This window comes from Bos taurus, chromosome 2 (genome assembly GCF_002263795.3).
Source record: "Bos taurus isolate L1 Dominette 01449 registration number 42190680 breed Hereford chromosome 2, ARS-UCD2.0, whole genome shotgun sequence".
Taxonomy (NCBI): domain Eukaryota; kingdom Metazoa; phylum Chordata; class Mammalia; order Artiodactyla; family Bovidae; genus Bos; species Bos taurus.
In genome coordinates, this window is record NC_037329.1 from 56,039,873 (window position 1) to 56,328,230 (window position 288,358).

At 36.0% G+C, this 288,358-nt stretch overlaps 2 protein-coding genes across 2 annotated transcripts; both read left to right on the top strand.

Moving 5' to 3' along the window:
* The first annotated feature begins 9,649 nt into the window (after positions 1 to 9,649).
* LOC132343031 (low-density lipoprotein receptor-related protein 1B-like) lies at positions 9,650 to 29,138 on the top strand. Its single transcript, XM_059878464.1, has 2 exons — positions 9,650 to 9,885; positions 28,929 to 29,138. The coding sequence occupies exons 1-2, from the start codon at positions 9,681 to 9,683 to the stop codon at positions 29,096 to 29,098; spliced, it is 375 nt and encodes a 124-aa protein (XP_059734447.1). The 5' UTR covers positions 9,650 to 9,680; the 3' UTR covers positions 29,099 to 29,138.
* Positions 29,139 to 30,355: 1,217 nt separating this feature from the next.
* Positions 30,356 to 180,524, top strand: LOC101908548 (low-density lipoprotein receptor-related protein 1B-like). The gene is made up of 14 exons (XM_059877475.1): positions 30,356 to 30,581; positions 50,133 to 50,307; positions 51,266 to 51,360; positions 73,470 to 73,619; positions 112,947 to 113,087; positions 118,821 to 118,946; positions 120,017 to 120,148; positions 160,081 to 160,215; positions 160,794 to 160,923; positions 164,153 to 164,175; positions 177,739 to 177,770; positions 177,906 to 178,057; positions 178,353 to 178,477; positions 179,822 to 180,524. Exons 1-14 carry the CDS (start codon positions 30,356 to 30,358, stop codon positions 180,211 to 180,213), a joined length of 2,034 nt encoding a protein of 677 aa, XP_059733458.1. The 3' UTR covers positions 180,214 to 180,524.
* Positions 180,525 to 288,358: the final 107,834 nt, after the last annotated feature.

The following is a 288,358-nucleotide window of genomic DNA, read 5'->3' on the forward strand; positions in this document are numbered from 1 at the left end:
CAATTTTAGATTATCACCATGAATTTGATATAAAATTGCTTACATAGGTACTTTTAAAAGAGAGAACTTTTCTTTTTTCCTAAATATGGTCATTAGGCCCTTTTGTAATATCTTGTAACTCTATTTTGAAGCAGTAATTTAATGAATTCATTTTTGACCTGCCAAAGAGATGCTGTAATTTTCTCTAATGGTTGCAAACCACAGGACCAGTCTTCGGTCCAAACAGTCACAAGTGTTAACCACCTCACCCTTTATCTGTATTTGTATGTACTTGGAGATAGTTTGAAAGAGAATTAGATTAAACTTGAAGGAATCCAATGGTGAGATGCTGGCTATAGGGACATTTAAAACAAGACGCATTATTCTGGAAGACAAAGTCAAAAGTATATTCCAGATTATTGCCTGAGTTTCCCTTCAGTATTTTGTGAAAGACGAGAAGAGAGACAGTGGATTTGGGGCCAGAAAATAAGGGTCCAGCACTGCTCAGTCACTTATCCTCTGGGGAACCTATTCAAGTGTATTATCTTCCTTTAGATTTCCATATTCTCTTTTGCACATCAGGAACAATAATGTCTCTTAATTAGATTGTTTTTGAGGAGATAGAATGTGAAATATAATGTATAACTCTTCTATATTGGGATATTCTGTTATTACCTTTGACTGTTTATTTTATATCCAAAATTATCATCAAGTCTAAAGGATGATAGAAAGGAAAATTTTTTTGGCTCTGTACTTTTAAGTAATACACAACCTAGGAAGGACCAAGAAGGATGGAGGTCAGAAAGGAGAATCAGTCAGGAGGGATCTGAATGAGATGCAGAAGAGAAAAGGGAACCTGTGTTTAAATCAGCTTCCTGGGCCACACACTGTTCTTTGTGCACTGTTTTATGTGCAACCCAGAAATCAAGAGCTTGGGAATTTTGTTTGTTCTCCTTTTCCTCAATTCAGATATAGACATTAAAGGGGCAAGGTAGCTTGTGTAGAGCAAGGTTGCTGGTTTCAAACTGGCAACTGTCATTGTTCTGTTTGTTTTACCTTCCACAGTGTTTTGCATTTATTTGACTTAGTTGCCAAAATTTAAAATTTTGAAAGATTTGGAATCCAGTTCTAGATTTCTGGCTTCTTTTGAAAACGTAGGGAGATCTGTCAACAACCAACAGAGCAGTAGCAAACCTTTTAGGCTGAAGGTGTGTCCTCCAGTTTATACGGTTTATGCTTTGCCCATTTCACCCATTAACTCCTGTGATAACAGTTAACTAGAAGGAGATCAGGCGTGTTTTATGCGAAATTTCCTTCTCAAACAGACTCTTCCTGAGGGTGCAAGTAGATGGCCCACTTTGACATTTTACTTCCCACAGAGGTCTGCCATCAACAGAGGTTTTTACCCTCAATGTAATAGCTACTGGTGTGGAATTTTTCACAACTTAGACATACCTATTTGGTAACTGCAGCTTATCTGCATGAGAAACTTTCTGTATAAGGGAAAGCAATATTTTGGAGAAAGTGATAATTTTAGCAAGTGTACCATTATATTAGGAGAACTCTGACTGCTTCCCAAAATACAAAGGGCACACACAGAGAAGAAAACAAACACATAAAACAGGTGTATAAAATTTTTGAAAATAGCCTGATCAAACAAAGCAGTAGATCTGGGAATTGAAGCTTCATTTTCTATAGCTTTGAATTGACAATGCTTAGAATAAACTTATTTATCTCAGTTTGTTTGGGGAATAGCTAACCTGACAGAAGAAAAAGAAAACAGAAATGCAAAACAAACACAATCCACAAATACTATTTATATGAAAATATTAAGCACTATTTCAATGATGTAAGGGAATTTCCAGAAGTAAAACAGTTTCTAAGAGTTGAAAATTAGGACAGAAAGCTAGCCTCCAGGGAGGGAAAACCTGATAATGCTTCTGAGAAAAGTTGATGTCTTCCCTTGCTAATTGCTACTACAAACTTGTGAGGCTAATTAAGATAATTACAGTGGTAATAATTTTATTTAACAGGTGAAGAAATAATGCTTGGAAAATTGTTTCTGGTGTGAATGACCAAAGTTCAAATGACGGTACCAATTTACTTAACTCTCTGAATAAATGAAAAGTTTATAGGTTTATCATAATATAATAGAATTTTTATTATTTAAAATTACTTTATAAAAGATTGACATGGATAAAATATGAGGTTCATGTAAACACCTTTAGAGCTTAGTTGTAAATTTAAATTTAAAATGTAGCAATTAATTTTAAAAATGTAATGCAAGTATTAAAATGCTTTCAAATTTATTGTATATTTTGGTAAAAAGTTCATAGACACTTGTAAACATTGGATTTTTCATAAAACAGCTGCTGCTGCTGCTGCTGTGTCGCTTCAGTCGTGTCCAACTCTGTGCGACCCCATAGACGGAGAGCATAGTAAAAGTAACTATTCCCTCTTCCTCAAATTATTCATGAAATATGTAAGGAGACTGAGAATCAAAGTTATAGGATCTCCAAAGACATTTATATTCTTTTGGAAAATTTTAATTTTAAGATAAAGACACTGGATAATTGTTTGAGAAATATAGTATAATTTGTATAATTGTATAGTATAATTGTATAATTACTGTTGCCTTTCCTACTAAATTGTAAGCTTTTTGATGGCAGTTACTTCCAAATCTATGAAATCTTTCTCTGCCCTTTCGTATCAGTGTTCTCAATAAGTACTTGTTAAGTAAAGTAATGCATATGAATAGACCTTCTGTTTACATGAAACTTATAGGAATTCAAGATACACCTTAAAGATACAGCAATGTACCTTTACGGCTAGTGGGCAATAGCTGTAAAGCCCAATAGCTATTACTGGCAATAGCTTTGCCAGTAAAATACAGCTAATGGGCACCACTATTATATTCTTTGACAATGACGAATGAAAGAAAAGGTTTGCAACCAACCACTTTGCTCCCTAAGCCCAGCTAGGAAAAAAAGCAGGTTATATACCATTAGCCACATGTTTACATCACACGAGCTTCCTAAAAGAACCAAGGTCTTTGTGACTTTTTTTTTTTAACAAATGCCAACAAAGACATGTTTTTAATTGACTACTTTGGTTCCTTAACATGGAATCCACAGGCCTTCTTCTGATGTTTTAAGATATATTTGCAAAAAAAAGAAAAAAAGATATATTTGCTACCATGTCACATTTCTGCAGTATTCTAGGTTTTGACCCAGTGTCCCAGGTAACAAGTTATTCCAAGATGCTAAATTAGGGACCTTAGGAAGGAGCCATTTCTCTTTCTATCCATTTTAAAGGAATGCACGTATTGCTAAGGTGACCTGAAGCAGTACATGAATCTCCTGTAAACATCAAGCTTATTGTTAGAGAGTAACAAGCACCAAGGAGTTCAGAATCTTACAGGGCACTCACTTCAGTTCTCGAACTTTCGTTGCCTTTATGCTCCTTCAGATGCACAGTGTCTTCCTGATGAACTGCTGGTATTTAATTTTCATGCGGTATAATAACTGGACTCTGCTGTAACAATTGCAGTTAGTGAAAGCAGACATATCATTATGAAGATTAGTAAGACATCTAAATAAAATTTTAACTTAATCTGGGAGCATTTCTAAATGAAACTAATAAAAACATTGTTGGTTTTAGACGACCTAAAGATTATAGATAAGCAAGCTCTCTTTTTGCCACGGTCCTTTATTTTTACCTTGTGCATCTTGACCTGAAGATGATAATAGCCCTTTTGTACCTGTGATGGTACAAGTTGTTCATGGTCCATTGACCCAATTTAATCCTGATACACGCTAACCTGTGAATCCAGGAACTGTAGATCAGTGGACTGTAGTCTCTTTTATAAAAGCAATCATGGTTGAACATTTTCATACATCTTATAAGGAGGGCTATTCAGTCTTTGTATACTTGAAGAAATAATGTAGTCATTGTAATGCTAATACATTTTAAACATAAAAAGAAAGTAATAAGGGAAAAACGATTTTTTAAAAAACCACGTAGTAAAGTGTACAAAAGAGTGCCTAGAACTTTATAAAACAATGATCCTTAAAATCAAGTTTTAAGATTGATTGTAAACTGACTTATGCAAGGTTAAGAACATTTTTAGAGGTGCTAATTCTAGGATATGTAATTATACAAGGTGTTGAAAATTTCCCACCTAAGTTAATGAAAAATTAGAACTATAGTGACCACTACAGAAGAAATAGCTTAGCCCTGCTATATTCAGTGAAGAAATGAAGGGACCACTTATTTTATAATTCCTAAAAGAGTCGCAGGCCATGCATTTTGGTCCACTGGAAATATACACTTGAAAGTCTTCAGTACCTATTTGTAGTGAACCTACGTATAGAGAATGCAGAATTGCAGGGCTACTTATTTGCACATTGTAATTGATACAACACCATAAGATAGAAAGCTAAAAGAGAGATATCAATTTTCTATTTGTTCAACAAGCAAAAGACAATGCTTCAGAAGCCTTTGGGTCATCAGTCCAGTTGCCTGGAGAATCCCAGGGGCGGCGGAGCCTGATGGGCTGCCATCCATGGGGTCACACAGAGTCAGACACTACTGAAGCGACTTAGCAGCAGCAGCAGCATCAGTCTAGAGTTTGGAGTACAGCGTTGTCCAGATCTGTGCTGTGCTTGGTTACTTAGTCCTGTCCTACTCTTTGTGACCCTCTGGACTGTAGCCCACCAGGCTCCTCTGTCCATGGAATTCTCCAGGCAAGAATACTGGAGTCGGTTGCCATGCCCTCCTCCAGGGGATCTTCCCAACCCAGGGATTGAACCCCAGTCTCCCACATTGTGGTCTATCTACTCTCAAATTCACTATGTTTGTTTTCAGGGATTATTTTTCCTAATCTTCTTCAGATTTGCATATCTCTACTTTACCTTGTTTTTCAAGATATCATAATGAATTTGATTAATGCTGTGCTGATCTTGTTTCTATTTTAAATTGTATTTTCTTAATGATAACTTTAAAGGGTAGCTGACAAATAACAACCTGGTGGCCATGAAAAGATGTGTACATCCAAAATTAAATTTGAAGTGAGACACATAATTCATTTTATATTTACTGTTTTCAAGAAGGATATTCCTCTACTTAACCATATAGCTTACCAGCTTTATAATAATTAATCTTTGTTTTATTTAGTATTTATTTTTAAGGCAACAAATTATATATGAAATAGCTTATAAGTAATACATATGTTGGACTTCCCTGGTGGCTCAGATAATAAAGAATCTGCCTGCAATGCAAAAGACCCAGGTTTATTCCCTGGGTCTGGAAGATCCCTTGGAGAAAATTATGGCAACCTACTCCAGTATTCTTGCCTGGAGAATTCCATGGACAGAGGAGCCTGGTGGGCTACAATCCATGGGGTCCAAAGAATTGGACACAACTGAGTGACTAACACACACACAATATATATATGTTATTGATATTTCCAGATAATTAGTATTTTCTCATGTAAACAATCCTATCTTTAAACAATAGTCTTTTCAGGAAAAAAAATACTCCCCAAAACAAGATTTTATAAATTATCCCTGATACTTATAAAAATTGTTTTCTATTAATTTAATTTTGGATTTGTTACACTTTTGAATACTTATACAGAAATTTTCAAATATACGAAGTAGAAAGAATGGTAAAATAAGTTCCCTAGTATTTATCACCCAGCTTCAACAATGATATTGCCTTCTAATGTAATAATGTTCATCTTTATCCTTCCCTAACAACTTACTTATCAGATATTTGGTGGTTAGACAATTAATAATTTAGGTATTATTTTTGTGGGTATGTTCCCATCCCTAGAGCTGTAGAAAGCTGTCCATTAAACAAGCAAACACAAATTTAATATAAATAATTTTTTGAGAAATTTTGTGTGGGATAAACCTATTCCTGTGACCTACTTCTTTAAGTTTTTTCATAGCTTTAACTCATGCTTACTTTATAAAACTAATCTACCTTCACATACATGATATTGTAACATTTAAACATTAATATTAGTATTAATCCCCAACCTCTCTCTCTTTCTGTGTGTGTGTGTGTTCCCGTTTGTTTAATAGTTTTAAATGACTTTGAAATTTTGCTTTTAAAAAATGTTCTGTGTGTAAATGTATGTGGATGCTTGTGCAAACACAAAAGTCTTCTGTGTGCCAGGCATTTTGTGTGCTAAATTGTTTACATCTATTACCTCATCAAATATTCCTTCAGTGGTACTGTGAAAATTTTTATGTACAGATGAGCAAATGGAGTCTGAGTTAAGTATGCTCTAATTAGTGACATATTCTAACCTTGGTTCCAAGCTTGTCTGACACAAAACATATACATTGTTATTCAACATTGATGCAATTATTTAATAACATTTTTGGAATGTCTGGTGCTTAGGTTGTAAGGGAACCTGCAGTCTCTTCAAGAAGATAGGTTCATTTCCTATCCTGCCCACCATATGCTTTTAACATACATATCAAATAAATTTATTATATGATATTTTGTGTTGTCATCTAATCCTTTCATATTTGTAATTTCTATATCCTATAAGAGACTATGTACCTCTCAGATATTGAAATCATAATGAATACTTAGTTTACATCACTGCACATTTCTTTAAATAGATACAATACATTTTTTAACAGAGAAGAAATCTTGAATTGCATTTTGAAATTTTGTTCCAAAGGATTGTTTCCATTTTCCCAATCCATATACCTAAGGATTATATAGCAAACCTATCAATCAGTTCAGTTGCTTAGTTGTGTCTGACTCTTTGTGATCCCATGGACTGCAGCATGCCAGGCTTCCCTGTCTATCACCACCTCCCGAAGCTTACTCAAACTCATGTCCATCAAGTCAGTGATGCCATCCAACCATCTCATCTTCTGTTGTCCCCTTCTCCTCCCACCTTCAATCTTTCCCAGCATCAGGGTCTTTTCAAACGAGTCAGTTCTTCGCCTTAAGTGGCCAAAGTATTGGAATTTCAACTTCAGCATCAGTCCTTACAATGAATATTCAGGACTGATTTCCTTTAGGATTGACTGGTTGGATCTCCTTGCAGGCCACACTATATACAACTATAATGAAGCCAAGTTTATTTTTGCCAGTAACTTTACCATTTCTGATCAAAAGGTTGTCAGAACTGATGATGGGAAAATATATTGAACTGTCACTGTCTCTCCAGTTCTGTGTGTTCTTTCCTCCCAAATCTCCATGCTACTCATTCGCGTTGTTTCTACTACTAAGGTATAGAGAAGGCACAAAGAAGGCAACTACTATTTTTTGATTACAGCCATTTCCCTACTTCCATACCAAATGCTTTCCCTTTGTTATTTAGTGTCAATGACATTAAAACATTAGATGTTAAAAGCATAAAGTCAGCAGTTGAAGTATCCATTTTCCCAACTTCATCTGCCACTTGCTAGCCATGTAACCGGGTCAAGGAATTCAACTTTTCTAAGCTTGTTTTCTCATCTATAAATATGGATAACTTTAGTCATGGCTTCATGAAGAATTAAATGAGATAATCTGCGTAAAGTTCTGAAAATAAGTATTTAGTGTATAGTAAGCACTCAAAAAGAAATCATTAGCTAGTTGTAATGACTGCAGAATTGTTGTGTAACTGTTATATATATACAACTGAAACATGCATGAGCAGTTTAAGCCACTATCAATTAAACATAAACTCTCCATTACCTAATAGCCTTAGAAATCAAATGCACAACTTAAAACATTTGATGCCTAATGTGTGGAACTGTTCATATACTGTGAATTTGTAGAGTTACAAAGAGTATTTAGAAAAAAAAAGAGAGTATTATAAAAATGCATGTATGTGTAAATCAAAGTATCTGATGTCCTACTGTTTTCCCTCTGCATCCTCTATCATATGATCTGTTCCATTCATGTGAATCTAAATGTCATCTCCATGCAGAATACTTTCAAATTCATGTCTACAGTTCTGATGCCTTCTCTGAATTTCACCCTGACATACCACACAGCTTCCTGGAAATCTCCTTTTTATGTCTTAAATCTCAAGGTGAAAAAATTGAAAACTGTATTTTTGATTGCTCTCCACACCCATCCATACTCAATCCCAGGTCTTAAAATGCATTTCTCTTGCATTTTTTTTTTTTTTTCCATTTCACTTAATGGATCCCTTGTACACCCTCTGCCTGTCCTTACCCTTGAGCTTGCCAAGACAAGGAACACAGCCACCTGTAATTCTGTTCTCTACTTCATTCCCTACATCCAATACTCATTTAGTCCTGGAAGTCAGTTCTACCTCTTGGAATAAGGGCTTCCCTTGTAGGTCAGTTGGTAAAGAATCTGCCTATAGTGCAGGAGACCTAGGTTCAATCCCTGGGTCAGGAAGATCCCCTGGAGAAGGAAATGGCAACTCACTCCAGTATTCTTGCCTGGAGAATCCCATGGACAGAGGAGCCTGGTAAACTACAGTCCATGGGGCCTCAAGAGTTGGACACGACTTAGCAACTAAACTACTACAAACTACTTGAAATAAAATATTCCTTGAACCCATTCACTTCTCTTCACTGATACCACCATATTTGCCTGGTCCTTTAAAATAACTATCTGATGTATCCATTCTCCTGACTCAGCATAATGAAGTTGTATATATGATGCCATATTTCTTTCCTGCTTAAATATGAGATAAGGCAAAACCCAAATGACTGCCATATCTAAAAAGATCCATTATATCACCCTCTTCAATTTCATATATTTCCCCTTTATCCTCACTGCCATATTTCTAATACAGTAGCCTCATTTCTGTTCCTCAGTCACCCACTTTCTTTCCCTCATTAAGACTTTTGTTTCTACCATTTATTCTTCTTGTCATGCTCTGCTCATCTCTCAGATTCAGTCTAAATGTTACCTTCTCAAACTGCTTTTTTCCCCGCTGATTATCTTCTCAAAGTATTTTACTTACCTACTACTCAGTCTCATAACAAAATTATTCTTGAATATATTTCAGAAGCTGTAGTTATATATTCCAGCATTTGTTTAGTCTGTCTCTTGCTCTGGGCTCTGAGCCCCATGAGGCTAGATAATGCATCTGTTTCACGTGTGATTGTTTACCTAGCCAGTGCCTAGCATAGTCATAGAAATTCAATACATTTTTTTTGAACTGAATGACTGAAACAATAATATCATCAATAGCATCATTTCTTTTTCTTCAGAATTCTTTTCTGGACAGATTGGGATGCCAATTTTCCTCGCATTGAATCTGCCTCCATGAGTGGTGCTGGGAGGAAAACCATTTACAAAGACATGAAAACCGGGGCTTGGCCTAATGGACTCACTGTGGACCACTTTGAAAAAAGGATAGTTTGGACAGATGCCAGGTTTAATTTTTTTTTCCCTTTCTTTTCTATAACCTTCATCAGATAATACTTACAAAATTAAAATGTGTATTTCTGTGCATGTATCATGTATAACACACATTGAAATTGATGGTGAATTTGGTTTGCTTTGGTTATGATAGCTTTTTTTTTGAAATCTTACTGCAAATCAGATACAGGATCATAAAAATATGTTTACACAGCTCTTTTGCCATTTAAGTAGTATGAACACATCACTGGACTATTTGAATGTGGTTTTATATACCACTGATGCATCTACTTTTCTGTAGGTCAGATGCCATTTATTCAGCCCTCTATGATGGAACAAGCATGATAGAAATTATCCGAGGTCATGAATACCTTTCTCATCCCTTTGCTGTGTCTCTGTATGGGAGTGATGTTTATTGGACGGATTGGAGGACCAACACACTGTCAAAAGCCAATAAGTGGACAGGGCAGAATGTCAGTGTGATTCAGAAAACCAGTGCACAGCCGTTTGACCTTCAGATCTACCATCCCAGCCGTCAGCCCCAGGGTAAGTGCTTGTTATGAATTAGTGACCAGAATTTATTTTCACTTTAGTCATATAATAATCAAACTGTAAAATAATTTTTGTAAGCTAACACTGATTTAATATTTTCTATATTATATGATGGAAGTAGTACCAGCCTTTATTTTAATTAGCTCAGGATATTTTTTCTTTTCCTTTTTATTTAATTTACATAGAAATAGAGAAATCTTAGAAATTAAGAGGTTTTATGCAGTTGTTGCAATCATATCATTTTCTTAGCCTTCTTTTGTTGAAATTTAGGTACATTACTGTTTTAAGAGGACTTCCCAGGTGGCTCAGTGGTAAAGAATCTGCCTACAAATCAGGAGATAAAGGAGACATGGGTTGAAGCCCTGGTTTGGGAAGATCCTCTGGAGGAGGAAATGGCCATCCTCTCCAGTATTTTTGCTTGGAAAATCCCATGGGCAGAATAACCTGGGGGGCTACAGTCCATGGGGTCACACAAAGTTGGACACTACTGAGCACAAGCATGAATATTACATTATACTCACACTCCTCACATCTTCTGTATCCATTCCTCCATTAATGGACACTTAGGTTATTTCCATCTCTTGGCTATCGTAAATAATGCTGAATGAACACAGCAGTGCATACACACACACGTGTGTGTGTGTGTGTGTGTGTGTGTGTATGTATACCTTTTCAAATTTATCTTTTTCCTTTTCCTCAGATAAACACTCAGAATTGGAATTGCTGATTCATATGGTAGTTCTATTTTTAATTTTTGAAGAACTTCCAAACTACTTTCCTTAGTGACTGTGTCAATTTATGTAATCACCAATAGTGCACAAGGATTCCCTTTTGTCCACATCCTCAGCAACACCAGATATGTGATGATATCTCATTGTGGCTTTGATTTGCATTTCCTTGATGATTAGTGACATTGAAGACATTTTCATATGCCTGTTGGCCATCTGTATCTCTTTCTTTATTTTTTTGTTTACCATCAAAAATATCTTTAATGACTTAGAAGCTAACAAATTGATTATTTCAGAGCCTCTGCCTATTTTTCAGTCAGATTGTCTGTTTGACATTGAGTTCTATGAGTTCTTTATGCATTTTGGATGTTAAGTTTTTATCTGATAAATATGATTTGCAAATATCTTCTCCCGTTTGGTAGTTTGCCTCTTTATTTTATTGATGGTTTCCTTCACTGGGCAAAAGCTGTTTAATTTGGTATAGTCCCATTTTCTGTTTTTGCTGCTTTTGTTTTTGGTGGCAAATCCAAATATTTCTAAGTATAGAAATGACATAAGATTTATGTATTAGCCATGCAGTTATGATACTAAACTGAAGATGATATTGAAGAGGGAAGATATTGGAGATAAAACAGGTGATTTAGATTATAACATCTCCTGGGTCAAAAAAAAGTAAAGCAAGGAAGTATAACGTAGGGAGGATACAAGGTAACGGTTTTATTGTGATAGCAACCATAGGACTGAGGACAAAAATTCGAATATAAAATACTGGAAGATTCAGAACTAGAAATTTATATACATTGTACTATAGCTTCACACTGGTTAGAATAAACACATTGTATCCCTATATGCTCTGAAGATATATTCACCCTACGCCATTATGTGGACTGATAACTGCGGACTTTAACCTAAATTGTCCATTGGTCTGGTCTAATTGGAAATTTATACCGTGTAGTTGATACCTATGGCTATTTACTGAATAACTGCATCAGAGAATATTGTTTCCTTAGTAAAGAGAGAAGTTACATAAATAAACACATTTGCTATATTTTTAATGAGTTAAGAACATCAAAATTGTAGGTTTCCCTTTAGGATAAAATAGATAATTTACATTCAAGAAGCCATCTAGTCCAAATATATTTTTATCAGTAAAACACAGGTTTTAATTGAATAAGTTCTGAATGTATTAAACAAAACACAACAACATCATAAAGGTTTTATGATAGACTTTGCTTGAGCCATATGTTAGTTTATGTTTGGATAATAAAATATGGGCATGCATGATTAAGCATTAGTAAAAATAGTTTCATTATCATGACTTCATAATGATAAGAAAGATATGCATTTATATCATGTTTGATTTAGCGCTTTCCAGATATTGCTCTCAATCTACACCAAAATTTGCAGGAAAAAAAACTTTCCCTGAGAGGTTCTTACTTCAAAGCCACATACCAATTATAAATCTGCACATAATTCATATTTTATCTCCACATTCTTAATTAACACCATAAAGAACTACCTTAGCACTTAGAATATGTATAGTTATTTAATATTTTCCTAATTCTGTTTTAGTTGCCCACCTAGATAATAAAATATTTGAGTAAAGGAGTGTCATTTATTTATTTGCGTTAACTACAGAGTATAGGTAAGCCTTTTATGAGAACAGTATTAATAATGATAACAATAATATCACCTAATACTAATTCTCATTGTAATTCCATGAGGATGGTGGTTGGTAACCCAGTGTTACAGATAAGGATCCTAAAGGAGAGAAATGCTAAGTGATTTGCTCAAGGTCTAATAGCCACACGATAATTGCCTCATTATCTTAGCCCAGGGAGAGTGACCCCAGAGCTCTTGCCTGAACCACTATGCTCTGCAGGCAGAAGACATTGAATTTTTATTGAGATTCTCCTTGGAATTGTTCTATCAAATCTCCAGATGGCAGTAGAGAGTAAAGTTTTACTGACACATTCCCATGCTTCCCTGATAGCTCAGTTGGTAAAGAACCTGCCTGCAGTGCAAGAGACCCTAGTCTGATTCCTGCGTCAGGAAGATTCACTGGAGAAGGGATAGGCTACCCACTCCAGTATTCTTGGGCTTCCTTTGTGGCTCAGCTGGTAAAGAATCATCCTGGAATGCTGGAGATCTGGGTTCAATCCCTGGGTTGGGAAGATCCCCTGGAGAAATGAAAGGTTACCCACTTCAGTACTGTGGCCTGGAGAATTCCATGGACCATATAGTCCATGAGGTCGCAAAGAGTTGGACATGACTGAGTGACTTTCACTTCACATGGGACAAACCAATTTTTAACTTCTTGTAGTTTATAGTCTAGAAAGAAAACAAGCTAAATTAATAACTGGGGTCAATTAAATGATTATTATTGTGGTTGCATTTTTGAAACTAAAATTATAGTAAAAGGTAGAATGGAGTGGCCCTTAAAAAGTCCTTGGGCTTAGTTTAATACAATTTCTTCCTTTGTCACTCACTGACCTTGTTACCTAAGGCAGATTAATTAACTTCTGGGTTCTTATTTCTTCATTTGTGGGCTGGAGCCGCTAGAAGTAAGGGGGGAATGCATGGTATACAACATTGGGTTGGAATCAAACCATAATGGGACTTAAAAGTTCCCCTTACAAAGAAATTTTCAATTTTCATCCTTAAGAATAACTGGATAAGTGTTCAAGTGATGTCAAACCTAAATGTGCATCAAATTTACTGGAGGGATCATTAAATCACAAATTTCTGGCTTTTAGCCAAGATATTCTGATAAATAAGTCTACGGTATGACCTGAGATGTTTCATTTTTAACAAATTCCCATGGAATGCTGATGCTGCCTTAAGAACCACTGCCCTGAAGAAATGAGAAAAACATTGAAACCATTTGGTCAATGGAGGGAAAATAGCAGAAGTACATGTTGAAACTTGGCTTCATCTATACAAGCGGTAAACTACAGAGACACTACTGTAGGTAGGAGACAAGTAGGATGTAGAGCCTAGCTTCTTCAGTAGATCAGGAGATGACTGATACCAGGACAGAGAGAATGGTGGAACTGAGATACGTACGTGTGTGCTAAGGTTGCCTTCAGTCACGTCCATCTCTATACAACCCTATGGGCTGTAGCTCTCCAGGCTCCTCTGTCTGTGGGGTTCTCCAGGCAAGAATATTGGAATGGGTGGAATACCCTTCTCCAGGGAATCTTCTCAACCCAGGGATGGAACCCATATCTCTCACATTTGTGCCTTGGTTCTTTACAGCTAGCAACACCTGGGAAGCCTGGAGTTGCCATATACCTAGAGGTAAAGTCAGTTTAAAGAAAAAAAAAAAGTGATACAGATTTGTAGAGTAGGGGAGTTTGGCAAGAAAAGGAAAATTTGAGATGTCTTTAGTTTTCTAGTTTCTATAATTGGCTTCACCATCAATATATGACACAAAGGCCCCATAACGGAGGAGTCAGCAGAGTTTTTTTTCTATGGAAGGCCATATAGTAAGTGTTTGAGGCCCTGCAGGGTATATGGTCTTTGCTGAACTACTTTGTCCTGCTGAGATAGTGAAACAGCAGTCAAATGAAAAGTGAATGACCATCACTATGTTTCAATAACATTTTATTTATGGACACTGAAATTGAAATTTCATTTAATTTTCATGTGTTATAAAATTTTATTCTTTTTTTTATTTTGGTGTTTTTCCTCCAATTTAAAAAGTAACCCAAAGGGCAGTATTAACCTGTAGGTCAAAACTTACTGGCACCTGAATATATCAAAAAATTAAAGTTTGTTTATGTGGAGAGGTACCTCCAGGACATGGTTGAGTATTCAGGGTTATAAAGGCAAAAAGAATTTGGTCTGGAACTAGAGTTTTAATAGTCATTCAATTATATATTGATGATAAGAAGATACATAAGATTTCCTAAGACTATTATATAAAATTAGAGAAGAACAAGGACAGAACCTTGGAGGAAATGAATATAAATGAGAAAGGCAAAGAAAGATGCTGAGAAAAAGATGGCCAAAACATTTCAGAACCAAAAGAGCACAGTCAAAAAAAGTAAGAGAAGAGTTTCAAGATGGCAGTAGTCAACAGTGTTAACTCTTGCAGAGAAGTCAAGAAAGATCAAGACATAAAGGTATTCATTGATTTGGCAACCTGGAGGAATGTCAGCTATAATTTTATTTAGAGCACTTTCAGTGGAATTGTTTGCATGTGTCCCAGTGATCCTAAATATGTCTGAGGTTAGTATAAATGTCAAAGTCTTTTTACTAAAAAATATAGTTCATTAAATAATAGGACTATAGTGTTAAGGAGGAGAAGGGGACGACAGAGGATGAGATGGCTGGATGGCATCACTGACTCGATGGACATGAGTCTGAGTGAACTCCGGGAGTTGGTGATGGACAGGGAGGCCTGGCGTGCTGTGATTCATGGGGTCACAAAGAGTCGGACACGACTGAGCGACTGATCTGATCTGATCTGGTAGTGTTAAGTAACAAAATGTAAAGGCAAAAAAAAAAAAAAAGACAACCTTCATAGCAATCAGCTTAGGAGACATAGTAATCAAGAGCAAGCTTCTAGAGTCAGACTAGTTCATATTCTAGCTTTGTCATATACTGACAGCATGACCATTATGTTAGTTGTTTCAACTATAAAATGGAATTCTTGCAAAGTTAAATGCATTAGTCTCTTAAAAGCACAGAAGATACCTGTCAAATAGTAAGCACAGTGTAAGTGTTGTTAAGTAAATGATAGAAAGAAAGACAGATGGATGAATGGATAGACAGGTAGATAGACAATTTTCTTAGTCACTTTGTTTTATGGTCCTCTTCCACCTTTTAGATTAAATTGTTTGTAAATACGAAGAAAACGTGAGTTCCTCCAGTATGCATACCTTTTCCCATCCAGTGGGTTTGATGTCCTTCTCTGTGGCCTCTCGCAGACCTAAGTTTTGTTTCTCTAAACTCATTTTTTGAAAATATAGTTCACTATACTTTTAGTTTTAGGGGTATAACATAGTGTTTTGGCATTTGTAGAGTACATTATAAGTTGGTCACCATGATAAGGTTAATAGCCATCTGTCACCATACAAAGATATTAAAATATTTATGATTAGATTCCCTGTTATATTTTGCAAGAATGACATTTATTTTATATCTGGATAATATAATAAAAGTGAAACTATTATTCACTCAATCATGTTTGACTCTTTGCGACCTCATGGACTATAATCCGCCAGGCTCCTCTGTCCATGAAATTCTCCAGGCAAGAATAGTGGAGTGGATTGCCATTCCTTTCTCCAGGAGATCTTCCGAACCCAGGGATTAAACCCAGGTCTCCTGCATTGCAGGCAAATCCTTTACCACCTGCACCACCAGAGAAGGAAAATATATTTTATATATTTTCAGCCATTTATTCTTCACATAAGTTTTCTCCCTCTTTCTCTTTTCTTTTTCTGTGACCCTATAATGGGATAATTTATATGTCTGATGTTATTCTATAGATCCCTAAAACTATTTTCAAATATGTATATATATATATATATATATTTTTTTTTTTCTTTTTGCTGTTTTATTTAAGTGAATTCCATTACCCTATCTTCCAGATCACTGGTATATCCTGCATCCTCTAATTGGCTGTTATTCCCCATAATGTATTTTGCTCTTCAGTTGTTTTCTTCTGTTCTATTTTGCGATTTTTAAATATATTTTCTATCCCTTTGTTGAAGTACTCCCTGAGTTATTCCATTCTTCTCCCAAGTTCAGTGAGCATCTTTATGACTATGACTTTGCACTCTTTATCTGATAAACGGCTTATCTCTGTTTCATTTAGTTCTTTTTCTGATGTTTTTTGTTGATCTTTCATTGGGAAGTTATTCTTTGTCTCCTCATTTTGCCTAACTGCACTGCTTCTCTACTGGGAGTCAGAGCTATTGAGTTTGTGGACAACCCACTCACAAACAGAGTGAGTCTCACTTCTTACAACCCTTTCCCTGTTCTGCAAGTAAGCCCCATTGGTTTTAAAGCCAGACATTCTGGGAAAGTATTCTTGATGGGAAACCCAATTTGGACCTTGGGCCTCTCAGTAGAGACCTAGGCAGTTGTGATAACCCTCACTCTTGTGTATCTCTGCTCTGAGGGTGTAGCTTCTATCTCGACTGAGTCTCTATCTATCCTGCCTGTCTCAAGTCACCTTTTCTTTTTTCTTAATATAAATTTATTTTAATTGGAGGTTAATTACTTTACAATATTGTATTGGTTTTGCCATTCATCAACATGAATCCGCCATGGGTGTACACGTGTTCCCCACCCTGAACCCGCCTCCCACCTCCCTCTCCGTACCATCCTTCTGGGTCATCCCAGTGCACCAGCCCCAAGCATCCAGTATCCTGCATCGAACGTGGACTGGTGATTCATTTTTTTATATGATATTTTACATGTCTCAATGCCATTCTCCCAAATCATCCCACCCTCTCCCTCTCCCACAGAGTACAAAAGACTGTTCTATACATCAGTGTCTCTTGCTGTCTCGCACACAGCGTTATCATTACCATCTTTCTAAATTCCATATATATGCATTAGTATACTGTATTGGTGCTTTCTTTATATATTCAGTTGTAGAAAATTTGTTTTACTTCAAGCTATTCTCAGAGATAGTTGTTTTATATGTAGCTTTTGGTGTATCTGTGGGAGGAAGTGAGCTCAGAATCTTTCTAATCTTACATCTTGATTCAGACACCATAAAGATGTTTTCTTAATCACAACTGAAGTTGTGATTTAACACCCAGTAGTGGAGCTGTATTTTTCAGGGATATAGAAAGATTACAACACTATTGATTTTTTTGTGTGTGTTTGTTTTTCACTTTTGTTTCACATTTCTTTCCTCACTTTCTCTGATTGGAATCTTTTTTTTTTTAAGAGTTATTTATTTATGTATGTATTTTTGGCTGTGCTGGGTCTTTGCTGTTCTGCACTGGCTTTCTCTAGTTGGGATAAACAGAGGCTACACTTTGTTGTGGTGTGCAGACTTCTCATTGTGATGGCTTCTCTTGTTGCAGAGCACGGGCTTTAGGGTCACAGGCTTCAGCAGTTGCAGCACATGGCTCAGTAGCTGTGGCATAAGACTTAGTTGCCCCGTGGCATGTGGGATCTTCCTGGAGCAGCAATCAAACCTGTATCCCCTGCATTGGCAGGTGGACTTTTTAGCCATTGGACCACCAGGGAACCCCGGGAATCTTTTCTTGAAATAGCTTAAGAATATGATTGTCACTTCAAATAGAGAGTTTTGAAAGTATTTTTATTAATTAGATTTTCACCAATTAAAAAATGTTTTTCTTTTCCTAAAGAAGCTTTTCTTCTGAGAAGGCCTCAGTTCAATGGGGACTTAGTATCTGTTGATAATAAAAGTACTATTTTGCAGAGACCACTTTATTTTACTCTCAAACACTGGTGTGGACTCCACCATCCCTTTTAATTTTGTTCTTGAAACACCTATCAACTGGCAAATGTACAAACTGTTTTGTGTAACAAATCAAAATGACAATACCCCTTAGAAAATCAAATCAAATTCCAGAAACAGGATGAATGGAATATTAGGACATTGTCACGGTTATAGCAATTAGATTAAATATATATATATATATTTTTAAAAGTCATATTCTAAAACAGTATCCATTATCTATCCCATAAATTGTTAAATGAACAAATAAGTGAATCTAAGTGATTTAGTTCATTTAGAAAGGTAGTGTATATAATGGCTAGTGGTTGCACTCTGATATCTGAAAATGTATTTCTTTCTTAAAAGTTGTATGATTGCAAGTATTCTTTTTTTTTTCACCATTTTCAAAATTAAGTTTACACTTCTATAAAGTGAGGGTAATTTATTTGTAAGAACAAAAATGGCCAGTAAGAGGAATAAAGGGAATAATGCTTATAGAAACACTTAGCACATTTTATAGCTCATTGTGATGAAAATAAATTATTGCATTTTTTGGAACTTCTATTTTTTCTATCAGTTTTTATCTCACTTACCCTCTATGTTATGACAATACAAGGTGAACTCCAGGCTGTTTCTCAGAGAGTAGTTTTAACACTGAGATGATTTAATTCTTCCAGTTGCTTCAGGAAAATACTTCTATAGAAAATGAAACTTTTCTTGACAACATTTGCAAGAAAATTAGCTTATTCAATTAAAAAAAAAATAGTTTCTAAGAATATTGTGTGTGTGTGTGTGTGTTAGTTGCTCAGTATGTCCAACTCTTTGCAACCCCCTGAACTGTAGCCCACCAGACTTCTCTGTCCATGGGATTTCCTCAGGCAAGAATACCGTATTGTGTAGCGTTCCCTTCTCTAGGGGATTTTCCCAACCCAGGGATCAAACCCGGGTCTCCTGTATTACAGGCAGATTCTTTACCATCTGAGACAACAGGGAAGCCCCTAAGAATATTAGTAATACTATTGCTGCTTTAGGAAACAAAGTATCACTTATAAAACTTGAAGAATGAGGGATTCCACTTGGAGCTATTAGTATATTTAACTACAAGCAACATTTTCAATTAAAAAAAGTTTTAAACAAATGTAATGCTCTTAAAACTATGTTTCAATGTGGTGGAGGTGAATCTCAAATATTTTCAGGTTACTTAAATTGTTCACTTCCACAGTTTATTATATCAAGATCTAATGACCTGTCATATAAAATATTTTCCTCTGTCTCTGCTTGCATATACATATTCCTTCCATTCTTGATATTATTAATTCTGTTAAAAATACTATTTCCTACTGTTTTATGGTATCCCTTTCTTTCACATATTTATATACTATCAACAGAAGGTTTTTTTTTTCTTTTTTAAATGGACATTAAGAGATTTCCTTGGTGATCCAGTGGTTTAGACTCCTTGATTCCAATGCAGGCAGCACAGGTTCAATCCTTGGTCAGGGAACTAAGGTCCTACATACTGCATTTTATGGCCAAAAAAATAAAATTCGAAACAGAATCACATAGCTTAAAAAAAAAAAAAAAAAAAAAACTAAAAAATTTGAAATGGACCTTAGTTTAAAATACTAATATTTCTAAGAATGGAAAGCTGATATGAAACAGTTAAAATGCCTCCAACTTTACTTTTTGATATCAGCAGCTTTGAAGGGATGAGATTTCTGACTGAGGCAAAGTGAAAGGCAGGTGATAGCAAAGCAAAGAGAAATTTTTGAGATTAAGTAAACTTGTTAGGTTTCTGTGAGGTATTAGAACATTGTATAATACTGAGAACCACATAAAAGAGAGAGACAACATTACCAATAAAGAGGACAAATGAGAGTTGAAACATGCCAAGAATATGTTGCTAAGTCATTCCAACTGTTGACATGAAAAATCATAATGGAACTCAATTTCTACTCTTATACCTCCTTCCTGTAACAGGTAGTCTTTTGCTCCAACTACTAGTTATATAGACCTGCACCTAATTTAATTTCTCAGTAAATCTTTCTGTAGCATCTTTAAACCACATTTTGAATTAGTGGGTTTTGTTGGTTCACCTGAAAAACTTAATTTCCATTTTAGCATTTGTTTGGCAAAATGTAACACAGATGTCAAACAACTAAACTGTAAATGAATTTATAGGTAGGTAGTAAGTATGGCTGCGTTATAAATTGCTATTTTAAAATTATGCTATAATATAGTTTCTCTTGGAACAGTGGAAAAGATTAGTATCAAAGAAATCATAAAATTCTTTCTTCCTTGGTACTGGTTGTTTGATGTACTTGCCTCAGAAATACAAATGTAAGTGTTTATGAGCTCTTCCTTCAGATACAGTAAGATGCAAAGTCCAGAGTTCCAGTCCAGGATCAAAACTTCTCAACCTCTGTACCTTTCATATTTGGAGATAGGTAGTTCTTAGTTGGGAGGGGGGGCATTCTTTTGCATTATATGAAGTTTATTAGCATCTTTAGCCTCTACTCACTAAAATGCCAGTTAGTAACCCCAGTTATGTCATTTAAAAATGTCTCTGCTAAAATGCTAAGTCACTTCAGTCATGTCCGACTCTGTGCGACCCCATAGATGGCAGCCCACCAGGCTCCCCTGTCCCTGGGATTCTCCAGGCAAGAACACTGGAGTGGGTTGCCATTTCCTTCTCCAATGCATGAAAGTGAAAAGTGAAAGTGAAGTCGCTCAGTCGTGTCCGACTCTTCGAGACCCCATGGACGGCAGCCTACCAGGCTCCTCCATCCATGGGATTTTCCAGGCAAAAGTACTGGAGTGGGGTGCCATTGCCTTCTCCGAAAAATGTCTCTAGACATTCTCAGTTGTTCCTGAGGGGACAAAATCCTCCCTCACCATCACTACCATTGGTTGAGAACCACTGTTTTAGACAAAATTTTGTGATTATTAAATCATTGTGAAAATAGAAATTTTTCTGGCACAAACGTTTCTTCTTTTAAATTATACAGCAAGTAAAAGTAAATAGCAAGTCAGAAAGACATAGCACCGCTTAGAAAATCTGAAAATTCATTGGTGTTTGAAGATATATCTCACCAATAAATGTAGCATGATATTACATGTTTGAATTCACTCTTTTTACAGAAAACTGCACAAATAAATGGAAATAGTATATGTGGCTTTTAAATCTTTTCTCTTTGAAATACAGCTGTCTATACAAGATATGATTTTTTAGATTTTTTTCTACTTCATAAAAATAAAGTACAGTATAAAATTAATCCATAAAATATGAGTTTTTTTTTTTTTTTGATTCCAGCCCTTGAGGCTCCTTCTTTATTTTTTTTTTTATTTTTTAACTTTACAATATTGTATTGGTTTTGCCATGTATCAAAATGAATCCACCACAGGTATACATGTGTTTCCCATCCTGAACCCTCCACCCTCCTCCCTCCCCATACCATCCCTCTGGGTCGTCCCAGTGCACCAGCCCCTAGCATCCAGTATCGTGCATCGAACCTGGACTGGTGACTCGTTTCATATATGATATTATACATGTTTCAATGCCATTCTCCCAAATCATCCCACCCTCTCCCTCTCCCACAGAGTCCAAAAGGCTGTTCTTTACATCAGTGTCTCTTTTGCTGTCTCATATACAGGGTTATTGTTACCATCTTTCTAAATTCCATATATATGCGTTAGTATACTGTATTGGTGTTTTTCTTTCTGGCTTACTTCACTCTGTATAATAGGCTCCAGTTTCATCCACCTCATTAGAACTGATTCAAATGTATTCTTTTTAATGGCTGAGTAATACTCCATTGTGTATATGTACCACTGCTTTCTTATCCATTCATCTGCTGATGGACATCTAGGTTGCTTCCATGTCCTGGCTATTATAAACAGTGCTGTGATGAACATTGGGGTTCACGTGTCTCTTTCAATTCTGGTTTCCTCAGTGTGTATGCCCAGCAGTGGGATTGCTGGATCATAAGGCAGTTCTATTTCCAGTTTTTTAAGGAATCTCCACACTGTTCTCCATAGTGGCTGTACTAGTTTGCATTCCCACCAACAGTGTAAGAGGGTTCCCTTTTCTCCACACCCTCTCCAGCATTTATTGCTTGTAGACTTTTGGATCGCAGCCATTCTGACTGGCGTGAAATGGTACCTCATAGTGGTTTTGATTTGCATTTCTCTGATAATGAGTGATGTTGAGCATCTTTTCATGTGTTTATTAGCCACCTGTATGTCTTCTTTGGAGAAATGTCTATTTAAACTCAAAATGGATTAAAGATCTAAACATAAGACCAGAAACTATAAAACTCCTAGAGGAGAACACAGGCAAAACACTCTCCAACACACATCACAGCAGGATCCTCTATGACCCACCTCCCAGAATATTGGAAATAAAAGCAAAAATAAATAAATGGAACCTAATTACACTTAAAAGCTTCTGCACAACAAAAGAAACTATAAGCAAGGTGAAAAGACAGCCTTCAGAATGGGAGAAAATAATAGCAAATGAAGCAACTGACAAACAACTAATCTCAAAAATATACAAGCAACTCCTGCAACTCAATTCCAGAAAAATAAAATATGAATTTTGATGAAAGTAATTCCTGCATACCTGGTATTGATAGAAAATTTTAAAATTAAAGCAATAAGAACATCTTGTACTTGCACACATTTTATTATATGTGTGTGTTTTAAATAAGGGATTGCTCTAGTTCTTCAACATCAAATACTAAAATTATAATTTGTAGATATTTGTCAAAGAGAAAGGATTAGGAATTAATTCTTAATAGTAAGATCTTTCTTAAATTCATTTCAAAAAAATAAATTCTTTTCAAATGAAAAATTATAACTAAAATATAGTTATAACAGATATGCATTGTTTTCTTATGTTAATAATTGTACCAACAAATTTCATTAACATGATGAGTATTAATTACTATTAACAATGACTACACAGGACAGAGAAAAATATTTATCTTATCTAACATTAGGTCTTGAGATTCTTCTGCTTTAAGCTTAGTATTATTAGGTAAATAAATATTGTATATATTTTATGTTGCATCCCCATTTACATATATTTTATTTGAACTTAACAAATAAAGTAATTGGGTTTAAAGTGTTTATTTTTTGCTGGTGAAAAATGGACTGCAATTAAACACAGTTTTGCATAAAATATGAGATTATCTTAATGATATTGTTTTCTTCACAGAGCACACATCAGTCTTATATGATTCCATAATTAGCATTTCACTCTCCAGTTAAGTATTGTAGTAATGCATTATTTAATGTTTTCATCTATTGCTCTCCTAAAGCTATTGCTATAGTTCATCTATAGCTGTCTTTTAATTTACACTCAAAATTTTAGATTGTTGCCTTGTTAGAACATAAATATGCATATGTTTATGAGCATGTGTATGAATCCAAAACAGTAATAGATCATGTGGAAATTTTAGGAGAAAAACTATATATGTGTTGATAAGTCATAGTTCCTGCCAGCATAGACTTTGACAAACTAAGACTCAGAATTTGACAAACTAAGGCTCTCAGACTAACTTTAGACTTCTGCAGATTTTGCAAATAAAATTTTATTTGAACATAGCTATACATGTTGATTCACATATTGTTTCATGGCTGCTTTTTGTTGTAGTAGCAAAGTTGAAAAATTACTAGAAAGGGCATAAGGGCTTCAAAGGTGAACATATTTACAATTTGGCCTTTTATAGAGAAAAACAAAAAAATAGTTTCCCTACCCCTGATTTACCTAGAGGGATCAGGGTATAATGATAAAAATATGCAAATACATGTCAAAGACAATTAGAAAATAAGACCGTAAATAATAAATGCCTAATGCCTTTTATATTGATAACTGAAACTAATATTTAGAGTTGGAATAAATCAAAATTAGCTAGTTTCATTAGAAAATATTTTGTGAAGGAAAAATAACTTAAGCTGATTCATTAAATAATAATGTAAGGCTGTTGGTAATGAAATTCTACAGGAAAAAAATACTTTCTGTAGAAGTAGAAAAAGACAAGCTATAGATGTTCAATGAACAATTTGGAGTCCTTTTTACCATGTGCATAATGTGTATGTAGAAGGAAAATGGTAGATGGAACTACAAGGTAGGATGGTATCTTTGAAACAGAGATTAATATACTTTTGACAGTACCATAGAATACTAGTTACATGGTTATAGCAGTTACTTCAAAGTGATAAAATAATTTTATATTGCAAGAGGAGAGGTAAAAATGGAAAGAAAGGGTGCATAATAGGCAAGTCTGATAATACTTGACAATTAAATATGGTAGTGAAAGAGAAGTAAAAAAAAATCTTTGAAATTAAAATTTTGTGAATTTAGAAGACTTATGATATCTTTAATAAAAATAAACAGAGTGGATCAGGATTAAAAAAAAATAATGATGAAAGGTAAAAAAAATAGCAGATAAATAAATCTGGAGGGCTTCCAGGTGGCACAGTGATAAAGAATCCTCCTAACAATGCAAGAGACACAGGAGATGTGGGTTCAGTCCCTGGGTCTAGAAGATCTGGAGGAGGAAATGACACCCCACTCCAGTATTCTTGCCTGGAGAATCCCATGAAAAGAGAAGCCTAGTGGAGTATAGTCCATGGGGTCGCAAAGAGTTGGACATGACTGAGCGACTGAGCAAACCAATCTGGCTAGTGTTAAAAAACCTTGGAGGAAATGGTAGCAAATAAAATTTGAGTCTTTGTGAGGACGACTTATCTAAGGTAGAGAAACTATCCAAGATTTTTAAGCAAAGGAACTATATGAGCAAGTCTGTATTTTAGAAAATTACCATAGGCAAAGAGGAGAGACTGAAAATTAAGAGATTATTTAGGAAGTTAGAGCAGCAATCCAAGCAAGAGATGCAAAGAACCTAAATTGAGCCACTGACCATATATTTGGAGAGAATGGTGTATGGGGTAAGAGTACAGACTCTTAAGTTCTTTAATGTAAGAACTATCTCTTATCTGCTGTTATATCCAGCTTTTTAAAACTAGGCAGAATATGAAGTGATTCATAAATATGTATTCAATGAGTAAATATAAGAGTGGGGTTAGCTATGTCTACCTAGAGAAGGAAATGGCAACCCACTCCAGTACTCTTGCCTGGAAAATTCCATGGATTGAGGAGCCTGGTAGGCTACAGTCCATGGGGTCGCAAAGAGTCAGAAACGACTGAGCGACTTCACTTTCACTTTACATATGTCTAAGGGTCTCTGTTTGGTCAACTTGAGTTTTGATAATAAGAATTATCAATGAACCCAATTTGCACACCTATATTTGGATTTCATCTGTTAATATTCTTTATAGCATCTATTGACTGGTCAGTTTTTCCCATCTCCTGGATACAATACATGGGATAGCTTTGGTTTGGTAGGGGTTTACAATCTTTGTATTAATATTGGATATTGCAATAGTATTTCTTATAAATAGTAACTTTATGTCAAGTATTGTCTGTAAAGAGCCAGAAAATATATTTTAGGGTTTTTTATGCCAAGTGATCCCTGCTGAAACTGTTCAACTCTGCTATTATAGTGAGAAAGTCATGGGATAACATGTAAATTAATGAGCATGGCTATGGTCCAATAAAACTTTATTCATAAAAATAGACAGTGAACCAGATAAGGCTCCAGGATCCATATTTGCCGATCCTTGCTTTATACTAAGATGTGAGTATAAAAACCAAATTCCTTAGTTTGGTAATTAGAGTAAGTATCTATTTAAATGTGTGGTTAGAAATAACATTAAAAAGATTTAACTCTATTATTCCAAAGTGAGAAAAGATAAAAATTGAAAGAAGGCTTTGTGGATTTTTCCTCACCATGAAGCACAAAATATTGTTAATATTACCTTACAGTGTTATCATTAATACAGATATTGGGCTACAAAGTGTATTTTTTTACTTTAGTATATATATAGAAATTTAATATGTTATTGTTGATTTTAGAAAGCTTTTTATCATGATTATAGGATGTTGAGAAAAGTTAATATGATTCCAGGCTAAAAGATAATGATGTTTAAAGTGAAATCCAAGTACTTGTTATTGAGTTGTCATGGATTATGCTTTTAATTTCTTTGAGAGGAATAGCATTTTCTATGTCAATGTTTCTAAACAAATATCTCCTTCTTCCTTTTCCTCCCTCTACTCCTCTTCTTTTTTTTTTTTTTTTCTTTATCCCCTTTCTTCCCCATCCTCGTCTTTTTTTCAAGAATTGAAAACTTTGAGGTGTTTTGTTTTTGTTTTTTTCCTATTTACCAGTGACTGGGTAACCCTACTCTAGATAGCTAACACTTCAACAATGCCTCTTTATTTCTTTTATTTTAATATTGTCTTCATTTTGGTAACATCTTTGCTCCTTAATAATCTTCCCATCTAACCTCTTGCTTTTCTAACCTTTAGTTCCTTAAAGACACTCATTGTAGTGTTGCTACTTCATCAATCAGTCCTCTCTGACCTCATGAACTGTAGGCCACCAGGTTTTTCTGTCCCTGTCCAGACAAGAATACTAGAGTGGGTTGCCATTTGCTTCTCCAGGGGATCTTTCTGTCCCAGAGTTTGAACCCAGGTCTCCTACATTACAGATTCTTTACCATTTGAGCCAATTATAATCAGTTCAGTTCAGTTCAGTTCAGTCAGTTGAGTCTGACTCTGCGACCCCATGAACCGCAGCATGCCAGGCCTTCCTGTTCATCACCAACTACCGGAGTCCACCCAAACCTGTCCATTGAGTCGGTGATGCCATCCAACCATCTCATCCTCTGTCGTCCCCTTCTCCTCCTGCCCTCAATCTTTCCCAGCATCAGGGTCTTTTCAAATGAGTCAGCTCTTCACATCAGGTGGCCAAAGTATTGGAGTTTCAGCTTCAACATCAGTCCCTCCAATGAACACCCAGGACTGATCTCCTTTAGGATGGACTGGTTGGATCTCCTTACAGTCCAAGGGACTCTCAAGAGTCTTCTCCAACACCACAGTTCAAAAGCATCAGTTATAATAGATGATGTTAAAAGGAAAGAAAGCAGAATATGTGGCATTTATACCATGTGCTGGGCTTCCCCAGTGGCTCAGTGGTAAAGAATCTGCCTGTAATACAGGAGCCGCAGGAGACACAAGTTCCATCCCTGGGTCAGAAAGATCCCCTAGAGAAGGGCATGGCAACCCACTCCAGTATTCTACCTGGAGAATCCCACTGACAGAGGAGCCTGGTGGGCTATAGTCCATAGGGTTGCAAAGAGTTGGACATGATTGAAGCAACTTAGTATATACGCATATCATGTGACAGAGTGACTTAACACTCATAAAGAATCTCTCAACTTTAGTTTCCACTATTTTCTAATAATTTTTGTCCTTAATTTATTTGCTTGGGAAAATATTTCTGAGTCTTTCATTTTCTTTTTTGTTTTTATTTTTTAAATCAAATGCATGGACATGGATCGTTTTTGTTATCTTGTGGGGAGAGTCCTGAAGACTGCCGAAGGCTACCTTGAGCATTTATTAAATTCAGTTAATTTCTCAAAACCTCTACAATTCTTATTATAACCTACTGATTTTTATTCTTTGTGGTTTAAAAGTCTATAAGACTGATATTGCTACCCTGAAAAATAGATCCACTTGTTAGGAAAATATTATTAGTTGAAGACTAAAATATTGCTGCTGAGATCAGAAGGTATAGTTATTTTCTGCCCTCAGTTGACCAGCACAGTTCTATAGAATTTGTCGTACTAGATAGGCTTTATAAAAACAATATTTAAGAGAACATTGGATCAATTGAGATTAAAAGCTTAAAAGATATGATGATGTCTGGGGAGTGTGTATGTCCTCAGTTCTGTCTCATCACAACTAAAATTTGAAATGATGGACCAGCATTACAGCTCTTGGATGGATCAGTGTTACAGCTCCTTGTTACAGCTCAGTTTTATTTAGAAAATAAAGGAAAATACACCCTCAAGGTGTGAGGGCATGATGACCCAAAAGACGCTGAGAGAAGAGAGAGAAATCTCCAGTCTTTTGGCTCCTCTTTTTATGTTTTTTCTCCTACCCCTGGGCCTGTCCTATGTAAATTGGGCTAGCCAGGAGTGCCGTCTGTTCTACCTAAGGTCCTCACTCCAGTCCTCGGACCTTCCTTTGTCCTATTTTCCCAGGCTTTTCCCTTCCTTGTCTTTTAGCCACCACCATTCTGGACTCCTTTTTCCTATTCTAACTACCTAACAATGACAAAATAAGAAACACAAAAGAATGAGAGAATGAGATCAAACACAAAATTTAATATTCCATTTTAAATTTGAAGTTTTGTACACGATGGAATATAGTAAGTATGGATATGTAGCAATATTTAGCCATAGAATAACTTAATACAGCAAAGAAAAATAAAGACATCTTTATAATAAAGGAAGATGAAATTTTTATTCATACAGGCCTCTGATTTGAAAAAGAAATGGCCTGAAAAGATACACAGTATATGTAACAGCAGTTTCTCAACCGGAACTCCTGACACCTGCATGATCATCTACTTGAGTTTAATTTATACAAAATTTAATAGTTATTCCTGATTGTTTCTCAGACTAAATACTTAAAAAGAAATCCTTTGCTTCTAAGGCAATAGAATGAATATCATTCATCTTAGAGGAACTTGAGGGAGTTATCTTAGTTGTTATCTTTGATGAGGAAAAATGTTTTTATTAATGTAATAACTGTGTATGATTGTCATTATCATCATATTAATCACTCGAGTAATGTGTGTTATCTAGGGAACTTCACTTTGAATCTTTAAGTAAATAACCCTTGTCACCCTCAGAGGTCTGCTAATATATTCTTCCTTCTTCACTGTTAATATTTCACTGTGTAATTACAGCTCCCAATCCCTGTGCAGCTAATGATGGCAGAGGCCCCTGCTCGCACATGTGTCTGATCAATCATAATAGGAGTGCTGCCTGTGCATGTCCCCACTTGATGAAGCTTTCCTCCAACAAGAAGACCTGCTATGGTAAATTTCTCCCAGATCTTACAGAAACTCCAAAGTGAATCCTCTCAGGTTGTATTAGCATTTGGATTTTCCTCACAGTAGAGCAGGAGAGGTTTTTAATGTCCTTAAAAACCACCATTTGAGGTGGTGCTATTTTCACTCAGTTGATGATTCATCTACTTTGGGAGACACTGACAAATTCTTTAAATATGGGATAGGCTGCACTTTGCTGCTTATTATCTTATTCACTTTTTTTCTTGCTACTTTCTTATTTGGTGTGTTAGCAGAGTTTATCTCTACAGAACAGGGAGATTTGTAAGTGAAAGTGCATTATCAAAAAATGATGATGTAGGTAACCTGCATATCAAAGATGTACGTAACAGCTTTAATCTCCTTCTGCTCTCCTTAAGTTACTTCAGCATCATTTTATAGGGGATTATCAACTTGAAGGGAGAAAATATGAAGTAAAATATACAATTTGGGAAGATTTGTAAAAAAACCCTTAAACAGCATATTTAAACCAAAAATTGATACTAAAATTTGTGAGTGAAAATCAGACTGTGCTTTGTTTTGTTTTATTAGTAATTTTTGTTGATTTGCAAAACAATTACTTTGAAGGGTCAATAAAAGTGTATTCATCAATTTTTAACTCAGGGATTTAGGTACTCTTGGCTTTAACTAATTTTTCACAATAATAACATATCTCAAATATCAACTATAACCCCAAAGGAGAAAAATAAGAGAACAAAATATCTGTGACTCCTCTTTCTATTAAATCTACTAATATTTTACAAACTCGGTGCAAGAAAGGTGCCTAGTTAAGTAGAAATAATAGAATGCCTCACAATGTTAGTTACTACAGATTCACAAAAATTTACAGTATGTTATGCTTTAACATTAGCTTAATTTTGATAGGGAAAACATGAACATGACTTTTAAAAGCAATGTTCAACCTCATTTTATTCAAAGATCATATAGAGAAAAGTGTTCTTAGATTCCTTCAAAAAGCATTTACTACACTGTAATATTGTTATGATTATAAACAAAGACAAATGTGGCTGTGTGAGATTTGTAAAGTTCATGTCTTTTAACAAGTTTGCTTGAAATTCTAAGATCAGATCAATTACTGACAATTTCTTGGCATTACGAAAAATGACTTAAGGATTTTAACTTATTTTTATATTTTTATCAAATCTTGGTCATGTTTTTCATATGCAAAAAACCTATTAAATCATCCACGAATGTTTAGAATTTCTAGGCTGCTTCAAACTTGCCAAGCTTATAAAGAAAAACACATTTCTGTTTCATTTCTAGAAATGAAGAAATTTCTTCTATATGCAAGACGTTCTGAAATCAGAGGAGTGGATATTGATAATCCATATTTTAACTTTATCACGGCCTTTACAGTCCCTGATATTGATGATGTTACTGTGATAGACTTCGATGCTTCTGAAGAACGTCTATACTGGACAGACATTAAGACACAAACCATTAAACGGGCTTTTATTAATGGAACTGGATTAGAAACTGTGATTTCAAGAGGTAAAAGATTTCTACTATACAGCTTTAAAAATGTTTGTTATTTAGTCTGTAATAATTGTGTCTCTTTTGTGTTCTTTTTCTATTATCCAATTCTATGTTGTTAATTAATAGTTGGAATTGATTCAGTGATTTAATAATATGCTGTATTCTAACAATTGTCGAATGCTATAATTACATTGAATATAGTCATCTGATAACTAGAAACTTATCAAGAAGAAACAAATTCAGAATGGATGTTGAAATTAACAGATTTCTAAGTAAACATTTCTAAGTAAAAAGAAGACTCCTTTTGGCTGTTGAGGGTGTAGTTGTATTTGCCAAATGAATATAGGATATTGGTAAAGACTGTTCGCTCTGATTCAGGCTTATTATCAACTTCTTTTTGCATCTATTTTTACAGAACTAGACTAAACAAATAAGAGAAAAAACGTGTTCCTGTCCTCCTCCTGACCCAGCAGGTTGAATCATAAGTTTTCAGTAATGTTGAATTAACAACCTTTAATTAATTTTATTTTAAAAATTAAAAACCTTAAAAAGAGAAAAAAGTAAACTTTCCAAAAGTAGAAAATACAGCTGAAATGAGACATACATATAAATGCAGTGGTTGAACTCTGAATGGTTAGCATGAATTATCCTCATTTTTGTTCTAATTTTGGTATAATGTGATTTCTGGGTCAGTTATTGTTTTATTGAGTGAATCTTAGTTGAGTACCTGCTGTTTGCCATGACTTGCAGAATCAAACAAGACACACTTTTTCTTCAGTCTCATTCTCCTTACAAAGACATTACTTTACCAACAAAGTTCTGTCTAGTTAAACCTATGGTTTTCCCAGTAGTCATGTATGGATGTGAGAGGTAGATTATAAAGAAATTTGAGCACTGAAGAATTGATGGTTTTGAACTGTGGTGTTAGAGAAGACTTTGAGAGTCCCTTGGACTGCAAGGAAATCCAACCAGTCCATCCTAAGGGAAATCAGTTATGAATATTCTTTGGAAGGACTGATGCTGAAACTGAAGCTCCAATACTTTGGCCACCTGATGAGAAGAGCTGACTCATTTGAAAAGACCCTGATGCTGGGAAAGATTGAAGGTGGGAGGAGAAGGGGACGACAGAGGATTAGATGGTTGGATGTCATCAATGACTCAATGGACATGAGTTTGAGTAAACTCTGGGAGTTGGTGATGGAAGGGAGGCCTGGCGTGCTGAAGCCCATGGGGTCACAGAGTCAGACACAACTGAGCGACTGAGAAACTGAACTAACTAATTATCCTCCTTGAAGCGTGATTTGAAGGAAGGTGGAGGAAGGCATTTCCAGGTGGCTCAGTGGTAAAGAGCCACCTAGAAATGCCATTGCAGAAGATTCATGAGATGGGGGTTTAATCCCTAGGTTGGGAGGGTCCCCTAGAGAAGGAAATGACAACCCTGTCCAGTATTTTTGCCTGGAAAATCCCATGGACAGAGGAGCCTGGCAGCTATAATCCATAGGGTTGCAAAGAGTTAGTCACGATTGAGCATACATGCATGAATGGAGAAAGGCATAATCAGTGATTCAAACAGATATATCTAATTCCTTTGCCTTGAAAAATACTGAAAATTTAAAAATCAGACGTTATTTGAGCAATGGTTAACTTCTTAATGAAAACAATAAAAGTACAGGTTTTAAATTTAGCTGTTTTTTAACAGTTTCCATATATACTACTAGAAGACTGGCTTGAGTACCACTAGTAGATCTGAGAGTATTTGAGCACTCAAGTATTCTCATATTTATGCTAGCTTTTTACCCATCTCAAGTTAATACTGTTAATTAAACTTGAATGTATTGGTTATAAGCTTATTCAAATATTTATTTCAAAGGTTCTATACGAGAAGGAAAAAAAGCTAATGCAATTTTTTTTTCAGGACTTTTCTTAGGGGCAAAGGAAAAAAATAATTATTGTTAGACTAGATTTTAAAAGACTATCTGGTTAATGACCATGAAAAGCCTTGAGAGAACTGTTAAAGCATGCAAGGTGCTCCCAAGACTGACTGATAGCTCAGTGGTCTTCTCACAAGAAGTTCATCAAAATCTAATAGAAAATTGTTCACATATTTTATCAGGAATGTTAAGTACTTTCCAAAGGCTCTATGAATTGTAAAAAGTAAAGATGTTTTTACCTCAAAAAAAAAAAAATATGGGGGAACAATTTTCTGTCTCTAAGTATAAAGTGATAGCTAGTAGCAATTTGGTGAGTTATCTTGAGAAAATCACAATTATCTCCATTTAGCAGACTCTACAATTATTAACCACAAATTGAGCAATAATATTTTCTTACTAATAATAGATATACACATTAGGAACAATAATTATTAATTCAATCATTTTGAAAAATATTGGAATGTGTTCTTATATGATAAGAAATTGAAGGAGGTCCAGTATAGACTGAATAGTATGAAGTACAGAAGAGGGAGTTATATATCTAAAAAATAATAATAATAATCAGAACCAAATCATACCAGCCTATGTGGGATAAATTGTTTATTTCTATGTTAATACTGAAAATAATGAGAACTGAGGACATGTTTTAAGGAGAGTATGACCACATGATTAGTTTTACTTGGAAAAATCACTCTAGATATTATTCTTACTAGAGAGTTGAAGAGATCTAGGGTGAAGCTAGATGAGCAGTGAACTCTGGGAAATAAGTTTGCTATAGTGGTTTTAGGAAAAGGCAATGGAAGCCTGGAAAGGGTGGAAACAAAAAAACAGTGGAATGTGGAAAAATTTTTGAGATTACAAAGAGTAAATCCTTGAAATAATTGAATATGAAGATTGAGGAACAGGCATGGTCAAGGACAACTACTTAGTCTCTGGCTACCGGGCAAGTTGAACAGGGTTGCCTTTCCCTTTCTTCATGAATGAAACTTTATTAGAGGTTGATATGTCCTTCCATAAGAAGAGAATCTTTAGATAACCTTTTGGTAGTTCAACTTCTGAACTCATCAAACTATCTCAAATCCTGCCAGTAATTGTACTTTATTTTGTCCTTTTATCTTTTTGATTCCATGCAATTAAATTTTGGCCATTCTCTTATCTCTTATACTGTTGGCCTCTGTTTTCTCACTTCATTATCCTTCATCTACTGGAATTTTTCTTGCGACATTCTTCTTACCTTTCTCAGCCCAAGTCTAACGTCAAACCACCTTCAAAAATCAGGACCCCATCTATCCATTGCCCCAAGCACTCCCCATTTTTCTTCCAGTTAGACCGTTTTCTGATGAAAACACTGAGGCTCTTTGGATCAAGATTTTATGAAGGGGATTAAAAATAGTTTGTCTGCTTTATCATTCTCTATATCCTGAAACACTAAGCTATTCCTTATGTATTACCCATGTTAGCTCTTATTTATAGTCAGTTGTAGCAGATAATAGCAGATAATTTTGTTAACAGATAAACATAATATATGACTATAGACACATTCATTGTATTCATTATTTATTTATAAGTTAATATATATATTTAACAATAACCAAGATGTAATTTTATTCTTAAAAAATAAATGATTAACAATTCTTGGCAAAAGGGTTTCTAGTTACCTGCAACCCTACTTTCTGGTGGCAGTTAATTCTTATACTTGAGTCACTGCTTGGCCTAAATGTTTTCAGTTATTCTTGCTCTCAAGGTTTATTTTTCTGACATGTATATAATAATAGGTGTCATTAATGTGACAAATACCATGACCTCAATTAATCTTTGAGAACCTATTGTTAAGAATTATTTCTATTCTGCAGGTAAGAAAACTGACATTCACAGAAACTAAAGCTTAGTGTCTAAACCAAAGAGAGGAAATGATAAATTCTTACTTAGGATTGTATGTTTAGAGCTCCTATCAGCCTTACTGCTGATAATAGGACTTGGGACTTCATTTCAATACGCTGGGTGTTATCCTTTTAATATAGCCCCAGAAGCTCAGTTGCATATCTTGAGTACTCCTGTACTGCCTCAGTTCAGTTCAGTTCAGTTGATCAGTAGTGTCTGACTCTGCAACCCCATGGTCTGCAGCATGCCAGGCCTCACTGTCCATCACCAAATCCCGGAGCTTACTCAAACTCATGTCCATTGAGTCAGTGATGCCATCCAACCATCTCATCCTCTGTCATCCCCTTCTCCTCTCACCTTCACTTTCCAAGCATCAGGGTCTTCTCAAATGAGTAGGCTCTTCTCATCAGGTGGGTAAAGTATTGGAGTTTAAGCTTTAGCATAAGTTCTTCCAATGAATATTCAGGACTGATTTCCTTGAGGATGGATTGGTTGGATCTCCTTGCAGTCCAAGGGACTCTCAAGAGTCTTCTCCAACAACACAGTTCAAAAGCATCAATTCTTCAGTGCTCAGTTTTCTTTATAGTCCAACTCTCACATCCATACATGACTACTGGAAAAACCATAGCTTTGACTATGTAATGTCTCTGTTTTTAATATCCTGTCCAGATTGGTCATAACTTTTCTTCCAAGGAGTAAGCACCTTTTAATTTCATGGCTGCAGTCACCATCTACAGTGATTTTGGAGCCCCAAAAAATAAAGTCAGGCACTGTTTCCCCATCTATTTGCCGTGAAGTAATGGGACCAGATGCCATGATCTTAGTTTTCTGAGTATTGAGTTTTAAGCCAACTTTTCCACTCTCCACTTTCACTTTCCTCAAGAGGCTTTTTAGTTCTTCACCTTCTCCCATAAGGGTGGCGTCATCTGCACATCTGAGGTTATTGAAATTTCTCCCGGCAATCTTGATTCCAGCTTGTACTTCTTCCAGCTGAGTGTTTCTCATGATGTACTCTGCATATTTTAAATAAGCAAGGTGACGATATACAGCCATAACATACTCCTCTCCTGATTTGGAACCAGTCTGTTGTTCCATGTCCAGTTCTAACGGTTGCTTCCTGATCTGCATACAGATTTCTCAAGAGGCAGATCAGATGGTCTGTTATTCGCATCTCTTCAAGAATTTTCCACAGTTTGTTGTGATCCACGCAGTCAAAGACTTTGGTACTGCCTAGAATTATACCTTATAGAATAATAGGGTGCCCCCAAAAAACTATGAAGTATTGCTTATGATTAACAGAGTAATCAGGGCTGAAGGAGATCAGCCCTGGGATTTCTTTGCAGAGAATAATGCTGAAGCTGAAACTCCAGTACTTTGGCCACCTCATGTAAAGACTTGACTCACTGGAAAAGACTGATGCTGGGAGAGATTGGGGGTAGAAGGAGAAGGGGACAACAGAGGATGAGATGGCTGGATGGCATCACTGACTCAATGGACGTGAGTCTGAGTGAACTCCAGGAGTTGGTGATGGACAGGGAGGCCTGGCGTGCTGTGATTCATGGGGTCACAAAGAGTCGGACACAACTGAGCAACAACTGAACTGAACTGAACAGAGCAACAAAAAAGAAAATTACCTTAAAGTTCCTGATATAAGCCAGGAGTAACATAGTTGAGTTTTCGTACTTGTATCTATGCAGATTTTATTTCATCTATCGTTTATTCCTCAAACAATGCTTGAAAAGTAAGCATTACTTTCTATTTTTAAATATGAAGAAGCATTTTGTTCAGGGTGACTATACTAGGAAATAGTAGAGCTTCGTCTATCCAAGTTTGGATTTAGGCCTTTTGACTCCAAAGCTATCCTCTTTTATTCCCTAAATGTCTTTTTTTTTTTTTTTTAACACATGAAGGACCTCAGAAAGGTAGAGAGAAGAAGTTTTACTGCAGTCAAACGATTTGTGCACAATATCTTTTCCAGTGCTCACTAAATATTCACTCAGTATACTCTGCAGAGTTCATCTAGCCAGTACCTGGAAGAAGGATAGGATTTATTTTACCCTCTCATCAAGGCTTTTATTGATTATTCTAAAACATAAGGAAACACTTAGACAATATGTTGACAATCTTATGAAACTCCAGGTCACCATCGATAGAATCCCATTTTTTTTTTTAAATTGTAAAAGATTCCCATTGTATCTTATTATTCTAGGACAAAGTATACATTCTTCTTCTTTGAAAAATTTAAGACTGAACTTTGAGCAAGCACAAATGCTTGAGCAAAGTATTTTTTTTAGTACTAGTCATCTACTATATGAATAAACTGACTAGTCATATACTACCTGAATAAACTGAACTGTTAGGCTGAGTTTGCTGCTGCTGCTGCTGCTAAGTTGCTTCAGTCGTGTCCGACTCTGTGCAACCCCATAGACAGCAGCCCACCAGGCTCCCCTGTCCCTGGGATTCTCCAGGCAAGAACACTGGAGTGGGTTGCCATCTCCTTCTCTAATGCATGAAAGTGAAAAGTGAAAGTGAAGTCGCTCAGTCTTAGCAACCCCATGGACTGCAGCCTACCAGGCTCCTCCGCTCATGAGATTTTCCAGGCAAGAGTACTGGAGTGAGGTTGAGTTTAGCAGAAGCTAAAATGGATATAAGAAAGATGAATATAAACTGGAAGTTTATTTCCATAAACAACACTTACTAAAGTAGTTGTTCAGTCGCTCAGTCCTGTCCGACTCTTTGCACCCCCATGGACTGCAGCACACCAGGCTTCCTTGTCCATCATCTCTTGGAGCTTGCTCGAACTCATGTCTATTGAGTTGGTGATATCATCCAACCATCTCATCCTCTGTCATCCCCTTTTTTTCCCACCTTCAATATTCCCAGCATCAAGGTCTTTTCTAATGAGTCAGCTGTCCACATCAGGTAGCTAAAGTACTGGAGCTTCAGCTTCAGGATCAATCCTTACAAAGAATATTCAGAGTTAATTTCCTTTAGGATTGACTCATTTGATCTCCTTGCAGTCCAAGGGACTCTCAAGAGTCTTCTCCAACACCCCAGTTCAAAAGCATCAATTCTTCGGCACTCAGCCTTCTTTACAGTCTAATTCTCACATCCATACATGACCACAGGAAAAATCATAGCCTTGACTAGGCGGACCTTTGTTGGCAAAGTAATGTCCCTGCTTTTGAATATGCTATCTAGGTTGGACATAACTTTCCTTCCAAGGAGTCTTTTAATTTCATGGCTGCAGTCACCATCTGCAGTGATTTTGGAGCCCCCAAAAAATAAAGTCTGACACTGTTTCCACTGTTTCCCCATCTATTTCCCATGAAGTGATGGAACCAGATGCCATGGTCTTAGTTTTCTGAATGTTGACCTTTAAGCCAACTTTTTCACTCCCCACTTTCACTTTCATCAAGAGGCTTTTTAGTTCCTCTTCACTTTCTGCCATAAGGGTGGTGTCATCTGCATATCTGAGGTTTTTGATATTTCTCCCGGCAATCTTGATTCCAGCTTGTGCTTCTTCCAGTCCAGCGTTTCTCATGATATACTCTGCATAGAAGTTAAATAGACAGGGTGATAATATACAGCCTTGACATACTCCTTTTCCTATTTGGAACCAGTCTGTTGTTCCATGTCCAGTTCTAACCCTTGCTTCCTGACCTGCATACAAATTTCTCAAGAGGCAGGTCAGGTGGTCTGGTATTCCCATCTCTTTCAGAATTTTCCACAGTTTATTGTGATCCACACAGTCCAAGGCTTTGGCATAGTCAATAAAGCAGAAATAGATGTTTTTCTAGAACTCTCTTGCTTTTTCGATGATCCAGCTGATGTTGGCAATTCAGTCTCTGGTTCCTCTGCCTTTTCTAAAACCAGCTTGAACATCTGGAAGTTCACGGTTCACATATTGCTGAAGCCTGGCTTGGAGAATTTTGAGCATTACTTTACTAGCATGTGAGATGAGTGCAATTGTGCGGTAGTTTGAGCATTCTTTGGCATTGCCTTTCTTTGGGATTGGAATGAAAACTGACCTTTTCCAGTCCTGTGGCCACTGCTGAGTTTTCCAAATTTGCTGGCATATTGAGTGCAGCACTTTCATAACATCATCTTTCAGGATTTGAAATAGCTCCACTGGAATTCCATCACCTCCACTAGCTTTGTTCGTAGTGATGCTTTCTAAGGCCCACCTGACTTCACATTCCATGATGTCTGGGTCTAGCTGAGTGATCACACCATAGTTATTATTTGGGTTGTGAAGATGTTTTTTGTATTGTTCTTCTGTGTACTCTAGTCACCTCTTCTTAATATCTTTTGCTTCTGTTAGTTTCATGCCATTTCTGTCCTTTATTGAGCCCATCTTTGCAGGAAATGTTCCTTGGTATCTCTAATTTTTTTGAAGAGATCTCTAGTCTTCCCCATTCTCTTGCTTTCCTCTATTTCTTTGCACTGATCACTGAGGAAGGCTTTCTTAACTCTCTGCGCTCTTCTTGGAACTCTGCATTCAAATGCATATATCTTTCTTTTCTCCTTTACTTTTCACTTCTCTTCTTTTCACAGCTATTTGTAAGGGCTCTTTAGACAGATGTTCCCCAGCTAAACTTTCTACTTCGATTCAAGGCCTGTTACCAAAATCTAGATCTCACTGTTATTACTGACCTTTTTTTTTTCCTCTGGACTATTTTCCATAATAGCTTTTATTGTCTAAGCATTTTTCTTACTGGGTAAGAAAATAGAGGAAATGAATGAATCCTTAGTACTTACTGACAAAATGGGTGGCAGAAGTGGAAAAAATTTTATATAGAATAACTATGATCATGGCATCTGGTCCCATCACTTCATGGGAAATAGATGAAACAGTGTAAACAGTGTCAGATTTTAGTTTTTTGGGCTCCAAAATCACTGCAGATGGTGATTGTAGCCATGAAATTAAAAGACATTTGCTCCTTGGAAGGAAAGTTATGACCAACCTAGATAGCATATTGAAAAGAAGAGACATTACTTTGCCAACAAAGGTTCATCTAGTCAAGGGTATGTTTTTTCCAGTAGTGATGTATGGATGTGAGAGTTGGACTCTCACAAAGAGAAGAAAGCTGAGCACTGAAGAATTGATGCTTTTGAACTGTGATGTTGGAGAAGACTCTTGAGAATCCCTTGGACTGCAAGGAGATCCAATCAGTCCATCCTAAAGGATACCAGTCATGGGTGTTCATTGGAAGGACTGATGCTGAAGCTGAAACTCCAATATTTTGCCACCTCATGTGAAGAGTTGACACATTGGAAAAGACCCTGATGCTGGGAGGGATTAGGAGCAAGAGGAGAAGGGGATGACAGAGGATGAGATGGCTGGATGGCATCACCAACTTGATGCACATGAGTTTGAGTGAACCCCAGGAGTTGGTAATGGACAGGGAGGCCTGGTGTGTTGCAATTCATGGGGTCCCAAAGATGGGCTCGATAACCGACAGAAATGGTATGCACCTAACAGAATCATTAGATATCAAGAAGAGGTGGCAAGAATACACAGAAGAACTGTACAAAAAAGATCTTCATGACCCAGATAATCACGATGGTGTGATCACTGAGCTAGAGCCAGACATCCTGCAATGTGAAGTCAAGTGGGCCCTAGAAAGCATCACTATGAACAAAGCTAGTGGAGGTGATGGAATTCCAGTGGAGCTATTTCAAATCCTGAAAGATGATGTTATGAAAGTGCTGCACTCAATATGCCAGCAAATTTGGAAAACTCAGCAGTGGCCACAGGACTGGAAAAGGTCAGTTTTCATTCCAATCCCAAAGAAAGGCAATGCCAAAGAATGCTCAAACTACCGCACAATTGCACTCATCTCACATGCTAGTAAAGTAATGCTCAAAATTCTCCAAGCCAGGCTTCAGCAATATGTGAACCGTGAACTTCCAGATGTTCAAGCTGGTTTTAGAAAAGGCAGAGGAACCAGAGACTGAATTGCCAACATCAGCTGGATCATCGAAAAAGCAAGAGAGTTCTAGAAAAACATCTATTTCTGCTTTATTGACTATGCCAAAGCCTTGGACTGTGTGGATCACAATAAACTGTGGAAAATTCTGAAAGAGATGGGAATACCAGACCACCTGACCTGCCTCTTGAGAAATTTGTATGCAGGTCAGGAAGCAAGGGTTAGAACTGGACATGGAACAACAGACTGGTTCCAAATAGGAAAAGGAGTATGTCAAGGCTGTATATTGTCACCCTGCTTATTTAACTTATATGCAGAGTACATCATGAGAAATGCTGGACTGGAAGAAGCACAAGCTGGAATCAAGATTGCCGGGAGAAATATCAAAAACCTCAGATATGCAGATGACACCACCCTTATGGCAGAAAGTAAAGAGGAACTAAAGAGCCTCTTGATGAAAGTGAAAGAGGGTAGTAAAAAAGGTGGCTTAAAGCTCAACATTCAGAAAACTAAGGTCATATAATCCAGTCCTATCACTTCATGGTAAATGGATGGGGAAACAGTGGAAACAGTGTCAGACTCTTTTTGGGGGGCTCCAAAATCACTGCAGATGGTGATTGCAGCCATGAAATTAAAAGGCACTTACTCGTTGGAAGGAAAGTTATAACCAACCTAGACAGCATATTAAAAAGCAGAGACATTACTTTGTCAACAAAGGTCTGTCTAGTCAAGGCTATGGTTTTTCCAGTAATCATGTATGCATGTGAGAATTGGACTATAAAGAAAGCTGAGCACTGAAGAATTGATGTTTTGAACTGTGGTGTTGGAGAAGACTCTTGAGAATCCCTTGGACTGCAAGTAGATCCAACCAGTCCATGCTTAAGGATATCAGTCCTGGCTGTTCATTGGAAGGACTGATGCTGAAGCTGAAACTCCAATATTTTTCCACCTGATGCAAAGAGCTGACTCATTTGAAAAGACCCTGATGCTAGGAAAGATTGAGGGCAGGAGGAGAAGGGGACGACAGAGGATGAGATGGTTGGATGGCATCACCGATTCAATGGACATGAGTTTGGTGATGAACAGGGTGGCCTGGCGTTCTGTGGTTAATGGGGTCGCAAAGAGTCCGATACGACTGAGCAACTGAACTGAACTGAATAGAATTTTAATTTTAAATTTTCATCCATGAAGCCTTTTAGTGGAAGATTGTAGACATCTGTTATTTAAAAAGTACCTATTAGTAAACACAAAGAGCTGAACACACATGTATAAAGAGGAGCAAGTAGTGAATTGTAGATAGATTGTTCTTATAGAAGAGTAAACTAGAAGGTTAATATGATAGCAGAACAGAAGGTCTTACACCGGAGGAGCTTTTTTTGTTTTTCCCCTTTAAATTCAGTGGAAAACTGCTGAAGACTTTTACAGATGGGTATCGGTCAGTCAAACTCTTTTGAAGATGAAGCAGGTATAAACTTGATAACTAGATTGAAAAAGTGAGAAATTATAGACAGGATACACTTAGACAATTATAGAAATGATCCAAATCTGAAATAAAACCTAGGTATAAGAAGATTACAGACAGCAAGAGCGGAAACAGCAGTAATTGAATGTGATGAATGTGAGAGGTAAACTTGACCAAATAATTGGAAAGATATTAGAGACATTGATCCATATGAAAATAAAAAGAGACTTGTTTCAGACTTTTCTCCCTAATCAGCAGTGATTTGTTTCTCTAAGACAGGAATAATGATAAGGTTAGGATATAAAGCATATAAGGATTAGTCAAGAAGTTATGATTCTGCCCCTATGTTCTTAAAAAAAAAAAGATTTAGAAAACATGGATATGTGTTAAAAGTGAGAAAGCCAAGTGAGTAAGCACTCAGTTTTTCAGAGTTGGAGAGCTGTAAAATGTCCGAGGATGAGCATTAAAGATTCCTAAAGTGTTTGTAATGTTCTTAAGATGTATTATGGATTTATTGATGTTTTCTTAGTTTGTGTACCATCATGTGTTATATATATAATAACATATAGATAGATATATATACACACATACATATATACTTTTATGATCAAAGCTTTTCATAAATGCAACAGAATATTTAATATTTACAGAGTTTCTTTGAGAAAGCTTTTCACAAGTATTACCATTTTGCTTTTTTAAGCTTTGCTTGCAAGAACAGAGAAATACTTGCCAAAAAAACCCACTGCAAATGAGTTTTGACTGGCTGAAGCCATATCTGCCCTCAGAGAGTTATGAATCCCCTCCTCTTTGAATGCACACCTCATTCGGGGCAGAAGGCTTGGTGTCCACTCCCAAGATGCTGGTGTCAGTAAGTCTGCTTCATAGAAAGAAAAAAAAAAAAAAAAAAAGATGAGTCTCACAAGCAGAGAATTGACAACCAGTCCATTTTCATTTAGATTTATCTACATGTTAACCAGTTCGCATGCTTACCTCCATCCCTCTTTCATTTAAGGCCTTCTCTCTGAATTATATCTTTCAATGGATCTTAATTTAATGAGAATTTGTTATTGATATAATATCTGAAAATAGTTTTGTTTAGTCTTCTTTTTATAAAGATAATTTTTAATTGCAGTAAAATATACATAATGTAAATTTATCATCTCAAACCTTCTTAATTGTACAGTTTAGTAGTGTTAAGTACATTCACATTGTGTAACCAATCTCCATAACTCTTTCCATCTTACAAAATGAATCTCACCCCATTAAGAAACAACTTCCCATCCCCCTTCTCATTTTCTAGAAACCACTATTCTATTTCTATGTCTCTGAAACTACTATAGGTACCTCATATAAAAGGAATCATCTAGTACTTACCTTCTTGTGAATGGGTCTTTTCTCTTAGCGTGCTATCTGCAAGTCCATCCATATTGTAGCATGTCAGAATTTCCTTTCTTTTTAAGGCTGAATAATGTTCCATTTTATGTATGTATCCCAATTTGTTTATACATTCAACAGTCAATGGATGTTTGGGTTGTTTCACTTTTTGGCTATTGTGAATAATGCTGCTGTGAACATAGGTGTACAAGTAGCTCTTTGAGACCTTTGCATTCTTTTGGTTATATACCCAGAGGTAGAATGGCTGGATCACATGGTAATTCTAATTTTTTGAGGAACTGCCATACTATTTCCAACAAAGACTGCACCATTTTACGTTCCTATCATCAGCTCACAAGGGTTCCAGTTTCTTCATATTCTTGCCAATATTATTTTCTTCTTCTTCTTCTTTTTTGTTGTTGTTGTTCTTGTTTTTTGTTTGTTAGTTAACTTTCCATTATTAGTAGTTGTCATCCTACTTGTGAATGGCTTCCTTGGTGGCTCAGATGGTGAAGAGTCTGCCTGCAATGCAGGATACCTGGGTTTGACCCCTGGGTTAGGAAGATCCCCTAGATAAAGGAATGACAACCCAATCCAGTATTCTTGCCTGGAGAATTCCTGGACAGAGGAGTTTGGTGGACTACAGTCCATGATATCACAGAGGGTTGGACACGACTGAATGGCTTTCACTTTCAATTAATAGGCGTGAGGTGGAATATACTTGTGCATATGATCACATTTCCTAATGATTAGTGATGTTGAATATCTTTTTGTGTTCTTGTTGGTCATTTCTGTATCTGCTTTAGAGACATGGCTATTGAGTCATTTGTGCATTTTTAAATCAATATTTTGTTGTTGAGATGTAGTTTGGAACATAATGTTGTTGAATACAAATTCAAAGTTTAGTGTCATTTTTTCTCAATCCTTTCCAGATATTATTTTACTATCTTTTCACATCTCTTGAGAATCTCTGTGTTTGTCTAATTTGTCATTCCTTTTTTTTTTTTAACAGAATATATGTTTTCTCTCTAAATGCTTTGAAGTTCTTCTTTTTCCTCATGACTGTTTTTATTTAGCCATCTAAACTTTACTGGGCCATCTCTTTCATCAGTGCAGGGAGAAAACATCCTCAACTATTGTCTCTGTTATTTTTTCTAGCCTAGTCTCTATGCCTTCCTTCTGAAACTGATTAGATGTGGTAAGTTATTTGTTCTAACTTCCAACTCATCTAATCTTTTTGTTTCTGTTTTCTTTGTCTAACAGTTAACTGTCTTGCAGTTCATCAGATGTCTTGCAGTTCACAAGTTGTCTTGCAGTCACTAGTGTCTAACCTGCTGGTTAATCCATCTAAATAATTGTTCTTTTTAATATTGTCAAGTTATTTTGCTTCTCATTTATATACATTTCAAGAAGATTTTAAAAAATAAATTATTGCAAAAAAAAAATTATTGTACCTTGCTTATTATTTTTAAGTATTTTTTTTCCTTTAAAATTACCCACTCAATTTTCTTTATGTTACACATAATAATTTAAAACCATGTAGGCTTTGGGAACTTAAACCTACTCTTTATTTTTCTCTTATGTCTTATTCTTTGTGTGTGTTTTAATTTTTCTGATCTATTATGAGAACAAATTCAGTGTAGAAATTGTAAATGCTTGGGTGGAGAAAATTTTTTTCTTCCTTAGAGGATTTGAATTTGCTTCTTTTGGAGAAAAAGGAGTCATTATAAGCAAAGAACCATTCTCCTAGACAAACAATGGATGCATCTCTTGCCCAACCATAGGCCTATGCTTAGATTTTTATCTTTCAAACCCAGAAGAGAGACAGAAAAAATGTTTTATATTTATTTAAAGAATCATACTCCTTTTTAAGCAGGCATATATATATATTGTTTGTTTGTTTGTTTCTTTTTTAACTCACCTGAGGATGTTGACCATTATTATATCTGGGAATTGCACTTGTTTAGCTCTGCTACTTTTTGTTGGTTTAAAGACTGAACACTCTTGCAATGAGCAACTAGTAATCCAGCAATCTCTAGATTTTCATTACAAATTGTTGCCCCTATGGCCTCACCAACCTCTGTATTCCTACTTGGCTTCCTTTATGATTTTATGTAACATACAATTGTGTATTAGCATTTAGATATTTTTCCGTCTGTCTTATGATCTCAACAACACATTTCAAAGTTTTAATTTATCATACATCAGGGAATTTTGTGGTGGTGGAAGAATTTTAGGAATATCTAATCTGTCTTACTTTAAGAAGTGAGAGTCATTAGAAATAGGAAATTGAACTTTCTGAAAAACTTGCTCAGACATCTTGGCTTGACTTGAAAACAGGAGTTGAATCAATTCATTATTTCAGTTTTTTATCAAAAAAACACAAAAATATCATTAAATGTATTGCAGTTGTTATTCTTCCCCTGACCCCTTTATGGTGAACTTACTAGGACATTCCAAAACAATAAGACTTGGGCAGTAATCATGGTCAAAAAAGACATAAGTTTTATTTTAGACATAATGCTGATAATTAGAAGCTCCAAACTAATGGACAGAAGAAGGGTTAGAATAGAAAATGAGAATTAAGATTGCCTGAATATGTTTAGATGTGTACTCCTGAAAATACTCTTGAGGATCTTACATCTGATATTTTTAACTTAGCTCACATATCCTTATAATTATAGTTTGTCCATATTATGAATTCATCAAAAGCTATTTATTTTGAAGGCAATGTTGTGTATGTTTGAGGAGGAGAGCTATAAAAATAAATTAGCAAGAGCCTATCTTCAAGAAGTATATGTGAAAGTAGTAGTATGTTCACATATAATTATCATGTTACATAGAAAAGGATTGACCAGATATAGTCTTATTGAGTTAGATAGATGGAGAAAATCTTTAAGACTGGAACATATAGAATTAATTAGGTTTTTGTGTTTGAAGGGCAATGTTGCCTATCAACTAGACTATTTTGCATGAGATTATAAAAAAATAATAGGTATGAGGTCCAGGTAATTCTATATAGATTGGAAAGATCAAGACAAGTATGGAAATCTCAGAAAATGTCAATATGACTCAAGGGTAAGATAATGGGTCAAAAATGGTGAGAAATAAGGTTGGACAGACAGTTATATTCAGATTATATAGAAAGCCAGGGTAAGGAATTCCAGCATCACTTTGAGTGGTTGGAAGCAATCAAATACCTTGGGACAATTGAAGGTCATGATACAGAGCTCTCTAGTCAGAAAAATAACCTGAAGGCAACTAAATCAACTGCCTGAAAGAGGAAGAAGATTGTATGCTATGCAATATTAAAGCTAGAAATAGATTTGAGAGAGCATGGACCATAGAATTGACAGGGAAAAGACGCTTACTCCTTGGAAGGAAAGTTATGACCAACCTAGATAGCATATTCAAAAGCAGATACATTACTTTACCAACAAAATTTCGTCTAGTCAAGGCTATGGTTTTTCCTGTGGTCATGTACGGATGTGAGAGTTGGACTGTGAAGAAGGCTGAGCACCGAAGAATTGATGCTTTTGAACTGTGGTGTTGGAGAAGACTCTTGAGAGTCCCTTGGACTGCAAGGAGATCCAACCAGTCCATTCTAAAGGAGATCAGCCCTGGGATTTCTTTGGAAGGAACGATGCTAAAGCTGAAACTCCAGTACTTTGGCCACCTCATGCGAAGAGTTGACTGACTCATTGGAAAAGACTCTGTGCTGGGAGGGATTGGGAGCAAGAGGAGAAGGGGACGACAGAGGATGAGATGGCTGGATGGCATCACTGACTCGATGGACGTGAGTCTGAGTGAACTCTGGGAGTTGGTGATGGACAGGGAGGCCTGGGGTGCTGCGATTTATGGAGTCACAAAGAGTCAGACACGACTGAGCGACTGATCTGATCTGATCTGAAATAGGCATTAATAACTTATATTTGAGCTTCTCTGGTGGCTCAGACAGTAAAGAATCTGCCTGCAATGCAGGAGACCTGGATTTGATCTCTGAGTTGGGAAAATACCCGGTGGAGGCCATGGCAACCCACTCCACTATTCTTGTCTGGAGAATCCCATGGACAGAGGAGCCTGGCAGGCTACAGTCCATGGGGTCACAAAGAGTCAGATACAACTAAATGCTAAGCACAACATACAGATTGCATTTGGCTATGCTTTCCGATTTAAGAGTGCAATGCAGTCTTTAGGTTGTATGTTTAGGAGTCATTTAGAAACAAGTGAATAAATTTTGAGCAGCAGAGACAGCAGGAAAAAAATAAGCAAGCAAACTTTGGATAACATGTATTTTAGAGGAAATAAAAACTTTATTTTTGCAGTACCAAGCAATTCAAGATAAAAAGGCAGAAAACATTAAATCCTTGGATTGGCAAAGTATCCCTTAATCCTGAATTAAGCTACATAAACACACATCATCTAATATTCACAAAATCCTATGATTTATCTATAATTAGCCTCATTGTGCTGATAAGAAAAAGAAGCCAAAATTTAAGTGACTTCATTAAAGACAAAGAATAGGCACCCAACCTAGAACAAAAGCCAGAAATTCTCATTATTGTTTCTCAGTAACCAATTAAGTCCAGAGAGTAAAGGAAAGGAAAAAAATATCCTGAGTGAAGTAAAATAAATACTTGACATTGAAGGTCTAGCTTTACAAAGATGTTGTGTTATTATTTTTTCTTATTGTTTCTCAATGAAAGGGAGACTGAATGAGAATAAGTAAAAATACAAATAAATTTCCAGCATTGGTTTGAGAAATGAAGTTTGTATTTAAAATCTGCCAACTTAACAGAAATTAATGATGAAAGGTACCTTGCAGAGTGAGAAGTTGCTGCTTAGAGGAGAAATTAAAACATGGGGAATACTTTTTAGGACACTGTGATTACAAGTTATTTAGAAATAATGAAATGAATATTGAGCAGGAAAGCAGGCTCTGTCAAGACTCAAGTTTGTAAACTTGAGGTTGAGCCTCCTGTGCCAGCAAGGCATGTCACAGCTGACCCAGAACTGCCAGGAATCCCTTTTTTTTTAAACTTTGAACTAGCTGGCAAATTTTACAAATCTGGAGTTTTCACCTTTTGAAAATGACACCTTTTGCTTGATGGCATCTTTTGAAAATTATAAAAAGGGAAGATGTAGCAATTAGATGGGCTTCCCAGGTGGTACGGTGGTAAAGAATCAGCTTGTCAATGCAAGAGACACAGGAGACACAAGTTCACAAGTTCGATCCCTGGGCTAGAAAGATCCTCTGGAAGAGGAAATGGCAACCTTCTCCAGTATTCTTACCTGGTAAATTATTTGGACAGAGGAACCTGGCAGGTTATAGTCCATGGTGTCACAAAGAATCAGCCATGACTGAGCACAGACCAGACAGAAATTAGATGAGCTAAGTAGCAGCCACTCTGCATTTCTAGAAGCATTTTGCATGGAACTGCTGCTCTGGAGCAGTAGCTGCAGCACTTGGTATTAGTTTTAACTTGCAGAATCTTAGGTGCCTTCTCAGATCTACTGAATCAGAATCTTCATTTGCACAGTCTCTAAATGTCTGATAAATTTGAGTATCAGGAGTCTGGAGAACCCTAAGAGGTACAGCATGCTAGCAAATATTAAAACTTTTAAAAATAAAATACTCAGTTATGCATTCAAATGCTACAAATTGAGAATTAAACTGGCCTTGTGTATGACCAACCCAGACAGCGTATTAAAAAGCAGAGACATTACTTTGCCAACAAAGGTCTGTCTAGTCAAAGCTGTGGTTTTCCAGTAGTCACGTATGGATGGGAGAGATGGACTATAAAGAAAGATGAGTGCCGAAGAATTGATGCTTTTGAACTGTGGTGTTGGAGAAGACTCTTGAGAGTCCCTGGGACTGCAGTGAGATCCAACCAGTCCATCCTAAAGGAAATCAGTCCTGAATATTCATTGGAAGGATTGATGTTGAAACTGAAATTCCAATACTTTGGCCACCTGATGTGAAGAACTGACTCACTGGAAAAGACCCTGATGCTGGGAAAGATTGAAGGCAGGAGGAGAAGGGGCCAACAGAATATGAGATGGTTGGAAGGCATCACTGACTCAATGGACATGAGTTTGGTTAAATTCTGGGAGTTGGTGATGGACAGGGAGGCCTGGCATGGTTCAGTCCATGGGGTTGCAAAGAGTCAGACACGACTGACCAACTGAGCTGAACTGAATTGTGTATCTGTTAATATGTTGAAAAGATTTCCTAGTATCCATTATTTTAACACTTTATTTTTCATTTGTTTCTTTAATTAAAATGTGCAATTATATTTAAGCCTACTTTCCATCATTTTTTAAAAAGATGCCCAATTGAATAATCAAGTAATAGCAACCCAAATATTCATATTGGCTGTAATGAATAAAAACATAATTAGATTTCAGTAATTTCTATAGAATCCACATTGGAGGAATTTTAAAAGGGTTTCAGTTTCTTTGCTCATATCTCAGTCAATTTCTGCTAATTATCCATTTTAAAGATGTTCAACTCTCTGATAATTCTTTTCAGAAAGTTGAATTGTTTTATTTAATTTTGGTAACAAATTGGCACTTAACAGATAAAATGGCCCATTTGTTGATGGCCCACAAGTACTTTCTCCTGACTAGAAAGATGTACTACCAACTAGAGAAGCTATTACTCTAATTTGAATTTTGGTCACCTTGGCCCATAGGACTGCTGCCTGCATCTGCTCCTTAGTGTTTACTAGCGAATCATTGACTGTTAGTGCAAATTTAATGCTAATTGTTACTTCAGGTTTTCAAATGGCTCAGCAGTAAGACATTAATGATTATTCATGCCTTAAGAAGGGCTGATAAGGGAATGAGATTACATCTTGTACAATTTTAGCTAACAAATTAAAGTGTAAATTAAATTTTCCCTGAGACAGAAAATAACTGACTTGGAAAGCCAAAACAATGAGACATTTCATTCACTTGTGATTTTCTCTTTCCTGTTGTACAGATATTCAGAGTATCAGAGGGTTAACCGTGGACTGGGTCTCACGTAATTTATACTGGATTAGCTCAGAATTTGATGAAACACAAATTAATGTGGCAAGACTAGATGGCTCCTTGAAAACCTCAATTATCCATGGAATCGATAAACCACAGTGTCTAGCAGCTCACCCAGTCAGGGGGTAAAGTATGATTTTTTTTTAAGTTTTTCAAAATTTTATACACCTTTGCTCTGATATTGTGTAAAAACTTTGTTGAATTCAGAAGAGACAAACATATACATATGTGTATATACATATAAGCTATACAGTAAAAAAGGCAAATGTGAATATGGACATTATAGGCGATCCCGGGTTAACGATTTCTGCTTTCTGCATGAAATCAAGTTTTTACATATTACTGTAAAATTTTATCAATTTATGTTTATAAAGAGTGACAGTTCAGAATGAGAAAAAGAGAGAGAGAGGCCTAGAAAAGTTGTTAATTTCATTTCAAATACCAGTTGTTAATAACATGTTTACTGTGAGTTGATGTTATGGTCACTGCAGATTAGATCACATTCTCCCATCTTCTGGTTAGTCTTCAGGAATGCATGTAGAGAACTCATGTAGAGCTAAAAGAAAGTCTTTCTCTGTAGTGCTTTCAACAGGAATGATTGAAATGACTTTGTTTCCTTCTCTGGTACCTGATTTTTCTGAATCAAGAGAATTAACATTGATGAATGATTTTAAATGGAAATAATTTACTGTAGTTAAAGTTAAGGGCTTCCCAGGTGGCACTAGTAGTAAAGAACCCGCCTGCCAATGCAGGAGACATAAGAGCTATGGATTCGATCTCTTGTGCAGGAAAATCCCCTAGAGGAGGGCACGGCAATCCACTCCAATATTCTTGCCTGGAGAAGCCCATGGACGTTTGTGGGTGTAGAGGCGAAACAAGTGAGATAATGGGTCTTCAATGATAGGAAAAAGTAAGAGTGGTACTTCTTCCCAGGCAAGTGGCTCAACAATTTGGAGACTTCTTGGAAAAAAAAAATAATCCTGCGCCAATAATTTAATATTAACTTAGTTCTTCAACAGATGTTTCTAGTCAACAAGTAGGTCTATATCTAATATTTTTAAACCATATCTCTTTTGAATTAAGGAAACTCTACTGGACAGATGGCAACACAATTAATATGGCAAATATGGATGGCAGTAATAGCAAGATTCTCTTTCAAAATCAAAAGGAACCTGTTGGTAAGTTTTATTATATATATATATTTTTCACAGTTAATACTGCAGTTTTTAATATGACAAATCTGTACTCATACAATGGATCTTTGCTCTTGAGCCTGAAAGAAAATATTGTAGATTGATAATATAAATTAAATCATAAATTTATTGATTTTATTGAATCTATTTGGTTTATGTAGGGTAGGAAGGAAACATTTTTTTCTGGAGAAGAAGTTTTTTTTGATAAGATAATTTTTTATAGTATCTCAAGTATAGAAGTTGCTTAAAACTTAAGGTAATTAATACATATAATATCTTATTCTCACTGATGAATACCTTATACACCAATTGCTTCAGTGGCAACATGATGTACTGAGGCTTCCTCTGATCATCATTGTTGTGGCATTATTAATAGTTACAATGATTTGAGTTTAAGCCTTTAATATTTAATTTTCAGCAGTTTTCATTTACTCTGCACGGTGTTTATTTAGTTTTTTATTCTACCTTTGTTAACCATTGTAAATCATCACATGAAACTTCATGGTGCTGAAAGAGAGCTTTGAGTCATTCCCATAAATGATTTTTGAAAATCAAGCTATAAGGATTCTTCTAGAAGATAATGTTACATATTTGCACATAGATATCTATACATTATGCTAATCTTTTCAAACAGTAATCACTTTCCTCATCTTCTCTTATACTTCTTTGAGAGGCCTGAATTTGTCATCACAAAGTACCTTTTTAAAAAATCCAACAATGAACCTGGATTTTTATATTATATTAAATGTATATATATAAAAGAAAACCATAATTTTGCTTTGAATTAAATACTATATATTTTTAAATCTTGGAGTAAAATTACTGTACCATGGAGCTTTTCAGCACTAATTTCTTAGTTTTAGAAATGTGGAAATATACTTACTTGAAGTATCTCATTTTTAATAGTGATGATTCAATAAAGGAATAATATTAAGATTTACAATAAATGGGAATTTTTATGTGGTCCATAGAATAAGCCTCTGATGTAAAATGATACTATTAACAACTCTTTTCTTTGGACTGTTGGTTCTAAGATGTGATACACAATTGAAATTCAAGGTAGTGTTAGAAATTAAAGGCAAATAGAAATGCTAATACTTCTGTGTAGAAGATGATAGAACAAAAGAAACAAGGGATTCTACAAGATAGGACCCATACAAAGGGCTTAATTTGGACTAAAGCAATTTAGTCAGTGCTTATCTGGAGTTGTTCAGAATATTTAAAATGGAAAAGTGAATGTGATTGAAACAGTATGAGCAAATAAAGTTCTTACATTGTAATGCGGTAGCCATAAGTTACACCAAAATAATTCACATGCTTGTTTTTATAATGGGGAAAGCCTTATCTTTCTTAATACTAAATTTCCATTTTCCTACTCAAAATAAATTAAAGAAGAGCTATATATGTATAACTTATGTAAGGAAAGTTTGTAAGGAAAAGAATTACTGCTACTATATACACTTTGTAGTTGGCCCATCAGATGTCATACACCACATACTGTTAACTGTGTATGGATGATGATTCAACACCATCATTTATTTTAAAGGTACAACATCACCATTTAATATTTCAACATCATCATTAAAATTTTAAAATAAATTCAAAATGACACCATTAAATATTAATTTGTGTGAGATATACTATTTTCCCAGAAATAACCCAGAACCTTATTACAAAGCACATTTGAAGTCAGGATTCATGAGTATAGATTGTGAGTTAGATATTCAATAAACAGATTTTCATTATCAGATTTTGTATTCAGCCTGTAGATAAAAATTTGACTTGTTCTTTTTCCTTTAGGGGAACAGGAACCTAAATCACTTTAGATTCCACTAAGTGAATTTATCCCACTGACCTTGAGCAAATTACAGTTAGCTTGGTTGTACTTGCTTTCCTCATCTGTAAAATCAAGGCAAAATGCCTATTTTTATAAAGTTCTCATGAGGATTAAATGAGGAAAACTTATGAAAAGAACAGCTGGCCTTTTGTAATAGAACCTATCAGGAGTAGTAGTAGAAGGTATATTGGGTCCCATAGACTGGAATTTGAATGATTTGTCTACAATATTAAGTGCGTATAAAAGAATTCAGTGAAGAATAAACATAGAACAAAATCCACAGAAATGTGGCAAAGGAATATATGTAACCAAGTGGGCCTCTGAGATGAACAAACTTTTATGCACATCTGAGGATTTAACTCTATATTGTCTTGATGTTGATGCTCAGAGGCAAACACGTTTGAAATACTCTTCTGCTCTCAGATTTTGTCAGCATATCTGCCCCAGGGCAATAGACAGCTGTGCCCTCATCTTGCTTTATTACAGGCATTGGTTGCAAGTTCCTCCCAGTAACTTAGGTTACTAGTCATGTTTACCAAGTGTTAAGATTGCTGGTCTCTGTGACGTTAATGACAGGCTGTGTTGTCCATTGGTAAATGCGTTCCTCTTGCTGTTTCTTCTCCCTTCCTTGTCTAAGCTTGTGGTCATTTGGCTCTGTAGGGGAGGAAGAGGCTTTCCTATCACTTTCTAGGTTCTTTTGGCTGGTCTAATGCATATATACCTCGGAGATATTACAGCTTCAGTTCTAGACCACTGAAATAAAGCAAATATGACAATTAAGTGAGTCACACAAAAATTTTTGGTTTTCCAGTGCATATAAAAGTTATGTTGTACACCATACTATAGTCTTTCAAGTGGGTGATAACATTGTGTCTTAAAACAAACAAAGGGTGTACATACCTTAATTAAAAAATACTTTATTGCTAAATTCCTAACCATCATCTGAACCTTCAGCAAGTCATCATAGTAATGGCAAAGATTACTGATCACAGATCAACATAAGAAATATAATGATGTAAAATTATGAGATATTAACCAGACTGTGGCACAGAGACAGGCAGTAGTCAGATGCTGTTGGAAAAAGTGGTGCTAATAGCCCTACTAGGTACAGGGTTGACACAAACATTCGATTTGCAGGAAACACAGTATCTGCAGAGTGCACAGTAAAGCAGAGAGAAATAAAATGAGGTATACCTGTAGTTAAATTCACAGAAGGCAGGAGAAGAAAAACAGGAAAAACATTTTAATTATGTACATATGGGACCCCCATAAAAATGAGACCCAAAGAAGTAACGAAAGCAGGAAGCTTTTTACCTATTAGATAAATAAAATTGTTTGTGAAGATTTGACAAAACAAAGGGGTTTGAACTCGCAGTTCCAAAGTAATGAAGAGGTAACAAACCTTATTAATACTGCTGTTTGGGCCTTGGATTCCCTATCTCTGGCAATAAGGACACCTTCTATCTTCCTGGTATTAGGAGGATAGCTTTTCATGGGAGAATTAGTCCTTGTTTTCAGAAAAACAAAAGAGGGTCAGTGTATTCTTCTTTTACCAGCTGTTTAAGTAACTTTAAATCAAAATAATTAATACGCCTACATATTCACACTTAGGGGTGGCCTGTCCTCGACCTGTCAGTTTTCTAGCATCTCAGATGTTTCTCAAAAAAGAAAGAACAAGTAAAAATCAGTTGGTCAGTTTATCTACTTATTGACAAGTTTTTTTTCTTTTTAAGCACAGAGTATAAATATAGAATAAATTATTCAGAATGCAACCCTTATTCATTTCAACCTTGTTAATTGCGATTTTTGATCTATCCCAGTAGGCTAGAGAGACTCTTATCTGTAAATTAATTGTAAAAAGTATTACTGCTGAGTAACTTTCTAGCAGGAAATTCTTATCTATATTCAGTTAGTTTAAATTGTTCATTTGTGTGGCACCAGTTAAGATGATGTTTTCAAGATTATTATAGGTGCTATTAAAACAGATTAAAAGCTATGTTCCATAGTAACTGTTTTTCAAGTTGTAGTCTTTTTACTGTGTGTGCTTGAACCATTTTCTTTAAATATATTCACTAATATATTATTTATGAAGTTATGCAAAATACTTAGGTATTTCCGATTTGTTTTCTTTTTTTAAAGTTTTTTTTTTTCTGTCCATTTTTTTAAATGGGCAATTTAGAGCTGTAGTGTAAATAAGCAGACTCTCCTCCCCCACAAAAAAAACTTGTTTTTGGTTTATATACAAATTTAAATGTGATTTATTGTAGTATCAAGGTTAAGTCTCATATGGAAACATTTGATAATGGAAGAATCTTTGAAGTACTCCCTAGAATTCATGGCACTGTAATCTCACTTTATAAGATTCTTTTAAAACTATTCCCCTGAGAATATTTCTAAAATGGAATTTTTGAGTCCTATAAATGAACATATGAATGTGTGAAAAAGTAAGCACAAACCTATTTTTGTTTGTATACATGACTGTCATACCTATGAAATATTATATGCATAGGGATTTTTTTTACTTTTATTTACTTACTGAAGTTCACTGATATTTTACACTTAGGAAACTATTTTAATTTCTTTTTTCATAATGAATCTGTCTGGGCAATCTCTGGCTTAAACTCCTCCCCACTGCATTCCCTGAACCATTTCTATGAAGAAAATTAGGTGATTAGGAAAGGAGGAGATACTTACTGTTAATTGATTTTTCTCCTATGCATATTGATTGTCAGATTATACATTATTTTGGGGAAAAATATATAGGAAAAATATGTGCAAAATGTGAGGAGAAAAAACAATATTCTGTCTGGCAAGGCTGGGGAATGTCAACTCAAAACAATCATTTTCTATCACCCTTTATGAAAGCTATATTCTCACTAAAGTTACGCTTTGTGTTTGCATGCACTTAGCCTGGGATGTATGATGATGATGATATAGAATCATCATTTTGGTAACAAAAATAGCGTAATTATTTTGCCTATTTATTAAGGACTTAAAATATGCCAGGTACTTGGAAAATGTTTTCATTAATCATCTCATAGTAATCATTTCTGGAAGGCTTTCTTACTCCTCCTTTATAGATTCAGAAATTGAGGCTTGTTGAAAGAAATTAGTTGCCTGTCATGAATGGTAGAGTTGCAATTCAAACCAAGTTTATCTGCTTCCAAAGTCATATTAAATCTTAACCATTATGCTATGCCCACAGAGGCTGATTTCATATAGTGATTACCTAACCTCAAGCAAAGATCAAGGAATAAAACCAGTACTCTTTCAAGCATAGAGAGTGGAAAGAAAAATGTACAGCTTATGTACTCCTCAGAAACATGGGGCCAATTAGGACACTGCAGCCAGCTTTTCTAAGCAGCCAGGGGTAGGCAAGCACCAGTTTAGCTGTACAATTAATTATTTCTGAATTTTTAAATGCATATTTTAAACAGTAATGTCACTGATATATTAGGTTTTCTTCTTTTTGCAGAATGGTTTTTATAGTTTAATTTACTGGATTTCCCTTACTTGTTTCCTGTTATATCCTTATGTGTGATATAACTTGAAAGAGAAGTTCATCCTGATCTTATCAAAAGACCCAACTTTATATTTTATGAATGTGCATCACTGAAGACAAAGTAACTGCTACCTAGAGGCAGGTTGGGCTGAATAACTTTGTTTCTGTTAAATACAAATCACCATTCTCATTATCCATTGTCGAACCAAATATTTTCAATTAAGAGTTGTTGCTCTGTCTTGGATGCATTAAACGCTTAGAGCAGTTTGCAGAAGAGGGGATTTTAATTTACTATTTAAAGTGATTGCCAAGTTTACAATGTTTGCATATTATGAATTTTATCCCTTAAGCCTCATATAAAGTATCTTGACTTGTCAATCAGCATTTCAATTTTTGGCTTTTTCTTAAGAATCTACTGTACTATATATTTCATTTTCTTGATGTTTTCTCTTCACTATAAATGTGATCCCAACCAAAAGTCATTTGTTTACTCAACTTTCAAGTATACCTTCTTGAAGCCTGCCAAACTATTAACTTTTAATTGTTTAATCATTCCAACCCTTATTGTGTATTTGTGGATTTTAAAAATTTTTATGGATAGCATTCATAAACACTGCTTAGCATGTCAAAAGAGCTCAAGCATCTCACTATTTAAAAATAAGAATATTTATATATACTTATTACTCAGCACACTTTTATTATGCATGAAGCTCAATCAACATATAAGGCTATGTACCATGAAAGAAATGATAATAATATGTTACCAAAAAGACCAGGGGAATTAACAAACTGATATTAAAATTATACATTCATGTACACACAAATAATTTAAATTATTATGTTTTTTAATTTGATCTTTTACTCAAATGTGATGAAGTATTTAAAAAAAAATTATGAAGGGTATTTAGGTTCTAGACTCTGAAAATAAAACCTGGGATACATTATCAAAGTCATAGTCCAGTAAAGGAAAAGAATAGAAACATAAACCGTTTGATGAGATCTTCTGTAGAGTTAAACAACAACAAAAACACATACCATTAATGAGTACTATTTCAAGACAGCATAAAGATAATATAAGTAGACACAATGAAAAATAGAACAACTCATTCTTTATGGAAAGAAAAATAGAGGAATAAGTTGTTACAAAATTGGTGATATTTTTAAGTTTCAACTGGAATTTGAAGAAGACATACATTTTTGCTTTTGAGTTATGAGAGGAGAAGGGGATTTCCTTTCCTTAGTCTTAGTAAAAAAGGGAGGGGAAAAAAAACAGGTTTATTTATTTATTTATTTTAGCATTAGCACTTAACAGTGCATCAAAGATTTACTGTTTCCACTGCAAGATGAACTGGTTCCTAAACTTGTTAGGTACCACAGTATAATCAGTCAAACAGGAAATGAAGTGTGTTCCACTTTGGGAAAGGTATGCTCATAATTTTATCTGAAAATTACTAATACACTTCTGGGAGATGGCCCTCTTACTCAGTACGCCTCATCAGTAATGCGGGCATAAATACCAAGGGACCTCATGATCTAAATTTAGCATGGCGCTGTCATCTGCAAGTGTATTTCTCCCACCTCTGCAGTAGTTGCTTTCCAATATTTCAGGTTATTATTATTGTTTTTTTTTTTATAGTCATTACACCTCGAGGATGACAAAGATGAGAGTGTGGAAGATTAACGATCACAAAACTTACACCAAAAAGGGAAGCTCTTCTATATTATATGAAAATCCCTTATAAAAGGCAGTTCATTAACCAAAAATGCTTTATACATTCAGATTTTCCCCATCTCTCAACAGTCATGGTTTCCAAAGAGAACACTCAGTAGTGAAGGCCACATACTTGTTTTGCATTAGTTTGATACGCTGAAAATCAGAACCTTTAAAGCATCTTGTAAATGGGAGAAATGAAACTGGACCTGGGTAGGGGGCTGGGTTTAACAGGTTTAAAAGGGACAATTTTGTCCACAATCTGAATTATTCTGTGTGTCTAGGGGAAAAAGTATATAGCCCAAGGAAATGTTTAGGATTATATTGACAGGAACTATAATTTTAAAATATTGAAGTGACACAATTTAGTGCTTTAAAGATAGTTTGCTTTATTTTACCTATCAAGCTATAAAATATAGTTTAGGCAAAGTAAAAAACTATAGGTTGTTGTTCTTGTTCAGTCACCCAGTTGTGTCCAACTCTTTGCAACCCCATGGATGCAGCATGCCAGGTCTCCCTGCCACTCACCATCTCCCGGAGTTTGCCCCTTGTTCATGTGCACTGCATCAGTGATGCCATCCAGTCATCTTATCCTCTGATGCCCTCTTCTCCTTCTACCCTTGATCTTTCCCAGCATCGGGGACATATCCAGTGAGTCATCTGTATAGGTATTAAACCTTTTAAAATGATCTTTTAGAAAAAAATAAAACCACTTCTTAACAAAAGCTTGTCACTAATTCTGGGTTTCTTCTAATTTTGCATGTTATTTTCACAAGGCACATAATTTTTACCAGTCATTAAGAACTTGAATGATAGAATAATTGTCCCAGGTAAAATGATTTATATGAAGGAGAATGGAGGAGATGCTAAAATCTTAACTTGATAAAATAAATATCAAGGAAGTTATTACCTTAGTTCTGTAGCTCTGTAGGTCATCAGTGACTTCTTAAAGCAGAGTGAATTGAGGGGATTATTTCAAGCAATAATTTATATCAAGTTAATATAAAAACAATATAGATACTTGCAGTTGGAGAAAAAAATATAAAAAAAAATTATTTCATCTATCTTCCTAGGTTATTGCATCTACCTTATTCCTTCCAGGGTCTGGCTAGGGCCCTAGAACTTAGACTGACAAAAGACAAAAACAGAGCTTATTAACTTGTGTAGCACACATGCATGTGAGAGAAACACACTGAAGAATAGCTCAAAGGAGTGGTGTGAACATGTGTGTATATCATCTTCAGTCAGTTCACTTAGGTCGCTCAGTAGTGTCTGACTCTTTGCGACCCCATGGACTGCAGCCAGGCTTCCCAGTCCATTACCAACTCACGGAGCCTACTCAACTCATGTCCATCACATCCGTGATGCCACCTAACCATCTCATCCTCTGTCATCCTCTTCTCCTGCCTTTAATCTTTCCCAGCATCAGGGTCTTTTCCAATGAGTCGGTTCTTCGCATAAGGTGGCCAAAGTATTGGAGTTTCAGCTTCAGCATCAGTCCTTCCAATGAATACCCAGGACTGATCTTTAGGATTGATAGGTTGGATCTCCTTGCAGTCCAAGGGACTCTCAAGAGTCTTCTCCAACACCACAGTTCAAAAGCATCAATTCTTCAGCACTCAGCTTTCTTTATAGTCCAGCTCTCATATCCATACATGATTATTTGAAAAACCATAGCTTTGATTAGTTGGACCTTTGTTGGTAAAGTAATGTCTCTGCTTTCTAATATGCTATCTAGGTTGGTCATAGCTTTTCTTCCAAGGAGCAAGCGTCTTTTAATTTCATGGCTGCAGTCACCATCTGCAGTGATTTTGGAGCCCCCCAAAATAAAGTCTCACTGTTTCTATTGCTTCCCCATCTATTTGCCATGAAATGATGGGACCAGGTGCCATGATCTTAGTTTTCTGAATGTTGAGTTTTAAGCCAACTTTTTCACTCTCCTCTTTCACTTTCATCAAGAGGCTCTTTAGTTCTTCTTCACTTTCTTCCATAAGGATGGTGTCATCTGTATATATGAGTTTATTGATATTTCTCCTGGCAATCTTGATTCCAGCTTGTACTTCATCCAGCCTGGCATTTCGCATGATGTACTCTGCATATAAGTTAAATAAGCAGGGTGACAATATACAGCCTTGACATACTCCTTTCCAGATTTGGAACCAGTCTTTTGTTCCATGTCCATTTCTAACTGTTGCTTCCTGACCTGCATACAGATATCTCAGGAGGCAGGTCAGGTGGTCTGAGATTCCTATCTCTTTAAGAATTTTCCACATTTTATTGTGATCCACACAGTCAAAGGCTTTAGTGTAGTCAATAAAGCAAAAGTGGATTTTTTTCTGAAACTCCCTTGCTTTTTCAATGATCCAGTTTATGTTGGCAATTTGATAAAGCCATTAATTTGTAGAGAAATAGAAAGATAAAGGGAAAAGGTTTTAGACTTAAAGAAAGTAAGCTATAAGAAGGTAATTATATGAGAAAAACTAAATAAAGATAAGGGTCATTTTAGTAAATTCCTTTCAGTGCTATCTCTGGGCTGGTAAGAGTCTAGACTTATCTCTGGTGATTAACAGGTAAGCCTCTTCCCACGTGGCTCAGTGGGACAAAGAATCCACCTGAAGTGTAGGAGACATGGGTTTGATCCCTGGGTCAGGAAGATCTGTTGGAGGAAGGCATAGCAACCTCCTCTAGTATTCTTGCCTGGAGAACCCCATGGACAGAGGGGCCTGGGGGGCTACAGCTCATTGAGTTGCAAAGAATTGGATATGACTGAAGCAACTTCAAGGGCGCAGGGGGGCAGAGAGGAGCTACTCCATGTCCAAGGTAAGGAGCAGCAGCTGCACTTTGCTGGAGCAGCCGTGAAGAGATACCCCACATCCAAGGTAAGAGAAAACCAGGTAAGACGGTAGGTGTTGCAAGAGGGCATCAGAGGGCAGACACACTGAAACCATAATCACAGAAAACTAGCCAATCTGATCACACAGAACACAGCCTTGTCTCACTCAATGAAACTAAGCCATGCTGTGTGGGGCCACCCAAGACAGGTGGGTCATGGTGGAGAGGTCTGACAGAATGTGGTCCACTGGTGAAGGGAAAGGCAAACCACTTCAGTATTCTTGCCTTGAGAACCCCATGAGCAGTATGAAAAGGCAAAATGATAGGATACTGAAAGAGGAGAGGAACTCCCCAGGTCATTAGGTGCCCAATATGCTACAGAAGATCAGTGGAGAAATAACTCCAGAAAGAATGAAGCGATGGAGCCAAAACAAAAACAATACCCAGCTGTGGATGTGACTGGTGATAGAAGCAAAGTCTGATGCTATAAAGAACAATATTGCATAGGAACCTGGAATGTTAGGTCCATGAATCAAGGCAAATTGGAAATGGTCAAAAAGGAGATGGAAAGAGTGAATGTTGATATTCTAGGAATCAGAGAACTAAAATGGTTGGGAATGGGTGAATTTAACTCAGATGACCGTTATATCTTCTACTGTGGGCAGGAATCCTTTAGAAGAAATGGAGTAGCCATCATGGTCAACAAAAGAGTCCAAAATTCAGTACTCGGATGCAGTCTAAAAAACAACAGAATGATCTCTGTTTGTTTCCAAGGCAAACCATTCATTATCACGGTGATCCAAGCCTATGCCCCAACCAGTAATACTGAAGAAGCTGAAGTTGAATGGTTCTATGAAGACCTACAAGACCTTTTAGAACTAATAGCCAAAAAAGATGTCCTTTCATTATAGGCTACTGGAATGCAAAAATAGGAAGTCAAGAAACACCTGGAATAACAGGCAAATTTGGCCTTGGAATACGGAATGAAGCAGGGCAAAGTTTAATACAGTTTTGCCAAGAGAACGCACTGGTCATAGCAAACACCCTTTTCCAACAACACAAGAGAAGACTCTATACATGGACATCACCAGATGGTCAACACCAAAATCACATAGATTATTTTCTTTACAGCCAAAGATGGAGAAGCTCTAAACAGTCATCAAAAACAAGACCAGGAGATGACTATGGCTCAGGTCATGAACTCCTTATTGCCAAATTCAGACTTAATTTGAAGAAAGCAGGGAAAACCACTAGACCATTCAGGTATGACCTAAATCAAATCCCTTATGATTATACAGTGGAAGTAAGAAAAAGATTTAAGGGACTAGATTTGATAGACAGAGTGCCTGATGAACTATGGACTGAGGTTCATGACGTTGTACAGGAGACAAGGATCAAGACCATCAACATGGAAAAGAAATGCAAAAAAGCAAAATGGCTGTCTGAGGAAACCTTACAAATAGCTGTGAAAAGAAGAGAAGCAAAAAGCAAAGGAGAAAAAGAACGATATTCTCATTTGAATGCAGAGTTCCAAAGAACAACAAGGAAAGATAAGAAAGCCTTCCTAAGAGATCAATGCAAAGAAATAGAGGGAAACAACAGAATGGGAAAGACTAGAGATCTTTTCAAGAAAATTAGAGATACCAAGGGAACATTTCATGCAAAGATGGGCTCAATAAAGGACAGAAATGGTATGGACCTAACAGAAGCAGAAGATATTAAGAAGAGGTGGCAAGAATACACAGAAGAACTGTACAAAAAAGATCTTCAGGACCAAGATAATCACGATGGTGTGATCACTCACCTAGAGCCAGACATCCTGAAATGCGAAGTCAAGTAGGCCTTCCTTAGAAAGCATCACTACAAAAAAAGCTAGTGGATGTGATGGAATTCCAGTTGAGCTATTTTAAATCCTGAAAGATGATGCTGTGAAAGTACTACACTCAATATGCCAGCAAATTTGGAAAACTCAGCAGTGGCCACAAGACTGGAAAAGGTCAGTTTTCATTCCAATCCCAAAGAAAGGAAATGCCAAAGAATGCTCAAACTACAGCACAGTTAAACTCATCTCATACGCTAGTAAAGTAATGCTTAAAATTGTCCAAGCCAGGCTTCAGCAATACGTGAACTGTGAACATCCAGATGTTCAAGCTGGTTTAAGAAAAGGAGGAGGGACCAGAGATCAAATTGCCAACATCCGCTGGATCATGGAAAAAGCAAGAGAGTTCCAGAAAAACATCTATTTCTGCTTTATTGACTATGCCAAAGCCTTGGACTGTGTGGATCACAATAAACTGTGGAAATTCTGAAAGAGATGGGAATACCAGACCACCTGACCTATCTCTTGAGAAACCTGTATGCAGGTCAGGAAGCAATAGTTAGAACTGGACATAGAACAACAGACTGGTTCCAAATAGGGAAAGGAGTACGTCGAGGCTGTATATTGCCACCCTGCTTATTTAACTTATATGCAGAGTACATCATGAGAAACGCTGGGCTGGAAGAAGCACAAGCTGGAATCAAGTTTGCCAGGAGAAATATCAATAACCTCAGATATGTATATGACACCACCCTTATGGCAGAAAGTGAAGAGGAAATATAAAGCCTTTTGATGAAAGTAGAGAGTGAAGAAGTTGGCTTAAAGCTCAACATTCAGAAAACCAAGATCATGGCATCTGGTCCCAACACTTCATGGGTAATAGATGGGGAAACAGTGGAAACAGTGTCAGACTTTATTTTTTTGGATTCCAAAATCACTGCAGATGGTGATTGCAGACATGAAATTAAAAGACACTTACTCCTTGGAAGGAAGGTTATGACCAACCTAGATAGCATATTGAAAAGCAGAGACATTACTTTGCCAATAAAGGTCTGTCTAGTCAAGGCTAGTGGTCATGTATGGATGTGAGAGTTTGACTGTGAAGAAAACTGAGCACAGAAGAATTGATGCTTTTGAACTGTGGTGTTGGAGAAGACTCTTGAGAGTCCCTTGGACTGCAAGGAGATCCAACCAGTCCATTCTAGAGGAGATCAGCCCTGGGTGTTCTTTGGAAGGAATGATGCTGAGATTGAAACTCCAATACTTTGGCCACCTCATGCGAAGAGTTGACTCATTGGAAAAAGGCCCTGATGCTGGGAGGGATTGGGGGCAGGTGGAGAAGGGGACAACAGAGCATGATGAGATGGCTGGATAGCATCACCAACTCCATTTTCATGAGTTTGAGTGAACTCTGGGAGTTGGTGATGGACAGGGAGTCCTTGCATGCTGTGATTCATGGGGTCACAAAGAGTGGACATGACTGAGCAACTGAACTGAGCTGAACTGAAGCAACTAAGCACAGCAAAAAAAAAAAAAAAGAAAAGGGGGGCGGAAAGCTTTTATTTTTGGTGTCTCTTGTTTCTTCATCATTTTCAACTCAAGATAATCTTTAAAATGGTCAGTTTTAGAGTGACATAATCTGTTGCCCTACATGTTCAACTTTTTACTGAAAAATATTTTTTAATTGAAAATTTATTGAGGTAATTTTAGATTCACATGCAGTTGTAAAAATAATGCAGAAGGGTTCCATATATACTTCATCTCATTTCCCCCAATTGGAATATTATATAAAACTATATTAGTGAAACTGAATGTTGCTCATTCGTGTCTGACTTTTTGTGACCCCATGGACTATACAGTCCATGGAATTCTCCCAGCCAGAATACTGGAGTGGGTAGCTGTTCCCTTCTCCAGGGAATCTTCCCAACCCAGGGATCAAATCCTGGTCTTCTGCATTGCAGGTGGATTCTTTAACAGCTGAGCATAAAGGAAGCCCAAGTGGGTGGTCGGTCCCTTCTTTACTCTACTGGAGTGGGTGGTCTATCCCTTCTCCATTGGATCTTCCTGACCCAGGAATAATGGAATCAGGGTCTCCTGCATTGCAGATGGTTTCTGTACCAACTGAGTTATTGGGCAATAAAATATTACAACTCAGATATTGACCTTAATACAATCTATCAATCTTAATCAGATTATGTACTATTAGTATTCATTTGTGTGTGTGTGTATGTGTGTATTCAGATCTATATACTTTTATCATGTATATAGTTTCTTATATTAATACCAGAGTCAAAATACTGAATAAACTGAATCAATTTCTGTGGAAAAGTAGGGGAAATAAATAAAGGCAAAATAAGATAGTGAATAATTCCAATATCACACCAATCTTTTCTATTACCTATTTCATATGTACTCTCTTCCCCCTTCTCTTATCACACTGTCTTCCATTTCTAAAATTTTGCCATTTTAAAGTGTTACATAAATGAAATCATACAGTATATAACTTTTTGGATTGCCTTTTTTCCACTCAGCATTTATCCCTGGGAGAGTTGTTGCATGTATCAATAGATTTTTTATTTTTCTTTGTAGTGCTGAGTAGTATGCCATGGTATATACATAGCACAGTTTGATTAACCATTCTCCTGTTGAAGGGAGTGAGATGATTCTAATTTTTAACTGAAACCAAATGTGGCCTCTATACATGGACACCACATTAAATCTTGGAGATAAGAATTTTGTGTGAAGTAGAAAAGAATAGTTTTATTTCTTAGCCAGGTAAAGGGGGCTACAGCAGGCTAATGCCCTTAAAATCATGTGTTTCAACCTGGGGGGATGAGGAAGAATGAGGTGAGGAATCTTCCAGTGGAAGGGGGAATTGCTGATGAGGACAAGGATCAGGGTGCCTGCAGGCTCACATTCCTTCAATCTGGAGATCATCTGGTATCAGGTGATGATGGTTAACTGTGACCCTCTCTGGAAGAGTACTTCATCAAGTAGTTGACATCTTCATTTGGTGGAAGTTTTAGTTCTGCAGAAAAGCTCAAAGAAAATGTAATGTATATCCCTTGAGGGGGACCAGGACCCTGCTCCAATGGTTGCACTATTGTTTCTTGACTGTTCCTTCCTTGTCTCCACATTCCCTCCATTCCCTGAATAACAGCTGTTTGAACCTGCCCTCAGGGAAGGGGACAGGAAAAGGCTTTTGCGCCCAGGAGGGTCATAGGATTCTGCTGGGATTCATGACTTCTATAAATAAAGCTGTTATAAACATTCATGTACAAGTTTTTGTGTAAATATCTGTTTTAATTTCTCTGGGATAAATTTCCAGGAGTTCAATTAGTGGGACCAAGGCAATGGCACCCCACTCCAGTATTCTTGCCTGGAAAATCCCATGGACGGAGAAGCCTGGTGGGCTGCAGTCCATGGGGTCGTGAAGAGTCGGACACGACTGAGCGACTTCACTTTCACTTTTCACTTTCATGCATTGGAGAAGGAAATGGCAGCCCACTCCAGTGTTCTTGCCTGGAGAATCCCAGGGACGGGGGAGCCTGGTGGGCTGCCGTCTATGGGGTCCCATAGAGTCGGACACGACTGAAGCGACTTAGCAGCAGTAGCAGCAGCATGGTAATAACATGCTTAATTTCGTAAGAAACTGCAGTTGTTTTCCAGAGTAGCTGTACGATTTTCCATTCCTACCAGCAATAAGTCAGTGATAGCTTTTTTCCTGCATCCTAACAGTGTTTGCTGCTGTCACTAGTTTTATTGTAGTCATTCCTCTGTAGTGATACACATTGTCATTTTAGTTTGCATTTTCTTGTGACACTGAACATTTTTTCCATGCACTTATTTGTCATTTGTATATCTTCTGTGAGAATTTTGTTCATTTTTTTTTCCCATTTTCTAATTTGTTTTTTTTTAAACTATTGAATTTTGAGATTTGTTTTCTGAATACTAGTCTTTTGTTGGATATGTGGACTGCAAATATTTTGTCCCAGACTGAAGCATATTTTTTATTGGCTTTTATAGAACAAAGTTTTAAATTTTGATGTACCTGTATAATTGAGAAAATACTGAATTACAAATTAAGTCTGAAATCTGAGTATTTCTCATTATCAAATTATCTCAAAATAATCAATTGTAGGAATTACCAGAGAGATGGTTGTAAATTTTAGAAATAGGATTTTAGTTTAAAAGGAAATACAAAAACCTAGCATTTGTTAAGGATGTCTATGTGTCAGACACTAGTCTATGAGGGAATTATTCTTATTACTACAACCTAACAATTGTGAAGTGAGCGTATAGCCAGGTAAAGGCTACCTAGACTTCTGTCAGATCAACCCAGAACCTCACAGACAAGGTAATTAGAGGGTAGCAGCTTATATTTGTGTTTACTTCAGAAAGAAGCCAGAGATAGACTACAAAGAGTACTTTGGACTTTCTCAGGATGTTTATTCTTTAACGTAAAAACCTAAGTGTTTTCAGAAGAGAACATTTCTTGAGATAGCCCAATGGTGAGTAGGCACTTACTCCTATTCTACTTCTCCATGGAATAACTTTGCTCCCTTGGAGTTAAAAGTTCAGTGTTCCAGAGAAAGCTCTGCCTCAGGAATAATCATTCCTGTTTTGGTGAACTCTGAAAATATCTCCATTTTGGAATATCCGGAACATTATAATTATTCTGCAAGTATTGTAAGGGATGCAACTTTATAATATTTCAGCATTATTCATGTGTTTTCAATAGCCAGTTTTTTACAGCTTTCACAGTTCCAGAAGCTGAAGGGATTGTGTTCTACTGTCTGAACATAACACTACAAAGAAAATATTTGGAAGATTTCAGTGTTATTTATTATGGATGGCTAGAGGCCTTGAAGTTAATCATCTACATTAAAATATCCACTGTATGTCTTTTTCCCCATCTACATCTTTAGTATTTCTATGTTTCCAAAGATCTCATCATTATACACTTTCCAGCAAAATTTAAAAGGCCTCATTAAATCTTTTAAATATTCAGATTTAAAAGATTACAAAACTATGCTGTGTTTAAAAAAATGTCCTTACATTTTATATTCTAAAATTACCTCGAGAGATTTCTTAAAAATACTGATGCTTGGGACCAACATAAATCAATTAAATTAGAGTTTCTGGGGGTGGGATCAGTATTTTTAATAGCTTTTCAGATAATTATAATGCACTCCCAGGGATGAAAATCTTGAAATTAAATTTGATAAGTGATGGAAAAAATAGATAATTATTATCCACAGAAAGCCTTAATTTTTAAAATTTTTCTATATATTTGCATTTTTGTTTTAATTCTAAGTTGGTGTTATCCTGATTTTATTTTGAGTCATATAAAAAAGAAAAGAGATGAGACACATAAAAATGAACTTTTCAGTCTTAGTTGTAACAAAATTAAATTTTGAGTCTCTACTTAAAATTTAAGGGACTTATTTGTTTATTTTTTTAGTGATATGTGGAAAATATTGTTAATTATATTTATTTTAATATTGTGTAATTTCTTTTACCAATGTATGGAATGTTTCCATTATGAGGGCAATTACATCATTTTGGCAAGTCATATTGTCTAAATTAAAAGTAAGATGGTTTTAATCAAAATGTTCAAACAAAATAATAAATTAAAGGAAATCTTGGTTTCAAATAATGAGTGTTAGAATCAAAGCAGATAGATTATCTCTGCTCCTTTCAGTAATAGAAAAGATAAGTAAAAAGATAAGTTTTCCTTATCATTAAAGTTTTTCAATTTAAGTGATGACTTTTCTTCCAATGGTATACCTATTATATTATTGAGTCTGGGTTATCTATTTGATAAACAGATCCAGATAATTTTAAAAATAAATATATCTGGCAGAAAGGACTCTAATGCAGAGTGTATTAGTAATGCACTAATGGCATATTCTTCAGACAGACCTTAGAGCCCTTTCAGGACTTTTTAGTCTTAGTCACCCACACTGAGAATCTTCCAGTACAGACATAATTACATTTATTTGTGTACATTCCAGGACACTTTTATAGGCGTGCTCACATTTGATCTGTTTTCTCATGGCTATTGACTTAGCATGCTAAAAGCAATAAGTAGCTTCAATTGCATCAAAACCACTGTGTTCACTGCTAAATGATTTATCTTTTGAAACAGAGATCTGATTCAGAAATTATTCTAATAGAAGGATACCAATTAATTCTTCAGTGTTGCTAAGACCTAAACATAATAACACAATTTTTAAGTTGTATGTAAAAATATTTATATTAATGAGATTTATAAATAGTTGCTTCGAAACATACTAATCTATGAAAACATATGTAACCAATTCCTAAATTCATAATAAGATTTTTTAAATATTTAAATTCTCTTGTATATATCTGGAAATAAACATGCTCAAGAGCATTCAGGGATTAACTAATATATCTGACAGGAGAAAGGTATATGTAGGTGGCTAAGTGAATACAGATACAGGTTAAAATAGGAACTTTACCTTTTTTTCCCTGTGAACCTTAAATTATTAATCCTAAAGTACTTTTTTTAACACTGATATTAAAAAATCTAAGCCATACCAAGTAGCTCTATTGAATCACTGTGCTTCATCCCTACCTTCATAATATATGGAGATAGGTAGTATATTTAAAGGAAATTGTTGTGGAGATAATTCAACTTTACTAGGCAGAACTCCTTGAAGACAACTTATTTCAAAATGGAGTTAATTAAATAACCCATACCTTCATTCAAGATTTATAATTTTATCTCTGCTCTAGGCATCATGCTCTGTGCTAAAGACAAAAAGCTCACGAACACACAGTTCCTTTCCCCTCAGCACTCACAATCTAGGAACAAAGATGTAGAGTAGTAGAAACTGGGGAACTATGGCCCAAAATCTGCAATTTCCTTGCTCTGTGTCACTGCTTTACAAAACCTAAGTTTGAGTCTAGAAACTGCAGAATTTTAGCTAGTTGAGAAAGTTCTGATATTGTGGGTTAGTGTGGAGTTGAGCATATTCAGTATGTACCCTCTCTTTCCAAAAAGGGGTTGTTCAGTTCAGTTCAGTCACTCACTCAGTCGTTTCCGACTCTGCGACCCCATGGATTGCAGCTCGCCAGGCTTTCCTGTCCATTACCAACTCACGGAGCTTACTCAAACTCATGTCCATCGTGTCGGTGATATAATCCAATCATCTAATCCTCTGTCATCCCCTTCTCCATCCTTCAAACTTTCCCAGCATCAGGGTCTTTTCAAATGAGTCTGTTCCTCTCATCAGGTGGCCAAAGTATTGAAGTTTCAGCTTCAGCATCAGTCCTTCCAATGAATACTCAGGACTGATTTCCTTTAGGATGGACAGGTTGGATCTCCTTGCAGTCCAAGGGATTCTCAAGAGTCTTCTCCAACACCACAGTTCAAAAGCATCAATTCTTTGGTGCTCAGCTTTCTTTATAGTCCAACTCTTACATCCATACATGACTACTGGAAAAACCATAACTGACTAGATGGACCTTTGTTGGTAAAGTAATGTCTCTGCCTTTTAATATGCTATCTAGGTTGGTCATAGCTTTTCTTCCAAGGAGCAAGTGTCTTTTAATTTCATGACTGCAGTCACCATCTGTAGTGATTTTGGAGCCCCCAGAATAAAGTCTCACTGTTTCCAGTGTTTCCCCATCTATTTGCCGTGAAGTGAAGGGACCAGATGCCATGATCTTCGTTTTCTGGATGTTGAGCTTTAAGCCAACTTTTTCACTCTCCTTTCACTTTCATCAAGAGGCTCTTTAGCTCTTCTTTGCTTTCTTCCATAAAGGAGGTGTCATCTGCATATCTGTGGTTACTTATATTTCTCCCAATAATCTTGATTCCAGCTTGTGCTTTATCCAGCCTGGCATTTCGCATGATGTACTCTGCATATAAGTTAAATAAGCAGGGTGACAATATACAGCCTTGACATACTCCTTTTGCTGTTTGGAACCAGTCTATTATTACATGTCCATTTCTAACTGTTGCTTCCTGACCTGCATACAGATATCTCAGGAGGCAGGTCAGGTGTCTGGTATTCCCATCTCTTTAAAAATTTTCCACATTTTGTTGTGATCCACACAGTCAAAGGCTTTAGCGTAGTTAATAAAGCAAAAGTAGATGTTTTTCTGATAAGGGTTGAGGACACTTAAAAACATTCCCTAAGATGAAAAAGACAGAAATATTAATTTTAAAAATCAAGGTGTAGGGTAATTAGAACTCTCTGTTGAAGCCAGGAGGCAAGTTTGTGGTATAAATGCAATTGCTTTACAAGTGCTGGAGATGGGTCACAAATCTGACTCTTCGGTTTCTTTGCAGCCAAAGCAAAGACAGAAATATGATCAGTTACAATTTTTATATTTTCCACATAAAGCTTTTCCTGGCACTGAGCCCTGAGAGAAATTCCTCCCACGGGTCCTTATATAAAGAGGTCACAGTGTGATGTATTATTTCGGACACTATATCCTGTGAAGTATAACAGTGGGTTTCCTATGGCTACTTCTTATGGCACCTTTCATTTATACCAAGAGCAAATGCTAAAGTCCAATTCAGAAGAAATTCAGAGAGAGAGACAAAGCCTTAACAATCTAAAAAATGCAAATAATTCTCTGATGATTTAACTTGATTGAGAAATAAAATTTAGAATATCTAGGGTGATAGATACCCTGCCTTAAAGAGAATTTGTTAATTTGATTCCTGTTGAAAATTCAGCAACAGAAACTTTGGGGTTATATTTGAACCATAAATCTATAGTAAAGATATGCTTCAGCTGAATTAAAGATGGAATTATATGCTTTAGATGGTCAACTAAGTAGAAGGTAAAATAGACCACTTATAACATTAAGGTGTCTAAACCAGAATTTATTTATACTAGAAAAGATATATGGTGGTGGCTTAGGAACTACATACAGGATAACCAAACTTTCATTAAAAAGAAAAAAAAAGAATGATGAATGACTTTCACCGTGAAAATATTATCTCATAGAATATGACTATGTAGCTTTTGATTATTTTGTGATAGTAATGAAAGCTAATGACCCACAGTATTTATAAAAATTCTTTTTGAAAATTTTATCCCTTCAGTGTCTAATTCTATACCTTGTGATTTCCTGGTAAACTTTCCAGACTTTCATCAAGAAAACATACCAATAAGTCAGTAAATAGCTTGGATATTATATAGACTTGTTTTATTGTTGCTACTTGATTAAAACTGGTCCGCTCACTAACTGTAGTTGAGAGTATTAAGCTATGTTATCACTTTTTCCGTGCAATTGAACTCAGTGATTCTCTGTTTGTTTTCCTTCTTTCTTCCATCTTCCCTTTTTTCTTACCTTTTCTTCCTTTCCTCTTTTTTTCCTTTTTTATCTTAGGTTTTTGTTTTTTTGTTTTGTTTTGTTTTTATAGAGAAGGGACTTTTTTGTGTCTTTTATTCACTTCATTCTGTGAGGGAGGTCCCATAAACAGATTATTTATTGTATGCCTGCTTTGTGCCCATATATGCTTCTTTCACAAGTATTAATAGTTGTGAGTCACAGAACACCAACATGAAGCCACAGCATTCATTTTATAACGTGGGTGGATCATGAACCTACTGAGGATGCCTATAATTAATTAGATGTATATCCTTGGCAACCAAAATGTACGTGTCCTGAGACATTTGAAAACCAAGAACACCCCTATAATGTAGGGAATTGTTCATAAACTACTATAAAGTGAACTTACAGTGACACATCCTGCAGGGACAATGGTCTTAAGCCATTGGCTTGGTTCACTTCTTTTCTGTATGGTTTATTTCTCAATGACAGCTCCTAAATGAGCTCAATTCATTGCCACACTTCAGTGAAATTATTAATTGTTGAAATTCTATCTTTGGATTTACTTGAAGAGTACTGAAAACCACTTTAAATCTGTAACTTTCTAAGGTAGATTTTACTGAAAGTAAAGGGGAAATTAGAAATTTCATTAATAAAATAAGTATCCCTAATAAGTGTTACACAGTAATGCTTTCTGAGGCAAAGCAGTATAATGAAGAAAGAAAACACTCAATTTAGAAATAGAAACCTTAAAATCTCTGGAATGTCCACTTACCTACTGTGGCCTCAAATAGATTTCTTGACTATTTTGGGTATTGTTTTCCTTATCTGTAAAATGAAGCAATCTTAAAGTTGCAAGATTATTGTGATAATCAGAGATAACCATTGTGTTATAAAAGTATATTTTTTGACTAATAGTTAAAACAGTATTGAATCTCCCTGTTAGCCAGATCATATCTTTAAAAACAAAAATCTGAGCTTGCAACTTATTCTTTCCCCCAAATCCAATGCTAGGTGAATATTACAGTTTAAGTGGCTACCGTTACGGTTAAGTTGTATCATTTAATTACAGGTCTATCAATAGACTATGTGGAAAACAAACTTTATTGGATCAGTTCAGGAAATGGAACCATAAATAGATGCAACCTGGATGGCAGTAATTTAGAAGTAATAGAGACAATGAAAGAAGAATTAACAAAAGCTACAGCCCTAACCATCATGGGTAAGTACAATGGTTCTATATCTCGGATGCTTGTATTGATTGGGTTTGATTAATTATGACCTATTAAAAGCTTAAAAAAGTTACTGCTCCATTAACACTAGAAGCACATTCAAGTTGCACATCTCTAAGAGAGTTTTTCTTTTCTTTTTTTCTTAACCTTATCAAACAAACTTATAAGATTATCCAGGTCAGGGACTGTTAGCAATACTAACTTCACTGTTATTGATTCTTGGCTTATTATTATTGATATTATTTTAACTATTATTTTCCATGTTCTACTATAATATTCTAAAGTGCAATGGCAGTGGGTATTTGTCAAAATAAAGAAAAATCTTATCTCTGCTTATAAAGGATAGCTTGATATACACAGATAATTGAAAAAACAAGTCCACAGTATCATTGACTAATGATTTAAATTCTTTCACAAAAATGCTTTATACATACACAAATGCACAAGGATTATACCTGACAAGTGGTTAGAGTAGAAATTTATTTAAAATTGTCTCATAAAGCAATAAGAAAGTGAGATTAGTTTGTATTACTTGACTTTACCAAATTAAGAAGAAAAAAATGATTTTTGTGTATTTGTACATAGTTTAAATCACCTGAATAAAAACAGCAGAGTCTAAATTCTTAAAATGGTTTGATAAACTGCAACAATTCCCAAAACAACATTCATACTATGTTTTCAAAAACTGAGTTCCAATAAACTTCATGAAATCAAGCCACTGGCAAATACTGTAGCCACGGAACCTGATAAGTAGAGGAAGCATGTTACAAATATGTCATAACATTTCAAGGGATGACTTTCAGTGAATGTATATACATATCACATAATTTATGTACTATAAAAATCATTGCCTTATAGAAAAATGTAGGCTTTATAAAAATTTATTTCTGCTAACATGATTGCTACCAACCTTGCTATGAGTAGGAAATGAATACTAAACTTACAGAACTCATTGCTATGAACAAAATCTCAAGAAATGGCACAGTAGTCCATTTTAACAATAAAAACACCAATTTTGTTTTCTGCTGTAAAGTAAAGAAAAAACTTGGATGAAATCATTATGTATATATTGGGTCAGTGGTGTGCATCTTACATGACATCAGTGCCATATGGGAACCAACCTTGAGTAAATTAACATTTTTTTCTTTTAACAAGTGGATAGTTATATATGTGTACCTCTCCCTGTCACCATAATTTGATTAACCCTGGAAGATAAAAAATGAATTAAAATAAAACCTATTAATATCTATATTGTCAGTGCATCAACTAGATATATCAAAATATATCATCAGTTTGAGGGCTTAAAGGACATCACCATAGAGAAGCAGATGAGCAATGTCTACTCTCCGAAGTTCCCTATCTTGTCTTTGAATTTGCCCTTCTGTTGAGATTCCCCTTTCTTCATTCAGAGCCTCTATACTCTTTTTGTTTGGGGCTGGTATAAAGGGTGATGACCTGCTTCCTGCTGAGACTGAATAGTATAGTCATGTAAAAAAGACAATAAAAAAAGTTAAAAGAAAAAAAAAAAGAATCTTACCACTATCCAGGGGATTGCTGATGATTACAGCTACAAATGTTTAAGAAGAAATTTGCCTACAGTGATTCTTTTTGAAGTTGCACATTCAGGAACAAAGAAATAATTATTAATATGTTGTGACTGGTTATATGCCAGCTCCTCAGACTACCTAGATGAAAAGTAACTTAAAGTTTGTGTTTCATTAAGATTTAGGAGTGGTTTTCCTAAAAATTGAGTTAATAATCTCTTTGGACACATTGCTCAGTTTTTTTGAACCTCAAATATTATATCTTGTAAGTCTTCGGGGTTCCCAATTTTACTTGGAATGGTATATACAAAATAAACTGAAAAGAGCTTTGAAATATTAAATCAAGTAAAGTAGTAGGACATTAGATTAAAATAAAGGAATTGTTTGATGAGTCAACCAAGTGCAAGACCCAAAGACCAAAATTGCTACATCTAAGTCTCCCAAAGACGTTGATACTTCTTTCAAGAGGTAGAATTCAACTTCTCTCCCCTTGAGTGTGGGCTGGACTTAGTTGCTCACGTCTAATGAATAAAATAAGGCTGATGTGATGGTGTGTGACTTTGGAGATGAGATCGTAAAAATTATGAGCCTTCCTTCTTGCCCTCTATCTCGTGGGTCACTAACTCTGGGCAAAGCCAGGGACATGTTGTGAGGCTCCACAAGCAGCCCTCTGGGGAAGTTCATATAGCAAGGAACTGAGACCTCTAGCCAACAGCCATATGGGGGAGTCTTCTTGAAGCTCTCAGCACAGTCAAGATTTCAGCTGACTATATCCAAAGCCAATATATTACAGCAACCTCAGGAGAGAGTCCAAACCAGCACCAGCCACTCACATGCTGCTGCTGCTGCTAAGTCGCTTCAGTCGTGTCCAACTCTATGCGACCCTATAGACGGCAGCCCACCAGGCTCCCCCGTCCCTGGGATTCTCCAGGCAAGAACACTGGAGTGGGTTGCCATTTCCTCCTCCAATGCATGAAAGTGAAAAGTGAAGTCGCTCAGTCGTGTCCGACTCTAGCGACCCCATGGACTGCAGCCTACCAGCCTCCTCCAGTGGCTCCCAGATTCTGGATCCATAGAAACCATGTGAAAAAATAAACATTTACTGTTTTAAGATCCTAAGTTTTGGGGTTAACTTGTTACACAGCAACAGATAACTAATTCATATGTCCTTCCATCCATAGAGCTCGTTCATTAATGATGAACAGATTCACAGACTCAAGTACTTATTTAATAGAGAAAGGCAAGTTATGAATAACAGGTATAATAATGCAGTAGCACAACATATTAGTAAGTAGCAACTGAGTCTAGGCTTTAATACCTAGACTTGAGAATGGCAGGAAGTGTGATAAAACTGGAGAGAGCTAATGGAGCACTTGAGGTAGAACACCTCTCAGTTCCACTAATTTTTGCCATAAGGAATGTTAACCAGTTGTGTCAGAGCTTTCATTTTTCACAAGAAGCAAGAAATCCATGATTCAATTATCTCACAATTTTTAATGTTAGTCCATAATCACATTTAAAAATATACCATGCCGGCCAACATACTGTATAAGCTAATTGTGAAGGATAACACCCTACAAACCAAAAAACTAACTACCAAATAATAACAACAATATTACTATAACAATCCTCTATGTGTTTGATTCAGCTCAGAGGCACCAGTTAGCTACCATCTCTGGTTCCATTATTCTTTTTTTTTTTTTTTTAATTTTCATTAATTTAAACATGTAATACCCATACATATTTGGGATTTTATATAATATTTATTTTATATTGGAGTATAGCCAATTAATAATTTTTTGATAGTTTCAAGTGGACAGCAGAAGGACTCAGCCATATATTATACATATGTCCATTCTTCCCCAAATTTCCTTCCCATTCAGGCTGCCATGTACTATTGTGCAGAGTTCCCTGTGCTATAAGTAGGTCATTGTTGGTTATCCATTTTAAATATCCCTAATCTTTTCCCCCTGGTAACCATAAGTTCATTCTCTAAGTCTGTGAGTCTGTTGTGTAAATAAGTTCAATTTTATCATTTCTTTTCAGATTCTGCATATAATGGATATCAGCATATATCTTCTTCCTCTGTCTGACTTACTTCACTTAGTATGGCAATCTCTAGGTCCATCCTGTTGCTGCAAATGGCATTAGTTCATTTTTTTAAATGATTGAGTTAATATTCCATTGTATACATGTACCACACCTTCTTTCTGTCATCTTTTATATTACTGACTTTGAACTGTAGCTTGAAGAGGATGGAATTAAGACAGTTAATGCCCATCTATACCCCACTCCAGTACTCTTGCCTGGAAAATTCCATGGACGGAGGAGCCTGGTAGGCTGCAGTCCGTGGGGTCGCAGAGAGTCGGACATGACTGAACGACTTAACTTTCACTTTTCACTTTCATGCATTGGAGAAGGAAATGGCAACCCACTCCAGTGTTCTTGCCTGGAGAATCCCAGGGACGGGGAGCCTGGTGGGCTGCCGTCTATGGGGTCGCACAGAGTCGTACACGACTGAAGTGACTTAGTAGTAGTATACTGTTAGAGGGGACTTGTAGAAAAAAAAAAAAAATCTGGTAGAGCTGATTTATTTTACAGGGGAGAAAGGGTTCCTCTTCTAATGAACAGGACATGATTTCCTACAAGGCTTTCATGGTCTTATTCAACCAGACTGTATTTTGCCTGAGGCACATATAGATAAAAAACATGAATGTGAGGTCAACCTTTTATTTGAGTTACTTCATTGTTGACAAAGAAATGTAATTTCTGGATGTGGAATTTATATCCTAATATCAGTGGATATTCATTTCTATTCATTCTTTTAACAAATATTTATTAGTGCCTACCATGTAGCAGGCACTGTTATATATGGTAGTAAGACTCCTGACTTCTCAAACTTGCAGAAAAGCAAGGAAGACAGACAATAAGTAGGGTAGAAAACCCATAGAATTATAGGTAACTGTTAAGGGGCAAAAAAGAAAAAAAAAATCAGGGGAAAGAGATATAAAAGTATATGAGTAAGAATAAAAATTTAGGTTTTAGGCTGAATGTCCAAGAAGAGTGAAGGAATGCCATATGAACCAACAAAAACCGTTTCAGTTGTTCCTTTTGTTTTCAACTTTTATGTTATATTTTAAAAGTTTTGTTCTGAAAAAAAGATCTTTTTAAATAATTTAATAATATCAAATCTTCATGGGTGATTCTGGTAATTTACCAGGTGAGACATCTTTAAAGTTAGCCATGGTTCAAATGCAATGTTGTTTGTGATTCACTTTTTATCCAGTGAGTCTGAAGTGATTTACACATTGTGTACAATGGCTATTTAACTTCTATTACCTTTTGCTCTGGACTGAATGTTTGCATTCCCCCTAATTTATATGTTGAAGCCCTAATATGAAGGTATTAGGAGGGGGCCTTTGGGAAGTAACTAGGTCATGCCATTAGAGCTCCCATAATGGGATTAGTGTCCTTCAAAAAGACCAGAGAGCTAGACTCACTATCTCTCTCTACAGTGTGAGAATACAGCAAGCAAGTGCTGGCATCCTGATCTTGGACTTCCAGCCCCCAGAACTGTGAGAAATAAATATCTGTTATTTAAGTTACCCAATCTATAGTATTTGTTAAAGCAGCCAAACTTACTAAAATACTTTCCTAGTTATCAAATATAAGCTGACCTAGCCTAAAACTTTGGACATCAAATTCTTTCCCATTTAAAAAAAAAATGACTTTGTCAATTGTCTTTTCCCAGATATCAGAGCTAACAAATATAATGGGCTTCCCAGGTGGCACAATAGTAAAGAATCCCTCTGCCAATGCAAGAGATGCAAGAGAGGCAGGTTCAATCTCTGGGTCAGGAATGTTCCTTGGAGGAGAAAATGACAGCCCACTCTAACATTCCTGCTTGTAGAATCCCATGGACAGAGGAGTTTGGTGGGCTACAGTCTATAGGATTGAAAAGATAGTACATGTATAGGATTGAAAAATTGTACATGTGCCTGAGCATACATGTACACAATAAATATAATAGTTTTTGCTTTCGAAAACAATAGCTAATAGCTCTAAAATTATGTCTAATTCTTATTTTTCTTAGATAATTTTTCTCAGTATTTAACAGTAATTTTTAAAAGAATTTTCTTTTATAAATATACTTCAGTTCCATGAGATAAGTTTACTCTAAAACATTTTTGACATGATTTTCAAATGGTTTATGTTTCCAAATAGTGTACAGTCAGTATGCTATATTCAACTTTTGATTAGCTAGTTCTCAGATATAGAACTTTTTTGTTTGTTTTTATTCACCCTTTTCTCATAATTTTTGGCATTTTCGTGATCATTAATGTCTTCAGGATACAGTAAGGTAACCACAAATTAATCAAGTTCCTATTCACTCTTAAGTGCCTTTATGAGGAGAAAGAGGTTAAAACTATTGATTAAAATTAGAGTTAGTGACTTATTTATGGATTATATTTAACATACTGTTCCTCTTCACTGACAGTGTATGCAGTTTGAGAGCAGACTGCATATATTTTATCCGCACTGAAGAGAAAGTTAGAAAAATCAGTTCATGGATTTAAAGGAAAATACACAAGTGAAATAAATGTACTGCCAGAAATAGGCTTAATAATATTTGGAGAAAATTAAGATGGAATTCAGGAAATAGCAGGATGTTAACTTAGCTGTATTTTATACATTCAGGGTGAGTCAGGAAAGACCTGGGGCAAATGGACTACAGATTTAAAATAGGAGTAAGGCTGTTCTGTGCTCAGTTGCTTAGTCATGTCCAACTCTTTACAACCCCATGGACTGTAGAAATCAGTCTCCTCTATCCATTGGGATTCTCTAGGCAAGAATATTCAGAGAAGACAGTGGCACCCCACTCCAATACTCTTGCCTGGAAAATCCCATGGATGGAGAAGCCTGATAGGCTGCAGTCCATGAGGTCGCTAAGAGTTAGACACGACTGAGCGACTTGACCTTCACTTTTCACTTTCATGCATTGGAGACGGAAATGGCAACCCACTCCAGTGTTCTTGCCTAGAGAATCCCAGGGATGGGGGAGCCTGGTGGGCTGCTGCCTATGGGGTCACATAGAGTCGGACACGACTGAAGCGACTTAGCAGTAGCAGCAGCAGCAGCAGCAGCAGCAGGCAAGAATATTGGAGTGGGTTGCCATGCCCTCCTCAAGGGGATTTCCCAACCCAGGGATCGAAGCCAGGTCTCCTGCATTGCAGGCAGGTTCTTTACCATCTGAGCCACCAAGGAAGCCATAAAATGAGGACACAGGAATTATTCAAGCAAACTTGACCAAATTTGTGTGTCTGAATAGAAAATCCTTGATATTTTTTGATTTAATGGTCAGCATCTTATTCAATCGTAGGTGATGTTTATACAGTCCATTCAAACATGTCACGTAGTAATTTGTCAAGTTTTGCTCAGGCAAGAGTTTGAGTCCTGGACACTACAAGAGGTGTGACTTTGAATTTAAACTTCCACCCCATGCTCACACTCAGTGAGCTTTTTATTCATTAGCTCATATGTTACTCCATTGCATATATAGTATACCCATTGAGATTCAAGCATACATGTACTTTTTTAGTTTCATTTTGTGGTACAATATGATCTTTGGAAATTGTATTTACCATGGTATTTATAGATACGAATTCCAAAGTTAACATGGCAAGTTCTTCTTGAATGTCAAGAAGTGTGTATGTGTGTGTTGCTAAAGAACCTGTCTGCCAGTGCAGGAGATGTAAGACATGAGGATCCAATTCTTGAATCAGGAATATTCCCTGGAGGAGGGCATGGCAACCACTCCAGTATTCTTGCCTGGAGAATCACATGGACAGAGGAGTCTGGAGGGCTACAGTCCACAGGGTCGCATGGATTCGGACATGACTGAAGTGACTTAGCACGCATGTGCACGTGCATGCATGAGTGCACACACACACACACACATATGTGTATATATATATTAGTAGCATTCTTTACGTGTTTAAATCAGACAGTTTTTTTTTTTTTCAAATATTTGTTTATTTATTTGCTTGTACCAGGTCTAAGTTGCAGCATGTGGGATCTAATCCCCTGATCAGGGATCCAACCCAGGCCCCTTGCATTGGGAATGCAGTCTTAACCACTGGACCACCAGGGAAATTCTAAATCATAGACTTTCAGAATGAAATGTTACCTTGTCTATAGTCCACAGGATCACAAAGAGTTGGACACAACTGCAGGACTTTCACTTTCATTTTTGTGCCTTCTAAGTCGCTTTAGTGGTGTCCGACTCTGTGACCCTATTGACTATAGTTTGTCAGGTTTCTCTGTCCATTGGGATATTGCAGTGGGTTGCCATTTGCTCCTCCAGGGTATGTTCCCAGGGGTTGAACCCCCCTCTCTTATGTATCCTGCATTGGCAGGTAGGTCATTTACCACTAGCACCCCCTGGGAAGTCCTTCGAGATCATTAAAGTTACTTCGTCAGTTGAAGAAATGTACTTTAGATTCCTGTTCTTAATATTCACTAACCAGCAGTGGATATGGGACAACTACTGACTTCTACCTTTAATTTTCTATTCTGCAAAAATATGAGCTTTGACCATAAGATCTACAAAATTTTAAAAACTTGTATGATTTTATCACTAACAGATTAACCCAGGGTGAAGGAAATTGTTTAAAATTAACCATTATCTAAGTTAAAGTAGTACACCAGAAGCAATAAAATTGTGGCTAAAAATAAAATTAATGTGTAAAGTTATGTTAAATCACAATTCATATTAATCTTTTAGAAGTTGGGCAAAATTATTTAATTTGACTTTTAGTTGAGAATTTGGTGGATGTTTACAACCTAGGATTACTCAAATTAGTTGTTTTAAAATAGGCTTCTACTTTTTATAAATACCAAAAGTGAAAGTGGGGAGTGAAAAAGTTGGCTTAAAGCTCAACATTCAGAAAACGAAGATCGTGGCATCCAGTCCCACCACTTCACAGGAAATAGATGGGGAAACAGTGGAATCAGTGTCAGACTTTATTTTTCTGGGCTCCAAAATCACTACAGATGGTGACTGCAGCCATGAAATTAAAAGACGCTTACTCCTTGGAAGGAAAGTTATGACCAACCTAGATAGCATATTGAAAAGCAGAGACATTACTTTGCCAACAAAGGTTTGTCCAGTAAAGGCTATGGTTTTTCCTGTGATCATGTATGGATGTGAGAGTTGGACTGTGAAGAAGGCTGAGTGCCGAAGAATTGATGCTTTTGAACTATGGTGTTGGAGAAGACTCTTGAGAGTCCCTTGGACTGCAAGGAGATCCAACCAGTCCATTCTAAAGGAGATCAGCCCTGGGATTTCTTTGGAAGGAATGATAGCTGAAACTCCAGTACTTTGGCTACCTCATGTGAAGAGTTGACTCATTGGAAAAGACTCTGATGCTGGGAGGGATTGGGGGCAGGAGGAGAAGGGGATGACAGAGGATGAGATGGCTGGATGGCATCACTGACTCGATGCACGTGAGTCTGAGTAAACTCCGGGAGTTGGTGATGGACAGGGAGGCCTGGCGTGCTGCGATTCATGGGGTCGCAAAGAGTCGGACACAACTGAGCGACTGATCTGATCTGAAGTAACTATCTTCAACAACCATCTGATTCTTAGCATCATTTGAATAAACTGGCAAACTTGTCTTTATAATAAAAGAAACTGAAAAACGGTAAAGGCAAAATAAATAAGTAAATAAAGCTACACATTTTCTGTGGATACTTAAACCCTCTCAGTTGAAGTTTTATGTGCTACCAACTACAGTTGAAATATATTATATTATTGATCTGTTTCAAGTAGCAATTTGTAAGAATAAGCTTAATATGTAAATATTAGAAGGACATTGAATTTTGGCTACTGTTAGGATCAATCAAGGAAGAGAAAAAATATCCTTCAAGGGGGAGAGTGCATTTTCACTGTCTTATCAGAAACAAACTCAGTCCTGTATTGAATAAAATGTTAGCTTCTCTCAATTTGGCTATGAACACTTTTATTTTAAAACAGTGTTAACAAAATAATCATTTGCCCTTTGGGGAGCCCTTGAAAGTCTTTACTAAATGTAGCCCTTAAAGACATCTGTTCATAGTTTCCAGAAGTTCAGTTTACAAAATCAAAGTCATCATAATAGTTGCTGTGAAAATTCCCAGTGCATGGATAGTTTGCAATGGGAAACCAAGGTTGTCAGATTAAATGCTTGCAGAACCAGCTGAATAACAGATAAGGACATATCTATTTGCTTGAAAATACAGTGTAAATATTTTTGGGGATTAAATGATTTGAGTGTTCCCACTGGAGCTTCTACAACAAAGCACAATCATCTAGTCTCTTTGCTGACTGAAAAAAAAAAAAAGCCTTTAAGCTTAATGGCAAAAAATTTAGGCTCTATATACACTAACACTTAGGTTTGCACTGCTAATTTCTGTGGTATACTTTCATTATTTGATTCTGTTTTCTTTTCAGAATTATATTTGGTATGATAATATGTTACAATTTATTAAAAATAAAGCATAACCTAGCCCTCAGTTTGCATACTTGTAAATTGCCTCAGATCTAAAATACACTCTATAAATAATAATAGAAATGTAAAAAGTGTATGTACAATAATCAATCAAGTAAAACTGGTACAGAGAAATCATCAAAACTTTTTTTTTCTACTTTATTTCTTGAGATGAATTATTATAGCAAACTGTCACGGCATCGATGAAACATTATAAATGATAGCAAGTGACAGGCTGTGAGTCTGCTGCATTTAGTCTTGTTAAGATCCTTAGACAGAGCACTTGCAGATTCACACTGAAATCTAGTCTGAAAGGATTCTATGTTATATTCTTATGACAAGGTGGTGGGTCTGATAACTTGCAAATTCTTGACTTTAATAGTCTACCTTAAGAAGTCATTTCCTCTGTTTTGTGCAAGGCAAGTCCACTTCACATGTTTTCAAGGGCAGTTTTTTCCTTTTTTTTTTTTTTTAATCAAAGCTTACTGAATATTTCTCTCCCTCTGAATGTGAAAAGAAGCTGAAACTTAGTTCCAAGGGGTTCTTACTACTTATGAGTTTCTTCCCCCAGCCTGTGGCTGATCTTTAGATTGCCAGTTTTCCTTTTATATATGATAGCTCTGCCCCTTTATTTGTTTTGCTTTCAGAGTCCAGTTAGATACTCACTAACATTTTATTTAGGCTACTACAACTCTTTAACTTCTTTCCACTCTTCATATCTCTGGTCCCCAAGCTATTAAGATCTGCAAAGTTCAGACCTGCTGTGGCACCCCCTCCCTGGGTCATAATATTTTAGAGGCTGGAATACACACTCAGAACTTACTCTGAAATGCTCATTTTTTTTCTCCTTTTCATTCACCAGAAGCTGTTTGTCATGACATTATTAGTTTACCTTATGTGTGCTGAGTCACTTCAGTCATATCCAACTCTTTGCCACCCTATGGACTTGTAGCCTCCCAGGCTCTTCTGTTCTTGGAATTCTCCAGGCAAGAATACTAGAGTGTGTTGCCATGCCGTCTTCCAGGCAGTCTTCCTGACCCAAGGATCAATCATGTGTTTCTGATGTCTCCTGCATCGACAGGCAGGTTCTTTACTGCTAGTGCCACCTTAGATAAAAGAAATTTAAGGATCAATAAGTTTTGTTAAAACCCAAAGCATTATTCATCCCACCTTACAGAAAAAGAAATAGGGTCAAGAAGATTTGTGAAAACCCAGTCCTCTGAAACTGAAGCTGAGAGATCCTGACTCATGCCAAGGGCTGTTTCCACTACCAGGAAGAGCCTTCCCTGTCATAACTCTGCTTTTCATTCAGTCCTCCCCTACCCTTCAGTTGCAATGCATCAAGGCAAATTGTTCTCTTGTATCTGATCTTGGCGTATTTATTTCTATTTGTCTTATTCTTTGGCTGCCTTTCATATTTATCAGCCACCCTAATGGGTGAAATGGAGAAGGAAATGTCAACAACCCACTCCAATGTTCTTGCCTGGAGAATCCCATGGATGGAGGAGGCTGGCAGGCTACAGGCCCTCCAAAGCCTACTTCAACTATTGTTGTTCCCTCACGAAGTGGTGCCAGTCACTTTGTGACTCCATGGACTGAAGCACCCAGGGTCCTCTGTCCTCCACTATCTCTGGAGTTTGCTCAAACTCATGTCCATTGAGTTGGTGATGCTATCTAACCATCTCATCCTTTGTTGCCGCCTTATCCTCCTTTCCTCAATCTTTCCCAGCATTAGGGTCTTTTCCAGTGAGTCAGCTCTTCATATCAGGTAGCCAAAGTATTGGGGCCTCAGCATCAGTCCTCCCCATGAATATTCAGGGTTTATTTCCTTTAGGATTCACTTCAGGTCCTACTTTAATTATATCTCAGTATTTAAAATTTTTTCCTCAGAGCCCCATTGTATTTTTCAGAAGTGATGAAATTTTGTGTTTCCTAATGAGCTAACATGTCTCATTTCTCCATAATTTGGGACCAAATTTTATTCATATATGCATTATTCATGACACACAACAAGATGTTTGCACTGAGTACATTCACTAAGTAGCAGTAAAATGTATGAATAAATAAAACAATGACCATATACACACCAAACCTGTGCCACAGCAATCAAAATGTATTTTCAATCAGAACAGGCAAATATTTATGCAGAATGATCACAACCATAAATATATTATCCAATTTAAATATATATTGAAATAAATGTGAAAAGAAAATACTTTCAAATATAAGGGTTTGAATTGAAAAGGGAAGAAAATGAATCACATAAGTGTGTAAACATAATCATTTCTGACACATACTCTATATACATATGTATGTAGAAAAGCAAGAAAAGAAGTGCTGTATTGAGTAATGCTTGCTGTCAAGGGAACCAAACACCTTGATGGAAGAAGAAGAAGAAAAAAATTATGCCAAAGCACACACAAGTGATAGAGTTCTAGAACAAACAAAACAAAAACTTTAGCTCTTAAAGGTGGTCTCTCACAGCTGGGCCTACCAGCATTATTCTCTTTAATGATAGTAATTGATGGTCTAAATAAATAAAGCATTCTAGTATTTAATTTACAAATTGTAACTCATGCAATTCTCACAGCAGTCCCCTGAGAGAGATACCATTAAGACTGCTTACTCCAGAGCTCCCAGCCGAGGTTCAGTAGCATAAATTAATCACTCACTGTTACCTGGTTAGTAAATAGTGTAGCAAGCTTTCTAATCCATGATTCTTCATCTTTAAAGCCTGCGTTTCTTTCAGAAATTTGTCTTGTAGCTCTAGTTACACTAGGATATATGTGCACTGAGATGTATGTAAGCATATACTTTGTAGTGGTACTTGTAATTAGATGTCTGGGGGAAGAAACCTTCATGTATATTTTAAAGGACTAGCAAAATGAGTCATGAAATGTTCATATAAAATGAAATATTATGCAGCTATTAAAAATGAATTAAATCTATATATTGATTTGAACTACTCTCTAGAATACATTTTTAATTGAAAATAGTTACATTCAAAAAAGTTATACAGAATGCTCCAATTTTTTTTCACACTTAGGCATTTATTTTCCCACGTGGCACTAGTGGTAAAGAACGCACCTGCCAAATGTAGCAGACATAAGGGACACAGGTTCAGTCCCTCAGTGGGGAAGATCCCCTGGAGGAGGGCATGGCAACTCACTCCATTGTTCTTGCTGGGAGAATCTCAAGGACAGAGGAGCCTGGTGGGCCCTAGTCCATAGGGTCACAGTCAGGCACAACTGAAGCTACTTAGCATGCAGACACACACACACACATGCATTTATTTTAAAATTTTAGATATATTTTTTAAATCATATGCTTTTTATGTTTCACTGTTTATCTCAGTAAGTATTGTTCAGAGAGCATCTACTCTCTAAATTTACACATTAGTGCTTATAGACACAGCAACCATGCAAAAAGATATTGAAACTGCAGTGTTGCCTCTGAAAATAATGTGGGTGGTTCAAGGTCAAAGTTGGATCTCTAACATAATTCTGTCTACCTCCAGAGTTTTATTTCTTCTCACTATGCCAGTGATTCTCAAACCCAAGGTGATTTTGTCTACTAGGGAACATTTGTCAGTGTTGGAAAACATTGAGGTCACAGTTGCTGATAAGAAAGGGTTTCTACTAATTTTTGTGCTGTGCTTAGTCGCTCCGTTGTGTCCAACTCTTTGTGACCCCATGGACTACAACCCACCAGGCTCCTCTGTCGATGCGGATTCTCCAGGCAGGAATACTGAAGTGAGTTACCATGCCCTGCTCCAGGTGATATTCCCAACCCAGGGGTTGAACCCAGGTCTCCCGCATTGCAGGCGGACTCTTTACCATTTGAGCCACCAAGGAAGTGGGGTGAAAAACAGGAATACTAGTAAACAAACTACAAGACTCAGTAGAATCCTCCATAACAAGGAACTGTTTGGCCCAAAATGTCAATAGAGCTGAATTTCAGAAACTTGCTCATACCAAAAAGACTCCTGATCCTCAGAGAACAAGCACCTGTACGAAACCTGATATTGTGACTGTAGGCCTATTATCACAGTTTTTGATTAAAATTGAGAGCCTTAAAAATATATACATAAAAACAAACCCTTGGTGTTTGTAACAGCTGCTGGTATGAAATTGTCTTGGAGTGAAAGATAGGGATAGATGGCAGAGAAAGGAGGGTATATATAGTTCTTTCATGTTTTCTTTCTTTCCTTTAATGTAACTTAATGAAAAAGAATCAAGATTTGCTTCTCATGTTTCTATTTATACTTATATATTATATCATAATACAGAGAGCATACTTATCTGTCCCAATTTTGATTCATTTACCAATTCAACCATTTATCAAGTGACTATTTTGAGCTGGGCACCTTGTAGGTGCTCAGCAAACAGCACGGCATGAAGCATGTAACAATTCCATTACTAAAGGGTCAGTATTCCTAGTGTGGGAAAACAGTGTACACTTGACACTTCGACAACATGGATTTGCTCTGCATGAATCCACTTATACAGAGATTTCTTTTTCATAGTAAATGCTACAGTATTTACTGTAATAGATATGCATTTGGTTGAAATCTTGGATGCAGATAAAGAGGGAGAACATAGTCAGAAAGCTGACTATAAGTTATACTTCGATTTTTAACTTCCAGGAGGGTGCAGTGCTCCTGAGTTTTCCAAGGGCCAGCTATAAAAGCAAATACTCAAGTAAAATAAAGTTTGTCAAGTGGTAAAAGATACTAACGGAGAAAATTCAACCCAGGCATAAGAACGGGGAATGCAGAATTGATTTGGGAAAAAGGAACCCTAAAAATTGCAATTTTATGTATAGAGGTCATGGCAAGTTTTCAGTGGGAAATGGCAGCTAAGCCAGAATCTGCAGGAAGTAAAGGAGTGAGTCATTTAGGTACTTGGGGGAAGAACATCTGAGGGAGACAGATAAAACAGGAAATCAAATTTACTACGGATCATATTTTCAAATACTTTTTGGCTTTAGATGAGTTTTTGTTTTTATTTTTGTTTGCTTGTTTTAATGCTCCAGGTATTCACCTTACTCTCCTCCTCAGTGGAGCTTTTGCTATGTTTAAAAAATTCCTGATGTGTGTGTGTGTGTAATTTTAATGCTGCCATTAAACTAGTCTAGTAAAATAGGATATATAGTTCATTTATGCATATGAGCTAAAAGTAGTCATCTACATTAACTTTATTTCTCTAAAGGGAAGCTTTTAGTTTGTGTGTGTTGAAATTCTTAATGATGATGAAATTAGTTCTGCCCCATGTGTTTTGCTTTATTTCCAATTTATTTTATACAAAGTTGCTATTAATGATTATGCATTTTAATAAGAAAGAAGAGAAACTTCTAGTAAATATGATTATTTCAAGCTGTTATGGTTAATGTTTATAGAAAAGACCATAAATCAGTCACATGAAGAAATTAATTATAGTTATTTAGAACAAACAACTTTGTAGAACTTACAGTTTGTTGCTTTAATTTCAAATGTTCTAAAATTAAAAGCTTGAATATTTATATGTTTATGAAATTGCATCATGCCAGTTAAAATTATCTCAATTTGGAAAAATTATAAACATATTCTTTTAAAAAAGCTTGAGTTTTTTGAGAGATTAAAATCTAGACACCAGAATATGCCTTTATAAAATATTACTCAGTAGAAAATATTCACAATATTTGTGAAACATGGAATATAATGCTTCAGAATGGTTATTTTAATGGAGAATTTTTAAAACACATCAGAAAAAATAATTCCTTCTATCACAAGGATTGAAAAAATGTTAATTCTCTTAGGTATATGAATGATCATCAGTGCAATTATAATAGATATTTATATAATTAGTATTGTCATGTCTATACCTGAATTATGTAAGCATGTTCTACTTCAGAAAATACAGATGATGAAAAGCTGGCCAAATAGCATATTATTTTAAAAGATTTAAATGATATTTACTTCAAAATCATATTTATAGACACTTTTCAGCAAAAGATGCAGTGATTTAATTGTTATATTGCATTTCTCTCTGTAATTCAATATATACAACCAGTCTATTTTAAATGTACTATAATTATGCTATGTATTTTAAGTGATTGTCTTTTCAAATCATACTTTTTCAAAAGGGATAATCTACTTTTTAGTGTACAGTGAGCAGTGTCACTGAGTTCAAACAACTTCAAATACACCACCTAAATTTTCTAAGTCATCAGTCTTCTAATTACCTTAATACTATTCATTAAAGGAACAGTAATATATGAAATCTATCCAGGCAATTTGCCCAGTACTAAGTAAAGCACATAGTTGTCTTCTCTGAGTACTCAAGCTACCATTAATGAAAACTAATAGCCCATCAAAATTTTCATTAAAAGTACTGTGAGAAATCTCCAAAGGACTATATGTGATTTTATTCCAGCAATTTTTGTCACCTAAAATTGCTGTGTTCCAATATGTTACTGTTCTTAATGCTAATTACCTTACAGAATGGATAAATACTACAATTCCAAAGTACATCAAGTACTATTTTTTTAACTAGATTATAATTAGTGATCAGAGAATGGTTTCATTAACATAAATGGAATAATTAAATCATTTCAGCTTTACTGTACTTAAAAACATTAAATAGTGACTTTTAATCTTTTTGTAAACTACTAAAGGTTAACTTTTTTGGAATCATTTTCAGTAAAATTATATTGTTCATGTTCATGGCATTAAAATAAGAATAAATGTGAAAATGTATAATTCTTTGGAGTAGAGATATAACTATTTTATATTGTCCCATGTCTCCCTTCATTTAAAAATAAGAAATAGTAAGTGTTTAGAGTGGGAAAAGATTTAGTATACCTTAGACTTATGATAAAATTTTGAGTTAATATAATTGTAGCAACATTTTAGTTAGAAAATGAAGGTAGAAAATGAAGCAAGAGAATTGGAGAGTTCATTCCAAAAGTCTGCCCATATTCTGTAGGTATTATCTGATGTTGGAACATAGAAAATAACTTGGAATCATGTCATGATCTGGTAGCATTATTCATTTAAACTGAGGCTAAACAATCAGCCCTGAGTCCTTGACTACAGTAATCCTGCTTATCCTTGGAGAATACATTCCAAGACTCCCAGTGGATGCCTGAAACTGAGGATAGTACCAAATCCTATATACAATATGGAAACATTGAATAGTACTAAAATTCCCCTATGATAAAGTTTAATTTATAAATTAGGCATAGAAGGAGATGAACCATAGTAACTAATCATAAAGTAGAACACTTATAAAAATATGTTGTAAAGTTATATGAATGTGATCTCTCTCTGTCTCTTAAAACTGAACATGAAGTCTGACTGCTCACTGATCAAAAGCCAATAAAGAAGCAAGGTTGGTGGAAAGAAAAATGTGCTTTATTTTAGATGCCAGCAATGGCAGGGAGTGGGGGTGGGTGGATTCTGTCCAAAGGCCAAGCCACCTCCACTGACAATTGGTGGACAAGAGCTTTTATTGCTGGAGGGAATGGGTTACTTGCAGAAACAGCACACTCAGCTCTGACAACCATCTTGAAATTGGTCATGCAGTGGTTTGACCTGTGTTATCTTAAGTACAGTTAATCTTTAGTTTTAGGGTCAGTTTTTTTTTCTTTTTCCCCTCATTTCCTTGAGGTCAGTTCTCTGCATTGTATCATGGCTACAGGCTGGTCATCATGTAGTTAACTTCTTCCACTTAGTGGGGGCTTCAGTATCTATAAGACAGCTCATAGGATATGGTTCAGAATTTTATCTATAACCCTTGAAAAGGAACTAAAGGTCCTCAATTTTGCTTGGTGACTAAACTATCATTGTTTTGTCCTATTTGACAGATTTAATTTGCTTCAGCATTTTCTTACTTCTCTGATTATGCTTTAGCTAAAGTTTTTCTACAGAGCGAGGGCATGAGGGGGTCAAGGACCATAGAGTCCTGTTCCATTTCACTGTGAGATGATAAAGTGACTATGTGATGAGATGAGGTGACGTGAATGGATAGGTGGTATGAGATAGTGCTAAGCTATTACTGACCTTCTGACTATCCAGTAGGAGGATCATCTACTTAGGATAATCCTGGATCACTGAGCCATGACAAGATGGATGTCATGAAAAAGATGTTGACAGTTAGGCTCTCCAGCCAAGATGGAGCTACTCATCATGCTACTCAGTCCAGTGTGCAATTTAAAAATTAAGAACTCTTTATTTCTTGAATTTTTCATGTAATAGTTTCAGATCTTGATTGAACTTAGGTAACTAAAACCATGGACATTGAAAGCTCAGTTAAGGGAAAGCAAGTGAAAGTGTTAGTTGCTCAGTCATGTCCAATTCTGTGACCCAGTGGGCTATGGCCCACCAGGCTCCTACGTCCATGGTATTCTCCAGGCAAAAATACTAGAGTGGTTTGCCATTTCCTTCTCCAGGGGATCTTACTGACTCTGAGGTAGAATCTGAGTCTCCTGCACTGCAGGCAGATTCTTTACCATCTGAGCCACCAGGGAGCCCTCAGATAAGGGAGGATTACTGTATTTGACAGTTTGGTTCAATCCAAATTAAACTTTGATGGAAGGCATCTGATCATAGAAGATTTTGAAAAGTCATAAAGAAAGGCAATGCTAAAGAATGCTCAAACTACCGCAAACTGCACTCATCTCACACGCTAGTAAAGTAATGCTCAAAATTCTCCAAGCCAGGCTTCAGCAATACGTGAACCATGAACTTCCAGATGTTCAAGCTGGTTTTAGAAAAGGCAGAGGAACCAGAGATCAAATTGCCAACATCCACTGGATCATGGAAAAAGCAATAGAGTTCCAGAAAAGCATCAATTTCTGCTTTATTGACTATACCAAAGCCTTTGACTGGGTGGACCACAATAAACTGTGGAAAATTCTGAAAGAGATGGGAATACCAGACCACCTAACCTGCCTCTTGAGAAACCTATATGCAGGTCAGGAAGCAACAGTTAGAACTGGACATGGAACAACAGACTGGTTCCAAATAGGAAAAGGAGTATGTCAAGGCTGTATATTGTCACCCTGCTTATTTAACTTATATGCAGAGTACATTGGGCTGGAGGAAGCACAAGCTAGAATCAGTATTCTGGGAGAAATATCAATAACCTCAGATATGCAGATGACACCACCCTTATGGCAGAAAGTGAAGAAGAAATAAAGAGCCTCTTGATGAAAGTGAAGGGGAGAGTGAAAAAGTTGGCTTAAAGCTCAACATTCAGAAAATGAAGATCATGGCATCCGGTCCCATCACTTCATGGGAAATAGATGGGGAAACAGTAGGAACAGTGGATGACTTTATTTCTCTGGGCTTCAAAATCACTGCAGATGGTGACTGCAGCCATGAAATTAAAAGATGCTTACTCCTTGGAAGGAAAGTTATGACCAAGCTAGACAGCATATTAAAAAGCAGACACATTACTTTGTCAACAAAGGTCCGTCTAGTCAAGGCTATGGTTTTTCCAGTGGTCATGTATGGATGTGAGAGTTGGACTATATAGAAAGCTGAGCGCTGAATAATTGATGCTTTTGAACTGTCGAGTTGGAGAAGACTCTTGAGAGTCTCTTGGACTGCAAGGAGATCCAACCAGTCCATCCTAAAGGAGATCAGTCCTGGGTGTTCATTGGTAGGACTGATTTTGAAGCTGAAACTCCAATACTTTGGCCACCTGATGCAAAGAGCTGACTCATTTGAAAAGACCCTGATGCTGGGAAAGACTGAGGGCAGGAGGAGAAGGAGATGACAGAGGATAAGATGGTTGGATGGTGTCACTGACTCAATGGACATGGGTTTGGGTGGACTCCCAGAGATGGTGATGGACAGGGAGGCCTGCCATGATGCGGTCATGGGGTTGCAAAAGGTCGAACATGACTGAGTGACTGAACTGAACTGAACTGATATACCTAGATGTAGGCAAATTAAAAAGAAAATTTGTACTTGAGTATTAACATACAAATTTCTATTTTTTTCCTTTTCATAATCATTTATCAGTAGAAGTTGAAATAAATATCTATATCAATTTAATTTTATTTTTTAGTGTTCCATATTGAAATTATAACCATTCAAGGAATATCTTTAAAAAGAAACCATAAAACATGTACACCTTTAAAAAAAATCTCATGATTTTAGGTTTTTAAATTGTAAGTATAATTGTTGTATATATGTATACTGATTTATCACAGATGAAGAGTACTCAAAAGGCAGATGATGAGATTATTTTGTGTTGAATTGACTCATAATGAGATTATGTATGGGAGGGAAAAAGATCCTGTTACCTTGGAATAGAGATTAAGAGCTTTGCAAGAGAACTCTTGGCTCACTGGAATAATGAGACAAGAATAATATTTGTGCCATATTAAGGACTACTAAGATTTCACTTTGGAAGAACATTTTTGGTTTTTAAAAAAATGAATCTCACTTCATCATCTGTAATATTACCTTATCCAAATTATGGATACTCATTAAGTTGAAATACTTATATTCCTATTTGATGAACAATAGAATACATAAAAGTTACATAGTTATAGAACATAGCCATAACATATGCTCTCAGGAAAATTTCAAAATTATATAGCCATAAGCTACCACTTGAAAATTTATCTAGACATCCCCCCCCACCTTGAAACATGTTTTTCTTTTTTGAAATACTCAGTATACCTCCAATTTATTTCCATGTAAGTTAAATCTAAGCATTCGTGTATTTTTTTTTCTGTTATGATATTTTGCCACCTATATTTTTCATATGGAATTCTAGTTGTGAGAAACCTAACCAGAACTGGAAATTACTTGGTGTAGAATGACAAAAATCACATCTCCAGTTCATCTTACCACTCTTTCTTCTTAAAAAGTCTTATATCAATAAGCTTACCATTTTACTTTAAATCCCCAATTTAATGAGAACTGTGTTGTGCTGTGCTCAGCTCCTAAGCAATGTCTGACTCTTTTGCAACCCCATGGACTGCAGCTCACCAGGTTTCTCTGTCCATGGGATTTTCTAAGCAAGAATACTGGAGTGGGCTGCCATTTCCTCTTCCAGGGGATTTTCCCAACCCAGGGACTGAACTTATGTCTCCTACATCTCCTGCATTGGCTGGCGGTTTCTTTATCATTGAGCCACTGAGAAAGCCCCAAAGAGAGCTATATGCATTATCAAATTCACAGTTGCATTCTTTATTCAGGAATATTATATTGTGACTTAGTTCTAGTACACCAAGGCATTATCTTGTGGAATTCCAGGTATGAAAATGAGAGCATAATGAAGTGATTGCATAGGGATGCTCATCCTGAGATTCGTTATAAAAAGAACATGCCTTTTTGTTTTATGAATCACAGTTAAAACATATGATTTAATGTTACAAAATTTAATGAGTTACAAAGTAAAGGATTATAAGATGATGCTTCTTTTACAAACCACAATTTTATTTTTATTTTCTGATTCAAGAGTATTGCTCCAACTGGCAGCTATCCCATCCAATTCAATTGAAAGTCTTGAGATGCAATGATATAATATTTTGGTAACGTTATTTAAATGGGCAATGCTTCCCTCTGAAATGTGCTATAATGTAGAGGTTTTATGTGCTTTTATTTTCAAATAAATAGATATATCATATTAAATTATTTGGGAAAGACAGGATCATGGCAAATGGGAGCACCAAAGATCATTTATTTTTGACAGTATTTATTTTTTAACCTTTTCCCAGTAATATATTTATGTTTACACCCACATATATATATTTCTAGTCAGTAAATTTTACAATATTAATTATTTGGCAGTGTCAAGAGTTGCATAGTAACTACAACAACAACATTCATATTTTAATAATAAAGACAGAGCAATAAATTATCCAGGATAGAACAACCATTTGAAGCAATTTTTGAAATATTGGAACCTTTTAATATACAGTGTGTTCAAACCAGAATGAAATACTAGTTCACTGAATCTCAAATGATATTAAAAGAAGAAAACATTGCTCAAGAAGCACACTGTAAAAATGATTTAAATTAATTGAAGTAAAAATTTAACATTAATGCTGAATAATTTAAAAATGAGCAGAATAGGATCATTTAAAGATATCAGTAATATTTGTTAGCAAACTGTATTTTAAAACTTTATTTAGAAAAGTTAAAATTTGTGATCTTTTTTACAAATTATATATAAACTTTTTTCAGTTTTAATTTGTCATAAACATTGATTTCTAGGTCAATAAAATATCAATTTTTAGTAGTTTATGTATTTGGCTGCACCAGGTCTTAGTTGAGTCATGTGGGTTCGAGTCCCATGACCAGGGATTGAGCTTGGTCTTCCTGAATTGGGAGCAGGAGGTTTAGCCACTGAACCACCAGGGAAGTCCCTATAATATCATTTTAATGTTTATACACTTTATAAATTATTTATGTACTATATATTTACATATTTAAAATGATAGATTTTTTTTGACAAAACTGAAAACCAAGACATGAGCATAATAATAAGGATATATTTGTGACAATGTCTACTGAGATTAATACTTCCTGGGCACTATTCTACATAGAATCTAGTTACCAGAAACAGATTTTAATTCTGTCTCAAGAGGGAAGAAATATCTATTACAAAAATACATGTATTCCAAATGAAACAAAAAAATTTAACAAAATATCCTGGATTGATAGAATGCCTGTCATACAGACTGGCTTGGAAGGTCAAACTGGTACAAATCAGTTCTAGGGACTTCAGCAGTGAAGTTAATGAATAGTTGGTTCTAAGTGATCATGGTCCACTATGTCCCCTTCAACTGCTTTTCCAAATAAGTAGAAGTTATAAGGGGGATAAAAGTGTGTATGTCAAAGTGTTAGTTGCTCAATCATGTCCAACGCTTTGCAACTAACTCCATGCACTGTAGCCCACCAGGCTCCTCTGTCCATGAAATTCTCCAGGCAAGAATACTGGCGTGGGTTGCCATTCCCTTTGCCAGGGTATCTTCCCAACCCAGGGATCAAACCCCAGTCACCTGCATTGCAGACAAATTCTTTACTGGCTGAACCACCTGGGAAGCCCCCTTATAGTGTAGCAATTTCTCATCTGACCCTTAGTGGTCTATCAACTGAGTAAAGCTTAGATTTTTAGACTGCATTTTAGTTGACTGCATCTCAGAGCAACAGCTGGCTGCAGCTTCTCTACTTCTTTGTTAACAACTGTGACTAAGACAAGCTCCTCTTTTATCTATACTTGTTAACTAGTTTTAAGTTCTGAAGAAAGTCTTCTTTCTCATGAACCTACTTCATTCAGTTCAGTTCAGTTCAGTCGCTCAGACTTGTCCGACTCTTTGCGACCCCATGAATCGCAGCACGCCAGGCCTCCCTGTCCATCACCAACTTCCGGAGTTCACTCAAACTCATGTCCATCAAGTTGGTGATGCCATCCAGCCATCTCATCTTCTGTCCTCCCCTTCTCCTCCTGCCCCCAATCCCTCCCAGCATCAGAGTCTTTTCCAATGAGTCAACTCTTCACATGAGGTGGCCAAAGTACTGGAGTTTCAGCTTTGGCATCCTTCCTTCCAAAGAAATGCCAGGGCTGATCTCCTTTAGAATGGACTGGTTGGATCTCCTTACAGTCCAAGGGACTCTCAAGAGTCTTCTCCAACACCACAATTCAAAAGCATCAATTCTTCGGTGCTCAGCTTTCTTCACAGTCCAACTCTTATATCCATACATGACCACTGGAAAAACCATAGCCTTGACTAGACAGACCTTTGTTGGCAAAGTAATGTCTCTGCTTTTGAATATGCTATCTAGGTTGGCCATAACTTTCCTTCCAAGGAGTAAGCGTCTTTTAATGTCATGGCTGCAGTCACCATCTGCAGTGATTTTGGAGCCCCCAAAATAAAGTCTGACACTGTTTCCACTGTTTCCCCATCTATTTCAAATGAAGTGATGGGACCAGATGCCATGATCTTCGTTTTCTGAATGTTGAGCTTTAAGCCAACCTTTTCACTCTTCCACTTTCACTTTCATCAAGAGGCTTTTGAGTTCCTCTTCACTTTCTGCCATAAGGGTGGTGTCATCTGCATATCTGAGGTTATTGATATTTCTCCCAGCAATCTTGATTCCAGCTTCTGCTTCTTCCAGCCCAGCATTTCTCATAATGTACTGTGCATATAAGTTAAATAAGTTAAATACAGCCTTGACATACTCCTTTTCCTATTTGGAACCAGGGTTTTGTTTTTTCTTCATTTAATTTTTGTTTTGAAAGAGTGTCATTCAGAAAATCAATTTGAAGATCATTGCATGACCCTGTATCAAGTAATTCAAACCCACATGCACTGATATTCCTGAAGGCATTTTTAAACACATACTTTCTTCATATTCATTCTCTGTGTGTTTATTTATCTATTTGTTAATTCCAAACTTCTTTACATTAAAGTTGCTGGATTTTCTGAAAAGTTCTGCTGGTTCTCTTCCTTCTGTAATTTAAGGCCTTTAACCACACTGTAAAGGAATTAAATGAAGATCTTGTTTTCCTTGACTATTTTCTCTACATTTGCACTCATAGGTTGTTTTCTTGAACTAGTTTGGTGGGGTGACAATAGATTGGCACTGGCCTGTGGAGTGCTAGGTAAAATCACAGCTGAGTCTCCTAGACATTCCACCTTAAAAATGAAATTGTGGTTCACTTCGAGGAAAGGGAACTCTACACAACTCCACCACTGTTCCCCAGATTCCATCTCTCAGCTGTCCACTTCCTTCGCGCCATCTCCACCTTCCCTAGCCATCCTCAGAGAGTGTAGAAAGTGCAAGCAGCTGCAGCTATCTACTTACTTTGATTTTTCAAAAATCCTTTATTTTTAAAAAATTTAATTTATTTATTTTAATTGGAGGCTTATTACTTTACAGTATTGTGGTGGTTTTGGCCATACATTGACATGAATCAGCCACAGGTGTACATGTGTCCCCCATCCCAAACCCCCCTCCTGCTCCCTCCCCATCCCATCCCTCTCGGTTATCCCAGTGTACCAGCTTTGAGTGCCCTGTTTCATGCATCAGCTTGGACTGGTGATCTACTTCACATATGGTAATATCCATGTTAGAGTGCTATTCTCTCAAATCATCCCACCCTCTCCTTTTATTTATTTTTTTAACTGGAGTATAATTGCTTTACAGCATTGTGTTGGTTTCTGCTGTATAACATGAATCAGCTACATGTCTATATATCCCCTCCTTCTTGAATTCACTCCCACTCCCACATCCCACCGCTCTAGATTATCACAGAGCAGTGAGCTAAGCTCCCTGTGCTGTACAGCAGCTTCCCACTATCTATATGTCAGTGCTACTCTTTCAGTTCTTCTGTGGAGAACTGACTTGTGATTCCTCTGATTTTACATTTATCTTCCTATTGTTTGCAATCTCTTAAAGGAACCTAGAACTACTTGCTGAGGACGATTACTGACCTTTAGACATTCCCTCTTGTAGTCATGCCTCATGGCTTAGTATAGAGCTGGCACTCAACCTGAGAAATGTCCCCATTGACCATGACTGCCATGGGAGGAGCAGCAAAAAAGGTCACACTTGCTGCTTCCAGGTTCACTGATGAAACTGAATATCAGAAGTTTGAGACACCATTGCTACTCAAAGAAAAAGTTAAAAACTGTTTTCCAGTGTCCCATTTATTCAGGGATATCAAAACAAAAGAAAAAAGAAAATCTATATAACTGCTCAGGCTCCAGGTAATAATAATTCTAAGTGGCCATTTTTTCAGTTCTTTGCCTCTTTCTCTCATTCACACACAGCCCTCTTACCCAAAGCTTGTTCTAAGCATCAGAGTAACAGAATTGGGGATATTTCTTTTATCAGCCCCAGTTATTTCTAGAACTAGAATTTTATTAGAATAGTGAGAATTTATTAATTGTTATATATCTAGATTATATCTTTTCAACATAGAGACACAGGGGTGAAAAAAGGTAGCTTCAGTCCTTATATTCATGAACTTGCTCTTAGCTGACATAGACAGTAAATGCATAAACATTAGGGAAAATGTCAGATACGGAAAAATGGTGTGAAAATAAAAGTTTCCATGAAGTCCTTGCCAGGGAGGTGTTATTTGAGCTTACACTTGAATGGCAAGCAAAATCTAGCCTTGTGAAGATGTCTAAGGAAGAGTTTTCTGGGCAGAGAAAATAGCAAGTAAAAACTCTTTAAGATCAGAAAGTGCTTGTCAGGTTCTGGCTAACTTGACTGGAGTAACAGGAGCTTCATTCCACAGGAGAGGAGGGTCAAGGTTGACAAGATTCTCAGAGACTTACCTGATAAAGACTGAAAACTTCAGTAGTCAACTGAAGAGTTAAACAGGAGTTTAAATCCTGGTTTGTGTTTTATTAATAAAATGATTGCCCAAAGCTGTGTGAAGACTGGGCTATGGGAGAGGAAAAGAACGGACGCTGGTGAACCTTATCTGGTATAGGAGTTCAGGTGAGACTCTGTGACCTCTTGGGCTAGTGTGGTATCAGTGGAAGTGGAAGCAGTGGAGATCTTGGAAATACGTAATTTGGAAGTAGGTAATTGGAGTATATTTTAGAGGTAATGTACAGGTCTGCTTGAATATAGAGTGAGTTTTCTCTCAGTGGTTCCTATTGTGCATCTCAGCGTGAACTCAAAATCTCAGACTCTTTTAAATAACTTTCCCAGGACTGTATTCTGTTCCGAATAAATTAGCAGATATATGTCAGTGAGGGCTGCCATACCAAATACTAGACCAGATGGCTTAAACAATAGAAATTTATCTGCTCACCTTTCCAGAGGCTGGAAGAGATCAATGTGTCAGAAGGTTTGGTTTCTCCCCAGGCTTCCTTGGCTTACAGATATCCATCCACCTTCTCATCACACCCTCCCCTTGTCTTTCCTCTGTGCCCACATCCCTGATATCTTCTTGTAATGACACCAGTCATGTATGGACTGGGGTACCACTGTTATGACCTCATGTAACCTTAGTTACCTCTCTGAAGACCCAATTCCAGATACAGTCACATTGAGGGTTAGGACTTCAATGTCTGGATTTGGGGGAAGACACAACTCAGTCCAACATAGAGGTCATTATCTAACTTAACCCTCTGTGCTACTGCTAAGTCACTTCAGTCGTGTCCGACTCTGTGTGACCCCATAGATGGCAGCCCACCAGGCTCCCCCGTCCCTGGGATTCTCCAGGCAAGAACACTGGAGTGGGTTGCCATTTCCTTCTCCAATGCATGAAAGTCGTGTCCAACTCTTAGCGAGCCCATAGACTGCAGCCTACCAGGCTCCTCCATCCATGGGATTTTCCAGGCAAGAGTACCGGAGTGGGTTGCCATTGTAGAGCTTGCTTAAACTAAATACCTTAATAAAGGGGAAATGATTCTCTTAAACATTTCTCCTAAACAATGTATATGTAAAAGTCAAACAAAGAATTACATTGTTGTCTTTGAACACTGTTAATCTCCCTTGTTTACAGCACTTACAGATACAAATTGAAGTTCTAATATTCTACTTGTGTTAGTCAATCTATCATGACTCTTTGCAACCCCGTGGACTATGGCCCTCCAGACTCCTCTCTCCATGGGATTCTCCAGGCAAGAATACTGGAGTGAATAGCCATTCCCTTCTCCAGGGGAATCTTCCCCATGCAGGAATCAAACCCTGGCTCCTACATTGCAAGAAAATTCTTTACCATTGAGCCACCAGGGAAACCCAATATTCTACTTGTCCTAACTTAATAGGTCATTTTATATGTGACTTGAACTTGGTAATCACTTTGGAGTGATTGCCACGGGCAATGAGCATTATTCTTTTCCACTTTCAGGTATTATACTACTAATCTCAACCCACATTCATGTGAATGAATCTAACTAGTGGGATAGGGAAAGAAAATAATTTTTTTTTTTGCACCATCCTAGACTCTTGGCTGATATCTCCTAATAAAAGACAGATTGTGCTGTGTGCACTTAATTGCTCAGTGGTGTCCAACTCTTTGCAGTCCTTTTGGGCTGTAGCCCACCAAGCTCCTCTATCCCTGGGATTCTTCAGGAAGAATATTGGTATGGGTCAGCATTTCCTCCTCCAGGGGACCTGCCCAACCCAGGGATCAAACACCTGTGTCTCCTATGTCTCCTGCATTGTAGGTAGATTCTTTACCCACTGAGCTATTGGTGAAACCCAAAGACAGATTAACAGGAGGAAAAAAAAAATAGCTTATGTATGGTTGGACCCCACCAAAATATGAGATTCAAAAGATAGCTATACTATTCAGGTTTATATATAATATATTATTTTATATACTATTTATTTCCTGAGCTACAGAAAGAGATGGGGTCTGCAACTTCAAAGAGGGGAAGGCAGTTCATGGAAAGATGAAATTAGGAAATGTTTAGTAAACGAACATTGTCCCATCTTGCAGATGAATCTCTCAGATGAAAAGATTATCCCTGGTGATGTCTGTCCTCCTGGTACAGGCCCACTTTCTAATGTAAATTTCCTTTACAAAAGAGCAATTTCTATTCTGTTTTCAAAGTTTATCCTATGTCTGATTTTTCTTAAAATAATTAGCTCCAAATAATCCTTATGCCAAAGAGACACATTTTCAGGTGGCACATTCTGCTAGCCATAAGAGAAGTAGTGTAAAATCATAGAACTGTTTAGTGTTAGTCCTTCAATCGTGTCCACCTCTTTGCAACCCCATGGACTGTGGCCTGCCAAGCCCTGTGTCCATGGGATTTCCCAGGCAAGAACACTGGAGTGGGTTGTCATTTCCTACTCCAAGAGATCTTCTCAACCAGGTAATGAACTCTGGTCTCATGCATTGCAGGCAGATTCTTTACTGTCTGAGCCATCAGGGAAGCCTAGAAATGTAGTAATTCATCATTAATTATGAAAAAATAATTCATACAGTTTTCTATTGACAGTGGATAGAGATGTTTTTTTCTGAAGTGCTTGTATATTAGAATTAGTATACTCAAATATATTTTAGATTTTGTTGACTCATTCTTTTATTCAATGTAGCTATCAGTTATTGTCTTTACCATTCAAATCATACAGCTAATTATTTCATATAACAGTGTGGTGGAATTTTTTCCCTTTACAGATGAGAAGACTAATAATAAGGATTCAAGTATGTTGTTGAAAATCACTCAGAATATGTCATAGCCACGCATCAAAGCATGTTTATATGACCCCAACCCATACTCCCTCACCCACTGTATACAGTGACTCTCAACAAGCCTTAAAACCATCCATTTAAACCATTTATGTAATTGGCATTGGGGGATTCCCAGGTGGTACAGTGGTAAAGAATCTGCCTGCCAGTGCAGGAGATCTCTGGGTCAAGAAGATCTCCTGGAGAAGGAAATGGCAACCACTTTAGTATTCTTGCCTGGAAAATCCCATGGACAGAGGAACCTGGCAGGCTACAGTCTTTGGGATTGCAGAGAGTCGGACAGATTTTGCAACTGAACACTCACACATAAAGGGGCTTCGGGATATTTGGGAATCATTGTTTTGAAAAACTATATCAACTCTGTATTATCCTATTTACTGGGGTAATGGAAATCAGGAGAATACAGATAAAACATTGTTCAGATCCAATTTAACACAACTGTGACACAAGATGGATATTTAATTCAAATGCATTTCATTAGGATGTTAAAGTGTTTACAGGAGGTCAGTGGGTCTTTATCTCTTTCTTCTCCCACTCCTCTTTCTCCTCTTCTAATTTTCTTTTTATTTGCTTTATAATATTGTGCTAATTTCTGCTATATAGCAAAGTGACTCAGTTTTATATGTACATAAAACTGAATATATATATGACTGAAATATATATTAAATATATTATTTTCCATTTGGTTTATCATAGGATATTAAATATAGTTCTCGGTGCTACATAGGAGGACCTTGTTCCTTTTCCCTTTTTTTGATGAGAATAATATTTTTCACTAAATAAACACTAAATAAAATATTTTCACTAAATAAACATTTTTGTTTTCTAAACATTGCAGCAAGCAGTTATTTGGGGCCTCTTTGTTTTTGTCAGAAAATTCTCTCTCACTGTCATTCTCTCCTTCTTCATCACACAAATACTAGTTCCTGGCAACACAGTCAAGCCATCAACTTGGAAATTAAATTACCTGCCATTTCAGGTTTTTCTCCCTACAATCCTAGACTGCCCCTCAGCTCTCAGTGAGGCAAACTTCAATGTGACAATGAATTGAAGGAATTTTAAGACCGTATCTGTCAGTTCAAGGTCACAAAGTCTTCAGAACAAAATTCAGGGTTCTGTTCTGTGTTGCTCTTCCTCTCACCTCCAATGCCACTTTCTAGATTCTCTGTTTGAGAAAAATAAATAAAAACAAGTCTTGGGACAAAGCACAGCATAGAGACTTCTAGTACCATCATTGTCCTAAGAAATAGATTTTTGCCCAGAGCTTCAGGCAAACTGCAGAAAACTGCTCCTGCACCCAAAAGCAGCTAACAGATTGCGTATGCACATAGCCAGTTTTGACTGCCCAGGTGGAAGGGGCGTTCCTTATTTGCAATAGGTACAATGTAAAAACGGAATGGTTCCTATAGAATTATAAATAATAGACTCATTCTGATATGTAGATATTTCTCTAATCCACTACACTTTTAGTTCTTTTTCTTTACAAGTAAGCTGTCTTTGGCCCATTTTCACCCATTTTCCCTCATAATGTAGTTAATCTATCCTTGGGAAATTGAAAGTTGACTGCAGTTCAATATTTCTAAACATGGTACACAGTGGGCAGTAATAGATCTAGTGATGGAAAGTTAAGTAGGCATCAAATCACAAATGGCGTTTGTGCCATGCTAAGTGGTTTGGCAGGGGAATGCAAGCCACTGTAGAATTTTAAGTGGTGGAGTGACATGCTTAGATTCGCATTTTGGAAAGATCACTCTAGTGTTTCCTCAGCAAAGGTCGTCAGGAGAATGAGAAGTAATGGAGTCCTGAGCTAAGGAGTTTTAGTGGGAATGGAGAGGAAATAAAACATTGGGCTAAGCACCTAAGAGACATGGCCCTAGGAGGGTAAAAAGATGGCCCTCTAGTTTTTACCACAGATGACCAAGTCAGAGACCGTTCACTGTGAGAAGCTGTCTTAGTTCAGAATGCTGTAACAAAAATACCACAGGATGGGATGCTTTAAGTGGCAAACATTTATTTCTCAATATTCTGGAGGTTGAGAAATCCAAGATCAAGGTGGTAGCAGATTTGGTGTCTGGTGAGAATGTATTCCCTGCTTCACAGGCAGCCAGCTGGTCTTACTGTCTCACAGCAGAAGGGATAGAGAGCTCTCAGGGGTGTGTCTTTTATAAGGATACTAATTCCACTCATGAGGGCTCCACACTTACAGCCCAATCACCTCCCAGGGCACCACACCCTGGGAGTAAGATTTCAATATATGAATTTAGCAGGGGATACAAACATTAATTCATACATAATTCTACTGGGAAATAAGTATACATGGGAAAAATAAGATGAATTTTATTTTGGTCATGTAAAGTTTGCAGTGACTTCCTTATATTCAGGTAGAAATTCCTGCTATGTAGTAGCATATATGGGCTGAAGATTAAGAGGATAGTTAGGTATATGAAAGAGGTTTTTTGGAGCTCTGAGGGTAAAATTTAGTTACTGAAATCACAAGTGAGAAATCTCCCTTACTCCTCTTCCAATTTCCAGGCAGTAAATGCAATTTCAACTCTTTGGGTTATTTATTTTGATGTTTGTTGCTGTATTTGTGGATTTTTTTTTAAGTTATAGATTTTGCTTATTGACAGGCATTTTATTGCATCCACTCACTTATGAATGATTGAGACAGTTATATGTGCCTAGCAAAGGCCTTGGGACTTAGTGCTCATTTGCTCAGTTGTGTCTCAGTAAAATTATTTCCTTTATTTCTCTCTCTTTTGAGTGCAGAGTTTGGCAATTGTATGGTAGAACCAATTTACATTTATGATATTTATATTAATTCTTTCATAAGTGTCTTCTATATCCCTATTAGTAAACGTATTTGTTTGCTAGGGCTGCCCTAACAAAGTCTCATAGACTGGATTTCTTGACAGAAATTCATTGTCTCACTGTTCTGGAATCTTGAAGTCTGAAAACCAGGAGTCAACATAGTTGATTTCTTCTGAGGCTTCTCTCCATGGCTTGTGGATGGCTATCCTTTCCTCATTGAGTCTTCCATCTTTGTGTTTCTGTGGCCTAATTTTCTTTTTATAAGAACATGTGTCATGTAGGATTAAGATCCACCCTATTATGTGAAAGTGTTCATTGCTCAATCCTGTCTGACTCTTTGTAACCCCCATGGACTGTAGCACACCAGACTCTTCTCTTCTGTTCATGAGATTCCCCAAGCAAGAATACTGGAGTGGGTAGCCATTTCCTTTTCCAGGGGATCTTCCCAACCCAGGGATCGCACCCAGGTCTCTGTCACTACAGGCAGACTTTTACCATCTGAGCCACCAGGGAAGCCTAATTACTTCTTTAATGATTTTATGTTCAAATACAGTCCCAGTCTGAGGTACTGACAGTTAGAATTTTAACATATGAATTTTGTGGTGCAGAATTCAGCTTATAATAGTGAAATAGAGATATTCATAATTGCTTCCAACATAAGAAAGTAGTTTTTGAATTTTGGTAATTTCTGAAGATTCTAGTATATTTATATGAATAACAGTGTAAGGAAAAAAAAGTGATAGAAATATGATTCTAAATAATTACAGAGTCAAAACCAAAGTTCTTTATATTAGAGGAGTTGTCAAAAAAAGAAAAATATTTAAAAAGAGAATATTTTAAGAGGAGGAAGTGGAGGAGATGGCTTTATTTAAATGTTTTCTAAGAAGTAAATTATTATGGGAGATATTTTTAGGTATATTATTTCCCCAGCCATTTCACAGATATTTAGGGAATTCCTACATCACACTCAGTTCAAAAGAATACAAAGCGCTGTGAAGAATACAAAGAAATACAAGACAGGATCCTTATTCTCGGATTTTCATCTCTGGATAAAGAGTCAAAATTAGTACAAGTGAAAAGAAAAGAAAAAGCAGCAATTTCATACAAAACCATATGATGCTGTCTGCAGAGGCTTTGGAATCAATGAGAAAGAAGAGTCAATGTGGGATGTGCTAGTCTGAAGTATTGCACTGAGCGTAGGTTGAGACTTGTGCAATGGAGGGTAAGTAGAGTGGAGTGATGTGCAGACAAAAATAGGAAAACCAGAAAGTGAAACTATGCCTATTTTCTTTATAGGACTCATGACAGCCTTCAGTTATTTCTTATCTTTTTTACTGTGGTAAGAACCCTTACCATAAGATCTATCCTCTTAACAAATTTTTAAGTGCACAATAAAGTATTGTTAGCTGTAGGCACAATATTGTATAAAAGATCTTTAGAACCTATTCATCTTCTGTAACTGAAACATTTTATACCTGCTGGACAGCAACTCTCTCATCCCCCAGCCCCATCCCCACTCCTGGCAACCACTAGTCTACTCTGTTACTATGAGTTTGGCTGTTTTAGATACCTCATATGAGTGGAATCATACAATATTTATCCTTCTGTGACTGGCTAATCTTATTTACTATAATGTCCTCAAATTTCATCCATCTTGTTGCATGGGGTGAAATTCTCTCTATTTTTAAAAAAGACTTTATTTTGTTAGAGCAGTTTTAGGTTCACAGCAAAATCGACAAGAAAATACAGAGATTTCCTATATTCTCCTTATCCCTACCCACATGCAGCCTTGCCTGTTATCAACATCCCCCATGAGATTATTATCCTTTTTAAAAGCCGAATAGTATTCCATTGTGTATGCACACCAGATTTTATCAATCCATTCATCTTTTGGTGGACTTTTAGGTTGTTTCCATACATTTATGCTTGCTTTTATGAATAAGACCACAGTGAACATTGGAGTGTTAATATCTTTTCAAGATTTTGACTTCAGTTATTTTGTATATATACCCAGAAATGGTATTGCTGGAACATTGTTGTTGTTGTTAAATCCCTAAGTCATCTCCAACTCTTTGCGACCCCATGGACTTCAGCACTGCAGGCTTCCCTGTCCTCCACTATCTCCCAGAGTTTGCTCAAACTCATGTCCATTGAGTCAGTGATGCTATCTAACCATCTCATCCTCTGCCACCCTCTTCTCCTTTTGCCTTCAATCTTTCCCAGCATCAGGGTCTTTTCCAATGAGTCAGCTCTTCTCATCAGGTGGCCAAGGTCATATCATGGTGTATTTTTAATTTTTTGACTAATCTCCATACCATTTTAAATGGTGTCTGCACTGTTTTACATTCCTAGCAACAGTGTACAAGAGTTTAAGTTTCTCCACATCCTTGCATCCTTGCAAGCATTGTTATGTTTTTTGTTTTTGTGTTGTTTTGTTTTGTTTGTAATTTTTTGAGAGCCAGGTGTGATGTGATATTTCACTGTGGTTTTGATTTGCATTTTCCCGATGATTAATGATGTTGAGCATTTTTTCATATACCTGTTAGATGTTTGCTTGCAAGTTTTCTTTAGAGAAATGTTTCATTTATTTGCCCATTTTCAATCAGGTTATTTATTTGCTGTTGCTTTATAGGAATTTTAGATATACCGTTTCTATGTGTTTATTTCTTGTCTATCTCTCTCACTAGAACATAGGATCTATAAAGACATAGATCTTATTCTTTCCACAATACAACACTGTATCAATTACTACAGCTTTATAATAAGTCTCAAAGTTGGTTATTGTCAAACACTGTTCACTCCCCCCCTGCTTTTTTTTTTTTTTTGAGAAAAATTTCTGCCAAATATCTAAGTCTGAATAGCCATGGATTGTCAGACATTCTTTCAATGGTAAAATGATATCCTTTGAAAAAAGTAGCTCATTCTTCCTGCAGTTTAAGCTATCTCATAAGTACATTTGTTCTACACAATTGTAGTTCACTATGCACCCACGACCCAGGTAATCACGATCGTGTGATCACTCACACTCACCTAGAGCCAGGTATCCTGGAATGTGAAGTCAAGTGGGCCTTAGGAAGCATCACTATGAACAAAGCTAGTGGAAGTGAGAGAATTCCAGTTGAACTATTTCAAATCCTGAAAGATGATGCTGTGAAAGTGCTGCACTCAATATGTCAACAAATTTGGAAAATTCAGCAGTGGCCACAGGACTGGAAAAGGTCAGTTTTCACTCCAATCCCAAAGAAAGGAAATGCCAAAGAATTCTCAAAGTACCACACAATTGCACTCATCTCACACACTAGTAAAGTAATGCTCAAAATTCTCCAAGCCAGGCTTCAGCAATATGTGAACCGTGAATTTCCAGATGTTCAAGCTGGTTTTAGAAAAGGCAGAGGAACCAGAGATCAAATTGCCAACATCCACTGGATCATGGAAAAAGCAAGAGAGTTCCAGAAAAACATCTATTTCTGCTTTATTGACTACGCCAAAGCCTTTGACTGTGTGGATCACAATAAACTGTGGAAAATTCTTCCATAGCTGGGAATACCAGACCACCTGACTTGCCTCTTGTGAAACCTATATGGAGGTCAGGAAGCAATAGTTAGAACTGAACATGGAACAACAGACTGGTTCCAAATAGGAAAAGGAATACGTCAAGTCTGTATATTGTGTCTGTGCTTATTTAGCTTATATGCAGAGTACATCATGAGAAACGCTGGGCTGGAAGAAGCACAAGCTAGAATCAGGATTGCCAGGAGAAATATCAATAACCTCAGATATGTAGATGACACCACCCTTATGGCAGAAAGTGAAGAAGAAATAAAGAGCCTCTTATGAAAGTGAAAGAGGAGAGTGAAAAAGGTGACTTAGAGCTCAACATTCAGAAAACTAACATCATGGCATCTGGTCCCATCACTTCATGGCAAATAGATGGGAAAACAGTGGAAACAGTAGCTGACTTTATTTTTGTCACTGCAAATCACTGCAGATGGTGATTGCAGCCATGAAATTAAAAGACGCTTACTCCTTGGAAGGAAAGTTATGGCCAACCTAGATAGCATATTCAAAAGCAGAGACATTATTTGTCAAAAAGGTCCATGTAGTCAAGGCTATGGTTTTTCCAGTGGTCATGTATGAATGTGCAAGTTGGACTGTGAAGAAAGCTGAGCACCGAAGAACTGATGATTTTGAACGGTGGTGTTGGAGAAGACTCTTGAGAGTCCCTTGGACTGCAAGGAGATCCAACCAGTCCATTCTAGAGGAGATAAGTCCTGGGTGTTCATTGGAAGGACTGATGTTGAAGCTGAAACTCCAATACTTTGGCCACCTGATGCGGAGAGCTGACTCATTTTAAAAGACCCTGATGCTGGGAAAGATTGAGGGCAGGAGGAGAATGGGACAGAGGATGAGATGGTTGGATGGATGGCATCACTGACTCAATAGACATGGGTTTTTGTAGAATCCAGCAGTTGGTGATGAACAGGGAGGCCTGGCGAGCTGTGGTTCATGGGGTCACAAAGACTCGGACACAACTGAGAGACTGAACTGAACTGATGCACCCAAAGTGCTTTCTGTATGCACAGGCTCCCAATTTTGTTACTCAGAATAATAAATAGGCCTGGACTGAACAAAACTGATGCTTGTTACTTTTCAATTAAGGACATTTTAAAGTAAAACTAGCCTTTTTTTTTTATTCCCTGTAACTTCATGGAAGTAGTGAATCTAATTGTTGCAAGTACAGTCTGATGATACTGGCTATAGGACATTTTATTTATTTGTGGGGAGACTGGGTTGCATGTCATATGGAATCTTAGTTCCCCCACTGGGGGTTAAACCCATGCCCCCTGCACTAGAAGCAGAGTCCTACAACTGGACCTCCAGGAAATTCTCTGTTGGACTTTTCAGACTAATATTTTACTTTTTCTCTTTTCTATTATATTTTCTGTTTGTCTTTTTCATTTGTTTGTTCATTCATTAAATAATATTCTTGCCCTATGGAACATGCCTCCTCATCCATGACTCTGTAAGAGAGAAGACTAATGATTCTTTGCCCAGGATTTTTTATGTGAAGCTAGGATGATCGGTGGCTGCTTAGGATATAACCTTGGCTGTAAACTCTTTCCTGAGACAGGCAGAGGTTTGCCTCCCAGAGTCCTTCAGAAGGGTGGAGGACCTCCAGAAGGGTGTCAGTATTTGCTGTGAAGGAGATAAAAGGGCAGTGATTCATAACTTTTAAACACTTGTCTGTAGGTGTTTTGAAGGGCACAGTTGCATACTTATGAAAACATTCTGCTCTGTGTCATCCTCTTCTGCCCCCCAGGAGCCAGGACTTTAGAGTAGCTACTTTCTGAAACATTGCTGATTACCTTGGCAGTGGGTTAATAAAACCTAAGTGAATGGGCTACTCAACTTCACCATCATAATCTAAAATCCATATTATATGTCAAGAGAAAGAAGACTGAACTCTATCCTTCTATGGAAGGTGACACTGTAGAAATGAGATTAACAGCCATGGACTCTAAAATCAGTGCTTGGTTCATAACCTTGGTCTGTTATTCATTCCGTGATACTGTGAAAAACTTCTTAAACTCTATTTGCCTCAATGTTCTTAACTGTAAGATGATTTAAAAAGGTCCATCTAGTCAAAGCTATGGTTTTTCCAGTAGTCATGTATGGATATGAGAGTTGAACTATAAAGAAAGCTGAGCGCTGAAGTATTGATGCTTTTGAACTGTGGTGTTAGAGAGGACTCTTGAGAGTCCCTTGGACTGCAAGGAGATCCATCCAGTCCATCCTCAAGGAAATCAGTCCTGAATATTCATTGGAAGGACTGATGCTGAAGCTGAAACTCCAATACTTTGGCCACCTGATGCAAAGAACTGCCTCATTGGAAAAGACCCTAATGCTGGGAAAGACTGAAGGCAGGAGGAGATGGGGGCAACAGAGGATGAGATGGCTGGATGGCATCACCAACTCCATGGACATGAGTTTGAGCAAGCTCCAGGAGTTGGTGAAGGACAGGGAAGCCTGGAGTGTTGCAGTCCATGGGGTCTCAAAGAGTCAGACACTACTGAGCAACTGAACTGAACTGAACTTAATAATACTAGTACTTACTTTATGGAATTGTGAAGATTAAATGAATTTATCTATAGTGTTTAGAATTGTACATTGCATAAAATCAGATTTAGAAAAAGATAGTTATCATTAATGTCTGTGTTATTACTCCTTTGGTAGTACCTGAAACAAAGCTTTGGTTCAGTCTAAAATATCCTGACATTTGATAGAATAATTGTACCTTGAAGGTAAAGACTGCATTGTTATTATTTTCTTCCCTGAGTTCAATAACCTGACTCAGACTTCTTGGTTGGAATTGATAGTAGTCTCAATTGTCTTGTTGAACATTATTGTTGAAATAGATTGTTCAATACCTTTAAAATTATGAACTTGATTTAAAATTATTTCATTACCTTAAATGTTTTAATGCACCAAGAGTAGACTCTTAGAAAGAATTCAAGTTTTGGAGACAGAATGACCATATATATGAATTTGACCAAGGTAGTTAATCTCTTTGAATCTCAGAAAATAATAATAGCATCCCTATAGTTTTGATATGACAGTCTGACATACTGTAATAACAAGCATAAAAATTGACTACAGTTCTAGCTACCTGGCTAATTTTAATCTGAGGCACATTGTATATTCTCTATTACAAAGTAAACATTCAATACCAGTTAATAGTATTCATTTATAAAATTTTGGAGAAATGAGCATGAACTGTACAAAAAATAAGTCACTATAACTGTGAAGAATCCAATATTGTGGAGTACCAGTGATTAAAAGCTTACATGCTTTATATAGAACTTAGAGAACAATCTTTTTCACAGTTTAGGTATTTTGTTGGATTTTACTGTTCATTTACAGATACAGTACAATACTACTATAATCATGGTTTAGATTGTAAATAATAAAATCTGTATTCCATATTCATTTGAACTATACCTTTACTTATATCATGTATTTTTTAAGAAAAAGAAAAGTTAAAGTCAATAATCTCTAATTGGAGTAAAAGAAGGAAAATTTAAACAATAGAATGTACTGTGATAAGTATTTTTAAAAGTAAAAGTGATTGTGCTGTTTCCCTTAGAAACAGAGTTTGGGAATTTAACCAAAGAAATCAGAAAACATTAGAGTTTAGTAGTTCTTTAATATTATTTAATAAGATGATTATCTTTTTCATTAAAAAAATCTTTTCATTTTTATAGATAAGAAACTGTGGTGGGCAGACCAAAACTTAGCTCAGCTGGGAACCTGCAGCAAAAGAGATGGAAGAAACCCCACCGTTCTAAGAAATAAGACTTCTGGGGTTGTTCATATGAAAGTGTATGATAAAGAAGCTCAGCAAGGTAAGTCACATGGTAATGAATTTGTGCTGCCTTTTGAATACATAATTATTCATACAATTTTCTCAAGTCAACAATTGATGTTTCCTATTTTCCTCCTAATAAAAAAAGGGGGGAGGGAGGGAGGCAAATACTGCTTAATACTGCAGAAGAAATAACTTTAACATAAGGTATATAGTCAGCTTTCAAAATGTTAGCAAAGCTGCCCAAGGAACCTGAATTTGTCAGGTCTTCAAAGAGGTCTATTCAGCTCTTGATTTAAGAATATGAAAATAATTTTAAAATCCCAGCAAAATATATTCAAAGTATAATTATGCCCAGAAAATGGATGAACTAAGGGACTTCAAATGGACTATGTTGATACAAGCATTTTATAACCAAAAGCACTACATTGTTTGACTCTAAGCATTTTGCTTTTTTGTTTCTCCTTTTCCAAGTGGTATGCAGTGAAATGGAGTGAGAGAACTAACAGATGGTTTACATAGGTGGACTTGTCACATTGCCCAAATGGCAATTAGATTAGAGATGCCAGGCAGTATGGCCCCACACCTGCTTGTTTTTTCTTAGTTTTTGGTTCATGATCCATGACATTAGCAGGACTCCCTTCCCAGAAAAAAAATATTCTTCTATATTCTACTGTCTTACTTATATCGCGGCCATGAAAATACTTTTGTTCATATATTTTTCTGCTTAGGAAAAAATATCCAGAAAATTTAAAAAGATTTTTATCTAACAGATTTGGGCATGTAGACCAAAGCAGATAAGGGTAGAGATAAGAAAAAAAAAAATTTTAAAGACAATAAAAAAGAATAGTGAACCAAAGGGTGCACTAATTCTGAAGACAGGTGACAACAATCAAGCAGGCAGAATTAATTTATTGGGAGATACCAAATGAAAATCATCCTGTACATCCAGAGGCAAAATGAAAACCAGATTCAGGATTGCCTTTTCTGAATAGAGTATGGGCCAAATTTTAGTCTGGAATCCTTTATTGCCAGTAGTAGCATGGAATGTATTTTTTTTATCAAGGAAAAAAATATTTTTAAGAAAAAAAATTACTTTGCAAAACAATCTGATTACTGAGATCTATTCATGGTTGAGATGACGCTGACATCCAAACTCATATGCACAAATCTGTATTTATTCTCTGATTCTTTTTTGTTATTGTCTGTAATAATGAATGAGTGTTTTCACTAGGAATTATTTAATAGAAAAAATTCTGAATCAAAATAAATGATTTTACTGACATTCAAGCCTTGGAGAATAGATCATATAACTGGAAATAAAATACTGGTACTCAATAAATAAAATATGATTGCATTTTTATGGATTTCAATACAATGTATTTGTTAAGTGTAAAAACTTACAGTATTGTGATAAATTTAAGTTTATAGTCTACACTGAATGAAATTATATCTGAAAACATTCAACAAATGTAAACTACAAATTAGAAAAGGGGAGATTATATTTCCAAACATTAAACAAACATGTATTTACTTCTTCAAAAGAACACACACAAACTTTGTTGAAAATTATAAATTAATAAAATAGTCCATTTTTTGTAGATACAGTTGCAATGAAGTTTCTTGGAAGAAAAATTCAGTATATTATGCTTGTCTCACATTGTTCATTTTAACAAGACCCATTAATCTTTTAAGGATTTGATTCTATAGGTAGAGCTGGGGCTTCCATGCACTGTGAAAGTATTTCCAAACTGCCCAGGACCTCTAACACTTAGAAATTAATGGTATGATAATATTAAACTTAAAATACTGTTTCTACCAAAGAATATGCTGATAAAAGCATCTGTATTAAAGACAACCCCATTAACAGAATCATAGCAGGTAGTTTAAAAGCTTCATTAGTATGAAATATGAGCAATTTAGGACTACTTAAGGTGTTAACAGTACTACCACTTCAGATTTCAAAGTACAATTAGTTACTTCATTTATCATTCTTGATACAGATCACTGGAGAGCTGAGACTTCTCCTTAGCCAAGTGGACTTTTCTAGTTCCACTAGTGAATTGAGGAATGAAGTTTGAACATCTATATCACTGCAAAATATTAAGCCAAAGCACTTTTTCTAATGTGCTAGATATTCACAGCCTAAATTATTCCTTAAAAAAAAATCTCTATTATTTTCTGCATTAAATTTATGTTTAATAGGCAAAGATATTATTAAAAATTATTTTTATTTTACTTTTTCTCTTAGAGACTAAGCAAATAATATACAACATGTATTATTACTGAACAACATTATTAGCATAGTGAATTTTATTATTTATAAAAATAATTATATCTTATTGCATATTTCTATTATTATTATGTTTTAAAATACACAATCACAGAAGTTCCTTTTTCTTCATTCTTCATGCATTTTGGATATCAAGGTTATATATAACTCTGTATTTTCTTTTGTTTTTATAAATAATTCTCTAATCCATTATTCTTTATTTCTTTAATTCCTCTGTTTCCTCTGCTGTTCATTTGTTTTTTCAAAATTTATAGATAAGTATCACTTGTCAGATTTTCACTGTTCAATGGTAGTTGGAAAAAAATCTATAGCTAAATGCATATTGCTATAGATTGGCATTGTGTTAATATACATTCACATGTTGCTCAGTCACGTCTGACTCTTTGTACTGCAGAACACCAGGCTTCCCTGTCCTTCACTATCTCCAGGAGTTTGCTCAAATTCATGTCCATTGAGTCAGAGATGCCATCCAACCATCTAATTCTCTGCCGTCCCCTTCTCCTCAATCTTTCCCAGCATCAGGGTCTTTTCCAGTGAGTAGGCTTTTAGCATCAGGTGGCCACAGTATTGGAGTTTCAGCTTCAGCATCAGTCCTTCTAATGAATATTCAGGGTTTATTTCCTTTAGGATTGACTGGTTTGATCTCCTTGCTGTCCCAGGGACTCTCAAGTGTCTTCTCCAGCACCACAGTTTGAAAACATCAGTTCTTTTGTGCTCAGCCTCCTTTATGGTGCAACTCTCATATCTGTACATGACTATTGGAAAAACTATAGCTTTGACTATATGGACCTTTGTCAACGGTGATGTCTCTGCCTTTTAATGTTGCCTAGGTGTGCCATAGCTTTTCTTCCAAGAAAGCAAATGTGTTATAATTTCATAGCTGCAGTCATCATCCACATTGGTTTTGGACCCAAAAAATTAAGTCTGTCAGTGTTTCCACTGTTTCCCAGTCTATTTGCCATGAAGTGATAGGACTATATGCCATGATCTTCGTTTTTTGAATGTTGAGTTTTAAGCCAGCTTTTTCCACTCTCCCTGTTTCACCCTCAATAGACTCTTTAGTTCCTCTTCACCATCTGACATTAGGATGGTGTCATCTGCACATCTGAGGTTATTAATATTTCTCCTGGCAATCTTGATTCCAGCTTGTAATTACTTCAGCCAGCATTTTGCATTATTACTCTGCATATAAGTTAAATAAGCAGAGTGAGTGTATACAGCCTTGAAGTATCCCTTTCCCAATTTTTAACCAGTCCATTGTTCCATGTCTGTTCTAACTGTTGCTTCTTGGCCTGCATGCAGGTTTCTCAGGAGGCAGGTAAAATGGTCTGGTATTCTCTTCACTTTATAATTTTTCTACTTTTTATTGTGTTCCACACAGTCAAAGGCTTTAGTGTAGTCAATGAAACAGAAGTAGATGTTTTTCTGGAATTCTCTTGCTTTCTGTGATCCAACAGATGTTGGCAATTTGATCTCTGGTTCCTCTGCCTTTTCTAAATCCAGCTTGTACATCTGAAAGTTCTCAGTTCATGTACTATTGAAGCCTAGCTTAAAGGATTTCGAGCATAATCTAGCTAACACGTGAAATGAGCACAGTTGTGCTGTAGTTCACTTAACAAGGCTGTCTTATCTCTCCTTACTATTCCTTGGAACTCTGCATTCAGTTGGGTATATATTTCCCTTTCTCTTTGCCTTTCACTTATCTATTCACATGCTTCCTATAAAATGAAATAAGTATTGGGTCAGTATAGAATTATTATAGATCTATAAAAATTATTGGCTCATCACTAAAATAGAAATAGAGCTGAAAGTTCATCTTATTATTATGTCAGCTTGGTAAAAAGGGATAAATCAATTAATCTTTATTAGTTTATAAAGGAAACAAAGGTAATCATTTCAAAAGTTCAAGGCAAATCATAGTATGTGAATCTACGTAAGAACAACTGCCAGTTATGGGAAATCAGAAAATGTCCCAGTTGAGCCTATTTCACACTTCAAAAATGACAGAGCATGTGACAGGTTTGATTGAACAATTAAATCCCTTCAGACTATCTTGAATTCAGGAGATTAGAAATAATGAGCTGCATTGGTGTTTTGAATTTTCCATAGAGCACTATTGATATACAGCTTTCATCATGTTTTGTAATTCTCATTGGATTTATTGTACTTCATATCAGTGTTTGAACATCCAGCAAATGTCATTGCATGTCCTAGAATAATAAAAATGTTATAAAACTGGGATATTTAATGAACTTGCTGGATAAGATTGTAAATTACTTACTTCATGCTACCAGCTTTAATTAGCACATTGGGCCTAGTAAATTCAATGGAACATCTTTATAGAATGCCTAACTCTGATTAACTGACTAATATTTGTTATTGCTACAACACAGGAATAAGGAAAATTAATATGCCAATTAGTTAGATAACTCTTATGGGTGTGTTTAAATTTATTTTGGAAGATTATGTTCCTTGAAATGGTAAGTTAGTTCCTTGCTTTTAAGAAATTTTATATATATATATATATCTCCTTACTTTTAATGGTATAATCTTTGAGTAAGTAATATAAATTAATAACTGTTTATTTGATTCAGTTGGATCAAGTATTCTTGAAAATGAAGTAACTGTAGAGTTGAAGTGAAATTTAGAATTTAGAAAAGAGATTTCCTGGTTTATGTGGCCTTAAAGTATTAGAGTCTATGACCACATTCATGACACACCCATTGCCTCTTACTTTTCTGTCACTGTGAATTCTCTCATGTATCTCACTTTGCAAAATATTAATTATTAATTATTGTAAATATATATTTACTAATATATAATTGACAGATAGCTGGTTAAATGTATAGTGTGTTGATTTAATATTTTTTATATCGCAATATGGTTACTACTGTAGTGCTAGTTGTTACATCACATAGTTATCATTTCTTTTCTTTTAGTGGGAACAGTTAACATCTAGTCTATTGTCATTCAGCTGCTAAGTCATATCTGACTCTTTGCAACCCCAGGGACTGCAGTATACCAGGCTTCCCTGTCCTCTACTGTCTCCCAGAGTTTGCGCAAACTCATGTGGATGAGTCGGTGATAACATTCAACCATCTCATCCTCTGTTGTCCCCTTCTCCTCATGCCTTCAATCCCTTTCCCAGCATCAGGGTCTTTTCCATGAGTCGGCTCTTTGCATCAAGTGGCCAAAGTATTAGAGCTTCAGCATCAGCATTAGTCCTTTCAATTAATATTCAGGTTGATTTCCTTTAGAATCAACACTCTAAATTGATTATAGTATTGTTTTCTGTAATCAGTATACTGTGCTTTTTATGGAAAGACAGACTTCAACCATAATCTGCTACTTCAAATTATTTGAGGGAATAAAACATGATACTAACCAATATGAAGCAGCAGCATTTATAAATCAGTAAAATCATGTTTATAAACTTTTCTTGATTTTTATGTTTCTTTTGTTTGTTTTTCTACTTTTCAGGCAGCAATTCCTGCCAACTAAATAATGGTGGATGTTCTCAGCTTTGTTTACCAACATCAGAAACTACAAGAACTTGCATGTGTACAGTGGGATATTATCTCCAAAAGAACCGCATGTCATGTCGAGGTATAAGGTTTTGAAAATCTTATCTCTAGTGCATTTATTTCATCGATACAGTTTTTAGGCAACCAGAGTCAGCTTTATCTTTGTTTATTGAGATTACCATATAATTTTTTATTCTTTATTTTGTTAACATGATGTGTCACATTGATTGATTTATAGACATTGAACTATCCTTGAATCCCTTGCATAATTAACACCTGATCATGATGTATGATCCTTTCAACATATTGTTAAATCCAATTTGTTAACATTTAGTGAGGATTTTCATATCTACGCTCATCAGTGATATTGGCCTATCATTTTTATCTTCTTGTGGTATCTTTGCCTGGTTTTGGAATTAGGGTGATGCTGTTCTCATAGAAATAATTTGGAGGTGTTCCTTCCTATGGAATATTTTTTGGATAGTTTGAGAACGATACCAAGATCCCTAAAGTGGCTGCTGCCAGACTGTCAGTCCCCAGGGGGCTTCCCAATTTCCTCCTGCCTCTCAAGGAGGCTCTCCAAGATCACCAAGCGGATCTGACCCAAGCACCTTTCAAACTACTGTCTCTTGCTGGTACTGACAATATGTGAGATTTTGTGTCCACTCTGTAAAAGAGAAGCCTCTGTGTCCTGTATATCTTTGGCTCTCCAAAACAAGTTCAGCTGTTTTTCAAACTCAGCTTTCTGGTGGCTTGTCTTTAAGGGCAGGATCCTTGGGCTGGGGAGCCCTGTGTGGGGCTCAGACCCTTCACTCCTTAGGAAGCACCCCTGTGGTTGTGAATCCTCCTCCTCCCGGGGAGTAGGTGTGTTTCCTGACTGACAAGACCATGTCTCTGCCCATCCTACCCATGTTTTTGTGATTCTTTCTTTATATATTTATAAAGATATAAAGGAAAAAGTGGAAAATCTTTTCTGAGAATTTTTAGAATGTTCTCATAAGCAGATGGTCTGTAAGTAGTTGTAATTTTGGATTCCTTTGGGAGGAGGTAAGTTCAGGGTCTTTCGACTTTGCCATCTTGATCCCCCCTCCTGCCAATGGAATGATTTCAATATTAAATATTCATTTTGCTTTTGTTTTCTTTTAAATTTAGGTATAGAGTCATTTCTTATGTACTCTGTTCATGAAGGAATCAGGGGAATACCTCTGGAACCAAGTGACAAAATGGATGCTTTGATGCCTATCTCAGGAACTTCATTTGCTGTGGGAATAGATTTCCATGCAGGTAAATAGCTTTTTATTCATAATTTATGTATGGTATTTTGATTTATTAAACATGATGGAAATAGGACCTTTCCATCTGTACTCTGATAGTCAAGATGAGGAATAAGGAAACAAATCAGAAGTGAATTTCTAAGCCTTACACAAATTGTTATAAATATGTTTTGTCTGAAAAAGTAAAATTTTTCTAACACGTAGCAATATAAAAATGACATATTTGTCACTTGGTTGCTTTGTTTTTACTTTTTTATTTTTCAAATGGCATGCTTACTTTTCCCCAATGATACATATTAAAAATAAAACACTTTAGCTTATATACTTAAACATATATATTTAAAATATTTTTCAGAATGTGATTATCTATTCTAATACAGGTAGCAGCAAATGAAAATGTTAGTCACTCAGTCATGTCTGACTCTTTGCAACCCCATGGATCTTAGCCCACCAGGTTCCTCTGTCCATGGATTTCTCCAGGCAAGAATACTGAAGTGTGTAGCCATTCCCTTCTCCAGGGGATCTTCCCAACCTAGGGATTGAGCCTAGGTATTGCAAGCAGATTCTTTACTGTCTGAGCCACCAGGGAAGCCCCAAGAATACTGGAGTCCACATAACTGAAACAATTATAAATGCTAAGCCATTCTGTATTACTTTTCAATACAGTAGCTATCATTTTAAAGTCAGAGTTTAACTTACCTTTTTGTTTTAGCAAACAGTGAAAGAAAGCAGATTGGACGCTATCATTTTTCTGTGGCTAATAAAGAGTATATTGTCGGGGGCCAGAGTGAGGCACTCGGCCCATGGCAAAGGTCATGAGGAAGGAGGCTCGACATACGCAAAGGCGGGATCGAGCCTCAGGAGTCCCCCTGGAACTCCTCGAGCATCTACCCCCATAACCAGAGCCTGCCTTCTTTACTACTTTGTGCTCATCTACACCTCTGACTTTACGGGGGGCTGTCCCCCACCACCTCTTTCAGAGAAGGAGTTAACTTGGAGCTCCAGTTAATAAAAACTCCTGGGTGTGACAAGAGTGTTTTAACCTACAAACTCCTCTGAAGTTTCTCTAGCCTGCCTGACAGACTTGTCCGGCCACATGTGACTGCTCACAGCCTCCCAACCGTGAGAGGCACGAGATGCTTTAAACCTTCTAAAAACAGGTTCCTTAGAAAAGTTAGAAAACTATTAGTATAAGTATAGTGGGCTGATTAGAAATTATATTGGTGAAGGGTTTTTCATTTGTTAAGCCAATGTTTGTTGCTAAGTCTCCATATCCCCTGCCCTTACACACATTAATGAATATATAGAAGAAATAAGTATTAACCTTTGATATTAATCACGTTAGACCTTAGGCTAAGTAAATTCTTTCCTTAACTAAAACCCACTACACCCTCACCCTATAGGAATGTAACTTTATTTGGGTGGAGTCTGTTTTAAGAATAATCACCCCTGGAGAAATAAGTGTCCTGGTTGACTGACCGCTGTCACAAGGAGAGGGTCATAAATTGTCAGCAGGCCCCCTGGCCAGAAGATGATGTAACACCCCTAAGACCTCTGTATACATTTGTATGAAGCACATACATACTTTTGTCAAAGTCAGGACTGCTGACCCCGTGTAATTTTTGCATAACATCTCAGTGTATAAAAGTAGACCATGGAAAATAAAGAATTGGGATCAGTTTCTCGAAATATTGGTCTCCCCATGTCGCTCGCTCTCTCACTCTGGCTGAGTCCCCATCTGGAGCGCGGAACCCGCCATGCTTACTAATTATGCCTGGGCTTCTAAGATCCAACCGGGGAGGCCTCAGTGTCTCCTGTCCTTTGGGAGAACGGAAGGATGCCTGCGGCCTAAGTAAGTGGTGCAAACTTCTTGTCTTGAAGTTTTATTGGTCTCCCGCATAAACCAAGCCAGTCAGCCTCTTTTTTCCACTGAATTTTCCTACTGAGCTATCCTCATTCTATTACTCTTTACATCTCTAATTAATATCTAATTGAAACTATTGTATCCTGATCCTCGCCGACGCCGTTCCCACTTCGCATACCCTGGATCAGCCGGGGCTGGACCCCGGCAGTATATGATGGAGGGGCCAGTTCCCTGGTGGTCTAGTGGGTGGGATTCAGCACTTTTACTGCCAGGGCCCAGCTTCAGTCCTTGGTTGGCAAACTGAGATACCACAAGCTGAGTGTCAAAGCCAAACAAATGAACAAAACAAATAAACAAAAAAAAACTTGTGTGATTGGGCACTGATGGTAGAAACTGTTAAATCTATTGTAAGATATAAGTCTTTTGTTCTAATTATGCTAAATTCACATATAGCATAAGCATTGGATATGCTTTTTGTTAATATTAATATTTATTATTCTATGCTTGAAGGATTAAATTTATAAAAGCAGATTTTTCCATCTCTCATCCAACCAAGTCTTGTGCTTCTTGTTTTAGGTTTGAAGATATAATTCATGTTCCAAGTTATTTTTTTTTTGTATGTAAAGACAATTTTATCTAATATTAAAATAATTCTTCTTTGACCTGTAATCTTTAAAAAAAACTAAGCATCAATACATGAGCTTCTGATATTAAGCCTATTTTTCCCCTCAGCTTTTACACATTGTTCAATCATGTGTTAATGCAATGCATGGCTATAAATTAAAAAAATTACTGGGGATTTTCACAGATGATTGAAAGATGGGTTTTCTTAAGAAGATTATTTGTACTAAATACTTTGAATCACAGAAAGGCAACTATCCTATGATTTTTAAATGGTTAAATGGTTTTCCCAAATATATTTAGACAGATATAGCATATTTTATTGATTGATATGTTAATTTTTTCCAAAATTAGCGTGTTTTTTGATCAAACAAGGCTCTTTGATCCAATCTCATTATTTGTGGAATACTCCCTACCCTACCATGTGTAATCTACACTGCCTTTATTTACAAACATATCTTTCTTTAGAATTTTATTAATAGGATTTAATAGATGCAAAACTAAGAAAAACTTGAACTTCTTGAAAAGTATATTCATATATGAATTTTTACTAAATATACATAATCCCATGTTTTAGCTGGCATCACATATTTGATTCTTTTAAAAACTCCATAATGATTTTTGAAAGTATTTGATAAATTTCCAAATCAAATGTCAAATAAGCCATTTGGTCAAATGCTGTGATTAGATCATTAGCAATCTCTTGTTCCTTAAGGGAAAACTGATCATCTGTATGAGTTGAATTTACTTTCCAGGGTTTTATAATGACCCTGAGATGTTGAAGTTTCAAATAATATGCCACTAGAGAGGTAATTTTATTTGCAAAGAATACTATTCTCCCTATTTCTACATGTGTGCTAAGTCACTTTGTGTCCGACTCTTTATGACCCCATGGACCATAGCCTACCAGGCTCCTCTGTCCATGGGATTCTCGAGGCAAGAATACTGAAGTGGGTTGTCATGCCCTCCTCCAGGGGATCTTTCCAACCCACAGATCTAACCCCTTTCTCTTACGTCTCCTCCATTGGCGTGCAGATTCTTTACCATTAGTGCCACCCTGGGAAGCTCCAAATCCATAGTAACTACTGATATTTTGTAATAAACATACTTTGTATCAAAATAGTTTTTCAATAGAACAATTCCTAGTTATTTGTTAAAACTTTGTGTTCTTCATATTGTACCTGTCCATATTTTAAAATTGCATTCTTAGAAAGGAAGGCTCTTTAGAAAATCATTTTATTCTAAATGTAAAAGGATTGCAAGCATTTGGAATAGTCATGTGAAATTAGAATGCTGAATAGTCTATTAAAATTTCTGTTAATTAGAAAACAGAGAGATAGAACTTGCTTTGAAATCAAAGATGGTCAGACATAGGGACCAATAAAACCTATGGTGGGAAGAGGCCAGATTTTAGCAACAGACAACCTGGATTCTATAACCAGTTTAAACCCTTAACAAGTGTTGACCTTGGGTACATTACTTAATTTTCCTGAGGCTCAGTTTCCTCATTTTTGGCGGTATGAGAATATTTAGATCACTTTGTGCAAATGTTTGAAACGTTTGATACACATAGGTACTTAGAAAATAGTGATAATATAGAAATCAATAAATTTCCATGGAAAACAGTAAATTGTAGAAGTTAGCATATGTGATATATATTTACAAACCTATTCTGCAAACTATATTTAAATTCCCAGTTAGCAAGGATTTTGTTTTCTGGTTTTTTTTTTTTTTTTTTTTCTGTTCAGTTATCTGCATAGATTAGTAGTTGTTTCTTAACTTCTTGGAGACAGAAAGAGTAGGTTAGTAAATTTCTCTAGTGAAAATGAACTTAATGATAATGAATAATATGTAGAGCAGATATTTAAAGATTAAATAACATCACCAGCTCTTTGAAGTCATTAAATATAAACCTAGGAGGTTAGACAGTGTCTGATGGACAGTACTTAGACAGTAAACCAACAGAAAACACTAATAATGATGGTGGTAGTGACAGTCTTATCAGGAGTTTTTGACCATGTTTCCACATACCTTTGGTGCTTCCTTCTACTATATAATCTGATCCTTTTATGATTGCATTTTATGAAAATGTATTAGCATCAGAATAAGTTTCAGAAACTTGATTCATATCAATATCACTGTAGACAGTATAGAAGTTCTGTGGCTAGGCTGAGTGAAGCTGCTTTTGAGGGGAAGGAAGGAAAATAACTGAATTGCCCCAGAGAGATTAATATAAAAAATAATTTTTGATACATCAATCCTTTATAACCTGATCATAGGTTCTTCCTCCAGTAGTTCCCTATGCAGACATTCTCTGCTCTTCTTTTATTGATTGTATTCACTTTAGAGACATAGTTTCTACTTTTAGGATCAAAATAAAGATGACAAAATATAAGGGCACAACAGCCTCTTATTCTAAACATAATAAGTAAATGGTGTGAAGAAGGATTGCTTGTCAAGTATGACCATCATAATTTATATAATATTATTTCACTACAATTCTAAACGTCTAAATATATGCTCAAATCCATACCTTTCACAAGGATTAACACATCTGAATCTTGCTGGTTTTGGTTGTAATGAATTAAAGTTTTCTGCAGTGAGTGAAAGAATTTCTTTCACCAGATGAAGCGATTCTGGATACTACCCACAGAAGAAAGAAGACCCTGTGGCTATTTCAAAATGTTCAAAGCATTCTTTATCACTTCACTGGAAAAGTCCCATTCCACAGGAAAAAAAAAAAAATCAGCTTTGAAAATCCTGGCCTGCTGGGTGATATCCCTCCTGATGAATGAATACTGCATTTGATGTTTTACAGATATATTTTAATTAGGGGAAAAGCCTTCATAACAAAGCTCACTGCTCCAGTTAGAAATGTGATCTTTAGTAAGCAATGCTCTATTCAATTTCCTCACCCCCACTTTGGAGATATTCATGACTTTTTCATAATAATCACATAATAGGATATTACTTAACTGGATGAAATTCTACTCAGAGCATAATGATTTACTGAACTTTTCCAGCTTACATTCTTTTTTCATCTTTTATCTCTTTTGTTCAAATTGGAGTTATCCAACTCAGTGTTAACAAATGTTGATTACTATCTGCTAGTTAAGTTGCTAAGTTGCTGTGGGGAATAAAGATAAACAATAAATAGTTTCAGAAGTAATGCATGAATGGATAATCAGTAGGATTATTTTTTTTCTTTTTTAAAGAGAGCATCGAAGAGCCATTATTGTGATGTCATTGCTTTACAGTTACTATGGGGAATATTCTAAATGCCTTTTTCCACCATCACACAGTGATCTGGCTATTAAGACAATACACAAACTGACAGAACATACCATTACACATCTGTTAAAATCTAGAGAATATAAAACACAAAGACTAAATCCTAATGCAACCTATAGACACTAATATAACCTGTAGACCTATCAGGGTAGGTTCAATACTTGTAACAGATGTACCACCCTTATTTGACATGTTGCTAGTAGAAGAGGCTGTGAGTGTAGGAAAGGAAAGGGCATATGGGGACTCCTGCTCAAATTTGCTGTGAATTTAAAATGGCTATAAAAATAAAGTCTGTTATAAAAGTACACAACAACACTGAAAGAGAATATGTGACACGATACTGTTGCTGTGTTTACACAGTTGAATGTCATTTGTTTCCATGAAACTTTCTTCTTAATAGTCTCACATCATTTACATCTATCTTTGAATGTTAGAATGAACTTTTGACTCAATCTAGTGGCATTTCTCATGTTACAGATAAGGAAACAACCCAGAGAGATCAACAGGGGGAGTAGTAATGGAGTGTCCTACTTTTAATTCTTCATGCTATGTCATCTTGCATTTCTAACGTCTTAAACACGATCTAACTTAGACCATTATTGGCACTACTTGATGAAACTGAATTGCACTTCTGTAAATTTATACTGATAGAAGATCATGTTTTATTTTGATTTATGTAAAGAATCATATGGCTTTAAATCCATTTAATAATTGAAGCAGGTGACACTCAAGTGAGAGGCTCGTTTTCCTTTGCTGGGAGGCTAAGCAAACAGCTGTTTACAATTTTTTTCTAATAACCATTCTGTCACCAACCAAGGCCAGAGAAGAATTATAGAAAGAATTCATTTTATGTCAGTAACAGCAATAGCTTAAGAAATACAATACTGTTGCTTTCAGACATTTTTTCAATTTTATGAAAACCATTTCCTTGGAGACAAAGTGACTTTTTAGGGCTGGTTCAATTTCTTCTTGTTCTTGTGACAGTGAACCAATACTGCTTTGTGCTGTCATTTTAAATTTGCTTCAAGACTGTATTTTCAAGTCATGTGAACAGTTTGTATGTATTTGTAGATAGGCAAGTCCAGTAAATCTTTCAAGACGTATAATACCAACTACCACAAGAAAACAAGCTTTCCAACACTACCAGGAAACAAATAACAACCATACATAGAATAAGTCATTATAGGTTAAACAGATTATTGGAAGTAATTCACAAATCCTTTTTGGATAATTTTTGAACTCAGAGCATAAAATACAAAGCAAAAGAAAGTAACCTTCTGTAAGGCTTCTGGAGTTCTCAACAGGTTACCTGAAATCAAAAGCTCCAGAAGATTCACAGCGATGACTTACTATGATGAAAGCTTTGGTCAGTCAGCTTATTTAGGGTATATCATTCTGTTATCGGAAATGTTACAAAGTTTCATGAAACTTTTTTCTCAGGCAGTTAGCATTCCTCATGGAAGTGAAAGGTCCCAGTACCAGCTTTGTACTTATTCACAGAAGTACATCCAGTCTGTCTGAACACCTTTTCCCCCCTCTTCTGAGTGTCTCTGTGCTGCTGTATTTATTTTTAGCTTCTCAGGATCCTTTTCAACTTAGGATTCTCTTCAGGTACCTCTTACATGTTTATATCTGATACTGTGATGTCTTTCCTTCTCTTTTCCTTGTCAAAACTGAGTTTTGAACCCTATTCTCAAAAGATCTGGTTACACTAATTCATAATAAATTATTAAGAGTGGCTAAGAAATTGACAAATTATCTTACTGGTATGTTTGAACAAAGCACTGTATATTAACCAAATACTATAAATCCAGCAAAAGCACAATTAAAGACATGTGAAGAAAATATATTTAGGAATAGGTCAATATTTTGGATGTTTTTCAAATTATTTCATACTCTGTCTCTAAGATAATAGATTGGCATCTATTTAGTTGTGGAAACTGCTGATAGATCAAATGATAATGTGCAGGTCTCTTTTAGCTTAGGTGCATTGATACCATTCATATTTAAGTATAACTTTAACCTAGGAGTGTTTGTTTTCCCCATTTTAAGAAAACTGAGGGCATATTAGTCCATTTTTCTTTTCAATACCCTTTCTTTAAAAATAAATTTGAAAGCTATAATTCAGCTTCCAAGATTATTGGCCATTAGTTTTTAATCAAGTAGACAATTTTCTAGTTAAAAGAGGAAAAAAGAAATTATTTAATTGATTTTCTGACTGGCCATAAGGAATGGACAATCTTTAATTCTTTTTTTCTCATTTGATTTTATTCTTAGCCATGGGCAGTAAGTGGTAAGTGGATCCTTTTTGGGAACTTGAAAGGAAAAATGAACTAATTATTTCTATAAAATTCTTATTATTTTTAGAATATGGACCTGGCTAAACTAGAAATCTTAGAGATGGAACCAATCACTCATGGTAGATTAGGAAAAGGATGAAATTAAAATAACATCCTAAAAAATCCATATCATTTTTTTAAGCAGTTACTCCATTATCACAGTTAAATTTGGAAAATTTTATGTGTTTATGCAATGTAAGTGATCAAAATAATCTGTTAAGGAAGATAGTATTTCAAACAATGAAGAAAAACTGGGTTTGAGGATGTGATATGGATTCCAGGGGATGGTGAGGGACAGGGAGGCGTGGTTGCAAAGTGCTGCCATGCGTGGGTTGCAAAAAGTTGGACACAATTTGGAGACTGAAGAATAACAAAATGAATGCAGAGGAGAGGTGATTGCTTCAGAATGCTCAAATTAAATTATTCATTCAGTACTTGCCTTTGGATTTTTGCCCTTGAAATTCATATAAGTCATGATCGAATAACCAGTAGTGAAGTAATCAATATTAGATCCCTGATCATTTATAATGAGAATTTTAATTATGTGGTACTTATGGTTGGAAAAGAAAATTGATAGGCAATATTAGGGAATAGGATTTTGGGGGAACAATGATAATATGGTTACCAATTGTAGAGTTACCCCTGATAAACTTAGGAGCAGAAGGTTAATGATACAGCCTCATCTGAGTGAGAGTGGTGGGGGGGGATGATGATAGTGATCACTGTCATCATCAAAAGGAGAATAAGAAAATTATTATCTCTTAATGTTTATATTATTTTTAAATTTTATTTTTATGTTTTTAATACCAAAAGCATTTTCTGTTAGGGTATAGCCAGTTCACAATGCTGTGATCATTTCAGGTGAACAGTGAAAGGACTCAGCCATACATATACATGTATCCATTCCCCCCCAATCCCCTTCCCATCCAGGCTGGCACATAATGTTGAACAGAATTCCATGTAATGTTTGTATTATTTATCTGTTGCTCTATAACAAATTACTAAAATTTAACTACTTAAAACAACAGAAAAATAGTATAGCGTCTATGAGATCCCTTAGGTCTCTTATTAGATTGCCTTCAAAGCACTGGCTAGATATGTGGTCTCATCAGAAGGCTCAACTAGGGAGGATCTGCTTCCAAATTATCAGTGTGGTTGATGGCAGGAATTATATCCTTGTGAGTGTTTGACTGAGGGTCACTGCTCCTCACTGACTATTGACCTTAGTTTCTTGTCATGAGTGCCTCTCCACAGGGCAGTTTAAAACATGATGGTTGCTTCCCTTAGAACTAATGATAATAATAATGAGAGAAAAAAAGCACACAGAAACTATTAATATAAGCCAGACCTTTTGTAATCAAATATCATAAGTGACAGCCCATCGCCAAAATATATTAGAAGCTAGTTACTCAGTCTAGCCCACATTCAAAGGAGCGGGTTAAAGGGGAGAATGAATACCTGAATGACGGGAATCACTGGTGGCCACATCAGAGGCTGCTTACAACAATATTAAAGAGTTTTATTCATATTATCTCTATACATTGCTGTCTAAAAGGTGAATTCTCATTGTCTGTTTGGATTATCTGTGAGGCTCCTCTACAGACAGTTTCTGAATTCTGGTTTAAATCAATTGAGGATGAATTAATATGAAGAACCAGGATCACAGTCTTGAATCTTTTACCTTTAATAAATAATAAGTCTTGGATACCTGGAGAAGTGCTCTAGGCAGAGAAAAATAATAAGGCCTAAACAAACTGTTAAATGCTTTACAGATGGAATGGGACAAAGCTGAATATATTTATGTGTGTGTCTGTGTATACACACACACACATATATATACACATATATATTTCATAATGTGTGTGTGGATATATATCAGTTCAGTTCAGTTGCTCAGTTGTGTCCAGCTCTTTGCGACCCCATGAATCACAGCACGCCAGGCCTCCCTGTCCATCACCAACTCCCGGAGTTCACTCAGACTCACGTCCATCAAGTCAGTGATGCCATCCAGCCATCTCATCCTCTGTCATCCCCTTCTCCTCCTGCCTCCAATCCCTCCCAGCATCAGAGTCTTTTCCAATGAGTCAACTCTTCACATGGTGGCCAAAGTATTGGAGTTTCAGCTTCAGCATCATTCCTTCCAAAGAAATCCCAGGGCTGATCTCCTTCAGAATGGACTGGTTGGATCTCCTTGCAGTCCAAGGGACTCTCAAGAGTCTTCTCCAACACCACAGTTCAAAAGCATCAATTCTTCAGTGCTCAGCTTTCTTCACAGTCCAACTCTCACATCCATACATGACCATTGGAAAAACCATAGCCTTGACTAGACAGACCTTTGTTGGCAAAGTAATGTCTCTGCTTTTGAATATGCTATCTAGGTTGGTCATAACTTTCCTTCCAAGGAGTAAGCGTCTTTTAATTTCATGGCTGCAGTCACCATCTGCAGTGATTTTGGAGCCCCCCAAAAATAAAGTCTGACACTGTTTCCTCTGTTTCCCCATCTATTTCCCATGAAGTGGTGGGACCAGATGCCATGATCTTCGTTTTCTGAATGTTGAGCTTGAATCCAACTTTTTCACTCTCCGCTTTCACTTTCATCAAGAGGCTTTTTAGTTCCTCTTCACTTTCTGCCATAAGGGTATTTTCATACACACACTCATATAAGTGTATATATGTGTGTATGTTACATGCTAGGGTAAGACATAAGTGAGAAAAGATCCCAGAAGCACTCAAGACTGAATGGGTTTTCAACAACAACAACAACAAATGTATTATATTAGCCAAAGGCTCAGAGATATCTGGCCATTCAGTGCCCTGGGTTCAAAAAGCCAGGCTGAGGACAGGTGGTAGTTTGTGGTCCTGGTACTAATATCTGACTTAGTAGTTCTATGACAGAGGTTCTCAACTGGGGATGATTGTATGCCCCAGATTATATTTGGCAATATCTGTAAACATTTTTCATTGTCACAACTGAAGGGGTGCTACTGGCATCTACTGGGTAGAAGCCAGGGATTCTGCTAAACAATGCATAAGACAGATTTCCACAATAAAGAATGATTTAACCTCAAATGCTAACTGCCAAGGTTGAAAAATCTAACATATATTTTCAATGACTTTGAAACACACCTCTGATGTAATGCCATTATCCATGAAAGTAGCAGACCCAATGTCATTTTCATTAGGGGACGATTTCTTATCTTAGTCATCTTATTCATTAGTTTCTGGTTTTTTATAACATGAATTTGCCAAATTTGCTTTTGACCAGGATTCCATAAAAATTCTCCAACAAAATCCAAAAACTCATCATATCAACTTTTACAGTTTTTGACCAGTGTCTGGAAAAGTCTTCATATAATATTAACTTACACTAAATCTTCTACTGACAACTGTCTGACACCAAAGGCTTTTAGGAAAAGGTCTTTCAAGAAAATCCCATGGAAGGAGGAGCCTGGTAGGCTGCAGTCCATGGGGTTGTGAGGAGTCTGACATGAGTGACTAAAGTCTAAGCGACTTCACTTTCACTTTTCACTTTCATTCATTGGAGAAGGAAATGGCAACCCACTCCAGTGTTCTTGCCTGGAGAATCCCAGGGACGAAGGAGCCTGGTGGACTGCCATCTATGGGATCACACAGAGTTGGACATGACTGAAGCAACTTAGCAGCAGCAGCAGCAGCAGGATTGCATAGGGGATACAGAGGTATATGACACCCACAGAATTATGAGCATAGTTGCCTTCTTGGTACCAATACAGGCTGTGTGTTGACTGATGTTAAATATGCTTAGAATGAGTTCTGTTGTATCCAGTGTTCCTGTCTAGAGTTTTGTGACTAGGTAGGGAGCTAAAATATTTGGCAACAAGGACAGTTCTTTATGCTCACCCACCATGGGACACAGAGCATCTGTGCAAATCTCCCAAAGATAGCATGTTATTCCCCATTGTTTACTGTGGGTAAAGCTTTCTGTCAGTATATTCATCTAGGACTATGCTGAAAAAAAAAAAAAAAAGCCCGATCCTTAGAATTTTGTCTTATTTATTTATTATTTAATTTTATTGAGGACTGAATTAGAGGGGCTAGATATAAATCAAGTGGGGAAAAACTCAGATGCAACTGGAAATGGAACTTTATTGTCAGTATATTAAATACTAGAATAGATTACTTATGAGTAATCTGGAGGATTACTGGCTCTGGCTCTGGAGGATTTTAAACAGTTAAAACAAACCACTTCTGAATCCTGATTTCTCTGGGTGTCTTTCAGCTTTTTTTTGACTATTCAACTTCCAATATTAACAGCTTCAACAGTAACAACCTGTAGGCTATTTTTTAAACCCATCTATTTTCTTAGTCAACAGTCATTAGAACCTATGTGAATAGAATCAGAATTAGGTTTCCGTGGTTGAAGCACAGAAAGTGGACTATTGTGAATCTATTCTTTTCTTCAGGGGAGAAACAAAAGAGATGTTCACAGAAGAGATTCTATTTGTGTTCCTGCTTTCCTTACAAATTGAATATTAAGATACTAAAAATAATTGATGATTCCACAGTAATTCAAGGTTCTAACTATATATGAAAAGCTTTTTCTAAATCCTGGGTAAAAGAATTCAAAAATTTTATGTTACTTATGAGACATTATGCTGATTATAAGGAAATAGAGCTAAGATTTATTGGTGACTCGTATTCATAACCTTATTTAAAATGTGACTATAGGCTTATATTTGTTTCCATTTAATGTTTCCCCTTAATACTATTTTAGTAATAAAGCAAGTGATATTTTTGAGCTTGGCTCAGACTTGAATTTATAGATGCAATAAAGAATTACAATGAGTGTATTTGCATACTATTTACAGTGTTAACTTGAAACCCTATTATCTCAAAATAGTGATGATTAAATGAAAAAGTAGACATCCACCAGTTCAATCATCATTAAACATTATTGAAATGAGTTTATGGAGTGATAGTCCTTAGTTCAGCAATCATTTATTGATGGCAGATATCAACTTTTAAATAAATATTTTTATTTATTAATTTTTTTCTAAATTGTACATAATGGGGAATTTGGAAAATTAAGAAACATGGAACAAAGTTGAGACAAAATTACTACACCAACAGCAACTGTTAATATTTGGAGTATTAACTTTCAGTCAATTTTTTAAAATATAAATATCTTATTTTGATAAAATGTTATCTTAAACTTTTTACTTAATATTTTAACATGAACACCTTACTATGTTGTGATTAACAATCTGTAAATACTATTTTGAATAGGGCTACATTATTTATCATGTGGCTTACCACAGTTTTTTTTTCCTTTCTAATATTTTTGAACATTGTGATTGTTTTAAGGTTTTGGGTGTAAGTCTTTTTCATAACATTTGTGATAATTCCTCAAAACACAGTTTCCTTTTTTAAATAACTAATAACTTTTTGAGATATAATTCACACATTATAGAATGAATACATTTAAAATGTATAAGTCAGTGGTTTGGAGTATATTCAAAAAGTTGTACAACCATCACCAATATCTAATTTTATAACATTTTCATTATTCTAAAGGAAAACTCCATACCCAAGAGTAATTCTCATGTTTCTCCTAATTTCCTAAGACAATCACGAATCTATTTTCTTTCTGTATCAGTTCAGTTCAGTTGCTCAGTCGTGTCCGACTCATTGCAACCCCATGAATTGCAGCACGCCAGGCCTCCCTGTCCATCACCAACTCGTTTGCCTATTCTGGACATTTCATATAAATAGAATCATCTGCTATATGGCCCTCTGTGGTGATTTCTTTCACTTAGCATAAAATTCATACATGTTGTAGACTCAGTACCTAATTATTTTTTACCAAACAATATTATATTTTATGAATATATGACATTTTATTTATCCATTCACCAACTGATTGTCATTTGAGTTGTTTTCACTTAAAAATAAGCTTCCAGAAACATTCATATACTCATTTTGGTGTGGATATATATATATATATTTTTTTTATTTCTCTATTATGTATACCTAGAAACAAATATGATAGGTTATATGGGAACTCTCTGTAAACTTTGAAGAATCAGATCAGATCAGATCAGATCAGATCAGTTGCTCAGTCGTGTCCGACTCTTTGCGACCCCATGAATCGCAGGACGCCAGGCCTCCCTGTCTAACACAAACTCCTGGAGTTCACTCAGACTCACGTTCATCGAGTCAGTGATGCCATCCAGCCATCTCATCCTCTGTCGTCCCCTTCTCCTCCTGCCCCCAATCCCTCCCAGCATCAGAGTCTTTTCCAAGGAGTCAACTCTTCGCATGAGGTGGCCAAAATACTGGAGTTTCAGCTTCTGCATCATTCCTTCCAAAGAAATCCCAGGGCTGATCTCCTTCAGAATGGATCTCCTTGCAGTCCAAGGGACTCTCAAGAGTCTTCTCCAACACCACAGTTCAAAAGCATCCATTCTTCGGTGCTCAGCCTTTTTCACAGTCCAACTCTTACATCCATACATGACCACAGGAAAAACCATAGCCTTGACTAGACGAAGCTTTGTTGGCAATGTAATGTTTCTGCTTTTGAATATGCTATCTAGGTTGGTCATAACTTTCCTTCCAAGGAGTAAGCGTCTTTTAATTTCATGGCTGACATCTTGATTCCAGCTTGTGAGTCACCCAGCCCAGCATTTCACATGATATACTCTGCATAGGTGACAATATACAGTCTTGATATACTCCTTTTCCAATTTTTAATCAGTCCATCGTTCCATGTTAGGTTCTAACTGTTGCTTCTTGACCCACATACCAGTTTCTCAGGAGACAGGTATAAGAATTTCCCACAGTTTGTTGTGATCCACATACCCAAAAGCTTTAGCGTAGTCAGTGAAACAGAAGTAGATGTTTTTCTGGAATTCTCTTGCTTTCTATGATCCACCGGATGCTGGCAATTTGATCTCTAGTTCCTCTGCCTTTTCTAAATCCAGCTTGTACATCTGGAAGTTTTTGGTTCACTTACTGCTGATGCCTAACTTGGAGAATTTTGAGCATTACTTTGTAGCATGTGAAATGAGTGCAATTGCGTAGTTTGAACTTTCTTTCACATTGCCTTTCTTTGGAATTGGAAGGAAAACTGACCTTTTTCAGTGGCCACTTCTGTTTTCCAAATTTTCCGGCATAATGAGTGCAGCACTTTCACAGCATCATCTTTTAGGATTTGAAATAACTCAGCTGGATTTCCATCACTTCCACTTGCTTTGTCTGTAGTAATGCTTCCTAAGACCCGCTTGACTTTCCAGGATATCTGGCTCTAGGTGAGTGACACACCATCATGGTTATCCAGATCATTAAGACCTTTTTGTGCAGTTCTTCTGTGTATTCTTGCCATGTTTTTTAAATCTCTTGCTTCTGTTAGGTCTTTGCTGTTTCTGTCCTTTATTGTGCTCATCTTTGCATGAAATGTTCCCTTGGTATCTCTAATTTTCTTGAAGAAATCTCTAGTCATTCCCATTCTATTATTTTCCTCTATTTCTTTGCTTTGCTCACTTAAGAAGGCTTTCTTATCTCTCCTTGCTCTTTGGAACTCTGCATTCAGTTGAGTATATCTTTTTCTTCCTCCTTTGCCTTTCACTTCTCTTCGTTTTCATCTATTTGTAAGACCTCCTCAGACAACCGTTTTGCCTTCTTGCATTTCTTTTTCTTAGGGAAGGTTTTGGTCACCACCTCCTGTACAATCTTACAAACCTCCATACATAGTTCTTCAGGCACTCTACCAGATCTAATCCCATGAATCTATTCGTCATTTCCATTGTATTACCCTAAGGGATTTGATTTAGGTTATACCTGCACAGCTTACTGGTTTTCACTACTTTCTTCAATTTAAGTCTGAATTTTGCAATAAGGAGCTGGTGATCAGCACCACAGTCACGTCCAGGTCTTGTTTTTTGCTGATTGTATGGAGCTTGTGCATCTTCAGCTGCAAAGAATGTAGTCAATCTGATGTCATTGTTGACCATCTGGTAATGTTCATGTGTATGTAGACTTGTCTCTTGTGTTGTTGGATGAGAGTGTTTGCTATGACTAGTACAGTCTATTGGCAAAACTCTGTTAGTCTTTTCCCTTCTTCATTTTATACTCCAAGACCAAACTTGCCTGTTATTCTAGGTATCTGTTATCTTCCTACTTTTGCATTCCAATTCTTTTTGATGCAAAGGACTTTTTTTTTCTTCCTTTGGTGTCAGTTTTAGAAGGTCTTGTAGGTCTTCATAGAACTGTTTGACTTCGGCTTTTTCAGCAATAGTGGTGGGGCATAGATTTGGATTACTGTGATGTTGAATGGTATAAGTTTCATATTTGTTTTGTTAACTTTATTCCTGTTTGTATGCTACTGAAAGGAAATTTATTGATTTTATTTTTGGATTATTCATTATAAATATATAGAAATAAAATTGATTTTGTATATTGATCCTGTATCCTACAGCCTTACAAAACTCATTTATTAGTTGCAATAGCTTTTTTACTGGATTCCTTAGTATTTGCTGTATACAATGACATTCCTTCTGTGAGTTAGCATGCTTCTTTACTTTTAGTATGGATGCCTTTTTTTCAACTTCTACCTAGTATTTCTTCTTTTTATTTTATTATTTATTTACTTATTTTTACTCTCCTCTTCCTTCTCATCTTCCTCTTCCTCTCCTCTTTCTTCTTTTTTTTGCCTAATTTCCCTGCCTAACATCTATAGTATGCAGACATTCTTTTCTTGTTCTTGATATTAAGGGAAACATCCAATATGATACATTAACTAATTACATGATGTGAGCTGTTTTTACTGCTTTCATTTTGTTGATATTCTTAATCTATTCCTAATTTGTTGAATATTTTTATCATAAAGGATTGTTGGATTTGGTTCAGTGTTTTTTCTCTGTTTCTTGAGATGATCTTGTACCTTATTTGCTCTGATGATATGGTGTACTACATTAATATATTTCCAGATGTAAAAGTTTTGATGTCTCTTTTTGTGGTTTTGTTTGGGCAACTAGTTGGCCTATAGTTTAGCTTGTAGCTTTCATAAGCTAAATCCTTCTCTTAATTATTTACAACAAAAGTCTTTGTTGCTTTTGATAGCACACTTAGAGTTGAACTTCTCCATAGTGTTCAAATAAAGGCAATTGCTTTGGGGAGAGCTTTGGAGTATTCTACTCTTAAGGACTGTATCTCATTCTGAATAAAATCTGCTTGTCACTAATCCTGGTACTAGAGAGGGTGGTAGTCTTTGGCTTGTCTCTCTTGGCATGGAACTTCTGCTCCAGCAGCAAAGTGAAGTAAGGGCAGTCAAGATCACAGTGTTCCTAGTCTTCCTCTCCTGAGGAAGAACTTGCCCCCTACAGATCGGGCATGGTTCAGTTAGGGAGGCCCTGAGCTTTCTACTGAATCACCAGGAATTTAGAGTCTGCAACTTGGATTTGGAGGGTGTAAGAAATGCTCGTGTCCTGTCTTTCCTGGTAAGACTTCTTATTAGGAGCTGAGGAGAAAGAGAACCCCATCTTCTTACACAATTCCGGCAGTAGTAGAGTTTCCACCAAGCTGAATTGGACAGGATAAGAGGGACTGTTCCTACTAAGATTAAGCAATTCTTTAAAATTTTTTTCTCCATTTACCATATACTGTTACATTAATTTTGAGAGATTTTAAACTTTTTTAAAAATAATTTTTACCAGTTTTGCTTGTTTCCCTGGAGGTTGGACCCACTATGCTCCTCATGTCACCATTCTGAGACTAGAATTCTTGGCACTTATTATTCAAGTGTGCATAAATCAATGACATTGTTCAAACTCTTACTGACAAAGTGTTTCTGTATAATTTGTGCAAGAAATATGGAAACAAGTGGCTCAAGCTTAATTTAAATTTTTTTTTCAGGAATTGATGTCTTGTTTACTGAAGTGAAACAAGATTTTGAAGTAGAATTTACCCAGTCATTAAATGAATGCACAAAGATTATATTGTTGTTTAGCTGCAGAAAAGAAAAATTATAATAGACTTAGGTGAAAATTAAGTATAAATATTTTGTTACACTTAAAATTTTATCTGCAATGGAAAAATGTTTCTATGACTACCTTATTCCAAACCATAACTAAAAAATAATTTGAGATATATACGCTATTTTATAAAAGGCAAAACTATGAAGACAGTGAAAGATTAGTAATTGGGAGGGGGTAGAGGTGAGGTGGGGATGAGTAGGTGGGACACAGAGAATTTTTAGGGTAGTGAAACTATTCTGTACAATACAATAACAGTGGACACATATCATTATGCCCTTGACAAACCTATGAAATACACAATACCAAGAGTGATTCCTAATGTAAATTAGAACTTTGAGAGAAAATGATGTGTCACTGTAGCTTCCTTAACTGTAACAAATACATCACTTAGTGTGGGAGGGATTTTGATAGGGAGAAAGGTTGTGAGTATGTGGAGACAGGTGGTGTATGGAAAATCTCTGCATCTTCCACTCAGTTTTACTATGAACCTAAAATTGTTCTAAAAAATTGTCTATTATAAACAGGATTTGATATGTTTGTATAATATACACTCATTCTGGAACAAACAAATATATAAATAAACATCACCCTTTTAGAATAAATACTAAAATATGGCATTTTAATTTGTTATTTTTGATCATTAGATTTAGTAGAGTCCTGTTCATTCAGTGGCTGTTTAGTATTCTGGATTATAGAAAACTATTCAAATGAATAGTTGCTATTCATAACAAAGCACTCCTGCTGCTGCTGTTGCTCCTGTGTATCTCTTCTATGAGCATTAATATATTCCGTTGTGTTTTGCAACGATTTTCCTGGGGTGACAATATACAGCCTTGACGAACTCCTTTTCCTATTTGGAACCAGTCTGTTGTTCCATGTCCAGTTCTAACTGTTGCTTCCTGACCTGCATACACATTTCTCAAGAGGCAGATCAGGTGGTCTGGTATTCCCATCTCTTTCAGAATTTTTCACAGTTTATTGTGATCCACACAGTCAAAGGCTTTGGCATAGTCAATAAAGCAGAAATAGATGCTTTTCTGGAACTCTCTTGCTTTTTCCATGATCCAGCGGATGTTGGCAATTTGATCTCTGGTTCCTCTGCCTTTTCTAAAACCAGCTTGAACATCAGGAAATTCATGGTTTATTTAACTTATATGCAGAGTATATCATGAGAAACGCTGGACTGAAAGAAACACAAACTGGAATCAAGATTGCTGGGAGAAATATCAATAACTTCAGATATGCAGATGACACCACCCTTATGGCAGAAAGTGAAGAGGAACTCAAAAGCCTCTTGATGAAAGTGAAAGTGGAGAGTGAAAAAGTTGGCTTAAAGCTCAACATTCAGAAAATGAAGATCATGGCATCCGGTCCCATCACTTCATGGGAAATAGATGGGGAAACAGTGGAAACAGTGTCAGACTTTATTTTTGGGGGCTTCAAAATCATTACAGATGGGGACTGCAGCCATGAAATTAAAAGATGCTTACTCCTTGGAAGGAAAGTTATGACCAACCTAGATTGCATATTCAAAAGCAGAGATATTACTTTGCCAACAAAGGTTTGTCTAGTCAAGGCTATGGTTTTTCCTGTGGTCATGTATGGATGTGAGAGTTGGACTGTAAAGAAAGCTGAGCGCCGAAGAATTGATGCTTTTGAACTGTGGTGTTGGAGAAGACTCTTGAGAGTCCCTTGGACTGCAAGGAGATCCAACCAGTCCATTCTAAAGGAGATCAGCCCTGGGATTTCTTTGGAAGGAATGATGCTAAAGCTGAAACTCCAGTACTTTGGCCACCTCATGGGAAGAGTTGACTCATTGGAAAAGACTCTGATGCTGGGAGGGATTGGGGGCAGGAGGAGAAGGGGACAACAGAAAATGAGATGGCTGGATGGCATCACTGACTCGATGGACGTGAGTCTGAGTGAACTCCAGGAGTTGGTGTTGGACAGGGAGGCCTGGCGTGCTGCGATTCATGGGGTCACAAAGAGCTGGATGACTGAGTGACTGATCTGATCTGATCTGATCCTGAGAACTCAACAGTGGTAGCAGCTTTAATGATAGACATATTCCAAACAGGAAAACGAATCTCGGGGATAAGAGGAAAGTTTAGACATCTTTCTCCAAATACAAATCTTTTTAGTGACAAATTTGGAAAAATCAAAGCTTGATTTTATTAAGGGAAGTGCTATCTCCTCAAAATGGTATTTAAATAGTATCATGCCTATGTGTCAGATATTTCAGGAGAAACGTGAAACCATGAGATCATGGCTCAGTTACTTGGCATGAATTGTGCTTGAAGATTTTCTGGGGAAAAAATAGTTCTTAGAATATTAATTGTATATTTATATCAACTCAGGTGTCAAAGAATGAAATACAAAATTTGCATGGAATTTAAAGCTAAAATATTTCAAAATACACTAAATGGTGGAAAAATTAAGAACCATAGTCATTGTTAAAAGGATTTTTGAACATTTATTTCTTCAACTTTGAAAACTGGGTTTTATTCATGTTGCTGTAGAGTACTTCTGTTTTCAGATACTTTATGTAGAGTTTTCACTTGCACATAATGCATGCCGAAAAGTTAAACTGTGTAGGCGAACATTGGCTCTTTGTTTGGTTTTGTCTTTTTTACTCAGATCACAGATTGGATGTCTAAAACGGTTTCAGTTTACTGGGAAAGTATGCCCCATCCTTAAGAGACAGTTCAGGATACCTAAGAATTGTGTATTTAAGGTCACTTAGACATTGAAAGTCTTTTCACATTTACTGTCACACTTTAGGAATGATTGAGAAATTTAATCTGGAAATTCCTTTTGCATTTGTGTCATTTTCCTTCTGTGTGAAATACTAGAATCCCCTTGTCACTACACTTATAAATAACAAGGTTAAGATTAATAAATGATATGACCTTGCAAGCTTTAACTTTTTGAATTTAAGTTTTTCAACTGATAAAATGTATGTGAATCTGTGGCAAGAAATAAGTAATGACAAGTGTCCATGCTTTGTTTAACAAACTCCCCCATACTAGAAAGTCATCAATTACCAAAGCAATTGTAAAACATTTTTCATATATCAATTGTGGTTTGTGAATACAGAATAATATCAAAATAACTCCGTATGCATTAAAACAAGTATAAAACTTGAAATCAGGATGGACTGGTTCACTTTTTACACCTCTGTTTCTGGTTGAATTCCTGCCATTTATCCTTAGAGGATTCCCCATGCTTTGTTTCACTGTACTCCTGTAATTGATTATATAGTCTCCAGATGTCCAGGCCAGCTAATTTTTGTTGTTAAAGACAGTTTCCCACTGGTAACATTAGTTCTTTTAGTCAGTTTCAAATGAAATTTATAGTATCAGGATGGACATACAAAACATCATTATATTATTATGATTCAAAATTTTGTATGGATTGACAATATACTGAAATATAGATAAATACTCCTAGGGCTTTTTTAAAATCTTAGCAATAGTAATGTGTTGACAACTCTTGATATCACATCAGGTGTTCAAATTTTAAATGAGCCATGATAATTATGTTTTTGAACAGAAAGACTAAATGGCCTGGAACAATCAACTTGCCCTCTGTCCTGGAAATTGCTCCCTATGAAAAATAGTCCTGCATTTGCAATTACACATAATCCTTAATTCTGAAAATTGTTGTCATTTGCTGACTTGGATGCTTTACACACTTCCAGAGTTACTTATTCTCTGAAGTTCTTCTCCATCCCAATGTGTTAACATTATGCCAGCTGTCTCAGATCATTTTTAAATTATTTCTGTTTTCATTTAATCAGAGATTTACCAGAGTCTGACATGAGAGACTTTAGAGCTTATCTAATCCAAATTGATTATTTTTCATGTAAAGTAAAAAAGTTTTGTTTCAAAATGGCCATCACGCGGACAGACTTCATAGAAACAGAGACACACCTAAGGAACTCTGCACCAGGTCTCGCTGTTTGAGTTTTCCCAGATACACAAGCAAGCAAGCTTTCACATGATTACATTCTCTAGCATTCTGCTCACCCCAGCTGATGGCAAGCAGAGTAGAGACATCAGAGCAGGAAACACTGCCCCTGCTGAGCCTTGCTCCTATGGCAGGTTCATAAGCAAAACTGTGGTTTTCAGCCCCAAAGTTCTGCAATGATTTATTACACCACCTTAGAAACTGGCACAGAAGCCCAGACTGTTGAAGTGACTTGTCCAAAAATGCACATCTGTGAGTGACAGAGTTGGTGACGGATAATAGTGTTCTGATTGAGCTTAATAATTCTACTTCATCTTAATAGTTCTTAATAATTCTACTTCATCATTCTTTTTTTATTTAATATGTTTGGATGTGTTATTAGATTTTGCTTAATTTTTCATAAGGCTATTTGAAAGGAAATAGTAGGGTTTTGATTTTTTTTCTTCCTTCTTGCTACCACAGCCTCTTCTTTGTTGTTAATGAACATAGCTTTACCTTGAAAGTAAAGGCCAAAACACTTTCCTTTTATTCTCTTGCATTAAATGGCTTCATTTTGCCTGCTGCTGGCAAAAATCTAACTAAAAAGCTCTAATAAATAATCAGTAATATACAAACCTGTCCTTAAATGCATACGGTGAGAAATTAAGTGCTCAAATTCAGAAAATAAAAAACATGACTCTCCTGTATGTATTTGCAAATTCAGAATAATCACAATAAAATACAGAATTAATTACAAGTTAACCTTGTGAAACATAACTTGATTATTTCCAGGTTATTATCAGTGCTCTGAGCATTGGAATATTTCAACTATGATTCAAGTTAAATGGGTTTTAATGATTATAGTCTAGGTGACTCGCAAAATAAAAGAATAAGGTAAGAAGCCTACATATTCACCTGCTTAGCAAAGCTACAATTTGATTCAATATAAGGTAAAATAATTTATTAATAATTTTTACTACATTTTTATTTAGATTTAATTTTTTTTGTTTCAGTTTTTCTACTTTTAGAAAAGACAGTCATCTTCATTTATTACTCTTTTTGTGAACTCTATAAATAGAAAAGAAAAAAGGGAGTTTATATGTAGGCGAATTGGAGAAGTGCTTTGAATTGAAGAGTATCTTTTACAGAGTTCTTTCATTGATAGAGCAGAAATGCACCAGTATCTCCAGAAGGGCTCTTCAAGTGTTTATTTATCAACTGTATCATGAACCATATATTAACCCAAGACTGGACAACTTCCCATAGATATCATAAAACCTCAGGAACAATCCTGTGTAATAGGCTTTATTCTCATTTTAAGGATTTGTAACTCAGACTTCAGAAAGGTTAAATGATTTGTTCAAAGTCCCATATCTGATACACTATGGTGCCCTAAATATTCAGTTCTCTACTGCCTCTGAAGCTCAGTTTTCTTTCTACCTTACAATGTTCCCTCTGCTAAACAGTAAATAGTTTATTTGATTACTTAATCCTTTGAGTGTGAAGAGACAAGTTATAAGCTAATATATAGTCATTGTGAAAAAGATTTTTCACAGACAGATTTTTCATACTGAAGATAACCAAATGGCTTTTGCCTTGGAAAGGAAGTTGGGGAAGGTCGGGCAGTGGAGTATCTGAGTTCAGGAAGAAAATATTTTATTAAATGGAGCAATTCTGATGAAGGACAAAAATGAGAGAGGAAGAAAAGGGAGAGTGAACTCTCAAAGTGGAAAGTATTAAAAAATAATTTTCAGCCATTTTGTAAATTGTTTCAGCATAGTCATAATTTTAATAAAATGAATGAGTGCTCAGTATTAATTTGAAAGTAGAGAGCAATTTTATAGTAGTTTTTTAAAAGTTTAAAAGTAAAAACTACTGGATCAGATTAGATTCTTCTCCTATTGTAAAATACAACAGAAAAACAAAAATGTGTTGTTGTTTTTTAAAGGAATTTCAGTAATAGAAATTGACCAATTAGGCATTGGCTTGTTGACTTTAAATTCAGTAGAGTTGATCACTTTTGAAGGAGTTGACCTTTAATTCCTTAAAGTAGTTTTACATATTCTTCTTTTGCATTTGAGTCATCTTTTTATAGGGTGCTTTAAAAAGAAAGAATACCATCAAATAAATGTAAAATGTGGGGTACAAATTTTCATATGCATATTGGCTTCCAAGAATTTTCTCAGTGAAAGTGAATAGTCTGTCCCTTGTCTGATTACTTTTTCCTACTACTGCAATAGTACAGTATTTCAGTTTGAAAAATAATGATATATTTGACCTTATTCTTTTTAAGCAGCAAATAATTTAAAATACGATATTATTATTGAATTGTGCTGTTATCCATTGGCCAGTTTCATTGGCCCAACAACCTTGAGCACCTACACTGTGCCAAACTCTTACAAACTGAAGGTGCAGCAGAAACAAAACTGACAGCATCTCTGTTCATGTGGAGCTTATATCCTAGTGGGAAAACTAGATCACAAACATTCATTCCCCTCCCCAATATAATTTGATGTCAGACAGTGATGAGCACTAAGGAGGAAAAGCATCTTTAAAGAGTGGAAGATTCAAAGCAGCTGCTATTTTAGATCATGTGTTCAGGAAAAACGTGGAGAGGTGAGTTTTAGCCTGAGTGAAAGAAATGAGAATCCTGTGCAGATTCACTGGAAAGCAGAGTACAGTAAGCCTTAAGATAGAAGTGTGTTGAACTAGTGTTGAACTAGTGAGTTGAACTAGTGAGGTCAGTGGGCTGCAGCCCTGTGAGCCAAACTGACAGAGAAGTAAATGCCTTGAGATTTGGGTAGAACTTGCCTCCTTCTACTTCTTGGCCATATGAGTGACCTGGCAGCAATAATCCAATCTTTGATTATCTTTGCAATCCAGATAGGGTCGGGGGCTTATCTGATGGTGTGAACCGAAGCTTAGTTTCTGAAGGGTCTGAATCCTTGGTCATAGTTCTCAGACTGGGGTTGCTGGATGTGTCTTTTTCGGGAGAGTACTAGAAGGCTCCTGAGTGAAAGACCCAGGTTTCACATATACTCCTTCCTGGCTGCATGGTACGAGAACAGTTGTACTTTCTCATGCTGCTCAGGGTCAAAAGTCCATGCTGGTTTGGAGACTTAGCTTTTCATCTGGTCATCCTCTAGACACAAGAAGTGCAGAGTCTCTTGGCAGCTGGTGTAGCTTGTAGTTCAATGAGACCCTTGCAGGGGTCGTTTGACAAAAGTGTAGCCCTTTGCAACCAGGAGCTCCAACCCTACAGAATCCAGAGTCAGAGGAAAGGAAAACACAAAGTCCTCCAGGGGGTCATTGAGAGTATTTGTTTCATCTTTTAATTCTTAATGCACTATCCTCAGAAGCAATCTAATTTTTATCACCACAGTTTAGTTTTGCCACTTTTAGAATTTTATTTAAGTAGAATCACACACTATATATTCTTCTGTGTCTTTCTTTCACTTCAGGCCATCATACCCATGCATGTCTTAGTAGTGAGTTCCTTTTCCATTGTGTGAATACACTGTATTCTGTTTATCTATTCTTCCATCGAGGAATGTCTTGTATGTTTCTAGTTTGTGGATTGTATGGATAAAGCTTTGGACTTTCTTGTACAAAGCTTTTTATGGATATTTTACTATTTAACTTTATGATCTAATCATCATATTTCATACATTGGGAAAATAGAAATAAAATACAACGTATAGTGTAGGATTTATAGGAAGACATTCTTCATACATGTCTTAAATAAAGACTTTGTCATGGCATGCATTCATTCAATTTGACATCCAAGGAAAGAAGGCAGATCCACTTAGTCACTCACTACATTTCCTAAAGCACTAAAGTTTCCTTTTGTAGACGCCTATCCAATTATCTACTAGTCGGTCACAGTTTTTCTTTTAAGATCTAAGACTTAAGCTCAAGGTAGTATAGCAGAAGGAAAGGATACACACACACACACACACGTAACATACATATATAGAGAATTATTATAGCTCTTCTTTGATAATGGGAAATATTTAAAATTTGCTACTTCAGAAAAAGTCTTTGTCCTTGATCTACCCTCTTAAGATGTTCTGTCACAACTTTCTAAAACTATTTCATTTGTATTCTCACTGAATCAAAATGTCTTAAAGAGTCTTGTTTTCTTTATCTCCCTAGGACATATTAATTTTTTTAGAATGTCTGAGACTACCTTATTATTGTTTCTTATTAAATTACATCTTTCTTCATTTACTTGATAATGCAAGCTGATATGGGGATCTTTTTAATGTTTTTTTCTGTTTCATCAGAGTTAGTTTTCTAATATAATCTTTAACTTCTCATCAGCATGAGCTTGATTTAATTGAGGTGAAAAATCATTCCCTTGCCCAAGCTGCTTCAAGACTATTTTTAGTAAACTTGTTCCTCATTCTGCTAAGACCAAGAATAAGACTATTTCTAAAATGCACCCGTGAAAGCCTAGTTCATATAAATACTTTGTTTGCTTAGAGGTTTTGTTTTTTTAACTATTTCTTTATTCCTAAAATGCAAAATTCATGGTTAATAATTCTGGTAAAATGTTGCTGAAATTTCTGCAGATTCTTAGTTTCCTAAATGAATAGACTATTGTGTCATCCAATTAAATTGTGTTAAAGATTAAAGCCTTGTGATATATTTTATTATCATAAAATCTTCTGAATTCAACAGTCAGCTAAAATATTACTACCTCAGGAAATTATCATCTAAGTAAATTATGTCTTCTCTTACCCTCCTTTACTCTAGATGATTCTCTGCTTTTAACTTTTTTAAACCATTTACTTTATTCTATTTGCATTGTTATTAATTGAATACAACATGTACAGTAAGTCCCCTACACATGAATGAGGTCAGTTCTGAGAGTATGTTCATAAGTCCAATTTCTTTGTAAGTCCAACAAAGTTAGGCTAGGGACCAGCTAACAAAATTGTCTATTTGGTACTATACTGTAATAGGTTTGCAATAGTTTCCACACAAATAACACATTAAAAGCAAAAAACAAATACAAAAAATAAAGAAAAAATTTTAATCTTACAGTACCTTAAAAAGTACAGTAGTGCAGTACAATAGCTGAGCATGTTCACACCTTTGAAAATTCATAACTTGAAGGTTCGTATCTAGGAGACTTAATGTATTCAATTACCATTTATGGAAAGCTAGAGATAAGCATTGTGAATCCACGATGAGCAAAAATCAGTTTCAATCTACAGGAAAGGAAAATGCATACGAGTAAGCTATGCATTAATTAAGCCCAGCTATGGAGGTAAGCAACAAGGAAGATGGTGATTTAAAATAGGATAATTGAGAAGTCTTCCTGGAGGAGGAAAGCATGGGTCTTAACATCTGAATAATAGTTTTCTGGGTAATGAGGAACAGAAGACACGACATGAGGAAAAGCACAGAGAAGTGATATGATGGCTGTGTGCACAGGGAGTAAGGGCAACTACAAACACGGTGGGAACACAGGGTCAACCTGAGGCAGGAGGTGCGCTAGACAAAACCAAAGCAGGACTATGGGCTGAATCTGTTCCAGAGGGGAGCAAGGTGGATGCTCTGTGACTAAGAGTGTAGTCAAATATAGGGTAAAAACATATTACAAATGTTTATATTTAATTTTTCTTGACCTTTAAAATTTTATATTTATATGCATGTTTCCTATATGTGTACATGTATAATGGGTTTATATATGATATTTACATATAAAATATATAAATATACATATACACACATAGAGAGCAAGAGGAAGAAAGAGAGAATACTCAAATTCTTTTACTCATCAGAAAAGTTTTTAGGCCACTGTTCTTGATCATAGATGGTCCCATATGACTTACTAAGTAATCTGAACTTCATCCTAAGTTGTGAGAAATCTAGGAACATGAACAATGGTATGTGAGAAGACCTGATTTGCATTTTAGCTAAGATATTTGTGAAAACAGATTTGAGGAAGATAAAACTGTAGGAAGGACACCATTTAAGAGGCTGTTGCAGTCATTCAGAAGAGAGATAGTAAAGACCTGAATGAGACTGTAGTGGCACATGCAGATTGAAAAACAAAATAGGAATCAAAACCTGAAGGGCTTGGTGATTGACTGGATGTGATGGTAACGTAAGTAAATACTGATGGAATCAAGGACAACTTTCAGGTCTTTGGGTGATGGGGAATATGTTCTTCCCATCAACTGAGAGACAGAGAGCAAAGAGTGGATGTAGGGCAGCTCTGTACGTTTGTTTGTTTTTAATAATAATATTTATTTATTTATTACTGTGCTGGGTCTTTGTTTCTGTGCAGGTTTTTCTCTAGTTGCAGCAACCCGGGTCATTCTCCAGTTGCAGTACATAGGCTTCTCACTGCAGAGGCTTCTCTTGTTGCAAGCACAGGCTCTAGAATGTGTGGGCTCAGTAGTTGTAGCCCAGGCTCAATAGTTGTGGCACACAGGCTTCGCTGCTTTTTGGCATGTGGGATTCTCCCGGATCAGGGCTCTAGTCCATGTCTCTTGCATTGGCAGGAGGATTCTTTACCACTGAGCAAACAGGGAAGTCCTGTTCTGGTTTATGTTCTGACATGTTGAATTTGAACTGTTTCATGGCATGAATTCATGCTAGGTTATTCATTCTTCGAGCTTTTGTATCTGTAGAGTCCAAAGCCAGAGCAGGCGATGGCACCCCACTCCAGTACTCTTGCCTGGAAAATTCCATGGATGGAGGAGCCTGGTGGGCTGCAGTCCATGGGGTCGCCAAGAGTCGGACTCGACTGAGCGACTTCACTTTCACTTTCATGTGTTGGAGAAGGAAATGGCAACCCACTCCAGTGTTCTTGCCTGGAGAATCCCAAGGGGGAGCCTGGTGGGCTGCCATCTATGGGATCATGGACACGACTGAAGTGACTTAGCAGCAGCAGCAGTCCAAAGTAATGTACTGGATTCTGAGGAGCTAACTAGAAAGATAACATGGAACCTTACTTTCAATGTACTCTCCATACAAGTTGAGAGACAACTGCGACTTACTGCAAAATGATAGGTGATGTTTGTGGCTACTAAGTACTTACAAGAGGGTGACTGATTATTTGGGAAGATTGAAGAAATCTTGGTCATTCTGGCATCCCTTTATGATACAACTATCCTTGAATAAAAAGCATCAATATACAATTAAAAAAAGGTTTATCAGGAATTTGTTTACAAAAATAGAATCATTGTGATTTTTTCTGAAACCTCAGAGCACATTTATATGTTATGTTTTATCATGTTAGCTATGATTAAATAACAGTAAAGTCAACGGAGAAAATAATTATATCCTAAGATTCTTATTCATCCATCACCTCTGAATTATATGGTATGCATAGATATTTAAGACAACCATTGAGGACAGAACTTTTATTGATTCTTTAATAATGTTAATAATAACTCTTTCCAAATTTGAAAAAATAAATTTTTTTGGCCTGTCCTTTAAGTACAATAAACACTGACAACTTCAACTAACCTTTAGAGCAAATTTTCTGTATCACTTTTAATAGTAAACTTAAGTTTGCCTTCTGAAAAGGTCACTATGCATCCAAATCAATATTAATTTTTATTATAAATAATTAATTGCTAGTGACTTTGGAAATATATAGCAATGCCAAATGTTTATTTTGAAGAAATTTTATACTGTTTTTTTATTTATTTGATTTTTTAATTTTATGATAGTAGTTTATATATTTGTCCTTTTATAAAGCATCTGCTGACAATGCAGGATACCCAGGTTCAATCCCTGAGTCGGGAAGATCTCCTGGAGAAGGAAATGGCAACCCACTCCAGTATTCTTGTCTGGAAAATCTCTTGGATGGAGGAGCCTGGTAGGCTACAATCCATGAGGTCGCAAAGAGTTGGACATGACTGAGTGACTTCACTTTCACTTTCAGAGGAGAATAAGAATATTTTATGTAATTTTACATTTATAAAGATGATGGTATATTAAACTCAAACCACATTAAAACTTCAAAAGTATACACAATTGTCAAATTTATTATTATACTTTTTATTTGGCATATGGGATCTTAGTTCCCTGACCAGGGATCTAACCCATGCCTCCTACAGTGGAAGTGTGGAATCTTAACCCACCAGACTTCAAAGGAAGACCCAACTAGTTAGTATACATTTCATTTTGTTATATGATACAGCCTGTATTTTTAATAGTTGATTACATATATTATGTACTAGGCATTACATACTTTCACAAAGCATTTATTTACTTATCCTCACAGCCACTTTATTAGTCCCAATTTACATATTGGGAAACTGAACAGAAAGATTAAGGAACTTTAAAATGCCTCTAAGTAATACAGCTGAGATCTATAACTCAGGAAATCCAAGCACACTGTATAAGCTGTTAATTATTATGCTACATTGCTTTCTTTAGTAAACTTCTTAAGGATTTTTTTTTTTTTCACCAGAAGTAACGAAGAAAACAAAAAACAAAAAACCTCCAGACATATTTGCTGGGAAATCCTCTGTTTTTAAGGTTTATACTCCATCTTTGTCTGACTTAACCAATTTAAGGTAGAATATAGAAACCAAACATTTGAAGAACAAAATTTCTGCCTTTTCCCTATTCAAAATTAAAAGTGATACAGAACATTAGTGTTTTCTGAAGTAGGATGATGGTTTCCTGAAAAAATGTCTGAGTGGGTGTCCCCCGAAGATATATCTACTCAACATGCTGTCTCAATTTTACAGTTTTGTTTTGGATGTCTAAAACAGAATAAATTAAAACCATTTCTGCTTGGAGCTACTATCAGTCCTCTTCTTATCTGAAGAAGACAGGAGTGTGACAGCACGTTTGAGTTCTTGTGTGCTACCTGAAAGTCAAAAGTAAGCACACAGGACTGTGAGAACTAACTTAATGCATATGAAAAACAGCACATTGGCTATTGCTTTGAAGAGATAAAACAGTGAATGCTTAAGAAAATGTGAAAGATTTTTTTTGTTACCCTGAGAGGAAACAGTTCAACACCTGAAAATGGAATTGCTTTTATAATGAGTATGTTTAATGCAGATTTCATTCAGGACACAAAAGCTCAACAGGCATATATTTCTTATTTGATAAAAGAGTAATTTAAAAGAGAATGTACATTATCTAAAGGTTTCATAACATTGTACCTTAAGGGGATTAAACTATCTAGAAACTTTGAAGTCTTGCAGATTTTATTTACTCACAAGATGAAGTTCTTACTGATTTGTTGCTGTAGGGAAATTGCCCATTAGGGTTTGTATCGATTTGCCTTTCTCAAAATAAAAGAAACAAATGTCATTCATTAGCACTTTACTGTTGAATCCCTTTTAATATGGACTATTAAGAACTTGGGTCACTTTTAACCTGCAAAATGTCTGAAGAAATGATTCAAAGTTACAAAAGACTAGAAAGTACAACTTAATTCTTATCTGTTCCCAGGTATCAGAACTGGCTGTCATCATCAATTAGGTTCATGATTCTTCCTGAAATAATTTTGTTGTCCCTCCTTCCTATTAACAAAGATGAGCCCACTTATTAAATTGGTTCTTTCTCTGAACTAGGTTTCTAGGAACCATATTGTGTATCTCTCCAAATCCAAATGTTACCCGCTCTTCAAAGATTAGTCAAAGCCTCACTTTTTCCATGAAATCTTTCCTAATGACCTTGACTTTGACCTTGCTTTCCTCCCACTTTCTATAATATAATAGTTTGCTCCAGAGGTTTCATGTGGTTCACCATGACGCAGACTGTGCCAGAAACAGGGCATGACTGGAAAGTAGCAGCTGCTTTGGTAATACTAAACCTTCCATTTTTGTCAGACAACTTACTAGTTAACCAAAAAGATTTCATTTAAAATGTGTCCTTTTATTAAAAATTATTTACTTATAAAGAATATATATTATTACTGAATTATATATTACAGCTGAATACACTATGAAATATATACCCAAATAGAAATTTTAAAAGGATCAGATCAGATCAGATCAGTCGCTCAGTTGTGTCCGACTCTTTGAGACCCCATGAATCGCAGCATGCCAGGCCTCCTTGTCCAACACCAACTCCCGGAGTTCACTCAGACTCACGTCCATCAAGTCAGTGATGCCATCCAGCCATCTCATCTGTCGTCCCCTTCTCCTCTTGCCCGCAATCCCTCCCAGCATCAGAGTCTTTTCCAATGAGTCAACTCTTCGCATGAGGTGGCCAAAGTACTGGGGTTTCAGCTTTAGCATCATTCTTTCCAAAGAACACCCAGGGCTGATCTCCTTCAGAATGGACTGGTTGGATCTCCTTGCAGTCCAAGGGGCTCTCAAGAGTCTTCTCCAACACCACAGTTCAAAAGCATCAATTCTTTGGCGCTCAGCCTTCTTCACAGTCCAATTCTCACATCCATACATGACCACAGGAAAAACCATAGCCTTGACTAGACGAACCTTTGTTGGCAAAGTAATGTCTCTGCTTTTGAATATGCTATCTAGGTTGGTCATAGCTTTCCTTCCAAGGAGTAAGCGTCTTTTAATTTCATGGCTGCAGTTGGACCAAAAAAGTAAAAAACCACAATGTTAAGGTTTCCGTGCATTGCTTTGGATTTTCTTAGTCATTCCCTACAGTGTGTATACTCAACTCTGATGTGACTTGTCTGTAACATTATGATTTGATGTGTTAAAATGTGTTATATATAATATATATTGTATATAACATCTGATTCTAAAAATTATTTTATGGAGATTCCTAAAAATGTAGAAACTGAAATAAGATGAACAATTAAGATAGAAAAAAATGAGTGCTAAGAGAAAAATTAAGGAAAAAAATAGCATGAAATGAGAGATAAAATCATGTTGTAAAATTCTATAGAATTTTGGTAGAAGTGGGCAGCAAATTTAACTTTTATATTTCTAATAACTGGTGCAGGAAGAGAAACAATTTCAGGTTTCACAATGTCCATATAATTTTTAAAAATTCAAGCAAAAATACATACTTCTGGTATAGAACATAAACAGCTCAATAAAAACAACTTATTAGGAATGGAGAAAGATCAAAACAAAGTAATCTCCCTATGAACTGACTTATAATTTGACTTGAATCAGGCAGAGAGTGAAGAACAGTAATTTCTAACATATCCGGGGCCAGTGGCCAATCACAATCAACTGAACAAATTTTTTTAAAATTATTTTTTCAAGTTAAAGTCCTCTGTAAACTGGAGGGAAAAATGTCACCCCCAAAGCTATAATATAAAGTTCTGGAGGCTATATCAAGTTCTTGTCTCCCCCTTCTCTTCTTGAAAATCCCTTTGGCAATGACTCATTAATAACAAGATTGTAATGGAGGTTAGGGTGGGATGTGGTGGGGTGGGAGTAACATTTTATAATAGAAATCTCCTTCTCAAGATATTGCTGCTACTGCTGCTGCTAAGTTGCTTCAGTTGTGTCCGACTCTGTGCGACCCTATAGACAGCAGCCCACCAGGCTCCCCCATCCCTGGGATTCTCCAGGCAAGAACACTGGAGTGGGTTGCCATTTCCTTCTCCAATGCATGAAAGTGAAAAGTGAAATTGAAGTCGTTCAGTCGTGTCTGACTCTTCGTGACCCCATGGACTGTAGCCTACCAGGCTCCTCCATCCATGGGAGTTTCCAGACAAGAGTACTGGAGTAGGGTGCCATTGCCTTCTCCGCTCAAGATATTATACCCTGTTAAATAACTGTTTTTCTTCTTATCTGTGCCTTTTACAGGTTAACTAATAATTCTCAACCTACACACTACCCTAGACTGAGCAATTTAAAAATCTCTGAGGTGTGGTTGCATCTTTAGTATTCTTTGAAAACTTCCCCAGGCAATTCTAATGGGTAGTCATTTAAAACCAAAAAAAATAGATTATTTAAAGGCAGACCTATTGCTGAGAAAGGGGGCAGTGATTAGAGATAGGTTCTTTCTGAAAAGTGGCTAATCAGAAAGAGGAGGGAATGATAAATTGAGACAAGAGAAGAAGCTGAGAATAAGACATGTCTGGGGCTGAATATGAAGCTGCCACTGGGAAAACAAACCCTGTGGTGGGCGTGGCTAGGAGACCTCTTAGAAAAAGACATTTAATTTTCAGCTTGAAGTCTTTATGTTGTGATAATAAATTTTTGTATCTCATGCTTCTGTGCTATTGCACTGTCTGTATTGCAAGTTTGTATATATAGTTCTGTGTATAAATGTAGGTGAGACAGTAAGATATGAAAGTGAAAATGAAAGTGAAGTCGCTCAGTCGTGTCCAACTCTTTGTGACCCCATGGGCTGTAGCCTACCAGGCTCCTCTGTCCATGGGATTTTCCAGGCAAGAGTACTGTAGTGGGGTGCCATTGCCTTCTCCAGGGAATCTTCCCAACCCAGGGACTGAACCCAGGTCTCCTGCATTCCAGACAGACTCTTTACCATCTGTACCACTAAGACATGGATTAAGGGAAAAAACTGAGTCCTGAATCTGGACTGAAATGACACGGAAAAGAAACAAAATATTACATTAAGACACATGATGACTGGGAAACGCAGGAGTAATAGCATAAAGGCTCTTCTTACAAAAATAAGAGAAGGTGGTTATTGAAAGAGTAAAAGACCAGAGTTTGAATTAGAGGGAACTGCCATATCTGTCAAAGTTTTAGAATGAAAATCAGTTTGGAGACCATTGTTTTACTTAAACTAGAGGAATTAATGGATTGTGTAGCCTTAAAGCAGCCCTTGCAAATGTAGAAACAATTGGTTTCTGGGTATATCTGTTAAGGTCACTGCTGATAAGTAGCAAAAAAAAAAACATTGTTTTTAATTTAAAAGCTAACTCATGGAGAATGCTTATATTTGATTTTTAAATGAGAAATGTGTCTGCAACCAGCTCATATGAAAGTGATAGCAAATAAAGACAAGCAAGCACTGGTGTTTGGAGCGAGGAACATTGTTCATTTTGATTCCAATAGTCAGTTACAGTGCGGGTTCACTATAAGCATTGATACCAAGAATTGTATTGGCTCCATACAGCTGAATCTTGTTTGTATATAACAACAAAAGCTGACAATGTAACAACAAAGTCCTGGAAGCTTTCTCTATAAGATAATAAAGAGTGTAGCTGGTGAAAATTGTTGAATAGCCACAGGTGAAAAATTCTCTAGAACCCAAGCCTGAAGTTTATCAGGAAACCAGAACACATTTTTCTTGTTGTTGTTGTTATTATTGTTTATTTATTTATATTTTGGCTGTGCTGGGTCTTTGCTGCTGCATGGCCTTTTCTCTAGTTGCAGTAAGCAGGGGCTACTCTCTAGTGGCGGTGTGTGGGCTTCTCGTGGTGGTGGTGGCTTCTCTGACTGCAGAACACGAGGTTCTGGGGCATGTGGGCTCCGTAGTTGTGGCTCCCAGGCTCTAGAGCACAGACTCAGTAGTTGTGGCCCACAAGCTGAGTTGCTCTGCAGCATGTGGTATCTTCTCAGACCTGTGTCTCCTGTGTTGGCAGGTAGATTCTTTACCACTGAGCTACCAGGGCAGCCCCAGGATATACATTTTATAGAATTTTCCATAAGTTAACTTTGGGGATTGAGCACAATCGTCCTTACTTTCAATGTATAGGATAGAGTATAATGGGTCCAACAGAATGGAAACAAAAACAATTGGATAGGTAAACTGAGCTCATCAAAGTTGTAAATTTTAGTATCTAATGTCCTTAGGTAAATTTTTTGTAAATAAAATTTTATTGAAATATAGCCATGCCCATATATTTGCATATTTTTATTTATTTTTATCAACATATAGTTATTTTACAATATTATATTAGTTTCAAGTTTCCCACTCCAGTACTCTTGCTTGGAAAATCCCATGGATGGAAAAGCCTGGTAGGCTGCAGTCCATGGGGTTGCTCAGAGTTGGACACGACTGAGCGACTTCACTTTCACTTTTCTCTTTCATGCATTGGAGAAGGAAACGGCAACCCACTCCAGTGTTCTTGCCTGGAGAATCCCAGGGACAGGGGAGCCTGGTAGGCTGCTGTCTCAGGGGTTGCACAGAGTCAGATATGACCGAAGCGACTTAGCAGCAGCAGCAGCATGTAAATATTTGTTGAATGAACATAATTAAAAAATCATATTTTAGAATAAGTATTGGAGTGCAGTTATGATAGTCTTTCATCCTTTTCTATCTTTATATGTATTTCCACTTTATATCTTTCAAGTTTGTAATAAGATTTTGTCATATTTCTGCCTGATTCTGTTACTAATTAAAACATTCTTGATGTAGCTTATGTTTATTTAGTTATATTCCTGGGTATTAGACTACATATTCTTATATCTTAGTGAAATTATTCCACTTAGGGTGTAGAGGGGTACAATATATATGTTAATATAAGGAAAGGAGAATTGGATGTGAATGGTGATATAAATCTTCTATCCTCTTGGTCCTCCTTAATACATCACTACATGATTGATTTGCTTACTAATATCCCAGGTATACAGCATAAAAGAATATAAGAATACATCTCAGTTATTCAATGCTCTAATCCAGTGGATTTGACCATTTAGAGATGGTCTCAATGTTACAAATTAATCTATTATTCATATATTGAATTTTCATGAGGTATCTACTGCCCATGTAACTGTTTTGGTAAATACTGAGTCAATTGCAGTCCCTACTTATCACATATCTCAGACAATTTCCAAGAAGAAATGCAGAGATGCATTTTCAAGTCAATATAATAATAAAGTATGTGCAAGATAATATGGTATATGTGTGAAAGAATGCTTTGTGGTTATACTGAATAAAACTTTGCAGGGCTGGCAAAGCTATTAGAGAATAATAGGAAAAAGTAAGGGTCAACTACATATTTAGTGTCTTTTTTATTCTAATACCTGTGAAGATTGTTGTCAGTGTCTTCTCTGAACTCATAAAAACACTTGTCTTAGGACTTCCCTGGCAGTCTGGTGGTTAAGACTCAGTGGTTCCAATGCATGGGGCATAGGTTTGATCCCTGGTGAGGGAACTAAGATCCCACATGTGGTGTGGCCACAAAAAAAATTTTTTTAAAGCCTCTTATCTTTACTACTAATATGCTGTTCAAGCTATACTATTATCAACTGTTAGTAATTTTTCAATGTGCGTACCTTCTGTTCCTTAATTACTTTATTAAGTTTCTCATGTACAAGCTTTGTCTCCCTTAGTTGTGTCTCCTTTCAACCAGTCTTTGTACTACACATCACAGTAATTCATTTGTTCATCAGATATTTACTCTGACCTTAGTATGTACTAGCCACTCTTCTAGGTGCCAGGGACAAGACAGGGAACAAAATTAAGTCCCAGCCCTCAAAGGGATTATATTTCTGTGAGACAAGACAGATGCTAAACAAACAAATCAGTAAGTATGTAATGTGCTTGACAGTAATACATGCTGTGGAGAAAAATAGGTCTGTAAGGGAAATGGAGCATGACAAGGAAATAATTTCTATAGAGTAGTCAGGGCAAGTTTGAGTAAGGGAATATTTGAGCTAAGACAGAACCATGCAAGTAGCTAGGGAAAGAACATCCCAAGCAGAAGAAAAAGTGATGGAAAGAAATTTGGACTGAATAGTATTTGGTTTTAGGGAGAGGAAGTTCTTGTTACTAAAGCAGGGAGAGTGGAAGGATAATAGGTGAGAGAGAGTTGAAGGGTATGGGTGGATCATGAAGGAGGGTCTTGGGAAGGAACTTTACTTTTACCTTGAATGAGATGGAAAATGATTAGAGCACTGAATGAAGAGTAGAGAAATTATCTTACTGAATTTGGATAGGGTGACAGTGGACCCTCAACGGAGAAAAGGCTCATGAGGAAAGGGACACCTGAGGCCAAAGTGGACGTTGGACTTAAGTTAGAGTCTTTTGCAGTACTTCAGGTAGGAGGTAATAATGACCTGGATTACATTCTAATTATACAGTGTGAGAATGGTGAGATGAGGGATATGATTTTAAAGAATAAAAAGAGCTAAAATATTTGGTAATAGATTGAAGATGAGAGTAGTTGGTGATGAATTAGATGTAAAGTGTGAGAAAAAATTATTAAGGACAGCATAAGGTTTTTAACCCAAGAAACAAAGGATGGAGGTGCCCTTCATCATATCACCATGGCAAGGGGAGCTGCCACATGGAAGACTGTGAGAGAAGCATGTTTCAGGTAGAAACCCAAAATTTGTCTTTCACAGTCAGGATTGCCTTTTCTTATATTTCAGTGGAGATACAAAATAAGTAACTGGCTATATGGGTCTAATGTTTGCAGAAGAGAGTGGGGCTCTTCGTATAACACTTAAGTATTTATGCAAAAGTAGGGCTTATTTTGCGTATTTTTTGGAGAAGTAAATGGCAACCCACTCCAGTGTTCTTGCCTGGAGAATCCCAGGGATGGTGGAGCCTGGTGGACTGCCATCTATGGGGTCGCACAGAGTCGGACACGACTGAAGTGACTTAGCAGCAGCAGCAGCAGCAGCAGCAGTGCTTATTTTTGTTGATCAATTCATTTCTTCAATCATAAAAACATATCAACGGATACTTTGACAAAATGGGAAAGATGAAACAAATCCTTACTTTGCAGATATGTATATGAAAATGGTATCTCTGCTCTGATTCAAGCATGTATCTGACTAAACCAGTGTTGCAAACAGGGGCTGTTTGGAATTTTTCCCCAGATAGGTAATAGAATTTAGACTGTATTTCATTTGAAGCAGAACCCCCAAACTTACTGATAAATGGCTTTTTTATACTAATTGCCTTTTCTTTATTTCCATAGCCTGTCACTATGCCAGATGGAAATTATATTGGTCTTAAAGGATTTGTTCTTCATTAGCCATGTAGGTCACAACACAAAAACTTACTTAGTTGGTAGCAAATTTATTATTGAATGATTTGTCCCCAGTGTCTTTCTGGTGGCTGTATTTAACATCATTGATCTATAATTGCTACCCTTTATGCATATGCATGCACATATATTTCATTTATAGTCTTTAGATACATTTTTCATTCAAATATTCAAAAAGCACTGTTATTTAAAGACTCTATGATAGCACAGAGCCATTCTTCAAGTGTTCTTAAGCCCATTTTTACAATTAGAGTTTGAAAAAGAATGCACAGGCTTTGTAGTTGACATTTGGGAAACTAGTACCTCAGAAGGAATAATTGGATGATAAGGTACTTTTAAAGCTTTATACATTTTGAATGACCTTATGTTTAAAATACCCTTGACATAATTGAAATGTCCTGTTTCTTTCCATTCTCTCTTTACTTTGAGACTTTGTTGATTATCTCCAGTAGTATTCTTATCATATGACATTAGAACAGATGTGATGAGAAATGCTGTGGTCCAAAATAATATGGTATGATATCAAAATTTTAAATTCATGGGAGATAAGTATTTATGAGTTTAAATGAATAGAAAAATGAAAAAAATGTAATAGACTATTTGCACATATATTTTAAAAATGCTTTAAAAAACATTTGACTTGATTTTCTCATGTGGTTTTAATATCTTTCATACCATTTTTATTAGTAAATTTTAATGAAGAACATTTATACTCAGGTACACCCAGGATGATAACGCTCAAAATGCTGATGCAGTGTGCTCCTAATACTTATATCCCTGATGCTAGAAAAGATTGAGGGCAGGAGGAAAAGGGGGCAACAGACCCATTTAACAGAAGGGTTAAATGGTTTGATGGCATCACCAACTCAGTGGACATGAATTTGACCAAACTCTGGGAGATAGTGAAGGATAGGGAAGTCTGGCTTGTTTCAGTCTATGTTCAAAGAGTTGGACAAAACTTAGTGACTGAATAACAATAAATACATATATCAATACATTCTATAGTGTATGTATGTTTGTTTGTTTTATCAATAGAAAATGATACCATCTACTGGACAGACATGGGCTTCAACAAAATTAGCCGAGCTAAAAGAGATCAAACTTGGAAAGAAGACATCATTACCAATGGCTTGGGAAGAGTGGAAGGAATAGCTATTGACTGGATTGCTGGTAAAATCCATGGCTTTCTGTTTTTATTTTAAGCCTGTATTGTTAGGGGTTCAATATTCTTCATAAAAATTCTGTTTCTGAGTCATCACGGGTTTTTGTTTGTTTTTTTGTACTTCTAGCCACAGGGATAAATGGTCTTGTTTCTTTTTTTTTTTCACTCTTTCTAATACTTCTGAGCCTTTGTATACGTGTTTTTATGTAGAAGTAGATTACGTAGTATTAACTTTGCTCAACTCTCCTGAGTCCCATGAGGCTGATAAAAAAGTATTAGAAGTTGTGTTTTGCCTGAAGTCAGTAGAAAGTGAAAATAGAGCTCTTTTTCAGGTGAGAGAAGTTTCCATTTATTTTTAACACACAGAAGTATCATTATATGGGTTAAACAACAGATGTGTGAGATTAAGAAGTATTTACATATGAGTTTATTTATAGCTTTCTGCTTAATGTACCTATTAAAAAAGAATATAGGAGGTAAATGATTTCTTTATGGTTATGTGAATGTTCAGAAAGTTAATTTTAGCTATAAGTAATAAATAATTTTTCTCACAATTATATTATAAACATTTCTGTATTTCTTCTAGGTAACATATATTGGACAGATCACGGTTTCAACTTAATTGAAGTTGCACGACTCAATGGCTCTTTTCGTTACGTAATTATTTCCCAAGGCCTGGATCAACCAAGATCTATAGCTTTGCACCCAGAAAAAGGGTAAGTTTAACATTTACATACATTTGGGGATTTTAGGTGACTTTTCTAAAGTTTCATTAAAAGAAAAATCTGTATGTTGATATTAATATTTATTTTTAATCATAATGTTTGAAACAAATTCAGTATCTTACCTAACTGGAAGGAAAAGTTTGTTCTCACTTTGTCATGTGTATTTCAGTACATATTTGATGGGCTTACATTTATTATGTGTATTTATTTATTTATGGCTGAGCTGAGTCTTCATTGCTACCTGCAGACTTTCTTTAGTTGAGGCAAGTGAGGACTCCTCTCTACTTGCCGTGTGGTGGGCTTCTAATTGCAGGGACTCTAGGGTGCCTGGGCTTCAGTAGGTATGGCTCATGGATTTAGTTGCTCCAAGGTATGTGGAATCTTTCTGGATCAGAGGTCCAAAACTTGTCCTCTGCATTGGAAGGTGATTCTTAACCAATGGGCCACCAGGGAAGTCCTTATGCAGTCTTTAATGTGTGTGTAAATCCAAATGGGTACAGCAATGCTTTTCTAGATTATTCATTTAAAGTTCCTCCCTAAAATTGTTTATGTGTTTGGAAGTCAGGTTTTTTTGGTGAATGAAGTAACCATCTGATAGCCAACCTTGTTCTTCAGTATTTCTAAAGCTTCAGTTTCCATTTATGTATTTATAATTGTTATATCAACATATTCATCCCAAACTTTTCTTCTTCTTCTTCTTAAGTTACAGATAAGTATATCTACCGTCTTATTGAAAGTGCCATTTTCCATTTGGACAACCAAACTCTGTAGTCTAATTAAAATTCTACAATCTGAGTTTCTATTAATAATTTCAATTAAATAAACTGAGTTTCTATTACTAGAGGAAAATCTTGAGATGAATTTCAAAGATACAATATGACATTTTTGGTATCTTTCTCACATATCCTATGTTCAGTATACCAGAAATCCTGTTACCTTTGGCTTCAAAATACATTTATGCTTTACCTACTTCTCCCAGTTTTCATTGTTTCCACCCTAGTCTGAGTGTAATCACTCTTGCCAACATTTCAGGATTGTGGATTACCATCTTCTATCCTTGTATTCCTATAGTCTATTCTTTATGTCACAGCCTAGTGATCCTTCTCAAATGTAAGCGGCAGTAACCTCTTTGCTCAGAATTCACCAGTGAGTCCTCTTTCTCTCTGTTTAAAAGTTTATAACAAACTTATTAGAGTGTTTTTGTTGCCTTTTAATGACTAAATTATGTCTGACTCTCTTATACCAATGGACTGTAGCCTACCAGGCTCTTCTGACCATAGGATTTCCCAGGCAAGAGTATGGAAATGTTTGCCATTTCCTGAGCTACTCAGTTGGCTCAGGGGTAAAGAATTCACCTACAGTGCAGGAGATGGGGGTTTGATCCCTGGGTCGGGAGGATCCCCTGGAGGAGGGCATGGCAACCCACTCCAGCATTCTTACCTAGAGAATCCCATGGACAGAGGAGCCTGGTGGACTACAGACCATAAGGTTGCAAAGAGTAGGACACGACTGAAGCAACTGCACACACGCATGCACACATTTTCTTCTCCAGAGATTCTTCCTGACTCAGGGATTGAACCCAAGTCTCCTGCATTGGCAGGCAGATTCTTTACCACTGAGTTAACAGGGAAGCCCAGAGTGACATTATTTCCTCCATTTTACAGATAAGGAAACTGATACCACAATTAAAATATATTACTCTGTCATTAACATTATATATGGGAGAGTTATATTTTCTAAATTTCAAAGATTATGCTGCATTATATATGTATGTATGTGTGCTACCTGTTACATATATACATATAAGTATTACAGAAACTATTAACCAAAAATATCAAGCATATAAGAAAATAGACTTAACAGATTTTACAAAAAGTTATAATAAATATTTAAAGACTAGAACTATAAGTGAAAGAGAATAAAAAATAATGACAAAATGTTAGAAAAGCTAGATGTTTTAGAAAATATTTGAGTTGGGTCTGACTTGCCCTGTACATTGTCTTGCCTACAACTGCACATTCATGGACACTTGCCAGTACACATTAAGAATGTTGAGGGAAGGTATAATTTTGTTTAGTTCCAAGCATAAAACACATGTGTCAATTTAGTGTGTCCATGTCATACCTGTAAACTTGAATATAAAATTTCCTCTTCCAGTGCGATGGTGGCTCAGATGATAAATAATCTGCCTGCAATTTAGGAGACTCTGGTTCAATCCCTAGGTCAGGAAAATCCCCTGGAGAAGGGAATGGCAACCCACTCCAATATTCTTACCTGGAGAATTCCTTGGACATAGGATCCTGGTGAGCTACAGTCCATAGGGTCACAAAGAATTAGACATGACTGAATGACTAACACTGACTAATGCAATGACATTTTTAAAATATCTTTTTCATTTATACTTTATAATAAAGCAGTGAATCAGTATACCCTCAATGGAAAAAATAAACCTGATCAATTGTTGGACTATATGTAATTATTTTTAAGGTAGGAACAAATATAATTTGAATGTTATAAAATATTATAGATACACAGGAAATGGGTTTGTTTGAATAATATGATGTCTTCCCATCATATTTATAAGTCCAGGGCTTCACTTTATTCTAGAGAACTTCTTGTGCCTGGTCTATTACTGATTTATGCAGTTCAATTTAACAGGCCTCTTGCTGCTAACTTATCAATCTTTAGTTTTCTCTTGCATTTCTTTTGAAGCCGAGTTTTGCCCTCAAGTTGTTATTCCAGACCTTCTTTTGTTAAGTATATTTTGTACAGTCATCTTAGCATATAACAGTATCTATTTCTCTTTAGAATGATTGAAGACATCAGGCAAAAACTCTGCATGTACTTCACTATTTTGTCACTTTAAGTGCTACTCCCAGCCAACAAGATCATGTCAGGATGTCTCCATCTCCTCCTCAGCCTTTAATTCAGTACATGTTGACAAAACAGGACGATAGATGATGTGAAAGATACCAGTAGACACTGTAAAGTATGATGATATAAATAAGGTGTAGCTTTTGTTCACAATGAGTTTTCTGTTGAAACTTTTAAACAAGTACAAAATTGTGTTAGAAAATTAAGTAACATAATGTAAAGTAGAACTAATATGGAAGCACCAAAAGGCTATATTGATATAACTCAAGCTTAAATCTGATACCTAAATTTCATGTTAAAGTGAAAATTTTTATATGACTATTGTAAAACTACATTAAATTTTCAGAAAACAGATAGCTTATGACTGGTGTAGGTAGTAAAAGTGAGGGTAGTAGCAGCTGTGGTGATGATTAGTAGACACTTTATTGAGGAGACATGAAGAAAGAATGTTTTTGAGATGGAGTGAAATGTATTATATGAATAAGAAATAAAATAAATAAAAAATTAGTAGTGGCAAAGCAAAGGACATTGCCAAGAGCAAAAGTATATAAAGGACATGTAGGGAAAAGTAGTTAATGTAGGTGGAAGATAAGTTGGGGCCATAAAATTGGCAATTGGATTCCCCACATTTTAAAAATGTTATGATGACTCCATCCCCAGTTTACCAAATGAAACACAAACTGGTCCTGGATCCTCTCTCCTAAGCCTTCCCCATGACTGCAGAGAATCCACATAAGCAGAGATCAGAAGTACATTGAAGTTGTTGCATTCTTTAAGAAATTCTTCAGAATGGTTCTTTATCCTTCCAGGAAGGATGTTATGCAGGAAGAGGAAGGATTCTTTCTCTGCCCTTAGATCAATAAAGAGAGACAACCAGAGACCAATATATAAGTGGGAAACTAAAATAAATATAAAAGTTGTAAATGGAAAAGTTGTGTGAGTTTTTTACTGCAAGTTCTTAAGCCAGGAGGTGTCAGATCTAAGCTGGAAAGAGGGAATAATATTTTAAAATAGATACGAGATAAAAGTTTGGACTTAGAAAGATCTGGTCTTTTATGCATGAGAATTAATCTTAATAATATCATTCTGTTTTTTTTAACTAGGATTGTCTTGGAAATCTTGGATTCTTCCTGAGATAGCAAATTCTGGAGAAGAGATAGTAAAGCATAAATAGAGGCAAGAGTTGGATAAATATAGAGTCATTCCTACTTATTCCAACAGAGTTCAGGTTCTGCAATAAAAAATGGTAGTGGATGAAATTATCCAAGGAAGACTATAGGAAAAAAAGTCTAATGACATGAATGAAGAATGTTTACAAATAGGGGATAAAATGATTATGAGGAGCAAAAACAAAATTAGCAATAAGGCAAAAGAAATGCAGAGAAAGAAGCCATTTCAAGTACTCAGAAAAATCACTGTCATAGAAATCAAGAGAAGAGAGTTTTAGGAAAAACTTCAAATGTATCTGCAAGAAGGAGATTGAGAGACATAAAAGCAGAAAACAGGACATGTAATTGGTGAGAGGGATGACATTTTTAATTGTTATGAATTTCAGGAAACTGATAAGAGCAGAAGCCAAATATAAAGAATTAATAAGTGAAAGATAATTAGAAAATAGAGCCAGAATATTTAGACTACAGTGACAGAAATTTGGACAATGAAGAAAAAGAGTAAAAAATAGAAAGTTTGTTGAGAAGATAGTAGGGTATAAAGAAAGGTTTTTCTTAGTATGGGACCAGGGAGGTATTGCACATATTCATCAGCTGAGGGGTGGAAGAAAATGTGTGTAAAGAGGAGATAGATTCCAAGGAGTTTAGCAGTAACCTTGGCAAGGAAGAAGCAATAGGGTGGAATAGGAAGAATGGAGGATAGCAGATGGAAAAGATTTGAATCTTAAATCAGGTATCTCTGAAAACAGATCCTGGAATGAAAATTCAAGTCAGGTAGAAGTCAGATAAGAAAGGGGCCAAACAAAGGTTCAACTGTGAACCTTGGAAAGTTTTGGAGGGTAAACCTCACTTAGCAAGGAAGCTTGACTTCAAACTCCCAGCCAGTTATTCACTGGATAGGGCAACCCTGGGGAGATATACATTCCCAAGATTTCTTGCTCTCAGCACCACTTGCAAAAGGAGATTCTAGTAGCTGTCCTCTGAAAAATGTTGCCTATATGAGTTACCAAAAAGAAAAGGGTACAGTAGCTGGGTATCAGAGTGCCTAGAAATCGCAAACAGGATCAGAGGGTGTCTAAATGCAGCACCAATGGTGTCCACTACAGTTTGGAAGGTCAATGTGGACATTTCCTACCTTTGATATCTTTTTAAGTATCTTGATCTCAAATGCTATATCATTTGTGGTTATTGGGAAGATTAAATGAGGTAAATTTAAATAGGATGATTATATTAGGGAAAGTTCTCTTCTATTTTTGGCAATGGAATGAATGAAGGGAACAGAGTACGCCAGTTGTTGTTCAGTCACTCAGTTGTGTCTGACTCTTTGTGACCTCATGGACTGCAGCACGCCAGGCTTCCCTGTCCTTCACCATCTCCCAGAGTTTGCTCAAACTCATGTCATTGAGTTGGTGATGCCACCCAACCATCTCATCCTCTGTCGTCCCCTTCTCTTCCTGCCTTCAATCTTTCCCAGCATCAGGGTCTTCTCCAGTGAATTGACTCTTCATATCAGGTGGCCAAAGTATTGGAGCTTCAGCTTCAGCAGTAAGAATATGCCAGTAGAATCTATTTTAGAGGTTAAAATTAGTGAAATTGAAGAAAGTCATAGATGATATGCATAGAATTAGTGGCTATAAGTGAATAGGTAGATTTGCTGAAATTATTGTGGCAAATAGAATATGAATAAAAAGGATTAAGCAACATGTGTCCAGCTGCAATGAACTTCTAGAATCTAATGAGGTATTTATATGACCTTGAGTAAGAATGCTTGGTAACTTAGCAGTAGAAAAATGATGGGAAAAATAACCCCAAAAGGGAGCAGGTGATAACATAATCAAAGTTGGCAATTATAAGGGAGTAACCATGAGTTGCTAATCAGGAGATGAGGTCTAGAAATTAGTGATGAAGTGGAATGAAACCAAGAACAGGAAGTTAGAGTAATGTAAGGTTGAGGCAAAAGAGAGATAGATGTAAGTCCCTGAAACAGAAAAGATGAGGAAGCATGAGCTGGGATGTTCACAGGATCAACAACATGAGTCATAAGGTCTCTATGTCATCTTGGAGGGGGAAGATGGCAAAATTGTCAGCTATTAGTAAAGCAATTAAATGGATTTGGTGTTTAAATGTATTAGAGCGAATATACACATTCATAATGTGAATGTTTGAAATAGAGTATATAACCTCAGAGAAAGTTTTTTTTTTTTTTCCCCCTTACTTAAATATACTTCACTTTTATTCTAGACACAATGGCATCCATTTCTTTGGGCATCTCATTGCAGTTACTCTTCCATTCTATCATCTTTAACTTACAATGAAGATTTTCCCTTTGCTTTCAACTAGGCTAAGATCCCTCTTATTTGAAAAGAAAAATGCTGCCCTATTTCTCTCTGCATGTTTACTTCTCTAGTTCTTAGAAGTAAATGTCTCATCATTGAATTTCTGAAATGAGTTTTCAGCTTTAGTTCTTTCTAGGAATATCTAAATTTATCCATAGCTAAATCCAGATTTTTTTTTTTCAGGTTTCATACTGCTTGCCTTCTTAACATTTTTCCATTGATTATCCACTCAAGAGTTTTGCTCTGTTACCTTCTTTAACTTGGAGTTTTACTGTTCTCTCTGATCCCTTCCATATATATATAGGTTTTTTTTTTTTTTTTTTTTGAGCACTGTGTATCTGTTCTGAGCACACACATTTAAAGCTTTGTATGCTATTTTCTCACTTGCTATATTTATCTTTTACATATATTTTCATGTTTCTAACTTTAATCATTGCATTACATCCAATATTTTATCTTCATTCCTTTTATTTCTGTTTACAATTTCCTTTAGAAATGATTTATTCTTATTTCAGTGACATCCAACTTTCACTAAAACTTTTTTTATCTACTTTCATATACTACATCTATTTTTCATCTACTTTCTGTCCTAAACATTGTGTCTTTTTGTGTAACCATGGTTCTTTTGTCCTGACAAGATCGAAACTTAGACTTTCCACAGGTTTTCATCAACTATTTCCATCTGTCTGTAAATCCTGTCATTTTTAATCTCCAGGTGTCTCTTAAGTTTTCCACTTCTCTCCATTGTGACTCTGAGCTCAGAGCTGACTTAGCTGGCAGATCTCAGTAAACACTTTTGATTTATTAATTTTGAGCCTCCCCTCCCCACAAGATTCACATTTCATCCCTCAAAAAAAATCTTTGACATGAATAGCCATTTTAAATATTATTTCTCTATCTTCACTTCTTAAAAACTTTTCTTCAGTATTACTGCATCTATAGACATTTTTCAGGATTCAAAATTGACTTGATATACCTTTTTAGATATTATGTTTCTTTTCAGGAAATGTTTATTACTGCTTGGAAATATTAGTGAAAAGTGTCTTCCAATACCTTATCTATATGCTTACTGATGAGTTTAGAGGAGTGGGAAAAGGGCTTATCAATGATCACTCTGCGTAAAAGTTACTTAAACACCGATTTCCAGGTAATATTACATAGTCATATAAGTGTCAAAATTCATATCATAGGAATGAAGTACAGCATTTAAATATTCTGCCTAAAGTTAAAAAGTGGCAGGTGTCCTTACCAAAGGAAAAGGTGAACCATAATGGAGTAAATCAGCTGAATCCAAAATATAAATGTTCCTTGAAGAGTGGGGCATGAAGCCTGATTTTGAACAATGGAGACTTGAAGTCTTTTAAAGTGTATCCAAATGCAAAATAGAAAGTGTATATGAATTTAGTTTAGCTTGAAAAATCAGTTTCTCTCCTCCACTGACTCCCTTTTTCTTTGGTAAGGCCTCACTCTTTAAAAAATTAAAATGCAATCTCTTTATGCTAAAAAGTGTTTTTCTACCTACAACAACAACAACAAAAGATGTGTAGAAAGTCACAGTATGATATCAAAAAAGCTAGTTAATCTTCCATGATGTATGATCTCTAAATGAAGCACAAATACTCTATTTTTCCCCCTTTTTAGGCACCAGGATCTACATTGCCTCTCTTAATTTAGCTTTATATCTCTATGAGCATAAATAACTTTCTGAGAAGTGTTCCTTTCCATGGCAAAGATCCAGCTTTCTGTGGTATCTTGGTATTCAACAAGTACACCTGTTAAATGGTCTTTGATTGATTACATATATGTGTATGTGTGTGTGTATATATATATGTGCATTTTGGATATGTTCAATAATATATAGAAGGTCATGAATTAAAGTTTAACATCTTTGAAACAACAAAAGTATAGCATAGTTTAACACCATCTCCTAAAGTATATTTTGTATCTGAAGTCAAGGTGATATACAATAAAGAAGGAATTAACTTTGATTTGCAATAGAAATAATGATGGAATCAGGGTGCTAATTCATAATATTAATATACCATGATGGTTAAGTAACTCAGAAATACCACAATAGTACCCCAAATCACATCCACCTTTTTCTATTAATACAAGACTCTGAGAGAGGCATATTAACAAATTATAAGGACAAATGAAAGAAAACTGCTGTGTTTTATTTTCCATTAAGTATTTTCTCCAAAATTCTACTTCAATCACTCTTCTTTCAAAGGTAGTTATGTCTTACCTGTTTTTTTCCCTATATGTTTCTCATTTCTTCACCTCTAAGCACAAATCTTAAATCTTACCTTTCCCACTGAAAAGAAAAATGAAGGGCCAGAAGTGATAAAGATGCCTTCTGCTTTCATTGCGGGTACAAGCTAGTGAGGGAGAAAGAAAACCCAGAAAGGTCATGGCACTTCCTTTTGTAAGAAGGAGGCCCTGGGCCAGACTACCAAAGCCATGTTGAATGGAGACCAGTAACAGTTGCACAAAAGTATAGGACCTTGTTCCTAATTTCTTAAGAGATCCAACCAGTAAAAATTCAGTAAAGGGTAAACAAGAAGTTTAAGATATTTCTCTGTCTGCTTATAGAAATTTCTTCAGTTTGTTTTAACATGGGATATCCAGGGCAGGTTGATATGACTGATATATAAGATGGTTTGGGTGTCATGAAACCAGTTAAAATTTTCTGTATAATATTTTAAGAATTCCAAATCAACTCATGAGCACTAGAAGTCTAGGCTCTTGGAGTCTGTGTTAAATATTTCATAGGAAAATGCATATATTATAGGGAAACATCAAGTGTTATAAATTGAGAAAACAAAAAGGAAATTAAAAAATGGACCACTCACTCAGGAAAACAACTGTTAACCATATAAATACAAACTAATATGTATATATATATATATATATATATATATGTATATGTACACATTTATTAAAATGAAAGGATGGGAAATATGGCAGGGTATAAATACATATATAAAATAAGGAATTAAATATAAACCTAACATGTTATGGAATTACAGATGCAATGGAATGTTTCTTTCTAAAGATTTTTTCTCCATATTTCTCCACTGTTGGCTGGACACACACATAATTGTTTTACATAATTACTTAATATTGCAAAGTCAGTTCAGTTCAATTCAGTTGCTCAGTTGTGTCTGACTCTTTGTGACCCCATTGACTGCAGCACACCAGGCTTCCCTGTCCATCACTAACTCCCAGAGTTTACTCAAACTCATGTCCATTGAGTTGGTGATGCCATCCAACCATCTCATCCTCTGTCATCCCCTTCTCCCCCGACCTTCAATCTTTCCCAGCATCAGGGTCCTTTAAAATGAGTCAGTTCTTTATATCAGGTGGCCAAAGTATTGGAGTTTCAGCTTCAACATCAGTCCTTCCAATGAATATTCAGGACTGATTTCCTTTAGGATGGACTTGTTGGATTTCCTTGAAAAGTCAAGAAGGAATCTAATGTAAAACTTAATGATAAAAAATAACAGAATACCACCTGAAGAAACAGGTCTTCAATATTAAGAAATAATAAAAATATTTCTAAGTTGAAACAGAGACAACAACCAAGATGGCCTGTATCTTTATTTGCTTAGAAAGTTCACCTCTGAAGTTGTTTATGGGGATTACAACTTCTCTCACCATAGCACTTGCACAGTTTTTGTGTTGAAGCCCCTACTTTGATGACTTACAGAGACTTAAAACTAGCAAGTTTTAAGCATTGCTGTTAACATTTTTCTCAGGTAATTCTTTATTTACCCATTTGTGTCTGTCATTAAACAGTGACCTTTATAAGGGTCACTGAGTCCAATTCATCTCTTATTATCAGTTCCTGGCACTTAATAGATACCTATTTAATATTTGTTGAATGAGTGCATGACTGCAATGAAAGAATACTTTTGAGAATCATCCACCAAACCACTATAAAAAAATTAGAAAGTAGTATTCAAGGTTATATTTTTCTAGACTTTCTTTGAGCAGAGTGTTCCAGTATCTGTGGTTGCATTCTTTTTATACTTTCAGGAGCTTCTGAGAAATAGTAACACATCAGGACTTGAAAAGTGATTTGGGATTGGCATGTAATACTTTGTCAAAACAAAAACTGCACACAAATGAAGGCAAAAGGGGTGTGAATAATCCCTCTCAGAAATAGAGGAATATACCATATTCCTCATAGAGGATGAAGGATGTCAATTCACATATTCATGAAATGTATTCAAACTTTGACAATACTGTATTATTTTGCTTGTGCTTTGGCATGAATTTAGAGACAGATATATGGGCTGAGGTATACAATTAGTATGTGTTTTAAGTGATTCTAGTGATATTGCTCAGTTACTATTCCCGATATATAAAACCCTATAGGGCTTTTGTCTTTCTTACTTTCTACAGATAAACTAACACAATGTTGAACTCCACTCTAGCAGAGAACAGAGTGACATTCTTCATTCTCTTTTCAACCAATTGCCTATGTTAGAGATTAATGTGATATTCATTTTTTGTACCAGCATGGCAATTTTTGACTATTTCAGGTTTTCTCCAGCACATCTGATAAAGTATCTATGTTATATTCTCTTAGGGAAAGGATAGGACTAGAGGAAATAGCAAATTTATTGTAAAAATTGCAACCCAGATCTATGCTCCAGTGAAAGAGTCAAAGAACCTTAAAAGAAAATGATTGATTCAAATTAGAGGCTTTTCACTATTTTTCATGTATTTAAAATATAAGAATCATATTTAATATATGTCTGTAACAATTTAAACATGTTCATTCTTCTCTTACTCATATTCCTTTATTCTTTCCCCACCAGATTTGGAGCTTAGGTTTCCTGTTAGCCTTCTTTCCCCCAAAATATTTTTTGGAACTATTCAAAGACATGTATAGTACCTTGAAAGTATATTTTTCAGCAGAATCTAATTGTTATGTAAAAATATTTGTTTTCCATTATTAACACACCTATGTGTAAACTAATTCTGTGATCACTACAATTATAAATTAAAAAACTTTTGGGGACTCAACTCTACCCAATAGTCTTCTACATATTACTGAAATATCAAAAGTTAATTGGAAGTTAACTTGTAATATGTATTCTTTGCACATATTCCTGTCAAGAACTTCTATGTCTAATTAAGACAATAGGGATATTTGTGTTATGATGATTTCTGATATTAATAGTATTTCTATAATATTTCACATGTATACCTGTGGTGGATTCATTTTGATATTTGGCAAAACTAATACAATTATGTAAAGTTTAAAAATAAAATAAAATTGGAAGAATAAAAAAAAATAAAATAAAATAAAATTAAAAAAAAAAAAAAAATATTTCAAACCACTTTTGAATGTCTGGTTTTTTTTAATCTGTTTTTAATTCTGTAACTGTAAGCTTCTGTGAATGAGGGTATTTTCAGTGTAAAACAAATTATTATCCAGAGAAATGTCTTTTGCAGCATTTGATTTTGATAATTTAAAAAATTTCTGGATCTGGGATAGCCTTGAAAAGTATTTTCAGGGCTAGATCAACCAAGTTAATACTCTAAAGGCAATTTTCTTGGTTGTATCATATGAACCAACAAACACTTCACAACAGCAAAACTGAACTCATATGGGGATGATACAATTTGAAATGCTATCACTGAATCTTAATTTCCATGGAGTCTCAAAAACCAGTGAAAACAATTTTCATTTCTTCCCATTGCTAGATATCACATTTAGATATGAAGAATCTATGTTCATTAAAAATAAATCAAACATGTATATGTAAATTGCTTCTTAAATTATTCATAAGTTTCTCCCTTCAGTTTTGTAAGTAGCATTCTTTCTCTACATTTGGTTTATCATTCCCAAAGGTTTTCAAGGTGTTAATTTTGTACTCTCCTTTTCAGTTTAATGAGCAAATCAGTTGTTATTTACCTGACATTCATAAAATGTTGCTTAACTTTGGTGGGTGTAGAATCTTTTAGTTGTATTAAGCTGATAAATATTTTAGCCACAAAAGTGATGCCTGCAGTCAGTTTTGTCCTATTTAGATATGTTGTAACAGTTTGTCAAATTACTACTGAAAATTGAATAAACTCTGTATTCAAGACAGTTTTATTTTGAATATTTTTTTATTCCTAATTTTGTTGCCATTCATCTAAGCCTCCTGCATGGAAGTGTTGCAAATTTAAAATAGGAGGAAACAAGGGATAAAGAAGGAGAGACTTATTTTTAAGACTAAGACTTTTTTCATATTTTGTTTTGTGTTTTAAGTATGGAGATTTTTGCTATATTTATACCTAGGGGAAAATAACATTTGATATTGTTGTTGTATTATATTTGTATTTTTTGAGACAACATAGAGAAGAAGGTACAGACCTGGGTTAATAAAGCCTGTGTGCAGTTCCCTTATCAGCCATGTGATTATGATCATTAACTCCCTGAATTGCAGTTTCTATAGTTGTGAGATTTAATATGTTAAATGGCTGATTTGACCTACTCACTTGATATAATATTTTTATTAGTCATTTAGTACATTTGAAAGCAGTTTACTATTAAATAAAATATATATTATACTCCCTTCCTTCCATATTTTAACTCTGGAATATATTAAAAGTATATGACAAGAATCATATTGAATAAATAAACACATCTGTCGTGGTGCCTAAAATGCCTCCTTCACAGTATAACGTTCTTCCCATCTTAACAAACAACTGATTAGTCATTTTAATGTCATTGGTAATGCTAAAATTTCTCCTTGAAAAGTTAAATGATGCAACACATTTACCTTTCAGTTAAAATATTAATTTTTAATAATTTTTTAATGCAATGTCCCTTAAAGACTTAAAACTCATAATTTTAATACAAGTATAGGTATCATCATGCCTGCTTCAACCTAGATATAATCAGTAAAATATTAATAGTTGGATTTCTTGCTACAAAGTTTTCCCTTTTTGATTTATAGAGCTTATAAATAGGAGTGAAAGTTTCTTCAGAATTAATATACTTGGGATTCCAGCCATAGCTCAATTTGGTTGTAAAAGTCCAATGCATTTATTTTATACAGCATTTTCAGGGGGAAAAAATCAACTTTTAAGATAAATCAAAACAATATGTATAAAGGATATACACATATTTTTATATAGTTTAGTATTTTCATGGAGAAATACAAAATGTGAACATCAGATCAGATCAGATCAGATCAGTCGCTCAGTTGTTTCTATATGCAGTCTCACTTTCTCTTCTTGTGTACGATTGCTTATATCAGTCAGTTCAGTTCAGTGCAGTCACTCAGTCATGTCTGACACTTGGCGACCCCATGAATCGCAGCACATCAGGCCTCCCTGTCCATCACCAATTCCTGGAGTTCACTCAAACTCATGTCCATCAAGTCGGTGATGCCATCCAGCCATCTCATCCTCTGTCGTCCCCTTCTTCTCCTGCCCCCAATCCCTCCCAGCATCAGAGTCTTTTCCAATGAGTCAGTCTGCATGAGGAGGCCAAAGTACTGGAGTTTCAGCTTCAGCATCAGTCCTTCCAAAGAACACCCAGGGCTGATCTCCTTCAGAATGGACTGGTTGGATCTCCTTGCAGTCCAAGGCGCTCTCAAGAGTCTTCTCCAACACCACATTTCAAAAGCATCCGTTCTTCGGTGCTCAGCTTTCTTCACAGTCCAACTCTCACATCCATACATGACCACTGGAAAAACCATAGCCTTGACTAGACGGAACCTTTGTTGGCAAAGTAATGTCTCTGCTTTTCAGTATGCTGTCTAGGTTGGTCACAACAAATATGCACAGAGTATACACTCTTTTGTGTGATGAGTCAATGATTGCCATATTTTTCTAAACTTTAGTCACTGCTATTTTCTGACAGCTGAATAAAGCTTCACTGGGCATAACTTCAGAAGAATAGATCTGGTTTATCTGAAAGCATGAATTTCTGTATTGTAATAACAGAAGCAGAAGATATTAAGAAGAGATGGCAAGAATACACAGAAGAACTGTACAAAAAAGATCTTCAGGACCAAGATAATCATGATGGTGTGATCACTCACCTAGAGCCAGACATCCTGGGAATGCGAAGTCAAGTGGGCCTTAAAAGCATCACTACGAACAAAGATAGTGGAGGTGATGGAATTCCAGTTCAGCTATTTCAAGTCCTGAAAGATGATGCTGTGAAAGTGCTGCACTCAATATGCCAGCAAATTTGGGAAAACTCAGCAGTGGCCACAGGACTGGAAAAGGTCAGTTTTCATTCCAATCCCAAAGAAAGGCAATGCCAAAGAATGCTCAAACTACCACACAATTGCACTCATCTCACATGCTAGTAAAGTAATGCTCAAAATTCTCCAAGCCAGGCTTAAGCAACATGTGAACAGTGAACTTCCAGATGTTCAAGCTGGTTTTAGAAAAGGCAGAGGAACCAGAGATCAAATTGCCAACATCCACTGGATCGTGGAAAAAGCAAGAGAGTTCCAGAAAAACATCTATTTCTGCTTTATTGACTATGGCAAAGCCTTTGACTGTGTGGAAAATTCTGAAAGAGATGGGAATACCAGACCACCTGATCTGCCTTTTGAGAAATTTGTATGCAGGTCAGGAAAAAACAGTTAGAACTGGACATGGAACAACAGACTGCTTCCAAATAGGAAAAGGAGTACGTCAAGGCTGTATATTGTCACCCTGCTTATTTAACTTATATGCAGAGTACATCATGAGAAACGCTGGACTGGAAGAAATACAAGCTGGAATCAAGATTGCTGGGAGAAATATCAATAACCTCACATATGCAGATGACATCACTCTTATGGCAGAAAGTGAAGAGGAACTCAAAAGCCTCTTGATGAAAGTGAAAGTGGAGAGTGAAAAAGTTGGCTTAAAGCTCAGCATTCAGAAAACGAAGATCATGGCATCTGGTCCCATCACTTCATGGGAAATAGATGGAGAAACAGTGTCAGACTTTATTTTTTGGGGCTCCAAAATCACTGCAGATGGTGACTGCAGCCATGAAATTAAAAGACGCTTAGTCCTTGGAAGGAAAGTTATGACCAACCTAGATAGCATATTGAAAAGCAGAGACATTACTTTGCCAACAAAGGTTCATCTAGTTAAGGCTATGGTTTTTCCTGTGGTCATGTATGGATGTGAGAGTTGGACTGTGAAGAAGGCTGAGCGCTGAAAAATTGATGCTTTTGAACTGTGGTGTTGGAGAAGACTCTTGAGAGTCCCTTGGACTGCAAGGAGATCCAACCAGTCCATTCTGAAGGAGATCAGCCCTGGGATTTCTTTGGAAGGAATGATGCTAAAGCTGAAACTCCAGTACTTTGGCCACCTCATGCGAAGAGTTGACTCATTGGAAAAGACTCTAATGCTGGGAGTGATTGGGGGCAGGAGGAGAAGGGGACGACAGAGGATGAGATGGCTGGATGGCATCACTGACTCGATGGACTTGAGTCTGGGTGAACTCCGGGAGTTGGTGATGGACAGGGAGGCCTGGCGTGCTAGGATTATGGGGTCGCAAAAAGTCGGACACGACTGAGTGACTGAACTGAACTGAATATAAATATTATATTTCTCGAAAGAATAGGTGAAATAAAACATGGATTATGTACCTTCTGTGTTTTAACATTTCATTTATTGACATGTTTTATTTCTGCATTTTCTGTCTGATTTTCTTTCTATATTTTAGTTTCTTCCATAGTACTTCCATATTACAGATTACTAAAATAAGCTTTGCTTTGTATGAATTCATGCTTTAAAATGGCATCACAAGATAATTTATATAATTCAAACTAGAAGAGCTAGCCATTTAGCAATCTAAGTGGACAGAATTGAAAGTTATACTGCATTTGTGTATGCATTCATAAATTACCTAGTGCTGTAGGTTAACAGTGAATAATAAAGATCTCTGTCCTCATTGTGCTTAACATCTAATAGCACCCAAATATATCAATAAAAAGTAAAATTGTAAAGAAATACAAGTGTAAATTTGCCACTCTAATTCACACAATGAAGTAGAATGTATGGTGCAAAAATCAGAACATAGAAGGCTTCTTGAAGGAAATGATGTTTGTGATATCAAAAACAGGAGCAAATTAAGCAAGTATAAGGCATTTCAGGTAGGGTAGTGTGTACACAGGGTATTTTGGAAACTCTTCCTAGTACTTTCTATGAATAGCTAATTTTTTACAATAAAAATTATTTTATTGCAAACAAATACATATATATATTTATTTGTAAAAGGTATTTTTGTTGTTAATATGAATGTTATTGCTGTTTTTATTAATAATATACATTTTTGTGTTTACCTGAGTTTACCTAAAATTTCATTTCAGCTACTTGTTCTGGACTGAGTGGGGACAGATGCCCTGCATTGGAAAGGCTCGCTTGGATGGCTCAGAGAAGGTTGTCCTCGTGAGCATGGGGAATAGCGTGGCCAAATGGTATCTCCATTGACTTTGAGGTCTGTTGGTTGTCTTAAGTGTTTAAACTGCATTAAATGCAAACTTGCTTTACTCAATTTTTAGTGTTCTCTTATTTTCTTTGTAAAACACTTAATAAAAAACAGCTTGTAATATTACTTTTCAATCGATCTTAGGAAAATAAATTGTACTGGTGTGATGCTCGAACAGACAAGATAGAAAGAATTGACCTTGAGACTGGTGGGAATCGTGAGATGGTGCTGTCAGGGAACAATGTGGATATGTTTTCAGTTGCAGTCTTTGGGGCTTACATCTACTGGTCTGACAGGTAATTTATTTTTTCATAAGTATTTGAGTCTCAAAATGTTATTTTAGTGTCAGTTGATTTACCCTTGTAGGATTAGCCATTTCTTACCAAGGTCACAAAAAAATCTCACAAACCATGTAATTTCCACAAAAAAAGGCAGTTGCTCTTGCTATTCCAGGCTCAACTCTTTCAATGTCACAGACTAATGTTGGTTTCTTTCCCTTCTGCTGGGCCATCTGTTATCTTCAGCTTAAATAACTGGTTTGGTTTGAATTAGTTAAGGATTATTAATCGTGTATGTTCAACTTCTTGGCAGAGCACATGCCAATGGGTCCATCAGAAGGGGCCACAAGAATGATGCCACAGAAACTGTAACCATGAGAACGGGTCTTGGAGTCAACCTGAAGGAGGTTAAAATCTTCAACCGAGTAAGAGAGAAAGGTCAGTGCTCTTCTATTATTAATACATTTTATGCTATTTTTTCTCTTTTTTTTTAACATTTATTTATCAACTTAACTTAGATATTAATTTTTATAAGTCCCAAACCTCAAGACCCTCTTTTTTTTACCCCCTAATTTCTAACAAAAATCATATGGTAGCCTAATGAAATTAATTTATAATCATTCATAGATAGATATTTTTGCCTAGACAGTGCATGGATATGGACATGTTATATACTTGGCCTGTCTTCAGTATAGGTTTAGACTAAGTAATATAGAAACATTTGATAAATACATATATTTAACCTAAGTATAAAAAGCACAATTAGGATATTAGCAAAGAACAGCCAAATGTTTTTCCATTTTATTTAGAACTGACCAAACATTCTGCATTACTTGGACCAAAAGGTTGTCTTCATGTCAGATTATATTTTAATATATAAAGTGATGATGGCTTCGGAAGGTTGCTATTAGTGTGAAATGTGTCCACAGTCATCATTTCTTTGAAATATGTTTCCTTAAAACATATTTCTTTAAAATATGTTTCCTTAAAACGTATTTCTTTAAAATATGTTTCCTTAAAACATTTTTCTTTAAAATATGTTTCCTTAAAACATATTTCTTTAAAATATGTTTCTTTAAAACATTTTTCTTAAAATATGTTTATTTAAAACATTTTTCTTTAAAATGTTTTTAAACTGGTATGACAGTGACTTAGATATTTTTTAATATCATTTCTATTAAGATAATATTTATTTTAAGTGCCATTAGAGGATGATGGATTCATGAAGGAGAATTAGTCTGACATAGAAATCTTAATAGCATATTACACACTCACTCAAAACTGGAGTAAAAAAGTTATGCCCAGTATACTTAAGGATGTTAGTAACATTGGAACCATGAATTTCTTTAATACCTTATATACTTCATAGACACAGGTAGTGCTTCTTTGTTTTTCTTGGTGAACTCAGTTCATGTTTTGAGTGAATTAGTTACTTGCTCCAAAGATTACAATACTTGAAACCTATTGTAATCTCAGTATCAAGTTTCAAAAAAGTTATGTACTTAACTAACAGATTAAGGTTAACTTTTAAATAATTCTCTTTAGATGGTCAGGGAAGCAGAAGAGTGTGAAATAATAAATCTAAGGTTTTAAAGTGGAGTGACTAAAAAAAAAAACAAAACAGTACTTTACAGTGTTTGATTTTTTTACTGACCAGTCTAAAATTAAGAATAAAATAATCCAGAAGATTCAATGTTAATTTTTAATATGTTTCTAAGAAAAACTATATGGAAAACAAAAGCAAAAGCACAATGTGTGTATGTATCTTTTTCTTCTCTCTAGGGACCAATGTTTGTGCCAAGAACAATGGGGGATGTCAGCAGCTCTGTCTTTATCGAGGAAATTCCTGGAGAACTTGTGCTTGTGCCCATGGATATTTGGCAGAAGATGGAGTTACATGCCTAAGGCATGAAGGCTATTTGCTGTATTCAGGGAGAACAATATTAAAAAGTATACATCTTTCTGATGAAACCAACTTAAATTCACCAATAAGGCCATATGAAAATCCACGTTATTTCAAGAATGTCATAGCCTTGGCTTTTGACTATAATCAAAGAAAAGGTAGCAACCGAATCTTCTACAGTGATGCACACTTTGGAAATATACAGCTTATTAAAGATAACTGGGAAGACAGACAAGTAATTGTTGAAAGTAAGTACAACATTTTTTTTTAATAGTTTAGTGGAAACGGGTATCATTTGGAGTAATAGAGAAATTAGAGTGGTGATTGCATGTAGTAATTACATTTTCCTAGAGTTTTTATTCTAAAACAAGTGTAACTATATCATCCAAAACCCCAAAAGTCAAAGAAGCAATTAACTGCTTAACATGTACAGCATGAATATTATGATTATTAGCTTCTAATCATGGAACATTCAGTATATTCCTTTATAATGTTTATTATAAATGTTTATTAAAATTCATGGGAAATAATTTTTAGTATAAAACTTACTAATTTTATTTTCTTCTAATGGGAGAATTATATCTTTAGGGATACCTATCTAATTATATTTGGTGAATTTTATTTTCTCAAATATCACAGATTATCTTTGTTATATCAAAGATATATCTTTGTGATATATCTGTTGCATATCTTTGTTATATATTTGTTATATATCTGTTTTATCACAGATATAACATTCTTGATGAGAGAATGTAACTAATGAATTCATATTTTTAAGACATTTAAAAATTTTATAAGACAGTCATTTTAATATTTTATGGGATTCAAATGTAATATTGTATGAATCATCTATATAATTTAGAGAAACCTCTTCCTGTCATCCAATTTTACAGGAACTATCTTCCTATTCCTTGTTTAACATATGGAACATATTTCCATATATTCCTTACTTTCCAAATTTTACTTTATTGAGGTCAACCTTTGTCATTACTTTTTAAATTTCAAAATAATACATAAGTTTATTGTAAAATGTTCAAGTAATATGGATTTGAAAGGAAGTTTTTGCCCCATCACTGCAACATCAATTCCGTTTACTTACTTGTGACAGTTGTCATGCCTCCAGAATTTTCTATATGTATGTGTTTCATTTGTAATTACAAAAATGGAATGATCTGTATGCAATATTCACCTGCTTTTTTCACTTAGAATATATCTTTAAAGGCTTTCATTTAAGTATATAATGCTCTATCTCATTATTTTGAAAGCCTGTGTCTATCCTGTGTCTCTGTGCCACGTCACTTCAGTCGTGTCCAGCTCTTTGCGACTCTATGGACTAGAGCCCACCAGGCCCCTCTGTCTGTGAAATTTCCCAGGCAAGAATACTGGAATGGGTTGCCATGCCCTTGATCAGGGGGTCTTCCCGACCCAGGAATTGGACCCCAGTCTCTTATGTCTCCTGCATTGACAGGCAGGTTCTTTACCACTAGTGCCTCCTGGGAAGCCCATCTCTCCTGTACTAAGGGTAAACTAATTTATTTAACCATTTTCTTATTGACAATCATTTAGGTTGTTTTGGTGTCTTATCATTACCTACAATGAATGTCACATAAATATTTTTTCACACATGTGAATATTGCTTTTGTATAGAATCCTAGAAATAGAACTGCAAAATCAATGTTAATTTTTATAATTGGTCAAATTTCTTTTCAAGAAGACTATATTAATATATAATTTCATCAACTGTTTTTGAAAAAGACCTATTTTCCCTCACTTTTGACAATGATTTTATAATATTTACTATCATATAGCTAATATATAAAAGAGTCAGCTTATGTTAATATAAATATATATTAACTAGAGAGATAACTAGATAACTAGAGAGATCCAGTATCTACTTATATATTTTATTCATATGAAAAATAGATACTTAATGTCAAACTCTATTATACATTACCATCCCATGCTAGGCCTGCTATAGTTTATTTTGTTCTTTCAACATTTAATATCTCAAAATCCTTTGGGTCTATTCAAATCTGACTCAGCCTTTCCAAGTCAGTTCAACTGTGTACTTTCAAGTATATACAAATATAAAATATTATTTCGTTATTCTGTAGGGTACCATACTTATTGATAGTTTAATACCAATTTGTATATTCTAGCACAAACATACATATAGCATTGTATATTCATGCTATTTTGCTCTCTAGTGTGTGTGTAAATATGAAGATACAACTATAAATATACTAATCATAGAGTTCAGACATTTGAGAGTTGTTGATTCTTTAGTTATAGCTCTATGAAGTTTATACTATAATTCTCTTTGGTCCTCACTCCATTTTCTTAGACTAATACAATTTAGAGTTGAATATGCTCCCGTTGCACATGTAATCTATTAACTTCTTCAATTTAAAAAATTAAATTTCTATTGAAATTTAATAGAATCTCTAAGATATTAAAGGTCTAGAGAATAAATAATCTGTCTGGGGAAAGGCAGAGGGTACAATGGAACGGAGTCAAGGAATCTAAGTGATCAAAAGTATGTTCATAATAATACTAGATATTTGTCTTTTTTTACAGTGTTAAAAATGGCACCAATGGTGGAAAAACCATTGTGGCTAAACTGATGATACCTTAGCATTAATGAAGACAGCAGCACCAAACAGTACTAGTAGTGAGTGTATTTTTCACTGCCACTTAATAGCAGGAAAAAAAAAAAAAAGCCAGTTTAACCTAAGAATGTCCTTGAAGAAAAGGTAAAAAAATAATTTTATTAAATCTTAATCTTTCCTAATCCTTCAGATTACACCTCTTTTTACACTCTGTGATAAAATACAAATAGGGAACTTCTATTGCATTCTTAAGTCCAATGGCTGCTAAAGGAAACTGGGTATTTCTGTCTTTATGTAAGTCCATGGTTCTTTTAACTGACATTATCTTTTACTTGAATGAGGAACAGACAAACTATGATTATTCAAACCTGGTTGTGTGGCAGACTGAATACCATAAGTCTATCATTCCAAGGAAAATAACCTACATTTGTTGCACATAATAAAAATCAAGCTTTCAAGTAAAAATTAAATTTTTGGAAGAATTGTATCTACTATAGTAAGCTTGATAGTTTCCCAATACTTAAACGCTTTTCTGATGAGATGGTAGTGGTATTACTAGTGATTTGAGGGGTTGTTGCATACTGAAATTGTCAACATTTGGAAGATATGCGCAACTCAGGGAACCAAAATTTTCCTACTTATATGATAAAATCATGCCTGGGTAAATGATACATTAAGAGTATAAGATAGACCAATGAATTTAATGAAATGGAGTATGAAACATTCATCACTATGGTTTCTGATTCTACACTGAATCTAACCTTTAAGTAACTATCACTTTTCATGTTCTGTAGTATAAAAGCATATTCAGAATTATCTGAAAGGCTATGAAAACCCTCCTTCCTTTTCAACTCTGTAGCTGTGTGAAGCTGGATTGTCTTTATCAGTTCAGTTCAGTCACTCAGTCGTATCTGACTCTTTGAGACCCCATGAATTACAGGATGCCAGGCCTCCCTGTCTAACACCAACTCCCGGAGCTCACTCAGACTCATGTCCATCGAGTCAGTGATGCCATCCAGCCATCTCATCCTCTGTCGTCCCCTTCTCCTCCTGCCCCCAATCCCTCCCAGCATCAGAGTCTTTTCCAATGAGTCAACTCTTCGCATGAGGTGGCCAAAGTACTGGAGTTTCAGCTTTAGCATCATTCCTTCCAAAGAAATCCCAGGGCTGATCTCCTTGCAGTCCAAGGGACTCTCAAGAGTCTTCTCCAACATCACATTTCAAAAGCATCAATTTTTCAGCGCTCAGCCTTCTTCACAGTCCAATTCTCACAACCATACATGACCACAGGAGAAACCATAGCCTTGACTAGACGGACCTTTGTTGGCAAAGTAACGTCTCTGCTTTTCAATAGGCTGTCTAGGGTGGTCATAACTTTTCTTCCAAGGAGTGTCTTTTAATTTCATGGCTGCAGTCACCATCTGCAGTGATTTTGGAGCCCAAAACAATAAAGTCTGACACTGTTTCCACTGTTTCCCCATCTGTTTCCCATGAAGTGGTGGGACCAGATGCCATGATCTTCGTTTTCTGAAAGTTGAGCTTTAAGCCAACTTTTTCACTCTCCTCTTTCACTTTCATCAAGAGGCTTTTTAGTTCCTCTTCACTTTCTGCCATAAGGGTGATATCATGTGCATATCTGAGGTTATTGATATTTCTCCCGGTAATCTTGATTCCAGCTTGTGCTTCTTCCAGCCCAGCATTTCTCGTGATGTACTCTGCATAGAAGTTAAATAAGCAGGGTGACAATATACAGCCTTGATGTACTCCTTTTCTTATTTGGAACTAGTCTGTTGTTCCATGTCCAGTTCTAACTGTTGCTTCCTGACCTGCATATAGGTTTCTCAAGAGGCAGGTAAGGTGGTCTGGTATTCCCATCTCTTTCAGAATTTTCCACAGTTTATTGTGATCCACACAGTCAAAGGCTTTGGCATAGTCAATAAAGCAGAAATAGATGTTTTTATGGAACTCTCTTGCTTTCTCCATGATCCAGCGGATGTTGGCAATTTGATCTCTGGTTCCTCTGCCTTTTCTAAAACGAGCTTGAACATCTGGAAGTTCACAGTTCACATATTGCTGAAGGCTGGCTTGGAGAATTTTGAGCATTACTTTACTAGCGTGTGAGATGAGTGCAATTGTGCGGTAGTTTGAGCATTCTTTGGCATTGCCATTCTTTGGGATTGGAATGAAAACTGACCTTTTCCAGTCCTGTGGACACTGCTGAGTTTTCCAAATTTGCTGGTATATTGAGTGCAGTACTTTCATAGCATCATCTTTCAGGATTTGAAATAGCTCAACTAGAATTCCATCACCTCCACTAGCTTTGTTCATAGTGAGGCTTTCTAAGGCCCACTTGACTTCACATTCCAGGATGTGTGGCTCTAGGTTAGCGATCACAGCATCGTGATTATCTGGGTCATGAAGATCTTTTTGTACAGTTCTTCTGTGTATTCTTGCCACCTCTTCTTAATATCTTCTGTTTATGTTAGGTCCATACCATTTCTGTCCTTTATTGAGCCCATCTTTGCGTGAAATGTTCCCTTGGTATCTCTAATTTTCTTGAAGAGATCTCTAGTCTTTCCCATTCTGTTGTTTTCCTCTATTTCTTTGCATATCGCTGAGGAAGGCTTTCTTATCTCTCCTTGCTATTCTTTGGAACTCTGCATTCAGATGCTTATATCTTTCCTTTTCTCTTTTGCTTTCACTTCTCTTCTTTTCACAGCTATTTGTAAGGCCTACTCAGACAGCATTTTGCTTTTTTGCATTTCTTTTCCATGGGGATGATCTTGATCCCTGAGCCTGTACAATGTCACGAACCTCCGTCTATAGTTCATCAGGCACTCTATCTATCAGATCTAGTCCCTTAAATCTATTTCTCACTTCCACTGTATAATCATGAGGGATTTTATTCATAAATTCCAACTAAAATAACACAACAAATTTGAAGTAGATATGAGAATTCAGCTGTATTGTAGTAATCCAGTCATTAAGCACACTGATAAAATGATAAAACATTGCTTTTTCTCATTTAAAAAATGCAGCTATTTTCATAGATGATGCCATTTATATTAGTATGCTATCATTTTTTAAATATATTAATACATATTAAAACATTTTTCAGTTTAAATTTCTAACAATGTAATAGATAGTACCTCACATATACAAAAGGTTTCCTGGAATTTTCAATATTTTTTAAGAGTGCAAAAGTCCTCAGAACAAAAATAATTGCAAACTACTCTTCTAGACTAAAGGCTCAGAGAATTTGAAGTGTAAAAATATGAAAAAGCTTTTTAAGCAATCTCCACACTGTTCTCCATAGTGGCTGTACTAGTTTGCATTCCCACCAACAGTGTAAGAGGGTTCCCTTTTCTCCACACCCTCTCCAGCATTTATTATTTGTAGACTTTTGGATCGCAGCCATTCTGACTGGTGTGAAATGGTACCTCATAGTGGTTTTGATTTGCATTTCTCTGATAATGAGTGATGTTGAGCATCTTTTCATGTGTTTGTTAGCCATCTGTATGTCTTCTTTGGAGAAATGTCTATTTAGTTCTTTGGCCCATTTTTTGATTGGGTCATTTATTTTTCTGGAGTTGAGCTGTAGGAGTTGCTTGTATATTTTTGAGATTAGTTGTTTGTCGGTTGCTTCATTTGCAATTATTTTCTCCCATTCTGAAGGCTGTCTTTTCACCTTGCTAATAGTTTCCTTTGATGTGCAGAAGCTTTTAAGGTTAATTAGGTCCCATTTGTTTATTTTTGCTTTTATTTCCAATATTCTGGGAGGTGGGTCATAGAGGATCCTGCTGTGATGTATGTCAGAGAGTGTTTTGCCTATGTTCTCCTCTAGGAGTTTTATAGTTTCTGGTCTTACATTTAGATCTTTAATCCATTTTGAGTTTATTTTTGTGTATGGTGTTAGAAAGTGGTCTAGTTTCATTCTTTTACAAGTGGTTGACCAGATTTCCCAGCACCACTTGTTAAAGAGATTGTCTTTAATCCATTGTATATTCTTGCCTCCTTTGTCAAAGATAAGGTGTCCATATGTGCGTGGATTTATCTCTGGGCTTTCTATTTTGTTCCATTGATCTATATTTCTGTCTTTGTGCCAGTACCATACTGTCTTGATAACTGTGGCTTTGTAGTAGAGCCTGAAGTCAGGTAGATTGATTCCTCCAGTTCCATTCTTCTTTCTCAAGATCGCTTTGGCTATTCGAGGTTTTTTGTTTTTCCATACAAATTGTGAAATTATTTGTTCTAGCTCTGTGAAGAATACTGTTGGTAGCTTGATAGGGATTGTGTTGAATCTATAAATTGCTTTGGGTAGTATACTCATTTTCACTATATAGATTCTTCCAATCCATGAACATGGTATATTTCTCCATCTATTAGTGTCCTCTTTGATTTCTTTCACCAGTGTTTTATAGTTTTCTATATATAGGTCTTTAGTTTCTTTAGGTAGATATATTCCGAAGTATTTTATTCTTTCCGTTGCAATGGTGAATGGAATTGTTTCCTTAATTTCTCTGTTTTCTCATTATTAGTGTATAGGAATGCAAGGGATTTCTGTGTGTTGATTTTATATCCTGCAACTTTACTATAGTCATTGATTATTTCTAGTAATTTTCTGGTGGAATCTTTAGGGTTTTCTATGTAGAGGATCAAGAGACACGTGTACCCCAATGTTCATCGCAGCACTGTTTATAATAGCCAGGACATGGAAGCAACCTAGATGTCCATCAGCAGATGAATGGATAAGAAAGCTATGGTACATATACACAATGGAGTATTACTCAGCCATTAAAAAGAATACATTTGAATCAGTTCTAATGAGGTGGATGAAACTGGAGCCTATTATACAGAGTGAAGTAAGCCAGAAGGAAAAACATAAATACAGTATAGTAACGCATATATATGAAATTTAGAAAGATGGTAACAATAACCTGGTGTACGAGATAGCAAAAGAGACACTGATGTATAGAACAGTCTTATGGACTCTGTGGGAGAGGGAGAGGGTGGGAAGATTTGGGAGAGTGACATTGAAACATGTAGAATATCATGTAAGAAACAAGTTGCCAGTCCAGGTTCGATGCGCGATACTGGATGCTTGGGGCTGGTGCACTGGGACGACCCAGAGGGATGGTGTGGGGAGGGAGGAGGGAGGAGGGTTCAGGACGGGGAACACATGTATGCCTGTGGCGGATTCATTTTGATATTTGGCAAAACTAATACAATTATGTAAAGTTTAAAATACAATAAAATTTAAAAGAAAAAAAAACAAAAACAACAAAAAAAAGAACTGATATCCTTTAGAAAAAAAAATATGAAAAAGCAAAGAGTAAACAAGGAGCAACACATCATTTGGTATGATTAGAATATGGGTTGTACAGCATGAGTGGTATGAGATGAGGCTAGCGTCCTAGAGAGGAGTCCCATATTGAAGGATTTGGTTTGTCAAGAAAAAAGTATTAAAATTTTTATTGAAATGTAATTAAAAGTGTACCATTCAATAGTTTTTGGTATATTCCATTATAAATTTTTAAAATTAGATAAAAATATGTAAAACATAACATTTACATTTCAACTATTTTTAATTGAACAATTCAGTGATGTCAATACATTCACAGTATTGTGCAACCCTCACCACCATTTATCTCCAAAACATTTCTTTCTTTTTAAAGACAAACCTCATTGAAGCAATTATTTCCCATTCCCCATCCTTGTATTCTCTGGTAACCTTTCATCTATTTTTTCTCTATGTATTGGCTATTGTATATATTTCATATAAATGGAGTCATACAATATTTGTTTTATCGTGTGTTGTAACTCACTCAGTGTAATATTTTGAAGGTTAATTCATGTTTTAGGTATCTGAAGTTGATCTGCCTCATTATGGCTGAACTATGTTCTCTTGTATGTATACGCTGCTGCTGCTAAGTCACTTCAATCATGTCCGACTCTGTGCGACCCCATAGATGGCAGCCCACCAGGCTCCCCCATCCCTGGGATTCTAAAGGCAAGAATACTGGAGTGGGGTGCCATTTTATTCTCCAATGCATGAAAGTGAAAGGTGAAAGTGAAGTCACTCAGTCATGTCCGACTCCTAGTGACCCCATGGACTGCAGCCTACCAGGCCCCTCTGTCCATGGGATTTTCCAGGCAAGAGTACTAGAGTGGGTTGCCATTGCCTTCTCCGTGTATGTATATAGCATATATTATTTATCCATTTATCTGTTTATGGATACTTGAGTTACTTCTACCTTTAGTTATTGTGAAAATGGTACAGTGATCATTGATATACTATTATTTAAGACAAGGAGTTTCAATTTTTTTAGTAGATAAAGGGAAAACAATGGAAAGCTTTAAGGCATGTATTTAATAGGATTTCTGTTTTATGAAGATAACTCTGGTTATGTTATTTTGATAATATTTAAGAGATGCCATAGGAGTTTGTTGCTGTGTTACAGATCCCATTTCTATAGGGGTAACTTGAAAGCAGCTTAATCAAAGTATATATGTATTCCTGTTCAGTTGTTTTCTTTTTATTTGGTTGATAGTTTCCTTCACTGTAAAAAAGCTTATTAGTTTTATATAGTCACATTTATTTTCACCTTTATTGCCCTTCCTGAGGAGACAGATGCAAAAAAAAAAGAAAAAAACCTGCTTTTTTTTAACTCGGTCAACTGCATTACTATCAATTGGTCTATTAAAATTTTCTATTTCTTCCTAATTTAGGTCTTAGAAAATTGTATATTGATAGGAATTTATCCATTTCTTCTAGGTTGTTCAATTTGTTGGTGTATAATATTTTGAAGTAATCTTATTATCCTTTGTATTTCTGTTGGGAGCCACATTAGACATTACTGACAAAATGGAGGCACAGCCCCAACCCCCTCTCCTCATTCCACAGACACAGTCCCAAGATAAAGGAGTTAAGTTTTGTGATTCTGACTTGTTCTTTCCTTTCTTTGGTTGAGTTGGCTAAAGAAAATCTTAAGGTGCTTATTGTTCTTGAGAAAAACATGAAAAAACACAAAGCCTTCTATAGTTGTGCCCAAAAAATAATCTATAAAATAACCATTGACATTTGTTCAAAGATTTTTACAAAAAATGTCCCAGGATGAACACGTAGGCCACAACTTGAGGCCATGAAAAAGATTGTTATCTGGGACCTGTTTGTGAGGAAAGTGTTTATGACAAAGAAAGTTTGCTGAGTTTAGGGTTTAAAAGTAATTAAAAATAGTTAAAACCCTTTTTAAGAGATAGTGAGCTTAAGATACTAGGGACAAACACAAAATAAAAAGATAAAAAATAAACTGACATACAGCCCAGACATAAACATGAGTTACAATGTAATCACAAGAAAACACGATTCTGAGAAAATCGCTGAAACAGGAACTCTGTTTAAAGAGCAACAATGAGACAATAAATCTGGGTGAGAGAAAACTAAATATGTCAAACCTGTGACCTAATGCTTTTGTCAAAGTAAAAAAAAAGACCTGATGCTTAAAATAAACATGTAGCCCCACACCTTGATCATTCCCCACCGACACCACTCATCTCTTCAGACTGATACCCTGGCTGCTGGAGCTGGACTCCGACATATTTCTGTGTTGTTAGTTGTAAGGCTAGACTGAGATTTTTCTTGGTTCTTGGCAGAGACCAATATTACTATAAACTTCCCTCTTAGAATTGTTTTTGTTCTGTCCTGAAAATTTTAAGACTGTTGTGCTTTTCTTTTCATTTGTCTCAAGATATTTTTCTCTTTTCTCTTAAATTTCTTCAGTGACCCACTGATTAAGAAGCATGTTGTCTGGCTTCCACATATTTGTATACTTTTTGCAGTTTTCTTCTTGTAAGTAATTTCCAGTTTCATAACACTGCAGTCAGAAAACAATGCTTAATATAAATTCAATCTTCATTTATTGAGACTTGTTTTGTGGCCTAACATGTGATCTATCCTTGAGAATATTCCATGTGCACTTGAAAGGAATGTGTATTTTGCGCACTTGAAAGGAATGTGTATTTTGCTGTTTTAGGATGAAATGTTCTCTAGTTAAATCCATCTGGTCTAATATGTCATTTAACCCAATGTTTCTTCATCAGTTTTCTGTCTAGCTGATCTATTCAATGATGTAAGTAGTTATGTTAAAGTTTCCTCCTCTTACTGTATTACTGTTCTTTTTTTAATGTATTATTTGCTTTTTGTATTTAGGTGCTGCTATGCTGGGTGCATAGATAGCCTCTTGGTTGATTAATCTCTCTTTTTCATTACATGATGCCCTCCATTTTCCCTTGATAAAACCTTTGTTTAAAAGTATATTGCTACCCCACCTTCTGTTTGTTTCTATTTGCATAGCGTATAATTTTCTATCCCTTCACTTTGTGCATCTTCAGATATGATATGATTCTCTAGTAGGCATTTAGCAACACTGTCTTTTAATTGGAGCCTTTTGTTCATTTAAAGTGATTTTTGATGACTATACATACTGCTCTTTTGTTAATCATTTTTGGTTGTTTTGTGATTATTTTGTTCCTTTCTTCTTGTTTTCTTTTTGTAATTTGTTGACTTTCTTCAGTGTTATGTTTGTATTTCTTTCTCTATTTTGTTATCTATGTATTATCAATTTTTTGCATGTGGTTCATATGTAACAACCTACATAAATGTTTAAAGTTGATGGTTGCATAAATTTGAGCACATTCTAAAAGTAGTACACTGTTACTGCCCCTCTTTTATAATTTGTGTGTCACTTTTCTATTTTAGATGTAAAATTTTTGCCTCTTTTGTCTTTTAATCTTCATACTAGCTTTATAGGTAGCTGATCCATTGCCTTTACTACATGTTTGGGATTTACCAGTAGGATTTTTTTCTAGTATTTTTCTAATTTTTCATTATGGCCTGTGAAGTTTCCACAGTAAAGTCATTAAATAGATAGTCTTTGTGGGTTTCCTAACTTATTTTTCTCTCGCTGATTTTAAGATTCTCTCTTTAACTTTTGACATTTTGATTATAGCTTGTCTTGGTGTGAGTCTTTTTGGGTTCATCTTGTCTGATACCCTCTGTACTTCCTGGATTTGACTAGCTGTTTCCTTTTCCAGGTTATGGAAGTTTTCAACCATTATTTCTTCAAACAGTTTTTCTATCCCTTTATCTTTCTTGAACTTCTATAATACAAATCATAGTATTGCATGGTATTGTTCCAGAGATCTCTTAAACTATATTCATTTGTAAAAAAAATTGCTATCTGTTCTTTTGCTCTCCCAATTGGGTTATTTCCACTAATCTGCCTTGCATCCTCTAATCTTCCTGCATCCTCTAATTCTGTTGACTCCCCTCTTTGTATTTTTTATTTCAGTTAATGTATCCTTTGGTTCAGATTCACTTTAAAAATTTTTTTCTCTTTGTGGAAGTGCTGAGTTCATCCACTTGTCCCTCAAGATTGGTGAGCCTATTTAACTATTTTTTTGTTTCCTGTCAGGTAAATTGTTTATCTCTGTTTTGTGTGGATTATTTTCTGAGGTTTTGATTTATACTTTCATACTTTCATTTTAAGTTTGTCTCCTCTTTGTGCCTAAGTGTATTTGTTTCTAGGTTTTTAGTATAAATTAGCTATGTTTCCTACTCTTGAAAGAGTGGACTTATGTACAAAGTTTCTTGTTTGGCCCAGCGACACAACCCCCTGTGCTTACCAGAATCAGGTGGTCAAGCAGTGTGTGTTTTCCAATTGTCTTTAGGGTGTAACTGCTGGATGTGCACCGGGGATGGTGTTGGCCCCTAGGCCAACTGGCTATAACCTCTGACTCCAACTGTTGTGGGCAATCTGATAGGTGGAGCTGCTTTAGAGGGACAGCACTGTCAGCCAAAGCAGCTTTCCAGGTTTGGGAGAGAAAGAGAGGCACTGGCCAAGTTGAATAAGTTGGGTAGGGCTGGTACTTGGGAACACTAGGGCCAGGTGTGCAGTATAGCTGAGTTGGTGGAGAATGACAGAAATGGATCAGGTTGGATAGAAAGAGAATTGAAAAACATGGTGCCTTTCAGCACTTCTGTACCTGGCGAAAATTCCAAAAGATTCCTGTTACTCTGGCACATGCTCTAAAATCAGTCAACATATCTCCTTAGTGTATGACCTAGGAACTTCTCAAGCTACTGCTTCTGCACTGCAACTCAGAATGAGTGAATGAGTGAATGAGTGCACAACCTCTTTGCAAGCCAAGTCTTGGTTTCCCATAACCCTCCAGTTCTCTTGGACATAAGCCTCACTGACTTTTAAAGTCAAATGCTATGAGAGTTCTTCTTTCCAGTGCAAGTACCTGGGGCTGGGGAGCCTGGTGTGACACTTAGAGCCCTTTGCCACCATGATATTCCTCCTGCTTGTGTGTCACCACTTTAGTTGTGTGGGTTCTGATTAGATTTCCATTTTTTTCTTGTCTTGATGAAGCCTTTTCTTTATACCCATAGCTGTAGAAAATCCATTCCACTAGTGTTCAGGTCATTCTCAGATATAGTTGCTCCACATGTAGTTGTAATTTTGGTGTGTTTGTGGAAGTAGATGAACTGACTCTTCCTACCTTGTTGGTATCCTATTTTGATAAATCTGGAATAACACATTTCATTTTGTTGCATCTTTTACCAAAAAAATAAATTCACTATGTATTTAAAGAAAGCTCTAAATACTTTCACAAATCAGATTTAAGTTTATATCCTTTATATATCTGAATGAATGAAGGCTAGAATGAAGGCTCTCCTTTATCTTTTCAATTCATGTAGAATGAATTTTTTACTCTTAGGTATAAAAGGTACCATGGAAAGAGCCACCAAATTAAATGTGTGTATTACCTGCTTAAAGTGTGACACAGATTATTAGGTATGGGCAACTAAAGATGAGAAGTCTGGTTTCTAACCTCTTGGACTTCAAAGTTATAGGTAAAGGAAAGTGTCATAGTTTACTTTTCATATGTGAAGAGACAAGACCCCTTGACTACTACTATCTGCTATGAGTATCTGACCACTACTACTACTATCATGGTCAATATGAGATTAAAAATTAAAACACTAAGGTTATCTCTGACTTTAAAACATAGCATGATTGATAACTTATAATAAAAATTAGATAATTTCAAAAACAAGTTTTTCCTTGAATAATAAACAGAACAGAAATATAAACCAGTTAGAATGATTGAAGCATCAGACTTATGAGCCTGCAAAATATGGATCCTATAGAGGAACAGGAGTAAGTTTAGAGCCTACTTAAAATGGTCTGGGGTGAGGCTACCACATAGGAAAAAATGCTGAAGTAAAACCATGCCATCTCCTTCATGGACCACTGTCCTGTGTGAAGTTTTTACCTTAGAGGCTTAGAGAATACAGAAACAATCCTGTGACCAACACTAACATCATTCTTTTTGTAGTTTAACTGCCTTTCAAGTTCTCATATGCCCTGTGGAACAAAAATCCAAGTGAATTATGTAAGAAAAGAGCTGCAGCTTAAGGCCCAGAGGACAAGTGAAAGCAACTGAACCAACAAACTAAAAGGAATGAATGTCAGAAGAAAGGTTAAAAAATAACTAGTTTACTTAAGGAGAGTCTGCAAATTCAAATTCCACAATAAATGAATTTTAAAGAAAGACAGCTAGAAAAAAGGATACCAATCAGCAGATGAATGAAAGCAAATAATAGAACAATTAGAAGCAGACTTTTATAGTATTTTGGGAGTTCATCAGAGGAAAAGGAATACATGTCCATAAAAAGTGATGGTGAAACTAAAGAGGCTAAAGTTATACAAGAAAAATAATTAAAATGAATGAAAACAACTAAAAATCTTAGAACTGAAAAATATGGTCAGTATAATAAAAATTTTAAAAGATATCTTAGTTGATATAATAAAGTTTATGTTGGACTAGTCAAAGTGAGAATGAACAAATAGTATGATAATTACTGAAGAATTAATACACAAGTAAGAATAAAAATAACTAAGAGCAGTTGTAAAACTTGGAAGGTAAGTTTTTAGGTAGTGAAGGTTAACAAATGACAAAGAGAAGGAAGGGCAGAAAAATAACATTCCAAGAAACAATGGTGGGGTTTACTAGAGAAGAAGAAATAAATGGGTCCTTAGATTGAATATTCCCTCTGAGCACTGAAAATAATAATATAATTAAGTCAGCGATAGTAAAACTCCAGAGAATCATTTAAAAAAGGGAGGGGGACCTTAAAGTACTATAGGAAGGAATAGACAGACTGTTTACAGAGGAACAACAATTGAATTTAAGCAGACTTCTAATCAACGTTAGAAATATGTTCACACCACTAAGGGAATATATAATCCTATAACTGATTACACTGTTACTCAAAATGAAGGGAAACAGATTTTTTTCAGACATGAAATCAGTAACAATATATATACATATGCTCACTGAAAAAAAAACCAAAAGTACATAAAAATTATGCCCTCAAACCTGACAATAATCCACACTAAGAACTAAAATTTGTGTTTTACATTGTGACTTGGTATATGTTTCAGTATTACACAATTATATCTTTTTTTTCTATAGGATTCATTCTGATGGTTTGTTTTAGCCAACCAGAGCACTTTAAAAAACGACATTGCTTATAGTAAAGTCCAATGGTTTCCATGGGCTGCAGCCTACCAGGCTCCTCCGTCCATGGGATTTTCCAGGCAAGAGTACTGGAGTGGGGTGCCATCGCCTCCTCCGCAATAAACAATTAAGATATATAATTAAGGAAAACTCTTAAACTAGGAATAAAACAAAGGATGAACAATTTTCTGTGGAGAAAATTATAAAATATTACTGGACATAAACGATGACTTTAAATAAAGGGAGAAAAGTAATTTTCATGATGGTAAAATTCAATTTCCATACCATGAGATTGTGCATATATATGCAGAGTACATCATGAGAAATGCTGGACTGGAAGAAACACAAGCTGGAATCAAGATTGCCAGGAGAAATATCAATAATCTCAGATATGGGAGAAATATCAATAACCTCAGATATGCAGATGACACCACCCTTATGGCAGAAAGTGAAGATGAACTAAAAAGCCTCTTGATGAAGGTGAAAGTGGAGAGTGAAAAAGTTGGCTTAAAGCTGAACATTCAGAAAATGAAGATCATGGCATCTGGTCCCATCACTTCATGGGAAATAGATGGGGAAACAGTGGAAACAGTGTCAGAGTTTATTTTTCTGGGCTCCAAAATCACTACAGATGGTGACTGCAGCCTTGAAATTAAAAGACACTTACTCCTTGGGAGGAAAGTTATGACCAACCTAAATAGCATATTCAAAAGCAGAGGCATTACTTTGCCAACAAAGGTTCGTCTAGTCAAGGCTATGGTTTTTCCTGTGGTCATGTATGGATGTGAGAGTTGGACTGTGAAGAAAGCTGAGCACCGAAGAATTGATGCTTTTGAACTGTGGTGTTGGAGAAGACTCTTGAGAGTCCCTTGGACTGCAAGGAGATCCAACCAGTCCATTCTAAAGGAGATCAGCCCTGGGATTTCTTTGGAAGGAATGATGCTGAAGCTGAAAGTCCAGTACTTTGGCCACCTCATGCGAAGTGTTGACTCATTGGAAAAGACTCTGATGCTGGGAGGGATTGGGGGCAAGAGGAGAAGGGGACGACAGAGGATGAGATGGCTGGATGGCATCACTGACTCGATGGACATGAGTCTGAGTGAACTCCGGGAGTTGGTGATGGACAGGGAGGCCTGGCATGCTGCGATTCATGGGGTCACAAAGAGTTGGATGCGACTAAGCGACTGATCTGATCTGATCTGATCTGATGGGAATGTGCCCCAAATTGTAAGTTTATTAAGATTCAAAATCTTTGAGGTCATAAAAGCTGTTGGCTGACATAGCAAGGACATATGTGAATTCTGTGCCAAAGACAGGCACAATAAAGGACAGAAATGGCAAGGACCTTATAGAAGCAGAAGAGATTAAGAAGAGATGGCAAGAGTACACAGAAGAACTGCACAAAAAAGGTCTCAATGACCCAGATAACCACAATGGTGTGGTCACTCACCTAGAGCCAGACATCCTGGAATGTGAAGTCTAGTGGGCCTTAGAAAGCATTACTATGAACAAAGCTAGTGGAGGTGATGGAATTTCAGCTGAGCTATTTCAAATCCTGAAAGACGATGCTATTAAGTGCTACACTCAATATGCCAGCAAACTTGGAAAACTCAGCAGTGGCCACAGGACTGGAAAAGGTCAGTTTTCATTCCAATCCCAAAGAAAGGCAATGTCAAAGAATGTACTGCTGCTGCTACTGCTAAGTCACTTCAGTCGTGTCTGACTCTGTTGCGACCCCATAGACAGAAGCCCACCAGGCTCCCCCATCCCTGGGATTCTCCAGGCAAGAACACTGGAGTGGGTTGCCATTTCCTTCTCCAATGCATGAAAGTGAAAAGTGAAAGTGAAGTCGCAATGTACAAGCAACTATAAAATTGCCCTCACTTCACATGATAGCAAGGTAATGCTCAAAATCCTTCAAACTAGCCTTTTGCAGTATATGAGCCAAGAACCTCCAGAAGTACAAGGTGCATTTAGACAAACCAGAGGAACCAGAGATCAAGTTGTCAACATCTACTGGATCACAGAAAAAGCAGCAAAATTCTAGTCAAATATCTTTTTCATTTACTACACTAAAACCCTTGATTGTTAATTCTTCAGTTCAGTTCAGCTGCTCAGTTGTGTCCAACTCTGCAACCCCATGGATTGAAGCACACCAGGCCTCCTTGTCCATCACCAACTCCTGGAGTTCATCCAAACTCATGTCCATTGAGTTGGTCATGCCATCCAACCATCTCATCCTCTGTCATCCCCTTATCCTTCCGCCCTCAATCTTTCCCAGCACCAGGGTCTTTTCAAATGACTCAGTTCTTCATATCAGGAAAATTCTTAGAGATGGGAATAACAGAACCCCTTACCTGTCTCCTGAGAAACCTTTATTCAGGTCAAGAAGCAACAGTTAGAACTGGACATGGAACAACAGACTGGTTCCAAATAGGAAAAGGAGTACATCAAGGCTGTATATTGTCACCCTGCTTATTTAACTTATGTACAGTATACATCATGAGAAATGCTAGGCTAGATAAAGCACAAGCTGGAATCAAGATTGCTGGGAGAAATATCAGTAATCTCAGATATGCAGGTGATACTACTTTAATAGCAGAAAGCAGACAGGAACTAAAGAGCATCTTGATGAAGGTCAAAGAGGAACATTTAAAAGCTAGCTTAAAATTCAACATTAAACAAGTAAAGATCATGACATCTGGTCCTATCACTTATTGGAAAACAGATGGGGAAAATGTGGAAAGAGTGGCAAATTTAATTTTCTTGGGCTTCAAAATCACTGTGGATGGTGACTGGAGCCACAAAATTAAAAGACACCTGCTCCTTGGAAGAATACCTATGACAAACCTAACAGCAAATTAAAAAGTAGAGACATCACTTTGCCAACAAAGGACAGTATAGTCAAAGCTATGGTTTTTCCAGTAGTCATGTATGTATGTGAGAGTTGGACCATAAAGAAGACTGAGTGCCAATTAACTGATTCTTTTGAACTGTGGTGCTAGAGAAGACTCTTCAGAGTCCCTTGGACAGCAAGGAAGTCAAACCAGTTAATCCTAAAAAAATCAATCCTGAATATTCAATGGAAGGAGTGATGCAGAAGCTGAAGCTCCAATACTTTGGCCACCTGATGTGAAGAGCCAACTCATTGGAAAAGATACTGATGCTGGGAAAGATCGAGGGCAAGAGGAAAAGGGAGTGATAGAGGATGAAATGGTTGGATGGCATCACTGACTTAGTGGACATGAGTTTGAGCAAACTCAGGAAGATAGTGAAGGACAGGGAAGCCTGGTATGATGCAGTTCATGGGGTGGCAAAGAGTCAGACATGACTTAGTGAATGAATAACAACAACAACAATATACAATAAACCTACAGCTAACATCATACTCGAGGGTGAAAAGTGGAAAGCATTTCCTCTAACATCAGGAACAAGGATGTCCCATTTTCACCAGTTTTATTTAACATAGTTGTGGAAGTCCTAGCCACAGGTGTCAGAGAATGCTGACAGGAAAAGAAATAAATGGAATCAAAATTGGAAAAGAAGTAAAAGTATCACCATTTCCAGATGACCTGAAATTATATACACAGAAAACCTTAAGCAAGAATCCCTTAGAAGAAATGGAACCAGACTCATAGTCAACAAAAGAGTCTGAAATTCAATACTGAGGCTCAATCTCAAAAACAACAGAATGATCTTAGTTTGTTTCCAAGGTAAACCATTCAACACCACAGTAGTCCAAGTCTATGCCTCAACCACTAACGATAAAGAAGCTGAAGCTGAATTTTTCTATATAGACCTACAAGACCATTTAAAGCTAACACCAAAAAAGATGTCCTTTTCATCATAGGAGTCTGGAATGGAAAAATAGTCAAGAGATACCTGGGAAAACAGGTAAGTTTGACCTTGGAGTACAAAATGAAGCAGGGCAAAGGCTAACAGTGTTATGCCAAGAGAACGCTCTGATCATAGAAAACACACTCTTCCAACAATGCAAGAGATGACTCTATGCATGGGCATCACCAGATGGTCAATACTGAAATCAGATTGATTATATTCCTTGCACCTGAAGATGGTAAAGCTCTATACAGTCAGCAAAAACAAGACCTGGAGCTGACTGTAGCTCAGATCACCAGCTCCTTATTGCAAAATTCAGACTTAAAGAAAGTAGAGCAAACCAGTAGCTCATTCAGGTATGACCTAAACCATCTCCTTTAGGATAATACAATGGAAGTGACAAATAGATTCAAGGGATTAGATCTAGTACATGAGAAAAAGAAATCCAAGAAAGTAAAGTGGTTGTCTGAGCAGGCCACACAAATATCTGAGAGAAGAAAAATACAAAGAAGAGAGGAAAGATACATCCAACTGAATGCAGGGTTCCAGAGAACAGCAAAGGAGAGATAAGAAAGCCTTCATAAGTGAAAAATGAAAATAAATAGAGGAATACAATAGAGTGGGAAAGACTAGAGACTTCTTCAAGAAAATTATAGATACCAAGGCAACATTTCATACAAAGATGGGCACAATAAAGAACAGAAACAGGAGGGACCTAACAGAAGAAGGGCTTAAGAAGAGGTGGTAAGAATGCACAGAAGAACTGTACCAAAAAGATCTTAATGACCCAGATAACCACGATAGTGTAGTCACTTACCTAGAGCCAGACATCTTGGAGTGTAAGTCAAGTAAATGGGCCTTAGGAACCATTACTATGAACAAAGCTAGTGGAGGTGATGGAATTGCAGCTGAGCTGGAATTTCAAATCCAAAAGATGATTCTGTTTAAATGCTGTACTCATTATGACTACAAATTTGGAATACTCAACAATGGCCGCAGGACTGGAAAAGGTCAGTTTTCATTCCAATTCCAAAGAAAGGCAATGCCAAAGAATGTTCAAACTTCTGTACAGTGGTACTCATTTCACATGCTAGCGAGATTATGCTCAAAATCCTTAAAGCTAGGCTTCAGCAGTATGTGAACCAAGAACTTCAAGAGGTACAAGCTAGGTTTAGAAAAGACAGAGGAACCAGAGATCAAATTGTCAGCATCTGCTGGATCACAGAAAAAGCAAGGGAATTTCAGAAGAACATCTACTGCTTCATTGACTAAGCTAAAGCCTTTGACTGTGTGAAATATACTTAAAGATATGGGAATACTAGACTACCTTATCTGTCTCCTGAGAAACCTCTATGTAGGAGAAGACTGAAAAACAACAAGGACACAAAATACCTCTTCTTGGAAAACTATAAGATGAAAGAAGGGAAAGATGTTGCAGAGATATACCATGATCTTGGAATGGAAGAATCAATATGAACATGACTACCTCCCAAAGCAATCTGCAGATTCACTGAAGTCCCTATCCCTAAGGGCATTTTTCACAGAATTAGAACAAAAAATTTTATATTTGTATGGAAACATAAAAGATCCTTAACAGTAAAAAAAAATAAAGAAAAAGAAATTGATAAAGAAGAATCCGAGCTGGAGGAATCAGGCTCTCTGACTTCAGACTACACTACAGTGCTACAGTACTGGTAGTATGTTACTGGCACAAACAGTATAGTACTGGCACAGAAACAGAAATATAGACGAATGGAATAGGATAGAAAGTCAAGAGAGAAACTCATGTGCCTATGGCCACCTGATCTCTGACAAAGGAGGAAAAAATATACAATGGAGAAAGGACAGTCTCTTTAATAAGTGGTGCTGGAAAACTGCACCTAAAACATCCCCATCTAAAAGAATGAAATTAGAACACAGCCTAATGCCATACACAGAAGGAAACTCAAAACAGATGAAAGACCTAAAATGTAAGGCTGGATACTATCAAACTCTTAGAGGAAAACATAGGCAGAACACTCTTTGACATAAATCACAGAAAGATATTTTTCAAACCACTGCTTAGAGTAATGAAAATAAAAATAAACAAATGTGACCTAATGAAAGTGAAAAGCTTTTGCACAGCAAAGAAAACAAAACAAAAAGACAATCCTTAGATTGAGAGAAAGTTTTGCAAATGAAGCAACTGACAAGGGATTAATCTAAAAATATGCAAACAGCTCATGCAGCTATCAAAAATAAATAAATAAATAAACAGCCCAATCAAAAAATGGACAGATGACTTAAATAGATATTTCTCCAAAGACTACATACAGATGGCCAAAATCCACATGAAAAGATGCTCAATGTCACTAATTATGAAAGAAATGTAAATCAAAACTATAATGAGGTAACACTTCACACTGGTCAGAATTGCTTTCATCAAAAACTCTACAAACAATAAATGTTGGAGAGGAAGTGAAGAAAAGACAACTCTCTTACCCTGTTGTTAGGAATGTAAATTGATGCAGCCTCTATGGAGAACAGGATGGAGGTTCATTAAAAAATCTAAAAATAGAGCTACCATATAATCCAGCAATCCCACTCCTGGGCATATATCCACACAAAACCATTACTCAAAAGGATGCATGTGCCCTGATGTTTATTGCTAATTACAATAGCCAGCACACATGGATGCAACATAAACGATCTTTGACAGAGGAGTGGATAAAGATGACATAGTGATATATACAACAAAATATTATTCAGCCATAAAAATGAAAGCATAGTGCCATTTGCAGCAAAATGAATGGACCTAAAGATTATCATACTAAGTGAAGTAAGTCAAATAGAGAAAGACAAATATCATATGATATCACTCATATGTGGAATCTAACTTAAAAAAAAAAAGAACTTATTTACAAAACATAGGCAGACTTACAGATATCAAAAACAAACTTATGCTGCAGTTTAGTTCAGTGGGTCCCTCAGTCATGTCTGACTCTTTGTGACCCCATGAATCGCAGCACGCCAGGCCTCCCTGTCCATCACCAACTCCCGGAGTTCACTCAGACTCACGTCCCTCGAGTCAGTGATGCCATCCAGCCATCTCATCCTCTGTCGTCCCCTTCTCCTCCTGCCCCCAATCACTCCCAGCATCAGAGTCTTTTCCAATGAACCAACTCTTCGCATGAAGTGGCCAAAGTACTGGAGTTTCAGCTTCAGCATCATTCCCTCCAAAGAAATCCCAGGGCTGATCTCCTTCAGAATGGACTGGTTGGATCTCCTTGCAGTTCAAGGGACTCTCAAGAGTCTTCTCCAGCACTACAGTTCAAAAGCATCAATTCTTCAGCACTCAGCCTTCTTCACAGTCCAACTCTCACATCCATACATGACCACTGGAAAAACCATAGCCTTGACTAGACGAACCTTTGTTGGCAAAGTAATGTCTCTGCTTTTCAATATGCTATCTATGTTAGTCATAACTTTCCTTCCAAGGAGTAAGCGTCTTTTAATTTCATGGCTGCAGTCACCATCTGCAGTGATTTTGGAGCCCCCAAAAATAAAGTCTGACACTGTTTCCCCATCTATTTCCCATGAAGTGATGGGACCAGATGCCATGATCTTCGTTTTCTGAAAGTTCATCTTTAAGCCAACTTTTTCACTCTCCACTTTCTTTTTTTTTTTTTTTAAACTTTACATATTTGTATTAGTTTTGCCAAATATCAAAATGAATCCACCACATCTATATATGTGTTCCCCATCCTGAACCCTCCTCCCTCCTCCCTCCCCATACCATCCTTCTGGGTCGTCTCAGTGCACTAGCCCCAAGCATCCAGTATCACTTTCATCAAGAGGCTTTTGAGTTCCTCTTCACTTTCTGCCATAAGGGTGGTGTCATCTGCATATCTGAGGTTATTGATATTTTTCCCAGCAATCTTGATTCCAGCTTGTGCTTCTTCCAGCTCAGTGTTTCTTATGATGTACTCTGCATATAAGTTAAATAAGCAGGGTGACAATATACAGCCTTGACGTACTCCTTTTCCTATTTGGAACCAGTCTGTTGTTCATGTCCAGTTCTAACTGTTGCTTCCTGACCTGCATACAGATTTCTCAAGAGGCAGGTCAGGTGATCTGGTATTCCCATCTCTTTCAGAATTTTCCACAGTTTATTGTGATCCACATAGTCAAAGGTTTGGCATAGTCAATAAAGCAAAAATAGATGCTTTTATGGAAATCTCTTGCTTTTTCCATGATCCAGCGGACATTGGCAATTTGATCTCTGGTTCCTCTGCCTTTTCTAAAACCAGCTTGAACATCTGGAAGTTCACAGTTCACGTATTGCTGAAGCCTGGCTTGGAGAATTTTGAGCATTACTTTATTAGCGTGTGAGATGAGTGCAATTGTGTGGTAGTTTGAGCATTCTTTGGCATTGCCTTTCTTTGGGATTGTAATGAAAACTGACCTTTTCCAGTCCTGTGGCCAGTTTTCCAAATCTGCTGGCATATTGAGTGCAGCGCTTTCACAGCATCATCTTTCAAGATTTGAAATAGCTCAACTGGAATTCCATCACCTCCACTAGCTTTGTTCGTAGTGAGGCTTTCTAAGGCCCACTTGACTTCACATTCCAGGATGTCTGGCTCTAGATGAGTGATCACACCACTGTGATTATCTGAGTTGTGAAGATCTTTTTTGTACAGTTCTTCTGTGTATTCTTGCCACCTCTTCTTAATATCTTCTCATTCTGTTAGGTCCATACCATTTCTGTCCTTTATTGAGCCCATCTTTGCATGATATGTCCCCTTGGTATCTCTAATTTTCTTGAAGAGATCTCTAGTCTTTCCCATTCTGTTGTTTTCCTCTATTTCTTTGCATTGATCACTGAGGAAGGCTTTCTTATCTCTTCTTGGTATTCTTTGGAACTCTGCATTCAGATGCTTATATCTTTCCTTTTCTCCTTTGCTTTTTGCTTCTCTTCTTTTCACAGCTATTTATAAGGCCTCCCCAGACAGGCATTTTGCTTTTTTGCATTTCTTTTCCATTTGTATAGTCTTGTTCCCTGTCTCCTGTACAATGTCATGGACCTCATTCCATAGTTCATCAGGCACTCTATCTATCAGATCTAGGCCCTTAAATCTATTTCTCATTTCCACTGTATAAAAACTTGTATAAAGGAAATAAATTACCAATAAAAATTAAAATTATTACTAATAAGTTTCAAGTACATTAAAGATGTAAATGTGTTTTTTTAATTTCAAAGAAAATATAGGAAAATATATTTATGAACTACAGATAGGGAGATATTTCAAAAATTAAACACAAAAAGAGTAAGTTTGGTATATATTACCTCACTGAAGTTAAAAACTTTGCAGCAGATATGTAAGAAAATTTAAAAGAAAACAGACTAACAGTAGCAGAAAGTATTTGTATTCCATAAAAGCAACAAAAGATTGAAGCTAGAATTTATAATGTACCACTAAGATCCCCTGGAGTACGGCATGGCAACCCACTCCAATACTCTTGCCTGGAAAATCCCATGAATGGAGGAACCTTGGAGGCTACAGTCCATGGGGTTGCAAAGAGTTGGACATAACTGAGCGACTTCACTTTCCTTTACTTTTATTAAGCCACACCAATCATCAAGAAAATTCCTAGCCAAATAATGAAATACCCTTTTCCACCCTTAAATTTGGCAATTTTTTTTTTTAAGGTTTGACAATGTGGTTAAACCAGAACTCTTATACACTAAGGAGAATGACAAGACTACAGCCAAAAAAAACCAACAAAACCTAATGTTACATCTATTCACATTAATCAAATACAATTTGGTTAAAACAAAGTATACAATGTAACAAAATGTTGCCAAATGATATTAGTTTAATTTGGTATGTAATGTTGAAAAAGATGCTAAACTGCTACATATTATTTTTGGATAGAAATACATAGTAATATTTTTAGTGTATATTACTGCATATATGTGGAATCTAGAAATTTGGTACAGATGAACCTATTTGCAGGGCAGGAAAAGAGACACAGATGTAGAGAACAGACTTGTGGACTTTGGGGAAAGGGAAAGTTGGATGATTTGGGAGAGTAGGGCTGACATGTATGCACCACCATGTGTAAAACAGTGGGAAGCTGCTGTATGGCACAGGGAGCTTAGCTCACAGAGCTCTGTGATGACATAAAGGGGTGGGTTGGGGCTGTGGGAGAGAGTTTTAAGAGGGAGGGGATATATATGTACACATATAGTTGATTCATGTTGTACAGCAGAAACACACATTTCAAGCAATTATACTCCATTATAAAAAAATTAAACTAAAAAAGACACACAGTAATATTTTTAAAACAGTGATCCTTTTTTGATAATTATGTGATGATTATATGAGATGTTATCATTAGAAACAAAAGGGAATTCATTTTATTTTTGCAACTTTTTTGTAAGTTGAAAATTAGCTCAAAATAAAAAGCCTAAATAAAAAATAAATAATGTGAAATCACACATGCAAACATTAACATTTTGTTTTCTTGGAGGAGAAAGAGAGATATGTTATTAAAAGGGTTATATGGTTCAACACAACTTCAAAGTATTTGTCTTTAAAACTCTGAAGCATTTATAGCAAAATGATAAAACTTGTTAAATCATTATATTACCACCTATGCTATTCATGGCTACTTGAGGCAATATGCCTTGCTTTTAAATTATATTTCACTAGAAATGTCTTTTTCTTTAAAAGAACTTGTTCTATATCCTTTTATGAGTGCATAAAAATACATTTGACTAAGTTAATTTTCCTTTTCCAATTTCAAAGGTGAAAAATGTCAGTTTTTAAAATGTATTTGTTTTTAGTTTGCTTGTGTATATCATAGAGACATTCAGTCTCAAAATGTAAGAATGTTAGTTATTAGAATTGTCATATTTCATATAATAAAGAAATGACTTTCAATCATGTTACATTTATTAACAAAAGCAATTTTCAGATTACCTATTTAGATAATTGCAGCTACTGAAAATTATAATGGAACGTTGTTTTATTAGATATTGAAATTACCAAGATAAGAAAAGGATAAAATTAAAGGGTGGAAATCTGTGCATAAGGAGTCAGCAAGTGGTAAAGCAGGGAATAATTTTTATGGTCCAAAGGAAGAGAGGGCAACATAATCATTAATTATGAAGAACAAAACCTGGAGTGAGTCATGATTAGTGCAAAGGAAAAGAGAATGTGAGATCTCCCCCTCACTAAGTTGTAGGCTGTAAATTAGTTTCACTATGGCTTCCATGAATTCAAATTTTCAAGATATTGGAGTTTCTCACAGAAGATAGTCTGTGGCAGGTGTTGAGGACAAAAACAACTTTTACTGAACTCTGTTATGTTTTGGTCAGTGAAACACAAATTAAACTGAATGAAAAATACAAGAGAAAAGGCATTTTTTCTTGTTAAAGGTAATTTTTTTACATTAATTTTCACATCTACTTGGAAACCTTCATGGAAGAGTTCACAACCTAGAGAAGTGGTTAGACCCAGGGACTTTTACAGAATTTTAAGAAAGGGTGATAAATTATAGAGAAATGACTAAACAAAGGAAAGAGTTTAGGGCCTCTAGAGGCAGTAAGTGGTGGGAAGGAAAACTAATGGAGGGTAAGGGTTATTTAGTAAAGTGCTGTTTATGCAGACTTATCTCAGTGTTAACTTCATATCCACTGATGATGATTGTTCCTGGTACAAGAGAGGGGACAACTTCAAAAGCGAAATTTATGTCCAGTTTCAGAGTGGGTAGGAGGAGAGTAGAGAGCATCATCCACACCTGCCATTTCCCAGTTTGCTTCAGCTTAAACTAATCCTCAAGCTCAAGTGTCATATTCTGGGGTGGTGTGATTGTCCTAAAGTCCTATATCACAACATCAATTCAGATCAGATCTAGATGTCTATGACATACCACAGAACAAGAAACACTGACATCACGGGTAGAGGCTTCTTAATATGAAGAGCAGAAAAAATTCATGAAGAGCATTATGCTAAACAAAGGAAAAATGATTCTGAATCATGTGTAGAACATTCTATTGAAGTTTTGCAAGGTCAGTATGAAGTGTGGTTCAGGTTTGGAGCAGATAATCAACACAGAGAATTCAACAAGTTTCACATCATCAGTGTCAGTATTATTCACAAGACTAAATACTGCCCAGTTGTTCACATGTGTGTCCAAAGTGTTGACAAAAATATTGACAATGGTTTTCCCATGCAACACGAACAAATACTAGGATTCCCATGTTGAGAATCATAGACTTATCTAGATAGTAGCTGAAAAGTTTTCTGCAAGGCGTTCAGGCTCAGGAGACTGTCCTGTAGGTCATGTTAGATGATGTGAAAACACTTCTATTTGCATAATCAGAGACCACTGGAACATCTCCATGTGAAAGAGTCAGGGTCAACATTTATCAAAACAACTAGAAACCTATGGTAGACTGAAAAGTGTTTTAGTTAGTGACGCTGATTAGGAGTTGAGAGAGGGTGACTAGGAGACTGGCAAGCTGATACAGTTCTTAGAGGATAGAGCAATTGTAAAGATGCTAGGTGGTCTTTGGGAACATATAGTGACTCAGCTATGAATAAACATCCCAGTATTGGATAAGTGCCATGTAAAGTGCCAACAGGTGAGTGAGGGTGGAGATAGTGAGATTGCTGCTGCTGCTGCTGCTGCTAAGTCACTTCAGTCGTGTCTGACTCTGTGCGACCCCGTAGAGGGCAGTAGCCCACCTGGCTCCCCCATCCCTGGGATTCTCCAGGCAAGAATACTGGAGTGGGTTGCCATTTCCTTTTCCAATGCATGAAAGTGGAAAGTGAAAGTGAAGTCGCTCAGTAGTGTTTGACTCTTAGCAACCCCATGGACTGCAGCCCACCAGGCTCCTCCATCCATGGGATTTTCCAGGCAAGAGTCCTGGAGTGGGGTGCCATTGCCTTCTCCAAGTGAGATTACTAATCCCTAAACATAATAATTTCTGTGTTAAATATCAGTTTAAAGATAATTACATTTATTTCCTTTTTGATCCCTACTTTAGGATTTGAGAGATTTGTTTGTATTAACTAGACTTGATTGTATAACAAACCATTCCAGAATTTAGTGTCTTTAAAGAAACTGCTTGTTTATCCCATTACTCTGTGGGTTGGCTGAGTGGGTCTTCTGGTCTTTGTCAGCTGTTCATCTCTGGTCAACTGGCAGATCAGATGGTAGCTAGATGATCAAGGATGGCCTCCCTCATATGTTTGACAGTTGGCAGGCTTTGTTCAGGGTTCAGTTCAATTCAATTCAGTTGCTCAGTCATGTCCGACTCTTTGCGACCCCATGAATCACAGCACGCCAGGCCTCCCTGTCCATCACCAACTCCCAGAGTTCACTCAGACTCACGTCCATCAAGTCAGTGATGCCATCCAGCCATCTCATCTGTCGTCCCTTTCTCCTCCTGCCCCCAATCCCTCCCAGCATCAGAGTCTTTTCCAATGAGTCAACTCTTCGCATGAGGTGGCCAAAGTACTGGAGTTTCAGCTTTAGCATCATTCCTTCCAAAGAAATCCCAGGGCTGATCTCCTTCAGAATGGACTGGTTGGATCTCCTTGCAGTCCAAGGATTCTCAAGAGTCTTCTCCAACACCACATACTGGGGCATAAATCTCTCATTATACAACAGGTCATTTGTGGATGGCCTCAGAGTGTCAAGAAACAGCTGGACCCAAATTGCAAACATTTTACAAGTCATACTTACTAAAGTCTCATTGGTCAATCCAAGTCAAGTCACATGGCCAAGTCCAGATTCAAGGGAAAGGAAAAATGAACTCACACTGATGGGAGGAGCCACAAACAAGCTGCACACATAACTGGACGGGAAGAATTTGCTACTTCTACCATCAAGCCAGTTGTGTAAGTGATTGTTAGCCTATTGTCCAGGATTTCATACATAATACATTAAAATTTAGTCAGTCTTTTTGAAACTCACTTCCTTTTTTGTTGTATTTTGTGATAGTGTTTCTTGACAACCATGAGTGAGCAATGACAATAATATCTGGCTTTATACATGAACCTTAAATCAATCTATCTTTGATGGCAAAGAAATAAAATGAGATGGGAAAGGATTATCTACTGGGGAAAAGTTATAACAAAATTATGGGAAGATTAGTGGATTTCAGACACTGAATTGATTCTGTCACCTTCAAGAGCATAAACATTTAAAGACTTAGCTCAAATAATGTTGAATTTTTCTCACAAGTCTCTCATGATTAGTTGCTATTAAGCCACTTTAATTTCCCTCATTTCTATGTAAGCAATGTAACTGAATTTTTTTTTTTTTTGTAGTTTTGACTTGAATGAGGAAATTATAAATGGCATCTAAGGAAGAAAAAAATATGATATAGTATTAGAAGAGACATTTTTCATAGGAAGTAATAAAAGAAAGTATACATATTAGAGCTTTCCTTTCCTTTTGAGAGATTTATGGCATAAATTCAATAGATGAAATCAATGTACTTTGAATTATAAATAGGTCTTTGAGGGGCTAGATGGTGAATTCAAAATTCTTAAGAAAACAGTAGAGCACCTGTGGAAATAGGCAAGGACACAAGTGAATCCAAGGTTCCTCTTGAAAGATGATTATAATTTGTTGGAGTGAAGATGCCTGTTATTATTTGCAAGGGCAACATATTTGAATTTCATATGTTCACTAAGTTATGCTCAGTATTTTAGACTTATGATATAATAATAAACAAAGTTTACTGGAAATCAAGAAGTGTTATTTACATATTCAGCTTGCAATTCTGAGCTTTTCAGTTTTACCTGTCTGGTTAAAAGTGCTGAGAGAGAGGGGGAAAGGGGAGAGAGGAAGAGAGTGTTCAAAGAATTTATTCTAAAACAAATCATTATGTGAATATGTTTCCTAAGACAGAAATTGACAAATAGATTTTTCCTCAAGTTTTAATTATATTGCTTTAAAAATGGCATAAGATAAATTACATTCCAGAATTTTTCAGTTAGTCTTATTTGCAACATCTACTATAAAATAGCATGTGGTTTAGATCATCATTCTTGCAGAATAGCAGTCTCGGTAATACTTTGTGCCATATTCAAATGAATGTTTTCAGCTCTTGCAAACCTCGTTAATTTATTTTAGATTTCTACAAAGTAAAATTTTCAATATATAGTTCTATTTTAATTACATGTTGGTAAAACTAAATGTCAGCCAATACTCTCCTTCAACTACATGTTTCCTTTTCATTTCCTTAGACAATTTAAACCAGAATTCTTCCTTCTTCTTTTCCTTCCCTTTCATGCAGTCTTTCTTGGATGATAGCATTCTTATTGATGCTCTAGTCATAGGGTCCCCAAACTCTGGAATCTACTGCCTGATAATCTTAGGTAGAGCTGATGTAATAATAATAGAAATAAAGTACACAATGACTGTGGTGTACTTGAATCATCCCCAAACCATTCCCCTTGCCCTGGTGGGAAAACCCTTTCACTGTACTGGTCCCTGGTGCCAAAAAGGTTTGAGACCATTGCTCTAGTGCACTTTTTAATCTCCCCCAAATTTTCAGTAACAATTCTTGACACTTGTTCTCTATTTTCACTTTCTTCTATAGCTTGACAATATTCTGGATATGATCACTTCTTGGCACTTATATCTAAAGTCCTTGAACTTAGTATTCCTTCTTTCTAACACATTCTGATGACATTGTATCAAGCCTGTATTATCAAATCTATTAGCATGCTATTTTCTTTATCTGAATTATAATCACACACTTCTCACTTCATCATTCAATTAGATATCTGTTAACCACACATTTTTTCCAAACCTGAACCAAGAGACAAGCCATTTAATGTTTTCCCATGATTTCCCTGTACTGTCAAATTCTCTTCCTTGTATTTTCTGTTTCTGATGGTACAAGGCAGTTTTTGCAAAAACATATGGATGACATATTTTCCCTTTTAGAGATTTCAGTCATTGTGATGATGCATACTAGGGTCTTCATTATTTATTATTAACCCAAGTCCAAATTTGCCAATGTATCTCCTCACAAATGGAATGGTGTGAATTCTCTAGACATTTACTGAAATTTTCCTTTTATATTATTGTCAGCTAGTAATCAATATACCAAAGTTGTTTTCCCACTTAGAAATCAGAGCCCTTCCTATTTTCATTGTTAATAAAATCATTACTTTTCTTCCCCATTTGAATCTAAACTATTATTATTAATTTTTACTTCCTCCCTTCTTGTTTCACCTGAGCTGTTTATTCATCAAGTACTTTTCCTATTCATTATCATTATAGGCTGTGTTTTCATTCTTTCATTACTGAATGACTGTTAATCTTCAACTTACCTTGTTGTAAGTTATTAAAAGCTTCTATCATGAACAATGCTTTCACTGAATTACTCCCTAAAATACTGATTAACTCAGTGTTTTCTGCATCTCAAATTGTAATTCATTCACCTGCTCTCTGTGTGATCTCAATCTTGATCCATCTCACCAGTGATGGATCTAGAGTGTAAAACTGACCCTTTCCTCCAGCTCTACTGACACCCTTTTGTCTCAGTAATATACATATTCTTTTCTGAAACTTCATTTGTTTACTCATGTTGTTAAACTAGAATGAAAGATATTTCATGGCTTTTCAATGGGTCTCAACTTTAGGGGATATTTATCATCCAATTCACATCAGTCCACAGCATGAAGAGATGTGAATTTTTTTCTAGAACTACAACCCACAGTGATCTCTCTTAAAAATCATTCAGGATTCCTCATGTGTGCTTTAGTCCCTTTATTACTGCCATATGTTTTTTGTTGTTGTTGATCCCCTCAAAGAAATGTTAGGTTGTTCAAGATAGAGTTCACTGCATATACTCTTTACTACACCCTTTGTAACCTAAAAGAGAACTCATCACTTAGTGGGTAATAAAAAAACTTATGAACTTGCTGTGTGTCAGCCATATAATTAGGTTGTTAGAGGACTTGTATTAAAGCTTCATTTGCAGAGGAAAAGCAGTTTTTTGACTTCCATCGCTTGCCTAGCTGACTCTTGTAATTACTAGGTGGAGGGAGTGTAGAGACTTAAGCTTCTATGAGAAAATATGAGAGGTGGTATATGATAGTTGTTAGAAGCAGGAATTCCAGACCCAGGATATCTACCTAGATTCACCCCAGCCCCTGCTTTGCTGTTCTCCACTTAGAATCTATATCCTTGGGCAAATATTCACTTCTCCTTTCCTCTGTTTCCTCTTTCAGAGACAAATATAATGTTATCTGCAGTCTCAAGAATTGATGAGATTCAAAGAGTTAACATATATTGCTTAGAATAGTGGCTAGTGTTCAGAGTTCCCTAGTGCTGGGGGTTTACCTGGTAGCCTAATGGTTAGGCTTTCACTGCAGTGGCCTGGGTTCAATCCCTGGTTGGGGAACAGAGATCCTGCAAAGCCACTTGGTGTGACTAGTGAATGAATGAAAATAAAAGAACAGTGCCTAGTATTTAGTAAGTACTCAATCAGCATAAACTACTATGTTTTTCTGCCTTCATTTTCTTAACTGACTTTTTTTTAAAAAGCCATCTCCTTACAAATTAGTAGAATCTGGCCAGCATGCAAAATGACCACTATAGTATACAAAAATTCTGAAGAATGGATATGATTTCTCCCTTCCAACTTCAAATAGTGTAAATGAAGAAAGCACAGGGTCTCTCAGGAGAGGGATCTCTGTAAGTGAAGAGACTCATAGCTCTTCAATTATTTCATGGTGTCTATTGAGCTTATATACTCAACTGATACATCTTCTGGATACTGTACTTTTTTTTCCTTAGAATTTCATGACAGAAAATACTCATTGGATAATAATAGAATATACAAATATGAGTAAGTGGGGGTGAGATTAGAAAAAATAGAAAGTAATATATTCAAGATAATGGAATGAATTCCTACCATTAGAAGTGTTTGGTTTTCCAAAAATCCAAATACTTCTCTGTTTCCTCATTTGCAACTTCAGGATTGCTGACAACTGAAGTTTGTTTGAGTGTCAAGACAGAAGCAATACTAAATAAAATCTGAAAAAAATTAAAAAGGAACATTGGTAAATATAAGTATGCATCAGATATACAAGAATGATTGTATTATGTAATAAAGCACATTTTTATAAGCTCCTTTGTTTCATCCCTTTTGAAACTGTAGGATGAAGTTGCTTAAAACCTATATGTATAGAATGATGGCTAATAACAAATTATCCATTAATCCATAAAAGTCTGAAACAGTAAAACCTTTGTAGAATATAAAGTTCTATGTTTTTGTTTTAGTCTCAAAAAACTGGAATTTGAATGGTCTAGACAGGGTGAAATCAACTGTCAAGGCAGGTCACTGAGTAGCAACCTACATGCCTAGAATGACAGAGGTACTTAAGTCTGGAACAGCTAGTGTCTGTAAAAGTACCTGTTAATTTTACTTATTAGTTTGGTGGGTAATAATAGAAATTAAGATTAATTTAGTCACTATTCAAAAGATATCTACAATAACCTTTTTACTCTACCGATCTTAAGCAGAGAAGAAAGAGTTCAGTGAAAAGACAAACATTTGTTTTAAAATTAATAAAAATAGAAGCATAATTTTCCAAGCAATTTTCACCAGAATGACATAAAGCCACATATTTATACTCGGAAGTCAAATTCAATAATTGATCAAAGACCTCTCATATAGCATTAGACATTTATAACTTATTTTGTAAACTCCATAGCATTTTCCTAGGTCTCTGATTTACCTCCACTGATATTATTAAAATATATTCACAATGCAAGGGAGAAAGTGGGTAAGTAGCAAAATTGTAGGTTGATATTTGTACTTAGTACGCTACGTAACACATTCTGTCATTCTGAAGGGGTATTAAAGACAAATGCTTTACTTAAGCTATAGCAAGTATATATTTATCATTGTTTCTACATTTGTGAATGCAGAAAACTCTTTCTGTGCAATTTGCATATGTGAACACCACAGATTCAGAGATAAGGGAGGATAAGTCTCTGTCTTCTGAATGTTTACCCAAATTAAATAATTCTATTTGGATTTATTAAATGTCTACCCTGATAAATAATGGAATATATCAAATGAAACATTCTCTCTTCTTACCTCTAGATAAATATTGAATGTGCTGTGTCTTCATTTATATTTCACTTACTTGTCTTCACACTTTTGATTTCAGTTTGGCTTTTTCTTAATATCCACATAATACACACACAGACAACTGAAGTCAGAGATAAGTACATCTTTCACGGTTTGCACCATTTGCTTCTAGCCCTATTTATAATATCATTCTCTTTTTACTGAAATAGTTTATTTGTCGTATAAGAGCAGACCAATGTGCCTTGCACATCAATATACAGTAAGTCCCCCACATATGAACAAGTTCCATTCTGAGAGCACATCCCTAAGTCCAATTTGTTCATAAGTCCAAAATTACCCTAGGTACCCAACAAACACAATTGGCTATATAATACCGTACTGTAAGAGGTTTACAATATTGAGTTGGCTAAAAAGTTAATTTAGGTTTTCCATAAGCTGTTACAGAAAAACCCAAATGAACTTTCTGGCCAACCTAACACTTTTCACACAAGTAATAATTACATTAAGACACACACACACAATAAAGAAAACATCTTTACTCTTACAGTACACTACCTTTTACACAGGCTTCTCAGGTACCACTAATGGTAAAGAACCACCTGCCAATGCAGGAGACTTAATAGATGTACATTCGATCCTTGGGTAAGAAACATCCTATGGTGGTGGAAATGGCCACACACTTCAATATTCTTGCCTGGAGATCCCATGGACAGAGGAGCCTGGCAGGCTACAGCCCATAGGATTGCAGAGTCGGACACAACTGAAGCGACTAAGCACAGCAGCACACACTACCTTGAAACTTACAGGAGTACAGTACAACAGCTGTCATATAGGGGCTGATAGACATGTTTGCATCTTTGAAAGTTTGCAACTTGAAGGTTTGTGTGTAGGGGCCTGTCTGTATCTCCAGCCCAGCTCTTTGTAGGCCCTCAAGACACTGTGTGGACTGTTGTAAAAATGCCTTTGGGGCAGTCTGACCCTGGCTGCAGACCTGCTGGGACTTACTAAGCAATTAGTAAGTGAATTAGTCAGTGAATATTTACCAAGGGAAGGAATCATATGCTCTCTGAAAATCAAGGTTCTTGCCCTCTTGGAATTTACAAGGTAGTACAGAAAATTTTACCAGCAGAAATAACTATAAGTAAGTATCACACAAGGATGGTATGATTATAAACAGAATTCTACAAGCACTAAGAGTAAAATAAATCTCTGCCAGTCAGGGGCTTTGTAGAGTGGATAGTCTGTACTGCCAGTTTTGTCACATTATAATGAACTCTGAGCAATAACTATCTGGGTTAATTGATGACTTTTGCTTATGAATCAGGTCATTAATATTTTTCTGAGACTAATATTAAGATAACAAGCATTTATCTTTAATGTCATCTAGTGACAGCTTTTTAAAATATAAGTGACTTCATAATATGGCTTACACGTATATGCCATTCTAGCTTCCCCCGGGCATGAAATCTTTTAGACATAATGTATGAATTGAATCTATACCACTGTTTGCCTTACTTAATGACTACGCACTAAAGTGTTCCTTTTTTTTTTCCTTATTATTGAGTTCCTTATAAAAATTATTGGTTTAGCAGTGAAGCTAGAAATAAATTTAGTGTTTGAATTTGAATCACCCTAAAAAAAGATGAGCTTTACCTAAATTTAATATTTTCTTATCTTTTACTGAGGAGACAGAATCATAGTTAGTTGTCAAGTAGTATAATACTTTTGCACAAGATAATATTGCAGCCTGAAATTATCACCTCCCTATAGACTCTGCTAAATTACCATTTTTATTCTTGCCTTATTTAATTCAATTTGTCAAATATTCTTTCAATATCTTCCAAGAACAGAATCTTCTCTCATTTAAAATAAAATATTAAAATTCTATCATTTAATAAGTAACAATATGTTTTTACTTGCACTCATCTCTTTGGCAGAGCTTTACATCAAGGTTTAGAAACCCATATAAATCATATTTATTTATTCTTCATAGAAAATACTGAAGCATTTATTTTACTGATCTGAAAATACTCTGTATTAATAAGAGCTGCTACTCTTGATTTTAGATGTGAATAGATTAATAAATAATGCTCATGTATTGATTCTTATGCTTTTCCTTTGTTGAATTTGATTCAAAAATATTTATTGTGCATTTAATATATTATGCTAAGTATTATGGGAAATGTGATTTCATATTTCTTCACTATTCTTCATTTGGAAAGTCAGAAATAATGTAATTTATATATAGTAATACTGGCAAAAATTGTTAGCATTGAAAACATGAGCCATAAGTCAAATAAATCCTCTCTTTGGTAATCATCATGATTAAGGTAGTGTATTTGTTCAATAATGCTAATGTAGCCACTTTTATAGACTCATTTTCTTATGACTTATGACCCATGTAGCTTAAATTCACATATATATTTAATGTAACAAACCATTTCATGCATCATTGCTATTTAACTTCCACAAAATCAATAGTGTCATTTGCACAGTTGTGAGACTACTAGTATTTTCTGTTAAAGAGTTACAGTCATATTCAAAGTCTCAATTATGACATCTAAATCTTTCCTTACCCATTGCCATCACAAAATTAGGTTTTTAAAGATTTGCCTTATTCATTTTGGTAATATCAAAATCTGGTTCACATAATCCAGTCTTCATAACCATTATGTCTATAGATATCTAGAAATGTTTGGTAATTAGTATTCAGTCAAGATTAAAATCATGCTCAAAATTGCTTTGGCTATGCAGGGTATTTTGTCTTTCTATGAAAATTGCAGTATTTTTTGTTCTAGTTCTGTGAAAAATGCTGTTGGTAATTTGATAGGGATAGCATTGAATCTGTAGATTGTTTTGGGTAGAATAGCTAAAGCAATTTTTAAAATTTATTTATTTTTAATTGGAGGATAATTGCTTTACAATGTTCTGTTGGTTTCTGCCATACATCTACATGAATCAACCATAGGTATACAGCTGTCCCACCTCTCACCCCATCCCACTTTTCTAGGTTGTCACTGGTTGAGCTCCCTGTGTCACACAACAAATTCCCACTTAGCCAAAGAATGCTTGAAAAAGGAAAACGGAGCTGGATGAATCAAGTTTCCTGACTTCAGATTATATGACAATGCTGCAGTAACTGAGATAATACTACCTTGGTACTGGCATGAATACAGAATTATAGGTCAATGGAACAAGATAGAAAGCCCAGAGATAAACCCACACACCTATGGTCACCTTATCTTTGACAAAAGAATCAAGAATATACAATGGAGAAAAGACAGCCTCTTCAATAAGTGGTGCTGGGAAAATTGAACAGTTATATTTAAAAGAATGAAATTAAATACTTCCTAACACCTTACACAAAAATAAACTCAAAATAGATTAAAGACCTAAATGTCAGGCCAGATACTATAAAACTCAGAGGAAAATATAGGCAGAACACTTTTTGACATAAATCATAGAAAGATCTTTTTGACTCAACTCCTAGTGTAATGAAAATAAAAACAAAAATAAATAAATGGGACCTAATTAAACTTAAAAGCTTTTGCACAGCAAAGGAAACTATAAAAAAGATTAAAAGACAACCCACAGAATGGAAGAAAATATTTGCAAACAAAACAATTGACAAGGGTTTGATCTCCAAAATATACAAACAGCTCATATAGTTCAACATTAAAAAAAAAAAATCAAAAATTAGGTCAATGACCTAAATAGATATTTCTCCAAAAATACATACAGATGACCAAAAACCACACGAAAAAAGATGTTCAACAACACTAATTATTAGAAAAATGAAAATCAAAACTACAGTGGCATATCATTTCATGCCAGTCAGAATGGCCATCATCAAAAGAATCTACAAACAACAAATGCTGGAGAGGGGGTGGAGACCTCTTGCACTGTTGTGATGGTTTAGCGTCTCAGTTGTGTCTGATTCTTGCAACCCCATGGAGCCAGCAGTCTCCTCTGTCCATGGAATTTCCCAGCAAGAATAATGGAGTGGGTTGCCATTTACTTCTCCAGGGGATCTTCCCAACCAAGAGATCGAACCATGATCTCCTGCATTGCAGGCATATTCTTTACCAGTTGAGTCACCAGGGAAGCCATGTGAATTGATACAACTAATAAGGAGAATGGTATGGAGGTTCCTTTAAACCTACCATAAGATTCAGCAGTACTACTACTGGGCATTTTTCTAAGAACATCATAGTTCAAAGAGACACATGTACCCCAGTATTTATTGCAGCACTGTTTACAGTATCCAGGACACGGTAGCAACCTAAATGTCCATTAACAGAGGAATGGATAAAGATGTGGTACACATATACAATGGAATATTACTATATAAGGGAACAAGACTGGGTAATTTGAAGTAATGTGGATGAACATAGAGTCTGTCATATGAATGAAAAAAACAAATATTGTGTATTAACCCACCTGCATCGAATCTAGAAAAATGGTACTGATGAGCCTATCTGCAGGGCAGGAATAGACACAAGGACATAGTGAACGGACCCGAGGCCACAGAGGGGAAGGGGAGGGTGGGATGAACTGGGAGCTTAGGATTAACATATATACATGGTAATATGTAAAATAGCTAGTAGAAACCTGCTGTATAGCATAGGAAGCTCAGCTTGGTGCTCTGTGATGACCTAGAGGGGTTGGAAGGGTTGGAGGTAGGTTCAAGAGGGAAGGGATATATGTATACATATAGCTGATTCACTTTGTTATACAGCAGAGACTAACACAACATTGTAAAGCAATTATACTCCAATAAATAAACAAATTAATTATTTTTTAAAGATTAAAATCATGGACTTTGGAATAAATGAGGCTTGGGTTCAAATTTAGGTTATGTGATCAGTACGGTAATATAATCTATTTAAGCCTTAGCTGAAATTAAAGAAACTATTCTCATTAACAGTTTGTATGAAGATTAATGAAAATGATGACAATTGAGTGCTTTCCACAGTGCCTGGCCCAAACTATTATAGTCAAGGACCAGAAGTTTTTGATTGTAAGGTAAAATGAATCTTAACTTAGTCTGGAACAGCCACGAGAGAAAGCTTGTTGCTGTTTGGACAGTCACAATGTAGAAGGACTTAACTTTTTTGTTGTTATTCCCCAAACACTAAATATGCTAAATATTTTTAAGTTCATTCTTTACTTGTTAGTAAAGTAAAATGAATATCAGTCTACCAAAGCTCATCATCATGAGTTCATTTTTATTTCAGAGTGCTAAGGATGCTGAGGAAAAGGATAGCCCAAGGCTATTCTTGAAGTAATCCCACTCTTGTTCTGACCAGACAGATGAACAGACCAAAAAAAATAAGATTTTTTAATGCTCTCTGATACAGGTCAAATTGTGTCCCCTCCTCTAAATTTAATCCTCTAAATTTATATGCTGAAATCCTAACTCCCAGTACCTCATAATGTGACTATATTTGGAAACAGGACCTTCAAAGAGGAGAACATATGGTCATATGGATTGGTCCTAGTTAAATATGACTGATGTCTTATAAGACAAAGATATCAGAACACAGACAGCACAGACAGCAAAGGCTGTGTGAGGACACATCAAGAAGGCCTGTAAGCAAAGGAGAGAGGCCTCGGAAGAAACCAACCTGCTGACATTTTGATCTTGAACTTCCAGCCACCAGAATTGGGAGAAAATAAAGTTTCTATTTAAGCTACCTCATCTGTGGGTGGCTTAAATAGAAAATCTAATACAGTTTTCAAAGCCAGTGACCAGTAGATTATTTTTAGGAGAAAACACACTTGTAGAGTTGGAACTAGTTATATGTAGTGAAAGTGAGGTGTTCGCTTCACTAAGTGTCGCTCAGTCGTGTCCGACTCTTTGCCACCCCATGGATTGCAGCCTAAGAGGCTCCTTTGTCCATGGGATTTTTCCAGGCAAGAATACTGGAATGGATTGCCATTTCCTTCTTCAGGAGATCTTCCCGACCCAGGGATGGAACCTGGGTCTCTCGAATTGTAGGCAGATGCTTTACTGTCTGAGCCACCTCAGAATATTAAAATGTAATGTCTTAAATGTTAATATGTTCTAAGGTTTTAAAAGTAATATTAAAACCTATGCTAATTTTGACAATCTCATAGGCAAGAACTGAACTCTGCAACCTAAAAAGAAAGTTTAGTAACGCTGATCTTTCTGATAAAAACCTACTAAAATTCCACAAATTTTATTAGTTTCTAATGCCAAATAATAGGTATTTTGAGAGAGAAAACACACAGAAAAACACAGAAGCTTCCATAGTTTTCTTTGCCATCATCTTAAAACTCTTTCCATATCTGTCCTCATAATTCTCAGTAAAGGTTATTTCTGCCTTATCTTACAGACCAAAAATAGAAAGGTTAAGAAAATATCCTCAGTTTTTTATCATTTTCATTTATAGAATTAATCAGGTTTATTGAGAGGTGGTACATAGTACAGTGATTTTGTAAATTATTAACCCCTCTGTGTCTCAGCTTCCTCATCTGTAAAATATGGATAGTAACATATTAAAATATCAATGACTTAAAACTGAGATACACATGTGTATGTGTATCTGTGTGTATGTATGAATGTATGTATATATATATTTCAAATAATGTCAACTATTATTACCCTGATTACTATTTACCATTATTATTATTATTTTATTCTTATTTAACCATTTTAATCTGCTTTTTCATTTTAGAAGGTGGACTTTCAAGTTCAAACTTTATAGCTAAACCCCTTTTCTTGTCCCAAGAATTTCCTACTCTTTATTAACATCTCATTTCTCCCTACATAGTAGCTATCCTCCTAAACCTAAAATCATGCTTTTTTTTACACTAAAAATAGAAATATGAACGAACCTCTCTCTTTTTCAGCTTTCCACTGTCCTCTTCACCTTTCCTTTCATTCATTGCTTTAAAATGAGTAATCCATACCCACTGACTCACCTTCTCACTCCATCAACTATTGCTATCTGTCATGTGCTTTCTCATATCTGGTAACATATATCAATGACTTTCTGCTTAGCAAAGCCAGTGACCTCATTTCATTTGAAATTGTTGACCACCCTCTACTTTGTACAAACTTTTCTCCTTTGAGGCCTATGACATCATTTTTGCCCATGACACTTGGTTCTCCTAGATATCAGGCTTCTCTTATTATTTTTTTTTTTTTAAGATCTTTGCCTAATTTCTACAAGGCTGCTTTTCTTCCCTAAGACATGGCAGGACTGTATGTATGACTGCATGATATTCACCAAAAATGAATTAGGATGATGGTCCATTTGTTTTTGGTACACTGAAACTCTGATTTGAAAATCATTTTTTGAACATTAACTATAAAGTTAAAATGTTGTTTTCTGTTTTTTTCTAGTGTTTAGGATAGCATTAGGTACATAACAGGCGCACAGTAAATATTAGGTACATGGAAGTTCTATATCTCACAATCTATATGAGCAGGAAAAAAAAAATGTACTATAAGAATACATGACCAACTAATGGCTATTTGGGATCATAGATTAGGTAAATAGAAATCTAGCTATACTTTTTAAGTTGTGTTAACTAAATTTTTAAAAATTCAAACCTCATATGCATTTTTCACCTTTTCCTCATCTGAAATTATAATACCAAATAAATTTTTTAAAAGTTAAAATTGTAATGAAAACAGCAACTTTATTTTGTGAGGAGAAAAGCTCAAAATATGCTGTTTTATATGATTACATGTCTTGCAAATTCTTAGTCCATTTTGAATTTTTGTGCATGGTATGAGATAGTACACCAGTTTGATTCTTTTGCATGTAGCTATCCAATTGTCCCAAATCATTTACTGAAGAGGATATCTTTTCCCCACTGTATATTGTTGCCTCCTTTGTTGTAGATTAACAGCCCATAAAAGAGTCAGTTAATTTCTGGGCTCTCTATTCTTGTCCATTGATCTATATGTCTATTTTTGTGCTAGTACTATGTGATTTTGATGGCTGTAGCTTTGTAGTATAGTTTGAACCAGACAGCATGATACCTCCACCTGTGTTCTTTCTCAACATTCTTTTGACTATTTGGGATTTTTTTGGTCTTTCCATATAAATTTTAGAATTATTTGTACTAGTACTATGAAAAAAATGCCATTGGTAATTTGATAGGGATTGCACTGAATCTATAGATTTCCTTGGGTAGAATAGTCATTTTAACTACATTATTTTTGCCAATTCATGAACATATCTTTCCATTTCTGTGATCTTGATTTGTTTCCTTAGTGTTTCACTGTTTTCCAAGTACAGATTTTTACTCCTTTAGTTAGATTTATTCCCATGTATTTTTTTTCCTTTTGATGCAACTGTAAATGGAATTTTTACAAATTTTTTTTTCCTACAATTCATTGTTAGTAAATAGAAATACAACAGATTTCTGTATAATAGAGTTTGTATCATGTTGTGCAACTTTACTGAGCTTATTCATGAGTTCTAGTAGTCTTTTGGTATCTTGAGGATTATCCTTCTATTAGATGGCATCATTTGAAAATAGTGGCAGTTTTAATTCTCCCTTTCAATTTGGATTTCTTCTACTTCTTTTTCTTCTCTGATTGCTGTGGCTAGGACTTCCAATACTAAAAGGGATGAGAGTGGGCATTCTTGTTTGTTCCAGTTCTTGGGGGAAATAATATTCAGTGGTGAAAAGCTGAAATAGTGTTACATGTGGGCTTGTCATATATGACCTTTATTATGTTGAGATATGTTTCCTTCATACTTTGTTTCTGGAGAGTTTTTTTTTTTTTTATCATAAATGTATGCTGAACTTTGTCAAAAGCTTCTCTTGCATCTATTAAGATAATCATATGATTTTTATTCTTCAATTTATTAATGTGATATACTACATTGATTGATTAGCAGGATTGAACCATCCTTGCATGATAAATGATCCTTTTAGTGTAGTATCATATATGACTTGCTAATATATGGATACGGATTTCTTTACATATTTTATCCTTATTTTACCTAGAACTTAATTATAATAAGATTGGCTGCTATGAGAGTTATAAACCTACTTCTTTACCTGAATAAATCACATATACCAGATTAAGAAAAGTATTCATATTTGTAAACTTAGGGAAAATTCTCACACAGAAATGTTCTAACAGAAAACTGGCTATTTTTTTCTATGAAAACACAGCCTTACTTTTAAGCTTAATGGAATTTTCATATCAAAAGCTATTTACATTAATTGTATTTATTCTACATTCCCTAGTGAAACTTCTCACAACATAAAAAAGTGATCACTTCTCTGTATTTTTTTGTAAAACAGTAAGTCCAACTTATATTAGAATCAGAGACATTGAGGTGATGATCTATAATGAGAGCTGAATACTAATCTCATGTTTACCTAATTTTAAAATAAATTTTCAAGTAATAAATTTATATTTTATTGAAACATGTCATAATTGAGGCTATCCTAGGGCCACTGATAAGGATAATAAAACATCACTTTAAGAAATCATAGTAGAGAGTGAAACAAGATGGCACAATAGGATGACCTTGATCTCACCTCCTCTCATGAGCACACAAAAATCACAAATAACTGCAGAAGCATAATAAAAATGACTAGAATCTACTCTCTCTCTATATATATATAGTAGTAGTAGTAGTAAAGTCACTCAGTCGTGTCCAACTGCGATCCCATGGACTGTAACCTACCAGGCTCCTCCATCCATGGAACTTTCCAGGCAAGAGTACTGGAGTGGGTTGCCACTTCCTTCTCCAGGGGATCTTCTCTACCCAGGGATCGAACCCAGGTCTCCTACATTTCAGGCAGACACTTTACCTTCTGAGCTACCAGAGGAGGTATATATTCTTCATCCAAATGCATAAAGAATAAACCAGAAGACTGTAGGAGAGGCACACTTATGATATTTTCAAATACCATACCACCTGGATGGGCAAGTCACAAACTAGAGAATAATTATATTGCATGAGTTCTCTCACAGTACTGAGAGTTCTGAGCCCCCTAGCAGGCTTTAAGCCCAAGGGCTCAGCACTGGAGGAAGAACTCTCAAAGCACTTGGCTTTGAAGCCAGTGGGACTTTTTTCAGGAGCCCCACAGGACTGGAAGACATGGAAAATCCACTCTTGGAAGGCAAACACAAGGTCCCACATACACCCTGTCCCAAGGTAAAAGCAGTAACTCCATAAGATCCTGAGCTAGGTATACCTTCTGGTCTTGGAGGATGTCCCTGGGAGGCAGGGGATGACTTTGGCTCTTACTGGGGTCATAAAGAGCTAGTGGCAGACAAAGTGGGGACCTATGTGAACCCTGACTGGAAATAGTCTAGGCCCTTGGCACCAAGACCTGGCCTTACCCAACAGTCTGTAAGTTCCAGTGCTAGAATGACTCAGGTTAAATAGGAAGGAACACAGCCTCACCTGTAAGCAGAGAGGCTGACTAATGAATTCCTGAGCCCATAGCCACCTCTAAACACACTCCTTGATACTGTCTGCCCACTGGAGGATCAAGACTCAGATCCATCCACCAGTGGGCAGACACTCATCCCTCTACCAAAAAGCCTGCACAAACCTTGACTTCAGCCTCCAGGAAGCAGATACTAGAAGCAAGAATACTAAGATCTTGTAGGGTGATGAACTGAGTCTATAAATACTAGTCAGAACCTATCCTAGGCCCAGTGATGAAAGGGGAATATACTTCTGGGGCATATGGGACATCCCTGCAGAGGGCCACATTTACAAGGTTAAGACACATAGCTAAGATACTATATATAAATAAAATTAGAAGTTTAAACAAAATGAGATGTCAAAGGAATTTGTTCCATATGAAAGAACAAGATAAAACACAACAACAACTAAATAAAGTGATCTACCCAATAAAAAGTTTAGGGCAATGATTGTAAAGATGATCCAAGAAGTTATAAGAAGTTTTTTTAGCAAAGAGAATATATAAAGAATCAGAGTTGAGGAATCCAATTACTGAAATGAAAAGAAGGCATCAATAGCAGAAAAAGTGAAAGAACAAATCTGTGAGCTGGAGGACAGAGTGCTAGAAATGATACTGAAGAAAAGAATAAAGAAGAAGGAGTTTAAAAAAATGACAGTTTAAGAGACCACTAGAACATCAAATGCACCAACATTCACATTACAGGAGGCAATAATGTAGGATAATTCTAATAAAGGAGAGAAAAGGACATAGGGAATAGTTGAAGAAATAACAGCTAAAATTTTCTCTAGCATAGGAAAGGATATAGTCACCCAAACCCAAAAACATAGTCCTAAGCAGGATTAACTCAAGGAGGAACACACATAGTAATCAACTAGACAAAAATTAAAGACAAAGAGGAAATATTTAGAGACAAGTGTAAAGCAATAAATAACATATAAGATAAAACCCATAAGATCAATCAGATAATTTTTCAGAAAAAACTACAGGCCAGAAGGGTGAGGCACAATACATTTAAAGTGATGAAAAGGAAAAACCATCCTTTTCATCATAGGGGATTAGAATGCAAAGGCAGGAAGTCAAGAGATATCTGGAGTAACAGCCATGTTTGGTCTTTGAATGAAAAAATGAAGCAGGGAAAAGGCTAACAGAGTTTTGCCAAGACAGCGCACTGGTCATAGCAAACATCCTCTTCCAACAACACAAGAGATGACTCTACATTATGAACATCACCAGATGGTCAATGACAAAATCAGATTGGTTATATTCCTTGCAGCCAAAGATGGAGAAGCTCTATACCAGTCAGCAAAAATAAAACCTGGAGCTAGCTCAGATCCTGAACTCCTTATTGCAAAATTCAGACTTAAATTGAAGAAAGTAGAGAAAACCAGTAGGCCATCCAGGTATGACCTAAGTCAAATACCTTATGATTATTCAGTGGAAGTGACAAATAGATTCAAGGGATTAGATCTTGTAGACAGAGAGCCTGAAGAACTATGGATGGAGGTTTGGAACATTGTATAGGAAGCAGTGACCAAAACCATCCCCAAGAAAAAGAAATGCAAGAAGGCAAAATGGTTGTCTGAGGAGACCTTACAAATACCTGAGGAAAGAATAGAAGGAAAGACAAATAGTTGTCTGAGGAAGTCTTACAAATACCTGAGAAAAGAAGAGACGTGAAAGGAAAGACAATAAATACCTGAAAGACATGAAAAGAAAGACAATAAATACCTGAGAAAGGAAGAAGCAAAAGGAGAAAGGAAATATATGCCCAACTGAAGGCAGAGCTCCAAAGAATAGTAAGAAGAGATAAGAAAGCCTTCTTAAGTAAGCAATGCCAAGAAACAGAGGAAAACAATATAATAGGAAAGATTAACACTCTCTTCAATAAAATTAGAGATTCCAAAGGAACATTTCATACAAAGATGGGCACAATAAGGAACACAAACAGGAAGGACCTAACAGAAGCAGAACAGATGGCAATACACAGAAGAACTGTACAAAAAAGGTCTTAATGACCCAGACAACCATGATGGTATGGTCACTCACCTAAAGCCAGACATCTTGAAGTGTTAAGTGGGCCTTAGGAAGCATTAGGAAGCATTACTATGAACAAAGCTAGTGGAGGTGATGGAATTCCAGCTGAGCTATTTTAAATCCCAAAAGATGATGCTGTTAGAGTGCTTCACTCAATATGCCAGCACAGCAGTGGCCACAGGACTGGAAAAGGCCAGTTTTCATTCCAATCCCAAAGAAGGGCAATGTCAAAAAATGTTCAAACAACCACACAATTGAACTCATTTCACATGCTAGCAAGATTATATTCAAAATTCTTCAAGTTAGGCTTCAACAGTATGTGAACGAAGAACTTCCAGATGTCCAAGCTAGATTTAGAAAAGGTAGAGGAACCAGAGATCAAATTGCCAACATCCACTGATCACCAAAAAAGCAAGAGAATTTCAGAAAAACATTTACTTCTGCTCCATTGACTACAGTAATGCCTTTGACTGTGTGGATCACAACAAATTGTGAAAAATTCTTAAAGACATGGGACTACCAGATGACCTTACCTGCCTGCTGAGAAATCTGTATGCAGGTCAAGAAGCAACACTTAGACCTGGACATAGAACAATGGACAAATCAGGAAAGGAGTAAGTCAAGGCTGTATACTGTCACCCTGCATATCTTTTATGCAGAGTACATACGAAATGCCAGGCTGGGAGAATCACAAGGTCAAATCAAGATTGCTGGGGGAAATATTAATAAGCTCAGATATGCAGATGATACCGCTCTTATGGCAGAAAGTGACAGGAAGTGAAGAATCTTTTGATGAAGGTAGAAGAGGATAGTGAAAAAGCTGTCGTAAAACTCAACATTCAAAAAACTAAGATAATTATGGACATGGAAACAGTGACAGACTTTATTTCCTTGGGCTCCCAAAATACCATGGATGGTGACTGCAGCCATGAATGCATTCTCCTTGTGGGGGTGGGGCAGGGGGAAGCTATGATAAACCTAGACTGCATATTAAAAACCTGACACATCACGTTGCCAACAAAGGTCCAAATAGTCAATGCTATGGTTTTTCCAGTATTCATGTTATATGACCCTGCAGACAGGAGACCATGTAGACTTATATTTATCAATGTTTAGACCAGATAGACTTAATTTACATTTATAGGACATTCTATCTGAAAGCAGCAGAATAAACTTTCTTCACAAGTGTATGTGGAATATACTCCAGGATAGATCACATCTTAGTTCATAAATCAAGTCAGTAAATTAAAAAAAAAAAAAAAAATTATATCAAGTATGTTTTCTGACCACAATGCTATGAAGTTAGAAATCATTTACAGGGGGAAAAGTATTAAAAAAAAATACATGGAGGCTAAATAATATGTAACTTAATAACAAAGAGATCATTGCAGAAATCCTAGAGGGTATTAAAAAAAAAAAAAGAAAACTAGAAACAAGTGAAAATGAAAACACAACTCAAAACCCATGGGGTGTAGCAAAAGCAATTCTAAAAGGAAAGTTTATAGCAATGCAATCCTACCTCAAGAAACAATAAAAATCTCAAAAAATTTAACCTTACACCTAAAGCAACTTGAGAAATAAGAATAAGACTCCAAAGTTAATAGAAGGAAAGAAATCATAAAGATCAGTGAACAAATAAATGAAACAGAAAGAAAAGCAATAGCAAAGACCAATGAAACTAAAAGCTGGTTCTTTGAGAAGATAAACAAAATTGACAAATCTTTAGCCAGACTCATCAAGAAATAAAAAGGGAGAGGACTCAGATGTAAAATATTAGAAATGAAAAAGAAGTTACAACTGACACCACATAAACACAAAGGATCATAAGAAAGTACTATAAGCAACTATGTGGCAATAAAATGTACAACTTAGAAGAAATAGACAAGTTCTCAGAAAAGTACAATCTTCCAAAACTGCACAAGGAAGACATAGAACAGACCAATCACAAGTAATGAAATTCAAATTGTGATTAAAAATCTTCCAAGAAACAAAAGTCCAGGACCACATGGCTCCACAGGTGAATTCTATCAAACATTTAAAGAAGAGCAAACATCATCCTTCTGAAACTGTTCCAAAAAATTGCAGAGGGAGGCACACTCCCAAATTCATTCTTCAAGACCAAAATCACCTTGATACCAAAACCAGACAAAGATATCACAAAAAGTTACAGGCTAATATTACTGATTAATACAGACACAAATAGGTGATGAAGTAAAACTGTTATTGTTTGCACATGGCATAATACTATATACAGAAAATCCTAAAGACTACACCAGAAACCTATTAGAGTTCCTCGATGAAATCAGTAAAGGTACAGGATACAAAATTAACACACAGAAATTCTTGCATTTCTATACACTAGCAAGGAAATATCCAAAAGAGAAATTAAGGAAAAAATCCCATTTCCTATCATATCAAAAAGAATTAAAACCCAGGAATAAATCTACCTAAGTAGACAGAATAACTGTACTTTGAAAACTATCAGATGCTGATTAAAATAATCAAATATGACAGAAACAGATGGAAAGATATACTGTGTTCTTTGATTGGAAGAATCAATATTGTCAAAATAACTATATTATCCAAGACAATCTACAGATTCAATGGCAGTCCGTATCAAAATATACAAACAACTCATGCAGTTCACTATTAAAAAACAACAAACCAATCAAAAAATGGTCAAAAGACCTAAATAGACATTTCTTCAGAGAGGACATACAAATGGCCAAAAGAAAAAATGCTCAACATCACTAATTATTAGAGAAATGTAAAATAATCTTACAATGAGGTATCACTTCACACCAATCAGAATTACCATCATCAAAAACCTACAGATAATAAATGCTGAAAAGGTGTGGAGAAAAAAGAAAATACTCTCCTACACTGCTGTGTCTATAAATTGGTACAACCATTATGGAGAACAGTATGGAGGTTCCTTTCAAATCTAAAAATAGAGCTACCATATGATTCAGCAATGCCACTCCTGGGCATATATACCCAGGGAAAGCTATAATTCAAAAAGATAGATGCACCCCAATGTTCACTGCAGCACTATACAACAGCCAGGACATGGAAGCGACCTAAATGTCATTGTCAGAGTAAGATAAAGAAAGTGTGGGTGTGTATACACAATGTAATGTTACTCAGCCATCAAAAAGAGGGGAAATATCATTTGAAGCAACATGGATAAACCTAGAAATTATCACACAAAGTAAAGTAAGTCAGAGAAATATAAATATTATATGATACCATTTATATGTGGAATCTGAAAAAAAAATGATACAGTTAAGCTTATTCACAAACCAGAAACAGACTCACAGATATAGAAAACAAACTTATAGTTACTGGTTACCAAAAGGAAAGAAAAGTTGGGGAGTGATAAATGAGGACTTTGGGATTAGCAGATACACACTAATATACATATACATATACATATATATATTTGTGCTGTCTTACTGTATAGCACAGTACAAAATATTACAATTGTAATAATCTATAAGAGAAAAGAATCTGAAGATATATATATATATATACACACACCCATATATGTATATATATGGGTGTGTGTATATATGTGTGTGTGTGTGTTTGTGAATAATTGGATCACTGTGCTAAACACTTGAAATTAACACAATATTGTAAATCACCTATACTTCAATAAAAATTCGTTATTGTAGATTCTTTGGTGACTGTAGGCCTATTGAGAATAGCATGCAGTAAACAGTTACATTTGGAATGATATAACTTAATTAAACTTTATAGAAACAGTATTTTTAGTCATAGCTTTATTTCCATGCTGAAATTTTATTTTTAACATACGTTAACTTAACAAATATATGATGAGTTTAGAAATTTGGTACAATTTTATTCGATTTACCACCACCCTATTACTATTAATACTGTTATTTTAAAATTTAGTTTCAAAAGATTTCAGTCAAGTTTGATAGTCGGTTTTATGCATCAGCTTGACTAGGCTATAGTCCCTACTTATTCAATCAAAAAGTACTCTAGATGTCCCAGTATGAGGGCATTTTGTGGGGTATTAAATATACAATTGGGTGATTTCTTAAATAGAGAAGATTACTCTGGATAGCCTGGGTGGGCCCAATGACACCACAAGAATCCTTATAAGGAGACATGAAAGGAAGAGGGCAGAGTGTGAAGGTGGTGTAGTAATAAAAGCTGATAATGGAGTGATTTGGCCATACACCAAGTGTCATAAGCCTCTCAAAACTGGAACATATAAAGTGCAGATTATCACCTACAGCTTCTAGAAGAAACCAGAACTGCTGACACTTTGACTGTGAGACTGGTTTTGGACTTCTGATCTCCAGAACTGTAGAGTGACAAACTACCACAAAATTTAGTGATTTTAAACAATGCAAGTTTGTCACTCTACAGTTCTGGAGATCAGAAGTCCAAATTATCCAAATTATCAAGACAAATTACCACAAAATTTAGTGGACTTCTGGAGATCAGAAGTCCAAATTATCCAAATTATCAAGACAAATTACCACAAAATTTAGTGATTTTAAACAATACAAATTTGTTACAGAAGCAACTAGAAATAAACATTTTGTTGCCTGGAAGTTAGATACTGCTGTAATAAATACCTATAAATGTGGAAGTAGTTTTGGAATTGAGTAATTGATAAAAGTTTAAGGAATTTGGGGAACAATAATAGAAAAAGCCTGAATTGTCTTGAATAGACTATCGCTGCATATAAGGGTGTTAAGGACTCTGCTTGGAGTATGGTAAAGAAAACACATATTGTCTTACAGTGTATTTAAGTCATCATACACTATATCCAGAAATATAGACATTAACAGTACTATTGGAGAAGGCTCAGAAGGAAATGAAGAACATGTTATTAGAAACTGGAGGAAAGAAGACCCTTGTAATATAGTGGCAGTAAACACAGATCAATTGTTTCCTACAGCTCTATGGAAAACAGAAGTTGTAAGCAATGAACTTGGATACTTAACTGAAGATATTTCCAATCAAATTATTGAAGGGTGTGTTCAGTTTTCTTCTCTCTGCTAACATAGTAAAATGCAGAAGGAAAGAGAGAAATGGAAGGAAAACCTGTTAAGAAAAAAGGAACCAAAATGGGACTTTTAGTTACATTGAGATGGGATGTTAATGTTATTTTTATGTTGAAAGTTATCAGTATACAAATTTTAAATGACACTAAAATTAGAAGAATATATTAACAGAAATATTTATTCTGAAGCCAGGAATATGACTATATAATCTTTCATTGGTACCTCAGAGGGGAAAAGGTTAATAGTATTTCATCACATAGAGGAATCTTTACAGAGATCAGTCACGTGACTCACAGATCCCCTCTACCAGCTCAGTAGAAGGCAGCAATGTAATGGAATTATCTTGGAAATAACTGTGGAGAAATATCATGCCCAATGGGGCAAATTCCATAACATACACAGAATATAAGGTTTTTGAGAATATTATATCACAGAAATACCACTAGCCTGGACTGAAAGTGACAGAGAAAGGAGGAATTAAAAAAAAGACTGTTAAACTACCAAAATTCTATAGTCTAGGAATGGGTTCATAATTCTACTCATCCACGAAAACATGAAGAAGGAGTTATGTTCTAGAGGGCAAAGCTGAAGTTATGAAGGGAAGAGCCTTTGATACAGAGAATTTTTTCCCAAGCCTTGAAAACTGATGGAGCTTGCTTTGCTGGATTTCAAAATTGCTTGAGAACTGGTCACTCATTTTATCCGTTCATTTTTTCCCCCTTGTTCAAAAAAGAATATCTACAATTGACGTTCTATGTATGTAACTGACATACAGTGTCCTATCATTGTATTTTAGGAACAGACAACTTACTTTCTAGGTTCATCATCCCACAGATAGGAATTTTGTATCGAGATGGGTCATACTCCGAATTATACATATAGCTGGTTACAGTAGTGAAATTTCAGATTATCAAGTAGATGAGATCTTAAACTTGACTTGATTCTACAAATAGATTGAGACTTTTAGTAACATTGAAATGGGATATCTTTACTCTATATATGGAATGGATATAAATCTTTGAGTGTTAGAGACAACCATGTTAAGCTGAATAGTGGCCTCCATGTCCTGTCCTAAAACTTGGATCCTGTATTTATTACCTCACATGGTGAAAGAGACTTTGAAGATGTGATTAAGCATTTTGAGATGACAAGAGTATCCTGGATTATCTGGTGAGTGCCATGTAACCACAAGGGTTCTCATAAAACACAGGCAGAAAGATTAATTAGAGAAAATACAGGGATGGAAGAAGAGTTTGGAATGATGCATTTGTAAGATGAAAGAAGAGGCCAAGGAGCATCAGTAGCCCCTAGAAGTTGAAACAGGTAATTGCTTCGAGCCATCAGAAGAAACATCTTGTTTATGTCTTAATTTTAATCCAGCAATACATATTTTGAGCTCTAGAAATGTAAGATAATAAATATGTGTTTTAAGTCACTGAATTTGTGGTAATTTGCTATAACAGCAAGAGGAAACTACCAATTTTATACACATTTTAAAGAGTCATATAATTCTAAAAGATTTGTCAAAGACTTGATATTCTAGCTCTTCCATTCAGCTTTTTACTTTTGCTTTTTTTCCTAATTTGCAGGAGTTCATTTTCTGAGTGTTCTTATTTTAATGAGTAAAGTATCTGCATTAAATTCACTGAAAACTTCTTCTTTACTCAAGATTTCATGATGTGTCACTTTTGAAAATTTTACAGTAATAAATTTGCAGTTTATAATATACACAAGGTTGGAACAAAAACCTAAGTGAGCAAATGCAATGATAACAACAATTATAAGTTGTATAATGAACCTTTGATCAATTTTAAGCTTAAACAACTTTGCAAGGTGATTTTAATTATATCACTATAAAAATGCATTGATATGTCTCCAGTCAATAGCATTTGGATAACAATTTACATTTTAATACCTCTCCAGTCAATAAGTGTTAAAATGTTCATATTATCTAAAGCAATCTACAGATTTGATGTGATCTCTATCAAATTACACACAACATTTTGCGCAAAACTACACTAATAGCAAAATTTAAATGTAAAAGACCCAGAATTGCAGAAGCACTCCTGAGGAAAAAGAACAAAGTAGGAGGCATAACCTTCTGACTTTGGACAATATTACAAAGCTACAGTAATCAAAATGTCATAGTATTGGCACAAAACAGACAAATGGATCATGGAACAAAATGGCAAGCTCAGAAACAATCCCAAACACTTATACTCCATTAATCTTCAACAAAGGAGGCAAAAATATACCATGGGAAAAAGACTGTCTCCTCAGCAAGAGATGCTGGGAGAGTTAGATAGCTACATTTCAATCAACGAATTTAAAACATACTCTCACACCATACACTGACCTCTCATACCATACTCCGAACAGCATGGAGAGATAAGAAAGCCTTTCTCAGTGATCCATGCAAAGAAATGAGGAAAATAACAAAATGAGAAAGACTAGAGATCTCTTCAAGAAAATTAGAGATACCATGGGAACATTTCATGCAAAGATGGGCACAATAAAGGACATAAATGGTATCAACCTAACAGAAGCAAATGATATTAAGAAGAGGTGGTAAGAAAACACAGAAGAACTATACAAAAAAGATCTTCATAACCCAGATAACTACAATGGTGTGATCACTGGACTAGAGCCAGACATCTGGAATAGGAAGTCAAGTGGACCTTAGGAAGGATCACAAGAACAAAGCTAGTGGAGGTGATGGAATTCCAGTAGAGCTATTAGAAATCCTAAAAGATGATGCTGTGAAAGTGCTGCACTCAGTTCAGTTCAGTTCAGTCACTCAGTCGTGTCTGACTCTTTTTGACCCCATGAATCGCAGCACGCCAGGCCTCCCTGTCCATCACCAATTCCCAGAGTTAACTCAAACTCACATCCATCGAAATCAGACTGATTATATTCTTTGCAGCCAAAGATGGAGAAGCTCTATACAATCAGCAAAAACAAGACCAGAAGCTGACTGTGGCTCAGATCATGAGCTTCTTATATCCAAATTCAGACCTAAATTGAAAAAAGTAGGGAAAACCACTAGACCATTCAGGTATGACCTAAATCAAATCCCTTATGATTATACAGTGAAAGTGAGAAATAGATTTAAGGGGCTAGATCTGATAAATAGAGTGCCTGGTGAACTATGGACTGAGGTTCAGGACATTGTACAGGAGACAGGGATCAAGACCATTCAAATGGAAAAGAAATGCAAAAAAGCAAAATGGCTGTCTGAGGAGGACTTACAAATAGCTGTGAAAAGAAGAGAAGCCAAAGGCAAAGAATAAAAGGAAAGATATAAGCATCTGAATGCAGAGTTCCAAAGAATAGCAAGAAGAGATAAGAAATCCTTCCTCAGTGATCAATGCAAAGAAATAGAGGAAAACAACAGAATGAGAAAGACTAGAGATTTCTTCAAGAAAATTAGAGATACCAAGGGAACATTTCATGCAAAGATTGGCTCAATAAAGGACAGAAATGGTTTGCACATAACAGAAGCAGAAGATATTAAGAAGAGGTGGCAAAAATACACAGAAGAACTGTACAAAAAAGATCTTCATGACCAAGATAATCATGATGGTATGATCACTCACCTAGAGCCAGACATCCTGGAATGTGAAGTCAAGTGGGCCTTAGAAAGCATCACTACGAACAAAGCTAGTGGAGGTGATGGAATTCCAGTTGAGCTATTTCAAATCCTGAAAGATGATGCTGTGAAAGTGCTGCACTCAGTATGCCAGCAAATTTGGAAAAGTCAGCAGTGGCCACAGGACTGGAAAAGGTCAGTTTTCATTCCAATCACAAAGAAAGCCAGTGCCAAAGAGTGTTCAATCTACTGCACAATTGCACTCATCTCACACGCTAGCAAAGTAATGCTCAAAATTCTCCAAGCGAGGCTTCAACAGTAAGTGAACTATGAACTTTCCAGATGTTCAAGCTGGTTTTAGAAAAGGCAGAGGAACCAGAGATCACATTGCCAGTATCTGATGGATCATTGGAAAAAAAGAGAGTTCCAGAAAAGCATCTCCCTCTGGTTTTTTACACCAACGCTTTGACTATGTGGATCACAATAAACTGTGGAAATTTCTGAAAGAGATGGGAATACCAGACCACCTTACATCCTTCCTGAAAAATCTGTATGCAGGTCAAGAAGCTACAGTTAGAACTGACATGGAACAACAGAATAGTTCCAAATCAGGAAAGCAGTAAGTCATGACTTTATATTGTCATCTTGCTTATTTAACTTATAGGCAGAGTACATCATGCAAAATGCTGGGCTGGATGAAGCACAGCTGAATGAAGATTGCCAAGAGAAATATCAATAACCTCAGATATACAGATGACACCACCCTTATGGCAGAAAGCGAAGAACTAAAGGGCCTCTTGATGAAAGTGAAAGAGGAGAGTGAAAAAGTTGGCTTAAAACTCAACATTCAGAAAACTAAGATCATGGAATCTGGTCCTATCACTTCATGGCAAATAGATGGGGAAACACTGGAAACAGTGACAGACTTTGTTTCGGAGCTCCAAAACTACTGGAGATGGTGACTGCAGCTATGAAATTAAAAGACACTTGTTCCTTGGAAGAAAAGCTATGACCTACCTAGACAGCATATTAAAAAGCAGAAGAGTCATTACTTTGCCAACAAAGGTCCATCTAGTCAAAGCTATGGGTTTTCCAGTAGTTGTGTATGGATGTGAGAGTTGAACTATAAAGACAGTTGAGTGCCAAAGAATTGATGCTTTTGAACTGTGGTGTTGGAGAAAACTCTTGAGAGCCCCTTGGACTGCAAGGAGATCCAAGCAGTCCATCCTAAAGGAAATCAGTCCTGAATATTCATTGGAAGGACTAATGCTGAAGCTGAAACTCCAATACATTGGCCACTTGATGTGAAGAACTGAGTCATTATAAAAGACCCTGATGCTGGGCAAGATTGAAAGCAGGAGGAGAAGGGAATGGCAGCATATAAGATTGTTGGATGGCATCACCAATTCAATGGATATGAGTTTGAGCATGTTCCAGGTGTTGGTGATGGACAGGGAAACCTGGTGTGCTGCAGTTCATGGGGTCGCAAAGAGTTGGACATGACTGAACGAGTGAACTGAACTGAACTCACACCATAAGGATTTCCCTGGTAGCTCAGCTGGTAAAGAATCTGCCTGCTATGCAGGAGATCCCCGTTTTATTCCTGGGTCGGGAAGATCTCCCAGAGAACGGATAGGCTACCCACTCCAATATTCTGGCCTGGAGATTTCCATGGAGAGTACAAGCTGTCAGGCTACAGTTCATGGGTTTGCAAAGAATTGGACATGACTGAACAACTTTAACTTTTCTTTTACTCTTACCATACACAAAAATAAACTCACAATTGCTTAAATATTTAAATAGAGGACATGACACTATAAAACTCCTAGAAGAGATAATACGCAAAAAGTTTTTACATAAATTAGCTCAGTCTCCAAAGTCAATAAAAACAAACAAATGGGATGATCAAACTTATAAGCATTTATACAGCCAAGGAAACCATAGCAAAGTGAAAAGATGACATATAGAATGTGAGAGAATATTTTCAAATGATGCAACCAACAAAGCCTTAATTTCCAACATATACAAACACTCTTCACAACTCAATAAGAAAACAAACAATCCAATCAAGAAATGGGCAGAAGAATTAAGTAGACATTTCTCCAAGAAGACATATAGGTGGCAAACAGCATAAGAAAAGTTTCTCAATATCACTAATTATTAGAGAATTGTAAATTAAAACTGTAATGAGGAACCACTTCACACCAGTCAGAATGCCATCATTAAAAAGTCTACATATTGCAAATGATGGAGAGAATAGGGAGAAAGGGAACTCTTCTACACCATTGACGAGAATGCAAGTTGTTGCAGCCACTATGGAAAACAGTTTGAAGATTCCACAAAAAAACTACAAATATAGTTGCCATGTGATCCAGCAATTCCACTCTTGGGTATATATATGGACAAAATTATAACTCAAAAAGACGCACGCAACTCTATATTCAGAGAAGCACCAGTCACGATATCCAAGACTTGGAAATCATTGAATGTCTATCAACAGATGAATGGATAAATAAGATGTGGTGTATGTATGTACATACACATATACACTCAAATGGAATATTACTTATCATAAAAAAGGATGAAATAATACCATTTGCAACAACATGGCTAGAACTAGAGATTATCATAGTAAGTGAAGTCAAAAAGACAGATACCATATATATCACTTATATGTGGAATCTAAACTATAATATGAATGAACTTATCTATTAAACAGAAATGGACTCACAGACATAGAGTATAGACTCGTTGCCAAGAGAGGGAAATGGGGAGGAATGGAGTAGAATTTTGGGGTTAGCAGATGCAAACATTTATATATAGAATGGAAAAATAGCAAAGTCCTATTGTATAGCATGCGGTCAACAAAAGAGTTCGAAATGCAGTACTTGGGTCCAATCTCAAAAATGACAGAATGATCTCTGTTTCCAAGGCAAACCATTCAATATCACAGTAATCCAAGTCTATGCCCCAACCACTAATGCCAAAAAAGCTGAAGTTGCACGGTTCTATGAAGACCTATAACATCTTCTAGTGAAAGTGAAAGTTGCTCAATCCAGTCCGACTCTTTTTCACCCTGCTTATGTAACTTATATACAGGGTACATCATGCAAAATGCTGGGCTGTTTGAAGCACAAGCTGGAATCAAGGTTTCCAGGAGAAATATCAATAACTTCAGATATGCAGGTGACACCACCCTAATGGCAGAAAGCAAAGAGGAACTGAAGAGCCTCTTGATATTAAAAGTGGAAAGTGAAAAAGCTGGCTTAAAACTCAACATTCAAAAACTAAGATCATGACATCTGGTCCCATCATTTCACGGCAAATAGATGGGGAAACAATGGAAACAGTGACAGACTTTATTTTCTTGGTTTCCAAAATCACTGCAGATGATGACTGCAGCCATGAAATTAAAAGATGCTTGCTTCCTGGAAGAAAAGCTATAACCAACCTAGACAGCATGTTAAAAAGCAGAGACATTACTTTGCTGACAAAGGTCCAACTAGTCAAAGCTTTGGTTTTTCCGGTAGTAATGTATGGATGTGAGATTTGGACCATAAAGAAAGCTGAGTGCCAAAGAATTGATGCTTTTGAACTGTGGTGTTGGAGAAGACTCTTGAGAGTCCCTTGGACTGCAAGGAGATCCAACCAGTTAATCCTAAAGGAAATCAGTCCTAAATATTCATTGGAAGGACTGATGCTGAAGCTCCAATACTTTGGCTACCTGATGCGAAGAACTGACTTACTGGGAAAATCCCTGATGCTGGGAAAGATTGAGGGCAGGAGAGGATGAGATGGTTGGATGGCATCACCGATTCAATGGACATGAGGTTGAGCAAGCTCCAGAAGCTGGTGATGGACAGAGAAGCCTGTCGTGCTGCAGTCCATGGGGTCATGAAGAGTTGTAAATGACTGAATGATTGTACTGAACTGATAGCATGAGGAACTGCATTCAAAATCATGTGATAAACCATAATAGAAAAGACTATAGTATAATGCATATATTTATATAACTGAATCTCATAGCTCTACAGAAGAAAATAACATGTAGCATTGTAAATCAACTATACTTCAATTAAAAAAAAAAGTTCATAGAAACCCTGTGACCAAAATGCTCAACCAAAGACAACTCCTTTGCTGGCATTCAAAGCTCTTAATAGAAATCTACCATACCTTTCCAATTTTTTGCTCCTTCCATTATGCCATTGTTTCAGTATCTTTAAAATAATGTTTCATTTCCAGATTTTTACTTCTGTCTTGTAAGAGAACATATCTGGAGAAGTTACTTTTATTCATCTTCATTGTACACATGTTAGTCCACTTTTTAGACTCCTTTGTGGCATCCTTCTTTTTCCCGTTTTCTTAGAAACTATTTTAGTTTTGTTTCTAAAACACATGGTAGCTAGAAAACTGTTTCAATATCAGAACATACTAAAAATGCTGAGACAGATTCATAAGCAACATGGATGAATATATTCAGCTATGTTTAGCTTAATTTATAGAATACATTTAAACTAATCTATCTGTATAAAAATAGTAGTTTCAGAATATTGAATCATTCACAGATATATATTTTAACATTGAAATGGATTGTGAGTTTCTAAGGATCATAATATTATTTAATTTTAGTCAGTTTGATTAGGTTACCAAAAAAAGCCTATAATAAGTCTCCACTACTGAACTTATTGTGATTTTATTGCCTTAAAACTCAGGTACAACTTCAAAAATGTTATTCCAGATAAGGAAAATAATGTATAGTAAGTAGATACATATATTTCAACTAAAATAGTCTACTCCAGGCAATAAAATGTCTGATTTTATTCCTCAGTTTTCATATGTATTGTTTAGGTCATTAAAAAAAAAAAAATTGCATGTCCTGACTGCTTGTATAGCACTCTAGTTCATGACAGAACAGACTAGGAAATGAACACGGTATAATTTCTATCTTTAAGACCTTTTTGTTTCAAATGGTAGAAGAAAATAAGGCAAATGACTATAAAACAAGGCAGAATGTAATTAATGTCCTAAGGGATCTACAATGCATGTGATGAGAGAATGGAGAAATCACTTTTAGTTCTGAGAATCAACTAAAGACATATAGTTAGAGCTGAATTGTATGTGCTAAGGGCAATGAAGAGATCTGTGAAACTGGAAAAAGATTTATGTACCACAATAAAAAGGAAACATGAGTTTTTAAAGGTACTGAAACATAGGAGACAGAATTTTTCAAGTATTTTTAGTAGACTAAACGAACATACCACACAGGCCACAGAGCAGAAAAATTATATGAGGAAAAGCAACTGAATTTGAAAATGTCTGACAATACCATACAAGGTACCTGAGAAGAGAGTAAACATTATTAGAAGTCATCTAGCTTGAAGCCTTAGGAAACCAAGACTTATGCTCATGGATCAATTGCTCTTTAGGTACACACCTGTCTTGTTTAGTGCAAATGAAGCCTAAGTTGTCCAACAGTATTGCCTGATGTCTCAGGATGCATGATGTCTGAAGGGTATATTTGAAGGATGGTTTTGAGGCCAAGGTAATCATAGCTTAAATACCTAAAAATATTTATTTTTTCCTATTTAGTTTTCAAATAAATAGATTTTCTGCATTGCTTTGTAAAATGTATTTATACATGTAATCAATGTATTATTACATTACCTGAATTATTTACATAGATTACATGAACTTATTTCATGTAATTAATGTCTGTTGCTTGCCTGCTCTGTCCTGAGTATTGTGGTAAAAGCAAGCAAAACAAGCATTGTTGTTTCCCTCGTCAACTGGGAAAGTAAATGTTATCTAGAATCACACATGTCAAGGCCATCTTATTTTCTAGAAACCTGTCCCTACCTAACTCCTTATTATAAACACACCTGTGGCCTTAGAATCCAAATTTCTGCTTAAAAATGTAATAATAAATAAGTTCTGTCTTGTGCACCTGAGAAAGGGACTTTTAACAAATGTTTTGCCTTCATGCAAGAGAAAAAGAAGGAATTCCCTGGTGGCTCAGTGGTAAAGAATCCGCCTTCCAATGCAGGAGATGTAGGTTCGATCCCTGGGTTGGGAAGATCCTCTGGAGAAAGAAGTGGCAACTCACTCCAGTATTCTTGCCTGGGAAATCCCATGGACAGTGGAGCCTGGTGGGCTACAGTTTACAGGGTCACAAAAGAGTCAGACAAGACTTAGAAACTGAACAAAAACAAGGGAAAAAGAGTTGGAGGTTTGGTACATTAATGAAAGTATGTGTTAGTTTCATTTGAGACTTCCAAGTTGGCACAGAGTAATTCTCTGATGCTAAAACAAAATTTATATGAGGTGTTTTTTTGTTTCTTCCCCTTCTGCATCTCAAAACCAACTTTCTCATTAAGATACTTATAATACAAAAAGGCATATGCACCCCAATATTCATTGCAGTACTATTTACAACTGCCAAGAAATGGAAGCAATCTAAATGTATACTGATAGATGAATGGATAAAAGTTTTTTTATATATATGCATGTATTCTCAGTCACTTCTGTCATGTCTGATCATGTCCGACTGTTTGAGACCCCGTAGACTGTAGCCTACCAGGTCCTCTGTCCATGAGATTCTTCAGGCAAGAATAATACTGCAGTGGGTTGCCATGCTCTTCTCCAGGGGATCTTCCTGACCCAGGGATCAAACCTGTGTCTCCTGCATCTTCTGCATTCCTGGGAGATTCTTTAGCCACTGACCCATCTGGGGAAACTCTATACATATATACATGGAATATTACTCAGCCATAATAAGGGATGAAACTGGGTCATTTGTAATGATGTGGATGAACCTGGAGTCTGTCATACTGAGTGAAGTAATTCAGAAAGAGAAAAATATCATATAGTAACACACATATATGGAATATAGAAAAAATGGTACTGAGGAACCTATTTGTAGGGCAGGAACAGAGGCACAGCCACAGAGAATGGAATTGTGGACACAGAGGTGAAAGGGGAGCATAGGATGAATTCAGAAAATAGCATTGACATACATACACTATCATGTGTAAAACAGATAGCTAGTGGAAAGCTGAGGTATAGTACAGGGAGCTCAGTCCGGTGCTCTGTGATGATCTAGAAGGGTGGGATGGGAAGCGGGGTTGGGAAGGAGGCTCATGAGGAAGGGGATATATGTAGACTTAGCTGATTCATCTGTTGTACAGCAGAAACTAACACCATATTGTAAAGCAACCATAAAAATTTTAAAAATAACCAATTAAAAATAGTTTTTAGATTGACATAAAAATTCAACTTTTTAAGAAAATTTTTTTAGCTTTCATTTATTTTAATTTTATTTTTCATTTTTATTGGAGTATAGTGGCTCTACAATGCTGTCTTAGTTTCTACTGAACAGCAAAGTGAATCAGCTATAAATGTACACCTATCCCCTCTTTTTTGGATTTCCTTCCCTTTTAGGTCACCATAGAGCATTGAGTAGAGTTCCCTGTGCTATACAGAAGGTTCTCATTAGTTATATATTTTATGCATAGTATCAATAGTGTATATATGTCAAACCCAATCTTCCAATTCATCCCACCCTCTCCTCTCCCCCTTGGTATTCCATACATTTGTTCTCTAAGTCTGTGTCTATTTATTCTTTGTAAATAAGACTGTCTATATAATTTTTTTTTCGGGTTCCACATACATGCTTCAATATACAGTATTTTTTTTTTTTCTCTTTCTGACTTACTTCCAAACAATAAATGTGAGGACAGGGTGTGAAGAAAAGGGGACATTCTTGCACTGTTGGTGGGAATGTTTATGAGAGTTGGACCATAAAGAAGGCTAAGTGCCAAAGAATTATGCTTTGAACTGTGGTGCTGGAGAAGACTCTTGAGAGTCTCTTGGACAGCAAGGAGATCAAACCAGTCAATCGTAAAGGAAATCAATTCTGAGTACTCATTGGAAGGACTTATACTGAAGCTCCAACACTTTGACCACCTGATGAAAAGAGCCGACTCATTAGAAAAGACCCTGATGCTGGGAAAGATTGAAGGCAGGAGGAGAAAGAAACAGAGGATGAGATGGTTGGATGGCATCACCAACTGAACAGACATGAGTTTGAGTAGGCTCTGGGAGATGGTGAAGGACAGAGAAGCCTGGCGTGTTGCAGTCCATAGAGTCGCAAAGAGTCAGACCCAACTCAATGACTGAACAACAGCAGTCACTATGATGAACAATAAGGGGGTTCCTTAAAAGAATAAAAATAAAACTACCCTGTGACCTAGCAATCCCACTACTGGACATATACCTAGAGAAAACCGTAATTCAAAAAAAATCACATGCACCCTAATGTTCACTGAAACACTATTTACAATGGCCAGGACATGGAAACAACCTAAATGTCCATCAACAGATGAATGGATAAAGAATATATGGTACATGTATACAATGGAATACTACTTAGCCACAAAAAAAGAATGAAATTGGATCATCTGTGGAGACATGGATGTTTAGGAAAATTTCTTTAAATAGTCCTGGTTTTAAAGCCAAGATTTTGAAATAAAGTGTATTATTAGTAGTTTTAAGAAAGCAGCACTTGGAAATGGATTTTTGATGATGTCAACATGCTTGAATGAATTTTGTACTTCTGAACATGAACTTATTATATGAGTATTATCCTCTTCATCTTCTGCTCAGTTCAGTCACTCAGTCCTGTCCGACTCTTTGTGACCATATGAACCGCAGCACGTTAGGCCTCCCTGTCCATCACCAACTCTTTTTGCTCAAGTAATAACAAAATCATAATAAATATTAGTCCTATGCCAAGAAACATTCTCAAGTGTTGATGTATCTCTTTGAGTCTCTTACTCTTTGCTTTGTAACTGAACTAGATAAAACAAAAGAGTTTCAGTACTGGTCGAGACTTAACATGTTAAGACTTTCTTCAAATATAGCTCATTTAAAGTTGAAACATACTTGCCACTACTCACCTCTATACATTATGAAGTGATTATGTGTGTGTGTGTGTGTGTGTGTGTGTGTGTGTGTGTAATAAATGGATCATACCAAAAGACTTATTCCACTGAATTGGTCTTTGGAATGAATAAGGTTGACAAATACAATATAAAGTGAGATTCGCCAAGACTTAACAGAAAATACTATGTTTGTAAGATAAATAGATTGCCAACAGGCAAGAGAGTGAAAAATTTGAAAACTTTTTAGTAGGTTATCTAGGAAAAAAAATTTTAAATAATAAAAATATAATTCTTCCTTGTGAATATCTGGCATTTTAGCTTCTTGTTGTTTACATGGTATAGAATGTCCTTGCTTAGCAGGGAATTTGCCACCATATACATACAAACTACCTATTATGTTGCTTTCTCAGGGAAGGCAGTGTTATAGCCTGAAAATTGAAATTTATTTTTGTTTAGTTCCCATGAGACTTTGCAATAGAGGACATTTTAAGTATTCTGATTAAATAAAATGTGCACAAGTGGCCACTGGAGTCATTCATGGGAAAATAATGAAGACTTACACTTATGAAAGTATTTAATTATTTATCAGAAATTTGACTTGGTGGAAAAGGAATGCTGTCACAGTTATAAATATTACTGTTACTTGCTTATTTCTTTAGAGTCTGAGTTGGAAAAAAAATGCTGGACCAGGTATAAATTTGGATCTATTTTGCAGTGTGAATTCTGAAACTATTTTCCCTTGAAATAGAGTTACTTCTGGAATGATTAAATATGAATGAGTTTTTGGTTACCACATTTTTTGTGTTATTTTAGGAGTAAGAGAGAAGGAAATATTTGACAACTTAGTTCACCTTCCTATGAATTAAAATAATGTCCAAATGAAGCATTTGCATTTCAACATTATCAGATTATGTCATAGTATGACCTTCCCTCAGAATAACACATGTAAACAAACTTTCTTGCTGTTTTCATATACTACAATAGGAGTTGAAATGACTAATCATGTTCAGATTCTAAAGCTTTTTACTCTATATCAAAGAAGCAAAGTATTGAATTTTATCAAATGGTTGGCTTTGATTTGGTTGTTTAAACCTAACAGTGATTATTTTTGAAGTTTTCCATACATTTGCTGTATGGAAATTACAGCAGCATGAAGTAACAAAACATTATTTCATGTTACTGTATCAGGGAGATTAATCTTTTTAAAGAAAGAATATTCATAATAACAGTATTTGAATTGTTTTCTAATGTTTTTCTGTTTAAAGCTGTTACAGTGACATTAAATTAGATTATCCAGGAGGTATATTACAAAGCATCTTATAATTTTTAATGTAAAGATTTTGTAATATCTTTCCAGTTTGAACATAGAGATGAACAGCATGTTACTGGACAAGCTATGGAATTATTTGTCTATTTTTTAAATAGTGCCTGCTTACATTGTAATGAAATCAGTATTTCATATTTAAATAAGTGTCTAAAATGAAAGAAATGGTTTCAGCATTTGACATCATTGCTTATGATCAGGATGATGCTAAAAGTATGAAAAAGATGCTTTGCTATTTTCTTGAAAAGAGACATTCATTCTTATTCATTTATTTATTTAATTTGGAGAGGATAATTTAAGAGGAAAATTCCTGAATGACTACTTACCTTCAACTTATGACTTTTTTCTCCTAGATAATAATCAGTCTTAAGGCATTTTGGAATCTCTTAATTTTCTTATTTTGGATATTAATAAACCAACAGATCTTACTTGCTAAAACAGTAAATGTTACCAGTGTCTTTCAGATATTAAAAATTATTTTTATTTCAAGAAAATTTGATAGTCCCTCTAAGTGGCATATTGTGGTTATATTAGGTATGTCTGAATCTAAGGATAAGTCATTGAATTAGTATAATTTTTCTAAATGCCATTGTGGTGAATATTCAGTGATGATTATTATCAGCACATTTTCAATATGCTCTGTGTACAATAGCCTGTAATTTATCCTAAACTTTTGTTTCTTAGTGCTGTGGATCTTCTTTGGAGTGTCAACCAGTTTCGGAAAGTAATTAATGCTTGGCTCATAACTTATATTCTTGTATGTAGCATGCCATTTATTATATCATTGTGTTAAAATTATTATTATCATGTTCTGAAAGCTACATGGTATTTTGCTTAAAATTACTTTCATAAAGTTAATGTACTTTCTTGACTACTGCTCTTTTCATCACTTATAAAGCATCTACTCAATGAGTTATTATTAAAAGCTCCCTCTAACCCAAATACATAGAAAACTAACTTACAGATACCAAAGGAGAAAGCACAGAGGTGGGGAAGGGATATATGAGGAGTATGGGATTAACATATACACAATAATATACATAAAACAAATAACCAATGAGGACCTACAGTATAGCACAGGAAATTATACTCAATATTTTGCAATAACCTATAAGGGAAAAGAATCTGAAAATAACATATATATATATATATATATATATATATATATATATATACACATACACATACATTACTTTGCCAACAAAAGTTCGTCTAGTCAAGGCTATGGTTTTTCCTGTGGTCATGTATGGATGTGAGAGTTGGACTGTGAAGAAAGCTGAGCACCGAAGAATTGATGCTTTTGAACTGTGGTGTTGGAGAAGACTCTTGAGAGTCCCTTGGACTGCAAGGAGATCCAACCAGTCCATTCTGAAGGAGATCAGCCCTGGGATTTCTTTGGAGGGAATGATGCTGAAGCTGAAAGTCCAGTACTTCGGCCACCTCATGCAAAGAGTTGACTCATCGGAAAAGACTGATGCTGGGAGGGATTGGGGGCAAGAGGAGAAGGGGACGACAGAGGATGAGATGGCTGGATGGCATCACTGACTCGATGGACGTGAGTCTGAGTGAACTCCAGGAGTTGGTGATGGACAGGGAGGCCTGGCGTGCTGCAATTCATGGGGTCGCAAAGAGTCAGACATGACTGAGCGACTGATCTGATATATATATATCTGAATCAGTTTGCTGTACACCTGAAACTAAAACAACATTGTAAATTAATTTTTGTTCTTCAGTTGCTCAGTCAAGTCCAACTCTTTTCCACCCATGAACTACAGCATGCCAAATTTCCCTGTCTTTCACTGTCTTCTGGAGTTTGCTCAAACTCACATCCGTTGAATCGATGATGCCATACAATTTCATCCTCTGTCGCCCCCTTCTCTTTCTGCTCTCAATCTTTCCCAGCATCAGGGTCTTTTCCAATGACCAAAATATGGGAGCCTGAACTTCAGCATCAGTCTTTCCAACTAATATCCAGGTTTATTTCCTTTAGGATTGACTGGTTTGATCTCCTTGCTGTCTAAGGGACTCCTAAGAGTCTTCTCCAACACCAGTGTTAGAAAGCATTAGTTCTTTGGTGCTCAGTTTTATGGTACAATTGTCATAACCATATATGACTACTGGAAAAACCATAGCTTTGACTAGATAGTCCTTTGTTGGCAAAGTAATGTCTCTGCTGTTTAATATGCTATCTAGGTTTGTTATAGCTTTGCTTTCATGGAGCAAGTGTCTTTTAATTTCATGACTGCAGTCATAATTTGCAGTAATTTTGGAGTACAAGAAAAGAAATACTGTCACTGTTTCCATTTTATCCCCATCTGTTTGCCATGAAGTGATGGGACCAGATGCCATGATCTTAGTTTTTTGAATGTTGAGTTTTAAGCCAGCTTTTTCACTCTTCACTTTCACTTTCATCAAGAGGCTCTTTAGTTCCTCTTTGCTTTCTGCCATTAGGGTGGTGTCATCTGCATATCTGAGGTTATTGATATTTCTCCTGGCAATCTTCATTCCAGCTTGAGCTTCATCCAGCCTGGCATCTCTCATGACATATTCTACATATAATTAAATAAGCAGGGTGATAGTAGATAGCCTTAATGTACTCTTTTCCCAATTTGGAACCAGTCCATTGTTCATGTTCAGTTCTAACTGTTGCTTCTTGACCTGCATACAGGTTTCTCAGGAGGCAGGTAAGGCGGTCTGGTATTCCCATCTCTTTAAGAATTTTCCAGTTTGTTGTGATCCACACAGTCAAGGGCTTTAGCGTAGTCAATGAAGCTTAAATAGATGTTCTTCTGGAATCCCTTTGCTTTTTCTATGATCCAATGTGTGTGCTTAGTTGCTCAGTCATGTCCAGCTCTTTTTGACCTCATAGAGTATACAGTCCATGGAGTTCTCCAGGCCAGAATACTGGAGTGGGTAGCCTTTCCCTTCTCCAGGTTATCTTCCTAACTGAGGGATTGAACCCGGGTCTCCCACATTGCAGGCAAATTCTTTACCAATTGAGCCACAAGGGAAGCCCTCTATGATCCAATGGATGTTGGCAATTTGATCTCTGGTTCTGCCTTTTCTATCTCCAGCTGTACATCTGGAAATTCTCAGTTCATGTACTCCCAAGCCTAGCTTGAAGGATTTTGAGCATTACCTTGATAGCATGTGAAATGAGTGTAACTGTGCAGTGGTTTGAACACTCTTTGGCACTGCCTTTCTTTGGGATTGGAATGAAAACTGACCTTTTCCAGTCCTGTGGCCACTGCTGAGTTCCAAACTTGGTGGCATATTGAGTGCAGCACTTTCACAGCGTCATCTCTTAGGATTTGAAAATGCTCAACTGGAATTCTTTCTCTCCACTAGCTTTGTTCATAGTGATGCTTCCTAAGGCCCACTTAACTTCACACTCCAGGATTTCTGGCTCTAGGTGAGTGATATAGTAAATCAACTATTTGTCAATAAAAAAGGCAAAATGTAAAATAAAAATAAATCAAAGTTACTACTCTAACATTTCTGTTGTAAATACCTTTGCAAACTAAAGTGTTTGCTGTTACGTTTCTGAAATTATTAGCGTTTAGCAATTTTCTCTCCATGCCAGGGTTTGCATTAATTTTCTATCAGTGTGTGTGTTTGATCACTAAGTCATGTCCAATTCTTATGGACACCCCATGGACTGTAACCCATCAGGCTTCTCTGTCTATGTGTATTTTTTCAGGGAAGAATACTGGAGTGAGTTGCCATTTCCTCCTCCAGAGCTTCTTCTTGACCCAGGGATTGAACCTGTGACTCCTGTTCAGTTTCCTGCATTGGTAGGAGTATTCTTTATCACAGAGCCACCAGGGAAGTTCTTTTTTATCTTTATATGTGCACAATTTTCTAAATTTCTCCCAGCAGAAATGGAGTTACCTCTGAGAATTGATATTTTAGACCTATGTCTATGTTTCACAAGTTTTACTTTAAAACAGACATTCCCTGACAAGATAAAAATATTTTGCTATAGGGAATATTGTACAATTTTCAGAATCTTTCCTTTCTGAGTCTTCTATTTGTATCTATTCCAGTGCAAAAGATATTATTCTAAAATTCTGTTTTTATTAATATCAACAGAGAATTAGATAAGTTCTAAGACTTTTTCCAATACCTCAAATTCACTCTTGTTCTCTATCATTTATAAAAATTCATTTTCTTCTAATTCTATCTGGAGTTGATATATAGAAATTAAAAATGAAGAAAAAAATAAATGTTTGCTCTTTTCCATCCCAAGGGAGTTCATGTTAATACAAGACATGTATTATTGAGTTTTTTTTTTTAACTTATATAACAATTCACATGTTGTAACACCTATGCTTATATAAGTATAAAAATAAAAGCTGTGGACTATTTTGTCCACCTCTATCTTATAATCCCTATTTTTCTCTCTCAAGAAACATTCATATGAATATAGTCAAATGAACTGGTCTTTATTCCTTTAAATAGCCAAGTAATATTATATACTGTAAATATGCTGTATTTTATTAATTCTTTGTTGATTACCAATAGTCTTGACTCTAGTTTTTTCCATTCTAAATTATACTAAAACAAATATTTTTATAGTACTGCTTTATCCTTATAAGGTAGAATTACATTCAAGTTTGTATCACAATATTCAGGAATAAATGATAGAATTAAGGTAATTATCCAGGTTACTAATACAGTGTTTCAACTAGGTATATATTCTAATATTTGTTTTTTGTATTTTATTTTATTATTATTTTTTTTTAATTAATTTTTTTTTTTAAATTTTATTTTATTTTTAAACTTTACATAATTGTATTAGTTTTGCCAAACATCAAAATGAATCCACCACAGGTATACATGTGTTCCCCATCCTGAACCCTCCTCCCTCCTCCCTCCCCATACCATCCCTCTGGGTCGTCCCAGTGCACTAGCCCCAAGCATCCAGTATCGTGCATCGAACCTGGACTGGCAACTCGTTTCTTACATGATATTTTACATGTTACAATGTCATTCTCCCAAATCTTCCCACCCTCTCCCTCTCCCACAGAGTCCATAAGACTGTTCTATACATCAGTGTCTCTTTTGCTGTCTCGTACACAGGGTTATTGTTACCATCTTTCTAAATTCCATATATATGCGTTAGAATACTGTATTTATGTTTTTCCTTCTGGCTTACTTCACTCTGTATAATAGGCTCCAGTTTCATCCACCTCATTAGAACTGATTCAAATGTATTCTTTTTAATGGCTGAGTAATACTCCATTGTGTATATGTACCACAGCTTTCTTATCCATTCATCTGCTGATGGACATCTAGGTTGCTTCCATGTCTTGGCTATTATAAACAGTGCTGCGATGAACATTGGGGTACACGTGTCTCTTTCCCTTCTGGTTTCCTCAGTGTGTATGCCCAGCAGTGGGGTTGCTGGATCATAAGGCAGTTCTATTTCCAGTTTTTTAAGGAATCTCCACACTGTTCTCCATAGTGGCTGTACTAGTTTGCATTCCCATCAACAGTGTAAGAGGGTTCCCTTTTCTCCACACCCTCTCCAGCATTTATTATTTGTAGACTTTTGGATCGCAGCCATTCTGACTGGTGTGAAATGGTACCTCATAGTGGTTTTGATTTGCATTTCTCTGATAATGAGTGATGTTGAGCATCTTTTCATGTGTTTGTTAGCCATCTGTATGTCTTTTTTGGAGAAATGTCTATTTAGTTCTTTGGCCCATTTTTTGATTGGGTCGTTTATTTTTCTGGAGTTGAGCTGTAGGAGTTGCTTGTATATTTTTGAGATTAGTTGTTTGTCGGTTGCTTCATTTGCTATTATTTTCTCCCATTCTGAAGGCTGTCTTTTCACCTTGCTAATAGTTTCCTTTGATGTGCAGAAGCTTTTAAGGTTAATTAGGTCCCATTTGTTTATTTTTGCTTTTATTTCCAATATTCTGGGAGGTGGGTCATAGAGGATCCTGCTGTGATGTATGTCGGAGAGTGTTTTGCCTATGTTCTCCTCTAGGAGTTTTATAGTTTCTGGTCTTACGTTTAGATCTTTAATCCATTTTGAGTTTATTTTTGTGTATGGTGTTAGAAAGTGGTCCAGTTTCATTCTTTTACAAGTGGTTGACCAGATTTCCCAGCACCACTTGTTAAAGAGATTGTCTTTAATCCATTGTATATTCTTGCCTCCTTTGTCGAAGATAAGGTGTCCATATGTGCGTGGATTTATCTCTGGGCTTTCTATTTTATTCCATTGATCAATATTTCTGTCTTTGTGCCAGTACCATACTGTCTTGATAACTGTGGCTTTGTAGTAGAGCCTGAAGTCAGGTAGGTTGATTCCTCCAGTTCCATTCTTCTTTCTCAAGATCGCTTTGGCTATTCGAGGTTTTTTGTATTTCCATACAAATTGTGAAATTATTTGTTCTAGCTCTGTGAAGAATACTGTTGGTAGCTTGATAGGGATTGCGTTGAATCTATAAATTGCTTTGGGTAGTATACTCATTTTCACTATATTGATTCTTCCAATCCATGAACATGGTATATTTCTCCATCTATTAGTGTCCTCTTTGATTTCTTTCACCAGTGTTTTATAGTTTTCTATATATAGGTCTTTAGTTTCTTTAGGTAGATATATTCCTAAGTATTTTATTCTTTCTGTTGCAATGGTGAATGGAATTGTTTCCTTAATTTCTCTTTCTGTTTTCTCATTATTAGTGTATAGGAATGCAAGGGATTTCTGTGTGTTGATTTTATATCCTGCAACTTTACTGTAGTCATTGATTATTTCTAGTAATTTTCTGGTGGAGTCTTTAGGGTTTTCTATGTAGAGGATCATGTCATCTGCAAATAGTGAGAGTTTTACTTCTTCTTTTCCAATTTGTATTCCTTTTATTTCTTTTTCTGCTCTGATTGCTGTGGCCAAAACTTCCAAAACTATGTTGAATAGTAATGGTGAAAGTGGGCACCCTTGTCTTGTTCCTGACTTTAGAGGAAATGCTTTCAATTTTTCACCATTGAGGATAATGTTTGCAGTGGGTTTGTCATATATAGCTTTTATTATGTTGAGGTATGTTCCTTCTATTCCTGCTTTCTGGAGAGTTTTTATCATAAATGGATGTTGAATTTTGTCAAAGGCTTTCTCTGCATCTATTGAGATAATCATATGGTTTTTATTTTTCAATTTGTTAATGTGGTGTATTACATTGATTGATTTGCGGATATTGAAGAATCCTTGCATCCCTGGGATAAAGCCCACTTGATCATGGTGTATGATCTTTTTAATGTGTTGTTGGATTCTGATTGCTAGAATTTTGTTAAGGATTTTTGCATCTATGTTCATCAGTGATATTGGCCTGTAGTTTTCTTTTTTTGTGGGATCTTTGTCAGGTTTTGATATTAGGGTGATGGTGGCCTCATAGAATGAGTTTGGAAGTTTACCTTCCTCTGCAATTTTCTGGAAGAGTTTGAGCAGGATAGGTGTTAGCTCTTCTCTAAATTTTTGGTAGAATTCAGCTGTGAAGCCGTCTGGACCGGGGCTTTTGTTTGCTGGAAGATTTTTTATTACAGTTTCAATTTCCATGCTTGTGATGGGTCTGTTAAGATTTTCTATTTCTTCCTGGTCCAGTTTTGGAAAGTTGTACTTTTCTAAGAATTTGTCCATTTCTTCCACGTTGTCCATTTTATTGGCATATAATTGTTGATAGTAGTCTCTTATGATCCTTTGTATTTCTGTGTTGTCTGTTGTGATCTCTCCATTTTCGTTTCTAATTTTGTTGATTTGATTTTTCTCCCTTTGTTTCTTGATGAGTCTGGCTAATGGTTTGTCAATTTTATTTATCCTTTCAAAGAACCAGCTTTTGGTTTTGTTGATTTTTGCTATGGTCTCTTTTGTTTCTTTTGCATTTATTTCTGCTCTAATTTTTAAGATTTCTTTCCTTCTACTAACCCTGGGGTTCTTCATTTCTTCCTTTTCTAGTTGCTTTAGGTGTAGAGTTAGGTTATTTATTTGACTTTTTTCTTGTTTCTTGAGGTGTGCCTGTATTGCTATGAACTTTCCCCTTAGGACTGCTTTTACCGTGTCCCACAGGTTTTGGGTTGTTGTGTTTTCATTTTCATTCGTTTCTATGCAAATTTTGATTTCTTCTGTGATTTGTTGGTTATTCAGCAGCGTGTTGTTCAGCCTCCATATGTTGGAATTTTTAATAGTTTTTCTCCTGTAATTGAGATCTAATCTTACTGCATTGTGGTCAGAAAAAAATGCTTGGAATGATTTCTATCTTTTTGAATTTACCAAGGCTAGCTTTATGGCCCAGGATGTGATCTATCCTGGAGAAGGTTCCATGTGCGCTTGAGAAAAAGGTGAAATTCATTGTTTTGGGATGAAATGACCTATAGATATCAATTAGGTCTAACTGGTCTATTGTATCGTTTAAAGTTTGTGTTTCCTTGTTAATTTTCTGTTTAGTTGATCTATCCATAGGTGTAAGTGGGGTATTAAAGTCTCCCACTATTATTGTGTTATTGTTAATTTCTCCTTTCATACTTGTTAGCATTTGTCTTACGTACTGTGGTGCTCCCGTGTTGGGTGCATATATATTTATAATTGTTATATCTTCTTCTTGGATTGATCCTTTGATCATTATGTAGTGACCTTCTTTGTCTCTTTTCACAGCCTTTGTTTTAAAGTCTATTTTATCTGATATGAGTATTGCTACTCCTGCTTTCTTTTGGTCCCTATTTGCATGGAAAATCTTTTTCCAGCCCTTCACTTTCAGTCTGTATGTGTCCCCTGTTTTGAGGTGGGTCTCTTGTAGACAACATATGTAGGGGTCTTGTTTTTGTATCCATTCAGCCAGTCTTTGTCTTTTGGTTGGGGCATTCAACCCATTTACGTTTAAGGTAATTACTGATAAGTATGTTCCCGTTGCCATTTACTTTATTGTTTTGGGTTCGAGTTTATACACCGTTTTTGTGTTTCCTGTCTAGAGAATATCCTTTAGTATTTGTTGGAGAGCTGGTTTGGTGGTGCAGAATTCTCTCAGCTTTTGCTTGTCTGAAAAGCTTTTGATTTCTCCTTCATACTTGAATGAGATCCTTGCTGGGTACAATAATCTGGGCTGTAGGTTATTTTCTTTCATCATTTTAAGTATGTCTTGCCATTCCCTCCTGGCTTGAAGAGTTTCTATTGAAAGATCAGCTGTTATCCTTATGGGAATTCCCTTGTGTGTTATTTGTTGTTTTTCCCTTGCTGCTTTTAATATTTGTTCTTTGTGTTTGATCTTTGTTAATTTGATTAATATGTGTCTTGGGGTGTTTCTCCTTGGGTTTATCCTGTTTGGTACTCTCTGGGTTTCTTGGACTTGGGTGATTATTTCCTTCCCCATTTTAGGGAAGTTTTCCACTATTATCTCCTCAAGTATTTTCTCATGGTCTTTCTTTTTGTCTTCTTCTTCTGGAACCCCTATGATTCGAATGTTGTAGCGTTTAATATTGTCCTGGAGGTCTCTGAGATTGTCCTCATTTCTTTTAATTCGTTTTTCTTTTATCCTCTCTGATTCATTTATTTCTACCATTCTATCTTCTAATTCACTAATCCTGTCTTCTGCCTCTGTTATTCTACTATTTGTTGCCTCCAGAGTGTTTTTAATTTCACTTATTGCATTATTCATTATATATTGACTCTTTTTTATTTCTTCTAGGTCCTTGTTAAACCTTTCTTGCATCTTCTCAATCCTTGTCTCCAGGCTATTTATCTGTGATTCCATTTTAGTTTCAAGATTTTGGATCAATTTCACTATCATTATTCGGAATTCTTTATCAGGTAGATTCCCTATGTCTTCCTCTTTTGTTTGGTTTGGTGGGCATTTATCCTGTTCCTTTATCTGCTGAGTATTCCTCTGTCTCTTCATCTTGTTTAAATTGCTGAGTTTGGGGTGTCCTTTCTGTATTCTGGCAGTTTGTGGAGTTCTCTTTATTGTGGTGTTTCCTCGCTGTGTGTGGGTTTGTACAGGTGGCTTGTCAAGGTTTCCTGGTTAGGGAAGCTTGTGTCGGTGTTCTGGTGGGTGGAGCTGTATTTCTTCTCTCTGGAGTGCAATGAAATGTCCAGTAATGAGTTATGAGATGTCTATAGTTTTGGGGTGACTTTGGGCAGCCTGTATCTTGAAGCTCAGGGCTGTGTTCCTTTGTTGCTAGAGAATTTGCTTGGTATGTCTTGCCCTGGAACTTATTGGTCCTTGTGTGGTGCTTGGTTTCAGTGTCGGTATGGAGGCATTTGATGAGCTCCTGTGAATGAATGTTCCTTGGAGTCAGGAGTTCCCTGGAGTCAGGGTTTGGACTTAAGTCTCCTGCTTCCGATTATCGGTCTTATTTTTACAGTAGTTTCAAAACTTCTCCTTCTATACAGCACCATTGATAAAACATCTACATTAAAGATGATAAGTTTCTCTACAGTGAGGGTCACTCAGAGAGGTTCACAGGGTTACATGGAGAAGAGAAGAGGGAGGAGGGAGTTAGAGGTGACCCAAATGAGATGAGGTGAATCAATAGTGGAGAGAGTGGGCTAGCCAGTAGTCACTTCCTTATGTGCACTCCACAACTAGACCACTCAGAGATGTTCACGGGGTTATACAGAGAAGAGAAGGAGGAGGAAGGTAACAGAGGTGGCCAGAAGGATAAAAGGGGGGAATGAAAAGGAGGGAGACAGATCCAGCCAGTAATCAGTTCCCTAAGTGTTCTCCACCGTCTGGAACACACAGAAATTCACAGAGTTGGGTAGAGTAGAGAGGGGTTAGGGAGGAGACACAGGCGACCTGGTGGAGAAAAAGGAGGGTCCAAAGGGAGAGAGAGCAGTCAAGCCAGTAATCTCACTCCCTAGTGAAAAATGGGTCCTGAAGATTGGGTCCTTAAAGGTACAAAATTGGTAACAAATACATAAAAGCAAAAATTAAAAATCTAGAGTAGAGTTTGGAATTTCAAAAATACGATGTTAAAGAAAAGAAGAAGGAAAAGAAAGAGAGAAAGAACGAACAAACAAAAACAAACAAGGTCGCGAAAATTATAAAGAAAGTACAGGTACAAAATTGATAACTAATACCAGAAAGCGAAAATTAAAAATCTAGAGTAGAGTTTGGAATTTCAAAAATACGATGTTAAAGAAAAGAAGAAGGAAAAGAAAGAGAGAAAAAACGAACAAACAAAAACAAACAAGGTCGCGAAAATTATAAAGAAAGTACAGGTACAAAATTGATAACTAATACCAGAAAGCAAAAATTAAAAATCTAGAGTAGAGTTTGGAATTTCAAAAATACAATGTTAAAAAAAAAAAAAAAGAAGAAGAAGAAAAATAAAGAGAGAAAACAAACAAACAAATACGAACAATGTCACAAAAATTATACAGAAAATACAGGTACAAAATTGATATCAAATACCAAAAAGCATAAATTAAAAATCTAGAGTAAAGTTTGGAATTTCAGATATACAATGTTATATAAAAGAAGAAGAGAAAGAAACAGAGAAGAAGAAAAAAAAAAAAAGTCACAGAAATTATATAAAAAAAAACTATAGGTACAAAATTGATAACATATACCAAAAAGCGAAAATTAAAAATCTAGAGTAGAGTTTGGAATTTCAAAAATACAATGTTAAAGAAAAGAAGAAAAAAACAAAAACAAACAAACAAAAAAAACAAGGTCAAAAAATTATAAAATATATATATATGAAGTTTGCTGAAGAAGAAAAAAATAGGGTCTTTTTTTTTTTTTTTGCAAAGTAATAGGTTATAAAAGTGAAAATTAAAGGAACAATAGAGGACTTAAAATTTTTTTTTTAATTAAAAAAAAAGAAAGAATGATTGTAAAAATAATAAAAATATATCTAGGACTTTTTTTTTTTTTTTTTTGTGGGTGTTGTGGGTTCAGTTCATTTTTGGCTAGTTCCTTGGTCAGATTTATATTTCTCAAGATCTATAGGCCCCTTCCTATGTAGTCCGTAGTAACCACAGGGTTTTGATCTATTGCCTGTAGCTTCCAAGGCGTTTCCCTCTGTTATATCTTCTTCTGTTTGCTAGTCTCTTCAGTATCTGGTTTCCGCCCTGACTCAAAGGGCACGGTGGAGGACACTTTTTTTTTTTTTTTTTTTTTAGGCTTACTTGTTCAGTCGTGCTGTGGGGAGGGAGGGAGGGAGGGATGCTGCAAACAAATAACACTGGCGTGGGCTCGCAGTGCCTCAGCCACCCTGGGTCTGCCCCCGCTCATGGCGCGTGTAGCCTCCCTGTCCACACTGCTCAGACTCTAGGTTGTTCTGCCGGGAACAATCCGAGGCTGGCCCTGGGCTGCATGCACCTCCCAGGTCCAAGCCGCTCAGGTTCAGGCACTCGGGTAGTCCTCAGACGCGCAGACTCAGTTGGGCCTGCGTTTTGTGCTCTTCCCAGGTCCGAGCGCCAATTTGCTCTTCCTAGGCGAGCGCCAATGCTGCGACTTATCGCCTCCCCGCCACTCGGTTATCTGGATGTAAAACCGGCGCACCTTCTCAGGCAGATGTTGACCGTCCAGACCCCCAAGAAGTTTTAGTTAGCAAAGAAGCCTGCTTACAATTTTATAGATAATGTCTCTCTGGGGCTGCGATTGCCCCCTTCCGGCTCTGGCTGCCTGTCACCGGAGGGGGAAGGTCTGCAGCTGGCTATCTCTGTTCAGTCCTTTGTTCCGTGCGCGGGCCTGGCGGTCTTAGGTTAGGGCTGGCTTTTCGCGTGGTAGGTATCCCACAGTCTGGTTTGCTAGCCCAAATTATTTCGCTCAGATAGCGCTCAGGGTATTCAGGCCAGATTCTTACTCTCAGCGATGCAGCCCACGCCGCGCCTCCCTGCCCAGCCCCGGTTTGCTAATGGTGGATGCAGGCGTCTGCGCTGCTTCTCTGCTGGGGGAGTTACCGTAGGGCTCGCAATCTGCGAGTTTTAAATTGTTTATTTATTTTTTCTCCCTGTTATGTTGCCCTCTGTGCTTCCAAAGCTCGGCACAGATTCGGCAGTGAGAAGGTTTCCTGATGTTTGGAAACTTCTCTCTTTTTAAGATTCCCTTCCCGGGACGGAACTCCGTCCCTCCCTCTTTTGTCTCTTTTTTTTTGTTTTTAATATTTTTTCCTACCTCCTTTCGAAGAGTTGGGTTGCTTTTCTGGGTGCCTGATGTCCTCTGCCGGCATTCAGAAGTTGTTTTGTGGAATTTACTCGACGTTTAAATGCTCTTTTGATGAATTTGTGGGGGAGAAAGTGTTCTCCCCGTCCTACTCCTCCGCCATCTTGGCTCCTCCTGTTTTTTGTATTTTAATGTTATATAACTTAATTATTGATTTTTTTAATGTTTATCATGAATTGGGACAGTTTAAATCTAAAAATATCTTTGAAGTGTATTATACATATGAGATATACATGAAACAAGGTGATAAAAATTATTTCCAACCAAAAACTTTAATAAATAGTAGGTGACTTTCACAGAGAAATAAGTTCTAGATTACTCACTCATAGTATTTAATCCAGTGGACAATGTTAAAGCTAAATTTGTCTATGTATATCCATAGTCTTAAAACATTGATAACGCAACTGCATTTTTTATTGGCTTCCAGTGATCTAATTACAATTTCTCCATATCATAAATGGAGGGGTTTGCTCTCTTCTTTTTAATTGTATATTTTCTAGCACTTTTGTTCATACCATTCTGGACATAGAGACTGTTTGGTTCAATTGTTAAAGTGAGAAACATTCACCATAGAAACTTGAGAAGGTAACTAATTGTTAATATATAGTTGTATTTTAAATTTCCTAATGATTGCTACTTGATTTCAATATTTGCTGTGTAAGACTACATACATGAAATCATTAAATTAACTTTTACCTCTGATAATGGAAAAATAATAGAATCAATGGCTTTCACAGCAAGAAGGATAGGAGATAAAAACAGATAGTGAGAAAACATGAGAAGTGACATTATTAACAAAATAGAATGAACAACAGTATACATTTATCTACTTTTCCTTTTAAACTCAACTGAAATGACAGTTGAACAGAACAAAGTTTAAACAAAAAAAGAAAAAGCAGAAGAAGACAAGAAGAAATAGTGATTAGATGAAGAAACAAATTTGGAAGACAGCAGGCAAAAGTTTTAGTTAAAGCCTTAACAAAGTAGAGGAAATTCAAATTAGAAGTGACTATAAGGAGGGAAAGGAAGAAATGAGTTCATTTACTCTGAAGACATTGTAAGAATATGGGGTTCTGATTTTCCAGAATTGAGACAAGAGAGCTGAGACTTAAACACATTTGAAGTCTCCACGTTGTGCTATTTCATTTCTCTATACTCTATGTTGACTACAGGCTCACATAAAAATTAGGAGAATTTTTCTCCAGAGAAAGTGATTGGTCTGAGAGGTTAGATCTCAAGATACTGCTGTTTGGGAGTCCCCATAGATAAGGCCTGAACATCTAGTATAAAATACATGCTTGGCATAGAGCTTCTAATCAGCTTAAGAACTCACATTTAAATATGAATAGACAGATATCGTATATTAAGGCATATATGTGGAACCTAGAAAAATAGTACAGATGAATCTATTTCCAAGGGAGGAATAGAGACACAGAAGTATAGAACAGACATATGGACAAAAAGGTATGAATGGGAGAGTGGGACAAATTGAGAAGTTGGTATTGACATACACATATGCACACACACACACACACACACACACATATATAAAATAGATGTATAAAATAGATAGCTAGGGGGAAGTTGCTACAAAGCACTGGAAACTCAGCTTGGTGTTCTGTGATGACATAGAGGGATGGGATGGTTGTGGGGTGGGAGGGAGGTCCAAGACAGAGAGGATTATATGTATGCATATGTTGATTCACTTCAATGTACAGCAGAAACTAATATAAGATTGTAAAACAATTAAATTTCAATAAAAAAGATCAATAGTATCACACAACTAGATTAATAAAAATAAATTTGAATAGACAGCAAAATATCACCAGACATTTGAGAAATGCATCAATGAAAGAGAATGACCAAATCCAACCAACCTGACAAAAAGTGAGCTATAAAATACAGATAAGCAGGGAATGGTAGAAACTTTTTTAAATTTACTGATGATATCCCAAGAAGATATGTATCAATAAAATCAATAAATAGTTATTACAAAAGAATAATCAGTGAAAAAAGGAGTTTTTGAAATCAAATATATGATACCAATTTTTGAAAAAATTCAGTTGAAGATTCAAGAAATAAAATTGTGAAGAAGCTTATAACTGAAGAAAAGACAAATAAGAATGTCAAAACAACAGACTTGAACTTTTAATGCATAAAACCCAACATATTGCAATGAAATGATCAAATTCAGTTTTTCAAGTCTAAATGACACAAGAGTCCATACTATAAAACCTCAGTTTAGCACAAGAAATAAAACAAAATAACAAACCATACAGGGGGTAGCTAAGGTGGTCTGCTATTCATACTTAAGAATTTTCCACAGTTTGTTGTGATCCACACAAAGGCTTTGGTGTAGTCATTAAAGCAGAAGTAGAGGTTTTTCTGGAACTCTCTTGCTTTTCCTATGATACAAAAGATGTTGGCAATTTGATCCTCTGCCTTTCCTAAATCCAGCTTGAATATCTGGAAGTTCATGGTTCATGTACTGCTGAAGCCTGGTGTGGAGGATCCTGAGCATTACTTTGCTAGCATGTGAGATTAGTGCAACTGTGCAGTAGTTTGAACATTGTTTGGCATTGCCTTTCTTTGGGATTGGATTGAAAACTGATCATTTCCAGTCCTGTGGCCACTGCTGAGTTTTCAAAATTTGCTGGCATATTGAGTGCAGCACTTTCACAACATCATCTCTTAGGATTTGAACATGCTTAGCTGGAATTCCATCACCTCCACTAGCTTTGTTCATAGTGATACTTCTTAAGGCCACTTGACTTCACATTCCAGGATGTCTGGCTGTATATGAGTGATCACACCATCATGGTTATCGGGGTCATTAAGATCTTTTTTGTATAGTTCTACTGTGTATTCTTGCCACCTTGTGTATTCTTGCCACCTTTTCTTAATATTTTTTGCTTCTGTTAGGTCCATACCATTTTTGTCCTTTATTGTTCCCATCTTTGCATAAATGTTCCCTTGGTATCTCTAATTTTCTTGAAGAAATCTCTAGTCTTTCTAATTCTACTGTTTTCCTCAATTTCTTTGCATTGGTCACTGAGGAAGGCTTTCTTATCTGTCCTTACTATTCTTTAGAACTCTACATTCAGATGTGTAAATCTTTCCTTTTCTCCTTTGCCTTTTGCTTCTCTTCTTTCTTCAGCTATTTGTAAGGCCTCCCCAGATAACCATTTTACCTTTTTGCATTCTTACTGCAGATGGTTTTGATCACTGCCTCCCATACAGTATTCCTAACCTCTGTTCATAGATCTTCAAGCACTCTCTATCAGATCTAATTCCTTGAATCTATTTTTTGCTTCTACTGTATACTCATAAGGGATTTGATTTAGGTCATACCTGAATGGTCTAGTGGTTTTCTTTTCTTTCTGCAATTTAAGTCTGAATTTGACAATAAGGAATTCATGATGTGAGCCACAGTCCGCTCCCAGTCTTGTTTTTGCTGACTGTGTAGAGCTTCTCCATCTTCAACTGCAAAGAATATAATCAATCTGATTTCACTATTGACCATCTGATGATGTCCAGATGACCATGTGTAGAGTTGTCCCTTGTGTTGTTGGAAGAGGGTGCTTGCTATGACCAGTGTGTTCTCTTGGCGAAATTCTGTTAGCCTCTGCCCTGATTCGTTTTGTACTCCAAGGCCAAATTTGCCTATTACTCCAGGTATCTCTTGATTTCCTACTTTTTCATTCCACTACCCTTGATGAAAACATCTTTTTTTGGTTTATTTCTAGAAGTTCTTGTAGGTCTTCATAGAACCCTTCAACTTCAGCTTCTTCATCATTAGTGGTTGGGGCATAGACTTGAATTACTGTGATATTGAAGGGCTTCCCTTGGAAATGAACAGAGATTATTCTGTCATTTTTGAGATTGCACCCAAGTACAGCATTTCAGACTCTCTTTTTATGATGAGGGCTACTCCATTTCTTCTAAAGGATTCTTGCCCACAGTAGTAGATATAATGGTCATCTGCATTAAATTTGCCTGTTCCAGTCCATTTTAGTTCACTGATTCCTAAAATGGTGATGTTCACTCTTGCTTTTTCCTGTTTGACCACTTCCAATTTACCTTGGTTCATGAACCGAACATTCCAGGTTCCTATGCAGTATTGTTCTTTACAGAATCAGCCTTTACTTCCATAACCAGTCACATGCAGAACTGGGTGTTGTTTTTGCTTTAACTCCGCTTGTTCATTCTTTCTGGAGCTATTTCTCCACTCTTCTCCAGTAGCATATTGGGCACCTACTGACCTGGGGAGTTCATCTTTCAGTGTCATATTTTTTTGCCTCTTCATACTGTTCATTGGCTTCTCAAGGGCAGAATACTGAAGTGGTTTGCCATTCCTTTCTCCAGTGGACCTCATTTCGTCAGAACTCTCCACCATAACCTGTTCATCTTGGGTGGCCCTACATGACATGGCTCATAGTTTCACTGAGTTAAACAAGGCTGTGATCCAAGTGATCAGTTTGGTTAGTTTTCTGTTAATTGTGGTTTCCATTCTGTCTGCCCTCTGATGCATAAGGATAAGAGACTTGTGGAAGCTTCCTGATGGGAGGGACTGGCTGTATCTCACCCATGAGGTTGAATATTATCCTTCTATTTATTAGCTATTCTTTCTCCTTATGTAATGTTCTTTTTTTTTTTTTTTTTTTGTAATGTTCTGTTCAAGTTCTTTGGCCATTAATCTTTTTGAGGTTAAGTACTTTTTAAATTGATTTGTATTTTCTTTTTGTAGTTTTATGGAAAATACTTTGTGAGGGTGTTTCATTGCAGTTTTGCACGTGGCATCATTGACTTTTAAAATATACATTTATCCAAAACCTTTCCCCTCTCTTTTGTGGTGTTCCCTTAGGTTCTTAAGACTTTCTCATCCCTGGATTACTTAAAGTCTTAACTTTATGTAAAAACACTTTCATGCTGCATTTAGGCATATGGTGAATCAACTATACATCATTTAAAAAATACTAACAAACCCTGCATATGAAGATAAAACTCAAGAGCTTGTATAAGAAGAATTAAAATGATTACTTACTAGGAACAAGTCAAAGAATGAAATTTAAATTTTTAACATCAATGGAGTATTGTTTTCAAAATTTAGAGAAAAATCAATTTCAATTAGGATTAAATGTTGGCCAAATTATCAATTAATGCAAAGACATTTTCAGACATGGATGTCAAATATTTAATTCTGATGACCTTTTCTTAGGAACTGATAGAAGACTGTGCATTTTGCAAAGGAATAAAACAAACCAGAAAAAGATATAGTCTTCAGGATGTAAGAGAATCTCATACAACCCATATGAACAACCAGAATCTCCCAACATAAAAAAAAGTGCATCAAATATAGAAAATGCCTGCTCTAAATTAAAGCAAGAGAATTTCTAGTACAATTTTATGTTTAATCAATGTACCATTTATAAAAAATTAAAGATAGGTACATAGAAAAGGAGCAAGTACAAACAGATTTTGATGTTGTTTTTTTAAACAAGAAAAATAAAAGTACAAGGAAGGAAACATATAATAGTATAATACTTGGCTCTGCAGTGAAAACACAATTGAACATAAAAATATTGAAAATACATAAGAAGTAGGTATCTATGTTCACAGAGATTGTCTAGAATTAATAAGAACCATTGAAGTATAGATTATTTATAAATATTAAGACCAAACTTAGAAGAAATGGCTTTAAAAGTTGACAAAATGATTGTTATTACAGGATTTTGTTTGACTGAATAAGAAGGGGATGGGACTGTAGGGAATGGTAATTTTTAAGAGGACATTTTAAATAATACATATTTTTTGAAGAACTCTAGGAGCACTTATCACATTAAAAATTAAGCATTACTTTAGATAATGACTAATAATTTTTTAAAATTTTATTTTATTTTTAAACTTTACAATATTGTATTGGTTTTGCCATATATCAAAGTGAATCTGCCACAGGTATACATGTGTTCCCCATCCCGAACCCTCCTCCCTCCTCCCTCCCCTACCATCCCTCTGGGCCGTCCCAGTGCACCAGCCCCAAGCATCCAGTATAGTGCATTGAACCTGGACTGGCGACTCGTTTCATACATGATATTATACATGTTTCAATGTCATTCTCCCAAATCTTCCCACCCTCTCCCTCTCCCACAGAGTCCATAAGACTGTTCTATACATCAGTGTCTCTTTTGCTGTCTCGTATACAGGGTTATTGTTACCATCTTTCTAAATTCCATATATATGCGTTAGTATACTGTATTGGTGTTTTTCTTTATGGCTTACTTCACTCTGTATAATAGGCTCCTGTTTCATCCACCTCATTAGAACTGATTCAAATGTATTCTTTTTAATGGCTGAGTAATACTCCATTGTGTATATGTACCACAGCTTTCTTATCCATTCATCTGCTGATGGGCATCTAGGTTGCTTCCATGTCCTGGCTGTTATAAACAGTGCTGCGATGAACATTGGGGTACACGTGTCTCTTTCCCTTCTGGTTTCCTCAGTGTGTATGCCCAGCAATGGGATTGCTGGATCATAAGGCAGTTCTATTTCCAGTTTTTTAAGGAATCTCCACACTGTTCTCCATAGTGGCTGTACTAGTTTGCATTCCCACCAACAGTGTAAGAGGGTTCCCTTTTCTCCACACCCTCTCCAGCATTTATTGCTTGTAGACTTTTGGATCGCAGCCATTCTGACTGGCGTGAAATGGTACCTCATAGTGGTTTTGATTTGTATTTCTCTGATAATGAGTGATGTTGAGCATCTTTTCATGTGTTTGTTAGCCATCTGTATGTCTTCTTTGGAGAAATGTCTATTTAGTTCTTTGGCCCATTTTTTGATTGGGTCATTTATTTTTCTGGAATTGAGCTGTAGGAGTTGCTTGTATATTTTTGAGATTAGTTGTTTGTCTGTTGCTTCATTTGCTATTATTTTCTCCCATTCTGAAGGCTGTCTTTTCACCTTGCTAATAGTTTCCTTTGTTGTTCAGAAGCTTTTAAGTTTAATTAGGTCCCATTTGTTTATTTTTGCTTTTATTTCCAATATTCTGGGAGGTGGGTCGTAGAGGATCCTGCTGTGATGTATGTAGGAGAGTGTTTTGCCTATGTCCTCCTCTAGGAGTTTTATAGTTTCTGGTCTTACGTTTAGATCTTTAATCCATTTTGAGTTTATTTTTATATATGGTGTTAGAAAGTGCTCTAGTTTCATTCTTTTACAAGTGGTTGACCAGTTAAAGTAAAGTTGCAGGATATAAAATCAACACATAGAAATCCCTTGCATTCCTATACACTAATAATGAGAAAACAGAAAGAGAAATTAAGGAAACAATTCCATTCACCATTGCAACAGAAAGAATAAAATACTTAGGAATATATCTACCTAAAGAAACTAAAGACCTATATATAGAAAACTATAAAACACTGGTGAAAGAAATCAAAGAGGACATTAATAGATGGAGAAATATACCATGTTCATGGATTGGAAGAATCAATATAGTGAAAATGAGTATACTACCCAAAGCCACTTATAGATTCAATGCAATCCCTATCAAGCTACCAATGGTATTCTTCACAGAGCTAGAACAAATAATTTCACAATTTGCATGGAAATACAAAAAACCTCGAATAGCCAAAGCTATCTTGAGAAAGAAGAATGGAACTGGAGGAATCAACCTACCTGACTTCAGGCTCTACTACAAAGCCATAATCATCAAGACAGTATGGTACTGGCACAAAGACAGAAATATTGATCAATGGAACAAAATAGAAAGCCCAGAGATAAGTCCACGCACATATGGACACCTTATCTTTGACAAAGGAGGCAAGAATATACAATGGATTAATGACTAATAATTTTGAAAATTTATATTTATTTCTCCCTATATTCCCAATACCTGAAATAATAATTATCAATAAATAGGCAATCACTGGACAACATTTGAACATTTAAAGACTGGATAAAGGATTGGAAGTCAATTTGTTACCAACAATATTTTTTTCTTGATGTGTTAATTTTTATTTTTCACCTGCCTCTCATCCAGTGACCATTTCCTTCTCTAGCCTCTTAACCCTAACATAAAATTTTTGGTTTTGTTTTTGGTTTAGATCATGTATTTTGAGACTTTAATATTATATTTTATTGGTTTATGTTTGTGTGGTCTTCCCAGTGAGAGTTCAAGTATCTTCTTTAGCATCTAAGTTCACAGTAAATGTAGTGTTCACTGTTTGCTATGTTAAATAGTCTCTGTTTCTTATATGGCATATATCTGTGTTTGAATATCACCTTCCCTCGTGGCTCAGTGGTAAAGAATCCCCCTGCAATGCATGAGACATGGGTGTGATCCCTAGGTCAGGAAGATCCCCTGGAGGAGAGCATGGCAACCCACTCTAGTATTCTTGCCTAGAGAATCCCATGGACAGAGGATCCTGGAGGGCTACAGTACACAGGTTCTCAAGGAAAAACAGATCTTTAGTAGCTTTCCATTACCTGTAATCTAGTAGAACTGTTATTCAGCAGAGAACATGCTAAAATAGATTAAAGATGCTTATACAAACAGTATCATCATTCTGTATATCTAAATCACTGAATATCGATCGATCTACCACTCATAATCTACTAGGTGACATGTTTCAAGCAAAATGGAATCTACTAGTCAAAACAATCCCATTATTCTAGTACATTTCATGTTCAATGAAAAGAAATTTATAACATATAAGGGATCCTTTATTAAATAGGCTTTCAGTTCACTAAAAACAGATTTACAATTCAGGAACGACCCATTGCCTCACATGTTTTCAGCTCACTGAAACAGATTTACTACTCAGAAACAACTCATCATCTAACATGTTTCCAGTTCACTGAAAATAGATTTACAACTCATATGTAGCCCATTATCCAACATAGTTCCAGCTCACTGAATATTGATTTAGAATTCATAAACAGCACATTATCTTACAAATTTTCAGCTCACTGAACAGATTTGCAAATCATAAACAACCTATTATCTACCATGTTTCCAGCTCACAGAAAGTAGATTTACAGTGTATAAACAATCCATTATCTCACACGTTCTGGTTCACTGAAGATTGATAGAGAACTCAGAAAGAACCCCCAGGAACCAATAATCCACCTTGGACAGGAAATTAAATAAAGGATATAAGAAGTTGGCTCCATTGCATAAAAATTTTTATTTGGCCTTAAGGTACAATCTTATATCAGTAAGTATATTTAAAGATTTAACCATTATTTTAAAACTTCAAATTTTATATGAAAGAAAAAAATTAGGTGAGTTTAAGGGTATGATAATTATAGTTTTGTGGATTTTGAAAAACATTTTTGTTAATTTATGAAAATTCAGAATACAAAAGTAAAACTATTAAAATGATTATTGCTATGGATGAATTACATCCTTTATAACCTTATTTCTAAAGATTCTCACTCTATTATGTTTGTAGAAGCATGAAAACATATTAATATTTTTTGAATTGTTAACATACTGAACTCTACTAGATGTATTGAAAACAAATTTTAAAAAAGATAAACTTCCTTTTGGATATAATAAATTTAGCATCAGATGTGCTCACTGGGCAATTTATGTTATCAATGTGAAAAGACTCCAGGGTATCCAGAAGCTAAACCTTTATTAATGTTTTACACCTGTCATTCAAATGTATTATTACTGTTTTATTCAGTGTAACTTGTAAAACCACAATGAAAAATGTTTCACTTAATATACTTTGAGCATAAATATAAAATATTGAGTACTGTATGATTTTAAATACATATTAACTTATGAGTTTATCATGTTACCTTTTAAACTTTTTATAATGGATATTTTCAAATAAGTACAAAAGTAAAGAGAGAAGTCCAATTAACCCCCATAGACTTGTCAGTCTGTCAACCAGCAGCAATATGACTATTTTTGTTTCATCTAGTCAACCTCCCCCTCTCCCATACTGTACTATTGGATTACTTTGAAACAAACTCCAGATAGCATATCTCACCATTAAATATTTTAACACATATCAATAAGAGATAGATTTTTGGTTTTATATAATAATTAACGATAATATCATGTTGAAATAGTTCCTTAATAGCTATCATTTTATATCAAGCTTACTGTTTACCCCATATCATTTTTTACACATTAGCATATCTCCTTTTATTGACCTTCACTTTGTACACTTCAATTTTTTTTTTCCCTATGAATTGAAGGTTTGTGGCAAGTCTGCACTGAGCAAGTCTATTGGCACCATTTTTCCAACAGCATTTGCTTACTTTGTATCTCTGTGCCGCATTTTGGTAATTCTTGCAATATTTCAAGACTTTTCATTATTATTATATTTGTTAAAGTTATCTATGGTAAGTGATCTTTGATGTTACTATTATAACTGTTTAGGAGGCAAGGAACAACATTTGTTGTTGTTGTCTTTTAAGACAACAAATGTAATCCATAAATGTGTGTGTCCTGACTGTTCAACCAGCTTCTCCATTGTCTCTCTCCTTCTTCTCAGGCCTCCCTGTTCCCTGAGACACAGCAATATTGAGATTCAGTTCAGTTCAGTTCAGTCACTCAGTCACGTCTGACTCTTTGCAACGCCATGAACTGCAGCATGCCAGGCTTCTCTGTCCATCACCAACTCCCAGACCACCCAAACCCATGTCCATCGAGTCAATGATGCCATCCAACCATCTCATCCTCTGTCATTGCCTTCTCCTCCTGCCCTCAATCTTTCGCAGCATCAGGGTCTTTTCCAATGAGTCAGCTCTTCTCATCAGGTGGCCAAAGTACTGGAGTTGCAGCTTCAACATCAGTCCTTCCAATGAACACGCAGGACTGATCTCCTTTAGGATGGACTGTCTGGATCTCCTTGCAGTCCAAGGGACTCTCAAGAGTCTTCTCCAACACCACAGTTCAAAAGCATCAATTCTTTGGTGCTCAGCTTTCTTCACAGTCCAACTCTCACATCCATACATGACCACTGGAAAAACCATAGCGTTGACTAGATGAACCTTATTGGCAAAGTAATGTCTCTGCTTTTTAATATGCTGTCTAGGTTGGTCATAACTTTCCTTCCAAGGAGTAAGTGTCTTTTAATTTCATTGCTGCAATCACCATCTGCAGTGATTTTGGAGCCCAGAAAAATGAAGTCAGCCACTGTTTCCATTGTTTCCCCATCTATCTGGCATGAAGTGACGGAACTGGACGCCATGATCTTAGTTTTCTGAATGTTGAGCTTTAAGCCAAGTTTTTCACTCTCCTCTTTCACTTTCATCAAGAGGCTCTTTAGTTCTTCTTTACTTTCTGCCATAAGGGTGGTGCATCTGCATATCTGAGGTTATTGATATTTCTCCTGGCAATGAACTCTGCATATAAGTTAAACAAGCAGGGTGACAATATACAGCCTTGACGTACTCTTTTTCCTTTTTGTAACCAGTCTGTTGTTCCATGTCCATATTGAGATTAGCCCAGTTAGTAAACCTACATCATTCTCTGTGTTCAAGTGAAAGGAAGAATCACAGGTCTGTCACATTTAATCAAAAGATAGAAATAATTAAGCTTAGTGAGGAAAGCATGTTGAAAGTCAAGATAGGCTGAAAGGAAGGCCTCTTGGGTGAAACAGCTAATTTATGAATGCAGAGGAAATAGTCTTGAAGAAACTTTAAAAGGCTACTTCAGCGAACACACAAATGAAAAGAAAGAAAGCAAGCAGCCTTATTTTCTGACATGGCGGAAGTTTTAGTGGTCTAGATAGGAGATCAAATGAGCTACAATGTTCCCTTTTGTCAAAATTTACTGCTGAGCAAGACTTTTAAGTATTTGATTTTGGGAAGACTGAAAGAGGTGAGGAATCTGCAGAAGAAAAGTTTGAAGCTAGGAAAGGTTTATGAAGTTTAAGGGGAAAAGCCATTTCCATAATATGAAATACGTGTAAGATGATGCACAAATTGCTGATGCAGAAGCTTCATTAAGTTATCCAGAAGATCTCAGAAAATTAATGAAGGTGAAGGTGGGCACACAAAACAACAGCTTTGCAGTGTAGATAAAATGGCCTTTGATTGGAAGAAGATGACGTCAAGGACTTTCATAGAGAGAAGCCAATGTCTGGCTTCAAAGAATAGGCTATCTTGTTAGGGGCTAAAACAGCTGATGACTTTAACTTAAAAGTGCTCATTTACTGTATTGAAAATCCTAGGGCTCTTAATAATTATGCTAAACCTACTCCAGTTGTTCTCTATAAAAGAATCAACAAAGCTTGAATGACATATTTGTTTACAACATTGCTTACTAGTTATGTTTAGCCCACTGCTGAGACCTTCTGTTCAGGAAAAAAAAAAAAATCTTTCAAATTTTTACTGATCATTGACAATGCACTTGGTCACCCAAGACCTCTGATGTTGATACACAAGGATATTCATGTCTGCTAACACAACATCCACTCTTGGAACCCATATAGCAAAGATTAAACTTCCAAGTCTTACATTATTTAAGAAATAAAACTTGTAAGGTTACAACTGCTATAGATAGTTATTTCTCTGATGGATCTGTGCAAAGTACATCAAAAGTTTTCTGGAAAGTATTCAATATTCTTTATACAATGAAGAATGTTCCTAATTGATAGGAAAAGGTCAAAATACCAATCATAACAGGAGTTTGGAAAGAGTTAATTCCAAATTGTACAGATGACTTTGAGAGAGACAAGACTTCAGTGAAGGAATTAACTGCAGATATGTTGGAAATAGCAAGAGAACTAGAATTAGAGGTGGAACCTGAAGATGAGACTGAACTGTTGCAATCTCATGATAAAACTTTGAGGGAAGAGGACTTACTTCTTACAGAAGAGCAAACAAAATGGTTTCTTGAGATGAAATCTACTCCTGGTGAAGAGTAGAATGTTGAAGAATGTTGTGAACAGTGTTGAAATGTCAAAGAATTGAGAATATTACATAAGTTTAATTGATAAAGCAGCAGCAAGGTTTGATAGGAATGACTCCAATTTTGAAAGAAGTTCTACTGAGGGTAAAATGCTATCAAACAGCATTGCACAGTACAGAGAAATTTTTCATAAAAGAAGAGTCTTGTCAATGCAGCAAACTTTACTGTTGTCTTATTTTAAGAAATTACCACGACCACCCCGGCCTTTATCAAGCACCACCTTAGTCAGTCAGCAGCCATCAACAGAAAGGCAAGAACCTCCATAAGCAAAAAGATTGACTCACTGCAGGCTAAAATTATATTCTTTAGCAACAAATTATTGTTTAAGTAAAATATGCCTTTTTAAAAAATATAATGCTACTGTGCACTTAATATAGTATAGTGTAAACATAATTTTATATGTACTGGGAAACAAAAATAATTTTGTGACTCCCTTTATTGTGGTGGTCTAGCATTAAACCCACAATGTCTCTGAGGTATGCCTGCATATACTTTTCTCTCTATTTCCAATCCTGTGCTATAATTTGCCCATTTTTTTTGGGTGGGAGAATTGTTCAGTGTATTATCTAAAATGTTATGAGAAATTATAATATGGTCATGGTATTTTCCAGGTAGGTGTGTTTATTTCTCTTCCTTGTCCTTGTAGGTTAATGATCTTATTTTCACGACTCTTATTCCTACTAAATTAAGGGGAAAAGGTTCATTGTGTGTCCTTCATGAAAGACATCAATCAGCACCGAGTAGTCCTTAAAAAATATTTGTTAAGTTGATAAAAAAGACAAAACTAGCTAAGTAGCAGGAAAATTTCCCAAGATTTACCCTGGCTCTGTGATGTAAAATGACAAGAATATGAGTGAGTTTCTAGGTCTCTTTCACCCTTTCTTCCTCAATAGGGCAATTATAATAATTTTCCATATATGGACAGTTACATTTTCTACCAAATAGCCTAATTTACATTATTGTAGAATAATTTCTCTTGTTGTGAAGTTAAAATAAAAATTAAATAAAATATCCTACATGCTTATATTTTTCAAGATGCATAATGTTTCTTACCAAAGTGATGCATATATATATTTCTGTGAAAAGATATTTGTATATATTATATTGACCAGGGTGCCTATCAGCCCTACTGCATTTTACAAGATAAAATAATTTGCCATGTATGGAAACACTATGCAAATTTTAAACTTCAAATATAGGGCAGAGAAAGAAAATATGCCTAGTTCTAATTTAAACTAACAATTTCTGATATATTATTTAAATTCATATTCTTGTTTCTGATACTATTTTCAACTTTTGTCTCTAATTGATCCTAATTTACCTGTCACAGGGACATTTACTTTGTTATTTCTTCTTAAATGCACATGCTTTGTGATTTTTTTGATAACTTTTTTTTCCTTGAGCTTGAATTTTTTTCCCAGCTTTATTGAGATATATCTGACATACAACATTGTGCAACTGTAAGTGTACCATGTGCTAATCTGACACATAAATTATAAAATAATTACAACCTAACAATGCTAACCACTGCAAAATTACCATTTTTGTGATAGCAACATAAAGTCTACTCTCTCAGCAACTTTCAAGTATATAATACAACATTATTAATACAATCACCATGCTGTACATGAGATTTCCAGAAGTCATTCATCTTATAACTGTAAATTTGTCCATTTTGACCATTTTTTTTCCTTTGTTATTTTCCTGGCATAATCCATCTTGTTATCAATAGACACTGTAATTTTCTCAATCATTTTCTGAAAATTGTAGAAAGGATTCCAAAATAGTGTGCATTCATGATTTTGCTAGAATTAATACACCTCTTTAAAATAAAACAAAAACTTGTGAAATTTCTTCATCAAGTTATTATATTTTGTCACAAAGTCTGCCAATGTGTATTTACATTAGAGAATCTGTTAGAAGATTTCCATTTTTAACAGTAGGTCTGGGCTTTTGTGACAATGGCAAGAACAATTCTAAAATCACTGTGGAGTGGGCAGTACAAAAAGTATGATTAATCCCTGTTTGTGGTCTGACACAGATGATTTGCCTTCCCAGAATTATTGTAAATTACATTTTTTGAGTCCTAGATGTGCCAAATGAGATATAAAACCAGTTAAACTTGTCCCTTTGAGAATTAAACTAGTAAAGAGAGAAGTTTATAGTTTGCTTATTCATTTAGTTAAGATATATTAAGTGCTTTTTAGAAGTCAGGTATTTATCTGGTCTCTAATGGAATATGAATAAATAAAATCCAGTCCCTGCCCTTAAGGAACTTCTTTCCTTTCCCCTAAGAACGATTGGCCTAGGAGAGAATCATTGAACAAATTCATGAATAAATGAAACAACAGAATAAAGCCCAAAGGACAAAATAATTTACTAGCTGGAGGTGCTGGAGTAGAAATGACTGAGAACTAGCTGGTAGAAATATGAACAGGAATTACCACTCACAAGACTGAAAATATAGAGGATGAGAGAAACTAGAAGCTTGAAAGGCCTCTTTGCACCATCGAAGGTATAAAAAACAAGTATAAAAGCAGGAGTCAGACTATGGAGGTCACAATTAATTTCTCTTTCTCCCTCCCTCCTTCATCTCATTTTTAACTAATGAGGTTACTTGTGTAGCACAGCTTTGGGCCTCTTGCTCTTTTCAGTTCAGTTCAGGCACTGAGTCATGTCTGACTCTTTGTGACCCCATGGACTGCAGCATGCCAGGCCTCCCTGTCCGTCACCAACTCCCAGGGTTTACCCAAAGTCATGTCCATCGATTTGGTGATACCATCCAGCCATCTCATCCTCTGTTGTCCCCTTCTCCTCCTGCCCCCAATCCCTCCCAGCATTAGGGTCTTTTCCAATGAGTCAACTCTTCGCATGAGGTGGCCAAACTATTGGAGTTTCAGCTTTAACATCAGTCTTTGCAGTGAAGACCCAGGACTGATCTCCTTTAGGATGGACTGGTTGGACCTCCTTGCAGTCCAAGGGACTCTCAATAGTCTTCAACACCACAGGTCAAAAGCATCAATTCTTCATATTTTATTACTTGTTAATAGAAACTAGTGCTAGAAACTGAAGAATATTTACTTCTTAGAGGTAGAAACTGAAACATTTACTGAAGAAATGATATAATGCCTTGCACTTGCTTTAAAATAATCCAGTAATGCATTGAAAGTGGGGGAATTGGGGAGGGTTCTTTGGAGGGGGGTCTTGCAGATAAAACATGATTAGCCATATATCAATACTACCTGAAACTGATAGATGAGTTCTTGGGGGCTCATCAGACTACTCCTTGGTGTTTACATGAAAATGTCCACAGAAAAAAGTTAAAAATGTAAAATATTCAGAAATTAATATGCATGTGAAAATTGTACAATCTTTTTTTTTTTAATATTTGCTGTCTCCAGTGGTAGTCTATGAATTCCCTGTGTAAGAGTTTTATCTTTTAGCATTTATCACCATGAGTTAGAAAAAAAAAATACTAAGCTGAACCAAGTTCAGTAGATGAAATATTTGAAGTACTAGTAAAATGGAGAAATAAGCCATTGTTGTTGTTGTTTTGTTTTTCTACTTCCACTTAGAGAAGTTTCGAGGTCTCATCAGGCCTTTACAACATGTCAAAGACTAAATGCTAGAGACCATTCCCCCTCAATGTTAGAAAATATCTTTTAAAAATTATAAACAAAATATGGAAAGGAAATATAATGCCAAAATGAAAAGATCTCAAAGGGCCAGTAGTTACATAAGGATCAAAGGAATGAGTTAACTAGTTTCGCAGTGCACGTGACATTGGTGAAGTAGTTTAATTGTACAAAATAGATAAATTTGCTATGTACATTTTAAAAAATCTGGCTTGGATTATTGAGGTATTTTGAGATTTTTATATCCCTGATCCTAGAAAGTTGTTAAACTAGGATAATTCAAAGTTTATTTGTTAGGAGCTAAAACAGATGATTGGAGAAGGCAGTGGCACCCCACTCCAGTACTCTTGCCTGGAAAATCCCGTGGATGGAGGAGCCTGGTAGGTTGTAGTCCATGGGGTCGCACAGAGTCGGACAGGACTGAAGCGACTTAGCAGCAATAGCAAAACAGATGATTACCATCAGGGTTAACAAATATAGAAATTGGAAATCACTCTTGTTACTCCTTAAAGATGTGACAGTCCAGGTTCTATGTACGATACTGGACGCTTGGGGCTGATGCACTGGGATGACCCAGAGGGATGGTATGGGGAGGGAGGAGGGAGGAGGGTTCAGGTTAGGGAACAGATGTATACCTGTGGCAGATACATGTTGATATATTGCAAAACCAATACAATATTATAAAGTTAAAAAATAAAATTAAAAAAAAAGATGTGAATAACTTAATGAACAATTTTGCTGACAGATCAAAACATTCTTATTTCTTCAAATATAATATCAATTATTTTTGAGCAATTCAAGGGGACTGGAATTAAAGCTAGTAAATTCAATTTAAGAATCCATAAAAGTTTTTAATCCCAGGACTGCTCTCCTGGTTTTGGAAATGTTGGGTAGAATTTAGTTGTGTCATTTGACAGTAATGTTTACATTTACTGTTGTGTGAGGAAAGTAATACTGTGGCACTAGTATTTTACACGGCACTCTAGTAACAAGTGTATGAACTACACGGAGAGCAGATGTTCTTTATGATAGGAAGAGAACTTTAGCAAGATGTTTCAGATGTCAAACACATTCTTTTTTGCTTAGCATCCCTTCTTGTCTCTTATGAGTAAGCATAATTTCTCTTAAACATATGGTCAAAAATGAAGTAAGCCTGGGAAATCCCATTTATAACTTCAGTCAATGGTATTGGGGGGAAAATGTTCTGAATTAGTAATAAAAACCATCTGTTCTCACTTAGAAGAAAATGCTTCACATTGATGAAATGAGACTAATATCCAGCATTTTAGAAAGTGTAAAGGAAAATTGTAATCGAACAGTGTTCTTAATTAACAAAATGTCAAACCCATTTATTCATGCTGTCTAATCAATCTTCAAAATTTAAGTGTTTAACAATCTAGAATTTTTAATGAAAAGTGAGGCTTTTTTCTTTGCATGCATATCAATGTTCTTAAAATAAGTTAAATATCAAGATACTTATTTTCAGAAATTAGTCAATTAATATCAAAACTTGCTTATAAGTGTAAGCTATTTATAACAATTGTTGAGTTTACTTACATTTTTCTTTTTAATCCATTTGTAATAGTAATTTAGGGATATTGAAGGACAGTTTCATTATCCAGAGAAGTATAATAAATAAAATTTTAAACAATTAAAATCTAACCCCTGGATATACCTACTGTTAATATTTTAGTTTCTTTTTGGTATTTTTTGTGAATTTTATTTTCTTAAATAAAAGAATTGTTTATTTATAATTTTAAAATCAAATAGTTCTATAAATTCTATAAAAATAGCGATCAATTTTTCATTTCACAATCCACATTGCTATTTCCCAGATACAGTTAATTTAAACTTCTTTTATTTTTATTTCCAAATATAAATGTCATGTAATACTTCTATTTTTTTACAATTCAGTTTTGTAGATTACCTTTCACTACCAAATATGAACAAAAAGTACTTGGCTTTCTTACATAGCTTTCAGACTTTCTGGCCGAATACATATTTTCTATCTCATCCTTCCTATATGGTTATATAATAATTCTATTTTATTCCATAGTCACCCTTTACATTATTATCATCATATAAATTTGAATGGTGTTAAACTATTTAGTACATTATGGTTATATTTCCTTTTTTATACAACTTTCTTGCTTCCATTAATTAATAATTCTTTTTTCTCACTGTTGTTTATAGTACCTATTACTACTGCACCATCACATTCTCTTAAACAGGTATGTTCTCTTCTTAGTAGCTTTCCCCAGAATAGTCAAGGGAGTACACTTGCAACCTTACAATTTTTGAAAATGCTTTCTTTCTAACTCCTTGCTTTATTACTGTGTATTCTGAGACTTCTCAAATTTATTTTCTAATCTTTATTGATTTTTAAATTTTTGCTACCATATTTTAATTTCTTAAAGCTCTTTTGAGAATATTCCTTAGCAGTTTGTTTTACAACTTTATATTCTTTTCTGGTATTTCTGTTTTCTTCATCTTCCTTTTCAATGTGTTATTCTGTTTGTCTGGCCTCTCATACTGCAGTTATTCCTCAAAAGTATGGGGTTACTTAGATGTACACTGATAACCAGACTGGGATGTCTTTGCTCAGGATGTTTGTTCTCCTTAGTTCACCTTTTTTTTTGGTGTTTTTCCCCTCATCTCTGACTGGGTTTTAAAAATCCAGATGTCCTTTGAATCAGCTTATCCAGAGTAAACCTTTCATTTTTTGTCCCTCGTTTTTCAAGCCACTACATGCAAGTCCTTCTCAACCAGACCTTCAACCAATCCTTCCGCTTTGCAGAACCATCCAACCATACCATCCATGATACTTGCTATGTCTAATTCCTGGACCTTTCTGGGATAATGCAAAGGAAAAAAAAAAAGATTCTTAGCATTGATCTTTATAAAATATGATAAATTAGTAATAACATATCAAAATTCTAACTTTAAATTCTTGTCATCTCTACTATAATTTCATTTTGAAAATTCATGTGTGTGTTTGTGCACATATGTATGAATATGTGTTTTAATCTTTACTTTTATTTCTGTGTTTTGGGAGAATGTGATAAATTTGTATTTGACCTTTCATGTTTAAGCGGAAATCATTTCAGTATCCCCTGCACATGTAACTAACATGCACAAGCAACTCTGCATTAGCAAGTTTCTTCTAGCATGAGATATGCATACATATAGCCATTTTTATGTATGACATGCTTGCCTATTCTACACAAAAACTTTTCATTTAAAAAAATTGACTCCCAAGTTTATTTTGCAAATTTCTACCAATTTCATGCTTATATGAATATTTACCTCAAAAATGATCAAATATTGAATGCTGATATCAGAACACAAATGCCCAGGTCTCGATGCAACTCATACTTTTGTTAGTATAATGGCAAGATATGCATTCGTTATCTATTGTCGGTCATTGTAATAGTGCATCATTAAAATTCAGAACTATAGCAGAGGTTTCCATTAATGAAAATTTAGTGTATCTATTATTTATAATGCAAGTTAATGGCACCTGAACTATTTCCTTACAAGCAAATTTTCAGAATCAATTATTTTGAATGATGTAAACATCTACAAATAAGTGTGTACACATGTAGAATGTTTAATCAAACTTAGTATAAAATTGGATAGACATCCTTATGCCCTAATATTTTTTCTACCATCTATTTTCATGTATATAAGTTATTAAATATTCTTCTAAATTATGATTTGACTATATAACACTTTATTAAATGCATGCACCATAATTTATTTAGCTATCCCATAATAACTGGGCATTTCACATGTTTCCAGTTTTCATAAGTATAAAATCATGGACTGTCTTTATCATGGATGATTCATGGAGCAATTATAAGATTCTTTTTTGGTGGGGGGGATACTAACAAATGTGAATAGTCCAACTTTTTCTTCCAACTTTATCTAGTAACATCAAAGTTTTAACTTTGTTAATATCATTCAGAATTTAAATTGAGAGTTTTCAGTGTTCTTTTTAGAATCTTTATTTTCAAGAATAGTTTGTGACAGTTGTAAGAAGCTTTGTAATACAGTCAACTTTTAAACAACATATTAAGCTGGTTTCAGTAATCCCTTAAAATGATTTATATATATATTGCCTTTCATTACCTAGTTACTCAGATGGGTTGATATTTTAGATGGACTGACTGTGTCTTCAACTAAATACATGGTGCTTGAGTGGTTATTTCTGTTTCTGTATGTAATACTGTTGTTTCTTCTATACACAAAGGGAAATCTTCCTGATTTAAAGATTTTTATGTTTCCATTCTTTGCTCCCAAAATTCTGTATATAACACTCCATTTTCCTCTAAAATTTGGTGGTGTAAGGTGTGTGAAATTAGTGTGGAATCTTGTTCCTTTGTCCAACATGTTTCTTTTTTTTCAAATTCTACCAAGCAATTCTCCAGTTGTCAGTGGACACTGACTGAGTGTCCTACAAATTTAATACAATTCTAAAACTATCTACTTGGTGCTAGCATCAGATCCCAGAGATTAAGGCCTTAGTCTCACAAGGTTTCCCTCACTTCAGATGCCAATCACAAGTCTTGGTTGTTATTTGTGCTTCTGACAGAATGGCTATCAATCAGAAGTTTCCACAACTGCCTCCTCCAGTTGTTAATTTGCTAGAGTGGCTCACAGAACTCAGAGAAATTTTTACTTGCATTCACCACTCTATTACAGAGCACCAGTCCCCAACCTCCAAGATCTGATGCCTTGAGGATCTGAGGTGGAGCTGATAGGATAATAGAAATAAAGTTCACAATAAAAGTAATGTACTTGAATCATTCTGAAACCATCCCCTCAAAAATTATCTTCCACAAAACTGGTCCCTGGTGCCATAAAGTTTGGGGAACTGCTGTCAAAGGACATCATAAAGAAAACATATGAAGGACCAAGTGAAGAGATCAAAAAGGGTTCCAAGAGTGAGATCCAAAAAAAGTCTCAAGTGCAAGAGCTTCTGTCCCCACACAATTGGCATGTGTGGGTGCAATCACTAACCAAGAAACTAATCAGCTCTTCTGGTTCAAGAGTTTTTATTGAACTTAATCTACAGTTCCCCCTCTCCCCTTCCAAGCACCAGTGGATTGCCAGCCCCATCCAAAGGGTATACGGAGGCCTCACCTTAAATCACCTCATTAGCATACACTAAAAAATGTTCAATAGACAGTCCTTATGAGTAATAAAAAATACTACTATCACTCAGGAAATTCCAAGCATTTTAGAAGTTATGTGTAAGGAATTGGGGACACAAAACAACAATAATTCTTATTATACCACACTTTGTATGTAGTTTTATTTTTCTGTCTTGAAGCTCATTTAGCCATTCAATATAAAAATTGTTCACAATAAATCTAAGAATGGTTCTAATTTTTTCCTAGATTTGTTTTTTTACTCTTCCTATGCAATGTTTTCAGTTTTTCCAGTGGTCATGTATGGATGTGAGAGTTGGACTGTGAAGAAAGATGAGCGCCGAAGAATTGATGGTTTTGCATTTTATTTTTATTTATTTTTAATTTTTTTTACTTTCTTTTTAAAAAAATTTTTTTTAGTTTACAATATTGTATTGGTTTTGCCATACATCATCATGAATCTGCCATGGGTGTACACATGTTCCCAATCCTGAACCCTCCTCCTACCTCCCTCCCCATACCATCCCTCTGGGTCATCCCAGTGCACCAGCCCCAAGCTTTCTGTATCCTGCATCAAACCTGGACTGGCGATTCATTTCTTATATGATATTATACATGTTTCAATGCCATTCTCCCAAATCATCCTCCCCTCCCTCTCCCACAGAGTCCAAAAGACTGTTCTAGAATTGATGCTTTTGAACTGTGGTGTTGGAGAAGACTCTTGAGAGTCCCTTGGACTGCAAGAAGATCCAACCAGTCCATCCTAGAGGAGATCAGTCCTGGGTGTTCACTGGAAGGACTGATACTGAAGATGAAACTCCAATACTGTGGCCACCTCATGTGAAGAGCTGACTCATTGGAAAAGACCCTGATCCTGGGAGGGATTAGGGGCAGGAGGAGAAGGGGACAACAAAGGATGAGGTGGCTGGATGGCATCACTGACTCGATGGACATGAGTATGGGTAAACTCAGGGAGTTGGTGATGGACAGGGAGGCCTGGCGTGCTGCGATTCATGGGGTCGCAAAGAGTCAGACACGATTGAGCGACTGAGCTGAACTGATGCAATGTTTTCACTTTATGGGAACTGCAAACCAAAAATCTATAAGAGATATATGCACACACAAAAATCCAAACACAACACTAAGTTCAGTTCAGTTGCTCAGTCGTGTCCGACTCTTTGCGACCCCATGAATCGCAGCATGCCAGGCCTCCCTGTCCATCATCAACTCCCAGAGTTTACCCAAACTCATGTCCATTGAGTTGGTGATGCCATCCAACCATCTCATCCTCCACCATCCTCTTCTCCTTCCACCTTCAATCTTCCCAATATCAGGGTCTTTTCAAATGAGTCAGCTCTTCCCATCAGGTGGCCAAAATATTGAAGTTTCAGCTTCAACATTAGTCCTTCCAATGAACACCCAAGACTGATTTCCTTTAGGATGGACTGGTTGGATCTCCTTGCAGTCCAAGGGACTCTCAAGAGTCTTCTCCAATGCCACAGTTCAAAAGCATCAATTCTTCAGTGCTCAGCTTTCTTCATAGTCCAACTCTCACATCCATACACGATTACTGGAAAAACCATAGCCTTAACTAGATGGACTTTTGTTGACTAAGTAATGTCTCTGCTTTTTAATATGCTATCTAGGTTGGTCATAACTTTCCTTCCAAGGACTAAGCGTCTTGTATTTCATGGCTGCAGTCACCATCTGCAGTGATTTTGGAGCCCAGAAAAATGAAGTCAGCCACTGTTTCCGTATATTTGCCATGAAGTGATGGGACCAGATGCCATGATCTTAGTTTTCTGAATGTTGAGCTTTAAGCCAACTTTTTCACTCTCCTCTTTCACTTTCATCAAGAGGCTCTTTAGTTCTTCACTTTCTGCCTTAAGGGTGGTGTCATCTGCATATCTGAGGTTATTGATATTTCTCCCAGCAATCCTGATTCCAGCTTGTGCTTCATCCAGCCCAGCATTTTGCATGATGTACTCTGCATATAAGTTAAATAAACAGGGAGACAATATACAGCCTTGATGTACTCCTTTTCCCATTTGGAACCAGTCTGTTGTTCCATGTCCAGTTCCAATGATTGCTTGCTGACCTGCGTAAAGGTTTCTCAAGAGGCAGGTCAGGTGATCTGGTATTCCCATCTCTTTCAGAATTTTCCACAGTTTATTGTGATCCACACAAAGGCTTTGGCATAGTCAATGAAGCAGAAATAGATGTTTTTTTGGAACTCTCTTGCTTTTTTTGATGATCCGGCTAATGTTGTCAATTTAATACAACACTAAAGATAGCCACAAAATCAAAAGAGAACAAAAGAGGAAAGGAAAAAAAGTCCTCCAATTACCAAGCTAAGCACTGTGCTTTGAGCATTCATGTTTCCATCTGCTCAGATCCTGAACAAGGTATAAATACTACACTAGGTACCCAACCCTCCAACTACCTGGTCAGAAGTTTCATAGGCTCACATATGAAAAACATGTGATAAACATAATTGATCTCTGTAATAAACATAATAATCAGATCAGATCAGATCAGTCACTCAGTTGTGTCCGACTCTTTGTGACCCCATGAATCGCAGCACGCCAGGCCTCCCTGTCCATCACCAACTCCCAGAGTTCACTCAGACTCACGTCCATTGAGTCATTGATACCATCCAGCCATCTCATCCTCTGTCGTCCCCTTCTCCTCTTGCCCCCAATCCCTCCCAGCATCAGAGTCTTTTCCAATGAGTCAACTCTTTGCAAGAGGTGGCCAAAGTACTGGAGTTTCAGCTTTAGCATCATTCCTTCCAAAGAATCCCAGGGCTGATCTCCTTCAGAATGGACTGGTTGGATCTCCTTGCAGTCCAAGGGACTCTCAAGAGTCTTCTCCAACACCACAGTTCAAAAGCATCAATTCTTTGGCACTCAGCCTTCTTCACAGTCCAACTCTCACATCCATACATGACCACTGGAAAAACCATAGCCTTGACTAGACAAACCTTTGTCGGCAAAGTAATGTCTCTGCTTTTGAATATGCTATCTAGGTTGGTCATAACTTTCCTTCCAAGGAGTAAGCGTCTTTTAATTTCATGGCTGCAGTCACCATCTGTAGTGATTTTGGAGCCCAGAAAAATAAAGTCTGACACTGTTCCCACTGTTTCCCCATCTATTTTCCATGAAGTGATGGGACCAGATGCCATGATCTTTGTTTTCTGAATGTTGAGCTTTAAGCCAACTTTTTCACTCTCCACTTTCACTTTCATCAAGAGGCTTTTGCGTTCCTCTTCACTTTCTGCCGTAAGGGTGGTGTCATCTGCATATCTGAGGTTATTGATATTTCTCCTGGCAATCTTGATTCCAGCTTATGTTTCTTCCAGTCTAGCATTTCTCATGATGTACTCTGCATGTAAGTTAAATAAACAGGGTGACAATATACAACCTTGACTAACTCCTTTTCCTATTTGGAACTAGTCTGTTGTTCCATGTCCAGTTCTAACTGTTGCTTTCTGACCTGCATACAAATTTCTCTAGAGGCAGGTCAGGTGGTCTGGTATTCCCATCTCTTTCAGAATTTCCCACAGTTTATTGTGATCCACACAGTCAAAGGCTTTGGCATAGTCAATAAAGCAGAAGTAGATGCTTTTCTGGAACTCTCTTGCTTTTTCCATGATCCAGCGGATGTTGGCAATTTGATCTCTGGTTCCTCTGCCTTTTCTAAAACCAGCTTGAACATCAGGAAGTTCACGGTTCACATATTGCTGAAGCCTGGCTTGGATAATTTTGAGCATTACTTTACTAGCGTGTGAGATGAGTGCAATTGTGCGGTAGTTTGAGCATTCTTTGGCGTTGCCTTTCTTTGGATTGGAATGAGAACTGACCTTTTCCAGTCCTGTGGCCATTGCTGAGTTTTCCAAATTTGCTGGCATATTGATACATACCATTTAATTAAGCATCTACTACTTGAGTCCTCTATTAGGTCCTGGACATGCATTTTCATTTGCCAAGGAAGACCATCTGAGGATAAAGTTACTCAAGATCACATAAATCCAGCTTGGATTCTAGAACCTATGTTCTTTCTATGGCACTACTTCTGAATAAGGGCCTGTCCACAGAGTCTCCAAATTAATATGGCAGTTTCCCCTTCTTGGGGCTGTAGTCCTATCCTAAATGTAGACAGTCTTGATTGAGGCTCTGACATGCTGTATATGTCTTATTAGTCCCATCCCAGCAATGACTGGACCTGAGTTGTGGACTCAGTAACTGGCTAGAGTCCTGCTCCTTCAGGGATGGGTTTCTGTCAATAAGGCCATTCACTGGTTTCTGTCCTGATCAGTAGTACTGCTGGCCCCACTCCTCATAGAATCTTTAGGCTGGAGTTAGTTCACCCAGCCTGACCTATCTTCAACATCTTCTCCATAATAAATGCTGATGAGTGATGTTTTGATGGTCACCTACTGTGGGCCAGCATTTAAGCACCTAAAATTTGTTGTTGAATTTGAGTTGTACCTAACTACTCTGGACCCTCAGGCTGCCAGTCATCTGAGCCCACATCAGATCATGACTAAAAGCATTAAGAAATATCCTTTTGACATGCTGACATAGTGGAAAAGACATTGTGCAAAAGATACACCAAGAAAAAACACATGTGAGATGTACACAGAAAGACTCTGCATCCTCAGAATCATGGATTGTTGGTCATAGTCCACACTTTCAGCAGAAAACACCCAATACAGGTTTGTAAAATTAGATAAGTGGGATAAGCGAGTTGAAAAAAACTGTGATTGCTGAGGTCGAGTCATAATTAGTCTCAGCTGGAAGCAATTCATCCTATAGACACTATATCATATATCACTTGTTTACAATGTGCATGAAAATTCCCTGGGGCTCTTGAAAATGTGGATTCTAACTCAGTTCCTCTGAGATGGGGCCTGAAGTTCTGCATTTCAACAAGCTCCCCCAACATGCTGGAAAGCCACTGATCCTCAACATACACTTTGCATACCAAGTGCAAAGACATTTTTGACACGAGTTTAAAAAGAAACAAATATAGTTGACTTACTTGCACTTAAGTCATGCATGTAGGAGGCATTAGTACCTTCCAGCCAAGGTCATAATCTTACAGAAAACTAATAATTCCCAGAGGAAAATGACCAAGCCACCACTGAATCTTAGAACGTGAGGGCGTGGGGGTTGAGAGGTCTGGAAATGCATATAGAAATCAAGAAAGGGAAAGAATGGACACCAGTCATAGAAACAGCAGCAACATCGTTTAACTGAATAAACAAATCCTTGTTTTAAAAGCAGAGCAAAAGGTAGCCGGGCATATTTGAAGTCAGTTCTGGGAATACCAATCCCAGGACACTAAATGCGTTGGTGCAAGAAAGGCAAACTTCAAAGTCTTAACAAGCAACGGAAAGAAATCAGTGCAGGCGATACACCACCACGTTGAGCACCGATCACTATTGTCCAGAAAACAGGTAGATTCCCAATGAACTTACCTGTTCATCTTTAGCTTCCAGAAGGAAGTGAGCCAGGGAAATCAAAGCATCCTAGCCCCAAAGGAAACAGCATGCTCAGCAAGCAATCCTGAAATGGACGAAGTCCGGAGACGTAAAATACAGCAAAATCTCAGCTCTGCTGCTCACACCAAATCTGCCGTAAAGTTGCGTCAGTGCTAAACCATGAAAAACCTATATTCCTTCCTATGTGGGTGGTGCAGAATCAACAAGCAGGAGTTAAGTTACTCTAGCAGCAGCAGAAGGGGCACGAGGATCACTGCAGGAGCATTAAGTCTCAAAGTGAGATCCTAGGCATCACCTGTGGAGAAGGCAATGGCACCCCACTCTAGTACTTTTTGCCTGGAAAATCCCATGGATGGAAGAGCCTGGTGGGCTGCAGTCCATGGGGTCGCTAGAGTCGGACACGACTGAGCGACTTCACTTTCACTTTTCACTTTCATGCATTGGAGAAGGAAATGGCAACCCACTCCAGTGTTCTTGCCTGGAGAATCCCAGGGACGGGGGAGCCTAGTGGGCTGCTGTCTCTGGGGTCGCACAGAGTCGGACACGACTGAAGTGACTTAGCAGCAGCAGCAGCAGTCCAGCCCATTGGCCTTGTGATCACAGGAAATCTCTCCTTAATACTGGTAGCAAGTTCTCAAACATCACTAGAATTTAATGGTGGTGTGAGTTTTTGCTTTGTAGTCCTCTCAAATTTTTTCCAAGTTATTTTACTGGGAGACACTTCATCAGGTGCTTTCATCAGGCACCATTTAAATCAAGTTACCCAGGCTTTTATATACTTCAGTCAAATGGTATACTCACTTTCCCTGGTTCTTTAGTCATAGATTAACCTAGGAATATGTATATATCACATATTTTATATATAAATATATATATATATGAAATGTTCTAGTTTTATTGCTTATAAGTTTTAATACTATCAAGCCATTCTGTAAAATGATTTATCTAAGCTTTTTCTCTCAGTGCCAGTTGAATTGCCTTTATCCCTTTTTCTAAGTTTCTGATTAATCTCTGTCTTTTACATTAGAAAACATAGAAAATGAAAAGACTTATCTAGAGATTAGAACCAAAAGGCCTTTGTTGCCAATAGAATATTGTTTTGAGAAAACTTTATATTTGCTCCATTAAAATAGTCTCTACTATTGTATAAAGTTTATTTTTTAGTATAATATGTATATATTGTTTATGAGAACAGAGGGTACTCTAAATGTACATATTTCTCAAAGGAGAGAAACATTTAAGCAGTAGTTTATTTACAAATGCAAAACAAAAATGAGTTTTACTTATATCAATTTTGAAAGTCAGTGTAATAAATTGAATGATTTGTCCTGAAGTTTATTTTCCTGCTACAAATACCTAGCATAAAACATAAAAACACAAAGGTACTTCCCCTTTTGTCACCAAACTCATAACCATCCAGATGTATAGTTTACTTGTTTAAGGAAATATACAATATGTAAAGCTGCTTGCCAAATACATAAAGCTTTTGTTATTTTCCTGTTTGGTGAGCCAGAATTATAATGGTTTAGTAGATTCCAAGGGTCTGGAGAGGAAAAACCAATGTAATTCTGATACTAGGATGGTGAGCATCCAAATTATGTGTTTCTGAGCTATTATGGTTTTATATTAATATATAATACAACAAAAAGAGAAATCAAGGAAACAAACTTGACTAGCAAGTGAACTCACTTTTTTTTCCCTTAAACAAAGACCAAAAGCAACATTCTGAGTTCTTAAGATAAAGAAAAGTATGTTTTCTAGAACTTTCAAATACAGAATTAGCCCCAACGTTATATTCAGTAGTATGCAGACAGGAGAAAAATCAGAATGTGTGATTGAAGAAACATCTCAATATTTCTTTCCTTGAAAGTGCCACTGATGGGGTATAATTGACACCACACAGATAAACCCTGGAGAAGGAAATGGTAACCCACTCCAGTATTCTTGCCTGGAGAATCCCATGGACAGAGGAGCCTGGCAGGCTACAGTCATGGGGTTGTAATAGTTGGACATGACTTAGCAACTAAACCACCACCCCCAGCACCACATAGATAAAGAATAGCAGTGCCAACGGTAAAGAACAGAGAAGGTGGCATTTCAGAGATATAGAGAATAAAGTTGACAGGAATCCATGGTCATTTGAATGTGGTAAGTAGAGGGAGGGAATATTTTTATGTAACTCTGGTTTCTTCTTTGAATTAGTAAGGAAATCACTATTGAGACAAGAAATACAAGAGGCAGGGCAGGGGAGGGGAAGGTTATGAGAACATTATCCTTAGTTTTGTCTTGGATTTGTTGAATTTGATGGACCTATAAAATATCTATGATAAAATATTTAAAAAAATGGTTTTGAATATTAGCCTGGAGTTAAGAATGCATTGGAGGTCAAAATTCTAGAGATATAATCTGTTCAGTTCTACCTTCAAAATAAATCCTGAGTCAGTCCATTTCTCCCCATCTCATTGCCAATATGCTTGTCTGGCATTATAATCATTCATCTGA

Coding starts and splice junctions, on each gene's coding strand:
- LOC132343031 (XM_059878464.1), top strand. CDS start 9,681: ATGATAGAAATTATCCGAGGTCATGAATACCTTTCTCATCCCTTTGCT. Junction 9,886..28,928: donor TCCCAGCCGTCAGCCCCAGG/GTAAGTGCTTGT, acceptor GTGTAATTACAG/CTCCCAATCCCTGTGCAGCT.
- LOC101908548 (XM_059877475.1), top strand. CDS start 30,356: ATGAAGAAATTTCTTCTATATGCAAGACGTTCTGAAATCAGAGGAGTG. Junction 51,361..73,469: donor AAATCAAAAGGAACCTGTTG/GTAAGTTTTATT, acceptor ATTTAATTACAG/GTCTATCAATAGACTATGTG. Junction 177,771..177,905: donor GTATCTCCATTGACTTTGAG/GTCTGTTGGTTG, acceptor AATCGATCTTAG/GAAAATAAATTGTACTGGTG.